The sequence below is a fragment of the Seriola dumerili genome, unplaced genomic scaffold (genome assembly GCF_002260705.1).
Source record: "Seriola dumerili isolate Sdu_G_001 unplaced genomic scaffold, Sdu_1.0 BDQW01000017.1, whole genome shotgun sequence".
NCBI lineage: Eukaryota > Metazoa > Chordata > Actinopteri > Carangiformes > Carangidae > Seriola > Seriola dumerili.
In genome coordinates, this window is record NW_019174272.1 from 13959626 (window position 1) to 14184191 (window position 224566).

Sequence of the window (224566 nt, forward strand, 5' to 3'; positions counted from 1 at the left end):
TGGAGGAGCTTACGGTAATGGTGGTGAAGACAACGACTCCCATGACCCCACGCTATTTCATGTCATCATCCAAAGCCGTCATTTGTTATTGTTTTGACGGGTCCCAGTTGATGTCTCTTCTGCTCCTGAGTCAACCACCCTGGCCGACGCCTTGCCTGTTCTAGTAACGGGGGTCTCTGCTGATGTTTCTTCTGATATCCTGTCTACTTCATACCGGCTGGCATGTTGTCTATTTTTTTTCGAGTCTCGTGTCCCAGCCAATGTCCTATGTGTTTCTGAGACGACCCTTGCCATGCTTGTTCCTGAGGTGGGTGTCCCGGCTTATATTTCATCAGCTCCTGAGGCTGTTCCTGAGTTGGGAGCAGCCAACATCTTCTCCCGGTTCCCAGTCAGTGGTCTGGCCAATTCTTGCTCTCCTTCACTATCACTATCAGAATAAAGGCAAAGATGCCCTAAAAAAGTAGCTCCATCTCCCTCTCAACCATAATTATAACCTTCCACTTCTTCTCCGTCTCCCATTGTTCTCTGCCTTTCAGATCAGCTCTTAATTTTTGGGCACCCTCTTCTCCTTGACTACTGAAATCCAACCAGGCTGTGGTACTGTCTTTCCCCCTCCTGCTGGTTCCATCTAAAGACGCCCACCGAAACAATCCAATATCCGTTTAAACACACACTTCATGTAGAATATATTCAGCGGTTTTCCTTCCCATGAACAGCACTTTCCTTTTGGCACTACATTTTTCAACCGCTGAACTACTGTATTCCTACATACAAGCGCACCTACAGTGCACTGTATTACGCCGCTTTCTGATTCACTCAGCTGACCTGTGACTGCGGCGTAATACAGTGCACTCCGTAGGTGCCCTGCTTTTAGTAGGTGTGCTGCTTTTTTTGTAAAAGATCTAAATGCTCCAGCACTGCTGCACACAGCTGTATGTCTAATAGCCCATCAGTCAGAATATTTCTATTCCATTTAGATGCCCCTGCCAGTATGCGCACATCATAACACCTACACTGGTTCGACTCACGGACTGTAAATAAGGAAGTGCCTCTGTGACGTCACCCACGGGTTTCTGAAGAGCCGTGTTGAAGAGTGAACTGCTCCACCGGCGCCATGCAATGTGTAGGTACATGTGAGGAAACAGTATCAGTACACCTGTCATTCATTCAGTAACAACAAAAACCATCAAGACAAAATGATAATATTTCATCAATAATGATTTATTATGAATAACAGTCATTTCTAAACGACAATAAAATATATCTTAAAGTAAATTGGTCAAAAAAAGGGGGGGGTGCAAAATAATAAATAAAACAGGGGTTGGAGAGATCAGTAACGGCACTGATAAAATTATATAAAATTATGTAAAATGATAGTTTGGTAGTTCAGCGGTTCATATATTTACATAAAATATCTTTGTTAAGGGATAAACTCATATAAAATAGTTTTACTCCCACCAATGCAAGAGAAATGGTCAAGTCTTGAGACGTCAGCGTGAACATCAAGACAGATAAGATGATGATTTATGATTGAAGTCTGCAAAGTTCGTCTGTTGGCTCATCAGGTTTAATAACAACCAACATGTGTCCTGTTTTTTTTCTTTGTTTGTTTTTTTTTTTGTCACACTTGGTTCAAGATGATCCTCACCCCAGTGAGTTTACACCGACACAACACTTCCAATCTACAATCAGCTGAAACAGAAACACCACAAAAGTTATGAACTTTAACCTTCCTGCATAATCACTCTGCACGTGTATATAATCAGAGCTGAATTAACTCATCTCCTTCTACCTTAGGCCACAAACGTATCAGTCACCTCTTTCACCAAAGGCATCTCAGCTTGGCTGTTCGTGTCACGTTTAGAACCATCAGGGACGTGAGGTCGTCCACTGTGCTCACATTCATACCAGGTGAAGAGAACTTATGAGGACCGACAGGTCAGAGTTTGCTGAGCATTTTTCTGTCAGATCCAAAATTGTGAAAATTACAAACAAAAAAACAATATGAATAAAAAAGGAGGACAGTACCTGAGCCCTGCTCGGTGAGAATAATCTGCTGAGTGATTACATGTCTGAAACTCGTGGAAAAGGGAAACTGATGTGGTTCAAACAGCATCAAGTGTTTTTTTTTTTTCATGTTCATCAAAAAAAGAAACAAAAACAGGGTGGGATTCAGTTTCAGTCAAACAAATGGAAACAGTTTCATCACTGGTCACTGGTCTTGGAGTCAATGGTTTTGGCTTCAGCTTCTGGTGTAATGGTGGTACTTGTCTCCTTCACCTCAAGGTGCTCCTCTGCTGGTGGAGGGGCCACTGTGCAAGGGGCTGCCGCTTCCTCCTCCTCCTCCTCTGCTCCTTCACTGGTGGGAGACTGGAAACCGCTGTCATCATGGGGAGGTGGAGGGAAGTCAGCGGTCACCTCCGGAGGGTTCTCTCGAGCTGTGTCTGTAGCTCCAGGCGCTGGGGGCAACGCCTCCTCTGACACCTCCTGGTTGGTGGGCGGTTGTTCTTCCAGCACCAGCTGTCTGTCTTCTCCCTTCTTCTCCTCCTCCTCTGAGGCCGAAGCACCTGCTGTAGCAGACTCGACCTTCAGCGGGATTTCTTTAACCTGCTCCTCCGCTCTGGCCTCCTCTTCCTTCAACACAGAGCCGTTTGACAGGCCTGAGTTCTCTGAAGCTCTGGGACTAGCGGATCCATTCTGGTCAGGAGAAGCTTTACCATCTGAGCTCTCCTCCCCATCTCCTTCCTTCTCTTCCTCCTCCTCATCTCTCTCTGGGATGTCATCATTGCAGGGCACCTCCATGCACGACTCGGTGGACAGGACCGGGGAGTCTTCCACCTGAATCATGGACACAACCTGCTTCATCCTTCTCTTCTTCTGGGAATCCCCACCTTCACTCTCGTCGCCCCCCTCACTGTCCTCCCCTGCTCCATCCACCTCCTCCTTGGCTCCTCCGTGTTCTTTAGCCCAGTCGATGGAAGGGTTTTCTCCCAGTAGGTGCAGGCTGGGGTCGCTGTTGCTGAGGACAATGCTGTCCCTGTACAGGTTGTGTCTCCTCTGGACCGCCGCCTCCTTCACAGCTACAGGCAGAGATAAGAGATTAAAATGTGCATCAACATGATGAGTCACAAAGAAACATCTGAAAGTGTAAAACTACGAGTGGTTCTTGGATTCTAGATGTGTGATTGTCCTGTCCTCAGTGGTGTGGTGATTGTCTGAAAAACCCTGGGAAGGAGCTCATATGTTCAAAGATGCTCTGAACACTCTGGAGGTGAACCACCCAAACAAAGTGTAACCTTCATTTCTTAGGACGTCTCCAAGAAAGGACTAAATTCCACCAACCCTCTGATACGACCCACAGGAGCCCCCGCAGCGGCAGGCGAGCCAGACATGGTCATGGCTTGTTTAGGTTAGGAAAAGATTGTTTGTTTGTGTTAAAATAAGTACTTTCTCAACATTAGACAATCTTTGTTGTCATGGTTACAATTTAAACAGCTGGTTTTACATAGAAAAAAAGTAAATAATGAAAAAAAGATTTTGGTAAAGCATCTTATGTGTTTGCTCGTACCACAACACACTGAAAGAAGAAAACATGAACGCTGAGAAGCTGCATAAAGAAGTTGGAAATGAGCTTATGATGCACGGCATTAATGAGCCCAGCTAATCACTCTCCTGCATTAACTGGCATTCAAGTTATAAAAGAGCCGTTTGTGTGCAGAGGTGTGTGTGGTTATTTAGTAGCACGTGACTGTATGAAGGTAATCGCAGTGGACTTCTCCAATCAGAGGATGTGGGTTTATCAGCACATCAGTCCTGCTGCAGCGACTCAACGAACTGTAGATTTTTCACACTGTAGAACATAAAACGCTCCCACGCTCCTGCTCCGACCACATTAGCAAGTTTGAGTCTGAGTTAAATGCATCTACAGGTTCGAATAATATATATGAACTAGAAAAATATAATGAACTATGTGCGTGTAGAAAGAGACACTGTAGGAGACTGACCCATCATGATGTCCTTCATGGCTGAGTGCAGCACCACCTCCTCAAAGATGTTCTCCACCAGGATGAAACGGGAGAAGTCTTCAAAGATCAGCTCCTGGAAGCGCGGCAGCTCCTGGTGTTCACAACAACAACAACAACAACAACTACTCACTTTTTTCTTAACTCAACATCTTTCTAAACGTCCTCACCGGCTTCAGGGTTTGTCTTACTCAGGGAGCTACTCATTTTTAGTGGTAGGTTTTGTCAATACAGGTCAAGAGAGTTATCTACACTTAGTACACTGTCAGGCACACAGTAGTATTACATGTTGTTACACCTTCTTCATGTATAGCTAGATGAAAAATACAAAACCAGCTCATTTTAGATAACTCGATATCTACGGACAAACAAGAAATTAAAGTCACGAGCAGCCAAAGGAAACTATCCAGCTCCACTGCTGTGGACGCTACAGAGCAGGATGGGGTCTGTGTTTGTGAATCTGTGTCTTCATTGGTAAGGTGCCTATTTTCATGTGTAATCCGTGACTCCTCTGCGTAACCTCAGTAAGCCTGACAGCGGTCGTGTCACTCAACAGCACAGTGATAACGTGGCCAATAAGACGACTCCAGTGAGTAAATGATTTTCTCCCTCGTCAGTACACCCATGACCACCACTGTCAAACACATGCCTGCAACTTATCTGCTGCTAAATTAGTTAGCCTTAAAAATCCTGTATCAGTAGGGCTCTATGTAACACTGCTAAGCGCACATAATACAGAAACATCACTGCCAAAACATTTAGGATATTTTCCCCCGTGACTTTCAAAGGATGGAGCACAGAAATGAAGGAATATATTTTTTGGTGACATGAAGTGCTGTGGCTCTCACCGAAGCACAGGAAGGGCTGAGCTGCTTCAGCATGTAGGGGATGAAGATCTGAAGCAGAGCCTCGCGGAAGAAGCGCTTCCTCACTGTGCTGCTGTCATAGTCAAATTTCTGAACCAACAAAAGACAAAAGAAGAAAAAGAAAAACAGGGATAAGCATTATTAGCACACACAGTTTTTTTACATAAGTTCACTTCCTTCCAAAACTAAATTTAAAAGATCACATTTCCTCTTATGAAACATTACTCCACTACAGTACATTTAATTGACAGACATAGTTACCCAGATTTTAGGTTAAAATATAACATATGTATAAGATAATAAAATACATTATTAAAGATGATCCCGTTGGTTCTCTACATGTTTGGTTCGGTGTCTGCCTCGTGCACCTCATCGCATTAAAAGTTTGACATTTCATTTGTTGTCCAAAATAAAGATGGAAACAAATGTGTGCTGGACAACTTTGTTTTTTTTTTGTTTTTTTTAAATCATCTCACAGTTATTTTATGAATCTCAGTCTGGAACCTCTGAACTCAACAACTGTGTCAAATTAGCTCCACCTCACCAGCTCCAACAGTAACATGCTAAATATGTGTTGATGCATCTGTATGAACAAACTCATAGTTAGAGGTGAAATAAACAGTAAGTTGACAAGTTGATCACCAGACAGTTCATCTGCCTGTGTCAGATATAATAATATAATAATACATCAGACACACAGCAAGTACTTAGCTAGTGATACCTCTGAATGTAGGATTTAACTGTTAATGAGAGTATTTAAAGTAAAGGATGTGAGAACTACGACTTCCTCACTACACAGCGCATCATTAGATGAGACATCACTCCCTCACTTGTGTCTGTAAAACACACTCAGTTGTTTTCTCTACAGTGAGCAGCAAACTGAGATTCTGGACACCAATACATCATCATCATCACTAACATAATGTAACTGTAGAGAGAACTATTTTACAGAATAAATCTCCACACAGAGTTCAGACAATGGTGGACAGTAACTATGTTTCAGACAGCCACAGTGTTTACTATTTAGATCTTTTTCAACAAAGACATTTTGACATGCGACAGTAAGGAAAGCACAAGTGTAGATAATAAAGTGAACGATGACTGAATTCCAGGGTGTTGGTATTGTGTACATTGTTAATGTTATTAGTAACACCTGTGCTTTTCCTACGATGACAAGTCATAGGGTTGTAGTCACTTCCCAAAGGTTTCTTGGTTTCGGTGTTCATCCTGTTGTGTTTGGTTTTACCTTGATGACTCGGTCCTGGCAGCGCTGGATGGTCTTGCAGAGCTCCTCTGTGCCCTGAGACTCCAGACTCTGGTGAAGGATCTGCTCAAACGTATAGACTGCATCGTCCATTTGCTGTGGACACACACACACACACACACACACACACACACACACACACACACACACACACACACACAGCACACACACACAGAGAGAGAGGCCAATCTGTTACATTTCAGAGACCATATTCAAATATATCAGTAAGTTTTATCATATTTATTATATTATCATATTATTATTGATAGGTAACTGAAAAATAAGCATGGATTTGGGTTTTTTTCAGTAACATGTTTTTAGAGCAATAAACTTTGTAACATGTAAATTTGGACAAACTGACAGATGGACTGTGTGTAGGAATGTCTGCCCTGCACCCAGTCCCGCTATCTCTGTCTCATACTAAACCACCACTAGAGGGCGTTCACCTTTCTACAGTGTCAGCACAAGCTGAACCTCGTCCAATCCCTTCACAAACGAGAAGGAAGCCACAGCTCAGTAAACTGACCAGGAAATGAATGACATCACTGTATCTGACACCACTGGAAAGTCTGCTTCTGTTGTAAGATACACTCATTTACATGTTAAACGTGCTTCTGGTTTCTGAAAGCCTCGACTGACTGGAACTGGACTCAAAGTTCATTACATGTCATGACAGGTCTTTCACTCTGGTCTGACACTAGATACACTAGTACATTGATTTCACTGGCGGGGGTGGTGGTGGTGGTGGGGGGGGTGATCATTTGTGTCATTATTCTCTTACATTTTCAAGTTGAGACTGAAAGTTCATTGTTGACCTTGGAAACAGGAAAAATCCTTGATGTTGAAATCCTAAACATCCAGGACCTTGAGCGTTTCAAACATGTACTCCAGAACAGCTTCTACACTGGCTGGACTTGTGTATGTGGTTTTTAAACGGTACTTGAACTCTGAATGACCCCCCCCCCACACACACACACACACACACACACACACACACTCCCCCTCCCCCTCCCTCAGAGGTCAGGATAAATAATTTGTCCAAGGGGGAGCTAAATGCCAGAGTGCTTGTCTCTCGGCTTTCTTTCCTGAGACTGAGATTCATGTGCACAAGTCTGCACACATGGAGGATTGACACAAATATTTCACAGCCCTGGCCTTTATATCAGAGGAGTTAACAGTAGCTGTGTTTGCTTACACATGCAAACAACATTCTTTGTCATCACATTACATTAGCATTTTACTTAAATCTTAACTAAACAAAAGAATAAATTAAATCAAAAAACACTATATGTCCGCCTCAGGCTAGTCTTCAAAAACAGTTCATCGAAATTACAAAAAATGACTTTAACAGATCTAATGGAAGAACAAAGATAGTTTTGTTCCTAACTGTAAAGGATTGTTAGACCCCTGTCTAACAATTTCTGCATTGACCCCAACACAACAAAGACTCATCACGGAAAAATGACATTTAAAAAATTTAAACAGCGGTAATATATGATATCATCCAGGATCCTGCTCCATGCACACTGTGCACAAACTTATCATAATGGATAGAAATGATGAACAAAACTATGAAAATAAGAGAATTGTCACTTAACTGTGGATCAACACAGTGCACTCTTTAAAAGCCATTCTGTAAACTAGACTGTGTCGTAGTTGCAGTTTCTGAGTCTCACCTCTCTCATGAGGATCTGGGCCCTCTGGGTGAACACTGAGGGGCTGGACACATCAAACCTCTGCTGCAGACCTTCCAGACTCAGGTGCTCCACCTTCTCATAGCAGCTGTGCATCTTCACCGGATGGAAGGCCAGCATGGAGATCTTCTCCATGTGCTGAGGAGGAGGGAGGGAGGGAGGGAGCGAGGGAGGGAGGGAGGGATGGACGAGATGTTTACTTGTTCAAAAACCACAAAACCATAAAAATCACAAGCCTTACTGGACTATTGAAACAGTCATGATTTCATAGTTACACCAACTTCAAATGACTGGACATTTGATACCGGTTCACACAGCTAAAATCTTTGAAAGGTCTGAGCACCTGCACATCAATCATGCTGCTGTCACCGGCTCTCAACACACACCAGGACCTCATCCTGAACCTGCTCTTCTACCTCTCTACCTGTGCTATGGTCTCCTTGGTGCCATCATTGAGGGTGTTCTTGCTCATGTCCACCAGCTCTCTGAAGAACACCTCGCGGACCTCAGAGAAGCCTCTGCTGGTCGGTTCCATCAGGGCGTCCAGGATGGAGCTGATGTAGGGCTGGATGCTCACCTTCAACAGCTTCTCGGCTTTGGGGAGAACCACCGCTGTGGGGGGAGATGGAGGTTTACATATTGGGACAAACCACAAACAAACCTCTCCTTCAGGGTTGAGCCACTTTGATGGTAAAAGCTGGTAATTAAACATAACAAATCATTTCCCTCAGCAAGTATAATCCTAAATATAAATGCTATGGGCCAGATTCTATATCAGATATTTTTATACAATTTGAATTCACACTTGTACTTTATATGGTGCAGTGTTTTATTTGGTGGCTTTAATGGCACTTACATGTTATTCTATGTATTACATGTTACGTTTCTGGGATTCCTTCCATACAGCCATTCCAACATGGCTGCAGCTGACATCTTCCAACACATAAACAATGGGCCTCATTCTCCAACCATTATTGAGAACAAATTTCTTCTTAAAAACAACTTACGTACGTTTTTACGAAGATTCTGACATTCACCAATTTTTTCTTATTTGGGATTTGTTCTCAGGTGAGAACAGAATGTACGCACACTCAAGAGCACTCTTACGCTCCTTTGAGTGCTGACGGGTTTGAGCAAAATAAGTGTTGACTGCGTTTTCTTCCGGTCTACAGTTATATAATATTATATCATTTAAATTACAATAATATTTTTGTCATTTATAATTTAAAGAAAAAAAACATTGGTTATTTCATAAAGCATTATGGTCTTTTAAAATAAATGAGCACTACATTAACACTTAACCACTCGTTTTTGTCTCACTTCCTGCAGTCTCACTTCCTTTTGCGTTTTGATTCCGGTGCTCCGTCTTTAGATTTTTGTTTTGGCATTTTCTCAACTTTCCTTACGGTATCTCTTTGTGACTTCTGTCTGAGTCTGCACATGACCCGTCAGTCTCACGCCCTTTTAAGGGCATTTTCGGGCGTTACCTATGCTAGTTAGGGCCAACTGGCGCACACTTTCCATTTACGAGGAGATTGGCATTCATCAATCTAAGAACACATACATCCAGTCATACAAAACTCCTGCAGCACACAAGAGTAGCCTATCAGTCTGTCATCACTCTGGGAGCACACTTCACACATACACACATTTTATTTAGCAGTAAAGAATGATGTGATAATTCAGACCATCACACAAAGTCTAAAAAGATGAAATGAAAAAAAAAAAAAACAATATTTCAGTATTAAAAATGGCCGCTCTCTCACTGACCCCTGATCTTGTTGGTGACATGCTCCTTAGATGTGATGATCTGGTCCATGTCTGTTCGTATGGAGGCGTCTAGAGAGGAGCGGGCCGCCCCACACTTCTGCAGCAGTGCCTCATACTGGGTCTGGCACTGCTCCTGCACCAGGCTGTAAACCGCATCACTGATCTACACACACAGCCAACACACACACACTCAATGTAAATGAACCACATTTCCACCTCTGCAGTACTTGGTGTTTCTATTTGGAGTTGATCACACTAGTCTCATCAACCTGTCTGTCTCTGCAGCAGGATTCAAAAGGATTTTTTTTTTTTTTTTTGTTTTTACAAAATAAAAAAATAAAAAAATCAAGTCCTGTACACAGTCAACAAAGTCTGTCATGTGACATGTATGAATCAAAATTTACTTTATATGAATTAATCAATAAAACTGTGCACTGGAGTATATTTATTTTTAACTATTTACTGTCCTGTTTCCTAAATGCTGTTTCTGATGCTTTTGTACCCTGTGAAGGATAAAAATATAAAAAAGGTAAATTTAATTTAATAGGATTCTTTATTTGATATTTCTTGGAATTTATGTGAGTAACATATTAAAGATATAAAACATCAGCTGTTGAGTTAAAATTACAAATATTTACATTCCTTTATTTAGTGTAGTGTGTGTGTGAAGTCGCTTCTTACCAGCATCCAGTTCCTCTGCCTCTCGTGTAGTTTGCCTTTGAGGCGGGGTGAGATGAGCTCCCGCAGCTCAGGAAGGAGACCCTCCATCACCAGGTTAGACAGGATCTACAAGGAGAAACCGACACACACAACTCATCACAATCACGATCATCTCACTCACCACATCAACTTAATGAATAGGTATAACTAGAGTGTCTTTCAATTTTCAATTTTTCAAATTAGTAGTTGGAGCACCGTGCTTCAGTTTCTCTCCGGCTTGTTCCTGGGGTTCAGTCTAATGTTAGACATCCCAAAAAACAATGCACTGAATTTCATCTTTTAACCACTGACCGTCCAGCCTCCAGAAACTCCACACCAAGTTTGCAGTGGTGAGCCCATCTGCTCAGCATCAAATAAAACTAATTTATCAAGGAGAAGAAAATGCATGAAATGAGTATAATGTTTTCAGTGTTACAATGGAGAGACAATCACTGCTATCTCATTCCACATGAATTCTCCTATAACACTGTCGGACTCTCAATGGATAGATAGAACTAGAATCACCTCCTCATAGTCGTATCCCTCCTCCACTCAGACTAGTTCCAGGTTACATCCCTGTTTATCCAGTCAAATAAAATATGAACCATTTGTGTGAAATTTGGTCATAATTGCTGAGTGAAGTCTTGAGTAATGGCTAAAAGTGTTTTGTGACGTCACACTTACCTTGACCTTTGACCACACAACTCTAATCGGTTCATCATTGAGTCCAAGTGAATGTTTGTGCAAAATTTGGAATTTCATTATTTCTTGATTACTACCTTTTTTTTTTTTTTAATGATGTGCTGGCAACAAGTGGCAGTAGCACATATTAGTATATTTTTTGTCGATTCCTGGCTTTAAAGTTTACCAGACTGGGAATTAAACATCCCATACCAGCTGAGCTGAAGAAGCTGTACCGTGGATGCAGAGCCGGGGCTAAGCTAAAGGCTAGCAGATGGAGCCTTTTCTACCATCGATCCTCATGGGAAATGTCAACTCCCTGGCTAACAAGTGTGATGAACTGGAGGCACTTGTGAAGAACCAGCGAGCATATCCTGAGTGTAGTCTCATGTGTTTCATGGAGACCTGAGCTTCTCCCTGTCTCAATCCCTGAAGGCCTCCTTTTCCCGGTTGAGGAGGGTCTTGATGTTACTGGTGTTCCAGGGTTTGTTGTTTGGAAAGCAGTGTACAGTCCTTGCTGGTATTACAGTGTCAAAACAGTCCTTTAGACACTCACTGGCCTCCAGGGCCCAGTTCCTGGATGAGCGGGTGGTTGCAGCCTGCCTCAGTGGCGTCTCTGTCCGCTCGTACTGCAGTGAAGCCGGGTAAATCCACACAATGAACAGATCGGGAGTGTTGTCATTTAACCAGGTCTCCGTGAGACACATGAGACTACACTCACGATATGCTTGCTGGTTCTTCACAAGTTCTTCATGATAGATAATAGTTCATCTTCTGTTCTGCGCACACCAAGATTCCTATTTCTTTAATGTCTGCTTGTATTAGGTCATTGCAGACCAAATGCATGGAATCATAGGGCAACAACAAGGGTTTTTATTCACCACATATTTAGTTCAATGGTGGCACAGTGGTGTAGTGGTTAGCACCGTCTCAACTGTGTGTGGAGACTGCATGTTCTCCCTGTGCCTGCGTTCCACTGGGTAACTACAGTTCATGCATCCTCTGCCTGATTGTGCTAATGTTGCACTCACAATGGATCCAATCCAATACTCAGCCTACATCTGATCCCAGCTAGAAGCACTGAACAATACACTAAAACCTCAACTCCTCCTTAAACAGACAATTTTCTGTAATTTGTGATGTTGGGTGAACACCACTGTTAAAAACATATGGTGTGCGCTAAGGGTGGGTGGGTGGGTGATATTGACAACACAGTATATGTAATTTTATGTCATGATGGTGATATTCTGTATACATGTGGTGCAACTGGATAAATTACCAGACAGGAATTAGCACTGAGGAATAAATACTGTGATATTTTCCTCTTCTTCTGTTTTATTTAAAATGGATCACTCAGAAAACAGTCAGCCAATCAGAAGAGAGGATCAGACCCTCCTCTCTTCTGATTGGCTCACCGACCTGTTGTTTATAGAGCTCCAGAGAGAAGCCTGAGAGAGGAGATGTAAAACTACATTTACAATGTATTGCCTGACAATAGTGTTCCCACACATTTAATGCCTTCACAGCTTCGCAGGCCGACTCCAATATAAAAAGAAGCTATTCACAGTAGATGAATGGAGAACACAGGTTCTGTTGAAAAGTCAGCTCACTAACCATGTCAGAGGAATTTCAGGGTGGGAAATTCACACCAGCCAAAAACCACTAAATACTTCAATATTACCGACTGTCAGTTCTTAAGGTAGTCCTACTTCCTTCAAATATTTTTTGCTGGTAATAACAACACAAAAAACAATTAATCAATTTAAGATTTATTTTAACATCTGCCATTAAAGAGGAAAATCTCTCATGTTTAAAATAATATAAATAGTCCTGTTCAGTACCAGAGGTGTAGAAACCTGGGTCAGCTTTTTAACTGCCCTTCAAAGCACACCGAGAATGAATAGGTCTGAAGTGGAAACACTTAACAGGAAGTAAATAGTCTCACCATTTTTACATTAACACAAAAAATCACGTTACTAGGAGAAATCAAGTTAAGGTAGGAATGTGGAGAATGTGTTTACATAACCGGATTAATGTAACTCGTGTTTACATGAATCATGTTGGAGTCAAGTAAAAAGCTCTAACCACTAAAACACTGAACCAATGCCTGGTGTATTTCACCAGCTGTACGACTTTGTTTCAATTTAAAAAGAAAAGGCAGATCCCAGGAGAGGGACAACTTGTTGCTACGGCCATGCTTACCTGTGATGGTGCACCACACATCATTTCCCAGCTGCCATAGTGCCCTTGAGCTTGGCGGTAGAGTCGTACTGCGTCAGTGAAGGCCGGCGTTTGGACTTTATCCTCCTCCGACAAACCTGGGATGAAAATAGCAGCTATTAGCGGTTAGCATTTAATTTAGGGTGAGTGTTATGTGGATGACAGTCAAATTTATGTACCCCTGAGGGAGAAAGATGCGTACTCTGTCAAACCGTGAGTGTCTCAACGACTTCAAAGCGTGGATGGCATCAAGTTTTTTTTAATTTCAATGAAAAGAAAACTGAAGCAATCCGGTGGTACCCCTGATACCCCTCCTCTGAACCTGGGTTCTTTGGCACCTTATTTAAAACCCACAGTTACAAATCTGGGTGTGAAAATGGACAGTGATTTTAAACTGAGGCAAAAAGTGATTTTCAATTGAGGCAGTTATCCAAGGTCAAGTCTGTTCTGTCGAAGCAGGACTTTGAAAAGGTGACACATGCCTTGATTACAACCCGCCTGGACTACTGCAATGCTCTCTATGTTGGGGTTAGCCAGACTTCCCTCTCACGATTGCAGTTGGTTAAAAATGCTGCTGCTCGTCTTTTAATTGGAGCACATAAGTGAGAGCACATCTCCCCCATTCTAGCCTCCCTCCATTGGCTCTCTGTGCGCTTCAGGATCAGTTTAAAAATGCTTTTGTTCGCTTATAGATCCCTGAATGGTCTTGCTCCATCCTATCTCTCTGACCTGCTTCAACCTTATGTACCTTCGCGGTCTCTCAGGTCTGCTGATCAGCTTTCTCTTAGTGGTCCCAATAACTAGATTGAAAGTCAGAGGGGATCGGGCGTTTGCAGTTGTGGCTCCCAATCTCTGGAACGAGTTGCCTTTACACGTCAGGCCTCTTCACTGCCTGTCTGTAAATCTCTTCTTAAAACACACCTCTTTTCTTTCGCTTCTTGCCTTTTATTGGTTAACTGTTGTTTTATGTCTTTTTGTACTTTTAATGTGAGATTTTCTGCTTGTGTTTTATGTCTTTCTTGTATTTTATTGTTATTGTACAGCACTTTGGTCAACAGTGTTGTTTTTAAAAGTGCTTTATAAATAAAATTGGATTGGATTATGTGTCAAGGTGTAAACTGTGTTTTCAGCATGGAAAAACAAACTCCTACACTCGAGATACAAGCTACTGACAGAAGGACTGCATGTCAATGCACGTTTCCATCCACTACCATTATGTGAGTATCAGGAGTTTTTTTTAATGGGATAAACAGCTGATGGTGCTAATTTTCCAATCAGGTCTCATTATGCCACTGTAGCTGAAGAGTGCGTAACAAGATGAAAGATGACTGACATTCAAGCCTCAAACATTTCTGTTTCTTTCATGTATTCATTTCAGGAACGTGACCATTTCCTCATCACTCCAGACTATCTGATGTTTCTGTCTGTGTACAGTGTAGCAGAAGCTTCAGTGGACTGGGACTAGGCTATATGTGAAAACCCCCTAACAGAACCCCCCGTGTGAAAAAGAATGATTTGTGACTGGTGCTCTCACACCTTGTTTAACAGAGCTGTTAAAAGTCAGAGCAGGTCGAAGTGCTTTGTGTGGTACACAGAGAACATATGGAATCATTCAGCTGCTCATACGTCACAGCTGGCCTGTGTCACAGCTCAGGCATGTTGACTATTGGTGGTGTTTCCTCTTTCAGGTTCTTCACAGTACCTGCCCTCACAACTCACACAGCCCTCCAATCAATTCCCTGCACTGGTGAGAAATTAGGGAGCAAATGAAAATCTTAAAATCCACTTGTTTTAATTTGTTCAACTGCACAACTTTGTGTGCTTTCCTGGTTTTCATATTAAGGTTTTATGACTGAAAATGTATGGACGTTTTATTGGCCTTTACTATTTGTAACCATGCGGCACCTCTGAGGCTGAAAAATGAAGCCAACACCGATGTGTCAAAAACTGCAGTTCCTCTAATGACCACTTGAGCCCAGCCCATAGACTCCCATGTTAAAATGTCCAATCAGCCTGGTACAAAAACAGTTCTGGTCTCTAGAGCTAATTTCCTCCTTCATGACAACTGTTTATATAACTCACCTGTTTACATTTTATTAAGGCTTAATGTTATATGTAATTGAGGGCGTGGCCTCTGTGAGTGACAGGTGGGTGTCTTAAGCAGTGTTCCCTTTTCTACTGTGGACTCGTCATGCATCTGTCTGGCCACCCCTCACTGCAGTATTTTTGGTGCTCTTGACAGAACATCAGCAGTGGCTGTGTTTTGAGCTGCATCATGGGAAATGGAGTATGAGAAACGAGTCAATCTGAGGTAATTCATCCAGGTTCTTCGACTCCAGCAGCAGCACAACAGGCTCACGGTCCATGTCAACATGGAAAGTAATCCCAACCAGGAAATCAGAGAATTCTCTCACAGCACTGCAACAAGTTCAGTAGGCCTGTAATTACTGCACAAATGGCCTGTATGATAATAATCACCTATTATCAGGCAACTGTTGCATTTTATCAATTAAAAAAAACAAACAAAAACAAAAGGTAATTTGTTCTTTCGTGCGGCCCGGTACTGGTCCATGGCCCAGTGGTTGGGGACCACTGTTCTAAAATATGGCTTCTAGCCACCAGTGGCAGCACTGAACTCACTGCTGAGAAGCACCACGGCTGGTGAGCGAGGTATATATCATGCTCCATCTTTGATTCCACTTAACTGACTCACCTGACTGAATGTTTTTTACACCTCATAAATCACAATAGCGCTGTCCACCACTTTATCACTTTTTAAACCTTGTTACCCATAACCACTTTTTAAGAAAGCTGGAGTGACTTTAATGTCCAGGTTCTATGAGATGGTTATTCAGGAGTCGTAGACCAAGGGTTATATATTTTATACAAGTGTCCTGATTGTTGGATGTCCAACACGTCCTTAATCAGTCTGAACTTTAGGAAGTTCCACTAGTTTTGTCTGTGTATACCTCAAATACAAACAGTTTGCAAAGCTGTACAGATCTACACTGTAATTACTAATTTATTAAAAGCACACCACTCACATTCCCGAAAACACATTTGTCAGTTTCCATTTCCACCTTAAAATAAGTACAGACTGTGTCTGATAGTGTTTGTGCAGGTCTGGTGAAAAAAATGCAGCAGCTGTCAGTTAATGAACACTTTGTGAGAGTAAACAGCAGAGGTGAAGTTAGAACAAAGCTTCTGTTGTAAGTCACAGGTTTTTCATGGCTCCTACCTCTTGCACAATGCTAATCTGACCTGAGAGCCATGGCAACCAGGTATATAAGTCATGGCATGATGCCATCGTGTATTTATTCTTTCTGCTTTCAGTCCTGTGCCAGTTTCACATTCACCTATTACTGTAGCAGCTATATATACAGCTGAGTATCCGCAGTAATGTGCTCACTTGTGGACTCCTTAAACTATTATTATTGCTATGTCAGAGATTACATCAAAATCATACTTTATTTCTTAGACTTTGTGCTTTTAGCTAGCCAGCATTAGCCTGTCACAGACAACAGTAGCTTAGTGGACAGCACAGTCATAAAGGAACACATGAGATGCTAGCTGTATGTTTACTTCTTTAGTCAGAGTTGATTAGACTTATGAAGCAGCTTCACCTTTGAGCAGGTTATCAAGTACAACCAAGGTCATGTCCCACCTGCTGCCACACAATCACTTACAATACTTACATGAAGTCCAGAAGACTGCTGCACAGGACTGTTGTTGTTGGGATGAGGAGCGCTGTGTTTAAACCTAGCATTAATGAACTGCTCCTTTTTACTTTTGCAATGTTACATTGGGGGCAATTTGGACTTCAGTATATACCACATGCATGTGTAAGAATTGCTGTATTATTGCTAAAAGTAGACATCGGTCATCTGGGGTTTTGAACTGCTGACCTTTGTATCCCCAGCGAGGGCGACTTACTGACTGTGTCACTATGGAAACAACTTGCTTGAAAAAGTTGGCTATGTTGGCACTGCTGTCCACTCCTTTTAGCACCTGCCCATGTGTTGAATTTAATGATGTGCTTAGTTTTAACCAACACACATGCCTTTGCACTTTTTGTGTACCTGGAGAATTAGAATGTATATCATCTAACTGACAGATAAGATAAAGTTAAATGTTCACTGAGAACTTTCGATTTATCACAACAGAGAAAAAAATGTTTGGTCAACCCACCCAGCTTAACCATTCTGATACAAGATACTGAGTGCAAAGAAAAGTGCATACATTACATCACTTTCAGGAAGGTGGCTTCACATTGGAAAGGGACTGGAACAGCACAAACATTGAGTTGCTCCTCAATTCAAAAATATGACAACTGGAATAACCGCCTCACGATTGTCTGCCTCAGCCTGCTCAGACTAGTTTTAGTCGCGTTCACAATACCAAAACTGTGTTTTGTGAGGTCACCATGCCCTTGACCTTTGACCCCCAAAATCTAATCAGTTCATCCTTGAGTACAAGTGAATATTTGACTTTGACGACTTTCATTTTCATGTGCCATGATGGCAAAAGAACCCACAGCTGTTATCAACGCCAATCAACAGTTTCTGTGCAGAATACAGAATCTGAAGGTCCTGTTCTGGGATGAAGGTATTCTTGCTCTCAATACAATTCAATGTTTTCCACAAAATGTCTCAGTGGCAGTACAGCAAGCAATCACCCAACACGTTTGAGCCACAGCTATTCAGCCTCAGACTGTTCTAGAAGCCACTTGTGAGGAGGCTTTGAGTCACTCCCTTCAGCTCGTAGCCCTGGGCAGCCACACACCAAATCAAAGTCCACATTTATCCCCTGAACCTGCCCCAGAGCATCAGGGTACGGCTTCTTAGTGACATGCATGCCTTGTATCTTAATTTGTTTTAACAAATTATAGCGTTGTGTACCTTCTTATTAAAAAAGTGCCACATATAACATCATTAAATCCTGAACTCATTTAGAGCATTAGTATAACTAGACAATACAATTTCTGGCTTGTGGACAAGCTGAAGCTAAACTGCACTGTTGTGTGCTGAGAAAAGTCTGAAGCTGAGTTTCATTGTTTCAAACGCCAGAAATGAACATTAAATAAAGCCGAATTTGCCTGCCTGTCTGACTGTGTGGAGTCAGTCAGAATGACAAACTGAAAAAAAGATGCCAAATGTCAGTGGAACACCACAGACATCACGGAAGTTGTCAAATTAACTGATCATAATCAGCTGTGTATGTCCCTCACCACTCAGAGGTTGCCATGGTGATCCTAAGTGCTCAATTTCTAGTGAGTGAGATATGGATTCAGCTGAGAGACACCTCTCGAACTCTGACTGGCCAATCAAAGACTATTAAATCCTATCAGCTAAAGCCAAAGCAGAGACCACTGTTGAAATGTGTGTAAATCCATGTCTTGTAGTGTGGAAGCAGTCTGTAGCTGGACTCTGACAGAAATGTCAGTTAAATGTTTGATAAACAGCACAGACATCAGAGAAGTTGGTACTCCCATCACTCTAAGGCTCCTGGTCCAAATTCTTGAGTCTCTCTGCTTGGATAAACACATTGTCTGAAAGACGACAAATTTGCCTACGATCTGGGAAAAAATGATGAGTGAAGAATGAAATTTGTGATGTCATGAACTCTGGCCTCTGAACATTTCGTGCAATACACAATCATTATAAACTCAGAAATTGTCATTGCTTTGTCAGCGATCCACCAATGACCAAAACAACAACAGTCTAACTGCCACTCATCCTAAAAGCCGTTGATATCTTTTGTCCATCAGTGCATTTATAAGCATGTGTGTGGAAGAGGAATCTGTGTGGATCAGTGGCAGGGCTCACCGTCGTTGGCGTGTCTAACACAGTCCTGAAGGACAGCAAGCCACTTCTGTTGCTCTTTCTCTGTCGTCACACAGAAGTAGTAGTGACGGGCGTACGGGTGCCAGAGGATCAGAGGAAACTGGCTGGCACACTTTAGGAAGGGTGAACTTCCCACCTTGGCTTTCACACCTGGAAAAACATGCAGGATGTTAGAATTCCTATAATAAATTTCATTTCATGACGATGTTGATGCACAGTATCTTCAGCAGGTCCAGCATTACAGAAACATAGAAGATGACATGGAACACAAGATAAATAATCTTCAACAGGTTGGTGTTTGGAGGAATACAGCACGTGATAACACTAATACTTTGATAATATATGGTGGAACAACAATCGTAACATAATACAATATAATATCAACCACCATAATCATTTTATTTCCTGTTTTCACCTGTCAGTCAGTCAGTCAGTCAGTCAGTCAGTCAATCAGCAGCATCACCCAAAAAGTACTGTACCGATTGGCACCAAACCTGGTGGAGGGAGGGGGCAAGGGCCATTAAATTTAGGTGTGGATTTGGTTAAAGTGGCAGATCCAGAAACTGTTGTATCACTTTCCTTTACACTGTGAGATGAAGAATATTTTTACATTCTTGTCAATTTCTCAGGAAGCAATGTTTGGATCTTAATGTAAAAAAAAAAAAACAAAACAAACTGGAATCACCTCCACATGGTTGTCTGCCTCCTCCACTCAGGCTAGTTTCAGATTACAGCCCTGTTCATCTACACTCATAGAAAATATGAACCATCTGTGTGAAATTTTGTCATAATTGCTGTATGAAGTCTTGAGTAATGGCTAAAAAGTGTTTTCTGAGGTCATCATGACATTTGACCTTTGACGAAGTCTAATCAATTCATCCAAGTGAATATTTGGGCAAAATTCAAAGGGATTCCCTTCAGGAGTTCTAGAGATATCACATTCACAAGGACAACATCATGTTTTGTGAGGTCACTGTGACTTTGACCTTTGGCCATAAAGATCTAATAAGCTTCCAAGTGAACGTTTTTACCAAATTTAAAAGAAATTCCTTCAAGGCATTACGTACATGTTGCGTTCACAAGCCCAAAATCGCGATACTTTATTTATTTATCTACATATTTTGTGAGGTCAGCGCGACCTTTGACCATCAACATCTAATCAGTTCATCCTTGATTTGTGCCAGTTTTTAAAAAATTATTATATGGGGTTTAATTATTATACGGCGTTAAATTATTGATGTTGGTCTATGGGTTTGTACAATTTGTGTGCCGATCCAGAGAATAACAATTGTGTTAGAAACCACTGGCTATGATATAAAGTGACATAAAAATATCCTGTGTAAATTTACCAGCATGAATGTAACAGCCTCAGCCTCAGCCTCATCAACTCCCCTCCCCTCCTCTCCCCTCCCCACCTCCCCTTCTATCCTCATCCACCTCCTGCTCCTCCTCCAACTCCTTACCAGGCAGGCTACTGCTAATCAGATCCAGGTACTGCTCCATAGATGTCAGCACTCTGTAGCCAGCACAGTTGATGGTTCCTTTGGGATGGAGGCGTCTGTCATGGGACTGGTAGATAAGATAGGGAGCAGAGTTAATCAATCTGGCATCAACTAAGAACAGACTGTATGGACCGTTTCTCCCGCTCTTACCGCTTTGTTGTCATAATAGTTGATGTTATAGGAGTCTGGGACGAAGAGGAAGTGGCTCCTCCATTTCTTGTTCTCCTCCAGGTATTGGAAGAGTGAGCCAGAGAAGATGGACTTGTTTTCCAGAGGAATCTGTGGAACGCACATTTCAGCTCAAACCTTATAATCCACAGAGGCAAACAGACACATATGCAGGTCAGATCATTTAAGAATTCCTTTTTTGCTAGAGAAGCAGGGAAACAGCCAGCCAGTGTTTTATAAAAATGCACATCTCTAATGAATCCATTAGTCAATTAGCATTATTTCCCTCAAGGGAGCTGACTGCATTCCTTGGCAGACTCTTGAACCAGACTCCAGACGTAACTTCAGTGTGTGAGTCAGTGTGTGTCAACAGACTGTACAGAGCAGATGAAGCTATTTACAATCACGACACACTATTATGTGTTTTTTAGGGTTTGGTCAATGGTCAAAGAAAAAAAAATTCTTCATATGAGGTTTTCCAGCATCTCTATAGCACCAGGAAGTATTCACTGTACCGCCCTGCTGCACTGAGGCTAAGTTTTACTAAAATTCTTAATATTTGATATTAGTGACAATCATCATAATTAGTGCCATGGGTGCTCAGCTCTGAGGCACTCCTCTACAGCTACAATAGCTGCTCCTTCGGGGTTTATTATTATTCTTCCGCCAAATTTTGGGCGCGTAACTTGTCCGCAGCTTTGAGAAACCCCCGGTAATATATACATCAAAACATGCGTCTTGATCCCGAAAGAGGTGCTATGACTTTTGGTGTTAAAATTCCAATTTTTCCCAAAGTTATTCCAAAAATACTGGGAATAAATAATGCATTAGGAATGCATTGGAATTTTCTTTAAAAACCCACAAAATTTTACCTTTTTTCTACAAAATTTCCCCTTTTTTCTGAGTCACCCAGCTCCCTCATACCTGCACATAGAAATGTGATTCAAACTATAAAACGGAGGAAAACTTCTGCTCTCTCCAAAACACAACAACTGTTTTTACATAACATGTAAACTTTTCAAACTATGAGCACTCAAAGGAGGAGTGGAAATCACTTTTTCTTCAAAGTTAGAGTGACAGCGTCAGTTGGCTAGAGTGTGTGAAGCAGTAAAAAATAACCTTTATTTTTATTTTTAACTCAAGCTCACGGCCAAACCGTAAAAAGGAGACAAATAATTCTTTCTGAAAATGTAGACATAGTTGTCACTGCTAAGATAGCATCTTAACGTTACCCCCCTGTTATTAAGTGACATCAAACTTGGAGAGAACAAGGTCACCTGATTACTGTCATGGTGTTTTTCACTCTTTTTGTGATAGTTGCACTTTATCCTCTCATCACAGTTGTAAACACTGACACCTGCTTTAACATGAGGAGGAGGTGTTGTCCTTGCGTAATTTGCGGAGCGCTACACACCATGCGTAGTGAGCGTATAGGCCCACCCTCTGAAAGGCTCAGGGTCACATGACTCCAATGGTTCAGACAATTTGGAAGTCATTCCTCCCTGTTGCCATCAAACTCTACACCCTGTCCCTCAGAGCGTCTGACACTCAGAGCCAATAGACTGGCCCTTGAACTTATCTCACCAGCAGCAGACGTCACATTATAATTTACTAATCTATACTTAGGCTTATAATCTTAAATTATATGAACTGTGCAATTCTTACACTTTCAGACAAGAGCAATTTTAAACTCATATCCTTACATATTTTTATTTTTTTATTTATATATTATAGCATAAGTACATATTTTTATATTTTACATCATATGTTATCTTTATCTTTGTATCTTTACCTTTGTATCCACTTGCTGTTCTCTATTCCTTGCTAAGGGAGCAACTGTAACCTAACCTAATTTCCCCCCCGGGGGATCCATAAAGTAGTCTGGTTCTGATTCCTGAATTTGATCTCAAGCACACAGTGCATCTTCCACGGCTGCAAAATCTGTTCACAGACATATGAACACCTGCCAATATAAAGTAATCCCTGCTGCAGTATGAGTCTCCAGGAACACATTTTGTCATCATGACTCACAAGGTGAAAACAACACCAGTGTAGAGTAAAGTGGAACCTGTCTTACAGAGAAGGGGGGGGGGGTTTCGGTACCTTGCGGTGTAGTAGCTGAGGTTGAGGGCCACCTCCTCCTTCTATGTCAAGGCGAACATTGTTGAAGAGAGCCACTGCGTACTGCTGCTCATACAGATGTCCAAACTCCCCGATAACCTCCCCAGTCCGAGCTGCAACACACACACACACACACACACACACACACACACAGAGTTAGGAAAGTAGGGTCACTAAGTTCAAGAAATGTTCTACATTGTGGTGTTAGGCATTTTTCATATTTAGACATTGAACACGGATGTGTGTGTGCAATGACTGTAATGCTCATTGTGTATCACATTGTGTTTCAAACAATGAGCATGGTGAGCGTTACAGCTCCAGGGTGGGGTAGCATGGTTATACAACAACAGTCATTCTAATCAGTGTCTTATCAAGATGATTTAGGAAACATCAACAAATACAGTCACTCAAAAAATGAGAACATTTCCACAGGCCAAGACAAGATCCGATAAACACATGGTTCAAACGCACGCGCACGCGCACACACACACACAGACACACACCCTCTCCATTGCAAAAAGTTCAAATGAGGACCATGTAACTTGTGTTAAATTGCAGCCACTCTCATAATCAACATAATCAAGCATAAATAGGAAATCGCTTGTTGAAAAACCACATGAATTCCCCATGTTTTTCCCATGTGTTTCCTACCTTTAATCACATGTACTCAACTTTTCACATGTGGAAAACATGTTACCACAGGTTATAACATGTGGAACACGTGTGGAAAACATGTTATAACATGTCAAAAACACTGCACATTACAATAAATGTCTAATAACTTTCCAAATTAAACTACACATTTTAGAGTGACGTTTTATTGTGACCAGCCCAGGGCACACCTGCACAACAATCATGCTCTGTAATCAACATCTGGATATGCCACACCTGTCAGGTGGATAAATTATCTATGCAAAGGAGTAATGCTGACTAACATGGATTTGAAGAGATTTGAGAACAAAATGTAAGAGAAAGAAGCCTATCGTGAGCTTAGAAAGTATTTTATCTTTATTTCTATTTCATTATTTATCATTACAACTCATGAAAAATGTTTTGTTCAGTATAATTCAAATAGCAGACAATACAATATGGTGGACACTGAAAGCCATATATGGGTGGGACTCGGCACCTTCCAAAGAGACACAAGAATTTACAGTCAATAGCAAACAGTTCAACAACACAATGAAACATTTCCACTACATGCTTGAACCACTAATAATGATTTGCTGTGTAACAGTAGCACAAGTAGAGAAAGGTAAGCAAACAGATTCAGTGATGAACTGATTACATAGAAATATTGACGTAGTGTGTTTGTGAGTGAGTTTGCTAACTTCTAAAATTAGCCTCCATACACGACTGGTCATAGCAGACCAAGTCACCTCTGAGTGTACTGAACTGAGTTTACTGATGCCATCCATGAGCTACACCGCTTATCCTGAAAAGATTTTTAAAAAGACATATTTTAAGACACACACGCACACTCACACGCGCACACTCACACGCGCACACACACACACACACACACACACACACACACAAGAACAATAGATCACCAGAACTATAAAATAACATATGGGATCATGTAGTAAACAAAAAAGTGTAAAAAAAAAAAACNGCGCACACACACACACAGACACACACCCTCTCCATTGCAAAAAGTTCAAATGAGGACCATGTAACTTGTGTTAAATTGCAGCCACTCTCATAATCAACATAATCAAGCATAAATAGGAAATCGCTTGTTGAAAAACCACATGAATTCCCCATGTTTTTCCCATGTGTTTCCTACCTTTAATCACATGTACTCAACTTTTCACATGTGGAAAACATGTTACCACAGGTTATAACATGTGGAACACGTGTGGAAAACATGTTATAACATGTCAAAAACACTGCACATTACAATAAATGTCTAATAACTTTCCAAATTAAACTACACATTTTAGAGTGACGTTTTATTGTGACCAGCCCAGGGCACACCTGCACAACAATCATGCTCTGTAATCAACATCTGGATATGCCACACCTGTCAGGTGGATAAATTATCTATGCAAAGGAGTAATGCTGACTAACATGGATTTGAAGAGATTTGAGAACAAAATGTAAGAGAAAGAAGCCTATCGTGAGCTTAGAAAGTATTTTATCTTTATTTCTATTTCATTATTTATCATTACAACTCATGAAAAATGTTTTGTTCAGTATAATTCAAATAGCAGACAATACAATATGGTGGACACTGAAAGCCATATATGGGTGGGACTCGGCACCTTCCAAAGAGACACAAGAATTTACAGTCAATAGCAAACAGTTCAACAACACAATGAAACATTTCCACTACATGCTTGAACCACTAATAATGATTTGCTGTGTAACAGTAGCACAAGTAGAGAAAGGTAAGCAAACAGATTCAGTGATGAACTGATTACATAGAAATATTGACGTAGTGTGTTTGTGAGTGAGTTTGCTAACTTCTAAAATTAGCCTCCATACACGACTGGTCATAGCAGACCAAGTCACCTCTGAGTGTACTGAACTGAGTTTACTGATGCCATCCATGAGCTACACCGCTTATCCTGAAAAGATTTTTAAAAAGACATATTTTAAGACACACACGCACACTCACACGCGCACACTCACACGCGCACACACACACACACACACACACACACACACACAAGAACAATAGATCACCAGAACTATAAAATAACATATGGGATCATGTAGTAAACAAAAAAGTGTAAAAAAAAAAAACAACATGTTTCATATTTCACATTCTTCAGTAGCCACAGCTTTGCACAATATTGCCATTATCTTAACGAACTTAATGAGGCTGTCACCTGGAATGTTTTTCAATTAATGGGTGTGCCTTGTCAAAAGTTAATTAGTGGAATTTGTTGCCTTCTTGATGTGTTTGACACCATCAGTTGTGTTGTTGTAATGTCGGTGTATAGTAAATAGCTCTATTGGAGAACTGCACTAATACATATTACGTCAAGAACTGATCAGTGAAGTAAAGAGAAATAACAACCCATCATTCCTTCATCTGCTTCAAATATAGAGCTGAAAGGTGTAAAAAGTAGATACTAGATAAAACACAATGTTGAGCTTCTGTCAGACAAACACACTGACACATGATCATAGAGGATATGATGTCACTGACAGGTGACCAATGAAACGTTACCATGATTAAAATCATAGATTCCTCTGGTTTGAGAATTGATGGAAACATTTGTGATAATGTAAGAACTCAACTCAACAACATAATAGAACAAAGGTCTAGTTGTTTTTATAGATTATAACTTTAAGACATGAGGCTCAGTCAGAATGACTGAATGAATCCAAATTAATCTGCAAAAAGCATCAAACGCTGTGATGAAACTGCCTCTCATGAGGACCAACCCAGGAAAGGACCAAGACTGACCTCCGCTGCAGAGGAGAATGTCATTAGTTACCAGCCTCCGGAAATCGCCAATTAACAGCAGCTCAGATTTGAGCCGACATGAATGTTTCAGAGGTCAAGCAGCAGACCCATTTCAACATCAGCTGTCTGGACGATACTGTGTGAATCAGGCCTCATGGTCGAACTGCTGTAAACTGAGGGAGGCCAAGAAGAAGAAGAGAATTTCTTGGGCTAAGAAACACAAGGACTGGACATTAGACTTTGGTTCCAACTACTGTGTCTTTGTGAGACGCAGAAAAGGGGAACGGATGGTATCTGCATGAGTGGTTCCCACCGTGAAGCCTGGAGGAGATTTGATGGCGAGTGTGTGTGTGTGTGTGTATGTGGACAATGACCCAACACACAACTCCAGGCTCTGTAAGGCCTGTTTAACCAAGAAGAGGAGTGAAGGAGTGCTGCATCACATGACCTGGCCTCCACAGTCACCTGACTTAAGCCTAGTTGAGACAGTTTGGGATGAGTTGGATACAGAGTGAAAGAAAAGCTGCAAACAAGTGCTCAACATATATGAACTCCTTCCGACTGCCACTTTGAAGAGTCTAAAATCTATAATCTTTGTTTACACTACATCATTCCATGTGTGTTATTTCATTGTTCAGATGTTTTCCGTTTGTTCTATAATGTGGAAAATAATAAAAATAAGGAAAACCCTTTGAATTAGAAGGTGTGTACTCAACTGTATATGTGTGAAACGAAGATGAATCAGGTAAAAGTGTAAACGTTCCTGTAGTAAATCGTTCCACAATCAGCTCCTCCTCCATCCAACCGGGCTTGAATAAACATCCTGGTGACCAAAGAGAGAGAGAGCCGTTCTTCCTCCACATTCCCTCAACATGAGTCACCACAGTCGCCCTTCTCCTCACCTCTCTCCCACATAGAGTCCATCACACTTCATGAAACACAGTTGCTTCTGTAGCACAGGGGTCGACAAAAACACTAAGAGCTAACAAGCAACGAGGATATCCCGTGTGTCCCTCAGGCCACACTGTCAAATGTAATCCCTGAAAATCAGTGTGATAATTGCCGTGTGTTCGCTCCTGAACAGGCACATGCTTAAAGAGTCAAGTGAATTGTCCTCTGGCCATTTGGACAGGAAGCATCAAAGAGGAATGTGAACCTTAGCTAAGGAAAAAAAAGATGGCGGATGGGGAGAGATGGAGAGGAAAAGTCCAATGCCACGTCTTCTTTTTCTTCTTTTTCTTTTTTTTTTTTTTTTTTTTTTACATTTGCCATTTTTCATTCAAGGCTGTCCAAATCTATTCAGCCATCAAGCTTTCAGTTAACAATAAAGACACTCACTTTATTAGGAACACCTTTACACCTGCCTATTCGAGCAATTATCCAAACAGCCAATCATGTAGCAGCAGTGCATGAAACCCTGCAGATACAGCTGAGGAGCTTCAGTTCATGTTCTCATCCCTTCATGTCCACAGGTCACCATCTTCTAATGGCTCCTTCCAGCAGGATCATGCTCCATGTCACAAACATGTCAGTGAGTTCAGTGACCTTCAGTGGCCTCCCCAGTACCAAGACCTGCATCCAGGAGAAGACCTTTGTGATGTGCTACAACAGGATGAATGTGCAGCTGACAAATCTGCAGAAATGATGTGATGCAGTCATGTCAACATAGACCTTTGTTATGAAGCAATGACACATTTCTTTCCAGTCAGTACCAAAACCAACACCAATTCCTACTCCAGAGAATGTCATCTATGACTTGTCAACCATAGATTTCATCCCAACAGTGACTCTCTGAACTGTAGCTCTCAAACATTAGTGCAAATCAGACTGACTTCCTCCTTTTGGGTGGGAGGGGCTGGAGCACTTCAGGATGACTGCATCATAGGTCAGTCAGGGCTGACTCATCTAATATCCACAGCAGACGGTAAACAATGCAATCGTCTGCATGTTTTTCTCACTCATCTTAGTCACACAGCATATGACCATGACTACACATGAGAAAGCTTGAAAGCGTGAAAACTGCACCCTTCAAATCAGAGAATGGACCCTGCTGGCCTCTGCCCTTTACAGTTTCCTTCCCGTCACTGCTACAATAACTTAAATATGGACCTTTAGCATCTTTATTATAATGTAAGAGCTGTTTGAAAAGCTCTTTCCGACAGCGCATTCAGTACAAAGATATTTGTATCAGTATTGATATTCGTGACTGAGCATTTAAAGATCTTTGGTTTCATCCATCTGACTGACAGCAGCTGCTTCAGAGTGGTTTGGACAAGTCACTCGGCGTAATCACATGACAACCAGACCGCATCAAACAGCCGAGGGGAATCAAAGGCCTCATTCATCTAAAACCACTAAAGACGGCAGGGGATACACTCAGAGATAGTGCTGCCCTTATTTAACCATCCTGACTGTATTAATGCATGTCAGCAAACTTTTCAGGATTTCCACTGACTGTCCACTTCCTGAATTAGAAAATCCCTAATTTGGCACATTTCATTGCCAGAACAGAGAAGCACCAACAAAGTGGCTGCTCACACCAACGTGAGGGTGTGTGATGACTGTTTGAGGTATTTGTTCCTGAGCAGCGTTGATGGGGCCTTTTCAGGAAGCCTGGGACATGAGTGTGTGAACGTTTGTATGTGAGATTCTCTTCATAATGTGGTGGGGGTGTCTTTACCCACCATTAGTTAAGGACAAGGACTGATTCTTCCATGCTTGTCTTCAGCCCTATTCATATGGAGACTAAGCTGATGTATTGAAGTACTTCTACTCACAAACAACACTTTTGTGTTTCTGTGGAACAATAAAGAGGACAAGTCCAGAGAGAGTCTCGAGCCTAAAGATGGATGCCTTCCTAGATCATGAACTATGGACGGAACCATGGTCAGTTTTATCATCTTGTCCTCCTTAAAACAAAGTGTTCACAAGATCAATGATTCCACTTACAGTCAGTGCTTCCCATTAATTACGTAGAGTGTGGCGGTCCGTCACAGTCTAGGTAATTAACTTGTCCCGCCAGTTACACAATGAACCAAAAGATCAGGGGTAAAAAGAAAAACTGGGGAATTAGAAGGAGAAGTAAAAATCACCTCTGTAAAAATGTACTCAAATAAAAGTACAAGGTAAGTCAGTGAGTAAAAGTTGAAATTTTTAAAGGGGGAGGAGTAACAAAGGTTGCATGGTGAGAACAGGCTTTTTCCTGGCTGCCTCCATCAAATTTTGTGCCGCCTCCCGACAAAATTCTAGTATTGTTTTCTCGGTACTCGGTGGATTTGATGTTTGTAACTACAATTGCGGCTGTACACCACTATGGCAATGTAGTGTCGCTGTATCTTAATCCGCGCATCAGGCAGAGCCATCCGAAATTGCCAAAGAAGAAGAATACGAACCCGCTGGGTTTTCTGCCTGCGGAAGGAGGCGCCAATCAGATCAGCCGAATGCTGACTTGAAGTGAGTGGACAGTGTGATTGCTGGTTTGTACTGAGATGATGATTTTGTGTTTGCTGCCTGAGTGATTGACAGGCTTTGTTTTGAGCCGGTACCTTCTAGTGGTACGCTGCTTCCACTGTCCCACCCCTGCTCGGAGCCCAACTACATTTAATGCATCAGTGTTCTGTAATCACCACTTGTGGCTGAAGAGGCAACCATTTCCACTGGTGAGAAAAAGTTATCACAATATATACTCATATATTATAAACTCTTGTTATAGCTGCTCGAGATGGAGACACTGTAGTTTCAATAACTTTATATTACAGTTAGTCACATTTCCCACCCTAGGGTCAGGCCTCGAGATGAAAAGGTTATCGGTTTCACGGTAAGAATGCCAGACGGTTACTATTACCGTTTAAATTTTACTTATCACTATAACCGCGGTCGATTACTGCGGTTAACTTAACTCATGTTAGGTTCTGTATAGAATCAGCCAGCAGTAGTCTCCAAGACGCAATTGCAGCAAGCAACATGGGTTTGTTATGTGTCAGTCAAAACATGGCAGAAGGTAGTCCTGCTCCTTTGGAGATTTTTTTTTTTTTTTAAGCCGGGTAAGTAGGTACTAATAACCATGGTAATTTTGGTCACTATAACTGTGATATTAACTTTTATACCATCTCATCCCTAATTGGAACTAGAGAAGCCTGAGGGGACATGAGTTAATTATTGGAGGAGGAAAGAAGGAAAGTTCTCATATAAATTTATTTTTCATTTTAGACTCACAATTTTAATCTGCAAAGTAACTGGTAGCTTCATTATCTCTTTGGAGTAAAATGTAAATTTCCCTCTGAAGTGTAGTCAAGGTATAAACAAGCATTAACCTTTGAGGCTGAAACATGAAGCACCAAAAGCTGCAGTTCCTCTAATGACCACTAGAGTGGGTCTTTGAGTGACAGGTGGGTGAGCGAATGCTTGCCACAAGCCGACATTAACCGATTTCTCAGCTCCACACGTCCCACCTCTTTGACCATTTTTGGATCAGCTGGGAGTTAGGGGCGGAGTGAGACACTGCCAAGATGGCAAAGGCGGAGCAGCTCACTCTTAGCTTCAACACCGCTCTTTAGAAACCTGTGGGTGGTGTCACAGAGGCTACGTCCATCTTTATTTACAGTCTATGGGTATTAGCATGAAATGGATATACTTAGTAAAGTACAAATACAAGTAGAAGTAGAAGTATCAAAGTACAAATATTGATCTTTTACTTAAGTAAGAACTTCAGATTTAGAGGTTGTAAGAACATATCAGGGAGCTATATGAGCTGCTGCTCTGAGTCCAGCAGACTCTTTGTTGTGCTTCCACACTAATTGTCCAGGGGCCCTCAGCAGTGCTGAGGCCAGCTCTCAGCTCTAATGATACTACTATGCTGTCTTCCACTGCCGTGGTTATCTAATCTAACCAACACCACCTCATGTTTACATGGCAGCTTGTTTTATCAGACATCAGTTCTACAGTTGCAGCATGTCTTAATTACAGAGATCTGAGTTAAGACCAGACTGCGATTTAATAGACCCACAGAGAACCCCTGCCCCCCTCCTCCTTTCTCCACAGTGTCTTAACAAAAACATTCCACTGAGATAGACCCATAGGCTGACTCATAAATTTAGACTGTTCCCATCACAGCTGAGGCCGGAGCTGCAGCTGCACTTGTGGAAGGATCTCGAGCACCAAATGAGAGCAAATTCAGTTAGATGTAAACATGTTTAGTGAGGTAATTAGAGACAGAGCAGCAGTTTTAGTTCAAACATCTCTCAAGAGCATGTTACTGTAAAGTGGTACAGGTTTGTTCAGGCAGCCCAGAATGTACCTTCAGTGCCCACCACAACATTCCCTCTTCAGAAAGCCTTCACCATTGACTCAGCTGTGGTAGCAACAGCATTAATGTTAATGGATTTTTATGGCCTAATAATTCATCTTTTTGTAAAGGCAGAACCATTTGTAAAATTTGTAAAAGCAGATTTACCTTAAAATTTGCTGAGCAAGAAATTCCATGTTTGGTTAACTGTGACGTCTCGTTTATGAAATCTCAGTATTACAGAGACATTATGAATGAAATTTTTATTTATACGAGCTAGGTTTCATCAAACACTCTCCCCTCTAACTTATCCCTCCTCTCTGGGTTTTATTATTATGGAACCTCACCAGAGGCATTCTCAGACTCTGTTCTTTGAGTTTAACCTCATCAGACCTGCTCTGCCTCCAGTAGAAGTGTGTGTACAGTGTGTGTGTATATATATATATATATATATATGTGTGTGTGTGTGTGTGTGTGTGTGTGTGTTGTGGGGCCCCAGCAGCAGCAGGTATCTGTTTTATTTTATTTTTTAAGTCTCTATGTGCTGAGAAGACTGTGTTTTGAATGTGAGAGTGTGACACATCACCAGGCCACAGAGAGCCAGCGTGTTGACCACCTCGCACTCGCTCCAGAGCCTGGAGATTTAACAGAGCCAGGGAAAAACATTCCACGTTAGGACTTCCTGTTTCCTGGCCCCTCACAGACAACATTCACACTGCTCTGTGTACGACTACAGAAAGGAACACTTAGTGAATGTAGGCAACCAGATACATTGGAAAAGATATTGAAAACCTGACTAATTACAGCACATAAAACCCACCCATGTAAATTATTAGTTCCTTGTAACTTACAGCCCTTATATTGTATCTTTACCGAAAGCTAGTGTATTGTAAGTGTATTGTACTCTGTTGGAAAGAAGGATAATAATCCCCCTCCTGTATCTACTGTATGTGGTTTAATGAGCTGTTATCTTGGGCCACAAATGATAATGTAATTTGAAATTCAAGGAAGAAGCACACAGGCTTTTATCACGTTTGGAGGGCCCTGTTAGAACAGAACCAGACTGGCTTCACATGATGAAGACAGGCACAGTCTCCAGACCCGAACTCCATGGAGCTGGTTTGGGATGAACTGGACACAAGGTGAAGGTAAAGAAATCTGCAAGTGACACACATTAGAGGGAACTTCTGAAACTGTTGGAACGAACTTAACAAACGGTATTTCATTTCCATTGTCCATCATCATGTGAAGCCTCCATCTGGTTCTGCTCTTCTAATGTTGTGGCTCATTATCTTGCTGTAGGAAGAAGCCTTGACCAAACAGTCTGCACAGTAACGTATAGTAAACCTGCACTGGCGGTCATTGGCCTGTAATATAACTCAAGTAGAGATGAAATGGTTACCAGTTTCACGCTGAATCACGGTAAAAACGCCAGACGGTCAGTATTACTGTGTAAATTTTAATTATCACTATAACCGTGGTTACCTACTGTGGTTAATTACTGTGGTTAATTTATCTCTATAAAACGTTACTGTACAGCATCAATCACCAACAGTCTCCCAGACACAAGGGCGGCAACATCCAATATTGTAACATCATATACTGTATCTGACAAAAAATAAGGTTGAAGTATAACAGCCCTACTTTTAATGTTATTCACTGGACTGGTCAATCAAAACAGGAAAATGGGATGTTCTAAAATGTATGACTGGTAGTGTAGATGCAGAGGTGTGACACACAGGTGCACTCATGCCACTTTCCAAAGAGGAAATGAGAGTTTAGCCCGGTGGTCTTGGTCATTTCCCTGCTACCCATCCCCATATCTCCCTCTGAAGTTGAATGAGGTCAACTTTGGAGGTTATGGAGGCATGTGGAACATGTTGCTCTGCTCTGGGACTCACACAGTTCTTATATCAGTGATCAAGGCAACTGTCTTTCCTGTCAGATGACAACAGATAGGTGCAGCCCATTCACCAGCTGGTCATGAATCATTGCCTGAATACAGTGAGCTACGTATGAATGTGACTAATGTGTCACAATGTATTTTACACATTTGATCTCTGTCTATTGCCTATTGTCATCTATTGCCTTCTCAATGCAACGAGAGAGAGAAAGTGAGTGTGTGTGTGTGTGTGTGTGTGTGTGTGTGTGTGTGTGTGTGTGTGTGTGTGTGTGTGTACAGCTCTAATGATAAATCCAGGCAGCCAGCCTGGCATTGGGCTTGTCTTGGCTACAGAGACTGTGTGGCGCTGCAACTCAAGGCCTGGAGGAGGAGGCGTCCTTCCAGCCACACAGACACACACGCACACTTTTTCATGCATTCCTCAGATTCCACATCTCATATGTATGTGTGTGTGTGCGAGCGCACGTGTCTCACTCTGAATTGGCAATTCAAGGCATTAGAAAAAAAAATAAGGTGATTTGACCTGTAACATAGCTTCATCTCTCAGTTGCCTTCACCTGCATGTATTCGTCTAAAACTTGAAAAAAGGGTGGAAATGGAGTGGCGCAGGAATTAGTCCTAAAACCTGGAAACTAGTTAGCCTTTTAGCACTTCCTACTCCTTTGTCCTGAAGTCTCTGGTTTATTGAATGTGTATTTGGTTCATTGACTGAAATAAGGTCTGTGTTAACACAAGCTCAAGGCATTTTTATTCTATGACTAAAATACGGCAGTAAATACCCCAGTCCTGATTTCTTGAAGCTTTTACATCTGTTCAAAAGGCCGGTTGCTAACAAGTGTCTAAATGAGACTACAGAGGTTGTAGGGGGGGTTTAACGTCGTCACGTTGAATATGACAACTGATTGACTCACCAGTCCACCTTTACAGCCTCGTTGTGTTTCTACAAACTGTCACTAACTCTGTCAGAGGAAAGGCTTTTGTAGAAGAGGTCAGAGCTAAATCAAACTACAAGTTGAAGTTTAGTGGTGGTGCCATTGAAGTCATCTGACCGTGGTGTAGTTGGTTTATAGCCTAACATTAGCTTTTTGCTTCTGCTGATTGTATTTAGGCTTCAAACATAAAAATACATGATCCACTCTATAAAACACAAAGGTCAGTGGATCTTCAGGCCAACAGGCTCAGTTAATGTATGATAAAATAATTATTTCCCAAGATTGGGAAAATGTTAAAATACAGAATTGTACAGAGAGTACATGAGTCTGCACAGGGGCAAATTAATCCACTGGACCTTAGTGTAAAGTTGAGCTTTGAACTGCTGTTGATCTCCCAGATTCTCCCATTTTCTGTGCATTGTTTTTGTATCCTGTTGTGTTCAGGCTCCCATCAGGTAGAGGGCAAGCATGGCAGCTCTGTAATACCCCTTTTCCCACCAAAATTATCAGATACAAGTGGGTTTTTTAAACGCAGATAAACCTGCTAATAAAAGCCTATTGACTCCTTTTACACTGTCAATCAAGTTTTTATTTCTGATTGGACTGAGGACATACACAACTGCAAGGAGTGATGTCATCACATGCACTTTCAGAGCACACACACAGACAGTGTGAGTGAGCTGCTAGCCACCATGCAGACTGATAAAACAGATCTGTCACAACACATCTCCGAGTTGTTGCTCACGTAAAAGTCCTTGTGAGATGCTTCGATTGATGCTTGCATGCTTTTAAAACTTATTTTGGGGCTGCAGCTCACTCTTTCATCACAGACTGCAGTGTAGCTGCAGTGTTTAACAGCACTGTGCTGGACAGGTGACCGGTCTATCTACAGTGTCTGTGTGCTCAGCAGGAAAAGGGGCGAAAATTTGTGAGTTCACCCAGGTGTTGTGTTTACATCAGTGCCGACAAATACCCAATGTTAGCAGGTCTTCACTGTTGTTCTGACCAGTGGAAAAGGGGCTTTATGAGGCCATTTATTATACCAATAATTACAATTACCACGCAGTAAATATGGAGCCTTTGTGTCCCTTATAATTTTGGGCCAAAGACTAGTTGCCAGTTTTGTTGGTAATCAATCCTCGGGGCTGGGAACCAAAGCTTAACACTTTTTCTGGTCAATGTGGCTCCTACTTAAAACACATTCATTTCCCACTCTGCCTGTTAAAATGTCTGAGTTCAACAGCTCCACACCTCCACACATGAGATCGGAGGACTGGGCCTCGCCAGCCACATTCATATTTATGTCTGTTACTCAAAGTGTGATCAAAGTCCAGATGACCTGTAAGGTTAATGAGCTGATAAGGTCAACAGACGAGGTGGGGCGGGCGAATGCTGCTCCACCCTGAATGTTCACTGGGTGGTGCAGGGTGGTTGTCAGGTCACCAGATTTCTATAAAAATCAAGCTACCTGGCAACTGTCTGCAGTCTGTTCCTCACAGACCATTCACACTGAACACTGAGCTGAATCAGGCAATGGAGGCTCAATACAGCAAAAATCATTGTCCGATGATCCATTATTAACTATTTTAATTATAGTTTCATTGTTTTAAAAATAAGAATAATTAAAATAATAATACATTTTATTTACAGGGGCCTTTCAAAGCACTCAAGGACACCTTACAATACACAGTAAAAGATAAAAAGCTAGTACAAGCATAAAATACAGAATAAATTTGAATAAATTCAACTGCATAAAAAAAAAAAAAACATGATTGAGCCCTGGTGCTGGAGTTAAATAGAACAGGGAAGCTTGAAGAAGTGTATTTTGAGGTGGGATTTGAAAACAGGAACAGAATCGATATTACGGATGTCTTGTGGAAGAGAGTTCCAGAGTCGAGTTAAGTCATTTTTCAAGCAAAAAAAATATTTATTTCAAGGCCCACCATTGTAAGAATCTTTGGGTCCTGAACTACTGGTCAGAAAAACAAAATATTTTCAGATGTTGCAGTGGGCTTCAAAAATAGTGGTTGTAAAAAATGTACAACTTTATGGTATTTTATAGCCCAAGCAATTAATTTAACCAAGATTAATTGACAATGAAAATGATTGTGTGATGGAGCCCTTACTTTGATAATCAATTAATTGTTGTCAGCAAGCAAAAATTCAATATTGTGATGAGCATGTTTCGGCATTTTCTGACATTATATAGACCAAACTATCATGAAACTTACAGGCAGATCAGTTGATAATGAAAATAATATGGTGGCCCCAAAGGACATAGCACATACAACAGTGAAGAGTACAAGAGTAAAAGCGCTGAAGGAAGCACGTTCCAAACCGATAAATGCTCCAACTGTGAAAACATGTCCAAGAATGACAGAACAAACAAACAGAAGTCAGACTCTAGAGAAATAACAGATTTTTTCAATCATGTCATCTCTGTTTCTCTATACCTACTGGTGACATTAGAGATACTAAAAGAAACGATAGAAGACAATAAACCAAAGTGGGGCCCTCAACGCAGTTATGTTATATGATGCAAATGTAAACTTAAATTTGAAAAGTTTCTTAAAAAACAGATACAATATTTTTTATAATTGATGTTTGAACATTTGAGCATTTTCAGGCCAAGAAGAATTCAGGAATACAACAATTTTGATGCCAAGAAATTAATTTCAGACAATTAAAAGCTCCTAGAAAACATCTTTTAGAGCATGGTGTATGATGGGAAACTGTGGGACACACAACTGTGTTAAAATAAGTGGAAAGCTTAGTCATTTTAATTGTTTGCTATCAGCAGGGGTGGTGAGGGGGCTGACCAAACTTATGACCCTAAAATCCTGTCCACTGCCCTGCAACACACACACACACACACACACACACACACACACACACGGACCTCCAGCTTATTGCGGAGATCATTCTGATACCAGAGGCGGGTTAAGAAACCTTCAGTCTGTTAAAACAGCAGTAAGCAGTGCCAGACACACACTAACATCCTGCTAACGTGACTCTTCCACGCACTGGCCGCTGCGTAAAAACGCACATGTGCCAAAACGCGAGAACAGCGAACACCAAACAAACCACACCAGACCGCTCCTCACCTGTGATAATCTCCCGCTTGGCTTCATCCAGGTGACTGGAAATGACGTCCCCCATGGTGGATGAAACTCAAAAGTCCCAGACCGACTCCACTGCAGGTCTACAACTAGTCTTTTAAGACAAATTTGCGGAGAATCCGTTAAGAGAAGTGCAGACACTTGTAGAGGCCCTTCACCTCCTCCTCTGTTTCTCCCCAACTGACTGAAGGAAAAGACGGGCGGTGGCGAACACTCCAGACAAGGAGGGGAAGAAAAAAAGTCGGCCAAGTAACAAACGTTGGACTATTTCTCGCAGAGACACACCCTCCTTCAAAGAAGGAGAGGAACTCCCACCCTCCAGCGGCGGTGCGTTCAGTGTATGTGGGGAAAACGGAGAGACGAGCCTCCGACCTGAAAATACATCAGGGCTGCAGCTACTGAGAAATACTGAGGTCGTAGGTTTAAGTGTAGCTACATCTTAGACCAAGAAGCGATACGCAAGTGTCTCTGCTACTTTCAGACTGATGCAGTTGTCATTTTCCCGTGTTGTTTAAATGGCAAATACACTTGCACCAGTCTGTGCGCCCATGAATGTGTTGTCAGGAGCATTGTTGGAGCATTGGTATCATGAAAGTGAATGACCAACAAAAACCTGGTCTGAAGTCAAAGGCGCAGTATCGCACTGTTATTTGGTCCAGGCTCCAGAGAGGGAACCTCCAGCTGTTGTAGGAAAAGCTACTATCCTTTCCTACAACAGCTGGAGGTTCCCTCTCTGGAGCCTGGACCATCACAGCACAACCTCAGAGGGTCGCAGCATTCTAAATACAGAATAATCAAGGTTATTATCATTAACTAAAACCAACTAACTAACGAAAACTAGATGTGAGAAAACACTTTCATTGAAGTGGATTTGCCCATGAATTAAATGGACTTTAGACCATGCGCTTGGGACTGTTAAAATAGAGTCCATTGAATCTAATTCTGTGGGAAACACTACACCATTATAATAGCAATTAGCCAATGTGCAAGCGCACCTGACTTTTAAAGGAAAGTGGAGATGGCAGTGATTGGTTTATTGTATTTTTCACCCAAAACACTCCCATGAATACAGACATGTTTTAAACTGTAAAAATCCTTTGCTATGATTCATATTTAGTTTAACATGGTTTTCACACATAAAAACTGGGTCTGAAGCTCATCTCCTCTTACTTCCTGATTGAGAAATCTGGATCAGGCCTTGTGCCCCGCCCACCACCTGCTTGCTCCAGGTGGACAGAAGTAAGAGCAGAGTATCAAGATGGTTAGAGGAGGAAACATCAGAGAGACTCAGTGGCTGACACAGTGTTAGTAGTTGTGCTAACGCTAACTCTCTCTCTCTGTACTGACAAGGTTTTAGGTTTATTAAGCCCCGCCCCCTGTCCCCACAAGTTGACAGGATTGGTTCCTTAGGTTTGTGACATATGAAACCCTGGCTGTCTGATTCTGCTTTTATGAGACTCATTGGTTCACTGCAGTTCAAGGTGGAAACACTCAGTGATGGTGTTGATGATTATTTCATTCATCATATGTCTTTATTATATAAAAACATCATATGGATGTTAACATGGTTAAACTGGATTTTCATCAGAGTGTCTTTAAGAGACTAGGAGCCTGAACCATGTGTCTGGCACAGCGACTGTTTTTTCTCCTTTAATCTTACAAAGGGGACATAGACACGCCCTAAATGCACTTGTGCGTTGGACTGTTAAAATAGAGCCATAAGTCACAATCCTGAAACCAACAGATAAATTCAAAGAAATGTTTGAATTATTTGGATTTTTCATCACCTGTTCAGCTTCTTTCTGTAAATGTGATCTCTCAACATGAAGGTTTACATGGTGTTTGAAAGGCCTCTCCACACTGCCAGGATCACAGTTCTCATCAGGAAAAAGCTAAAGATTACAAAACAAATGTCACATTTCACATGTCAGTGTGCCGGTGTGTTTACAGGCGTATAAAGAAACAGAGAGAGAAATTAGAAAAACGAACTGTAGCTCATTCACTCCTAAAACTCCAGAAGTTTCAGTCAACTAAAGATTGGCAGTGTAAGAAGATGATTCACATTGCATCTCTAAATAACATATAACCAAGCCCAAACTCGTGGGTGGCCTTAGCCTGCCTAACTTTGAGCAATATGATTGGGCTGCAAACTCTAGAGCGTTCATTTATTGGCAAGATGCATTTCCAGGTAAAGTCACCACTTCCACCTCTTCACTGCTGGCAATAGAACAGGATCTCCTCTCTGTCCCCGCTCTCCTCTTCTCACCAACCAAATCTTCAACAACCATCACAGGTTACAACTTTTTGGTACCTGGTCTTTAAAAATGTGGTTATCTAAAACTGTAAACTCTAATGAAGCAGGTCCCTGACTCAAAGAAACTCGTCTCTCCAGTTCTCAGTTTTTGCATCACATAACCCGTTTTCCACACAGCGTTTAAAGGAAGCCTGGGAGAATGACCTCAGTGTGGTGATCGGTGATGAAGATTGGGAGGCTTGCCTTAAAGCTATTCACAGCTGCTTTATAAATTCCAGACACCAGCTTATTCAATTTAAAGTAATCCATAGACTGCACTACTCCAATCTGCCCCAAATGTAAATCAGCAGAGGGCACCTCTTCCGATCTTGCCCCAAAGTAAACTAATTCTGATCAGATATTATATATAAGTGCCTTTCTGAAGTATATAACTGTGCTATGACACCATACCCATATACTGCCATTCTAGGTCGGGCCCATCACTCTTCAACTTTAACCCATTTGCAACAAAAGGCAATACGATTTTGCACGGTCACTGCAAAGAGGAACATGTTAACCTTTGGAAAACAGAAGATGTGCCTTCTTTTAAGACTTGGCTATCAGAGGTCACTAATCTGTTACATCTGGAGAGGATTAGATAAACTGTCTGTCTTCACTCTACAACCTTTGATGAAATGTGGCAACCACTTCTGTCTTATTTATCAAGAGTGGTCTAAAGCATCTATGTAAGTGCTGATATGTTTGAGCATACAGATGTATATAAATAGTATGTTTGTATATGTACAGTGTTTATGTATATAGCTATATATGCTTCTCTTGGTAAATGTAATATACTGTAGACATCCATTTTCTAGCTGGCGCTATATTACGATCTTAACTGTTATACCTTGTATCGTGAAAGAGGAGGGCTTTGTTTTTAATTTTATTTCATCTTTTCTCTTTTCTTTCCTTTGCTGTCTGTCTCCTGGAGTGGTAGATCCCTTTGTATTTGTTTAACTGGTTTATGAAATTGAAAACTTAATATGAAAAATATTGACTCACTCCTCAGTAGAAGAGCAGGGCTAATTTTTGCCCCCAGCTGGATTTGTTAGATGCTGCAAATTAAAATCCTACAATCTACCTCAACATGACGCCAGTGAACTGATACAGTCCAGGGCCTCTCTGAAAACTCACATTATTTATATGTTCTTCTGTTTATGTGTTTCTATACTTGTGTGTTTCATTTAATCAGGCAGGAATCAAGGTCTATCTGGTTATTATTAGTCCTTTAACCTCAGGATTAAAATGATAGAGGGCTGGGTTTCATATTTATACACACAGTTTTGAAAAATGCATATTTGAAAAATATATATAACAATGTCTCGGAGAAACAGTGTGGACACTTTCACTTGAGGAGCTGATATTCTGGTTACTTCTCCTTTGCCGCCCTCTCATGGCCGCCAAACCCAACTGTCTCTTCTTTCTGGAATAGTCTGAAGTGCGCTCCTACATGATAGGCTGGTGCCACATCCTTGGCCTGAGCTCTGTGGGCACCAGGGAGTAGTTTTTAATACCCTTCATAAAGTCCTAACACGTAATCTGCGGCAGATTTTCAGAACATCCAGCAGGTATCCCAAGATTTGCGTTATCTCTAAATATTAAGATTTTTATATTTAAATAGAAGTCAAATCTTGGGTTTTAAAACATCTTAATTCACTTTTATTTGTCCTTTTTACATTTTTAAGGTGTTTTATAATTATAATGAATATATCATAATGGCTTTTGACATCCCTCTGTTATGGTAGGTCCTAACTGAATAGCAGACATTGGGTTTCTGGTTTTGACATGTTATTTTCAAAATAAAAACCAGAAAACAATAGTCTTAAATTGGACTGCATTCAGCAGCAGAATTAGAGCCCCACCGACAGTTGCTTTAAAAAAAATCAAATTTAATGACTTCAAATACAAAAACCAAAATGTTTTGAAAAAATTTGAAACTATTTGAGTTTGAGTTTGCGTGTGCAGAATGCACTGTAAACACACAGAGCGCAGGGGTTGGTCAAGTTTGAGTAAGAAAACAGTTGGTGAGTTTTGAAAGATGTGGTCGCCTAGTGCTGCTCTTGGTGGGAATTGTTAGGTCTCTGTAAATAATGCTCTATTTGGAAAGTGCCTTGAGATGACGTATGTTGTGAATTGGCGCTATACAAATAAAATTGACGTGGTGCTTGAATGCTTTTTGTGTCATAGTGATGAAAAGGGATCCACACAGACTGCTGTTGTGCTGACGGTGCAAAGAGCTTTGAAAAAGTGGACTCAGTTGTGAGAAATTAGTTTTTAGCAATTTTATAAAACTTGATATACGTTTAATAACAAGGCTTTTATTTTGAATTTAAGTGGAACGGAAATGCGCGGCTTGTTCTCTTAAGCTTGACAGAAGTGCACCGCTCAGTTGAGGAGAACTGGACGCGCAACACAGGGGTCATCATGGCACCACTGGGACTAAAAGCAGTTGTTGGAGATAGTAAGAACTGATTATTATTTTATTTATTAGAATATTTTCACTTTTGTAAAAGGTTGGCAAAGTCATCATCCACAGCTGATGTAATGATTATTATTCCACAGATATGTAAACCCATTGCATAGGCATGAAGGGCTACCCCAGACCTTTACTGTGAGATGAGCGCTATGTACATGTTCTGATTATTGATGTTAATATAGCACAACGCAGCCCTGCTTACACTTGTTTGTTTTTTTTATTCTGGGAAGTTCGTTGCGCAAAAGTAGCGCAGATTCACTCGAACCATGCGGCTCTGCAGACGGTTGTTTCTCCACATGTTATTGTCAGTGAGATTGAGTCTACTAACACGAAGCAGTCTGGTGCTGTTCGGTTGGACTTTAATGGAAGTTTCTGTGTTCACTGGCCCGTTTTTGGCGTTTGTCATTCATATAAGAGCACGGTCCTGGTCTGGTGTAAATCCTGCCTCGCTAATCTTTGCCTGTGTGGATTAAGTGCTGTGACATCATTGTCAGAGGAGGAGAGGTGCAGGGGGAAGATCCACAGTAACAACCAAACAAGCGTTTGTTTCTACTGTCAGCTGCACATAGTCCATAATGAAACATCATGCAGTCATTATTTTAGACTGCATGTCATTGATGTTTTTTCTTTGAAGGCCTGTGTGAGATTTATAAACAATCACTAGCTACACGTTGAATCAATGGATTATAACACACTGTGTGTAGCTGTAAGCACATACAGTTGTTTATTACTGTAAATGACGCATGAGTGGAGGCTGCTGTATGGCAAGATAATGAATGACATGACACTCAGACAGTTGTAATACTGTCAATGTATCTTCCTGGAGGAGAATTTATATTTGTTGACTTATACTGTATATTAATGAACAAGCAATGCCCTTATATCTGCTTATAAACACATTATAGTGTGTTATAAACTATTAGTGCTAATAAATGCTAATAAATGCTAAATATGGGGACTTAAAGTTAAACCTTACCATTTCCAGTCTCAGTGTTGGATTTAATGCTGCCTCTTCCTAATGAGTCACTCTTTTATAAAGGTTTAATGAATTATAAAAAAAAAAGGAAAGAAGAAAAGGATGTCAATACCAAACTTTTTTGGCGCATCGGTCATGAAAAATTCAATTAGCTGGTGGTTATCCCTTTTATTTGGTAATAAGTTAATAATATTGGTAATATTGGTAATCAATTAATAAATGCTCAGTGAGTTGTTAATGAATTGATTTTGGTTCAGGTTTATGGCAGCCTTAGATTCAGCAACCAAGTTTTAGTCAGTGATCTCATAACATTAATAAAGTCATAAGTTGCAACTTATTTAGGCCTTTTAGATGGTGGGCTGTGCAGTGTGCTAATATAATTTACTAAACTGTACTCTTTAACTTCTGTAATTAATACTCTGTAATAATAAGTGAACTCTCTGCAGTGGCTGAGGATATTTCTGTTGGTTCATATTTTACTGTTTGAGACAGGCTACGAATTCACAGTGACATCAATCATGTGAAACTTGTGGAAATCTCAGTGATCATTCCGGAAAAGGATAAATTTACTTTCCAAGTATATGCCATATTTTTGAGTCATTACGAGCCCTGTCAGGATGAATCATTTCTGCTGTGGCATCTCGTGAACAGATGTAGTTGGCAGTCAGCAGATCTCCCAGAAACAGGATGTATTAAATATTCAGCCTGTCATTTTCTAGAAGCTAACACATTCTGCCAAGGGAACAGGGACTCATTCGGCTGTTCAGAGCTGATCAGTTTTACAGTAATATAAGTGAAAAATATCAATAGAATAATATTTTCATGGCAATTTCTATTGGGAAAAAAAAACAAAAACTGAAACACAGAAGAGTAAGAAGACCTGTCCTGTCCTAGCAAGAGTTTATTTCTTCAAAAATGAGCTATGGGCCTCTAATGACTCCTGTGTGTGATAATATGTAGGAAAATGCACTATATACATTTTGACAGGTAATGCAGGATTTCTCTTAAGGGTGCCTGAGTGCCTGGAGTCCCAATACAAAACTTTGAAAACAATTTGATATGCACTGAAACAAGTGAGATAATCTGACAATCTGTCACTGTTGTGTTTGTGCCAGGACCAGAGACATTTGGGTTGTCCGTCAGTCTGCCCATTCCATTCATATGGATTCAAGGATGAACTGATTAGTTTTTGCTGGTCAAATGTCAAAGGTCAAGGTCACGGTGACCTCGTAAAATATGTTTTTGAACATAACTCATGGATTCATACACTAATTATGACAAATGCATAATAGGATAAAATGAAGTGATGACATTTTATATCCAAAAGGTCAAAGGTCAACTTCACCGTGACATCAAAATGTTCTGTAAAAATACTTCTGACCATTATTCAACGCTGTAACTTCCTGTAACTTGACTAGTTTGGTATTCTAGTGTCAGCTTGATTAGCTGGCCCCAAGAAAGAAATAACTGTAATGCAGCTTTATTTTTTAAAGAGGTAATACTTGATCCAAGACCTTTGAGTTGCCACAGAATCGCTGATAATGAAGTGAAACAAACTGCCAATGTAGTCAGATTATCAATTTAATCAAAATACACATCCTGTATCATTAAAATGATATTTATAGACAACTAATTTAAAGAATGCAATGCTATCCAGATTACATTTCACAGATTACACTAAAACATAATCAGGATTTGAATTGAATGTATCTGCAAAACATTCAGAACCAGACAATTGAAATAAAGAAAAGAACTAAAGCACAAGGCAAACAGAGCAATGTTTCCTCATATATATATATATGTATGTATATATACATATATATATATATGTATATTTTTCTATCATGTATTTCTCTTTTTTTTTTTCACTAACAGAACCGAGCTTCCACATTTTTATGATTGTAGCTTTTCTATTAAAAAAATATATATTCTAAGTGCCATGTGTATTAGTTTGACACACCTTATTTGAAAAGAATGTTATGTTGATTCTCTATTCAACATGGACACAGCAGTGCTTGTGGCAGGGCTGTAGAGGTTTGAAGAAGAGCTATTCCCAGATAGGTAGAGCTAGTTACTGTGATAAAACACTATATGATAAACCTGGATTATAGACCGATCTATCAGCTGCAGCAGCCTGTTGTTGTTTATCCTGCTTATGAAAGTTGCTTGTCAGGTGTCCCATTCCTTCACTCACCTCCACTTAATCCCGATGACTAATTGGATAAACAGGACCATTCACTGATGTATATGTGGTTTAGCCTGCTGTCATTACTAGTTTTCGTCAGACAACAGAGTCTGACTGACTGGAGACTGCGTTTTGAAATATCTGATCCACCTTTATGGAAATGTTTATGATTAATCATGTAAATATCATGTAAATGTTTCACTAAATCTGTGACAAACATCTAAGAGCTATCTCATATTTCATGTTATATGTTACGTGTCCTGAGTGTCATGATGATGTCGTTCTAACATCTCAGGAGCAGCTCTTTACGTGAAATGTCACCCCATCCCTCTGCGGAAACAGGACATGTTGACTTGTTTTGGAGGATGAGAATGTGTGTGTGTGTGTGTGTGTGTGTGTGTGCGTGTGTGTGTGTTCGTGACATCACATCCGCTGACACAGAAACGGCCCAGAATGGTGGATGGGGTAAGAGGATTGGGAGCAGATTAGATGCAGTGATTGCAGTGGGCCCTTCATGTTCAGGCTGACAGACTGGACAGGACTTAAAACCCCAGTGGGGAAAATTGGGACGCTGCTCATCAACACGAGTGACAGGATGTTGTGAAACGTGGGATTCTGTCTCTCAAACATCACACCTCAGGAGCTGTCTCACCTCCTTCTGTTATTCCCTCTGTCGTATAGATAATAATACATTATATAAGGTATGATGTACCTGCTGCGAGCTGTGCTGCTGTACACTTTCCTCATGAGAGGATCATGTTCCTGAGTTTTCCTGCTGTGCAGTTACTGCAGCTGTGGAGGCATTTTTCCCAGTGGAAAAGGATTTGCACAATCACGCTGTCATGACATGTACATACAGTATGCGTTCAGAAAGTCAAGTTACTGTTATCAAGGCTGTCACATCAAAAGCGCAGTGTTCAGGTGTTTTAACAAGGGCTCCACAATTAATCAAAATATAATCGAAACCGCAATATGGCCAAGTGCAATATGCAAATCTCAGGAGCTGTAATTTTTTTTTGATGAAGGTGAAAAGTGTCACAACATTGTTGTGTGTTGTTAGCGCCATAAGTGTAGTGGTGGCCTACAAATCATATTCTCCAGATGTAAAGGAACATGTTTGTTGGGTACAAGACCAACAACAATCACATCATCATTATTTTTATTTTTTTTTCTGTGAAAATAAAATGAAAAAAATGATCATTCCAACTGAAATCACAATATCTGCCAAAATAATCACTATACGATTTTTTTTTTTTTTTCATATTGTGCAGCTGTAGTTTCGACCTGTTTTCGGGTTTATATTCCTTTAACTCTTGACAACAATGACATGATATTTGGATATACTGGGTCAACTTACAGAAATGTTCTTTTTTTTAATCAATACTGACAAGAATCAAATGCTTCAAATCCTTTGCCATATGTTGAAGAAAATGTGTACATTTTGCAGTGAGACATCATAACTGAAATGATATATTGTACTTCCATTGTGCATCTTACTAAAACAATTCTTCTTATGTTTTCACAAACTATGGACAGAGAGTGGGAGAAAAGGGGAAATCAATAGGCTCACTCATTATTTTTCCCAGATTATTTAATCCAGCAGAGTTAAAGTCAACATTACACATTAACACATTTGATGTATTGGCAAAATATAATTAAAGCTCTATATTTTCCTCTCAACCTGTTTTTTTATTTATAAGTGTTTATCCATAAAAAGATATATTTATGGTTTTAAGAACCAAAAACCATCTCAGTGTAGTTTCACATCTCCTCTCTCAGGCTTCTCTCTGGAGCTCTAGTAACAACAGGTCGGTGAGCCAATCAGAGGAGAGGAGGCGCTGAGAGTCTCTTCTGTTTTCTGAGTGATCCAGTCAATAATATAGCAAATTTCCGGTTAACACTCAGAGAAACCAAATCTCGCAAGGTTTGATACTGTATATATACAGAAATGTTTGCACAAAAACCAGATGGAAGACAAAGTGAATTTGAGTTGAATGTGAGTTACAATCAGCTCTCTAAAATCAAGCATAATATCAAATTTGAATTTCTTAATGTTATTTTCATACATTATGCTTGTTCATGGTAAGGGTTAGTGATCCTGGGTTTAACACCAGACTGTTGAGAATGATTTGGTCATTCATCATTGGTGAAGGTTTTCAGGTTTTATGTTGCTTTCTTAAATGACGTGTAATTACATTTTCTTTCTTTACAGAGATAATGAACAATGTCATCAAGAAGGCAAGAGAAAAAGGAAAATGGAAGGTAATGGTCCTGTTGTTGTAATCATTCATTGAATACTAATACAGCCACTCAAAATATTGAAATAAAACTCTTCTGTGTGTAACTGTGTTTTAGGTGCTGGTGGTGGACAAGCTGAGTATGAGGATGATTTCCTCCTGCTGTAAAATGACAGACATCATGTCAGAAGGAATCACCAGTAAGTCCAACCACCCTGGTCACCTCAGCTCACTTCACCTGTAACTATAAAGTCAGAAAAACTAAAGGGGACAGAGGATTTGCAGTCAGGCCCCAGAGGCTCTGGAACAATCTGCCCAAGGCTGAATCCGAGACCTCCTTTAAGACTCGTCTTAAAACATACGAGAGCTTTTCCTGGTTTTACTTTCCCCTTGAATTGTTTTATTTCTCTTAAAATAACTCTGTATTGGTTTTCATTCCCCTGATTGTTTTTCTTCTCTTGAAATCTATTGATTTTTTTTTGCTGTCTTTGTCAATCACTTTGTAATGTAGCTTTTGAAAACTGCTCTACAAACAAGGATTATTTTTATTATCATTATTATTATAAACTGGTAGAATTCTTCTCATCTCACTCTTACAAAGAAAGAAAAAAGTATAAGTGTATGTCACAAAATGTCAAACTGTGCTTCTAAGAAAGAATAATCATTTGGATTGAATAACACAATTATGTTATTATTATGTTATATTATAAATATTTAGTGTAATAATGATGTAATGAATGTGACGTAGTAAAAAAGAATCACTGGTTCAAATGCAAAAAAAAAAATATAGTAGACACTAAGTATCTGCCCTGTTGTTTCCCTCCATCGATGTAAACTGGCAAGATTATAGACATATGATGTAATGTTAGTCATTAATAAAGGAGAAATGTCTCACAGCCGATCCAGAAAAACAAAAGCCCCTTTGACTCCGAAAGTAAAGGCTGAAATGATATCTACACCCCAATAAACAAATAACACAGTGACTGATTTACCATTAGCTGTTACTTGCCCGAATATACAGAAGAATAAAAATGTTTGGATGCCAACAAAGAATTGAGTGCAGCCTCCCAGCAGAGGCTACACTGAGAAATGAAAAGCTTCAACTGTTTGCTGTGTATTCAGGTCACTCATGTTCCTTCGTGCAGAGATTCTGCGTAAACCTTAAACACTGACTCACCTGACGGCGGTGAGGGTCCTACACACCACAAACTCAGACAGCTGAGTTCCAGTTTAATCAAGCTGTTGATAGAATATTGGTTCAAGTGTTGATTATGTTTGTTTTCCTGTGCTCTCCAGTTGTAGAAGACATAAGCAAGCGGCGTGAGCCTCTACCCAGCATGGAGGCCATCTACCTGATCACGCCCTCAGATGAGGTAAATGAAGGCTGTTGATAATCCTATTAAACAGAACCCACTGACGTCTCATTGAATTTCTGCATCCTACAGTATGTTGAAAATTTGTCCAGCAACTGAGAAATGCTGCTTTTTTAGTGGGTGTTATAGTGAGTTTGTGTGGTGGGGTGTTGCTCTTCTTTTAACTGTTATGTTATGATAAAATAGGAAACACACTGGGTTATTGTTAAATATTTCTTTCCACTAACTTTGTGAACAGAGCGATGACTTGTGAGTTAAAGCGTTGTTCTCTGCTGTCTCAGTCTGTTGAGGGTCTGATCGCCGACTTCAGAGACCCGCAGTCTCAACAGTACCGAGCTGCTCACGTCTTCTTCACCGACAGTGAGTAAATCCAGTCCACACCAACAAATTATAGACGGAACATTTACAAACTCAAAGCTCAACAAGAAACTACGGAAGCGCATTGCATTGACAGAGTAAAAAAATAAAAGAGACACCTTATCTCGTACTTACGAGATCAGGAGCTCGTAAAATATGAAAAAAACCGGAAAGGTGCCTCAAACTGGCCACTGCTTTGCTCAGGAGAACCACACTGCTGTGAAGCATCTCTGCTGAATGAGACTCTGCTGATGCAGAAGGTTGTGATGAAAGATAAAATGACTGTCACACTGATAAAATCCCTCCTCATAGTTTTACAGTGCCCTGTGCCTGTCTTGATGTATTCAGACTGGACTTGTGGATGTGGCTTCTGGGTGGTGCTCGATTCTACTTTTCCCATAATGCAATGTTCTTTCAAACTCCATGTCCCAATTTGTATGGCAGTCTACTCATTGATCTTATGTATGTGTAATACTGGTTCTTCTTGAAGAGAAACCTTATTTTCTTTAAAAATAAAATGTGAAATAAAATGTTTTCCAATCTAAGAAAATAACAATATCCAAGACTGACATTCACAGTGTTTTTCTCTGACTCTCTGCAGCAATCCCAGACTCCTTGTTTGGGCTGTTGACCAAATCCCGAGCCTCAAAAGCCATGAAGGCCTTGACTGAGATCCATGTCGCCTTTCTGCCCTATGAATCACAGGTAAGTCTAGTCTAGTCTGTCTAGTCTGGGATTAGACCACGGCAGCCGCTCATAACCATCTATCTCAGATATGATGAAGGATGTCAGTCAACCTGCAGAGAAACCTTCCTCTAGTGTCACTTTCTTCATGCTAAGATGTTGGATGGGACATTCTTGTAGCATTATTTGATCCATGTGCGTGTGCATACTTTGGATGGATGTATTAACTTACGTTTGATGTATTTTTGTTATTCCTCCGCACATGCGACAGCCAGAGCCAGAGACATATTGTTTACGGGTTGTCTGTCCTTCCGTCTGTCTGTCTCATTCTCATGGACATGATATCTCAGTAACTCCTTGAGGGAATTTTTTCAAATTTGGTAAAAAATATTCACCTGGACTTAAAGACAAACTGATTAGATTTTTGTGGTCAAAGGTCAAAGTCACTGTGACCTCACAAAACACATTTTTGGCCATAACTCACAAATTCATTCACTAATTATGACACAACTTAAGTCAAATGTCTATAAGGGTTCATTTATATCCAAATGGTCAAAGGTCACCTTCACTGTGACATCATAATTTTCTGCAAACACACCTTGCCATTATTCAATGCTGTAACTCAGGAAGGAGAGACTGTGAGCATATCTCCTGATACTTGGCTGCTTAGTGGAGGCATACAACCACCAGGCAGGAATTCTAGTTTTCCCATATATCGCAAGGTCTAAGAATTCCCCCTTAACATCTTCTGTAACGTCTTCTAACTAGGGATGCTCATTTTGAATTTTTATTCTGACCGATAGCCGACCCTCGTTAACCGACCAGTAACTGTTAACCGACAAGATCAAAATGTATTATTTAGAATGGAATACCAATATATATATATCAATATATATACATATATATGTACGTATATATGTATGGGTTAATTTTTACATGTGCAGAATCAGCATAATAGCCTAGATATACTTATAACTTAAAATAAATAGCAAATCGCAGCCAGACTTTCTAATGTATAAACAGTTTAACAAAATGAAAACACACACTGAATCCTCCAGCAGCAGGAGCACTGTAAGGAAAACCTCCTCCTCCTCCTCTTCTTCCTCTTCCTCCTCCTCCTCCTGCTCCTCCTCCTCCTCCTCCTCCTTCTCCGCTCTCGGCTAATTAATGATCAAAAGCAGCCAACAGGTGAACAAAACCTAAACTGGTAGTTGCATCTTCAGAGCTCAAAATAAAAGAAACAGGGCAGGTCTACCTCCGTCCTCAGCATGGCGGACAGCTTGTCTACTGGTGTTTGTTCAGAAATAGCAACATGTGGACATGCTGTGGGGTTAGTCTGCTGTCAGTCTGTTAACTGTGAGACCGGATGATACCGATGTCCCAGGAATGCACAGATAGCACCTGCTAGAGCGGCCAGCCTCAGGAAGCACATCTGATTCGCTTCCCACCAGTCGAGAGGATTAGTGTCCGATGAGCGGGATCATCTCTCATATATGTATAAACATATTTTTTAATTGTTTAACTGATAGTATTAATTGGTCAAAATTATTTTTGACGGTTAACGGTTAAATGGTTAATTATTAAAATCCCTACTTGTAACTATAAGACATTTTGAAGTCTGATCTTAAATGTAGAGAGGGTGTCTGCTTCCTGATTCCAGACTGGGAGCTGGTTCCACAGGAGAGGAGCCTGATAGCTGGAGGCTCTGGTAGAGTACTGTGAGCTTCTTTTTTAATTTAGAGAAGCTAAGAAAGAGGAACATGATCTCTTTTTCTGGTTCCTGTTGGTTCTCATGCTGCAGCATTTTTGAATCAGCTGGAGGCTTTTCACTGAGTTAGTGAGACATCCTCATAATAAAGAATTACAGTGGTCCAGTCTAGAGGAAACAAATACATGGACTAGTTTTTGGACACAGTGTTGCACAGGTGGAAGAAGGCTGTCCTAAAGACTTGTTTTATGTGTGAAGTAAATGTCCTGGTCAAAAGTGACCCCAAGCTTTCTGATGGTAGCACTGGAGGCTGAGGTGTTCCATCCAATGTCTCTCTGAGATGTTTCTGTGCTGTGATGGACTTTAAATCCTGATCCAAAATCAGATAAAAGGTAAATAATCGGGGGGGTTGGATATCTATAGTTGGCTAAAACATCTGGATCAAGAGTAGGCTATTTAAGTAGAGGTTTAATTATTACAAATTTCATTTGTAAAGATGTTTTGTTTGCAAAGTGGGTTGAGAAATGTTCAAGGAAAGGATGAATTCAAATATAAGCAGGAGGCCCCTGCCAGTGCTGTAGGAAAAGTCAGAGCACCATTTCCTAAGCAAAGTGAGAATATATTAAATTCCCCGCCCCCACACACACCTCCGCCCCCACCTGGGCCTGTGATATTAACACAGTCCCTGAACAGAGGGGAGAAAGAGGAGCAGACTGACTGTTTTGTGTTGGATCAGCTTTAGTCGTCAATCCTCTGCTGCTGTCCTGTAGTTTTAATCCTGAGAGGGCAGAACAAATCATACCAGCCCCACAGCCCCGCCCTCTTCTCAACCCCTCTACCTCATTGGCTGACGGGACCAATGCTCATACTCCGCAGGCAATGGGAGTTCAGATGAGCCGTGTGACAGGAGAAAGCACAGGGATTGTTGTCTTGTGAGTAACAGATGGGTGCATGTGTACTTGTTGTTGTTTGTAAGTGAGTGTGGGTGGAAAAGGGTTTAATTAGTGTCAGCCAGTGCCAGAAGCTTCTGGAAGCCAATATATCTTCTTTTATTATTGTGCCTTGAACCATTTTAAGCCCAAATTATTATTATTTCCTGTTTCTGTCATAGATGAAACCTTTCAAAACACCGTTTGTATCATCACAGGACACTAACACTCTTTATCAAAGTATATTAGTGCATACCAGAATTGACCGGTCCATCAATGAATGATGTTCACTGAGTCCCAGTCCATATTTTGGTTCCACATACAACAACCACCTCTCCTTTGGACTGGGATCAAAAACAATTTCCAGCACCTCTGGGGAAATCACTCATAGATGTCACTATGTCCCAAAACCAGGTCCTGCTGGTATCCCAGTCACTATCAAGGTTAGATTCATTAGTCATTAGATTCATAGTCATTATTCAAACTGTACTGCTGCTATTTCTAAATTAACTACAATAACTGCACAGACCTCTAGAATTGTTCCCAGCTTGGATTGTTATCAGCTTCCAAGCCACTTTCTTTATCTACCTTTACTCCTCCCAAGTCTGAACAAGATATTCCTTCAATCATATCTATTAGGTCAACTGTTAGACCTTATATACATCGCTCCAGAAGTTTGCTTCAATATCAAGAATTGGATCATCTCAGATGGACCGTCTTGAGATCTTGAGATGATCCAATTTTGACATATTGGTGCTGACTGAGACTTGGCTACAGAAAAATAGGAGTGACAAAATTGCTGCTTCTGGCGTCTTTGACCTGGGAAGAAGTGACCACTGCCCAATAGCTTGCATTAGAGCTGTGCGGCTGCAGAAAGCTCAGTCACAAATTGTTTTAAAGAGAAACTTTAAAAATTTTAATGAGCCTTCCTTCCTTCCTACATGATCTTAATCATAGTGACATTTTAAATATATTACATATCCCAGATGCTGATTAAGCACTGGATCATTTTATAAATATTTTTAACTCTGTGGCAAATAAACACTCCCAATTTAAAAAGCAAAGAATTAAAGATAGGTCATGTCCTTGGTTCACCTCTCATATATCAGCCTTGCTCCAATTAAAGAATAAGGCTTGGGTCCTTGCTAGAAAATCTGGAAACCCTGCTCATTGGTTTGCTTTTAGGCAGTTACGAAACAAATTCACAGCGTCAGTAGGGAAAGCTAAATCTGATTATTGTCTAAATACCATCTCTAGCTGTTATTCAAATCCAGCTAAATTCTGGAAAGTAGTGAACTGTAATATCTGATCAAAAGGAAATATGCAAAGCTTTTGATAAACATTTGCTGCAGCTGGTCACCTTTTTAAAACTAGCAAAGTATCAGGTAAATCAGGGAGTAATCCAGGAGTGGATAATGTAAGTCATGTTCCTCAGTTTGCCCTCCAACTTCTCACTCCTAATGAAGTCACTGCAGCACTTCTTGCTGTTGACTCCAAGAAAGCTACAGGAGAAGACAGTCTAGACCTTTTCTTTCCTCGGCTCTCTGCCCTGATGATTTCAGAATGTATAACACTTATTTACTTACTTATTTTAATTCAACCATTTTATCAGATATAATTCCCAAAGTATGGAAGGTTGCCCATGTTACTCCATTACATAAAGGAGGAACACATAGTGACCTTAACAACTACCGTCCTATTTCTAAATTTTCCTGTCCATTCAAAATTCTAGAAACATTGATTAACAATCAACTTAAGACTTTTTGTTAAGCTCTCTCCAGTCTGGATACAGGGCCAACCATAGCACCATCTCTGCACCATCTTTCATTTGAAATGGTATCGTGACTGCAGTGGATAAAAAGAAGCGTTGTGCTGCCTTGTTCATTGACCTGTCAAAAGTCTTTGATTTAGTTGACCATGCCCTGCCTCTACAGAAAGTATTGAATGCTGGGTGTGACTCAGCCGCTTATAGATGGTTAGAAAACTACCTATCTGATAGACAGCAGTTTGTGAAAGCAGGTAATATTTGATCAACTTTTTTACCAATAATGAAAGGGGTCCACCAAGGTTCAATTTGAGGACCGGTTCTCTTCACAATTCATATCAATGACATTGTTCAAACATTAACTAAGTGTAAGGTTCATTTGTATGCAGATAGCACAATTTTATATTGCTGGGCAGATTCCATACAATTGACTGTTGAGAATCTACAGCTCATTGACAATGCATTTCACAAGGTACTCACTGAACTAAATCCTGGTGAAACAAAATATATGTTGTTTTCAAACGCTAAGAAAATTGATTTTAGCCAAATCCAGATTAGCACTACAAATAATTAGGCATCTGGATAGATGACAAATTTACCTTTAGAGTTAACGAGGACAATCTTGTAAAAAAGCTGTGGATGAAACTTGGCTTTTTGTATAGGAATAGAACCTTCTTTCCCATGTACAGTAGATCAAGTATTGTTGAGGCTGTATTTCTTTAAGCTCTGGATTATGGTGATGTCATATATAGACATGCCACTGTCACCACACTTAAGTCCTTAGACACTGTATATCACTCTGCTCTCACATGTCACTGGGGATTCCTGCAACACCCATCATTGCACTCTGTATGAAAAGGTCAGCTGGTCCTCTCTCTCTGTGAGGTGAGATCAGCACTAGTATATATCAATTTATAAATTTACAAATTCACTAATAGACCTCAATGCAGGCACTCATCAAAGCGGACTGGGTCACACTGCATGTTCCACCGGTCAACACACTTTAAATATTGGGACAATTTAGAAATATGCTTTTAAATCTCTTAAATCATAATCCTCCTGAATGTAATTGCTTTTATTAGGAACTTTTATTAGGAACTGATTTTGTGTATTCTGATTGTTTGCTTATTGTCCTTCTGCATTTTTAATCTCGGCATCGTTGAAAATGAGGGTCACCCCTCAATGAATCTCCGAGAAATAAATAAAGGTTGTTGATGATGATGATGATGATGATGATGATGATGATGATGATGATGATGATACATGTGTCAAATATAATCCATCCTTGCTTTCAATCAACTGAGGTTAAAGTGAAGTTGGGGTTATTTGCCGTGGGGTTGTGTGAGGTCGTCAGGTATGCTGCCAGTTTAGAGAAGCAGCAGGGAACACGGTACACTGGCAGAGCGCTGTGCTGCTGTGGGCAGGGCCAGCAGAAAAAAATGTGTTTTAGACGCTTTTAAAAGACGCTGACTGTAACAATCCAATATCCGATTCATGTAGAATATTTTAAGCACTTTATCTCCCCGTCCAAACAAAGTGAAGTTCAGCTCTTTCTGTTTCACTCAGCTGACGTGCTGCTGCCGCGTTCAGCAGTTGAAAAAATGTAGAACCAAAGGAAAGTGCTGTTTCGACGAGAAGATAATGCACTGAAAATATTCTACATGAAGCTACAATTAATGTTTTTAAAGTGTCTAAAACAGGTTTTTCCTGCTGGCTCCGCCCACAGCAGCACATCGCTCTGCTAGTGTACCAGTGCTCCCTGCTGCCTCTGCTAACTGGTAGTACGCTGATCTGAGTCTACTGCAGGAAACACACTGATTATGCATGAATTCCTCATACAACCCCACGTCCAATAATCCCAACTATCCCTTTAAGATATCCTTATAGACAACCAGTACAGCAGTAATCAGTGTAAATGTTGGGCACAGGAATAAAGTTGAGATTAAACCTCAAAGGTTGTGTCTCTGTCATGTCCCACGTGTCCAGGTCTTCTCCCTGGATAAAGTCGATGCCTTTCAGGACTTCTACAGCCCCTTCAAGGCTGACGTGAAGAACAACATGCTGGAGCGTTGCGCTGAGCAGATGGCCACCCTGTGCGCCACACTTAAAGAGTATCCTGGAGTCCGATACAGAGCGTGAGACCAGCTGATTTCAATAGTCTTTTTTTTTTTTTGCTGATTTTAATACCTTTTCAGTCTACTACTACTGATACAGCAATTCTTCAGGAAATAATTATCAATAGACATATCATTAGCAGCATGTATTGGACTCTTTTCCATTTTATGTCCGTATTTAATATCAGTTCACATAGGAAATGTTGATTTTCACATATAAAAGTTTGCCTTTGATCACATGTGAAGTCACATCACATGTGAATGTTTCATTTCACACATGGTGCTATCCTTTTCGCATTTAAAGTTTGCATTCATATTGCTGAAATGTTTTTTCCCACATGTTAACATGAAACTTCAATTTAAAAACATGTAAAATTCGCATTCACATATAAAGATAAAAACATTTTGCTACCACATGGATTTTAAGATACATGTGATTTCACACGTGAAACTTAGGTTTACTTCATGTGTCACTATCGTTTCCACATGCAACGTTTGTATCCACATGTAAAGTTGAAAACATATCTTTTTTTTTTTACATGTGAATTTTGATAACATGTAAAACACAAATGTGATCATGTAAACTGAAACATTTGCTTTTTTCATAAGGGCATTTCCAGATTGAAAAAGCTGTTTTTGTGTGATGCTGTGTGTTGTGTGTGTGTGTGTGTGTGTGTGTGTGTGTGTGTGTGTGCGTGTGCGTGTGCGTGTGCGTGTGTATGTGTGTGTATGTGTGTGTGTGTGTGTGTGTGTGTGTGTGTGTGTGTGTGTGTGTGTGTTGGTTCAGGGAGTACAAAGACTGTGCTGTTCTGGCCCAGATGCTTCAGGAGAAGCTGGACGCTTACAAGGCTGATGACCCCGCCATGGGAGAGGTAGGAGCTTAGGAGCTAAATTACTAAATGACTAGTTTTGAGAAGCAGATGTATTCCTGAAAAGTCACTATGTCAGTTTCTTTTGGATAATGTGCAGGGAATACATTGCCCAGCATTCACATAAAGTCATATATGACCAACATCACCGTGGTATAATCTGTTATAGCAGGCAGGTTACAATACGTACAGGAATTATTTGCAAATACTTCCAAACACAGCCAGACTGGAGGTTGATCCAAGAGACAGGCAACAAGGACGGAGCTGGAGTAGTTAAAATTGAGAACCTAAAGTATGAAGTGCAAAACAGCTGAGCACCTGTGACTGTGGAATTAGTAGTAATATATAAAAGAGTCACACATGTGTATCAGTAAATCGGAGGTCACAGAGAAAAGATGCTATAGGACACTTGTAGATTTTTTCTCTCCCACAAACACAACACAACAGTTTCACCTTCTTCAAATTCTTCATTGCATGTGCACAAATCCTGTTTTACAAATCACAAATTAAGTAACTCATACAATCACATTTTTGCTACAGTTGCTGCAAATAATATATAACTTAAATAACTTTAAAAAAAATACATAGTCTGTCTGTTAACTTTCTCTCTGATCATGTTACAGTAAATCCAGCTGAAATCACAGCTCAGTCTTTGACCTTCATTTATGTGTTGGGTGATTTTGTCAGACAACGTTGCAGTTATAAAATCAGGATCTACCAGATGTGATCCAGACATAGACGAGGTTTAGAACTAGCCTTGTTTAAAGAATGGGAGGTGTAGATAGCTGAAGTCTGTGGTTTGCAACATTTTAAACTTCTTTTGAGCAGATCCTGTGTCATTTAGTAAAGAGTAGATAATAACTGTCAGTCCTCCACAGTGTGTGCAGAGTTGTGTGTCTGTTCTGATGCCTCCAGGGTCCAGACAAGTCACGTACCCAGCTGCTCATTCTGGATCGTGGGTTTGACCCCGTGTCACCTCTGTTGCATGAGCTCACGCTGCAGGCCATGGCCTACGACCTGCTGGGCATTGAGAATGACGTGTACAGGTAACGCTGCAGTTCAGCATGCACCTTTCAGTATTTGTCTGTTATTTTGTTGTTTTCTTACTGTAACTGTCACTTACTTTGGGTTATGTATTTCAGTGGTATTTGGGTTAAGTCAACCCAAATGTCCCAGCCAATATGGTACAACAGTGCCCTGTCTTAGTACAAGGAAGAAGCCAAAAGGTTAATGCACTAACATAAAGATTATGAAATTCTTCAGTGTCGGTCTCCATTGGAAAAGCATTTAATTCCCACTGGCATTTTTTAAAATTTATTTTAACAAATAGAAGACTCTCTCTCCTCGATCCACACATACAGACTATGCTCTCTCGCCCCCTGTCAGTTTTGAGACCAGTGGGATGGGAGAGACAAGGACGAAGGAGGTGCTGCTGGATGAGGACGATGACCTGTGGTTGAGTCTGAGACACAAACACATCGCTGAGGTGTCGACGTGAGTGGCTTTCACTCCCTCCTCACATGCATCTTCCTCTACCGTAAACATAAAGCTCTGTGAAAAGTTGCCACAGAACATTATTCAGCAACACTTTTCATTCATTCTCTGTCTTTGTTCTTCTCTCTTTCTCATTCGTCCTCACAGGGCTGTGACTCGTTCTCTGAAAGAATTCTCTGCCAGCAAAAAGATGAACACCGGAGAAAAGGTAGAGGACGCACTGTCACTGTGCTCAGGTTTCAGGATCTGTTACTGTGTTTCTGCTCCCAGCTGTCCTTCACACAGTCACACAGAGTCCTGTATTCTACCTGAACATTTACTTTTACTTGAAGTAAAAATGAAATGATGGTTGAAGATACCCAGTCAACAAAAATATACTTAAATAAAACATTTATTTTTATAACTTCCCAAAACTGGGCGTCACAGTCATAGTCATAGTGATGTCTCGGATGAATGAAGTTTGGTCTGATATGGGTATAGAAATCCATGTCTTGTTCATTTTTCCAAACAAACAATATTTTGAATCAGATACTCTTTCATTCATCACATGTTGTTTGATTATAAAGCAGGTCTAGCTTCTATATTAATACTGTGAAAGAATCAAAGCTTCAGTCCACAGAGAAATGCACACAGCCTGTATTCAGAAACTGAGCCTTAAAACCAGCTGTCAGGACTTCTGGAACTTTGTGATGTCACTACTATACAGTCACCGCCCTCGGCTATACCCCCAACACGGCCACCCAGACTGTGTGGTGGGCACTTGGGATACCTTTAAAAAGGTCTAAGTTCATATAATTTTTATGGCAAAAAAACTTGACATAACTGGGTACTGAAGCACGATTTATATCAAAATAGTGCTGCGCGTTAAGATATTCGGGACAATAGTAGCAATGGTGCTGTAGATTTGCATATGGATGGTAGGGACATGTCCCTACCAATATATGAGTGAACTCGTTCGCACTATGTTTGGAGTGAAGTCATATTAGATCATTCCAATGTGCCCTTCCAGAGGCTGAGTTTCCAAGATGACCAATTTAGATATTTATGCTAGCATTCGGCTGAAAGTGTATTAAAAAGTATAAAAGTATAAATATAGTCATAAGAGAAGTATTCAGATCCTTTACTTCAGTGAAAGCATCAGTACCACAATGTAGAAAAGTCCTGAAAACATGAACCTACTACAGTCAAGTGGACCCAAAGAATCAAAATAACTGTGCTCATCATGCAGGCAGAATAATGGGCCCCTGTCAGTGTATCATTATAAAATTATTACTCATGCAAGCTGCGTTTGCAGGGGCCTGCTTTAAAACTGTTTTATATACTGTTGGGTTCTCCAGTTCAACAAATGCTATTCATCTATTCATCATTCTATTAAATTATTAATAGATTATATATTTTGTTCGTCAAATATTCATCTGTAATGTAACAAATAACTATAATGTTAATGTAGTGGAGTAAAAAGCACTATATTTGCTTCTGATACTAGTGAAGTTGAAGAACAAATAACTTACAATGAAAATAGAGTACTGTAGTAAATGTATTATTTACACCACCAACACTATAGTCTTTATATTAAAATAAAGAAGATAACTCATAATAAGGTCTATGACTCATCTGTGTCTTTCAGACCACCATGAAGGAACTGTCTCAGATGCTGAAGAAGATGCCTCAGTATCAGAAAGAGCTGAGCAAGGTAAGAGCTGAAGTGTTACTGTACATCTATAAATACGGCATGTTGTCATGGTTCCCAAGAGGCAGGAGGCAGATGTAGTCAGGTCTGAACACAACTGGATCTGTGGAAAACAAGACAGTTTAGGAAGGCACACACCTGTGTAGGTAAGGTCCCACAATTCACACTGCATGTCAGCAGGGTCAGGGCGTTGACCACTGACCCAATGGTCACTGTAACAAAGTCCTCTGCAGAGATGGTAGACCATCTCAACAGTCAGGCCTATATTTCAGTGACTGGAACAGCCACTATAATAAAGGCTGGCAGCCACAATGTTAAACAGCATGAAGAAAAAGCTTCTTTGGGCAGAACTCCAAGCACTATGCCTGGTGACCATCAGGCACTGCTCATCAGCGGACTCATACCATCCCTATGCTGGTGGCAGCTAGGTGGGGGCTTTTGGTTCAGAAATGAAGCATGAATGCAGCTCCAGAGTGACCGTGACCTGAGACTAGGGGCGAGAGTTTGTCTTTCAGCGCGACAATGACCTGAAACACACAGTCTAGACAAGACTGGAGTTGCTTCAGGACATGTCTCTGACTGTTGAGTGACCCAGCCCTGACTCCACAGATCACCACAGATCACCACAGATCATCTGTGGAGAGGCCTGAAGGATGTGCTCACAGACGCTTCCTGTCCAGTCTGACAGAGCCGGAGAGGATCTGTCAGGAAGCATGAGATAAACTGCCCAAACACGGGTCTACCAAGCTTGTAGAGACTTTACCAAGAAGACTGAATTACTGCACTGAATTAAGGATTTTGAATACTATAAATGAGAAATTGCAGTTTTTGATTTTTAATAGATTTGAAACACTTTCTAAAAACTAATTTTCACTGCGAAATCATGGACTGTTGAGAAGGTTGATGGGTAAAAAATATAAATTTTATCCATTTAAAATGAAATCCATGACACAATAAAGTGAAGAGGTCTGAGGCCACTGTATGTGCATGTATGTACAGACACCTGGATAATCTACACTCAGGAGGCAGTTTATTAGGAACACCTTGCTAAAACTAATGCAGTCTAATAAATCAGTCCTGCAGTCATGAGGCTCATAATATTCAGTTTCTATTGCAAGTATCTTAGAGGTTATTTGAATTGTATTGCATTGTACAGAGAGGTATATATATTATATCTGTAGGAGACTGGTTTCAGCAAGGTGTACCTAATAAACTGTCAACCGAGTGCACTTGTAACACATTGAAACAACTGTTCAGCAAAAAAGGAAATGACACAGTGTATGATGTGATAATAAACGATTGGTAATTGGTAATAACAAGAACATTTTTTTGCAGATTTCTCGAGGCACATGCATGAACCCTTAAAAACATGCTTCTTTTGATATTATTTGCAGCTGATTATTTTCTCTGTCAAACTGATGAACAGCGTCTCTCCTCTCTGACCTCAGTACTCAACCCATCTCCACCTGGCTGAAGACTGTATGAACCGTTACCAGGGCACTATAGACAAACTGTGTCGTGTGGAACAGGTAAATCAGAGACACCTCGTTATTTAGTTAGATCTGTCTCTAGACCAGTGGTTCCCAACCTTTTCCAAGTCATGACCCACTTGAAAAATTGTAAAATGTTGGTGGCCCACATCTGAAATACGGTGGCCAAATAATACCTACAACAGAGCGCCTTTTATTGTAAAACAATTGAACATTCAGGATTGAACTGAAAGCAGGGAAGCTGGGTTTTTCGTTTTTGTTTGATGGGGTGAGATCATTTGTCTCTTGACTTCTTTCCTTTGAATTCTTCCTGTTGCTAAACAGAAATCTATCTATGCAATCTTTTAGCTTGAATCAGAGATAGCAAACACGTATTCAACGTGTTCCCGACGGCAACAACATAAAGGTTCATTATTTATCATTAGTTTATCACAGTGATAGGCCTTCATACGACAAAAAAAGAAAGGAGTTTTTAAACATTTTTAATGTTTTTAAAGATAATTTTCTTTTAAAACATTTAAAAACATCATTTTATATTTTTCATAACTACATCTTTTCACCAAAATTGTACTGGTCGGTTGGGAATCACTGCTCTAGACTGTGTAATAATAGCTTAAGTGATGGAACATACCAAACGTGTCCTTCCAATGTGAACAACTAATGGCAGCATGTGTGACTGTGTGTGTGACTGGTGTGGGTCACGTGCTTATTCGCTTTCTGTCCATAACATTCACAGCAATCTCATGTCTGTGTATTAAGTCTGTAGCTGATGTCAGGATGTTGTCAGTGGTAGGTTCCTGCAGTATCAGGACCGCAGTGTCAGGACTGTATTTCTATGTAGTTTTAAAGCTTTATTCCAGCCAAATACTACTTTCTGTCTTGTGGTTGCAAGGAGTTGCATGTTGGGTAGTTTGTGTAATTAGCATAATTAGGTAATTATCAGATAAAATAAAGATGGAATCATATGCTACGGCCTTCGCAGTCACTAGCTCTCGACCAGATATTTGAAAGGTTGGAGAGATGCAAGACACAAGGACATTCAGACATTCAAGATTATAAGCTGTAGACTCACACAAACATATATAAAAACATATATATAAAAAACAATTACAAAGAAAGTGAATGATGCCCGCGACTGTGTGCAGCACCAACAAGAACCTCAGCAACTCCTGAGAGAGACGGAGAGAGAGAGAGAGAGAGAGAGAGAGAGAGAACAAAAATAACATGTTATATTACTAACTCAATACAAATTTCCCTGCCACTATAATTTAGTAGTTTAATGTTGCTAATATAACCTTGGGCAATATTACATTCCTGCAGTAGCCTACCAAAGGCTGCAGTTTCAGGGCCACAGTTTTGTCTATTATCTATAATAATACATAATTTCATTTTATTATTAAAATGGTAGAAGACTAAAATAATTAAGTAATTACTTCACTACTCTTAATATAGCTATTTATTAGAGCTGTCATACTCGCACTTTGATTGCCGTCACTGAATCCAAGAAAACAAGCTCTCCTACTGTCTAAGCTAGATTTCCCATGATACCGTGTGCTGTTGAAATGAACTACTGGAAAGTCACGTTGAGCTTCTGTCTTCTTCTTCCTCTGTCCTCCATTGTTATCAAGGATCTGGCGATGGGCACAGATGCAGAGGGAGAGAAGATCAAGGATCCCATGAGGCTCATTGTACCCGTTCTACTGGACGCCAATGTCGGTGTCACCGACAAGATCCGCATTATCCTGCTCTACATCTTCCTTAAGAACGGTCAGCTGTACACTCCTGTTGTTTTTCTTATCACTTCATATTTGGGAGGAGGGAAGTCCTGCACTATGATGAGAACAGTAGAAAAGCTTTTAAACTGAGACATTTTCTGGTGTTTTAACATAATGTTTCATTTAAATATTAACACACGTTTGCACTCATGTTGTGCTCGTCTGTTTTTTGATGCTAATCCATTTTCAGTTTTCCTTGTGTTGACATGGATTACACCACATTTGAACACGGCATGCTCTCATGCATGTGTGTGTTGCATGTATGGACTGAAAATCTTTGGTGCATGTGTTTGTGGTGTTTGCATGTGTGTGACAGGGGTGACTGAGGAGAACCTGTGTAAGCTCCTTCAGCATGCCAACATCCCACCAGAGGACAGTGACATCATTTCCAACATGGCCCACATGGGCGTTCCCATTGTCACTGAGGTGAGCTGTCCTGACCCACTGCCTCATTATAAACTTTGGCCTCAGGCAGGTCGTCCCCATGTCCTTCTAAAAGGGTAAGGGTTTGGGTTAGGGTCATAAAACTTTCTTCCTTCTTCTTGCTGTGCAGAACGCAACAGAGTGGTTCATGAAGTCGCTATTTCAATAGGAGAATGTGAACATGATTCCTCAATCTCAGATGTCCTGAGCTACAGTTATGTGTAACAACAACATGAGACCAAACAAACAAACAGATTCATTACTGTCAGATTGAACATAATGTAGATTTTCAGAATCACTTGTTAAGGATAAGGCTGGTGTTATTCTGTATTTTTCTGTACGGTGGCTGTGAGAGCTCAACACACAGCATCTTAAGAAAACACATGCAAACAGACATCTTCATCAATTTGACACATGTGCAGAAAATAGTCACAACACAACAGAAGGGGGGACACTAATAAGTGATGAACATTGTTGTTCAATGTCACAAAGCATTGGACAAGTGTGTCCCAGCTAGGTTCATCTTTTTTTTTTTCAAAGTTATTTTTAGGGCATTTTTTGCCTTTATTCTGATGGCGACAGTGAGACAGGAAATCAGACAGAGAGAGGATGATGTGGAGTAAAGGGCCACAGGTTGGACTTGACCCCACGCAGCTCAAGACTACGCCGTTACCTTACATGCAACCAGGTGATCTTGTTCTCTGGAAACACTTGTGTTGTGCTGTGAGTATCTGCAGCCCATGTGTTGTCTGATGAAGATATTTTCTGAATTTGTTTGTGTTTTGTCTGTTTGAATGTGTTTTCTTAAGATGCAGAGCTTTCAGCTCTTAGTGCCACCGTACTTGAGCTCTTAGTGAGGATATCAACTTTATTTGTCTTAGAAAAGGTTCTGCAGTTTCCTAAAACAGCTGGACACTTTAGTTTTAGTGAGAATCACCCAACAAAGAGGAAATAATGCATTGTTTGGAACTATTTTTAGTAGCGGATTAATTCACATTTGGTGTTCTAATGAGTATTTCCAGCAGCAGGACAGTGTGTGTGTTCATGGTCATGAATAGTGCAACAGTGTGGCTCACTGATGGCTTTTTAATAGTTTTTGGAAACAAAGGAGCTCTGTGGCACACACACTCACACGCTCACGCCGTACGCACACACACGCACACACACACACACACACACACACACACACACACACACGCAGTATTTGTTAGTAGGATCAACTCACTGATGGCTGATATTTTCATGGGATTTGTTGACAGCAGGAAAATATTTTATATCACCAGACATCCTTTAAATCTGTCAAAAGAACTGTGTCATGATAAATCTGTCAACCAGAGGCTCAGTGCATCATGAAATATATTTGTGTATTGTTAGTGTTTTTATTTTTTCTATTTTCTTTATGGATTTTGTGGTGGACCTAAAAAATCCCCCAGTGAGCATGTTTGTTGTGGTTTGTTTGGGCAACTGATTCCATATGACCCCGACCTGAAACCATGTGGTTTTCAAAAGACCTTCACTTTCACCTTACCTGTATGCAAACAACAATTCTTTCTAAATAAGTGAAACTGTGCTTTGGATAAGCACGATCACCTCAGCCCAGGAGCACGATGGCCACTTCCTGTAGGAAAAAATGATGTTAAGGCTGAACAATGCTAAATAACTGATCCACTCTTTAAATGTCTCAGTGAGTTGTTCTGCTGATGTGAACAGTGACAGCACATGATTGGCTGGTCTCATTTCTACACAGGGCACCGTCAAGAAAGCCAAGAAGCCGGATCGTAAAGAACGAATCAGTGAGCAGACCTACCAGCTCTCCAGGTGGACTCCTCTTGTCAAGGATCTTATTGAGGTACTCCTCGTGTGCTCTGACTTCACACTGATGTTGGGGATTAGGACATTTTCTGTTAAAGCTCCATGTTTTCCTCTTCTTCTGTGTTTTATTTGAAGTGTTGATCTGTAAGAAGATATATTTGTAGTTTCAGGAACAAAAAACCATCTCAATGTAGTTTTACATCTCGTCTCTCAGGCTTCTCTCTGGAGCTCTAGTAACAACAGGTCAGTGAGCCAATCAGAAGAGAGGAGGCTCTGAGCCTCTCTTCTGATTGGCTGACTGTTTTCTGAGTGATCAAATAAAAATATAGCAGAAACTAAATCCTGCAAAGTTTGATTGTGGGTCCAGGTGGGCGGGGCTTGGTGACTGCTTTGTTGTGACATCACAAAGTTCCAGAAGTCCTGACGGCTGGTTTTAAGGCTCAGTTTCTGAATACAGGCTGTGTGCATTTCTCTGTGGACTGAGGCTTTGATACTTTCACTGTATTAATATAAAACCTAGACCTGATCTATAATCAAACTACACATGGACATCAACCTAAGGAGCTTTATGAAAATGTACCTTTAACTCCTACAGAGAAGCATCTTAACAATATATCTGTTATATCTTCTGCTAATTCTTGAAATGTAATGTTTCTCATGATAAAATCTTCAGGGTAAGGTGACATGTCACCGACTGTTTTCTTGACTGATAAACCTTACTGTGCTTTGTTTTCACATTTAAAGAAAAAACATTACATTTGTAGTGTTGAACGACAAGTATGTCCCAGCTGGGTTCATCACGTCTTTGTTTTGAAGTTATTTGTTGCCTTAACCCAGATAGCAAGAGTGAGAGAGAGAGAGAGAGAGAGAGGAAAGTCAGGCAGAGGGAGAGAGAGAGAGGACGAGATGGCGCAAAGGGCCACGGGTTGTTTTTTCTAACAGAAAACCTTCTTCTGAGTGAATCATGGCAAAGCGGACAGAGAATGACTGAATAACTGAACTGAACAAAGAGTTAGATTACAGAGGAGCGCACTATAGTAATACACACTGTCTGAATGAGGCTTTAGAGAGTAATGTGTGTGAGAACTGTAACATAGGTGATTCTGTTACCGATGCAAACTGTAGTAACATATTTACTTATGAATGTGTTCCCATAGGATGCTATTGAGGACAAACTTGACCCCAAGCAGTACCCATACATCTCCCAGCGACAAGTGTCTGCCAAATCCAGTGCCCCATCAAGGTGTGTAGTCTTTTAATGCATGGTGCCATGTTTCAGAGAACACCTTGCTTAAATAAATAAATCAATCAAACTTACTACTTCTTTTCCAGAAAAATACTTATCTATTTCCTTTCTTCTCATCATCCAGTGCTCGCTATGGTAACTGGCACAAGAACAGGGGCCCCACAGAGATTAAGACGGGACCCAGGATCATCGTCTTTATTATTGGAGGGATGACGTACAGCGAGATGCGTTGCATGTATGAGGTCACTCAGGCCAATGGCAAGTGGGAGGCCCTAATTGGTGAGTTGACTGGGCAGAATAAGCTGACCAGGGTTTTTTTAATTACACTAAACAAACCAAATAATGAACAAACACATAACATTACAATATCAATCAGGCTTGACAACCTAAATAAGATATTAAAGGGTGACAAGAAACCAAAACAAACAGAGGCAAAATAACTCGTATTGTTTTTGCAATATATCCTTCCAGAATAAAGCTGAGCGGGGTATTTATACATGTCCGTACTGTATCGTTTTACTCACCAGGACTACTGTCCAGCCTGTTAAGACAAGACTGTCCTCTGTGGCTCCGGATGAGCTTTATCAAGTCTGAGAAAATAACACTGATGATGTCATAGTGATGTCATCAGCTTGGTCTTGGTAACAGCAAATTTAAAACATAGTCTGCATAAGACTGAAAGTCCAGATTTCAACCTTCAAACCTTTCTTTTAACAACTATGTCCCCCAACACAACTGAAATGAAATACAAAATTGGTGCATTGGCATGTCTTTATATTTTATTGTTTTCATGTGAGAAGTACAGATAACAGACCCATAACTTAAAAAACATCTCTTGCAGACTCAGCTGGAAAACGTTTGTGTGCCGCTGAGTCAACAGGGCCTGACCTCTGTGTAAAGGCATTAATCACAGTCTCTGTGAGAGCTGATATGTTGAGACTTAGAGGAAATCAATGCAGCGTCAGGAACAGGAAGGAGGAGAAAACAAATGAATCTACAAAATTATCTGCAGTTGATTCGTTCTCCAGGCAGACGTCAGACTTTATTAGATTTTTTTTCGACTTTATTTGCCTTTAGTCACAGCTGATCTCCCAGGAGATCTCTCTTATTTGGCAGCACTAGGTAACCTCTCTAAAGTCATATTTTTTGTCATAATCAATCTCATGTGTATCTTATCTAACTAACAAGGTTTCACTCGGGTTTCAGTCCTTGCTGAGCTTTCAGGCTTTTCTCCCCTGTAGGTTCCACTCACATTCTCACCCCCCCTAAGTACCTAAAGGAACTACAGCACCCAGACTTCCTGGACCCCAATGCCCCACCAGAGGGCACAGAGGAGCCTCCTGCAGAATGAAAAGACTTTTGGAAGTAAATACACAGGTCCTGATGTGTTTTGTAGACCCGTGTTCCCCCATATCAACCCACCTGCCAGTGTGTCTCACCTTTGACCTCTGACCCCTGCAGTATTTCCTGTCAGTGATTTTTACTGATGCCTAAATACTGCCTTATTGTCTGTGAAGTCACTGACTCTGGTCCTCGTGTTTCATATGTACATCTTGAAGGAACACCTCAGAGTTTTGGCACACAGTCTTGTTGGCATTAACATAAAAACACAGAAAATACACAAAGTTATAAGAGAAACATCAAAGGAGGCTGTGAGAGCAGCTCAGTGTGTGTTCTGTGTGTGGACACACAGAACACACACTTTGACTTTAGATGGCTGACATGTTGGATCAACTAGTTTTCAGGCACGCTGAATCCCTGGACCCCAGACCAAAAGAGCACCAATGTATTTTGGCCATGTGTGAAATCCATCAATCTGTATAATACAGGACATGAGAAAGATCCCCAACCCTCCTACATAGAAACAAGACACCCAGTCGTTTTGTATGTGCAGTTGCTTGCGTGTGTTTGGTGTCACTTTGCGTCCCAGATGTGGGGATAAGTCACACATGTTCTCAAGCAAATCCCAAGTTATTGTGGTGACAAACAAGCAAGTCACGTCAAGTCAAGCCAGTTTTATTTTGTATTGCGCCAATTCACAACAGAAGTTATCTCAGCGCACTTTTCAAATAGAGCAGGTCTAGACCTTCTCTTATAGTATTATTTACACCAAGAGCTGGTGACAGTGGCAAGAAAAGAGGCAGAAACCTCAAGCAGAGCTGAACACAGAAAAATGTGAATAGTCATGAACACACAGTCGAGGTCAAGTCGAGTCCTTTGTCAGTGTTAGTCAAGCAGGTCTCAAGTCCTCCACCCTGACCCCTGGGCTACTGGGGTGGTGCCTGTTCAGTAATCGATCAAGAACATGCAAAGAAACCCACCAGTAACATTTTATTGTAAGTAAATATTCTCTTTTAAAATAATAAATAAAGTTATCTATGACACACACTGTAGCAGAGAATATTGATATAATATCTAGAATTTACTTACACAGGTAAATTCAACTTAAACACACAGTCAGTAACTTCTGCCTCTAGGGCTCTCTCAGACCCGGTGATTCTACCCGTTAAAAACACTGAATAAAGCTAACCTTTGTTCTGATTGTTTCTCTGATAACTTATGAAGCAGACGTTCAGCAGGTTTTTACCAGCAGCTGAATCATCCACAGAGGTGTCCTCCTCTCCACAACAAACACACCAGGGGATTAAAACCAGTAGAAACACCCATGAAGCAGTTTGACTTTAAAACTCAGAGATTCAGCGACGCTCTTCAGTGACACAGGACAGGACGTCTCCAGCAGCTGGGAGCTGAGCTGTCTAACATTTCCTCAGCTTGTTTCTCTGATAACTTCAGATCCAGACGTCCGACGACTAAAATCCTTCATCTGGTTCAAATATAGAGCTGAAAACCACCAAGGTGTCAAAAGTGTATGTGGCTTAAAACTAGATAAAAGTCAATGATGAGCTTCTGTCAGACAAACACACTGACACATGATCATAGAGGATATGATGTCACTGATAGGCGACCAATGAAACGTTACCATGATTAAAATCACAGATTTCTCTGGTTTGAGAATTGATGGAAACATTTGTGAAAATGTAAGAACTCAACTCAAGAACACATAGAGCAAAGGTCTACATGTTTTTATAGATTTTAATATGGAAAAGTTTCAGATTATAACTTTAAAAATCCAGGCCTGACTGTGATGCTGCAACATCATTGATCAGAACACCCACAAACCACAAGGGAAGACATGTGAATTCCTAATTTAATAGGAAGTGTAGTGTGAGATGTTAGTTTTTTTTACCCAGTCAGGTTAAGAAGAAGCTTTTTTAAATCCTGAGGTTCTTTTTCCTCAAACCACAGTTCAAGACAGTGATCTATCAATCTATCGATCGATCTATCGATCGATAGATCTGTAGCTTCTGATTTTCACCTTGGTCTCAGTTCCCAGATAAACCTGTGCTGTTGTTTTGTGTTGTGTTGTGTTGTACCTTACCTCCCTTTTATTCCCTCCAGCAGAGCAGTGTTTACAGCAGTGCAGTTCACTTTTCTTGTGTGTGCAGCCACATCCTTGAGAAGACAGAAAATGACACCAACACCTCATGCTAGTTCAGGAAAATCTTCATCAATGTCTCACTGCTAATTTGCTTGTGAAGGGCTGTTTAATCTTTCAGGCTGATACAGAAGGTTTATGTCACTGACCAACCAACCATGTGTGAGAGGATCTTATAAGATAATACAGTTCTGCTGGGATTACTTTTATCCTGGTACATCTGCATTATGGTTCGGGTTAGGGTTAGGGCTTCACTATGGTTAAGATATGGTTGGCAATTATGTATGTACACACATCGGCACTGGATGTAAATCATGATACAGGGCTGATCACCTGACTGCCCAGTCCACCTCTGTGAGACTACCATGTTCCCAGAACTGCTCTCAGCAATAACCTTGGTTTCTACAGTCACATGATTTTATTACAGACAGAAATTCAACTTAAAATTAAGACCTGAACTGTAAAAAAACGCAGGTCCCCTTTAATTAAAAACACATGAATACTTTAGGCTGTTAGATTGATCTTCCTTCAAGTGTATAGATTAGTATCATGGACCTACTTCATTGTAATCATTTCATTGAAAGCTGATCAAACATCCTGTTGTGTCTTCCAGGATCGACTGAAATCTTCACCCCACCTCGCCTTCTCAAAGTCCTCAGAAACTTAGAGAAAGAAGAGCAGACCAGCTAAGAAGCTCCTGTATTGCTCCTCCCTCATCCCTCTACAGCAGCCATGACCCCCCCCCCCAGCATGACACATCAAATATACACTTGATGTTGTATCTACGCCATTCTGTTGCTGTTTCAACCCTGAAACTGTGTTTTAAATTCAGTTTGTTGATATTGATGAAAGTTTATTGGAAGAGACTAAATTTTATGGTGAATGTTAGTCAGTGTTAATTGTGGGATGACTTATGTGTGTGAATCAGTTTAAATGATTGGATGAGATTCAGGGAGAGTGTAGACTTTACTCAGACAATATTCCACTGCTTCCTGGTTATAATGGAGCAAACTCATGGATCTGACACATGCTCACTTCTACTGCAATCCTCCCCCGACCAATACACTGCTTTCTTCTTTTGTTATGTTGCTCCATGCCGGTCTGTAGTGCTTCCCACACTGTAGCAACCGTACAACACTGTACAAATAACCAGAGTCACAGTCATGTGTCTGACCTTGGAAATGCCAACGTACTCTGGCAGTATTTTTAGCTGTAGATGAAGCATTTGAAAGATAAATATACAGTATAGTCGAATAGTCTCTCGTGCATCGTCTCAATACTCTGCAGCGTTTCTGGCATTGTATTTTTGTCCTGTAGAGATTCAGTTTCCTTTTACTACTCCGTGTTTGACCATCATTTTGTCATTGGTTATTGTTGTATAGTGCTTTTCTGTAACTAGTGATCCACTGTGTATGAAGAGAGAGGTCAATATTATCACAAGTCTGTGTTTTTATGTCCACATACACCAAGAATACTTGCCACAGCATGTGTGTGTTAAGCTTCCATTAAACTCTTCATTTAGTTTTTGTTGACGTTGGCTCTCCACCCTGTAAGCTCAGAGAGAAGGCGTATTATTTACATCCATGTAATACAATAAACTGCAGGTAGTACATTGTAGTGGTGGAGTTTTATTATTTGTTTATTTATTTATTTGTTATCGACCCAAAACCATAATTTGAAAACACAATGCAAAAATCCTACACATTGTCCATTACTTGTACTTGACTTTATTAATGAATGATTGAACATCTAAGGACGGGAATGTGGTTTGATCCACAGTGTGCAGGGTCTCTGTCCTTTGTTCTCAAATTTAACACACTTAAACTTTAATGTATAAATTTAAAATTCTAAACTTGCTATAAAGAGCTTCTATCCAAAGGCAAAAAACAAATAAATACAGAAACATGAATAATATGAAATTATCAAAAGGGAAATTATGAAGGGTGGAAGTAACAAAAATGAATTGATAATAACAGAGATTGACAGTGATTAAAATGCATGTGAATTGAAAATGGATGTGTAATGAAAAATTTAAGTTTCATTGATTTAAAGTCGACTCAATTAAAACAGTCGTGATATGATGAAAACAGTCGTGTGTTTCATGTTTCTCATCATTTCATCATTTTCTCTTTCTTACATTCATCACTTAGCATTTCAGGACAGTGGCGTCAAGGATGGACATAACAAAAAACAATAAAAAAAATATGGAAATGATGGGGTGCGTACCATCAGGCTCCGTCCTCACTGCAGCAGCCTGCGTTCGATTCCAACCCTTTGTTGCCCTTTTCCTGCGTGTCATCCCCTGACTCCCCAACTTTCCTGTCTCTCTCTTCTGGGTCCATCCTGCCTTGAGGTTCAGTGTGATTAACCCGGTTACACAATACATTACAAAGATTCAGGTGTAATTCCTACTGAAGTCGCTGGAGGGAGCCTTTTCCAGCTGCTGACGGAAGCGTGGGATGATGAGGCTCTGGAAACATGTGAACTCTGCTGTGGCTATTTTTAGAGTCCCCCCTTTTCCCTCGAAAGCTGCTTTTTTTGAGAAACATGATTTTTCTGGTGAAGGAACAAACCAGTGAAGTGAGAGAAGTGCGTGTATTCTACCTGCAGTGAATACGATTCTGACTGAGGTTCAAGCAGCAACAGCTGAGATATCACATTTCCTTTCAGAATAAAGCTCTCTTTATGCCTTTAGTGTGCAGGCAGAGAAGAGCAGAAGATGTGAGTCACTTCAACACTATGGAAACCTCAGAGCAGGTGAACTCATGTCCACCTCTGCTATGTGGATATACAAGCTTATATAAGCACAACATCTTGTCAAATATAACTAGAGGGAATTCCACACTTTCAGTTTTTCCACCTCCACCCACCCGAACATCTTCAGCTACTGTTTCTAAGAGTAGTGAAGGAATGTTCATTAAGATGGATATCATTTTACATGTGCAATTGTGTGTCTGTAAGGGTCTTAAAAACCGGTGAATCAGTGAACTAACACAATGTAATGCACAGCAGATGAGTGACGAGTAGAGTCATATCATTCCCAGAGGTTCAATCATTCTCCAACACTGAGCCCTGTGTCCTATCATCTCTAATTAAATGGTGTTAATTGGTGATGTAATTACACTACAGTCTTTGTTATTACACTACACTCTTTGTAGTGTAATAACACTAGCAGCAGCAGAGAGAAAAGAAAATGTATTACCTGTGTCAATGATGTCATCAGATGATTTACAAAGCATCAAAACCTTACCTTTTCCAACATGTGTGGTGCTAACACGCCTTGGGTGCAAACATCACCACCTGCTGGAGCTGAAGCTGCTTCACAAGACACAGCCTCAAGATTAGAAACGATTGAGGATTCAGCCTCTTCTCCTCCGTGTTAATATCATGTTTCTCAAACAAGTAGTCAACTACACAAATTACGACTAACCTGAAACACTGTCGGTCTCCGGCGCCGGGGACACTGGGAGTGCAGGAGCTGTTGAAATGCAGCCGTGGCTCAGAGAATGTCAACGCTGCTTGAACACAATGGATGCTGTGGCTGCATCATCAGTCAATATGAACTCAGAGAATATTTCTTGCTGATGGGAGGTTGGTGTCTAAAGCTCCTGCAGGAAAGAAGGACGTGCAAATGTGCACATTTACTGTTTTGTTAAGTTTGCCGTCAACATTTCACCATTGTAATCTGCATATTTGCGTAACCATTTTTGAATCCCCACAGACTCGCATGGTGTCTGATATTTTCTGGGAGTAGGAGCCTGGTTTTATTCATATCTCAGAAAAATGTATCTCGCAGACAGTTTTCTGTTTTATGTGTTGATGAATTTAATGCAAGGTAATAGGCTTCACAATTCACGACTAACCTGCACTGGATGTTTTCCCCTGTAATGCATTGTTTCCCTCCTCCTTACCACCTCATCTAGAAACTGCACTTTTCACTCTGCCTCTAAAATACAATCAGTAATCAGTTATGAACATTATGGTTACTGTGAAGTAAGTAAGACAGATGTTAAGTCAACAACCTGGCTGTAATATATCTGTACTGAACATAGCAACCTGTGCCAACCAGACTGATAAATCACAAAGCAATACACTTAAGAATTGCAATTGATAAATTAATTCATAATAATTAATTCCATTTTTTTTTGCTCTATATATATATATATATATGGTAAATATTCTTATAGACAGCAAGACAAAGGTTATTCAAGCAGCAGGAAACCGTGCCTTTGTTCAGGCCTGTTTTCAGCATGTGTGTGGCATTGAAGGAACATGTCACCCAGGGCAACAGTGTGGCTCAATGATGTGTTTTCATGGAGCTCTATGGCAAAGAGGAATAAGGTCTACCAGGCTTTGGATTCATAGACGAGTCTTGTTAGTGGGACACGTTCATTGTTGGTTTGTGTTACAGAGGGAAAAAAAACTTAAATACTTACCCTTTTAAAATGCATTTTAAAAGTGCAGCAAGAATAACTCATTATCCCTTCAACAGCTGCGGTGGCTGACAAGGGCAGACGCGCTGCAACGGCCCAAAACACTTCAACCAAGAGAAACAAGCTGCAAATTCAGAAACGATGACGATTCAAAAACACGTACAACAATACAAAACAAACACAACAACGTAAATGTGCTGCAAATGAAAAAATGTGCTGCAGGAAGACAAAAGAAAGACATGAACAACAAACACGCTGCAAATATAGAAAACATGCAACAACACATGAACCTCCAAAACTAATGCAACAGAAGAGCTCCAGGCCTCCAGGGCAGCTCTAAGTGGAACACCTTCAGCACTAGTTTTAGGTTCAATCCAAGATGCCAAACCTATGACCTGACCTTTGATCTTTGACCTTGGACCAAACAAGAGTATGAGGAAAGAAATAAGAGGTGACATAAAAAGGTTTTTTGTTCTTTGTAACATTTGGTAATATATCATAAAAGAGCAACAGATAATATAAAGTGTTAGCATTAGCTTATATACAGTCTATGGGTGTTCCACTTAGAGCTCCCCCTGGAGGCCTGGAGCTCTTCTGTTGTGTCATCTCGATATGCAACGTTTTTTCTGTTGCATTAGTTTTCCAAGTTCATGTGTTTCTGTTGTTGCATCCTTTCTGTTTTCGCAGCTTGTTAACGGCCGTTGCAGCACGTTTGCCCTTGTCGTCCACCATGAACTGCTGATAGAGAATTACTGCACCAGTTAGAGAATGTACCACGTCTCAAAGAAATCAAGGTTCTCTGTTTCCCTCTCTCTACCGTCCAGGCTCCTCCCTTGTTGCTACACACCTGAACATTTTTGAAAACTCCATCAACTTCTTGTTACACCAAATATAAAACAGGTGTAGTTTAGTTTGATTAGACTTTTTATTGTGTCGACAGGAAGTCTGTTTGGGGAGTATTTGGACATACTTCACTCTATCTGCCGATAGAAAAAAAAGAACCAATACAAGAATAAGTGATTTGTTCTGAAGGATATTTTTGTGCTGAAACAGCTGTGCTAGGGAAACACACAAGAGACATTAGCAGTTACATCAGCCACAAAGGAGGTTACATAACTGTGTTTAACAAAATGCTCCAGCCTCTCACCACTTACCGTATATACAGCTCTATAAATCTGTGTACAGTCTTATCTGTAGAAGCTATATTGCTAAATTATTTTTGAACAGGTTGCATTCACAAAATGCAAAAAAACAAAAACAAACCATAATCTCATTAACACATCATTAAAACAGCAGAGTATTTCTCACCAACATATAATCCTTGATCCAGACTATTTAGTGTTGCATTACATCTTATCACTAAACTCCTACATTTCTCTAGTACTATCTCAGTGAAGTGGGATTATATCATTAGACTGCAAAAATATAACCATCATCCTACGCCGTGCGTCATGTGACATTTAAGAGGATGTTGATAAATCAGCACCACGCTCTAACAGAATCAAGGACTTTATAATCCTCATGAAGGGAGGGTTTACTGCAGGGCAGTGCGTTTTAAATATGGGGTCTGATATTTCTGATCAGATATCTGACAAATAGAGTCTATTATTATTATTATTATTACTATTATTATTATTATTAATATTAATAATAATAATAATGATATAATAACAGCAGTGAGGTGGAAATCAGATGATTGACTAAATATTAAACTATCAATGAGAAAACAAGCAGATTTTTGCATTTCTGTAGGCATGTAATGATATTTCTCTAGTTGGCTCTGTTGTATTAGTTTGGATTATGGTTATGAAAACAACAGATACTAAAACATGTCTAAGGCTTATGGAACAAGCAAATGCTTTTAAAGAAACACAACAAATAGAAGCCAGACATGTGACTTATATCTTCTACAGCAGAGTTTTGCAGGTGCTGTACTTACCAACATGCTTCTGCTCAGTTAGCTTTTTAGGTTGTCCTGAACCCAGGTTAAAAATTGATTATGAAATAAATTCATGCTGTGGATCATAGAAACAATCTGTTGGACTTTTGTTGAAACAGGGTCCAATAAATCAAAGAATAAATACAGTAAATGCTTTTAAAGGGTCACTCCAGCCAGACTTTTGCTACGTTTGCTCCTTCCATCCACACGACTCCAGAGTCTCTAAAACAGAAACTCTGCTGGACCTCTTTTAAGAAAACTCTGGGGTTGCGTTTTATTTTGGGGTGGTGTTGTAGTCTGGACGGACACAACCGAGACCTTTGGAAACGAAGATGTAGACACCCATGGTCTCTCCTGATTGGCTCTCATCAGCCTGGACCCCCAGTGGTGAATACAACATGATAATTAGTTACAGTGTTACTGACCTTGTTGTCTTTGCTAGCAGCTGTTGTTCACTTAAATTCTGTATGTTAACGATATGACTGTCTTTACTGTTCCTTGTTCAGAGGATTTTGTTTGACTAATCAACTGCAGAGAAGATAATCTGCTTCCTGTTTACCAATGGTGGATTTAGATATGGGCAACATGGGTATCTTTTCAGGTGGTAGCATGGGAGCTTGAAAAAAAAATATATATATATATATATATATATATATATTGCATTTGCGCAATCGATTTTCTATTGCTCATTTCATCATCTCATTACGTCGATGACATCATGTCACCGTGGAGCTCGGAGTAGGTGTACTTTCTAGTTTGTGCAGGGTTCTGCTTGCTGAGAAGGTCTCCTCTCTCACTCTCAGAGGTGGTGCGAGATGGTGAGGGGGTGGCGGGAGCTTGATCACAGGTCTCCTCACTGCTCCCCACTCCCACAGCTACCAAATAAACCACAGTTCATTCATAATACTGTGAATACAGGCCTGTAGTTTCATTTTTCTGGGCTGTGTGAAATCGTTAAGAGTATTGACTAGTCATGTTTGAAGTGTGCAATAATAATAATAATTACAAGGGGTAGTTCGCCCAGTGATACGCATACCCAGTGCACATGTATGGTCATGTGTCTATGTGTTTTCAGGTGTGTCAGTGTGGACGGAGATCGTTTCTGATACGGAGCTAAAACGTTTCGTTACGGCTTTAAAACGCTGTTTTAAAATGAAAACATATTAGTGTTGACGTAGCATTAGTGTCACACTGACATAAGTTTGGCGGATAGATTTTTTTTAAAATGTTGAAATAGCAGCAGCAAAAGAAAAAGCCCCAAAAACACTAGAACTCACATTGATGATGACACATGATGCAACTAGCATTTACTCCGCCTCCTAACTTCACCTCTGATTTTTTGTATTCATAAATTTGTGGTCAAGATTTTTTTAGACTTAAATAAATAGCTTCTTCAGAAAAACAGAAGACATTAAACAGCTGTTTTGAAGGTTTCATCCTCATTAATATCAACATGATTCTTGTGTCCAAAAACAGTTGATTGGACCTTTAACTGGAACTGTATCTGATATTTTGCTCTAGTACTGCAGACACATCTTCACATTCTACACCTATAAAATCTGCATATTCTTGTACTCCAGTTTTCAAGTTTGATTTGTCTGTGTGTTCATTGAGTGCGAACACTGTGTCTTCACCTCTAAAACAGATGCACACAGCGTCACTGCAACCTGGCCTGTTAAATTACAGGTCTGTCAACGTGCGGAGATTTCTGATGAAAAGGCTTTTGTTTTGTATTGCATTGAATTGCATTGAACATTTCCTACTATGTAAACCACTAGTTGTTTTAATACGCAGTTTGAAATGGTGGGATTTACTGCAGGACCTTTGTAGTGGGCTGCTTAAGAGTCGCGAGATGGATCTAATAAACTGGCAAGTTTCATTTTTTATGATGATTTTTTTTCCTGTTTTTTTACCAGAGCTGTGAAGACAACCAGTCACCAGTCAGTGATTTAGTGGTACTGTCTTCTGTTCAACCTGACCTCTTCCTCACAGTGTAATCACAACAATCTGAACAGTGTTTCCTGTACACTGCATTTACAGCTCCCTGATTCATTACTGTGTCCTCGTTAGCATCCCACAGAGAGCATGATAATGATCGTACAGGACCTCCATCATCTCTGCTGTGCGTTTGGATGGGGTTTCATACAGACAACCCTGTCTACTAGAAAAGATATATTTTTAATTGAATAATGAATGAATGAAGCGCTACATTTATTAAGAGCAGTGGAGTCATAGAGAGGTGGTGGGGATGTGTTAACTTCCATAGTCCTCTGTACTACAGAAGCACTTTGTTAGGGGACAGATGGTGGTTTTGGTTAAATCTAAATAAACATGTTGTTTGTGAAATCATTGTGAACTTTTTCTGTATTAGACCAAGATCTGTTTCCCTAACCTTCACCCAGTGCTGCGAGAGTCGTAACAGAAGGATAAACAGTTTCATAATGCTGGAAACAGTTAACATTTTACTTCAACGTAAATCAACAACATATCCTCATTAAGTCAGTCATGATTACTTATTCTACTGAATGTTGCTGTTGCAGTGTTTTTGAATATAAAAGTCATTTCTATGAGACACGGCTGATACACCAACATTCTACAAAGAGAATAACATTCTCTTATGGAGAATATTAAAATGCCCTTCTACTGTTAAACTGTTTAATATTATGCTACAGGCCCCGTGTGCTTAACCCTGTTTCCTGTTGACCCGTATGCAAAGTGGGCTGCGTGGGTCTGGCTTCGTGACTGGCCGCTGTTACTGGAGGGGGTGTGTCCGCCATCGTGTTGCTGATTGGAGCGGCTGACGTCCCCACCACCGCTGAAGCAGCTGAAACCACTGGCGAGACAAGATTCAAAAGGCCTGGCCAGCCAGTTGCTTGGGGGCAGCTGGGTTAGGCGGCTCGCCCCGAGTACCTCGTGGAAATTTTGTAAGTGTTCTGAGAATCAAGGTTCTCGTTTGTTTCTAGATTGTAGTTTTACCCCAAACTGATTGCACCCACACTTAGCTTAAGAATTGTTGATGACACTAGGAACTTGTGTCTTGTGTTTTTGTTTGTAAGAGAGTCCAGAAAGGTTCTTTGTTTCCCATTTTATTTTTTGCTCACAGTAAAATTGCCAACTCATGTTGGTTTGAGTCCTCTTTTTGTTCTATTTTGTTTTTGATTTAAGCAGCATCCACTTGCCCTGTTTCCCTCTTTTAGTTATTCCCACATTTTGTTTACCTTTGTTACCCTCCTTACTACTTAATATATTTTACTCAACCAATTCCAGCAGGTTGCGTTGGGCTTCCCCTATTATGAGCTGGGTTGCAACAAATGATAAAACGTTGTAGTCATAGGAATCTATACCAACAAACTATCACTTGTATCAGAGGGACTGAAGGGCAAATGACAATGCTGCTAAAATACTGATCAAATGCTAAAGAATGTACATGTACATATTGAGTATGATGTGTTTATGGGAAACTAACATTATGAAATACAATAGGCCCACTTTTATCCAGGGTCTTCAGTCTCTGTCTCCTAGAGATGATGTTTATATACAACTAATTTACAGCAAGAAATATGTTTTGTAGTAAATGTAGCTGTGACCAAATTATGTTTCTCATTAAGGGTAATGAGGATATGTTGTATGTTGTTCATTTACGGATCTGGCAAGTTGTAATGTGGCTAAACTTGTTTTCAACCTAGATGATCGTGTTTGGCTCCGTCTCACTTTGCATTCGATTATCACAATATTTTACTGGGGACCAGAGAGTTATTTTTGCTGATCAAATGAAAACTACAATGATCTGATCTGATCTGATCTGATTTGATTTGATTTTTTTTTATTTGATTTGATTTGATTTACTGTGATGAACTCAAATGATCCTCCTACCTGCCCCCAGGGCGGGTCTGCCTCCACAGATATTGTATGAAACATTTTTATGTTTCATACAAAGCACAACTAAAGACTGAGAGTGCAAAGAATGTAACATTAGATTAAAATGAGGGCCATGATATGTATGTGAATATATATATATATATATATATATATATATATATATATATATATATACATATTATGATTGAGTTCATATAGTTCCCTCAAAGCAGTAAAACAGTGTCTTCTTAGCTGCATAAAGTCCAAAATTATATCATATCAGAGTCCCGGCTCAACCACCAGAAAGTCAATGTAATCCTTCTCTTTGGACTTGAAGGCCTCTGCGATGATCCGGGCGGCTTCCTTATGCTCCCGACCTCTCAGGGAGACGCCGTTGACCTCCAGGATGACCAGACCCACCTTCAGCTGCTCGCAGTTATGAGCTGAGCCTCCTTTCTGGAAGGAGGGAAAGCAGACAGTATTTAGACAGAGAAAGCATGTGTTTGCTGTTACTTACAGCACAAGGTTACAAGCTTACACCTGAAGTCATAAAAGAGATTACTGTTATACTATTTTGAAATTTATTGTTTTATACTTTTCAAGATTTCACCATAGACAATAAATTCTCTTTTAGTCTCCAGTTGTTCCGGTGCATTTGTTTGATTTACAGCTGACAACAACAAAAACCACAGCATCTAGCATTTAGCATCTAAACTGACAGATGTCAACATCAACAGCTCAGTTTTGAAGCTTCATGTGGTGCAGCTGACTGACAGGGTGAAGCCAGCAAGCTTAGAGAGCTACTGTATTGTGATGGACTGGCACTTGCATGTTCCCATCTGGCCAATCTGTTAGTGGTTGTAGACTGCCAGCTTGTCTGAGTTCATCATCCCACCGTGTGAGAAGTATCCAGTCTTCTAGCGCCACATATTTTGTACTTTTGTACTGTACCACTTCCTTGGCTTCATGCAAATAAGTTTAAAATGAAGAAATTTGGTTATTGATTATATGCAAAAGAATCTCCATGTAAGTCACTAACTGTGTCCCAATTCAGGGGCCACAGCGACTAGACTGTCCCATTTCAAAGGCTCCTTCAGATGCAGCTGAGAAATGCGTCCTTCTTTTCTTGGGCAACGAAGGCTCCAGCAGGGGGACCCTCCTTGGCCCAACCTATCCCAAGATTCATTGTGCACTGATCATGAAAGCAGACAAGACTGACAGAGAGCCTGAGGATTACACTTTTGAATGTAAGTATTGGGTTTCAGCTCAGTTGAACAGCTAACAGTACAACTGTTAAAACCAAGGCCCTTAAAACCTACGACGGCTATGAAGGGCCACACCTATATAGACCATGCACTCCGAAGGATGTGGCCCCTGAACTGGGACACAGTTACTGTTTGAGCCACTGTAACTAAGAACTAATCTGTTAACGATTTCTACTCCGTCAATCCAGCTGCTTTTAAAAAAGACAACAACAAAAAAGATATAAAGCAGTTTAGATTAAATCACACACTTTTCAGTCTCTTTAACACCAAAGAGTGTGTGCAGCCGTTTAGAACAGAGAATAATTACATTCCCCCGATATGACAGGAACATAATTGGCTAAATGTGCATGGATTTGTGCAACGTCAAACTGATTATAGGGCACGTTGTGTCTGATGGTCACTGTTGAATCGGCTCACTGGTACTGACTCTCAGCGTCTTCACAGACATGGGTGACAGGGATGGCCGAAACGGAAATCACTGCACAGTCAAGGGTGCCCTGTTCATACACAAGTCTGGGTGGGGCTGGGTTCTGCTCAGGGGACCGAGGCTGCAGCTCATTCAGTTCTTAAGTGATGTTAGCGCCTCTCATCCTCAGACTTATGGAAATGTACCGTTTTGCTTTTTTTTTTGTATTTGAAAATGTGAAAGGGGTTACAAGAAGACTGATAAGCTAATGATCAGATGTTGAAGGAAAACAGAAATTTCATCTGCAAAATTTTCCACTCCAGCCTTATACAGCACTTTGAAAGAAAAGACACTGAATCTTCGCACAAAACAATGGCTTCAAACCAAATCTCAGCCAAATACAACTGTAATACTGTCTCACCTGAATGGTGACTATGCGTGGCATAGGTTGGCGTGTATTGGCTCCACCCTCAATAGCAATGCCAAGGGTGTTGGCATTTTTCACCACTCGTACCAGGGTAGCAGTGGGCTCCGTCAACGGTGAGCCAGTCTGCTGGGAGAGGTCAGAGATATTGAGAGCAAGGTTGAACGTTAGATCATCATCAATAATTTGTTTTTAGATCTAGACCAGAAATCGAAATCCTCACCTTTTATCAACAGATTCAACTGAGTGCAGCACCATAAATGCACCATGACTGTTTGAGGATAAACTGTCAAAGTGTTGTACCGTTTTAAATCAGGTTTCTGCTTAACTACACATTGAATACTCAGCCAGTAATGCACTGATATAATAATAATAATCATCAGCTGCATGCGGCTACTTGAAATATTACTTTTTAACAAAGGTGCAATAAATGAACTGAATCTTGACGTCAGTGTGTTGAGATGGTGTGAAGCAAAGTTTGCCATTGTTCATTTTCCGTGCAAGTACTGTAGTAGTAATATAGTAGTATAGCATTTTTTTAGTCAGAGTTCAGGATGGAGAACAGACACAAAAAGATTCAGGCAAACATTCTAATGCTAGGGAATAAGGTCAAAACACAGGTGGCATACTACTTTCTTTCCTGTGGCAAAAAGCCACAGGAAAGAAAGTGGTATGCTATAATCTCCCTTACAAAAAGCTCATGTGACATTCTACATCTCACATGTGAACTGAAGCATTTCACATGAGATGTTTGAGTTCACATGTAATGTAGTGGTACACATGTGAATTTAATTTCACATTTGTTTTTCAAATGTATATATTAAAATTCCCATTATAAACTTTACATGCAAATACAAACTTTGCATGTGGAAGTGATAGTGAAATGTGAAGTGCAACATTTCACATGTGGTTTGCTTTATATGTGAATGCTAATTGTGAAAAAGATAATGTCACGTGTGAAACGAAAAGTCCCATGTTATGTTGTGATTCCACATGTTAATCTAAGTTTCATGTTAAGTACAGGTTTCACATGAGTTTCACATGTAATCCCATAGGTTTCACATGGGAATTTACAAAAGCCTTCACACATTACACCACAAAAATGTTCCAAAACCACATGTGCCAGCACGTGTTCCACACATTTCACATGTGATTTTAATATGTCTTCACATGTTAAATTTCACATGTGCAAAATAATCATATGTACAAGTGATTACATGTGAAATTTATGTGGTTTTTCTGTAAGCAAGTAAATGGTATTCAACCCTGCCCTGGGGGGTGATGGGGTCCCGGCCTCCAGGTTGAGAACCACTGGTCTAAATGGTTTATCAGGGAAAAAGAAGCATGTGTGCAGGTGGGTTTGGTGACTGGGAGAGGCAGAAATACTGTGAGGGCAGGTGGGAAATGTCTGGGTGGGTTAAATTCTTTGAATACAGCGAAGCGTCATTAAAGCTGCAGAGTCTAAGGACAGACGTCCTGAAGCTCATCAACACTTTGGCAGTTATTGTCACCTAACTGTCGCTCTATTCAGAACTTCATCTCTGTAACTGCCATACGTTCAATCCTCTCACCGTTATGAGACAGCACACAATGTGGCGCCGTGTAATTAATCACACTGATCTATCTGCAGTTAATAGGTTACGATGTAAGTTGTCTTTGCTTAACTTAATTCCATAAAGTGAAAGCAGTAAAACAAGTTCTAGAGAAAAAACCCAGTTATAAACTGATCAATAATCACCCAAATATTACCCATCAATCAATTTGTGATCTCAGCACCGTGGGACAGGATGCAACATGAAGAATCGTGATATGTTGAAGTGGTTATGGCAGTGTAAGGCCCTCACTTGTCTGGTGGCCCCTGAAGTAAGTGCGTGGGCCCCTGGCTGTTCAAGATGGCGCCTCTGGTTCTTGCTGGGTCGAGGGCTGCCGTCCTTACTGAGGCCTCCTGCCTCGGCTATATCCACCCCGCTGTCCTCACTCAGGGTCTGGCCACTGTCTGACAGCTGGGACAGTGTGGCCCCTGGATGAGACACTGTCATGTTAGTATACAAACAGCGACAGGGGTCAAGGGTGTGAGTCAGGTTTATATCAGGCTTCATATCTAATATTTATATTTCAATACACCTGTGTTACATTATAGTATGATACTACTTTACTTTTTCTGATCTGCTTTCAATGATGTTGATGATATTCACCATTCATGCAAACCTGTTGCCTTGACTTCAGTATTATGCACATTTCCAAAATACATTCTAATTTACTAGTTTTACAGTAGTCGATATTGTACAAATACAGACACACAGTTTTTTTAACATTAAGTTTGAACAGCACTGTGAACATGTGTATTTTGTAGTATGTTGCATAATACATCACTAACAAATTAGTTTTTCCCAGTAACTGTATCTTGTACGTTAATATACACACACACACACACAAACACACACACACACACACACACACACAGCCATGTTCTGTACCTCTTTGTTGTGGTCTGGAGTCTGCAGACAGCCAGTTCATGTCCGTTAGCATAACTTTTTGAGTGAGGGCAGGTGAGCAGAGGCGGTCAGGACTACAGGGTGGAGCAGCAGGTGTGATGAGAGAGGGGCAGGGGGAGGGACATGGCGAGGGATGGGGTGATGGATGAGGGGATACCATGGGAGATGCTGCTTTGGAAGAGGACGCAGACTTTGACAAGATGAAGGATTTCTCGTAGGAGCTGGATCTGGAGGAGAGCTTGACGGATCCCTGTGGTTTTGCAGAGCTGGAGGATTCCCGGTGGTGCAGGAAGCCCGGGCAGGTGTGATGTCCTGAACTAGATCTAATGTGGTTGCCGGGATGGTGGTGGAAGTGATGAGCAAAGTGGGGGTGGTTGAGGTGTTCAGCATCGCAGGGCTGGAAGAAAGTGTGATGGAGTGTATTGAGAGAAGTGTGGTGGGTGGCGGAGGCAGGGGAGGGCTGGTGGGTGGTGGGTAGGGATTTTAGCGACTTTTGGAGGCAGTCCTGGAGCAGCTGGGTGGGGCCAGCGAAGAGTAGGCTGGAGCCGGGCTGCACCAGCCGGGCTGGAGACTTCCTGCCCAGCTCCTTCTCCCTGGACAGCCTGCTCTGGGCCTGGAATGGAGCACTCCTCCACAGAAACTCACCAGAGGCCTGTATTTCATCCTGTCAGCAAAAAGACGGCAACAGAACGTGTCCCGCATGAACAGAGCAGCTCCTCTCTCTGAGCCATACACGTAACAAGATGAAAGAAAGATTCAGAATTATAATCCTTAAGATTTCAGTGCTGGATGATTTGGTCATGACTGTGAACTGACTATTCAGTTTTCTGAGAATGTGATGAGATGATCAATATTCATCAAAAATGCAGCTCAGTGTAAAATCCACACTTCTAAACCTGTCAACATAATGGTGACTAGTTTGATTTAAGAGGATGTGCTAGAAGTGTTTTTACTTTTATAACCAGCAGTTTATCTCTTTGTGCACAGGACTAAACAACCAGACTGAGAAAATATTAATTGCTAATTGAAGCCCTGCATCGACGTCCTGACTGCAGCCCTGTACTAACACACAGATGTGAGACTGACGTTCATCTACAGTACATCCAAAAATGTCGAGCTGTCTCTTTAATGAATAAGACTACTAATATTAATGGTGATATCAAATGCTGAACACCGCATGTCCACTTTAGCATTAAGAGAAATGTGCACATGCAATGGTTTACCACCTCAACATGACATGTAATGCAGACATCGCTTCCTGTCGATTGCTTGTGTAAAGCCAAGCTGTTTTCTGTCAAGCTGTTACTGAGATATTATACAAGAATGGGACGAACAGACGTATATACGTATGGACATTAGGACAGACTACCTGAAAACAATAACGCCTCTGGCTCTGGCTGTTGACCTTTTATATTAGGACTGTAAATATAAAGGGTTAAAAGCTTTTTTGTATATTGTTTGGAATTTTAAAACTGGTTGATGTTGGTCATTTTGGTTCATTTCTCCACAGACCAACACTCACTTTTGATGACTTGAAACAAATTTTCTACATCTACAATCCAGATTTCTGGAAAGTGATTTGGATATCTAAGGTCGCTGCCTGACTTTTCTTATAGTAACACCAACACTCAACATTTCTGCCTCAACATTCAACATCTAAGTTTGCAATAAAAAATGAACTGAGCACAGTCCTGCACCATAGATGAACTCTGGCTAAAAAAATATAAATATAAATGAGATATCCAGTCAATTCATGGTCAGTTTTCCATGAACTGTGCTGCTCCAAAGGGGATAAACTCTGTGCAGCAGCTCTGTTGTGTATAGCCTTTCTTATTCTCACCCTCAGTGCAGAGTTAATCCTCCACTTCTTCCTGTAGGATGTGATGACTATTAAAGCTTCAGTGAAACTCCTAATAAGGATTTTAACTCTAGTAATCTAATCTGTCCTCTGAAAAAACTATGATCTGTTAAACATCGCATCACAAACAGTGTGGTTTTGCATGCATCATTTTTTTGGCAGATTAAATAAAAACTGACACATACCAGTGTGATGTTCTGTAAGCTTTTAGTGTTTTCCTCCTGCTCTTTTTGTGTCCAGTCACCAACAGAGTCATCAGTCTGAAAGAAAGCGAATGAGTATGAAGCACTGTAGCACTGCAGGGCTGAGTCTGGAATAACAACGTTAGCCTACTTAATGCAGATGCTACATGGACAGGATCTGCCCCACAGGACAGTGTGTGAGTCCAACAGGGTTTAGTCAGTGAGAACAAAGTGTTCGAAAAAAGTTTCTCTGTAGCAGCTGAATCAGCTGAGGCTGTTTAAGGCTGGAGGCTCTGTCGTTTCATCACTGCAGAGCATTGTGGGATTTGTCTCTGATGTAGACTACTCCTGACCTGCTTATCATCATAAATCCAGGTTGATGTGCAACAGCTCCCATACACTGAAATTTATATAGAAATCAACTTAAGTTTGTCTTCATGAATTCCCTAGCAGCTGGGCTGGTTGCACATCATGGTTTACCCTGTAAACACACAAACACCAAGGCGGCGTTTTAACCGCTGTGAACATGCACTGTGCAGGCTGCTGGAGGAGCTCAGAAAAACACATCTAACCATCGTAGTGTGGAGATAATTTGAATGTAGCAGCTGTCTACACAGATGCATTGGCTCACAATTCACTCTGTACAAACAAAACCACAAACCGAACCACATATTTACGCCTCAAGATTATTTTCTTTCAGTCACATAACTACAGTGATTGTGTGTTGGGCTCTTAACGCCTCCTGTGTAGACAGAGACAGGAGACAGACACAGGCTGTGTAGACGTGTAAATCTTTTGTCATAATAACAATAGATCTTCAGTAAAGAAAACAAGGCTTATGAGATTATCATCACAACCACAATATGAGTGTGTCATCAGGGCAGTTTCACAGACATCGTCACCAAAATGAATTTAATAGCATCATCAAATAACTAAGCATTCATAACCTGGGGACGGTTGCAAAGCGTTTTTGCATTTCTCTCAGTTACTCAGAGACTATTTCTTCTAGACCAACCACACCTTTATATATTAAACTTACACCTGACTGATAATGACCCATATCATTTAAAGATGATTACATATGATTCATAATATTTATCTAAATAGAAGAATTCAGATGTTGCAACTGACCTCAACCCTGGGGACAGATGCGACACAGGTCACGGTTGCAACATATTATGAATACATTAAATTTCACTAAATAACTTTTGTTTAACTGAGAATGTGCAGTATGAGTGTCATCACTCTTGCATGTTTCTGATTGGAGGAATAAGACTTGTTGCAACCATCCCCAGTCTCCCCCTACAAGCACTGTAAAGTACTGACTGACTAACCCGCCAACTAGGTGTCCCTGTCTCCTGACTCCTCTGGCACTTACCACACACAATTACCCGCCTGATATAAAACATGCACCTTAACTTTACTGTCAGTTAAGCAGTTTGGCAGCAACTGATATTAGATGTGAACTATTATTAGACCACATTTATCTTCCAAAAGTCATTATGTCTTGTGTTTATAACATCAGAGGTACACCACCTGTAAATTACCAGACAGCTTGATGAGCCACAGCTCTGAAAGTGTCAAACCTAAATCTCACTCCCAATGTAAAGTCAGCTACAAAAGATCTGGGTGTTGTCCTGGACCGTTACCTCAGTTTAGAACAACATGTAAAGACTGTAGTCCAGTCATGTTTTTATCAACTGAGGAATATTTCCAAAATTACATCAGTCCTGTCTTTTAGCAACCTGGAGAAAATTATACACACTCTTATATTACTGTTATGCTTTATTTACCTGCCTGAACAATGGAGCTACTGGACAGCTCTAAATTGTTCAAAACTCAGCAGCTAAAGTATTAACCAAAACTAAGTGATCCTCACACACCACACCAGTCTTGGCTTCACTGCACTGGCTTCCCATCTCCTTTAAAATCAGTTTTAAAGTGCTTTTAATTACATACAAGGATCTGAATAATCTGGCACCGGAGTATATAACTGAGCTTCTTACACCCTACTGTGTGAACAGACCCCTCAGGTCTGCTAGTCTGGGCCTCCTCACTACTCCAGAGTCATTTTCTTTCTTTGGGAGTTTTTATCATTTAGTTTCTTTCATTGAGTGTGAGCGTGAAAGTATGTGTGTATGTGTTTGTGTATGTGTACATGTACGTATGTTTGTATGCATATGCACTTATTTTTCATTAGTTATCTTTTGAAATAGTTTTTAATGTTTTGAATTTTCTTCCCCTTTGGAAAACACTTTGTGCTTTTGCTTGAAAAGTGCTCTATAAATAAGATAATAATAATAATTATTATTATTATTATTATTATTATTATTATTATTATTATTATTATTATTATTATTATTATTATTATTATTATTATTATTATTATTATTATTATTATTATTATTATTATTATTATTATTATTATTATCATATTATAAAGAGTTCAATGTTATACATAACAAGTCAACAGTATTGATAAAACATGTGGAGTAGAAACCTTTACACATGCTTGGATTAATGTAGAGTGATGGATTTCACAAGTGTTAAGAAATGAATAAGCACCACTTTGTGGCAGCCTGCTGGTATTCTCTGCATTACTGCATCATATCACATAAATCATTTCATTTTTCTGTCAGACGATTTGGGAAGCAGCCGTGTAACTAGAGGCTGCAACAAGGTGGTCAGTAGTGCAAAATAACCTCAACAATGTTTTTTAAAAATCGGTGCTTATCTCTATTGTGCTCTACTAAGCCTTATCTTTGTATTGATGTCACATGTTCAGGTGTAGTAGATAAGGGATCTACCGTCACAGGGACAGTCTGTCCTGCATCGTGGACCACAGGGGCTGTGTGGTTGCAGTGGCCCTGTAGGTGCGGCACTCCCAGGCCTCCTTGCCAGGGCTGGTGGGCTTCCATCTCACGGTGCAACACCAGCCTGTCGTACAGCTCCAGATCCTGGGGAGCCACCAGGCTCCTCACCTCTGACAACATGGACAGCTGCGGGGAAGGACAGGAGAAAAAAACTGATATTTATATTTATATTTATTCTATATTTTTTTATTGTTGATCATCAGTTGTTGCATTGATGATCAGGGCCTGTATTCACAAAGCATCTTAAGGCTAAAAGTAGCTCCTAACTTGCAGATTTAGGAGAAACTCCTAAAAATAATGGCAGTGTCAGCCCTAACTTTAGGAGTTAGAAGTAGTGGAGAGGACTCCTAACCCACTACGACCAAATCACAAAGAATCATAAAGGGCTGCTGTCATTCCACATCACAGTGTTCTGGAAACCTTACACGATGCTGAATTACTTAAACGATACAACTCAATCACGAGGGAATAATGATCGTTGTGGAATTTGTAAGGGACGCAACATCTCCTAACAACCGATGGTATATGGTATTTGGTACCACTGTGTTACTTGGCAACAGAGAAAATGCGACTTGGTAATGCTGACAACTTGGAGATCTCTCAGCCGTCTGTAAGGCGATCTATCCAGCAAACAATAAATGCACTCTGACCTGAAATCACAGGAAAATTCATACGATTTCTTTTAGATGTTTAACAGAAAAATTAAGCAGCTTCATGGCACTTGTGGGTCTACCTGGTGTGATCGGTGCCATAGGTTTGTGAATCTACAGTTGTAGAGATTGTTGCAAAGTGGCCAGTATCTAGGCAACGCGATTCATGGATCTTAATAGAGAGTGACCTGAGGCCACTGTTTGAAAGGATCATGTTCCAGCTGGATGTCACTGGTGGGGGACAGGGGAAATCTTCTCACACCTCAACCCACAGCCAGGACCACAGCTACATTACAACGTTACAACATTTAGTTAAAAACTTTTAGCATGACTTAGGAGTAATGTTCGTGGTAAGATAAAATGCTTTGTGAATACGGCCCAGATGTTTTCTTCTTTGAGTCTGAGAGGTCAACACACTGCGACTCAGGAAAACACAACCAAATACAGGAATGAGCAGCCAAAACAGCCATAGTCAGTGGTGGTGTTGGAAAATCAGCAAAATATAAGTTTGTTTGGTCCACGTAGCATTTATCAGTTCAATTTTCAGAATTAAATCAAAATACATAGTTGGAAAATTGAAGTCAACTGAATCAACTTTGAATATGTCAAATATATTATTAAGATTTTGGACTTTCTCATCATTCTATCTATAGAATGGTGGATAGAAAATTGGAAAAATAGATGAATAGAGTAGTATTGATGTTTCTGGTTGCTTGAGAGGCAGTGGTGTTTTCCCCCGGAGGCCAAGTGAAGCCAGGCTTCCCCTTTTACAGACTGTGGTTGTCATTTTAATAAAAACAGTCAGACTGTGTAAATACTCTGTGCTGTAGCTGCCATCCCTCCTCTTCCCTGTTACCTCATTGAGGTAACCAGCGCCCCTCTAACTGATGTGTGAATGTGTGGTGAAGCTACGCTGGCTGTGAGCTATAAGCTTCTTTAGACTAATGTCACGTCTCTGAGGAGGCCAGGTCAGAGTTGGCAACCCCTGATGAAAAAAAAAAAAGAATGATTAACCAATCAGATGAAGCTACCATCATGCCACTGCCAAACTGTGATCAGTCGGACTACACCAAGGGAAACCAGCCGCCCTCTGGCCTCACACCTATGCCACCAAATCATAGCAAGTTTATAATGTCACTGACATTGAAATTACAGGAGTTAAATTACGTGTGCTAGTCCTGCTAGTCTTGGCTTCCTCAATCATGTTCCCCACTTAACACCACAGTTGAGATTTCCTATGTCTATGACCACCCTCCCTTTTTGACCCCACTGAGATCAGCTGTAGAGTCGCTGCTGCACCTTTGCATGTGTGTTGAAGAGCTCAAACAGAGCCATGGTCAATGACTCCACTCCTATGTGTCTGTCCTGGTACTCCTGCAAGTAGTAGCCCATGGTCTTCCTCTCTGGCTCCGTCAGCAGCATGTAGGCCTGCTGCTCCAGAGACAGCTGCACACCTGGCGGGCCCACACCTCTGTACACTGTGGGCTGGATGGACAGATAACGTGACACATGAGGAAAGATGAAAAAAACATGACGGGAGAAAAAGACAAGGGTCAGTAGTATGCAGATAGAAAGTCTTAGATGTGTGCAGCTTCCATCCCCCCTCTCATCCTCCACACACACAGGGCCGTGGCTGATCTGATCACACTCAGGAAAAAGTCATCACTTTAACCTGTTTTCCATCAGTGGTTCATAATCTTCAACAGCAGCTTGACTTGAAAACAGCTCTTCTCACTGTTGGTAGATTGAGTTTCAGTGAGATCCTTTGACCAACTGTGAAAAGCTTTGTTTGGGGAAAAGACTTTTCTCTGCCATAGTTTTTGCCATGAAAAATCCAAGAAAAATTAAACAATTCATAGATGGAAGAAATTCTATATTTAATAGCTTCTGCTTGACATGCTTCAATATCAGTATCAATATCAATATTCAGTATGTTGACTGTCCCACAAGGGAAAATAAGACACTGGATCTGTTGTATGCAAACATCAAGGAGGCCTACACTGCTTTAGCTCTACCACCACTTGGCAGATCGGATCTGAATTGGTTTTTCTTCAACCTTCCTACAAGCCCTGTGTACTGAGGCGGGCTGCAACCACCCGCTCATTCAGGAACTGGACCCCGGAGGCCAGTGAGTCTCTAAAGGACTGTTTTGAGTGCACAGATTGGAATGGCCTGTTGGAGTCACAGGAAAAGGATAACAGCAAGGACCCTGACCTTGGATGGTTGAATGCACCATGGACTACATTAACTTCTGTATGGACACTGTAACACCAGCAAGGACTGTACACTGCTTTCCAAAAACAACAAGCCCTGGATCACAAGTAACCTCAAGAGCCTCCTCAACCAGAAAGTGGAGGCCTTCAGGGATGGAGACAGGGAGAAGCTCAGGTGTGTGCAACATGAGCTGAAGAGATGAAATCAGGTGAAGGAGGACAGCTCAGCTCCCAGCTGCTGGAGACGTCCTGTCCTGTGTCACTGAAGAGTGTCGGTGAATCTCTGAGTTTTAAAGTCAAACTGCTTCATGGGTGTTTCTACTGGTTTTAATCCCCTGGTGTGTTTGTTATGGAGAGGAGGACACCTCTGTGGATGATTCAGCTGCTGGTAAAAACCTGCTGAACGTCTGCTTCATAAGTTATCAGAGAAACAATCAGAACAAAGGTTAGCATCAATCTCAGCTCCAGCTCTTCCCTGAGTCTCTGTCCTCCGTACAGCGTCGCTCAAACACTGACTTTAAATGTCAAACTGCTTCATTCAGTGTTTTTAACAGTTAGAATCACTGGGTCTGTTTGATTTCCTGAACCACTCACACTGAAGGAATCCAACCCTGGAGGAGCTTACTGTAATGGTGGTGAAGACAACACCCTCTGTGGTCCCTATTACACTTACACTTACTATTACACTATCACTATTTCATGACGTCACCCAACACAGTCTTTTGTTATTGTTTTGATTGAGACCCCTAGAGGCAGAAGGTACTGACTGTGAGTTTAATGTCCAAATGTGATAATCTGAGGTATCATCTGTTGGGACAGGATTGAATAGTATTAGAATTAAGATTAAATTCAAGTTACAGATGTTATTTGACTTTGTTGACTCAAGCTCAAAGTTGTAAGATTAACCTGCCTCTAGTTCCACCTGTGCTCAGGAAAAAGATATGACATGCAGAGATGGATCTACAGCATGTTGGAGTGTAGGATCTGTCTGAAAGGTCAATGATTAGTGTTAATATGTATTCAGAGGGCAGTGATGCATGGCTGCCATTCTTACCTTTCCTAATTCAAGTGTAGCTCTGGCTGAGGATGGTCTGCAACAAAGAAGAAAACAACGCAGAGTATATTTAAGAAACAAACAATCCTCACTTAGTTTATAATCATCCTACAAAACACTTTGTTGAGAGCAACACATCAAAGTAAAAGCATCAACATGAATGTATTGTCTCACCGATTCTTATGCATCCAGAATATTACAAAACACAACATTACTGCCCAGCCTGCGGCAGGCCCAGGCAACATGAATTTAATGAAGTGTGGAGCTGAGAGCCAACTTGAATGATTTATTAGGCAGCAGCAGGCAGAGGAATTTATACTTTCGCTAACTCCCAATCAGGGCCAGCTCCATTAGGGACTGGCGACAGATGGATGAGGGAGAGAGAGTGGAGTCTCCACGCACTGCTCTGCTGTCTGACACAATGGAGACGTCAAACACAATCCTCCACGACAGGGAGAGTTTTTTTGTCCTCAAACAGACACACTCCCAGTAATGGAGGTTCCATTAGATAAGATTATGTTCACAGAATGACAATGTTTCTGTTTAAGGGATTGATAGTCACTGACTATGTAGTTCGTTCTATTTAAAATAAGACTAGGTCTAAACCTAGTCTATGTCTGGACCGCCTCTGGTCAAATCATGATTTTATAACTGTGACATCGTCTGACAAAATTACCAGACACATAATGAAAGACAAAGACTGAGCTGTGATTTCAGCTGGATTTACTGTAACATGATCACTCAGAGATTAAGTTAGAAGAGACAGACTGTAGTAAAGATTCCTATTTTATTTTATTTTGACACTACTTTTCTCCTTTACCTCACTTTCTTTCTTCTCCTTTCCTCAGCACTGATTGACTCTTTTCACCCTGTTCCTATTTTATTTTGACACTACTTCTCACCTGTTCACTCCTTATTTAAACCCTGCACACCCTTTCACTCACTGTTTTCCTGATCATCACATGGGGAGACGGTGCTGGTAAGCAGATTTTCTTTCTCTCTTTAGTTTTATCCTATGTGCATGAGTATTTGAACTGAGTATTATTAATCCTTATTCCCTCAAGATGGACATTTGATTAGTTTTGACTTGACTTCTAATTTTTTTTTCTTTTAATTTGTTTCTTTCAGATTAACAACCCATGTGTGTTTGCCCCTCCTTAATGTTTAAGTGCAACTTCATTGTGTTGGAAAAGCAAAGTTTCAAGGCTGATGCATCCTGACCGATGCCCATGTCTGTACACCTCTCCTTCTGAACCTCCTCCTTAACACACACTTTCTTATTTAGTCTCTCTCACAGAGCACAGCCTCCGTCTGGATCCACAATAGTTTAGTCTTTATTTAATTCAACTCCAAGAGACTTTTATTAGAGGCAGATCTTACTGCATTACGTGTTAATACAAACTCAACACTTCCTTGAATTTCAAATTAAAAGCCCTCTAGTGTTTCAGTAGATAACCCTTAATCTTCTTAGGGCTTTTCTTGCTGTGCTGCAGTAAGTGTACTGTCTCATTTCTGGTTGCTGGTGTTTCTGTTGTTTACATGCTATTCAGATCTGCTATTTTCTTTAGCAGTTAGCAAGGACTTCGCTCTCCCTCCCTCTCTCTGCTCACTGTGTATTGTGTTGATACAATGATGAATGATACATGGAATCAAAGTAGTGTATTTGCTGTAATGGAGGCAAGGCTCAGTGTATTGGAAGCACTCCTCCTCTTCCCTGCAGTTCCCGAGGAGCAGGGAAACAGTGGCTCAGCACTCCACTGACCAGTGGTGGAAATGTAGCCAGCCAGTCATTCAGTCAGGGACATTGCAGATTATAGGCCTGTCCTCACTGTTGCTGTCCAGCCAAAAACTTAACACTGCACCAGAGTTATGATGAGTTTATACTTGATTCTGTAGATTTGGATTATAGCTGTGAGTGGGATATGAAAGTACTTAAAACTGGAGTTACATCGAGGTCATTTCTACATCTTGTTTCAGTTCTGAATAGAAAACTGATGTGATGTGTTAGTCTCTGTCTCTCCATGTTCAACAGTCTCCTGCAGCATTGGGAACTTGTAGGAGCAAACACATGCTGACAAATCACATGTTTGTATTTTGTATGTTTGTAGCTGCCACAGCCCTGACGTGGTTACATCTTTAAGAGAAGTACACGAGTCATGGTACAGCGTAGTTGTTGCAATGTCTGACACAACTGTAAATCAGCCACAATAGAATATTGCAGTTTCCTGTGGCTTTAAACATCACTGGGAGGCTCAAACTGTGGAATGATCCGATGCAAAAGCTACTAATTCAGTCAGTGACGCTGAGAATTCAGTAGACTCAGGTTAACTTTAGGGTTTAAGGTTTAGTTTGTTTGTATACTGAACACTTCCAATTTAGAGTAAAGTTTTTAGTCACAGGGTGTTGGATTAAATGTAATCTGGTTTCCCCCAGTACCTTAAGGGTTAGCAATTTATGTCAATGAAAAAAACACTTTAACTAGGTCAGTAAACCACTCACACAGCTCAGTTATCAGTTACAATGTCTCTGTTCATTGCTTTTAACAGTTCTAGTATTATTTTCTCTGAGTATAATGTACTCACCTCGTGCTGCAGGTACTGGTACTGACACTAGTGTGGACACCAGCACTGGCAGTGGGGTTGGTGACAGAGCTTGGGTTAACTGTAGCGTTGGTCTCAGCGATGCCTTGACTGCAGATCCATTTGGTCTCATCCACCACTGTGCGTGCATGAGGCAGACGACCGACATCCCTCACCTTCATCAGCAGGTGGCGTCCCGATTTGAGGATGTGAACCGCCTCATCGTGGCAGATGATGACAAAGCTCTGACCGTTCACTTCCAGGATCTGGTCACCTACCTGTAACAGACCAGTCTCACTAAAATCAGCACATGCTCATCTGTCAGGTAGGGCATGAAAAATCTGCATGTAGCATCTCTGGATGACAACCAGAGGCGATGCTAAACATTTTCCATCTCTTCTACATTCAGAGATCTTATTAAAAAAAATCACATGTCTAGAATGAGGTATGAAGTTAGACGTAGGCTGGCTCTTGTGTGGGCTCTTTAACCTGCAACCCACGGTCCCCTTGTGGTTTATTTCATATGGAAAAATATTAGATGTGCTCTTTGATCGTAGGAGAATGCACTGTAGATTCTTTTAAAGGTCCCATATTTAACACCACTGAACAGCAGGGTCTCTTCGTTGAGGAGCTTGTCTGTTTTTAACAGTTCTTGCTTGAACGTTTTAGATTCCATAGCTCCAGTCACATCCAAAAAGCAGAAACCATCTTTTCTTCTATGGTTCAATGAAGAAAGGCAGGAAGGCAGAAGGCAAATGGGGAAAAAAACTCAGTGCCTCTCTTGTCTCTCTTAGACACCTAATGTCCTATCTTCAAAAGGGAAAACTTGATGATTAAAAGTTACAAAATTACTCTGAGGCACTTCTGTTGTTTTGGTTCAGTTGGTCTTGGCATATAGAAATAAAAGATCGTGCATGTAGACAAAAATCATGTTGTAGCTTGTGGCAAAGAAAAATAAAAGACGCGAAAAGTGCAAAAATGACTAAGAGCCATGAATTTGTGGCTAGCAGCTTAGAGCTAAGAGTTTACATGGCTACAGAGCCGGGCTTTGAGCCGGGACTCTGAGCTTTGAGCAAAGATCTCAGCTTCTAGTTTCTGCATCATTTTTCTAGCTTCAGCTTTTCAGCCTCTAGGTTTTAGCTTCGTTTCTCGCATCTTCTTCCTTCTTAGCATCTCGCCGAGTTTCTAGCTTTGTCTCGTTTCTAACATTCTGACTCTTCTCACCTTTTTCTGTCTTCTCTGACCCATGTCGTGAATTGATCACACACTGTTTTATCCCCTGGCGCATGCTTCAGAGGCGTCACCCGTCTTCTCCTGTGTTTCCACTTGGAGAAGAGAGTCATTTTCCAACTGAACTTTGGAATAATTTAATTTAGAATTTACTTATAAACTCGCACATTCCGTCTTCCACCATGACCACAAAACATTAAATGAAATAACATATAAAACTACTTGCACTAATAATGGCAGAGAGGAGTAATAGAGTGTTGATTTCATATTACATCCTTCAAACCTGCGAATTAATCATGATACAAGTGGTTAATTGATCAAACACAATATAAACATTTCCCAAAGCTAATAGTCTATAATAGTGGATTACACAGCAGTTCTTTGACTGTAATAATAATAATATGGACATTGCTGGATGTCCTGTATGTGTGTTACCTCGTGTGAAGGATGCTGACAGTTATAGTCACATGAAGGACATTGTCTTAAAATCTACATGTTACCTTTCAAACATTCTATGGATAGAAGTTTGGGATTAAACTATTGCATAGGAACATCTCATGAGTTACAAGAACAGCTAGATATTTAATTTATTCTTCCTCAGATCTGTGTCTGTGAAGAGAGTTCTGCTGGTCACTACCCAGGATTGGAATGTGGTGTCGTAGTTTATGACTCTCATCTAGAGAGGGGCAGAGGAAGAGGAGGTTGGTGTTGGTGTTGTGTGTGCGGTGTGTGTGGTGTATATGTGTGTGTGTGTGTGTGTGTGTGTGTGTGTGTGTGTGCGTGCGTGTGCGAGTGAGTGTGTGTTCATGCATGGCACAGACAGGCCAGGATTCACACCTTAGTGTTAATCAGTCCTTTTGTTGTTACTTGTCCTATATAAGAAACAATCAAATATCATTAGACAGAGTCTTATTGTAGTCTTACAAACTGGAGATTTTGCCTATATTCTCCAGTTGTCTGGTGTCCATTGGTTGATCCTCTGGAGCTGACCCTTTTGACCTTTGGTCTGGTTCTTGTGTCGTTCGAACATGCTAAAAGCATGGACTGTTTGTGATAAGGTCCCTTTGTCTCTGTTTCCTATCAATTTGATAGTTTGATGGTGGGAAGAGTCACAAAGTGTCAATTGTGGGTCCGTAACTCTGCATGTCCTTACAATGAACTTCCTTAATGGCTTGTGACTGATGCCAGGCCAGGTATGTACGCTACAGGTCCTATATAAATAGTGGAAGTGTCAAAGCGCTCAGTCCACAGAGAAATGCAGACAGCCTGTATTCAGAAACTGAGCCTTAAAATGAACAATCAGGACTTTGTAATTTTGTGATGTGACAACCATACACCTCAACCACACCCCCAGCACAGCACAGCCCGCCATCCATCCTTTTTCTGTTGTAGCTTTAACTTTATTAAAGACACAACACCAAGTGGTCATTCCATCCCTGAGCTAATAACTATTACAGTTTAATTGTGACTGTCTATTCAGCTTATTTCAGCGCTCACTGACCATTGCCGTTTGCATTTACTGGTGTGTTTTATCACGCAACAGCAGAAGGCTATAATCTGTGGTGGACCTAGCTGTGCGTCACTTAGAAAACAGTCAGCCAACCAGAAGAGAGGCTTATTTCACAGAAACAAAATGCCACATTCTTGCTTGAGCTCCAGAGAGAGGCCTGAGAAAGGAGATGTAAACCTATATTGAGATATTTCTTCTTATGGATATCACAGCTTCAAATAAACTTGAAACTATCATGTGATATGATCACACCAGCCACGGCACCTGTCAAAAGGTTGACAATTCGACCCATGAGTAGTCAGTAGTTATTACTATATCACTACACAGGTACTCAGTGCTCATGGGACAGACTGCACCCGTTGTCATACCTATATATTCCTTCAGTTTGATCTCAACTACACACCTGCCAAAGCACTGAAAACCTCCACCACAAACACACACACACACACACACACACACACACACACACACACACACACACAAACACACAAGGTGAAAAAAACACCACACACACTGCTGCTGCTGCTGCTGATGAATATGGGAAACTGCAGGATGTGTGTTATCACCAGAACACTGGATCACACCCAAATGAGGGTGTGCCCATTACCAAGCGCACATTGCTCCATTTGAGTTTTGCCATCCTGAGTCTTAACTCAGACCATTTGTTCTCACTGGAAGAGGCCGTGTGGTGCGACTGCTGAGGCTGCAGTCAGCATGGCTGTTAGTCTGAGGCTGAAACACGTCCTCTATCCACCGTTACAGGATGTTAGAGAGAAGGTTACAGTTGTTATTGAGCAGTCTTGGAGACACAGGTGAGGACAGCTACTGTGTCTCCATTGCACACATAAAGTATTAGTGTCAGTGTGGTATGATACAAAGTTCTATGGCCTACAGTATGGAGCTCGAGCTGATTAAACACTTATGCATCCTTTACTTTCTACTCTTTTAGTGCTGAATCATTTTGTACATGAGTTTTGTACAGTTGATCTACTAAATGTGTAAATGCCTCAGAAACTGATTGAGAACTTTTGAACTGTGCATTTCTTTATTTTGGGAAATTACAATAAACCATCTCCTTTGAAATACTGCATGTTTGTGATTCTGATCAATGGAACAGATTCATTTTTATTTGTCGCTAACCAGAGAATTTTTATCATTCACTTTTCAATTTTTCTCCTTCGAACAAAATTAACAAATGGTCCATACCTGTCATTCAAGTTGTGTAGATGGTTTGCTTTTCTCCAGAAGGGAAATAAATAAATACAATCCTTTATTTTTTACTATTTTATTTATTTTAGCACAGCAGCTTTTACAGTTCAGCACTTTGTGACTATTACATGAATGCCTTTCATAAAATAATATACTATTAACATTTTCATCATTTAGGGTCCTCTGATAACACTATACTGACAACACTACATTTGTTTGCTGATTTCCAACAACAGACTTGAGGACTTTTTACTCTTTGGTAACATTTTAGCGAATTAAATACTTTATGTTTGAAGCCTAAATACAATCGTCAGACACAAAAAGCTAATGTTAGGCTATAAACCAACTACACCACGGTCACATGACTTCAACGAGTTAAGGCCAAAATCATGTTTTGTGAGGTCACCGCTATTTTGACCTTTGACCTTCGACCACCAAAATCCAATCCAATCCATTTCATCCTTGAGACCTAGGGAATGTTTGTGCCAAATTTGAAGAAGTTCCACCTTGGCATTACTGAGATATCGTGTCCACTAGAATGGGACGGACAGATGGACGGACGACCAGACAACAATATGCCTTCTTGCTGGCCCTTGCCGTCTCTGTCGCCCGCACAGAGGCATAGAAATCCAGAGACTTTGGGATGAGTGAACAGGAAGTGCTAAACTGCTAACTAATTTCCAGATTTTAGGACTCAGTCCTGCGGCACTGTATATACTGAGTCACCTGACCTCCTCCTTTGGTCCCATCATAATTACTATGTCCACTAGAGGTCACCTAACAATTACACAAAACCCCTAATGGCAGAAGGGTTGTTCCACTGAAAACATACAACAACATATTTGCTGTTAAAAAACAAAGCAGTGGGTTGTGAGGTTAGATACATGGAATTGGAAACTGTTCTCTTTGAGACTATCCTCCTATAAAAAAAAAAAACAACCCCAGAGGCTGTTGGTGTTAGCAACTCATTACAGTGAAACTCAAGGTCATCCTAACTTTCCCATTTGGTTGGGTCGTCTGCAGGGTGCCACACTCACAGACACACACATACAAACTAATGCTGCGCTGAAGCAAACTATCTTCCTTTGGTGGTCAAATTTAAGTAGAGGATGTTTGAACTGACTCATGTGTCACCCAGCGCCTCTGTCAGTTTGTTCACTCAGGAGCAAAACACCCTCTAGTGTCAACCACTGGATAGATTTACATGAAGAATAATGAAGATATCCAGAGACTAAAAACCCTGCCAGCAGCTCCGTGAGGCTGTACTTAGACACCATGCTGTTTTAAGCTAAATGCTAATGTGGGTGTACTAACATGCCAACACTGATAATGGTAACATGCTGATGTTTCACTAATATTATGTGTACCATGTTCACTGTCTTTTTTCAGCATGTTAACGTTCACTAATTAGCTCTAAACACAGAGTAGGACTGAAGCTGATGGGAATGTTGTAAGTTTTACGGGTTTTTCCCTGTAAAACTTTAGGAATTTCAAATGTGTTGGACAGAGTGAGAATTTGAGTGAGAAAAATTTTTAATGACCCTCTCACTAAATTTTTTTTATCATCTTCAAACCACTACATGTGTCAATTTGAACCACAGGAAAAGGTGTGTATGCCATGGTTGTTGCCTCACTTTTGAGTTTGGCCATTCAGAATAGGTATCAACGCAAATGTTTTGGACAATAGAAACTAGTTCCTTGTTTGGCATAATGAGTCCTTGAATCCCACTATGACTCTCTGAGGCTCTAACATCAGAAGAAAAATCATTATGTTTTCTGATATGTCCACCACTTTTGTATTTTTGACTTTGATTATTAATTTGCAGCTATGGGGAGCACTAGCAATGTCATAGTTTGCCCTGACAGAACTATTTCTGTTGACTCTTTATGTTTGGACTTTTCAGCGTTTTCCTATTTTATTCTGAAATTACTTCCCTGGTGTGTCTTGTGGTCAATTTACTTCCTGTCTTTATCCTGTTTCCCTCCTGTGTGATTGTCTGCCCTGCCCTTATGTTTTTTACCTATGTTCAATTAACCTTGCCTAGTCTCTGTGCTCCCTGTTGAGTGACTTTTTTTTCTTACCGCCTTGGGCCTGTGGGAGCGTATATGATCCAAATGTCACAATATCTTTAGAGTGTTATTCCTCTTTGACCGTTTGAGCTAGAGATGTGCCGTTTTTTTCTCCTTAAACTATAGATACTATCAGCTTTCTATCAAGCCCCTGTGAATAACTTACTTCAATCATATAAATATAAAAAGCATAGATAAAAATCTAGGCAAATACAAGTTTGAGACTTGGTATCGGCAGATACTCAATATAAAAAAAATCGGATTGGGTTCGGGGCCAAAAAAGCTGATCTAGACATCCCTAATTAAAAGTTGTTGGGACTTTGCTAAAATGGGAGCAATGCTGTTTATTCTGAGTTTGGAGTGAGGAGAAGTTCTTCTGAGTTTGAAGTGACAGATTAAAGGCAGAAGGATGTGACCAGTCAGGTATTTAGTGCAGCAGAGGCTTTGGAGCAGATTTTTCAAGGAGCAAACAAAAAAAGTCCATAAATACTCCTCAGTCAATGAGCATGTCTCATGAACAGATAAACAGAAACTTCAAATCACCTCTACACCAATCCAAACTTCCTGTGTTTTCTGTGTTCTGTGTTGTTGAAACCGTCCTTCTTTATTATGGTTTACACCTTTTATCTATAAAATAAGGAAATATTCGAGGTCCGTTTTTTGTTTTGTTATTTTGCTTTATGGGCTAATAACCTCTATTATACTTTGCTGAAATCTTTATTAAGTGACATATAAAAATGACAATATTATATACAATATTTCCATGTAGCATCAAATTGGTTTGAGTGATCTGTTTGGGAGATTTAGGGAGGTTTAGTATTGATCATAAAGCTTGGGGCTTTGAAAGATATACATGTGTTTGGAACACAGTTTTTCTGTTAGTCCCAATCCAACATCATCAGGGTTATTTTCCCAGACTTGATAAAACTCCTCACAGAGTCATAGAGGACATTATGCAGTTATTATGATAATGAATTATGCAACTGTTTTTCGCAGACCAAGTAGAACTCCTCATTACTAGTAAACTGACCTTTCTGTGTAAAATACATCATTTAATGAGCATTGGATGCTCCAGGGAACAATGCTGTTTTTCTGCAGACACACTGATACTTTTTTGTTTATAAAGGTTTTAAGCTCTCACCAGAGGTCTTATATGAAGAGAGGTCATAGCTAACCTCATTTATATCCATGCCTACATCAGTAATGGTTACCTCCTTGTTCATCTGATGTAATAATCCTGTCTCCATGAAAGCAATTTAGCCTAATGAGATTAAATCATAGGGAGTTGTCCTGTATAAGTCAATGCTCAACAGAATTCAGATATAATAAAGGTATAATTGGGCCTCTTTATAAAGACTTAGACAGAAACTGAGTCAGAAATGAATTATGGACACCTCTCCTTTTCATCACCAACATGATTATGTGAAACAGAAGCACCATGAATGAACCGCCATGACAGAGCCCTTTGAAGGTGAGAGAACCCTTGATTTACTTGTTGACAATGACTAATCACAAACAGGGACATGCATATAAAACACTGGCTATAGGGGCTCAAGACACTGTCCCTTCCCCCGCATTGGCTGAAATGATCTTCTGTGCAAACAACATCATGGTGTGATAGGTGTCACACCTCTCAATTTCTGTCCCTCACCTTCACCCTCCTGTAATGAGTTACAAGTTGTTTCATTGATCACCCGCGAAAAAGTGTGAAATTAAGTGTGTGTGTGTGTGTGTGTGTGTGTGTGTGTGTGTGCGTGTGTGCGTGTGTGTGAGAGGCGCTAGTATTTGTCCTTTTCACAGAGGGAGGACAAATTGCTATTTTCAGCAGCAGCAGCAGCAGTTAGCTGGCCTGCAGTGGCCTCCGGGTCGTTACAGAGAAGAGATAGTGTTTGTTAATGACAAGAGGACCATCCAGCCCAAGGTGTTAAAGGAACATAGCATGGTAATCTTAGGATGTTTCAGGATTAGTGTTAATGTCATCACTTCCACCACTGTATCACAGTACAGGGTCAGATTTCTGCACTGCTCAAAAATAACTTAAATGACTCCCTCCCTGTTTGTATTAACACTTAAAAGCATCTCTCGCTGCCCATGCCAGAAAAACAACAGCATTTATCTTCAACCAACCTCAACCTCAACCTTTGTGCACTAACACTGCCTTACATTTTCCTATCCTATCTTGAAAATAAAATTGTGACAACAGGAGATCCTGTCTTATTTTTTGCTGCATCCACTCAGTAACGTTATGGATCTAGATTGAAGAGGAGAGCAGGAGATAAAGGAGGAGTTTGCTGCTTTGATGCCCAGTGTTGACACTGCATGTGGAGCACTGATGAACATCCGTCATGATATTGAATTGATGCAGAGGCCGATGTGCGAGAGTTTGACGCAGAATGAACTTCAAACAGACAGGCACAACGATTTCATTTCATTGGCTCATGTGGTTTTTCTGGTTGTTTATTGTAGCAGCTTGGTTTGGTCTTGATCTTGCGTATTGTTATTTCTATCTTTAGTCGTTAGTTAGGCAACTGTTCTTATGATGAAGATGCTAAATGAGGAAATCTGTTGCTTCATGACGACTTTTACTGCACGATTCTCTGGGATATTCAATATAGTATATGATAGTACATTGTAGCCTGTTGTTTTTCAGGCCTGTTGGTTGATCTTTGAAATGCATGTGGTAGCTAATCAGAGAGATTATGAGTGTGGGAAACCTAAAGGTAACCTACGAGCAGACAGGCAGTTCTTCTGTGTACTATGAAATATAAACCTGCTGTGTTGGATACACATGAGACTTGTCATGGTTTGGTCCAAGGCATCTCCAGAAAAATCCTTGTTTAGAAATAATATACAGCTGCATCCTGCCAACCCTCTTACTGTGTCGGACCCTGTTTGCCAGCAACGACCCTACTACAGGCTAACACAATCTGGAGGTCACAAAAGGTGGGTCTCCACAGCAACAGAGACAAGAGATGACATCCATACAGGCCAGACTAATGTGGTTACGAGAACATATTCCGACAGGAGCTGAACATAAGACAAAGCATAAGAAAGAGGTAAGAATTTATTATTTTCATTGTTTACTATGCGTACCATGTGGTGAAATCTGTGGTGGGAAGAGCTTCCACACAGACACAATGCATAAGCCTACAGCACAGAGTCCTGCTTATAACCAGTCCTGGTAAACATGACTTTCAGCTTTCTTTTGCATAACACAAATATTTCTTTTTCTTCTCTTCTTTTTTTTGCATTTTTGTAAATACTGTTTTCATTACAACTTCTGGCTTTCCTGCTGATATAGTGTAGTATATTGTAGGTTATAAATCTTTTTTATGATATAATAATGTTTGTTCTAAAGATGCTGTTTAAATCTAAAGGCACTTTTATTTTCACATTATTTTCAGCTGTAAACACTCAGGATTCCCTACACTCTCAACTTCCTGAACTTTTCTGAACTTAAATGTAGTAAAAAAGAGAGAAGTATCTAAACTATTTCCAAACAGCTTATGGGGAAAGTTTAAAAACTGAACTCATCACTGAGCCCAAAGAATTCTTTAAGGTCATGTTTTCAGGAAAATTCAAAGTCAACTACTTTCTGCTGTTTTCCTCAATGATAGTCTACATCTGGTTCAGTGGACTTGCAGCCACCGTTGTGTTACAATGTATTCATATAGTTATCACCATCGCCTCTGGTCATGTCAGACTTTGTTACAGATAGTCTTGTCTATGTCACTAAAGAGGACCAGACTGCACTTGAGTTGGGGCATTATGTGGGTCAGCTGGGAGCTGGGAGGTGACAGCATGCTGGAATTTGCAGCGGCCGGGCCCAAAAGTTAAGCCAATCAGACTGAAACCAAGCAGATAGTGCTGCGTGTAAAGGGGATTATGTCATCAACAAAGATAAACTTCAAAGAAGCAAATGAGTACTCTCCTCCAAGTGGGAGGTCCAGAGAGGATTCAGAGGACGAGGAGCTCAGGTAGAGAAGAAGAAAAAGAGAAATATTTCTCTGTCAGCCTATTGGTTGTTTCATAAATAATCACACTTTACCACAACTCAACAACATATAGAACATAGGTCTAGTTTTTTTTAGAGATTTTAATGAGGAAAGGTTACATATTAGATCTTTAAAGTTCAGCTCAGTGATAATCCACCAACAGTTTATCTCACAACTGTGGTTGCATGGGATGGGGGGGACTCTCAATCTCATCTCCAGTGTAAAGTTAGCGTTGGGGGACAAGGCGTGGCTGTCTTCTTCTGGGTGTAGATTAAACGCAAACAAACTGTATCCCTGTTGAAAGCCCTTTTGGTCAATGCAGAGAGGCTAATCTTAACAATGTCTTCCCGTTGTTGTGAGCATGTTGTAAAACTTTCTTGGTTGTTGTTAAATTGCGACTGAGAAGCCTTGGCAGGAATCTGCCTGCAGTCCCGACGAAGGTCAGAGTATTGTCTTGATTACATATCACTGAATGTTCTTACATTTCTACGTGATAAGGGTTAGAGAGCATTAGCTTTAAGCAAGCCTGCTGAATGACTGAGGTGCACAGTGCGAGCGACTGTGGCTTTCTTGACAGAGAGGCCCCCTGTATTTTTTTATCGGTAATTAGCGTTGGCAGGGGCCATGAGACAGAAGGTGTTGATTGCACGGGTCAGTTTAATTCTCAAATCCAGCTGTTTAAAATTAACAACAAAAACATGTTGTTGCGGAGAAGACCTCTGGATCTCTTCAGACTCCAGGCTGAGCCGAGCTCTCCGGACCAACCCTCTATTGGGTCTATTATTAGTTTCAGAGTCCACATCACTGGTCATGTTCCAGAGCTGAATTGACTTATGTTCAGAATAGTTCATGGTCAGTACAGGTGAGTTGCGCTGACTTGAGATATCAGTCTATCTCCCAGAGTTATGTCACATTGAGCAAAAATGGAATTCAGAGGATGATTGATGAGGGAGTGTCCCGAGCCAGGTCTGAAGTATTGTTCAAGTCCAAATCTACAGGAATACAATATTCTATAGGACTCTGTCAGTAATGGCAGCTATAGGTAAAAATTTCTGTGTAACACTTTTCTGTTGCACAGAGATATATCCTGGACATCTGGACGGAGATCCTTCCTTTAGGCTTGATTTTTTCAACAAGTTTTCTCTTTCTGGATACTGCGTTTTTTTAGACACCCTTACACGTTGCTCCAGCGGGTGTTTCGTCACTCTCCGGGCTGAAATCATGATACCAGAGTCTTCTTGACCCTCCGACCCTCTGTCTTGGGTACAGATTATTTTACTTGTGGCTCAGCACCATGAAAGGCAGGAGACTTCCTCCTGCTTGATCTCAAAGACGCCTGCATTATGGCTGTCACGGAGGAGGCAAAGCTTCTGCAGTTTCACAATCGGTGGCTAAAAGCGGATGTATTGTCCACCTGCCTGAAATTCAAAGCTTTTGTGACTTGTACTAGAGTTTAAAAAAAAAATCAGAATCAGTTTTCCTAAAAACGACCTCCAGTTGTGTCTTGAGCTAAAGCAGGTCGGTGTACCAACCCCCTCTAAACCTTTAACGTTAGACTTCAGATGCATCTTCATTCACAGGCTCAGAGGGTTTGTCAGGCTCTCTATTTAAAGAAGCCTGTCTCTGGAGTTATTGTTATCTTATGTTGTCTGTGTATGTGATGCCATGCTTCCAACAGGTTCACTGTCATAATCCTTCAGTTTGTACACAGGCGGAAGACGAGGTACAAGGTTCATTCAGCTCATCTGTATAACTGTTTGTAAATGCTGGCTGGACAGCTTCAGCAGGGCCAGCCCTATAATCTTGAATGTTGCTGACTGACTGACTGACTGACTGACTGACTGACTGACTGACTTACTGACCGACTGACTGACCAATCATATTTCCACCACAGGAAAATTTGAGAGGTGTGGAAGGGAGCTGTGATGGAACAGTGGCTTAATCCTTGCTGCGTTGTCTTTGAGGATTTACAACCAGACATTGACTGGGATGTTCAACATGGCCTGAAACACCCCGCATGTCGAATTAATACAGAATTAATTGATGACAAACTCTCCATCGCGGCCATTTTCAGCATTGACTCGACAGCTCACTCGATAAAATCAGCTACCATAGGGGCAGATCCTAGTCTTCCATAAAACTCTGTCTTTTCTGCGTCAGACCCATCCTGCTCTATGCTGACCAATTCGCGAGGGAGGGCAGTGATGTCGTCACTGGAAAAAACTGTCATCTTAATTTGTCACGGTCTTGATTTAATGAGAGTCGGCCCATTTAACTCTCTCAAATTCATGCTGATAACCAGTGCTCCCCTCAGGATTGTGTCATGGGACCTGTGTTAGCTGAATCTTATCAGATTTAGATATACTTCCTGGTTACAATCCACTGCTGAATAGAGGGCCAATACTGACGCGTATATCTGTTTAATTTGGCACAGCAGTTTGAGTTCCTCCATTTTTTGTGGAGAAAGAAGCCGACTCATGGGACAGGACAGACAAAGCTGTGTGTCAAGTGAAGTAGTACCGTTAGATACTGAGAGGGAAGAGTGTGCTCATGACTAAAGGAAATCTCTCCCAAGAGACAGAATTCAACCAATATTGAAATGTTATATTCAGACAGAGAAGAAAAGATCCCTGAGCATATACCTTCTACTACTTAGTATTCAATATTACAAACACTGAATTAAATGTGTTTGTGTTCATATTTCCAATCTGGAGTCAAAGCAGAGATCTCTCCAAGGTTAGAAAGCAATTTTTCATTGAATGTATTTAGAGCAGATCTATATCACTTTCTAATGGATATAGCTGAACAGTTCACTCTCTTTAAGTAATGAATGAGCAACGACAACTGTCACTATGCTGCACAAATATAAAATTAGTATTATGACTTCAGACAGGGCTGTTTATGTAGAGCTGCGATGATAGATCTACTAGTTTCCCAGCATGCTGAGTTCAGGAGAATTTCACATCACAATCTCAAACTGTGTCCAAGCAAATTCTGCTTATGTCAGCTTTATAACAGCACGACTATCAATCTTCAGTCATTTCATTCTGGCCCTAAATGAACCAAGTGAAAAGATATTTACAGGATGGTAAAGCTGTGTTGTATTTACATTGCTAATCTATCTGTTAGAGAGAGGCATGCAGAACTTTGTGTCACAAAAGTGATGGACCTTTGACCTTTGTCCCACCCCTAACACTGCCCCAACCAAAGAAAGGGTGGAGTTAGTCAGAACCAATGAGAGAGGAGAGGGTGGAGCTAGTCTGAAGCAATGAGAGAGGACAGAGTGCCGTTAGTCTGAACCAATGAGAGCTGAAGTTGGAGTTAGCCTGAACCAATGAGATGAGAAGTTGGAGTTAGCCTGAACCAATGAGATGAGGAGTTGGAGTTAGCCTGAACCAATGAGAGGAGAGGTTGACGTTAGCCTAAACCAATGACAAAGGAGTGGGTGGAGTAAGCCTAAGCCAATGAGGGAGGAGAGGGTGGAGCTAGTCTGAAGCAATGGGAGAGGAGAGGGTGGAGCTAGCCTGAACCAGTGAGAGATGAGAGGGGGAAGTTAGCCTGAACGGAGAGGGTGGAATTTGCCATAATTAATAAGTCTGAAAGTTTTAGTTTGAAGCATTGAAAAGGTCTGTTTTGAAAGCGTGTTTTCTTTTCCAAACAGTTTCTTCCCAGAATGCTCTGTGTAATAAACCGTATGCCGTGTCAGGTTATGGCGTAGACTGTGGTCATACAGTTATTTTCTTGAGGCAGTACATACCACAGTATCATCTCAACTCTTATCAAACTTGCAGTGGAAAAGAAGAGTTTGGTTTGGCCAGCACTAATGTGGATGAAAATCCCTTGTATTTGGCTTGGGATGATGGCCTGCAGCTGTATGTAGCAAATCATCAATCTTCTTTACTGCCACAACACTGCCACACAGAGAGGGAGGGAAGGATGTAAACATGGGAAGAGGAATGGTTTTATAGGAAAGGATATACAGCCTCTTTCTCTTCCTCCTGCTCCCACTCTAATTGCAGGATCACTCAATCTTCTGTAGCCAGACTACCACACACATTCATGCACACTTTAAGGATGGACAGCAGCTCATGTCCACAGACAATGGATGGCTGCAGACTAGTGAATGGAGGCACATCTGTGAAGTGAAGAGAAACATCCACTACATTTCTTTTTATGTGCACCTACTCTCTTTCACGCTTTCTGCTCTTTCCCTTTTTCCTGCTTTCACGTATTCTTTCAGAGCATGTCAAAAGCTCCAGTTCTGCAGCATGACCAGCCAATCCTCCATGGTAAAAAAAAAAATAACTCCTCAATTCTCTGTCAAGTAAACTGAGAGGTGTCACACAGCGTCATTCAGGGAACGTTTTGAATTTTTAGTGCCTTCCAAAGTCTGCTTTTTTTAAATCAACCCATAAATTGGATGTTTTATTTTTTCCCCAAATAGGACAAAATGTGATAATGTGAGGGAAAGTGAAAGCCATATTCAGCTTAACTATATTGTTTACAGGTAGGAAACACTGGCTTCTCCTCTTCTTCCCTCAGGCAAGTTGCAAAATAGCACAGAATGAGAGTGGCCTGCTTGTTGAGGCAGAAAGCTGACCTGAAAGCACACGGCACAGATTCAGCCGGGCTGCTAAAGCATTTTTGGAGGCCTGTCATGGCGATGAAGTCAGCTGCTTGACTGAGGCCGTAAGGCAGGTAGCAGATGTTAGCAACACTAACAGGTTTGGCAGTGTAATAGCTAGCAGGTGGCAGGAATACTAATAGGTTCATCAAGACACTGGTGGCAGATGTTAACAGCTGACATGATGCCAGAAAATCTTCATGTCAACATCTCATTTAATCCATGACTAAGATTTAAATTTTGTTCATATTTCAGGATGTTCTACCATAATTCAAATGCCCTTATACTGCTGACAACCTTTTGTGTTTTAGATATTCTTGAAAGAAAAATCAATCAGTGATGAGACCATTTCATTCCTTTTCAGTGCATATCAGACAATCAGAGTAAAGCTACTGGATGGATGTTGGTAGTCTCCTGAGTTTTCATCTAGCACATTGCAGATGAGTCCCCTGATCAGAATTTAAAGGTGTCCAATAATTGATTTATCTCTACATACCCGTAAATTTTACAATATTCCAGCTGTACTGATGTTTGTACTTAGCATGCTAACATGCCAATATCTTCAATATACTACGCTGTATATTACTGAAACGGCTAAACATCAGCATGTTAACATTTTCATTATGAGCTTCAACATATAGCACCTTACAGCCTCACACATACTTTCTGTCACCTGACAGGACTGATACGGTTCTGTTTCAATCAGGCTGCTGCTCTGCTAACATGCTAGTCCTGCTACCCTCCTGTGTGGATACAGTGTTATCCTTGTTAAGATTTGAAGGCTTTATTTAACTATGACTTAGGAACAGATCTGACCAGAATTAGAGGAATAAACACACACACACACACACACACACACGCGCACACACACACAAACACACACACACACATATTTCTTTGAAGGAATAACACCGTACTTTTTCCTAAATGTAATAAAATACAAGATAAATAAACAAATTAGTAGAGCATTCTACAGTGTTGCAAGTCTTCTGAAAGCACTAATCAGAATTAGCCTGCACACTAGCCATATTTTAGCTGATGTAGGAATGCACTCCTCAAATACAGCCCAGTCATGGAGTATAAAGCTTGAGTGACACCAAGAATCAATTGTTCTTTTGAATATCTTCAGGCAATGCCACAGTTTTGAAGATTTCAATTCTCATTAAACTGGAAACGTTGTGCAGGTTTTGTGGTGTGATGCAGCCATGCTATCAGGACAGGTTAAGTCAGGGTACCTTCAGTGCACCAGCGTCTGCAGCAGATCCAGGGTCCACTCCAGTGATGTAGATCCCCAGCCCATACTCAGCACCACCCCTGATCATTAGGCCCAGAGAGCGGCCATCATCCATATTCAGGTTTACCTGCACGGAAGAAAGACATTCAGATCTCTCAGCTTTGTGAATAAACCAAACTCTTTAATGAAAAGATGATGTCATGATCTGCCCTGGAAGGAGTCTCTCTCTCTGGAATTTATGTTTGATGTTTGTTCCTGTTTTATTAACTTGTGTGCACTGTGTTCCCTCTGTCTTTCCTTGAGTCCTCATCAGTTCGTCTGTTGACTTTCCCTGGACTCTCCTCGTGTGTCTGTTCCCTTTTCCCTGGTGTTTCCATGTGCTTCAGTTTCTGTTTTGCTTGTCTTTTGGACTCTTTTAGTGAACAGCCTCACTGTTATGGACCCCTGCCTTCCTCATCTACCTGTAAGTATGTTTAATAAGTCATTTGAACAGTATCAGCTCAGTGTCTGCATCTGCATTTGACAAATCATGTCTCAGTGTGGTGATTTAGCAGGGTGTGTCAATCACAATCAATGCATTTTGTCGTCACTACTACTGTGTTTTGTATATGCATGTCAAAGATATCAAAAGTATTGATGTTTTTAGCATGGATGCCTTTCAAAACTGGCTTATAGATACATTTTTGATCAGTTTCACTTTGACACGAATCCCTTCAAATCCTTCAGCAATAGCAGTTTTTAAACAAGATTTGGACTAACCCATAGTGTATGTCCGGACCTAGTCATGGACCGCCTCTGGTCAAATCCTGATTTTATAACATTGTCTGACAAAATCACCAAACACATAAATGAAAGACAAAGACTGATCTGTGATTTCAGCTGGATTTACTGTAACATGATCAGAGAGAAAGTCAGAGGAGACAGACTGTCTTTCTTTTTTAAATTATTGTTTTAGGCTTTTGCCTTTAATACAGTCAGAGAGAGAGAGAGAGAGAGAAAGAGAGAGAGAGAGAGAGAGAGAGAGAGAGAGAGAGAGAGAGAGAGAGATAAGATGTCACTCAGCAAAGGACCACAGGCTGGACTCAAACCCATGCTGCCACAGGTTAAGGATTAAAAGTGCCATTGACACGTGCTCCGCCAGGTGAGCTACTAAGGCACCCACCCGAGACAGACTATCTCTCTTATTTAGTGTCTCACACAGAGCACAGCCTCCATCTAGCTCCACAACAGTTTAGTCTTTATTTACTTCAATTCCACAACGTAACAGACTTTTATTAGGCAGGTTTTTATGTCTAACTCCCTTTGTTTGATATGTAGAGCTGATTCTCTCTCTCTCTCCCTCTCTCCTGCTCTCTCTGCTCGGTGTGTCTTATGTTTAATTATTCCTCTGCCTCCTTTAGGAATAATGATACATGCAATCAAAGTAGTTTATTTGCTGTAATAGAGGCGAGGCTCAGTGTATTGGGAGCACTCCTCCTCTTCCCTGCAGTTCCCTACAGCAGCTCTGTAGACTGTGGCTTAGCACTCCACTGACCAGTGGTGGAAAAATGATCAGTCAGTCAGTCAGTCAGTCAGTCAGTCAGTCAGTCAGACAGTCAGTCAGACGGCAACAATCGTGATTATAGGGCTGCCCCTGCTGCCAAAAATGGTCATGATGCAAATATTCAAGTGTAGTGGCGATGGCTGACTCTGTGTGACTCTATGTTCACTGCAATGGTAGCTGCTAATCTGTGTGAACCAAAAACAGAGATTTAGCTATATAACATCCTTATATACAAGATGACCTGCTGCTTGGTTTGTCTAGTGTTCCTTCTGCAGTGTGCATAACTGCAGTAGCTTATCAGTGCATGCTGAAAACTCAGTACCTTTGCTGCTCTTATTAGTCATTACTATATGATAACATACTTTTGTAGCAGCAGAATGGATCTTTGCTGCTCAACAGTGCACTTCATGTGGTTGATGCTGCTGTACAACATCTAAACTTGTATCTGCTCACCTCCACATATTTCCTCATCCCATTTAAGTGAGTCTCTCATTTAAAATATTCATGTATTACTACTGTATATAGTAATATACTGTCTGCAGGATGTCAAGCGCATGCTCAGAGGGTTATCACCAATTCTGTTTGATTCTTATGGACAGAACCTTCAAACACAGCCTGGGGGCAGTTAGAGTCTGGTCCAGCTGACATGAAAATATAGGTTGCAGGTGATGTGGTTCTGATCGATGAACCTTAATGCTAAGTTAAGTACTCAAAGTTGCTCACCAGTGAGAGGAAGCTGGAATGCAAGATCGTCAGGTGGACAGGTGGGAGAGGGAGTTGAGTCTGAAGGTGAAGCTCCCAATTTACCTACGGATCTATGTTCCACCTATCTCAAGACTTGAGTGAGCTTCTTTTTCCACAACTACTATGCAATTGATTACGGTAATAATTTATTATAGCCATTATTTTGCATATTTTATTTAATCATCTCTTGTGGAGATTCTGCAACTGATAATACAGGAGGACTTTTGTTTTTATAGGAGAGCCACTCTGGAGTGTTATCTTCCATCACTGAATGGTCAGAGTGCTGAGTGCACTGCCTGTTATGGGAAGGGGAAGATTTTGATTGGCCACCACCACACCGCCGTCTCCACCTGCTCCAATGTAGTTTTCATCACAGGAGCAAAGCTTCTGCCTCAAAGGATCAAAACTTACATACAACCACACTGTGCATCGCTGATCATGAGCCACTGAATACTGTTCATGCTTTTAATGAATGCTTTTAGGAAAATTCACTTTTCAATATGTTTTGAGAAATAATACACACTAATATAGTGTGTGGTTTAGGTTAAGAGGATAGTTGACTAAGGACAATGACATGTGGACCTGCAGACTGTGTCATTATAAGGACAGATTGAACAATACTTTTCTGATATAATATGCATTCACAGTCCATCTCTTAAAAACCGTCAGTGTTTGTTTCTTTTAAGCATGATCTTCCTCCCTCACCCTGATCTTCATCCTTCACCCTGATCTTCCCCTATAAGGTAGTTATACTCACCTAAACCACACATAGTGGTAACAGATCATAAAAGTGCTGAGGTGAGCAATCAAGTATTGTTTGTAATGGTTTTTGAAGACATTGACTGACAATGTTGTCCTGTCTGTTTAGAAAGAGACTTGTTTCTCTACTAATGTTCACAGGAAAATGAATGAAAAAAGCTTGTCTTGATTCTTAATTCAATACTTGTGACATTAACCTGCTGCATTAATCAATTTTCTACCACTTGAGACCAGCACAACATCTGACATATTATCGCCTCAGTTAGAAAAGAGTTGACTATCTACACATGCAGCAGGTACACAGCTACACTAGCATTCATTTGGACTTGTTTTTTCTCTCCACTTTTAGCTCTGGTTTTGTCTCCAACAACTCCTGAGAGAAATATGTAACTCCTATACGTTCCCAAGCTAGTCGCTAACTTTACCTGTCTGCTGGTCAGTGATGGACAGGAAGTGTATGCTGGATTTTGTGGGCCATAAAACCAATGAGGCTCGAAAAGTTAGCGCTTAACAGAGCTGAGGGGAAATGTGGACTTGGTGAGAATTCTCTGTGACTTTGTCCCATCACGTTACACATAGTCATTTGATAATAGAGAAAATATTGATCAGTGTGGCTTTATATAATAGACAGTCTTTCCATTCACAATGTGTCATTTGTTGCACAGGCTAAAATTAAACAAAGCCACTGTTGAAATTCTGTTTTGGATAGTTGTTCAATGCGCTGTAACTATCACAAAGTGATTCTGATGGTAACTGGAACAATTGTGAAAATCTAGATTCACTCAAAAAGTGTCCTTACAGATGAGATGAAGGGCTAGTGCTACATTTCTCATACAAGAGAACAGTTCTAATAGACCCGAGTAATAAAATAAGAGCTGGCATATTGTATTTCAACAGACATATCTGGCACCTCACTGAAAAAGATTAATATCTTCTCCATATAAGAAGCCAAAAAATCATTTATATTGCATATGGCAGTGACAGCTTCTCAGACCTCTGTCCAAAAACTCCACTTCTCCCCTCAACCTTTAATTAGCTCTTCTCCAGGTCATCCAAGCTCATCTGAATAGAAGCAAATATAAGCAGTTTTCTGAAGTATCCTGCTGTACCAACATTTAATATAACAGGTGTAAATCAGCTCCTGAGCAGCTTTTAGAGGGATGATTTATCTGCATAGTTGCATTCTTAGGCACTCCCACCACATGCTTAGGCAGCAGTTTTAGCATAGTCCTGATTGCTACCAAATTGTCAGTGCATCATTATTGGATCAGGCTTACCAAAAGCTGTATAAAGCTTGGTGATAACTTATTTGGTTTTCAAGATATTGATCAATGAACTTCAAAAGGGCGCGGCTCAACACATAAATAAACCAAAATGGGGGCACTATACAAATGCAAAAAAAAAGGGCCTGACAGAACACAAATCAGACTGTAAATGAGAAAATGTTTGTCCAATCCTTACAAAACTCACAGGAGATGTTTCATTATAATGTTAATCAAATCAAATGTACAAAACTATTTTGAAATTGCTCAATAAGAGGAACCATCAGCTCCAAACCAAGCCTCACCCTCTGAGGCTGAAAAATGAAGCCAACAATGAAGTGCTGAAACCTGCAGTTCCTCTAATGATCACTAGAGTCTGCCTCCAACAGTGAGTCAATCTCCACAGTTTTGGTCTCTAGAGCTAATTTCCTCCTTCATGACAACTGTTTATATAACTCACCTGTTTACTTTTTATTAAGGCTTCAAGTTATGTATAATTGAGGGTGTGGCCTCTTTGAGTGACAGGTGGATGAGTGTATGTTTCCCACAAACCAGCATTCACCGAAGTCTCAGCTCTTTGTCCATTTTTTAATTAGCCGGGAGTTAGGTGGAGTCAGACACTGCCAAGACGACGACGAAGACGGAGTATCTCACTCATTGATTCAAATGAGTTTGTCTAATCATCACAAAACTTGGGGGGTACCACAAATCATTTCTATGTGTCTTTACAATATTTTTATGGGGCTTTTATTTTGGAACTGGGCTTTTTTGAGAATGGTGGCCTCTGTCCTAACGGCCTTGCTTACTCAAACATAAAGTGCATAGATTTGTGGAATTTAAAACACAGCAGTAAGATTAATTCTTACTTATTCAGTGTGTTGCTACGTAGGCCTAACATTGGTAGACTAATGAATGGATATATATGCATATAATGAATGAGTAAGTTATAATGGAAACAATGTAATTGGATGGATGTGGGGACAGTGTAAAATGTACTGCGAGTATCACAACGTAATTTACTATATTGTCATTTGCCTCTCATTTATATTGAGAGGTAAATTTTGTCACAACAGGGTTTCGTACGTATAGACTTTACTTGGACGGGCGGCCCAGGTATACTTTGACATTTCCTTTCCATGTTTTTTAATTGGTAAGAACTACGCCATCCACAATCGGTTAACTATTCTCTACGTTTCGTTCTGCTAACGCGCAAAGACAGAACTAACAGAAAGAGAGAAAGAGGGAAAGAGGGGGACACGTGGTGTTATGTTAGATGTGGATATTGAACACTCAAGTCAGTTCTTAATACCAGTCGATGGTCGGTGAAGCTGCTGGCATAGGTAATGAGACAGCTGAAGCAGAGGCAGCAGGTCCCAGTGTGGTAAAAGGAATATGTCACTGAGGAATATTAAATAAATGCAAATGTTGTGTCAACATTCACCCCCCGCCCCCACCACCACCACCACAAGTATATTTCAGATCTGTGGGAATCGATGCACAATGAACAATATGGAGACAAGTGTTGACAGTAATATGCAACAAATGACTATTTCAGTTTCAGTAATAAGCACCAAAGGGTCAGAACCCAAAAACTGCTGTACTGTGGCTGTGTTTATTATCTGTCTTCTGCCGTGGCTCAAACTGCTGTGAGCTGGAATGAGCTACAAACATGAAACTTGGCCCAATAACTGGAAATGATGTGCATGTGCTTCCCAAGAAATATGAGCCCAATCAACCACATGGTGGTGCTATAACTGAGGTTCAAAAATGCAATTTTGGAAAGGCCAGTCCCTCAACCATGTGTCTGATTGACAGTCAAGCTCAATGTGCTCTACAAAAAAGCCTGAACCATATTGATATCCACATTGGATTTTTTGCTAATTTGCTTCCATTGCTCAATTTTCTGTGAGCTGGAGCGAGCCAGCAGCATGAAAATAGGCACCATAATTAGAAATTATGTGCAATTGCTTAGTGGCCTCATGACATTAAAGGCCACCAGGATGGATATGGGGTTATTTTCGTGCCTCATTCCTGAGCAGGCAGTGGGACTTTCTGAGCACAGACAAATACATATTGCAAACACACAAATTATATATTGAAGAGAAAATATTTTTGAGCAAAGAATAATTTCCCAGAGCAAACAAAAATCTATTCTGTGCTCCATAAATGTATTTCTCCGTTTGCTATTATCCACATAGTGGCACGATAATCATGTCTGTCACTCAGTTTTAGTCAGCTGTCCTCTCACAGATCTCTGCTTTGTGCTCACTCAACATGGTGCAGCGTTACAATGTGCCACAATACCAGCCAATCAAAGACTTGGAGGAAGTAATCAAAACAGTGATCTAGCAAAACCAGTTGTTGAGATGGAAATTCTAAAAATCATTCAGAAAGATAAAACTGGAAGAAGTCTGGGAAGTGATGGATTTACTAATGAATTCTATATGGAGTTCAGATACATTACTTAGTCTCTCCCATCTTGTGAGGTTTTACAAACACAACAATGGCCAGAAACATGGAATGCAGCAATCAATCACCGTTATACCTAAACAAGGAAAAGACCCCCAAAAATGTTCATCATACAGACCAATATCCCTCTTAAATGTAAAGTTATTTACATCAATAACAGCAAATAGACTCTCACATATACTTCCAAAAATAATTAACTTAGACCAAACAGGCTTTGTCAAGGGCCGTCTTTTAAGTGATAATGTGCATCACACTCTTAATGTCATTGCTTTTGCAACAAAATGAAGCAACTATCAACTGTTGATATTGACGTTAGACGGCAAAAAAGCCTTTGACTGGGTGTCATGGCCCTTTATATTCGGAGTCTGTGAGAAATTTGGATTCCATCAAACCTTTTTCAAACTAATAAAATGAATGTATAATAAACCAAATGCAAGAGTAAGAGTAAATGGTACGCTTTCTAAAACCTTCACTTTAAAAAGGGGAACAAAACAAGGAGATCCATTATCGAAACAAATATTCACCTTATGTATAGAACCCTTAGCTGATAGTATAAGAAAAAACAGGGGAATAAAAAGTCTAACAATAAAAGATGAAAAACATTATACACAGATGATATCATATTGTATCTTACAGATATATATAACTCTCTACCTGTGTTACTAGATGGAATTACAAACTATGGTGGACTCTCTGGCTATAAGCTAAACTATACATATACATATACATACTGTATATGCACACATAAACCTACACACATACATACATAAATAATTTGTTTGTTTTATGTCACCATTTCATGTTAAATACTTAAATAATCTTCTCACCCTCTACAGAGGTGTTTACAGGTGCATTTGTGTACGTATGTGTATAGGTGTGCATGTTTGTATTTGTATATGGGTACCTGATAGTATAGATAGATAGAACATGGAGATACACAGCATGATCAGTAACAACTATACTGTCGCTTACCCTATTGTGTTATGTATTCACTGTGTTATGGATTGGAGTGGGAAAAAAAGTTTAAATAACAAGAAATCTATAATGTTTCATTGACATTAACTAAAGTATATAAAAAACTGCACAGATGGGGATGTCCAGTAGTGTAAATGTGACACAAGTATAGAGGCACTTGAATGTAGTCTCTAACATTTCTGTTGTGTTGTAAAGATTAGCTATTTTTAGCAATTTTATTTTTAGTTATATTTTAACTAAGAGATCAGTTTGTAATGGTTAATGATGAACTATCTCATCAGGAAACATGGTAACAGGTGTATTTTTCAGATCACTGAATTTGAGTAAATCTTCTCTTGAGGGGCAGCCTGTCTCAGGCCTGTGGTGGGTGACTTTGCTGTGGGATGACTCAGTCTTTGAAAACTTCACAACACCAAAGGTCATGATGACAATGTCTTCAGAGAGCCATATTCCAGTCCTGAACTGACTATTGTCAGACATGAGTGGGAGGACAATTACTGAAACCTTGGTATCATCCTGGATAATAAATTGTTTTGAATCTCTTTTGATTTGAATTTCAAAAATCCTGCAGCAGTATCTTTGTTTTCATAGACAAATACTCCCTTATAAAGTCTACACTGCATTTATGTCTCTCTTCTTCTAATGTTTTATTTATGTTGAATTGTACAGTGCATCACACCTTCTACACCTGGACCTTCTTTTTCTACCTTGCCACAACAACACACAGACACAAACCGTTCTTACCGTCCTCTCCTCCATGCCGGGCCCTAGCCTCTGGTTTCCCTCCTGGCTATCGGGCGGTGGAGATACACTCCGGCCCTGAGGGTCCACCCAGCTGTACACATGGTTGGTAATGTAGCCTCCAGGGATGCGACCCATAGAACACACTGACATCGCCAGTTTCTTGCATCCCTTCAGCACCTGCATCAGGAGAAGAGGGTGTGGTTATGGGTACATACAGTAGACCTCATGACCTCATGAAGAGCAACTCAACACCCTCTGAAATCCTGTTACAGATGAACCCCAAATTCAAAGTGTCACCTTACTGCAGTGATGTACAGGTGTATGCCAGAATATCAGTACACCTTGCCGTTACTGTTGGGCATGAGCACACTTCTGTCCACACCCACTACAGCCATCAGTGATGCTGGGTGTGGTCAGAACTATAGAAGGGGGTAGTGACACCACCAAGACAGAAGAAGAACTGGGGGAGTCCGGGCACCTGTTCAGGGTTAGAACAGCGATAATTGCTCAGCAGATAACTGCATGTTTCAGGGAAAATCTTTCAAATGTGGATACAAGTTCTAAACTTGGCACAAATCCTCCCTTGGATATTACTCTTTTGATAAAAACACATTAGCCACTCAGAAATTCAAGATGGCCGCCATACCCAACATAGCTGACATTTCTGGCAACAAATGTTATTTTTTGCAATAAATTCACCCACAATTTTCCCATATGAATGATCTGAGGTGTCAAATCAAACATTTTAACAAGGTAGAAGGCGAAATTTAGTACACTGTAAAAAATGAAACCAGTGAAAATTTGAACAGTTTGCCTACATTTTACAAACTAAAAGACCTGCTGAATTAGAACAATCGTAGCGTGGGACAGGTCAAAAACCTTGTCAGCATGAAAATAATTTAAATAATTTCAAATATAATAATTAATTGACAATAAGAGTTGTGGATTTGACGTCCTCATCGTCAAAAACATAGGATTCAATTGCAAAATCATTGAAATCTGTCCACAGGGTAAAACTCTGTGTTAAAATATGTGTTTATGTGCTGGAAAAGGTGGCCATGTTGGAAAATGGCAGCCTTTTGAAATTTCAAATGGCTAATGGGATTTTTAATGGCCCCATAGGAATAAACAAACCAATTTTGATTCTCGTATCCACATTCGAAAGATTATTACAGTTATCTGCTGCACTATAATAAACTGAAGGTTACAACCTTAAATTAACACAGTTCTCACAGTTTGAGTACACTGTACACTCCACCCAAGTATGATTGATGTACTCGCATGCAGAGCAGCAACTTCCTGCATGTACATACAGGATATTTGGGTGCTGTTCAGGAGGATATTTTAGTCTGCCTTTCTGCTGCAAACTGGGTCTGGTCTACGCCTTTTCCCTGACTATATCTGTGATGGATGATGCTCTTCCTGCAGCTCTCCCAGATATGTCACCATTACAGTGGCACAACAGCTTTTTGATGGGACATGAAAAGTTCTCCATTTTGTGTGACAGCTCAGTTATTTCTGTTTGGAGAGGTATGAGGACAGATGAAGGAAAGCTGCTGTGACAGGTGATCAGTCTCTAAGACGGAGTAATTATAGATAATTAAACAGTTGGCTTTATGGTCCCAGAGCAGGGTGTCACAGGTCCGACAGAAGACAGTGGCAGTTATTTCTACTCGTTGATGAATGGAAATGGGCTCACTGGCAGAGAAGGTTAGACACGTGTTGTTGTGAAGGTTTTAGGTCTGGGTGTGGAAGACGAATGACTCATACAGTCTTCAGACACCAGGGACTTAATGTGAAATAAGCAAGAACACTGCAATGCAAATTACTCATTAGTTAACACAAATTATATCAACCTCAACCAACCACACAGCTGCTCTCGACTGTTTATATGTGATTAGTATAATTAACAGATGGGTTTAGTTATTCAATCATGTTTACGATGGTTTGATTGCTTTTATGTCCAACCATTTTATGAATCAACTGCGGCAGGGTGGCAGGGTGGAGAGCCAGCCATCATAGAGACATTATGTAATGGCCATGAGTCTACGTCATTTTACACTTCAGATTACAGCTAGAAAAAAATCACACTGTTGTAAATCATCCATAATTTAGCCAGAGTGAACTTTAATAAGGTGCAGCAGCACACGCAACAGAAGCTTAAAGAGCCTGTAAAGCTAATTTGCGGATTTTTTTTTTTATAAACACAATTCAAACCTAACTTGACGGAGGGACACCTCGCCCTCTCGCCGTGTAAGTTGGCGCCCGAGACCCACCACAAGCTGGAGAATTTCGGACTTTGGCATGCAACGTTAAGATTACCAAAACAACCACCTGTAACATCTAGCAACAGCAGCCTATGAACAGCATGCGTAGTGGTTTCATACCTAACCTGTTTGCTTTGGTTAAAACAGACTCAGGCTTCTATGCACAGATACTGAAGCCTGGCGCAAACCAAACACACAGTCACATCTGTCCTCATGTTTTCATGAACAGCAACCTGTTCCTTTGACTTTTAATCAAAGAACCAGACATTTTAAAATACATAATACATAATAACTGTGAACCAGAAAATTTTGGTGTCTATTCAATTATCAGAAATGCTCAAAGTGGCAGTCACACATATCGTGTCCTGTCTGTTTGGAACAGTAAATGTAGACGTTTTCAATAACTGTTGTGTAACAATTGGATCCTCCTGGAAGTTCTCAATCATACTGATAGAGACGTAAATGCTTCAGTGTGCTGTAAACAAACTAGCTCACATGAAGTCACTTCTGTATCACGTCAAAAGGCAAATCCTGTTCCCAAAGGCCCAAACCTGTCTCACCTGTCGCAGATACGGTGAAACTGTACACGTGAGTGAAATCTTCAGAGAGCCACCAAGTCTTCTCTACACAGTACAGTGTCCACATGTAGCAACTGCAGAATTATGAAACTTTTCTATGGTTATGTGTTGTGATTTTGGGACTTCAGGACCGAAACCCAGACAAAACATGGTACAGGTAGATGCTGTGAAGGTGCCTTAATAAAAGAGGATGTCCAAAACTTACAAGCAGACAAGCAGGAAACTAAACTCAGGTGATCCAAACTCAGGTAATCAGGAATGGAACACCGCTCTCCTGTGTCATATTCATCCATCCACCACAACCTCCTCCTGTCGTGGACTTTGTCTCTTTATACTACGTCACCACACTTTTTCCTATGTGCCCGTCATAATTACTGTGACCACTAGATGTTGCCTAGCAACATAGGTTAACTATGAGTCATAATAACCTGCTACACAGACGACCTATATATTATATATTATATATTATACGTATATATATTGTATATTGCATATATTACAGTCTCGTCCAAAGAGTCATTTCAGGGGCAGATCAGGACAGTTATATTTAGGCCCTCACAGCATTTAATTCAGGTTACAAAGATCCTGGTCTGGTTTAATACAAAAACAAGTCCAAAGTGACTTCAGACACAAAGTATTTATTTACGTTTTACCAAAACCCCCATCTTCTCCAACCTTAACCAAAGTGCTTTTCTTGCCTTACAGTTATAATCTGAAATCTGAAATCTTTTCCACATTAAAATGTCTAAAAACAACTAAATCTTTGCTCTATGTGTTCTTGAGTTGAGTTCTTACATTTTCACAAATGTTTCCATCAATTCTCCAACCAGAGAAATCTATGATTTTAATCATGGTAACGTTTCATTGGTCGCCTGTCAATGACATCATATCCTCTATGATCATGTGTCAGTGTGTTTGTCTGACAGAAGTTCAACATTGACTTTTATCTAGTTTTAAGCCACATACACTTTTGACACCTTGGTGGTTTTCAGCTCTGTATTTGAACCAGATGAAGGATTTTAGTCGTCGGACGTCTGGATCTGAAGTTATCAGAGAAACAAGCTGAGGAAATGTTAGACAGCTCAGCTCCCAGCTGCTGGAGACGTCCTGTCCTGTGTCACTGAAGAGCGTCGCTGAATCTCTGAGTTTTAAAGTCAAACTGCTTCATGGGTGTTTCTACTGGTTTTAATCCCCTGGTGTGTTTGTTGTGGAGAGGAGGACACCTCTGTGGATGATTCAGCTGCTGGTAAAAACCTGCTGAACGTCTGGTTCATAAGTTATCAGAGAAACAATCAGAACAAAGGTTAGCATCAATCTCAGCTCCAGCTCTTCCCTGAGTCTCTGTCCTCCGTACAGCGTCGCTCAAACACTGACTTTAAATGTCAAACTGCTTCATTCAGTGTTTTTAACAGTTAGAATCACTGGGTCTGTTTGATTTCCTGAACCACTCACACTGAAGGAATGCAAATCGGGAGGAGCTTACAGTGAAGATGGTGAAGACAACAACTCCCATGAGACCCCTAGAGGTAGAAGTTACAGACTGTGTGTTTAACCGAACCACAGATTCTGGATGTTAACCCCGGTCTCTCTCTCTCACTTTGTACACCCACCATCCACCCCAGCCACTTACTGGTGACTCTGCTGCTGGTAATAAATGTAGCACTCTAATCATTCATTCATTCATTCATTCATTCATTCATTTAAAAACTATGCTGCCTCTGAACAGTGACAGAACTAGTAGCAGAAATTAAAATCCTTTTCTCTGTCTCACCTGCAACTGATAATCAGTGAGTAAAGTGGGTGTGATTGTTGGATTTTTCAGTTTGGAAATGTGTTTCTACAGCATTTTATTTCACTTTAGCAAAGATCTGAGAAGCAGAGTGATAAAGCATTTATTGCTATGGTCATGTCATTATAATCGACAGTACAGTAGCTGTACAGTGAGGTCAGAGAGGTGAAGACCCTCATACCATTTATTAGCCTTTCTGCGATTTTACAATGCAGTGGCAAACACAGCAGGAACAAAATGCTGCTAATTATGTGCTGACTCATTATCAATCATTATATTTTTTATAACCCATTATCAAGTGTTTACTTCAGCTTCTTCATATGTGTCCTCTAAGACAGAGATCTGAAGCGTTGAATTCGATTTCCCATCATTACCTCTGACATCACACAGTAAAGACAAACAAGCCATTAAAGGATGTACCCACCATTACAGTGTCTCCTCTACCCAATTATAGCCCTGATAAAAATGTAAAGTAACAGGCTCCTCAACACACTCAGATAAAAAGAGCGACCCAGATAAACTGGAGGGTTGGCGATGGTAGTCTGCAACTAGAGCTTAACTAACAAATAACACACAGCAAATGCTGCGTGACAAAGAAAGTGTCCTCCGGTCCATTCACTTTGTTCAGCGTTGTATCACAAGAGTAAATTAGAGGTTGAGGCAGAAGTAGCTGCTTTCTATTCTGGGCCCAACATTTCTGCAGGCTCAGAGCCATTCAGAGATAGAAAGAGGCAAAGATCAGCCCCGTAACCGGCAGAAACCAGTGACACTCAAGAGCAATTTGGGCTATATATGAATCCCCACGGTGCTCCAGCCGGGATGGAGTGGGTGGACGAGGAGCTCTCAGTGGGTCTTGCATGGAGCAGGATGGGTAGGTGGATGTGGAGAGGATGTGAGGGAAGTGTTGCTATGATAAAGGTGATGGATGGGTTTATTTTTATGCTGAAGGAGAGGAGGTGATGTGCAGGACAAGAGGCCAATGCAGACATCAGCGCTAGTCACCCAGTCTACAGGGGCCACTCTGAGGGCCCTTCACTGTGACTGAACTGCTACTTCACCCTCAAACCATCACTTCTACTGAAGTCTCTGCAGGTTTATTCTCGGCTTTTTCTGGAGATGAACGTACGGCCCCGAGCAGAGAAGAGTGTGTGTGTGTGTAGAGAAGTCGACCAGTGCAGCAGCAGTACAGAGTAACACAGGCTCTGACAGCTGACAGCTGTATCCTCTCTGACTGTAAACACATACAGAGGTAAACAAAGGTTGTGTAATGTTGCGTTCATGTGCGTGTGTGTGTGTGTGTGTGTGTGTGTGTGTGTGTGGAGAGAGCACTTGAATTAGGATCAGGGGTTAGAGAATGCATTATTTCAGTGAGTGTCCTCACAACTATAGTAACACCAACGTGTGTGTGTATGTGTGTGTGTGTGCATGCATGCGTGTGTGTGTGTGTGTACGTGTGTATGTGTGTGTGCGTGTGTGTGTGCGTGTGTGCATGCGTGTGTGTGTGCGTATGTGTGTGTGTGTGCGTGCATGCGTGTGTCCTCACGTGTGTGTGCATGTGTATGTGTGTGTGTGTATGGAGGAAGTATATTGAGTTAAATTGACTGTCACCTCAAATCTCCTGAGCCAGCTGCTTTCCTTTACTTGTTCATTTATCACAGTTACTGCACCTGATTCTCTCTCGCCCTCTCTCTCTCTCTCCCTCCCTCTCTTTCCTTTGCAGTTTCTCTCTCTCTCAAACAAACAAACACACATTCCCGCGTACATAAATGTGCATGTATGTATTAAAGTAAGCTTCTGCATTTAGCCCTGCTCCTCCACATCAGGGGGCTGATTCCCGTCGGCCTCTCCCGCGCACTGATGCCTGTTATCTAGAATATGCACTTTGAAAAATGGAGAGCTGTGTTCAAGGACACTTGACAACAGTAGCATCCAGCAGTGGAGTTTTGATAGGGAAAGCAGCCAAAGGAGCTGAGCAGTCAACAAGGTTTGTTCTGTAACGAGCAGTCACATGATGTTGGCCTTATCAAACTGACAGCAAAGGATACCCTCACCCACTGAAATACTTCCTCCTCCTCTTCCTCCATGGAGCAATGTGAGGCAGAGCTGCTGAAGGCCTGATGGGATTGATGTGATTATGTAATCTTATTTTTCCACACACACGTAGAATGAAGCAGTTATTGCTTAATTAAAATTCACCCTTTTTAATTTATAATTATAATTTAATTTAATTCATTTATATATGTATAACAGAAGAGCTGTGAGGCCAAAATGCTTTTAGTTTCTGTAAATGTATTTGTTCAGCACGGGACTACTATATCAAACTACATCAGTAAATATATGGCTCAAAAAAGTTTCTTTTTTTTTTTTTTTTTGTCCTCACCTAAAAAAGTCATGTTTGATAACAACAACTAGGCCATAACCACGAGGCAGAGATTCAAATGCACGACTCAGACACAAAAATAGGTTTCAAAAGTCTCATTAGTCTGCAAAAAGGGTTGGTACTCGAGAGAGCAAACAAACACAGGCAGACGAATCCAAAGGAATCAGCTGAGGCAAGGTCAAACAACTGAGCTGAAGTCACAAAGCAGGAGAACAGACTGGAAACGGATGGAACTCTTGTCACTATAGGAACAAAGTCAAACTGGCACAAGGGGAAGAGAAGACAGACTAAATAAACCAAGAGAGGGGACAACGTGCGTATAAATCCTAACTGTGTGTAATTCAGTGCCACATGGTGCTTAAGTTTACTTTTCATAGAACTGCTATCATGCATGTCTCTTCCTTTGAATACTATTTGGCAATGACATACATTTTCTCTTTATAGTCAATCATCACACATTTTCCTGTGAAAGACTGTGCATGAATAGTGTTGGACTCTGTCACCTCATGAATATACCTGGAAGAATTTACAGGTCAGACTCTTCCAGACCTGCAAAGCTCCATGACTAAAACACAATGAAATGATTGTCATCAAGTTAATTTACATTAAATGTCATATTTCCCCTGCCATACAACTTCTCAAACTCCATTACACATTTCTCCAGTCTCTCCTCTGCATTATCAATGGAGCATAAATATGAAGAACGCAAAGATGGTTCCAGTATTTCTTGGTAATACCGATACAAAGCTCTGGTAAAGCATAGAACAAAAGTAAAGATCTTTCCAATGTTTTTGTTCTATTACAGAATGTATACAGTAGTTAACTCTGCTGGAGGCTGGATGGCAACTATCAGTTTTTGTGCCAATGTACCATCGTTTATGGTGGTTAGTGAAATCCGGCCATAACATCATTGGCTGCCAGGTTACTCTGAGGCAAACACTGCGCTGGAATTTGGGGACACATTAACCACCTGAAACTTTGCAAGCTTCATTCAAGGATGGTGGCCTTTCATTCCCAGTACAGGCTGCTGAGGAGTTGCAGCCATTGCCTGTTGAAAATGCTCAGATTCATATCTAGGAGGAGGTTCAGGACTATGTAAGAGTATGAACCCCCAGCTTTATGGTAGTGTAACCTTAATTATTGTGCAAATTTGGATAATTTTAATTATACATTTACCACATTAAATTGTGTTGTATATTAAGTGGTGCAATATTATTTGAATTTATTGTATTATTAATAAATTTTACCTCATTGAGTTTATTATATATTTCGTTATCAGTTGCAGTACTTAATTATTTCATATACATTTGAAGGTGTAACATTGAAGTTGGTTATTAACAACCTCTTTAGTGTGGAGCACTTTTGGTCCTCACCTGCCATTGTCTATGAGTTACACATGTCCTGCTAAGAGAGCAGAATAGAGGTGAGTCAACTGTCCTGCTGCAGTGGTGGTGACTATAGAAGACAGTTAAAGAAAATTGTAGCCCGCTTGTCACCCACAGCCCAGAGAGACTGGAGAACACTACTGACCAAGACATAAGAGTCCGAACAGGAGGAGCAGACTTTGCTGCTTAGACCCTGGCAGGAAGTAGATCACCATGGAACGAATAAGGTGCTTCCAAAAGGAAGGAAACTACCCTCAGAGTCCAGACACTGGTGGTGGTGATGAGGAATGGAGCTCAAGGACGGAACATCTTCATGAGAGAAAAACTTCTGATTGGAGGGTTTGCTGGGAGATGGTCAGGCTTCCACAGTTGAGCCAGTGAAGGAGTGGAGGTGGCTCACAAAACCTTCACAGTGCTGAAATGATCATGGTCACATCTCTGCAGTTGCAAGTGCATTGTGGTGGCAGAAAATAGTGGAAAGAAGTGGAGTAGAAGATTCTGGGAATAAAAAAAAAATCTGTGCCGGTAGATGCAAAACATTTAGAATTGCAAACCATTAAACAGACAGATTGAACCAATGAAATCAATCCAATGTGTTTATCACACATCAAGTCAAAATCAATGATGTGGTTAAAAACGATAAACTAAACAATAAATTAAACAAGGCTTCCAGCCAGGCACAGAAAGGAAGTGGAAAGTAGATCTGAAACCAGTCTCTGATGAAACGGAGTTCCTTCACAAGCTTAAATACCTCAAGCTGCTCTCTGCACCTGAGGACGACCACACCCTCTTCCTTGCTGCTCCCCTTTGTCTTATTATCAGTGACTGCTAAGAAGACACATTTCTGTTGCTGGTAACGATAGACTCTAAACACAGCGGGAGCTTCCTGCTTCGTAGTGACGTGTCAAGTTAGAAGCCTGTGTTTGCTCTGTCCTCCGCGACTCCGCTTAACAGCGCGCTGACCAGAGTGGCAAGCACAGTGCAGTGCAAATCACATCCTGTCTGAAAACACCATGAGCCATGTGTCTCTGTACTCCTGGGGGACGTCCTTTCTTCAGCTCCACCACAGTTTACTGTCAATTTCTGACATCAGTTCTGCTGAGCACACAAAACACTTTACAACTGTTTAACAGATAAATGAAGAAGAGAACACAGAAGAACAGAACACCAGGTCAGCTCCCTCCAACAGTGAAGAGGGCTGCTGTACATAGACGCTTGTCAGCAAGTCGAAGGACAGACCTCAATACTGTCGGCAGAAATACTTCTTCTTGGTGGTAAGTTCATTATTAGAAGCCAGACAACACAAGTGTGTAACTACCTTTTTTTTTTTTGTGTAACTATTTGCAAATGTTAGCTAACACATGGAATGCTAATTTTAAATGCTAACTGCTAAAACATTATACTTGTATAAGCTAGTTATCCATGATGTTATATCAACTCTAATAATGAAGACAATGAACTTAGAAAAGTAGAGACACCACACTGTGACTGTACTCACCGTGCGCTGTCCAGCCACCAAGGGTAGCGCTCATTAATCTGTGTTTCTGTTCGTTCAGCCCAGTTTGACAGTTGGTTCTGTTCGTTTTCTTCTATATTTGTAATCACAGATGTGTATGAAAGATTTCATTGTGAAGAGGGGTGCTTTTAAGAGAGGACAAGACACATGGAAGACCCGTCCTCAGAGAGGGAAAGAAACTGCTGAGGTGAGAGGTGAGGTGTGAAGGTATGTTTTGATTATCATACCCATTCAGGAGCATCATCATTGCACTTTTATTCTTAAAAAGAAAAAGAGTCACTCATCATAAATTGCCTGTTTGCTTTCTGAATATTTTTATGAAATGTTAAGCAAATTGTGCAGTTTTCAGATAAGTGCAGCCCAGAGGGCAGCTGCTGCTGCTGCTGCTGCTGCTGCTGCTGCAGTGAGAGACAATCTTAAAGAGATCACCAGACATTACACAGAAAAAACACTGCTCCTCTGACGTTCACTGCAATGTCAGACGATTCAGATAAGGCCGACATCGACTTTGAAAACAGCAGAGACAAGCAAGGAAGAGAGCATGAGTAATGTTTTAATCTCAAAGTTTTTTAAAAATGATGTGTAGCACTGAAAAAATGTTCAAGGATTCTGGTTAATTTCAGTCTGGCCTATTGTGGCTCTATGGGTCATGCTAACTTTGGACGCTCCTCCTCCGTTGTAGAGTTTTTTAAGTCTGACTTAATACATGTTGACCAGGTCAGCCGTCAGGTTGTCCCGGATGGAGTTCCTGAATACAGTGTGCAAAATCATCATCCCAGGCGGCTAATTTCAAATAGTTTTGTTTTGTTTTGTTTGTTTTTTTGGAAAGCTGCGGGAGCTTGGTCTAGTTGCCCTGACATACATACTTAGCACAATGTTTTGCACGACTCTTTTAAAGTGCAAAGTTAACCCATAGTTAATCCATAGAGCCACAATAGCGGCAGCAAAAGGAAATAGATCAGGTTGAAATAAACCACAATTATCCTTTAAGACTTGATGCGACATACTCTGTAACCCAGAGTTATGTTTTTATCCACATTTACTGACACTGCTTAACTTTATGACCCTTGTACATTTGTATGGTTGTATTGTAACGCTCACCTAAGCTCCACCTTTGTGTGTGTGTGTGTGTGTACTTTTCTCCTTAGGCTTTTGTAAATAAGGTGATTTGTTCAACTTTTTATAGTTGAACCTAACGTTTACCAACTGTAACCAACTTGAAACTTGTTCCAGATGTGAGTATGGATTCCCCGCTTAGCGGAGGAAAATGAAGAAAATGATAATGATAAAGATTTAATGTAACAACAGCGTTGCAGTGTTTAATCATTAGACAGTGTACTACAAATAAAGAACAAACCAAACTAGGTTTTGGTACTGCCCTAACAGTAAAATTAAATATACTTACACTTTTTTTTCTTTTAGAGCTTCCTAGAGGCTCATCTTACACCTCAAGTTCAAGCCCACGTTCCAGCGAGCTGTGTATTCCTGCATGCTCAGACACAGTTAGTGTCACACTGTGGTGAGGTTGTCTTGTCTTGGGTTTGTTTTGTCCTGTCATTTCCTGTTTTATTTTGAAAAGTAATTCTCCTCTCGTTTCAGGTCACTTGCCCTTCCTCATGTGTCTCAGTCTGATTGCCCTAAGTGTTTCCACCTGTCCCCTATTTCCCTCCATGTGTTTAAATAGTCTGTGTTCCCCTTGTCTTGTGCCAGAGTGTCATCGTCCTTGTCCTGCACCAGAGCCTTGGTCCATGTCCACAGCCATAGTAATCGCCATAGTAAGCCATATGTTCCTCGTGAAGAGTGATCATTTTTTCCTTAGCTAAAGTTCATAGCCCTTCGTTTTTTCCTCGTTAAAGAGTGATTTTTTATTTGTTAATTCTTATCCTAGCTTAGATTCATTGCCCTTTGTTTTTCCTCGTTAGAGTGATTTTTTGTTTGTTATTTCTTGCCATAATTTAGATTCATAGTCCTTGGTTTTTTTTCCTCTTTAAGAGTGATTTTTTTGTTTGGAGCCAAATTATTTTATATAGGCAGGTTTTTCCTCCATACGGAGCATTTTGTGTTTATTTATTTGTTTCTTTTTGATTAGAGTTATTTTCCCTCCTCTTGGAGTGTTTATTGTTTCTCAATATTCAGAGTATAGTGTCTAGTTTTGTTTATAGCCATCTGTTTGTCACTCGGTCCGAGGTCTCCGGTGAATTCAATAAAAGCCTTTTGTTATCTAAAATCTCTGCATCTGAGTCCTGCTTTGAGTCTCGGCCTGACAGTTAGAAAAAACCTGATGATAATCAAAATTGTTAAGTTTTAATAAGAATTTATTTCAGCTGTTTGTCTCTGTGTGTCTGTACAACCACTTGTGTAAATCTAGTAGCATGGTGGAGCGGTTGGACCCTTACAAGATTAATGTGATCATAGGTATGTGTGGCTCCTGTACATCATGTCAAGGACGTCTGACTAAAATAAACAAATATTATTGGTAAAAAGTTCATGTATTAGAAAAATTATAATTGTAAGTAAAATGTTGGCTGGGTACTTTTGTACTGAAACAGAGCTAAACTAATTCTCAAATTATTGCTGTGGTACTGTGGAATGCCATGTAGACTGCAGTTCAGCAAGTCTCAGTGTTTACGCTTATTAATTACAGTTCATCATATATGAACTTCTTGGTTGAATTTTTATAATGTTTTATATTACATCTCTAATCATGTTCAGGAGTTGAAAGAACTGAGGAGGTCAAAACACCAGCAACACTTGCAGTATGCGGAAGAACTTTATTATTGGACCAACATGAAAGAACTGAGCATTAAATGGGTTGAGTGCCATGTGGAAAATCATTTCAGCTTGAAAGGTTACCAATTGTCAGAGAAATGTCTTGATGTCATGTTGTGTTGCAGGAACTTTGAAGAAAAAGAAAATGTATTCAAACAATGGTCCCCAGTTGCTGGTTCCTGAGTTACAGCATTGAATAATGGCCAGAAGTGTTTCCACAGAACATTATGATGTCACAGTGAAGTTGACCTTTGACCATTTGGATATAAAATGTCATCAAGTTATCATTTTATCCTGTTAGATATTTGTGTTAATTTGTGTCATATTTAGGGTTATGAGTTATGGCCAAAAATATATCTTGTGAAGTGACCTTTGACCTTTGACCACCAAAATCTAATCATTTCATCCTTGAGTCCAAGTGAATGTTTTTTTCCAATTGGCAACCTCCCAGGCTGAAAAATGAAGCCAACAATCAAGTGCTAAAACCTGCAGTTCCTCTAATGGCCACTAGAGTCTGGCTCCAACAGTGAGTCAGTCCCCATAGACTCCCATGTTAAAATGTCCAACTTTACAGCAGAAATAAACATGTTCACAGCCTGGTACAGACTTTGAAGTTGTCAGAACCAGCCAAAATAAAATGACCTCACACTAATGGTTTCTAACCAAAATTATCCTCACAATCATAGAAAGACATGTACACACACACACATACCACCGCACCAACACATAGACATACAGAGTGTTTATTTGCCTTATAAATGCTATTACAACTGAGAGTAAAAAGGCTAAGAGTTAATGAGTCCAATTAGCCAGAATCAGAATCAGCTTTGTCCATTTCTGCCCAGAAACTGTGTCAGTAGCACCTGCTGAGACACTGGTCGCTCTGGTCACTGTGGCCATCAGGGGGACGTACACACAATCTCTTCTGTCTCCTTAGGCAGACAACAGCTTTTAAGATTAAACTTTTCAACTAAAATTGAATTGTATTGAATTAATTTCTTCACTACCAGCATCCCAAGGATTCAATAAAGTCAATGATATATTATATGTGTATCTACTGTTTACGGTTGAGGTTTTATCACGGTTTAAAAATTCCCCTCAACTAAGAAGTTATGAGCTCAGTTTAACATGGCTGTTTAGTGGCAGCTGCAGTCTAGTTACACATTGAAATTTTTACGGACGAAGAACAAGAATATGACTGATTATAATCTATGCCTTCCATGCTATGCACAGCAGGCACATAACAATCTTCCACAGCACAACTATGATGACAACAACAGTGACGCACAATATCATTGGGATCACTTTCAGAGAGATTTGATGAACAGTAGAAACACTGACAGCTAATCACAAGAAATCCGAATTTCCGGCATGTCATGTTCAACACTTTCAGAAAAGGAAATAATTAACTAAACAGTTATTAGCTTTATTGTGCTGACTCTGAAATTGTATCACTGGTTGAATAATTAAAAAGCTTCCACCTGACAATTCTGATTAACACCATATTTCCACAAACTGAGCTAAATTTTCCATCTATAAAACCCTATGGAGCTCTTTTCTATACACTTTTATTTTATGTTATTTACTGCTGAGCTTCAGAAATACAGAACACAGTGAGCCTCAGCTCCCAGAATCCTTCTTTCACACAGAAATAAATAGATGCAGATCGATGCTCTTTCTGCAGAGCAAACATCACTGAATATCTATACCCCAAAATATCTCTTCCCATTTTTAAGTTTGATGTGGTGAGGCAGATTTTGTTGATACACATTCCTCTGTGGAGAGTCTGCGGAGAGGTTTAGTATTCTGTCAGAGTTTCTAAAAAGAATACACAACTGAGCGCACAACTCTCACCAGGGAAAGAGAGAAGGCTGGTGAGAGAGATCAAGAAGGAAAGTGAGAGAGGGAGAGTCTGGGAGGCAAACATGAGGAGTTAGTTTAGGAGTTTACACGAGTGTTGCAAGTCAGATCAAGGTGACAGCTCAGACAAAGGGAAACAGAGCATACAGTGAGAGTGACAGTTTGGTAACGAACCCTCCACACTGGCTGTGGTAAAGTAGTATATTCCAGCAGACATTATATTGTAGACTAAAGGCCTCAAACAAACACGTCTTACTAAGAAGGAAAAAGTTCACACCTGCTGTGAACAGCTACAGTCAGTGGAGAGATAAAAGCCTGGTGGCCTCCTCCTGGCTGCCCCAACTCCTCCACCTCCACACACCTGATCAACCACTTCAGGAAGTGGACGTGAGTGTCTGATTGTCTGTGAGGGAATGTTAGAAAAATGTTCAGACTCAGTCTCCCTTGATTTCCCTGCCAGACGGTTTCAGACTCGAAGAAAGTAGCATAAGCAAACATGCCTGTGGTTTTGGTTGAGTTTGCAGTTGCAGCCTGTGTGTATTCAGCTCATGATTTACTGGGACAGCGTACACTGTCAGCAGCTGGACGGATCCTGCTCCTGCCCTCAACAGGCAGTCAGTGAGTGAGGGAGTGCTCATCAGCGTAGTTCAGAGGTGGGGTCTCTGTGAAATCATAATTTAGTGAACTTGATTACAACATATTCACTTGGGCAAACATGACAAAAACTGTTTTAATATAATTGATGATATTATAATCTTTAATTGACACATTTAGAGGCGATAAACATGTTCATGGAACAGAAGATGGAGTGATACAACAAGACAAATCAAAGATGTACAAAATACACAAGTCACTGCAGCCGGTGGGGAGAGAGACAGAGAGAGAGAGAGAGCGAGGACAGGAGGAGGTGTAGATTCAACATTCAAGATAAACTTTATTGTCCCACAGAGAGTGAAATTAAAAAATCAAAACAATATTTCATACAAAAAATATATGGATGTGCTAATAAATATGGTAAATAACAAACAGCCATTAGGTTATTGAAAAAGTATATAACCCCCATTTCACATACAAAAACATATGTCTAAATATATATGCACACATGCTGAACCATATATATACATATATATATATATATATACATATATGTACACACACACACATACACACACACACACTGTACAATTCTAAAAGTACTCAGACAGTTAATAAAAATCATCCAGTGTGTGCTGGCCTTATCTGCCACCATTTAAAAGTTTTATTGGCATAAATGAATTTTTAAATCTATTTAGTCTGACCCTCAGAGCTGTGGGTGGTACTCAGCATGTAGAACATTTAGTGTCCTGTTAGCTTGCCTCAGGGTGGCCTGTTCATCACTAGACTATAGGGACAAATGCGGTTTTACCCCTATAATCTTCCATGCAGTCTGCTTCAGTCACACTAGTTTAGACTTAAGCTGCATGGAGAAGCTGTGATGCCTGATGTGATATGACTCTGTGAAACTGCCTGATAGAAAACTAACATTAAATATTGATCAATACCATGAGTCGATGTAGGAAGTGCACTTGTTTTAATCTGCTACAGAGATTACCCACATGGGTGAAGTTACTGAGTTGTCAATAAAAACATAAAGATATTTGTATGAGCAGACCTGTGAGAGGGACCCCCTCCCCTGGGGTCAAACACCATCTCCTCCATCTTTAGATTACCTTCCTTTTTTGTTAAAGCTCAGATTGCAGGATCATTTGAGAATCTGATAATGTGATTGTTATGGTTCTGGCTTCTACACTCATTAGTGTATAAGGTAAAAAGGACAGACGAACTGATACAACACTGGGGAGTCCCCATGCTCAGGGTTCTAGGTTCTGAGTGAGCACCCGTGACACTAGCCCTTTGTCTACAATCTCTGCCATGATTAATATTTTTTTTAACATGATTTCCACACAGTGAAAAAAAAAATCTAAAACTGGGTCTGAAGCTCATCTACTCTTCCCTCCTGACTGAGAAATCTGGATCAGGCCTTATGCCCCACCCACCACCTGCTGGCTCCAGGTGGACAGGTGAAAGAGCAGAGAGTATGAAGATGGTGAGAGGAGGAAACATCAGAGAGACTCAGCCACATGTGTGAGCCTCAGTCAGACCCAGACTCAGATGAGGAGTCTGAGACCAGAACCAGAGACTAGCAGACGGATCAGAACGGTTAGCGTAGTTAGCATCTTTTATTTGTTTATGTTGTTTGTTAGCTTGTAACTGACAGTGGCTGACACAGTATTAGCGGTTGTGCTAATGCTAACTCTCTCTCTGTACTGACAAGGTTTCAGGTTGTTTTAGCCCCACCCCCCGTCAAAGACGTGCATATAAGGCAGGGTCCTCTGATTGCTTAGATATAAAACATATCCTGCTTATGACTGTATCATGTAGCTCTATTATACCTATATGCAAACTGAAAGGGATCCAGTGAACCATAATCATAATTTTGTCAAACTACTCATAACTCCTGAAGTCAAATTGAGATTATTATTGTTTGATTAACATTAATAACTGAAAACTTGATATTTCATTATTTGAATCCATAGAGTTTTACTTAAATTCCTTGCAATTTATTAGTTACAATTTATAAACATTTATAAAGATTGCTTTTATGCATGTCTAGGTACCAGTAGGCATATTGACAATAATAATCCTATTATAATCCCTCTCCTGCCACATATTTGCATATGGATATGAAAATGGAAAAGGAAATATATTCCCACTGTTTAATCCGCGAGTTCAGCTCTGCAGTCACAACAGAACTGGTTCTCATGTTGGTTCACATTACAGTAATGCTGCTATTAATACAAGCAGGTCAAAGCAGCTTTCCACTTGAGTTCTGTTTTGAGCATCTGATCAAACAGCTCCACAAAAGAAGAACTTCTGACTGTCATGAATTTTATTATTATCTCTCTTACGTCACTTTGCTACTGTGTTTCTTTATATATATATATATGTATATATATATATATATATATATATATAAATGTGGCTCTTTGTGAAAGCTCTGGATAAAGGTCTTTGACCTCGTTCCTGCTGGTGTATAAACAGCATCATAGAGGTCTGTTTGCTTCTGAGTGTGGGATTTCAGCAAAGCAAGCTTACTGAACGGGTGGATGGAGGAGGAGGAGGAGGAGGAGGAGGAGAAGGAGGAGGAGGGTATAGGAGAATACTTTCTCTTTGTGTGTGAGCAAACACACAATAGAATCACTAACTTGCATAACAGTGAGTTTAACATACACTGATGAGCCAAAATATGATGACGACTCGCAGATGAAACTAATAACAACAGTGCATGTTGAGGTGTGGGGTAAGTGAACAGTTGCTTCTCCTGTTGGATGCAAGTGGCAACCCACCATGACATCCCCTGTTGGCTGTTTTGAAGCCCCAGCATTTTGGCCGTCTCCATCTTGGTTTCATGGAGCCAAAAGGGGTTGTAAAGCACACCCACCTACACAATCTTGGCTGCGCTGTGAAAAGTAGCTGCCAACACAGTCACCCTGTATAATTCGAGGTAAGACTTTACAGGTTAGTCTTAAACTAGTATTAGAAGCTAATTTCATATGTCTCATTTGGCAAATGTCACATATAAGGCCAGGAACACACTGGATGCGTGGCGTGTGCATGGCCACTGCGGAACATCTTGGTTTTCATTTCGGTATTTTGCAATTGTGTAGGATAATTTATCTCAAATTTATCTTGTCCAAAAAATGAAGGACTGCAGTATTACCCAAACTGGCAGATTTCAGAGTGCTACTTCCTGGTTCAACATTAACCCGCAGTACTCAGTTTTACAATGCAATAGACACTTGTAACAGATATTTCAAGTGGCATCAACCTTCACTACCAAAAGAATGAATAGGGATTGGTTTAAAACTTACACACCAAGGAGAGGCCACTCCCATTCTGTTTTCTCATTTATATTTTCATTTAAACAATCTCCTCAATGTTAATGATTTACAGGTTTATGACCTGCCTATCCGTTTGAATTATTTAATCTTGAGATAAACAAGGTAAGAATTCAAAATTTTTCTTTATTAAGAGCAATGTGTGTTTTATATGCATATTCATGATTAGTGGCACGTTGGAAAGCAACTTTACAGCCTGTAAGGTTAGCTAAACCAAGTGATTTGCATTCATCCTGCAAAGAGCGATACTTTTCTTGGCTCCATTCAACATGTGCAACATTAATATTGTTGTTAAAATCATTTTTGCTGTCATGTATGGAAAAATATAGGTGAGTGTGATTGGCTTCGTTTCTCTAATGTTGAGAGGGCATTGTAGAGACTCGCTATGTGTGTGTGTGTGTGTGTGTGGGGGGGGGGATACACTATACACATAATATGACAATGGTGACACGTGTTGGCCTGGCTTGTCTCTCCTCCACACCTGATATTTTCAGACAGCTTCTTATTCGTTTTCGGTTCACAACATGTAACGTTAACGGTTGACTCGAGCCATTTCAGACATGCACAGTGCACCCTGACGTTAGTTAAACGTGTTGGCTTCATACAACTCACCCGAGCGAGCACGGAGCAGTGAGTAGAGCTCGCCAGACCCTATGCGCTGTCCAGTGAAACTTTCAGGGGAGCGGGGTCGTTGCGTACTGATACCAGAGGAAGATTTAATTCTTTCATCCGTTATATAAAGCAGTATAGTACACCACCAGTATGTTTAACTAACTTGTTAGTTTAATTATGAATAATGATTACTATAGCAACAAAAATAAATGTAAAATCTCACCTTTTCCTTTGTGTTTACAGGTTTACTGTTGTTCCCTGAAAAGGTTACAATTTTTGCTGAATTTGGTAAGTCCCCAAATGAACTTTTAGGTTAGTGTGATCAATTCAAAATATTTACTTGTTGATACTACTTTAATGAAATTAATAAGTACCCACTTTTAAAGGCGTTGCTTTCCTGTTGAAGACGTAACTGACCACAAACAACTGTTTCTATAAATTAAATGCAAATGTACCATGCAGCATTTAGTAAATTTAATTAATTAAGAAATAGGTAAGGTGGTCTTTTTCTTTCTTTTCCAGTCCTCCAATGAATGTGGAAATGCAAAGACTGTGGTACCTCTGTGTCACGAAGATCTCAGCTTCTTAAACATTATAAGCTTGAACACAGACATTATGGACGCCACCATTCCTATCCGTGCATCCATTTCAACTGTCCATGTACCTGCAAAACCTGGAATGCACTTTTGACCCACTTGTCAAGATGTCATCAGCCATCCTCACTAACTGAACTGACCACATTTATATGTCTCTTATGCAATAACAATCAACTTTCAAATTTAAAAGACTATTTTCAACATATAGCACAGCATCTAAAAAACAGTGAAACAGTGGTTTGTGTGTTTCAGGGGTGTTCGTACAGAACAAATATTTATGGTTCATTTCAAACGCACAGAAGCAGAAATCATAAGGATTGTTCAGTAAATGACTTAAAGCCTGATATACTTGAGTAACAGGGGTCAAGCTCGAGTCTTTCTGTTGAAAATCAATATACTGACAGTATCCAGATTGATAGTGCTGAGCCCTCAGATGTTTTAAGTGCAGAGGACTTGGTGATGCAAGCTATGATGTTCAAAATTTAAATGACTTGCCAAATAATGTCGAACTAAAAGTTGCCTCTCTCTTACTGAAGCTAGAAGATATTTATCTTGTTTCTAGTGTGGCTGTTGAACGTTTACAGGAGTTTGACTATTTGATAAGCACTGCTTCTGTCCCTCTTGTCCATCAAACTATAGCTCAGAACTTAAAAAATGGCAACTGTCAAGTCGATGAAACTGTTCTACAGGACCTAGCATCTACCCTTTGTAAGTCCAATCCAATTACAGCTTCTTTTGGTGGTCAAGGCCCTCTTTCCACTGCCTGGAAGAGAAAGACTTATTACAAAAAACATTTTAAAACTGTAGAATCTATAGAATTTGTTCTTGACCCCCAAACCAGAAAATCATTTCAGTACATTTCTATATTACAATCTTTGAAACAGATCTTAATTTGTCAAACTGTTTTGGATAAAGCAATAAATTTGAGATATCCCCATCAAATTCAGTCTGATAAAATTCAGTGTCACTCCTTTTTTGATGGTATTAATTACAAAGAAAATAAGCAGTTGTCAAAGGAGTGTGCTATTTCACTTATTTTGTATGCAGATGATTTTGAAATCTGCAATCCCCTCGGCACCTCCAAAAAAAAAAAACATAAAATCTGTGGAGGGTATTGGACTTTGGGGAACTTACCTGCTAGTTGTCACTAATTGCTGTCTAATATATATTTAGCTGCACTTATTCATAGTGAGGATGTTAAGAGCTATGGTTTTGATACTGTATTGAAGCCCTTAGTAGATGACCTTATCACCCTAGAACAACAAGGACTGTTTATTGCCAAATTGGGGAAAACTGTGAAAGGCTTTGTTCATTGTGTAGCAGCAGACAATCGTGCAGCCCACGGTATTGCAGGTTTCGTGCAAAATTTTTCAGGTAAATATGTCTGCAGATTTTGTACAGCTGAAAATGTAGACATACAAACAAAAGCTATTGAAGAAAATTCATTGGATACTTATTTTGGTGTAAAAACGAAGTGTGTGTTTTCAGAAAATTTGTCATATTTCAGTGTGACACAGAGTTTTCCCTCAGATTTAGCTCATGATCTCTTTGAGGGAATTATCCCTATTGAGATTGCTCTTTGTCTTGATGTGTTCATTTCCAAAAAATATTTTACACTAGCAAATTTGAATGAAGCAATAACAGCATTTCCATTTAAGTGGACTGGTAAGACAAACCGTCCCCATCCTGTGCCTGTCACCTACACTATTAAGAGAACAATTGGAGGAAATGCCCATGAGAATTGGAGTCTATTGAGATTTCTTCCTCTCTTGATTGGCCCCAGAGTTCCCTCAAACGAACCAGCGTGGCAAGTGCTCTGTGATTTAAAGGACATTGTAGAGCTTGTTGCTACTTTTCACACTGAGGACTCGATTTCTTATCTGAACTTCAAGATATCTGAACACCGGACAATATTCCAGGAAGTTTTCCCCCATGAAAGAATTCGACCCAAACATCATTACTTGGAGCATTATCCACAGCTGATCCGCCAGTTTGGCCCCCTTGTAGCACTATGGACTATGAGATTCGAGGCAAAACATAGCTTCTTCAAAAGAGTAATCTGTCATACAAACTGTTACAAAAATGTGTTGCATTCATTAGCTCAAAGGCACCAATTTCAGACTGCATATAATCTGCACATGTGTAGCTTTTCTAAGCCATCTCTGGATGTTACTGATTTTTTCGACTCTTCCCCTTGATGTTTTGAATAAAGATATTGCACTGGAAGTGAAACAGAAACACCCACATATGGACACTGTGAACCTTGCAAAAAATGTGTCCTACAACGGCTTCAACTACAGGACTGGAATGGTGTTGGCCCATGGGTTTCTGGCTGGACTTCCAGAGTTCTGTGAAATAGTTCAAATGATTGTGTTACAAGAGACACTAATTTTCATTGTCAAAATATTGGATGCCTGGTACCTGGAACATTATTGAGCCTACGACTTGGTCATATCTACTACTAGAGAACTAAAGCTTCTCCCTGAGGGAAGAAATCAAAACGCTCAACAAACGGTTCAAAAGAGCCCCGGTTGATGAAAGGGAAGGCATCAAGGATCTGACGAGTCAACTCCGGGAACGTCTTTGCAGACTCCGAAGAGCAGAAAGTATTCGGAAGATGAGGAAGGATAGGGACAACAAAAGAGCACAGTTCACCAAAAACCCTTTCCGATTCACCAGAACACTGCTGGGTGAAGCGAAATCTGGGAGGCTGACTAGCCCCAGAGAAGATGTGGAAGCGTTCTTGAGGGAGACCCACAATGACACCTCCAGAAATCAGGCCCTGGATGCCAACCCAAACATCGACACTACTGAAACACCTGGAAAAGAGCTCAACATCAGCGAACCATCATGGAAGGAAGTCCAAGAGGTGGTGAAGAAGGCCAGAACAGGATCTGCCCCCAGCCCAAGTGGTATACCATATAAGGTATATAAGAAATGCCCAATGCTCCTTAGGAGACTATGGAAGCTGTTCCAGAGGATCTGGAAAAAGGGCAACATTCCATCATGCTGGAAGAAGGCAGATGGCTGTTTCGTGCCAAAGGAAGAGAACTCCTCAACCATTGACCAATTCAGAACAATCTCACTACTAAGCGTAGAAGGCAAAATATTCTTTTCTGTACTGGCTAAAAGGATGACCTCATATATGACAGAGAATGGATACATCGACACCGCTATCCAGAAAGGTGGGATCCCAGGCTTCTCTGGATGTCTGGAACACACCGGAGTTCTCAGTCAGATGATCCAGGAGGCCAAAGCCAACAAAGGCGACCTGACTGTTGTCTGGTTGGATTTGGCCAATGCCTATGGATCAATCCCTCACGCTCTCATCCATGCAGCATTGGACCACTACCACATCCCTCAGCACATCAAGGGAATGATCATCAGCTACTTTGGCGGAATCCAGCTACGATTCAAAACAGCCCATTTTACAACTCTGTGGCAAAGCCTGGAAAAGGGGATCGTAACTGGCTGTACAATCTCCCCCATCCTCTTCATCATGGGAATGAACCTCTTAATAACAGCTGGTCGGAAGGAAGCCAGAGGTCCAAAAATGGAATCAGGCATCCGACAACCCCCAATAAGAGGTTACATGGATGACCTTACTGTGACGACCAAAACCCATGTGGAGGCGAGGTGGGTGCTAACAGCTCTGGACCACAAGAAATCCAGGAGTATGGTGATCAGGAAAGGTAAATTGACCAACAGGTTCAAGCTGCAAGTGCAAGGAGAAGTGATTCTATCGATAGAGGAGAATCCAATCAAGTGCCTCGGAAAGTGGTTCGATGATTCACTTACCGACAGGAACAACATCACCAGTACAGAAAAGCAGACAGAGGAATGGCTGAGGAGAATTGAAAAATCCCGGCTCCCAGGGAAGTTCAAAGCATGGCTATACCAACACGGCCTGCTGCCAAGACTCATGTGGCTGTTAACAGTGTATAAAGTTCCTATGACAAACGTAGAAGGAGTGGAGAGTAAGATCAATAAGTACCTCCGAAGATGGTTGGGAATCCCTCCGAGCTTCACGTCGGTAGGCCTCTACATACGATCAGGACAGCTCCAACTTCCTCTGTCATCCGTGGTGGAGGAATTTAAGGTAGCCAAGTGCAGAGTCGTAATGACATACAGGATGAACAAGTCAGACATGTAGGTGTCACCACAAGATCTGGACGCAAGTGGGCAGCTGACTCATCTGTTGCACAAGCCGAAAGCATGTTGAAGCTACGTGACATCATTGGAACGCCATGCACAGGAAGACAGGGTCTTGGAACTTCCCGTTTCCAACAATGGGGGAAGGCAGACACCAAGAACAGAAGAGCTATGATTCAGGAGGAAGTACGGAACCTGGAGGAGGAAGGACGGAGGTCCAGAGCAGTGGAGCTAGCATCCCAGGGAGCCTGGACCAAATGGGACCTCCCCAAGAGGAAGATCACATGGGCGGACCTATGGAGATTGGCGCCTTTCCGCATCTCTTTCCTGCTGAGATCAGTGTATGACACACTCCCGACTCCAACAAACTTGCACAAGTGGGGCATGAGAGAGGACCCATTGTGCAAGCTTTGTGGGAAGAGAGGCACCTTGGCACACATCCTATCAGGGTGTAAAACAGCACTCACCCAAGGACGATACAGGTGGCGCCATGACAAGGTGCTCATGACACTCGCTAACACCCTGGAACAGGAGAGATGCAAGAAACGCCAATCACATAGGACAATGACACCATCAATTAAGTTCTTAAGAGCGGGAGAAAAACCACCAACCACAGCAACAACAAGAAACAGTCTGCTACAAAAGGCCCAATCATGGGAAATGAAGGTAGACCTGGGAGGAAGGCTGCAGTTTCCCCAGGTTGTCCAGACAACCCTGAGGCCAGATGTGGTACTGTGGTCTGAAGAGACAAAGAAGATCATCCTCATAGAACTTACAGTCCCATGGGAGGAGGGGTGCGAACAAGCCTTTGAAAGGAAGAGCGCCAAATACCAGGACCTCCTGAATGACTGTAGGGGGAAAGGATGGCAGGTATGGCTGTTCCCAGTCGAGTTCGGCTGTAGAGGATTCCCTGCCCAGTCAGTGTGGAGAATGCTCACAGCCATTGGACTGACAGGGAGGGAGAGAAAGACAGCAGCTCGCAGGATGGGGGAGGCAGCAGAAAGAGCCTCTTGCTGGTTATGGAGCAGGAGAGAGGAGTCAAGCTGGAAGCCAGTAGGAGGATATGGGCAGTGATTTGGCCACCACTGCCGACCCACCATCGGGAGGGTGTTGCGGTTCAGGGTTGAAACACTCAGTGAACAATGGTTACCGCCTGATGACATCAACTCCTCCTGGCCAAGGCTACATTCACCAAAGGTGAATGAAGGTGAAGCATCTTCGGATGTAATTGTAATCAAATTTATGGTAAATTGTAAGTTTTTACTAAATGTATACTGACCTACATTTAGTGACGTTTTGACTTGGTAATACAAAAAATATATTGTTTAAAGTAAATTAAAAATTATAGTTTTGTACTGAATCAGAAATTTAACTTGAGAAAAGTTAATAAAATTGCGTGTAACAAAATTACAGCAATTTAATTAGTTTATTCCAAAGTAAAACTACATATAGGTGTAATAGTAAATATTAAGTTGGATTAAACTGAAAATATTAAGTTATAACAACTTAAAAATAACAGTGTATGTTCTGTAAAATTAATTATCTTTTTACTTTGAATCAATGTAAATTTTTGCCTTTTGCAAAATAAATAATTTTGATTGATATTAAATCAAAATTTATGGTTTCAACCAAATCAGAAAGGTAATTTGAGAAAAACTAATAAATTTAGGTGTAACAAATTACATCCATTTTTTTTAAGTTGATCCAAAATATCACTTTTTTCAGTGCAGGAGGAGGTTTGCCATGTAAAAATAGCTGTTTATATTGTAACCATGACAACAAAGACCATGTAACGTTGAGGAAGTTCTTATTTCAACCCAAATCACCATCTATTCCATGATGGCTATTATAGTAACCATGGCAGCAGAGGTAGGCAGGCTGCTGTCGGTACAGTCCACGTATTTATTATTGTAACCATGACAACCGAGGTCCAGTATGCATGCTGTCGTAGGAGACATTCCTATGGTTTGTATCAGAGGGTTTAAAAAACAACCTATATGGTTGTTCAGGTTAGAGGAGTTGTTCATCTTCGTTTTTGAGAAATCAGGTTTTGTCACTTCAGCCTGACGAATGGCTCCAATCACTGTAATACCCATGAGCCTTCACTACACTGCTGGAGAACAGTTTTGAAGTCACGCGTCAGACAAGGGGAAGAGCCTAGGTGCAGGGGGTCTTAAATCCTGAGCAGCTTCATTAAAAGCTATAATGAATTACTTAACTCATGATGAGAGCGGGGATGTGGACACACAGCGAGACGAAGGCCTTGGCCTTTAGCAGGAACTGGAAATATTAGCTTTATTTACATGCCTCTGAATATTAAGGGATTCTAATAACTATAATTATGGATAAGCAGTAAAGATAGATTCTTTGGTTGCAATAAAACTTGACAATATTTCCATTTGTCAACAGAAGGAAGAGATGATGTGACATCGCACTGAACAATGTGATTATAACCATAAAGGTTCCACAAATCTTGAGAATAAGTATTTGCTTCCTTTCTGAAAGAGAGATCGAAATCAAAATTGTCTGTGTTGTTTACACAGTGTCATGATCTGCTCTTGAAATTACTCTTTGTTTGATATTACTTCCCTTGTGTGTCTGTTGGATGTTTTAATTCCTGTCTTTGTCTAGTTTCCCGCTTTTGTGATCATCTGCGCCGCTATAATATACTTCACCTATTCCCAGTTATTCTTGCCTTGCCTTGGGTATTTGTCAATGTTTGCTATCCCTAACTAGACCTGCAGGCAGGTATCAACGGAGTCCCCGAACCATCCGCACCTAGTGGCCTGTCAAGGCGATGCAAGTCGGACCTGGAGCCAACGCAAGTGTCAGGATGAGAAATAGAGTAAATAAAGATGGTCATAGCCTCTGTGACGTCACGCACAGGTTTCTGAAGAGCAATTTTGAAGCTCAGAGTGAGCTGCTCCACCGTCGCCATCTTGGCAGTGCCTGACTCCACCCCTAACTCTGAGCTAATCCAAAAAGGGTCAAAGAGGAGGAGCATGTGTGGACACAATACTTCTGTCCGTACCGGTTTGTGGGAAGCATACCTCACCCACCTGTCACTCAAAGGGGCCACACACTTAATTTAGCATAACTTAACACCTTAATAAAATGTAAACAGGTGAGTTATATAAACAGTTGTCATGAAGGAGGAAATTAGCTCTAGAGACCAAAACTGTTTTTTGTACCAGGCTGTAAACATGTTTATTTCTGCTGTAAAGTTGGGCATTTTAACATGGGAGTCTATGGGGATTGACTCACTGTTGGAGCCAGATCAGATGGTCATTAGAGGAACTGCAGGATTTAGCACTTCAGTTTTGGCTTCATTTTTCAGCAATGGAGGTTGATGTTTGGGTTGAGAGCAGCACAGAAATTGGAAAACATTCAAGCAAGGTTGGAATGGTGTCAAACTTTGTGTGTAAGCACCACCTAAATGACTTTTTTCACATTATCAAAACTCTCACTCGTGATCATGAGAGGACAAATAGTCAATGATAACGTGCAAAGTTTCATGCAGATTGCACGTACAGTCAAATAGTAGTTTGAAAAATTACCTGAGCGTATTTCATGATTTTTCAACAAACTGCCACCGATTGGTGCCAAATGTTGCAAATGAACCAGAACCCCTAAGAATCTGAGTGATTACAATAGGGTCCCCATCACCGCTGGTATTGGGAGCCACGCTGCTTTGCATGTGTGGCTCCATCCCCATTCAGCTAATGAATGCTAATAACTCCAGCAGCAACAAAAAATATAAATGATAGCCACTGGTATCAGACAGAACAACAGAAACACTTTCTTCCAGACATTGCAGCCGCTGTCCTGCACAAATATTGGAACCAAGTATTCAGAGCAGACTGAACCCTGGAGCATTTTAACATAATATTCCACCTCACGTTCTGGAACTCTGGCAACATTTCACATGTACAACAGCATACAAATGAGAGAAAATCACAAAAAGCATAATATGTCCCGTTTAAAGTCTTTGTTTAAAGACAACCTGTCAGATGGCTTCACTGCAGGCAGCAAACAAACAACTGCTCCCTCTATATGCTACAAATATCTAGGCTTTCCTGAGTTGAACAAATAAGCTGCAATCCATCACCAGCACTGTAAAAGAAAAGGAGCTGTTTAGCTTTTTTCCCCCTCATGCTGGACTAATTCAATAAAGCCTTGTAAAGGCTGGTGAAAAGCTTCTTTATTTGCTCTTAAATAAGACGATGTCCAAGGCCTGAGCCATTCAGCCTCACCGAAAAGTGTTGTTTCTGATTGGAAATGCTGTAGGTCTGTGAGTCTGACTCAGTGAGAAAATCTTACAAGGTCATAAAAAAAGTTCTCCAGTCAGACAGTCTAAATACAAGCAGTAAATAAAACATTAATGTCTAGGACAATAAAAAAGTACTTCAGGGATATTTTTAAAAATGGTGATAGCAACTGAAGAACACATTTATTTTTCTGCTTGAGACCTTTGCCTCGTCTGTTCTGTTAAATACCTCTCTTCCCACATGCAGGAGGTTTTCTTATTTATGTGTTTTCTCTTAAATTGAATCTTTACAGCAATTGCTGCCACTCTCTGTAGTTACATTACAAGATTTATCAATCAGAAATGTTTTTACTGGCTACAGTCCAAACTAAAACAGATCCTGCAGCTTCATTCTACAGATCTTTGCCTTTATCCTAATCTAGGTGTAATATGTAAGACTCATGCCCCTTAGCCACTGGTCTGGTGTGGCCCGCCCCTTTTTAGAAATGCTGCTGGACCTGGTTTAGTTTGAAAACTCCAGAGTTGTGTTGTAATGTGGAAGCAACAGAGACTTTTTGAAACTATAATGAAGACACCCATGTTTGCTCCCTGATTGGTTCTTATCAGTCACAACTACCAGTGGTGCACAACATGATAAAAATTACAAGTGTTACTGACCTTGTTGTCTTTGCTAGCAGCTGTTGTTCAGTTAAATTCTGTATTTTAATGCTACAACCAGAGACAATTGAGAAAAGTTTGACATGTTTTGACATGAACAAACAATCACGACCATGCCCACTTACGAGACAGGAAGTGTAGACCATGTCTTACCATTGACGCTGCCTGTAATGCATCATCTTCTGTTATAGAGGATCTTTGCTACAGGTGTCTTTGCTGTTCCTCATTCGTGGTATTTTGTGCAACTAACCAACTGCAGAGGAGACGATCTACTTCCTGTTTCGACCGGCACGCCCATTGCTCAGTGCACATCAATGGTCACGTGATATGTTATATCATGTGATAAGTTTTGAAATACGCTTTCTACCGAGGGATTATCTCCATTGAAACGTGTTCTCTGTGGATTATTCACAGTCATTGGGACACTGTCTCTGGAAAGACATGTTTCTGTAATTAAATGACATTTTTGATGAATGTGCGCAGCAGAAATGGAAATCCGTTCACCTCTATTGTGTTTTGATGGAGGCAGAGATCACAGAGACGGACCAGACCAAACCAAAACTGTTTGCATGGCTACAAACTACTAGAAGAGTAAAAATATGTTTGGTGTAAATTACATGTTTGACCTTCCCACACTTGAAATAGAATGTACAGAATGTAGAAAAACTGACTGTGGTATAGGTTTATTGTAACTATTATTATAATCACAGGCAGTGTGGTCACTTAAACTCATCAACAACTGAAACCTTCCCACAGAATAAATCTCATTAGAGCTGCTGCAATTATATTATATTAATAGGCAACTATTTAGACAATCAATTTTTGGTAACACTTTATAATAACGTTCATAAGTCATTTATAAGGCCTTAGTTAATGATGAAGTAATCATTCCCAAAACATTGATATACATTTGTAGATGATTAGTAAGTGCTGTGTTAACATATAACAACTGTGTAAGTCATCTGTAAATGTTTAGTAAATCATGAAACAATCATTAACAAATCATTAGTAAATGATTAATAAGTAGTTAGTTGATATATTATAAATCACTTGTAAGTTTTTCAAAGATTTGATATTTCACTAGTCTGTTGTAAGTCTATAATAATGGGATCTCTATACGCACTGGTTATTCAAATGATGTACAAGTAATTATTAATGCTCAGTATGTAATTTGTTGATGTATCATTAACTGCTTGTAAGTCAGCCCATTACAAACACGAAAAACAATTATGATGGAGCTATTTTAAATGAATACTAAATGATTTGTCTTTCAGTGAACAGACATTTATACATGATTACATGTGTATTTAACACTGACCAGGTGGGTCAGAGTCAAATACACTGACTGGTCACCACAGAGACTTGGATTCTGTGTAGAGTGGATGGGATATGGCCATAAAGTCAACAATGATTATTAGTTGCAGCCCTAAATCTCATCATGTATCCCTGGTGTCTGTGACATGAAGACATGAAGAACAAACTGCATCATGGAGAGAGAGTCAGAGAGAGAGAGGGAGAGAGAGTGAAAAACTACATTCTGCTGGTGGTGAACATTTTAGTTCATCTTGGTTCAGCAGTCACGGAGCATTAAGACCAGCATCAAGTGGTGCAGAAGAATTAATACAGAGGATGTAGCCAGACTAGAGGCGGATCCAGTGGGACCTAAAGGTCCACAGAGAAACTACATCTGGCAGCACTGCATTTCCCAGTGTTTTTGCGGTAAGGGAGAGCAGAGATGGTTGTAACATTTTTGACATTTCTGTCTGTAATTTTTAAACGAGTGTGTTCAAAATTTAACACAAACTGGTTCCACGTGTCTGTTCTAAATGGTGTAGCTACACAAACAGAACTTGTCTGTGGTTTAAACACAAAGAGTGAAATCTTAGAATTGACCTCATGGTTAGTTGGAAGATATCCTGAGCTGAGATGTAACATCCATGATGTAAGGACATTTGATATTGAGAGATTTTTATTCAACACTTAAATGACCCTGTGTGTGTCTGCGTGTGTGTGTGTGTGTGTGTGTGTGTGTGTGTGTGTGCGTGTGTGTGTGTGTGTGTTAGTTACTGTCAGTCATAGTAGTGATAAGAATTTGAAGAATTTGAATAAAACTGAACAAAATGTTCACCAGCTTCAACAATTGAACGTGTGTGTGTGCGTGTGTGTGTGTGTGTAACCCAGACTCTTGTATGAACTAACGTAACTTACAGCTAACAGCTAAAACTTTAGCACTGACAACATGAAAACTCACACTCTGTCCTGAAGAGCACAATGAACAGCTAAGACACTGCACAGAAAGGCCTCTGGCAGAGGACCCGAGCTTGAGGGAGAAATACTTCATTGATTAAAGCACTTTTTTCCCCTTTGTTTGTTTTGGTTGAAAGTCTAATTTCTTCGACTATAAGATTTGTGTTGTCAAGAGACAAGCTCCTAAAAATATGTATAGGTGTCATATTTGTAGGTCCATGTACAATGCACCCACTGCATTAATTCAGCACCTCAAGTTTTTTCATGGGTTATATCCAGGCAAGAAATTTGTTGTTATTTGTGCCCAAGAAGGATGTTCATTGCAGTTTAACAGTTATGCAGGTTTTAGAAAGCACTTACATGGCTCTCATAGTTCTTTTAACACAAGTAATGATTTACCAACACCACATCAGTCAGATTCAGATGAACAGAGCTCACAAGAAGATGCATTTGGCATGATTCCAGATATAACTAATCAACCATCAACATCCCAAATGTCAAAAGATAAGACAAAAGATATGTGTGCTTCAATCATAGCAAAGTTACAAGGCAGTGGTGTCGCTAACAATGTTGTCTTATCAGTTATTGAGAGCATGGAGGAGTATGTCAATGATGCTCATGCAAATCTTAAAGAACAAGTGTTAAGTGCAGTGCCTGCTGATAATCCCAGTAGAAGTGCAGTGGAAGAGGTTTTTGACAATGCTTTCAATCTGTTTGCTGACTTTAACACAAATTCTAAATGGACACAGTATTTTAGTGAAAGATGGGGTGTTGTTGAACCACTTGAAATTCATTTAGGAGTGAGATATGACTCGATGAGAAACAAAATATCTGGAGTATATGAACAGGTTCCAGTAGATGACACTTTCATTTACATACCACTGTTAAAAACGTTGGAGTTCATTTTCAAGAATAAAGTAGTTTGCGGTCAAATGAATAAGTCTGCCACTGTCGTTAGCTTATATCAGGATTTCTGTGACGGAAAGTACTATCAAAATCCCCCTTTATATTCAAAATCAAAAGATTCATTACAAATTCAAGTGTATTATGATGACTTTGAAACATCGAACCCACTAGGATCGAAACAAGGCATTCATAAGCTTGGATGTTTATATTTCACACTCCGCAATTTACCACCACGTCTAAACTCATCCCTGATGAATATCCATCTTATTTCTTTGTTTCATTCCCAAGATGCAAAAAAGTATGGAGTTGACAAAATTCTTACTCCATTTATAGAGGATGTAAAGATACTAGAAAATAGTGGAATGAAAGTGTCATTTGCTGATCAACCGATCTATGGCACCATAGCACAAGTAACAGGTGACAATTTAGGTCTGAACTCAACTCTTGGTTATGTGGAATCATTCAGTGCCAACCATTACTGCAGACAGCCTGTGCATCTTCTCATTTGTCCAGGTCATCGTATCCTAAAGGAGTTTAAATCGAAAAAACAACTGGACTTGATTATTTGTCTGGGAAGATGTTTCACCTCTCATCCAAGAGGCTTCATCAGTTCATGTACGCATCTGACCAGGCTGGGACTGGTCCAACTTTCTGGTGTGGAGACCCAAGTATTTAACCTCTTGAGGGCATTCACAAGGCTGATGATGTAACTGGTTCCCATTTGTGCTCCAAGTGTCAACGACAGTCGTTTGCATGACTGTCGTTGGTGTCATTACTGCAGAATGTGTCTTATTGATAAAGCCTCCGCTCAAACAGCCTTTAGTGAAAGCGATCCACGTGTGATGTTACGGACCAGATCAACCAATGAGGAGCATTATAGTCATCTTGTTGAGAATCCAAGAGAAAAATCTTGTTTTGGAATCAAACGCAACAGTATTCTCAATTCCTTTTCATACTTCAATGTATCAGATAACTTTGTGTTTGATATTATGCATGATATCTTAGAAGGTGTAGGACAATATGAGATTAAGTTATTGTTTGAATATTTGAAGCAGAACTTCATTTCTTATGAAAACATACTCCAGTGTGTATATGCATTCAACTATGGATTCATGGATAAAAAAAATCGACCAACAGGCGTAAACATCTTCTCTACTGGCAATGGTATTGGGCTTAATGCCAGTCAAACATTGTGCCTTATTCGGAACCTCCCACTCATCTTTGGAGATATTGTACCAGAAGGTGACAGACACTGGCATTTGTTGTTACTGTTGTTACAGTTTTGTATCCTCAGAATAATTTAATCCCAAAACATCACTTCATGATCCATTATCCTGAATGTATACGCCAAATTGGTCCATTAGTACACGTTTGGAGTATGAGGTATGAAGCAAAACACAAATTCTTTAAATCCATCTTAAAAAATTTCAAGAACATAACTAAGACCCTTGCCAAGAAACACCAAATAGCTGTTGCCTATCACTGGGAATCACTTTCTGCTAAAGGTATTGAATCCGGACCTGTGTCATCTAAAATACTGACTGATATTGAACATGGTGATGTGATTGCAGATTATTTTCAGCTTGATATTTCAAGTGAAATAAGTGTTATAACTTGGGTTAAACAAAATGGCATTGAGTTTCATTCTGGTCTTGTTGTTTGCACAGATTTTGTCAATGGGATGCCAGTGCTAAATACGATTCTTTGCATCTGTCTTAAAGGTGACATTTATTTTTTATAATCTGAAATGGAGACTGAAATTGTAGAACATTTCCATGCCTTTCATGTTGTTGACATGGTGCATAATGTTTCAGTTGTCAGACCTGATGACTTGAGATACTTCAAACCCTTTGATATCCAAATATCTTATGGTGTAGATTCTAACTTTTATGTTGTGCCAGACAGTGTCATTATTTAAGTTAATTGAAAATAAATGTTTTTGATGCAGTCATTTTTGGAGGGATTATTTCATGTACATTTTAACTGTTAATACCAGTGGTCCATATATGCTGTATCAGCAGCACAGTAAATATTAGTTAAGTATACATTTTACATCAGTGTTACTGGTCATAACATTACTGGTCAATAACATCATAGTGTTGATTAAAATAAACTGGTGTTAATATTTTACACTTGGTTTGTGAAGTAACACTGCTGTAGTGCCAATTAATTCAAATGTATCCATATTGGTGTCAAAATGTTACACTATAAGAGTTTGAAGTAACACTACTGTAGTGTTAATTCATCTAAAACTATCCATATTGGTGTCAATATTTTACACTATTAGAGTGTTTAAAGTAACACTGTTGTTGTGCTAATTAATTTAAATGTATTCATTTGGGTGTTAATATTTTACACCATCAGAGTTTGTTAAGTAACACTGTGATAGTGTTAATAATCTCAACACTATTAAAAGTGTTAATTTAACTCTGAACCAGTGGTTCCCATATAAACACTGGGTCAGTGTTAATTTTAACTCTGAGGGAGTTAAATTAGCGATTTCAAATTTGCAGTGTAGAAAGAAATTCAGAATGAGTTTTTTCCTTCTAAAAGAGTCTGTGTGTATCACAAGGAGCTCCTTTCTCATATGCGGAGTAAGGACTAAACTGAGCAGGTATGGAGTGAATCGTGGTTTTTAACTTGTTCCTAATTGGAGAAATTGGACGTGTTACATATGACCCATGTTACAACCATCCCCGGTCTCCCCTAATGTTCACTCAGTGTTCACATCTGGACCACACAACTGCAGTAACAGGTTCACTCACTCACACACATGAACTCCTACCTTCACCGCGTCTATGTGCGTGACATTGTTGAACATCATGTCGTTCACGGTCACTATCTGGTCCCCGATCCTCAGTCCCTCTCTCTCTGCCGATGATCCCGGTTCCACGAGGGACACGTAGATCCCCACGCCGTGCTCCGACCCACCGCGGATGCTGAAACCAAGACCCTCATGGCTCCTGGAGCGCGTCAGGGTGACTTTGCGGACCTCTCCAAATAAGCCCTCAAGAAACTGCGGGGCCATGGAAGCGCACAGCTCTGCCGCGGCGCTGAACCCATCCGGACAGCCCGATGGAAGAGGCTGTTCATGGATGGAACTGACATAATTTTGCAGAGCTGAGTCACCCTCTTGTCCAAAGCCCTCCGCACTGCCGTTGCTGGGAAGCAGGTCCGTCTTTAAGTAAAGCCCCTCGGACGTGTACTGGTCGAACAGCAGCTGGTCGGACCTCGGGATGACCAGGCGCAACATGGGCAGCAGCTGTCGTTTCTCGGCCGTGTTGAGAATCACGTTGAGAGTTTGGACCAAGTCGAAGACGTTGCGCTTTGCGTGGTAAACATTCAGGCAGTGGATGAAGTGCTCTCTCTCCAGGTCGCTGAGCAGCAGGTTGAGAGTGTTGTGGAGCCTCCGGACGTTTGCCGAGAGCGCACGGCCGCCGGAGCCGGCCGAGTTCAGCGATGTGTTGAGCGACACTCGCTCCAGATCAGCGTTCATCCTACAACATAACGGGGAAACGGTGCATCTCACAGGACGGACTGGGCATCTGGCAAAGCGCTGCTCAAGTCGATTCTCCCACTTGAAAGCAAAACGTGAAACAACTCAACGCGCATCGGGCAACTTCAACAGGTAACCGGAGATAAACGCGCGTAGCGCCGCGCGCACGGTGTGTCCGCCGGTAACAAACTATGTCCCAGTGGATGCGCGCATTTTTTTCGCTGTCCGGTTGTGTTTTTACTCCTTCACCGGGTCGAGCCGCAGCGATTCAAACGTCCCGTGTAATGTCAGAAACCCGGCAGGTTGAAGTCCGTGGAAAGCTTTCTTTATCACTGTGAAGCATACAACTGCGCCTGATAATAACAGCTGCTGTCCACCACCTTCACTCTGTCCACAAACTCCGGAGTCTGTTGCGTGTCTACGGCGGAACGAACGATGTGCGCAACCCGCTGGGTGAGCTGAATTAAAAGCTCTCAGACCCTCTTGTGTTAGGAAATGATCCAGGTTGAGTTGTGTGACTGTTATGTGCTGTGTGTGTGTTGTGTGTGTGTGTGTGTGTGTGTGTGTGTGTGTGTGTGTGTGTGTGTGTGTGTGTGTGTGTGTGTGTGTTGTGTGTGCTGTCTGTGTACGTGTTGCTTAGAAACTGACAACACTATTCACTCTTATTTATATGCTCATGTTTGGCTGATGTCATTCACTGTGGAGTGGAAACGGAATGACAGTAAAGCTACAAACAATAACTTCACGAACCGGTGAAACGTCAGAATTCACACATTTTATTTGACCTTTTCCTGAACAGAAGCAGGAGGATCTGCTCGGGACAGTGTCATTCATCTGGACATCAGAGCATGTGAACCTCTGCTCTGGGTTCATCTTCAAACTGTTTTGGTCCTGGGCGCGATGGCGGTAGGTGTCTGCCTGTCAGCCTTTAAGCTGATCAAGCTGCATTATAGCAAATACTTCCCTGAGACTCCTTGTCATAACTGTATCCTACAGCTATTTTTAAACAGCCTAGCTATTTATAGCAGCCGAGTCTTCCTCCTCATGGCGGTAACGAGCTCCCTCTGTCTGGCCACTCGCGTAAGAAGAGTCCCTGGAAACATTCCTGCCACACCAGGATGCTGCTGAGGAGACGAGTTCCAGACAGAGGGCCCAGTGGGCCCCACGCTTTGAGGAGGTGTTCGGTCAATGCTGTTTAACACAAAACTTATATAGACTCATCAAGTCATCATTCCCCCCACGAGACCGCTGCACAATGATCCTGCTGCCACCTACTGTCCTCCATTCGCTTGTCGCCTGTCATGTTTTTTCCAAATATGTTTTTATCGTGAACAACTGATAAATAAGAAATGTACAAGTTGAAAAAGAGTATTCCTCACTACCATCTCACCCAAACCTCCATCAGTCCTTAACTTTCACCCCAGTCAGCAACACAGCGCTGTCAGACGTTTCCAACAATATAGACTTATTCAACAGACATGACAGCCTGACATACAAACAATGTCTGAATCAGTACAACAGGAAAAATATTAAGGCAAAGAAAGTTTGTTGTTTTAGTATGTTCTTCACATAAGCAATTCTATAAATAGATTGAAGCGTTTAAAAGAAACAATGAATGAAAAATTAGAAACAATGTGCAGCAGGTTATTATGACCCTAGTGGTCGTAGTAATTACGTCAGGAGCAAAGGGAAAAGTGCGGTGACATAGTATAAAGAGAGACCAAGTCCGCATCAGGAGGAGGTTGTGGTGGATGGATGACAAAAGATTGCCTGATGTTGAGTAAGTACTTATTTTAACCCAAATCACCATCTTTTCCTAAACCTAACCAAGCCATGCCCGTTATAGTAACCATGGCGACTAAGTTAGGTACCCATGGTAGCTAGGCCTCTCTTGGTACAGTCGGTGTATTTATTATTGTAGATAATGTTGTGGAGAGAATAGTTGGTATTGTCCAAGATGGCCTCCATCTTACATTGCATGCATCTCTCCACAACAGTCCTGAGTGAGTCCAAGCACAGACCCAGCCTTTTTGACCAGCTCCAGTCTCCTTGTGTTCATGTCTGACATGCTGCTGCCCCAGCAGACTGTAGCACTAAAGAGTACACTGGCCACCACCGACTGATAAAACATGCAGCATTTCACTGCAGACATCAAAGGACCTGAGCTTCCTGAGGAAAAAGAGCCAGCTCTGCCCCTTCAGGTAGATGGCATCTGTGTTCAGGGACCAGTCCAGTTTACTGTCCAGGTGCACACCTAGGTATTTATAAGTGTGCACCACCTCAATGTCCTTCCCTTGAATGTTGACTGGCTGAAGGGAGGGCCTAGACCTGCGAAAGTCCATGACCATCTCCTTGGTCTTGAGGTGTTCAGAAGGAGGCAGTTCTTGTTGCTCCATTCACTGAAGGCCATCGTCAGATCCCTGTACTCCTCTTCCTGCCTGTACACAATAGCTGTGTCATCCGAATATTTTTGGATGCGGCAGGAATGAGAGTTGTATTGTAGTAGCCATGACAACCAAGGTCCAGTACACCTGCCGCCTAGGGCACTATTTTAGGAGACACGCCTATGGGTCGTATCACACCTGTTGTCCAGGTTGTGGGATTGGTTGGGAAATGATAAATAGGCTACTGTTAAATGTACAATATGTAATTTTCTGCCACTAGGAGTCTCTCAATCAAAACAATAATAAATACATAGTATGACATAGTATGGGATTATTATCCCACAGAGGTCTCCTCCTCTCCAAATCAAACAGACCAGCTGATTAAATCCCATAAAAACACTAAATAAAGCAGTTTCACAATAAAAGTCAGTGTTTCTACTAAACTGTTCGTCAGACGCAAGATGTGTTGGAGGGGCTAGCAGCCGAGCTGTTGCTAAAGTTTGCTCAGCTTGTTTCTTAACTTAAAGTGATTGTCACACTCTGGCCTGAGTGAGGGTAGGTTGGCAAAAGGCTGACTGGAAAACGGTGTACTTTAATCTCAAATGTCGGTGGCAGGAAGCATGACAAAGTCAGTTCGGTGCAAAAAAATGAAAGGTTTTATTGTCCTTTTCTTCCAGACAATCCAAAACAAAATGAAAATGCAACCCTCAACCGGTCTGCACGTCTGCACGTCTGCACGTCTGCATGTCTGCACGTCTGCACGTCTGCACGTCTGCACGTCTGCACGTCTGCACGTCTGCACGTCTGCACAGCTGCACAGCCCTTCTCTAACCACCCAGGCAGTGTTGACCTCCCTCCATTTTATAGAATAGGCCCCTCCCCCTGGACCATACCATCTTCTAATGGAATTAATTAAGTAATCAATTGAGGGCCACAGGCCGTTTCTCATATCAGAAACCCTTACAATGATATATTTACATCTGCTAACACACATTACAGGCATCTTCACAGAATTCACATAATATCCCAAACTAGGGATACAGAAACAACCACGTCTAACACCCCCATCAACTGGTACGGTGCAGTGGGATGGACTGAGCATGCTCCTAATTCACTCAGGCACTACAAAAGCCAGCTGGACACCATGCTCAGGTCCTTTGACACTGGCCAGAACCAGGAAGTGCTGTGGTAAGAGAAGAAACAAATTAATTTTCAACAATGGCCTTCAACCTTTAAACAATAAAAAATCTCACTCAAAATGGTGTGTGTGTGTGTGTGTGTGTGTGTGTGTGTGTGTGTGTGTGTATAACACAAAACGTGTGTTTGTATTGTAGGAGAAAATAGCACAGGAAACTTGCTAAGGTGTTAAATGTAGTTCAGTGTGTGCACCCACCAACTAGCAGTAGCAAGCTACCTGGCTAACATGTGGCATGTGAATTGTATGGTTGTGTGGGGAGCTGGTGTGGTGTGTCAACAGTGGCAGGGGAAACTGTCACAGTGATAGTTTGAGTTATTTGATGTGAGGTTGTGTGAGGTACTTATCTTAAATCAGTGTATTACCTGCAGTAGTTTCGGACCGGCACCAGACCATCTAGGGGTACCAGCCCAGAAGCTGAGCGCTGAGCTGCTGTGGACGGGGTTGCCATCAAACAGCCTTTCCTTTGGGAACAGTTAAAACTAGCTGTATAAAATATCATTTAAAGCAAGAGTATATCATTTTTGATGGGTATGTTACAACAACTCCTCCAACCCGAGCAACCCCCTGATACGACCCATAAAAGTGTCTCCTGAAATACTGTACCAACAGCGGCATACCCTTTGTCGCCATGGTTTCTATAATAACAGTCGACAACAAAACGTAACTATGGGTCATAATAACCTGCTGCACAGATGACGTATGGGGTTGTTTTTTAGTATGCTAACATTTGCTGTTTAGAACTGAATACGAACTACAGCTGAGGATGATGGGAATGTCAGTCTTGGAGTTATTTGGTCATAAACCAAAGTATTGGACAAATTTCTGACCAGATGGTGGGGTGGTGCTACATGAGTTATTACATGTCAACCAGATGGGCAAAGGAATTTTCCTACTAATGCAATCTATGTGATAGATTTCACTCAAAGCCGCAAATGTCAACCTCATTGTGGTGCTTGATGAAATGTAATGGGCATCACCAAACTCAGTGGGATTCATCATCTGGGGACCATGAATATCTGACAATATTTCATCTCAATCCATTAGCTTTCTGCACTGACACTAGATATACTGTATGTGGAAACCCAAATATTAGTCTGAAAATACATATCTGTCAGTGATGCGCACATCGGCTCTGATGTCATCTAAATCCACACATATGCATAAATTATCCACCCGCCAGCCACACAAGCAAATTATTTTCCACGATGTAGAGACTCACACCCCTGATCTCACACCACCATGATTTCTCAGTGGGATATTGCATTTGATGATATTGTGACATTTCTACTAAAATAGGCTGGGTTTAAATAAAAATTCTGTCATTTAAAGTAAAAGCTCTCCTTGTTTGGTAAAATGAACATGGCAGCAGGTATTATCACAAAAGCCTGAACACAGACTGAAGTTTAAATTCTGACTGTCTCTGCTGCCTCCTGAACACAAACAGTTTGAAAGCTCAAAAAAGGAAGTTTAAAATATGTTCACATTTCAGAGAATGTAGTTAATATTTTCCTGACACATTACATATTATTTCGCCCACATGCAGCCTGTCCACTGTTAATCAGAATTGAATTCTTATGGCCCAGCCCACCCAAACCACGGATTAACCACAGTGCCAGCAGATATGACTGCAATCCCTGTGTCACCAATGCCTGTTGCTTTGGTCTGGATGTGGAGACAGCTGATCATAATACTGGCTCTGCCTTGTTTGTCTTGCATTGTAATGCCCTATACCATAGAAAGACCAGGTTAATTATAAAGATTTAGGTTGGTTTGTATCAGTTAAAGCATTATGTCCCAGATTTATCACAATGTGTCATATTATTGGTGTCACTTCTGACTGAATGAGTACAGAAAGTACTTAACACATCAATGTATGTATGTATGTAGGCACTGACATGCATTTCATTTTTATTCAGTCAGAGCCAAAGCCAGGGATGTAACCTGAAATTAGTCTGAGTGGTTGAGGGATACGACCATGAGACGGCAATTCTAGTTTTCCACTGTCTGTGTCTTGCACTAAAGTCAAAAGAGGTAAATACTTGATTTACACAGTCATATTGTGAGACTTGATGACTTGCTGTTGATGAGGCTATCGTGAGCTCACTGATAAAACATCCCTTCACTGTGGCCAGTGATTAGCTTCCAATAGGATTAAGAAATATGGCAAACTATGCAACAATTATACAATGTAAATTTGTCTTCCACCTGAGATCTCTTCATATTGTTTATAACGTTGTGGCTCTCCCTTGATTGTCTGTTTTACTAGAACATTATGGACTGTTTCATAGATATATTGGAGCTACAGGATTTTTGTGTCTTGATTTGTCAAGTATTGAATTCACTGAATAAGCCTGGTTATTTACTATATGATAGTGATATGATATACAAAAGTATAGTATCTCGGAGCCCACCGATGCCTTCCATATTCTCCCGTGATGCCCTGATCTCGCAAATCCAGCTGTCTCTTAAGGTGGTGCTGTTGCTTTAGTCTGAATCTGTGGGATAATCACGCCCCCTCACTTGAATAGAACAGATGAAAATTAAAAGAGGTGGGAAATAAATGTGGCATTTGGAAAAAAGTCTCTGGACATAAATAAATAAGGAATTATAAAATAAAGTCCCCTGAAATAAATAAAAGTTCATATATATGAATAAAAAATGTATTTATTTATTTATTCATTTATAAAGCTATTTATTTATTTATTAACTCACTTATATATTTATATTTACATATATTTATATATTTATTACTTAATTTATTTCAGGATTTACTTAATAGCTGTATTTATTTATTTATTCATTTATAAAGCTATTTATTTATTTATTAACTCACATATATTTATATTTACATATATTGATATATTTATTAGTTAATTTATTTCAGGATTTACTTAATAGCTGTATTTATTTATTTATTCATTTAATATTGTTTAAAATGGCATTCCATAGTTAAGGTCCACTAAAGAGAAATAGTAATATTTATTATACAGTATGCTTTAGAATAAGGCAGAACCAGGACAGGCAGTATTATGTGCATGCAGTACTCACTGTAGTAAATCTGGGTTTGAAGTGCACATTTTGCTCTCTTTCAGTCATCCCTCTGGGCTCTGTAGATCCCAGGTCTAAAGTGGGTAAAAAGTAGAGAACATCCACAGCCTTGAACATTTTATAACCCCAAGTAATAAATGTCCATCTTTATCAACAGACCTCCCACAGACAGTGGGACTTCTTACACTTACAGAGCTGTGTTAAAGGACTTAAATTAAGTGGAGTAGGTGAGTGAGGTTTTATCTTGAGACAACAACATTAATCCACTCCCTCTCTAAGTTAAAACTCACACTGACTCACCAGCAGAGCCACCTGTCTGTCTTCTTATCCAACAGTTCAAAATGCTCAATATTAAGAAAACAATCTTCAGGAAACATGGAGAGTCTACAGGTAGAGAGATGTAAAGTCTGAACATTGTCTTATAAGAAAGGACAAAGAACAATTACTGCAGTTCACAAATGAGCAAATCAAGATGGTGGTGATTGCAAAACTCATTAAGTTTAAAAACTAAAAATAACCTCATTGGAGGTTCACCTGCATTGTGGTCCTTGATGAACAATTTCAGACCAAACTGAGCCACACAATGCAGCACAGAGAAAATCGGACAAATCCCTTTGAGGCAAACATCTTGCTTTTTAAAGCTGCACTAATTATTATTTTTTGTATCAAAGGAATCAAATGACTTTGTGTACTGTGAAAGACGTCATTTGTTATGATGGACCCACAGAATTATCATCAACTCTGCTGTTCCTGAATTCTCTTGGGCTGTTTAGCCTCTTTAGCTCATTGTTTTAGTTTTCTGACCTGCAAACTCTGCTGTCATCACCACTTCCAAAAAGCAGGCAGCTATTTGCAGCAGTGACATAAAAAATACATTTAAACAGAGCTGAAAAGCCAGATACTTCTCTCAGGAGGTGGTGGAAACCAAACCAGAGCTAAAACAAGAGTGATTATTATTATTTCCTATAAATGTGCTGTCTGGCTAAATCCACCCATTACTCTGACCCGATTTTCCTAACAACAGAAACACTGGTTTCCTTCATTCCCATGATAATTACCAATCCACCAACTGTTTCAGTTTTATCCACACATTTCAAACAATTATAAACCAATTTCAAATCTCCCCTCCTCCCACTTCAGAGTTTCATTCTGGGTTCAGATCCAAACACTTAACTGTGTTCCTCCGAAGAATGTGGTCTGTCATCACCATCCCTGCGCACAAGATGGTCCCAGTCCAGACTGTTCTGGTCTGTGGTTCCCTGATGGTGGAATGAGCTACTGAGTGCTATCAGAGCAGGGCGTCCCTCTCTATCTTCAAGAATTTCTTGAAGACTCATCTCTTCCAAGATCACCTCCTTTCCTAAAACCCTAACCTGTCTACCTAGCACTTACTATGCATTTTTGGTGCACACTGACCAGACAATTGACTTTTGGCACACAGAGTCTCTTATTCTCTCAGCAGTTTCTCATGGCTTGCTGTGGCCGCTGTTCGTCTTGTGTTTCTCGTGTGTCAGTCCTCTTTAGTCCAGCACGCTACTGCATTAAAAAGGGAAGAGACTCATTGACAGTCATGATCAATCACCTCACCTGGCACTGCTCTAATCAGCTCTCTCCACACTCCACACTATTTCTCCTGCAGCCAGCTGCATGCCGACCATGCCCATCTCCACACACCTATTAGACAGATGTAGGAGTTAATACTTACACCAAGGTTTCCTACTGCACTGAAGCTTACTGAAGTTCTTCACTTGGAGGTTGCTTTGGATAAAAGCATCTCCCAAATGATCAAATGTAAATGAAATTGAACAGACCAGGAAGCTGATGACCTAATGACTTTTTGCATTTTCTCTCTTACAATTAAATGACACCATCTGAAGCCATTTTCTCACGGAAGTCTCGGACGATGTCTGAAGAACCAGGTTCAGACGTTGTCTGGAGTTTCCCTTTCACACATGCAACACACAACATGAGACTCTCCGTGTCGGATGCATTCTCTCCTTCATTAAATACTCTATTTGGTTTAAGCGAGGGGGTGGCACCCCTGTAGAGCATGCAGGAGGCAAAACATTATCAACACACCCACTCACTAAACCTACTCTATTCATACACTGGCACTGGCATTACACAGACTTTGTAGTAGGGAGCTGGCAGGTTAAAATCAGTCTGTCCGCTCCAACTGACTCAGGCATTTGCGTTCTCACATACAGCACCTCTGGATAATGTCAAGATAAGTTTAGAGCTGCAGTGCATGTGTGAATGCACAACAAGAATATCTTGAGAACCAGGTTGGTCTCTAGGGACTGGTGCTTTCCTGGTTCTATTCACATCTGAATTAAAGAACACAACGTGTTGCATGCAGTATTCTTATATCTTCCTGATCCAAGGTCCTAAACAGTGTTCCACAGGGAATCACTTTTGACTTTTTTTGAATCACTTTTGTTCTGTGTGTACCTGCTGTCCATGGGTCACATTTTCAAACAGCGCAATATAAATTGAGTCACATATCAAATATATTACAAGAACTGCTCTCCATATCCACCAAAACTCTCCCAAGAGTAACCGTGTGACTGGGCAACATAGACTGTAAATAAAGATGGACGTAGCCATAAAGATGATGTCACCCACAGGTTTCTGAAGAGTGGTTTTGAAGCTCAGTGTGAGCTGTAGTCGCCAACTTGGCAGTGTCTGACTCTGTCAAACTCCCAGCTAATCCAACATTGGGTAAAGAGGAGACCCACTTTGTGGCAAGGATATGCTCAACTAATTGTCACTCAAACAGGCCATGCCCTCAAACATGCAGAACTTTTCGACATCTTAACATGAAAGTCTATTTGTTTGAGAGTTGGGAGAAGGACAACCATCTCTGTAACTTTCCATCAATCAGGCCGTGATGGTAGAGCTGCTAGACAGAAGTAATTTTGACTAAAAGGCATTTGACAGCCTGCTTGGAGTTTGCCAAATGGCATTCAAAGAAGCATGAGGAAAAACATTGTCTGCTCTGATTAACCTCTAATTATCATGGTAACATGCTAACACACTAAACTGTGTTTTCATTTAGCTCAAAGCACCACTGTGAGGAAAGTGCAGTTTCACAGAGCAACAAAGTGGCAACACATTTTGTTTAGTCTTTTTTAATCAAGTATTGCACTATTTGCAATTACAATCACGTTAGGAAAATTACATTTTAACATTACCAAATTGTGTTTTTTCTATTATTCTTTTTGAATGACTGCTTTCACTCTCTATGTATAGCTAATATAACTCCCACTGGATTCATCCTTGTTACCAGCTGTGGCAGAGGAAAGTGGGTGCTGATTCTGTGTTGGGAGAGGAGTGCAGTAATTAGAGGCCTCTGTTTCATAAGCCATTTGAATGGAGCTCTCAGCAGCTCTGGTGCCCCCACCTCAACCATTTTTTACATCCACCATCTGTGACAACCGCTAAAAGCACCTGACATTTCCCTTGCTGGCAATTAATGCCTAAGCCAGTGAACTTCCTACGATTGTGAGGAAGTTAAGCTCCCCCTGTCCATCTAATACACAGACCTGAGCAGCTATGGATTTGATTTAAATCCATGTCTCAATTCACAAGGGCACGCACACACACCCAGTGCACACCAAATGAATTTCCTTTTCCTGCTCTCATCCCTCACCACATGTCAATCATCTTGATGTGTCAGCATGAAACCATGTCAAAACTGGAGACATGGAATCAGACCAGCTGCAACGCCCGTCAACATGTTGATGTTCCCACCCATGACCACAACCATCTTCAAACTCACCCTTCAGTTTGATATCAACCACACACCTGTAAAGTTTCCTGCCTATGGTTGTTATCGCAATGACAGGAATCTATCTGCAGACAGACATATAAACACCTGCCAAAGTCCTAAAACCACCTCTGTGGTAGCTCCTGCTCCAGGAACACATGTTGCCATGATGACATACACAGAGACAGAATCTTGGGAAAACTAAAATTCTTGCCTCTTTGTTGTAAGCCTCTGCCAACCAGACAAGTTACAGGAAATATGGTCACAGTCTTTCCTTCCTCAGTTACAGTATTGAATAATGACCAGAAGTGTCTTTGCAGAACATTATGATGTCACCGTGAAGTTGACCTTTGATCATTTGGATATAAACGAAGTAATGAAATCCCCTCAGGGCGTTCCTGATATATTGCATTCACAAGAACATGAGATCACCGTGACCTTGACCTTTGACCACCACAATCCAATCAGTTTATCCTTGTGTCCTAGTGGAGTTTAGAAGTTGCGGCAAGAACTCTGCAACAAACGAGCATCGAGCGTCTCGATTGACTTTCATGGTCAGTTAGCTTAGCTTGTGGTGCTGTTGGCTTCCATCAGCTCCTTACGACGTTTCTCAAGGTCGGAAATACAGGTGTCGTGGTCAGTGGGACATCCTTCTAGGTTTGTAATGCCTGTTGCATGGTCGGTCAGGGACCTTTGGACAAGTTGTAGTTTTTGAGTTCAAAGTGTTGAATCTAGTCGTCATGTCCTTCTTCAATTTCACGATAGCTGCTAGGATGTTAACTAATGTGGGCTGTGGGCTTGGTCCCTCATTGGTGTAAGCGCATTTCCCTCCTCCCCGTGGTGGCCACAGTCAACGAAGAAACGAATGACTCAGCTCGTGCTACTGACACAGTACCTGGGCAGAACACAGCCGATTCTGATTGGCTGATTAGACTCATTAACTTTTAGCCTTTTTACTCTTAGCTGTAACAGCATTTATAAGGCAAATCAACACTGCATATATGTTTGTGTGGTTGTATGTGTGTGTGTGTGTAGATGTCTTTCTATGATTGTGAGGACAATTTTTGTTAGAAACCATTATTCTGAGGTCATTTTGGCCGGTCCTGAACACCATCTCCACAATGTGGATTCACCCTCAAAATTCAACCAGGTACGAGGAGCTTACTGGAGGCTCTGTTTTACAAAAGCTCAACAATTTATACTGCCACACACAGAAGCACGACAGACACACACCACCTCCACCACATGGATTCACTTTGAAAATAATTAAGTCTCAAACAACTAAGAAGAGCTTCCTGGAGGCTCTGTGGTAGAAAGATGAACTAGTTCCTACCTACACACACACAACATACAATAGTATCACCAAACAATACTTCATATAATAGATGAATGCCATTGTCACATCTGATTACTGACTACAAAGCAGTGCTCCCTTATATCCATTTGCACAAATACCCAGCAGCATCTGATAGCTATTTCATATGCACCAAGCAGCTTGTGCACCAGCAGCAGGAACATTCACAATTTCTCCATGAATTTTCTAGTTATCAGTGTAATTGTTTCATCACAACTCTTTAGCATTATGTTTCCAATTCAAAAAGTTTATCAACTGAATTTGACATTTTATCCCACAGCAGTGCATTTTGGTAAGTAATGGTTCTAGGTCCCCTGACTGACTTTTTAGATTGTTGAAGATGACCTAGCCTGCAATTAATGTATCTTTACTTTTGCCTTTCTCACCCATTTTTGATTATAAGCAGGTGTAACCTATATAACCTGCCGAATAAGGGTTGTCTTGTTGCTGGAGTGGGTGTTGATGAGGGACCCAAATTTGGAAATGGCCTGTAAAGGGTTAACATACTTTTTCTGGCCATTGTATAGGAATTCATAACATACTACCTGCACCAGTCTACCATTCACATGACCACAACCCTGAGGGATGCCTCAGTGCCCCCCAGAATGTCCAACAAGCTCAGATTTAGTGTCATGGGAACTTGAAGTTCCTCCACTCATATATTTTAGAGTCATCACTTGTGGCAAAGACATGGGTGTGTTTCTTTGAATAACTGATAACTGCTCCCACTTATTAAGCTCTGCAGTAATGAAGTTCCTGGACACTGTTCAAGTGTACACAGTTTGTCCGTTTGTGACATATGACTGTAAATTCACAGCTGCTGTGGGTGTTTTACTGTCCTCTCACCAGGATACTTGGTTTTTGTAAATTTATTATTTGCACCTTAACTCTACACAACTAATAATTATTGATAAGGACACACTGAGATTGAATAAACACCTTCATTAAGAAAAAATATCAGAATACAATATCAACCTATATGGCAATGCAGAGCAACCGTAACACACTTTAAGGTGCCAGACCAGGATCATTATAACCCTATAGAACAAGCATTACAGGAACATAATGTTGATACCAAACTGGTCAAAAATATTTAATGCAGTATATCACAGGTATTTGAATATTTTTGGAATACATAGGAATATTATAATGATACTATAAGACATAAAATACAGGTAACCCACAGCAGATTTAATGTAAACATACAGTTCAGTACCATGGACATACTCCGAGCCACTACAGCAAGTGATACCATGTGGCACAGAAACATTTTTAAGGTTTATTGGAGATGACTGCACAGTAACTTGTCAGCTTTTATAACTCAGAGCTCTGGGTAATGTTGGCGTTCTCCCTGTAGGCAAAGCAGCTGGGGAAGATGCCGATGTTTCCTGCACAGTGCCCCTCCAGCCATTCCTCATTAACTAGAAGAGAGTGTAAAAGAGAAACAAAAAAAGAGGACAAAACCGTGTGAGAACATTTCAGATCAAAATGCACTTGAGCAAGCAGTTCAGTGTGAGGTTGACCTGCCGGGTCTCACCTTGACCCAGGATGTCAATGGTGTCTCCTTCACTGAACTCCAAGTCCTCTGGGCCCTGTGCAGTGTAGTCATAGAGCGCCACCATTTGGTAGAGGATGTTACGGTTGGCCAAGGGGTCTTCTATCTGAAGTACAATACAGGGGAGTGAGGGTCAATTTTCATTAGCCTAGCAGCAAAGTAGATAATTACCTGGACAAATCATCAGTTAAATCTATGTAACTTCAGGTATGAGGAAGCAACGTGATGCACTCCTATTAGGTTAGACTAGGTTGGAGTTTCCCAGTCATCAAATTAAGTGCTACAGTGGAACAGTTTCTGTCTAATATCTGTAAACAGCCTGCAGTAGTGCCAACTTGATGTCCCTCTCTGATGAAAATCCAGTTTAACCATGTTAACATCCATATGATGTTTTTATAAAATAAAGATATATGATGAGTGAAATAATCATCAACACCATCACTGAGTGTTTCCACCTTGAACTGCAGTGAACCAATGACAGTCTCATAAAAGCAGATTCAGACAGCCAGGGTTTCATACATCACAAACCTTAGGAACCAATCCTGTCAACTTGTGGGGACAGGGGGCGGGGCTAAATAAACCTGAAACCTTGTCAGTACAGAGAGAGAGCTAGCATTAGCAAAACCACTAACCCTGTGTCAGCCACTGACAGTTACAAGCTAACAAACAACATAAACAAATAAAAGATGCTAACTATGCTAACCGTTCTGATCCGTCTGCTAGTCTCTGGTTCTGATCTCAACAGACCCCTCATCTGAGTCTGGGTCTGACTGAGGCTCACACATGTGGCTGAGTCTCTCTGATGTTTCCTCCTCTAACCATCTTCATACTCTCTGCTCTTTCACCTGTCCACCTGGAGCCAGCAGGTGGTGGGCGGGGCTCAAGGCCTGATCCAGATGTCTCAGTCAGGAAGTAAGAGTAGATGAGCTTCTTTTTTTTTTTTTACCTTTTATGCGTGAAAACCATGTTCAGCAAAATATTCATCATAGCAGAGGATTTCTGCAGAGTTTTGAACATGTCTGGTTTCCCAGCTGCTTGGGAGCTGCAGGGAAACAGAGTATCGCTTCCAATTCACTGAGCATCACGGCAAATAAACTCCTTTAATTGCATCTAAAGGAGGCAGAGGAATAACTAAACATAAGACAAACTGAGTATCAGAGAAGGAAACATATTCATCTGGTTACAGTGTTTCCCCTGGAATTATTTTCAGCAGCAGTGCTGTTATGCCAGTGTCCATCAGGATGCAACGAGTCAGAACAGTTTCAAATGAAATGACCTTAGAATCATGGGATGAATGAAACTTTATTATTCATGTTTGTCTTTTGTGTCTTAATTTACAGCGTTTGACATTTATGTGTAGAAATGAATATCGAAACGGTCTGGTGTCTGTGTCTGCGGCTGAGAGAAGCTCTGTGTGCTGTTTACTGTCATCCCGCCTCTCACCTTGTTCACTGTGCCGACACACGACAGGCCGCCAAAACAAAACATGTGGAACTTTTACAAAGTGTGTGAGACTGATAAAACATAAGCCATCTGCAATGCATGTCAAAAATGGTTGGTATCAGCTGTGGATCTACCAATCTCACTCATAGATGATCAGTATCAACAGCAAAAAAAAGCCTAATCAGAGTATCCCTAAAAATAACATATTGGCCCACATATCGGTAAATCAGCGCATTTTTCAACTCTATGTCACTCTGGTCTTAAAACGTAGCGACATAGATTACATCCTGCCTGTGAGCAATTTATTTTTCTGGGCTTTTGGTACAAGAGCTTGAGGGCTCTTCTATAGTGGAATTCGGTGGTGATGGGGCCATTGCTAGAGATATCCCCCTTCACTTTTCCAACAGTTGGGGAAACAACATATGACTTTTCTTGGTCTTCAGAAGCTGTAGCATTTATTAACCGACACACTGCAGCCCATACTGTACATTTACTGCTAACCTTTTTCCCTGCCCCCCCTCGCATTCATTCGCTTCACCATCACTTTTCTGCCGCTCACTTGTTACACACTGCCCTGGTCCCTAAAGGAGCTAAGCTACACTAACGTTACCTTTTATGTAGATGTCCTGTGAAAAATGAGGACAGGGTCTGGGAGGAGTTGATGCTTGAGTTAATGACTCGAAACAATTCTGGGGTAACGTTGGGTGTTGTGCTCACACAGTGTGCAAGTGAAAATCATTAGTAGTCCGTTGATATTAATGATCATGTGAAATTTTAGCAGCAGCACTTATAATCTAGCAGCAGAGTGAATATATGGGAAACACTGGGTTCTTTAGCTGCTAAATGCTCCTCTGTCCTCAGCAGCTCGTCGGTGCTGGGTTCATCAGAGCAGACAACAGACAACAGGGTTTGATCCACTGTTACATTTGAATCGGTGCTGCTTTAACAATGGCAGGGGGAAATCTGTCTGGGGGGGCAACTGCAAACCTTCTGACACACCTCTGCACCTCGCACTTGATGCCAATTTCATGTTCTGATGTGCGTGCTGTTGTGAGTTTAAATGCTCACCTGGCACCATAGGGTGGCTCTGCCGGCCTCAGCCACTTCTTGCATGGTGCAGCCTGGCTCCACCTCCCCACCCAGTGGAATCAGCACCCGGGAGCCATGCTGCTTATGTCTGATGAGAGAGCAGGAAGAGTGAGGGGGAATGGGCATCATGGAGGCAAATGTGGGTTGGCAGAAGATCAAAAATAAATGAAAGTGACTTTATGGCAAAATGACACAGATCAATACAAAGCAAGGCTGTGATGAGTGTTATTTGTCATCAGATCCTGGTTTTATTCTGACTGCTATATAAATGAACTGGTCCCATCATAATGTTTTTGTGTCTTTATGTGTTATTGCTGCTCCTCTCGTGTGTGTGGAGCTGCAGCCTCAGTGTCCTATATCTCATGTTAGGTTTTCTTTGCCAGAGCAGATTTTGGACCCACAGGGTGGAGCGGACAAAGAAAGCATATTTTTAGAAATGAAGTATCACTTGTTGAAATTCGTGTAGACAGAAGTGGGTTGGCGTGACTGCAGTTACCTGAGGCGCAGCTGAGATGCAGGCTGGCCCAATTTCTGTGCGATTTGTTCCTTCACTTCATGGTACGGAGTGTCCAGAGGGACAGACAGAGCCACAGTGTACGTGTAGTGGACCTTCACCACCACAGAGCCCACGTCTCCTGCCTGAGCTGAGCTGGTGCGCTGGGAGCAAAGAGCAGAAACACATTAAAACATCATGTGACTGCTGCTACACGATTATATTAAAATCTGGATCTGTTCAAGTCAGTATATTTTTACATGGTTATTATGTTGTAATAATAGTACTAGTATTGGTATTGATAGTGCTACTATAATACTGCTGTCCCTACAAATCTGATTAGTACTTGTAATACTAGTACGAATAGAACTTGTAGTGGCAGTAAAAGTAGTTGTTTGAAGTTACTTCTGATATTTTACAGAGACAGGGTCGGCCCAAATGTTTTAGGGGCTCCAAACAGGACTCCCCATCACCATCCACCCCCAATATAAACCAGCATATTGTAAAGGGAAATTAAGCCAGGTGACCACACACAGGCTACGAGTTTTAGAATTTCACAAATTTCCAATTTTAACTAGAAATAGAATTATTTAAGAAGGAAATTCAAGATTACCACAGTTTCCCAATCGTGTAAATGTAAAAGATTAAAAGAGTGCAAAATGGGTGGCCAAAGGTCCAAACAAGTCACTTTATTTGCTTGTGTTTGGGGTGTTTGTGGGTTATAATGAAAGACCTTCTGGAGGACAACTAACACCTGTCTCTTTTGCATGAAAATGCAAATTAAAATCATATCAAACATTGAGTAAATATAGTGTTGAGTCTTGTGTTGATATTTCAAGTGTAATACTGACTGCATTTGATAATGTGCGTAGTGTGTGTATGTGGAAGCAGCTGAAGTTTCAGTACCATGAAACTTCATCAAGCCTCTGCAACATACCAACTTTCTGTAATGGCTGTGTTAGTTAAGACAACGTGCCCTATAGAGCTTCAGTATGTGACAGTTTGGAGTGAGGTGCCATCATGGGTGTCCTCTCAGTAGAAGAAGATGTGATGTCCTATAAAGTGCACTTTAAATGTAATAGAGAGTCCTGTTAGATGTTATTGCAGTGGGTTGTGATGGAGGTTCTGTATGGGAAACGTGATCACTAAAAAATAGTAAAAATTAAAAGAGAAATAAAAGGAAAAGTATGACGGTGAAAGCAGCTGAGACAAAAGCTTGTTAGTGTTTTAGAATGATTTAAGATTTGTATGTCATGTAGCTCGTTAGTTTATAGTGGTAGAGCTGTCCTGCTGATAAATGAAGGAGCTTCGTGCTCAGTTTGAAAAACAGCTGGACAGTGAATAAGCTGCAGTCACATTATCACCATCTTCTCCTTAATGGGGACGTCAGACTGAAGGTTCCTTCATTATAGCTTATACTATCATTTAAATTAATAGAATTTTAAGAAGCTTGTGAAACACAGTGTTTCTGAAGAACTCATTTGTGATTGATGATTAGTTACTACAGAGCTTTGATGAGTTTTACTGATGGAAATAAACCACCAGGAGCATCAGAACAGTTGAATAACTTAGACTGAGTTGTTATTTAACATGACGCCTGTATGAAGACCAGTCAGTGTGACACACATACGCAAACTTAATATCCTGTATGTACATATATTACATTTCCATATATGACATTTAAGTAAGTATAAGCCTTCATAAAAAATGAAATATTTATAAAGATTAGATATAAAGCCTATTAGAAATTGGAACAATTTCATATACTGGAATATATGTATATCCCATACAAATATGTTTGTTTATGTAAGTATGTTTATATTGTTGACATATGTTACATATATCCATCCCAAAGCCTGTCAGTATGTGTTGATATTATATACAGTAGGGTCCAAAATCTGAGACACTTTCCCAGAATGGAAAGAGACACGTTTTAAATTAATAAGAAATTTATAAGAAAAACTATAAAGCATATAAATTATATATGTATGTTGTTTTAATAAACTTAAGCATATGTTTTTACTATGGGCATTTCATATATGTTAAAAACTTATACGTTTATATATCCAGAGGACGTATATATGTGATAATAATATAAGTGACATATTTGGCAACATCACTCTTGATATAGGGACATATACTGTAGGCAGTGACAGCAAGTCTCCTCCTGTGCTTTCTGTTTGAATACTCAGCCAGCTGTTGTGTATATGTGTGCCTTTAGGTTTAGTTTTATTGTGCTGTTTCAGGGCTGGACATGATTCCATTGAAGTTCCAAAGTAAGATGGTTTTCCACCTTAATCTTCTAAAACCTCAAAGTAAAGCTTCATGCAGTAATTACAGTGTATTGAAAAGAAGCTGACATAGATAGGGACTTTAGATTGTTCAGATAGTATTACAATATGCCTGAATACTGTGTAAACCACTACAGGTGGATCTATTAACACTTGTTGATGTTGTTATTCATGCAGGCGTGCCAGTACAGAGTGAGGGCACCCACTGAGACTGTGTACAGGGCCCAGATGCTTGATCCACCCAAAACCACATGAATTTTTCCCATGTCTTCCACATGTGTTTCCTACATTTGATCACATGTGCTCTACATGGTACCACATGCTGCAACGCGTGGTACCATGTAGAGCACACAAACTGTCACTGAACATGTCACAAATACTGCAGATTTTCAAAACCATTGCAGTTGATTGAAAATGGTGCATCTTTAAACATGAGTCATTCACTCATGGAGCACTCCATACTTGTATAAATAAATGATAGACATTTCTATGTTTAATAGATAAATATACACAATTCTCAAAAGTGAATCTTGAAAACAGAATTTGACATTGGTTTGTAATCTGCCTTTGGATGGATGGGCAGATCATATCATGCACTCATATCAGGCTGCCTCAGTCACAGAATGGCGCCTCCTCTGTTCATACCACTGACAGATAACTCAATAAGTTGATGTCTCTCCTTGGTGTCAAAGGATGTGAGTTTGAATCCTGGGTGAAGCTGAGTAAATGTGCTTTATTTATTTAAGTCTCTTTTTCCACGACATCTGCTGGCCCCATCCATGACTGCTTACAGTCCTACTTTAGATTTGTGTTTTATTTTTTGTTCTACACACAGGTGCAAATATATATTTCTTTTTTTAAAGAATTCTTTGGGCTTTTTGTGCCTTTAATGGACAGGACAGTAGAGAGACAGGAAATGGGGAATGACACGCAGGAAAGGGACGTCCAATGCAGGAGTTGAACCGGGGGCCAGCTGCAGCGAGGACTGTAGCCTCTATGTATGGGGCGCCTGCGTAACCCACTGCGCTTCTCGACGCCCCAAAATATATATTTCTGTATGCAAGATTTTACATGAGTTCTACAGGAAGTTACATCTTTACATGGGGTGCACATTGGTGACCAAGAAAATGTTCAAAAACCACGTTTCCCATGTGCCACCACATGTGTTTCACACATTTCACATGTGATTTTAACATGTTTTCAAATGTTGAATTTCACATGTGCAGAAATCACATGATTTTGTTCATTTTTTGTTCAGTTTTTGAAATTCATGTGTTTTTTCTGTAACCGACTCCACTGTTTTTAATAAAGTTTCATTCATTCATTCAAAAAAGTTGCCTCTGAAATAATCCAGCTAGCAATGACGTTTCCTACAAAACATATTTGGTGTTGCAGTTAAGCTTTGTATGGACATGATTTCTAAGAAATGAGGTTGAGGAGGAGACAGCTGAGTTGCATAAGCTGGAAGTGAGAGGAAGAGAACTACCATGTGATTCCACCTTTCAGCTTGCACAAATGAATCTGGCTTTTCAGAGGGGAACACTACCTGGTTGCTGGCTGCGTTGGCTGTGTACTTGGGAGGCTCTGAGGCTGGCAGCGGTGCGTGGGTGGCAGTGGTGTAGGATGGAGGTGGAGTGTCTGAGGTACGGGCTGCAGGGAAAACAGCACAGGTACAGCCTGAGCACACACAATACCAGTCTAATGGAAGGTTAGGCAGGTACATTTTGTATATCGGAGTGTGTTATTACATGTACTCTCATAAGAATTATCAATAAAAACAATTCCATGTGTGTATGTACAACAATTCTTCATAATTTTCCCTCAAAATCAGCCACAGTACAACCTTTGAATGAAGTGGTTTTAATCATCTGGATAATCTGTCAGACTTATTTTTAGTGATGCTATTGTCTTTCCAGATCTCAGCATTTAACTCTGTGAGTACAGTTACAGTTCTACAACAATGAAACCCAGGATGTGATCAACATGAATTCTCTTTTAAATTGATGTCCCTCACTTGTAAATCGACTTGGATAAAAGCATGTGCCAAATGAGTAAATATAGGGGGGCCTTGGTGGCTCACCTGGTGGAGCACGTACCATAAAGGCTTAATCCTAACTGTAGGGGCCTGGGTTTGAGTCCAACCTCTGGCCCTTTGCTGCATGTCAGCTGATCATGTCAAAAGGTCTGTTTGTCAACAGATGAGCAAACGATTCAACATGAACTCAGAATAGTTCAATCGATTAGAATGGAAAAAGGAAAGACATTTTTTTTCAGGAAACTTCCACCATAGAATAAAGCCTTACCAAATGTAATGAGGATCTATGCTGGGGTGTCTGCTGGCTGAATGGATATGTAAGATCACATCAATGTACACAGTTCAATTTCCAATGGGGGTCAGATCATAACACTCTCTCTCTCTAGACTGCAAATTATCAGATAAAGGCAAAATGCCAAAAAATGATCTTAAAAAAAACACACTTACACACTTAGTTACTCTCTGTCTTTGGAAAAAATATTGGTAATAAGCAAATAGCAAAAGTATCGTCTGCTGTAGATCAGATTAGGAGAGAAGGTGGAGAGGCCTTCCTCTCCTGAGGCAAGAGGATTTTAGAGTAAGAGTAGAGTAAGGATTGATTTTTACCCCCAGGTGGAGCTGCAGGGCTGGGCCCGGCCTGAGGACGGGTGGGTGGCTTGAGTCCTGGTGGGAGGGGAATACCACTGGGATATCTCTGTGGGAGAAAACAAGACAGGAAGGTCAGTGAAAGAGCAATTAATGTTTTTTTCCAACAGTGAAAAAAAGAATGAGTTGTTCTCCCAGCAGGAAGCTTGTATCTTTTGTTGACAGGTGTAGAGTAATGTTGGGCTGAGGGGCTTTAACATTTATTTAGAACATTTTCATGTATTTCCTCTGTTTTGTCTTCTTCCTGGTCACATGAGCGAAGCAGAGGTGAAGGGTCAACACTAAAGCACTATAATGAAGATCATTCTGTGTTTCCTCTCAACACAAGCCTGAAACATGTTGCTGAAGTGTCTCATCACATGGACCAATACATTACATTGTCCTTTTTGCCTTTGGACGTCTTCACATCTGCAGGATCAAGCAGGGACATTGGCAGAAGTCCTCTCTGAAAAATAAAGGACTGAAAATCAGACAGTGACATCTAAAATACATTGTTCTGAAAAACACATCTTTGTCAGCAGCCCCCAGGGGCGAAGTCATCATGTGTTTTAAAAACCTGAGATGGAATAAATTCAAACACATGCACATGGTGTTTTCAAAGATGAAATATTTGTACATGTGAAGCTAATAACTGTTTTTGTTTTGTTTTGTCTGTCTGTCTGTCTGTCTGTCTGTCTGTCTGTCTCTCTCTCTCTCTCTCTCTCTCTCTCTCTCTCTCTGTCTGTCTGTCTGGATCCGTGAATCATCCAATCATCTTCAGACTTGGCAGGTGTTGTGCTGAGGACCCACGGAAGTGCAGTGATGACTGTGAAGGTTTTTTTGGATGACATTGGCAGACAGAAATTCCTCCATTTTTATTATAACTGCACTTCCTGTTACCGTGGTAACCATGCTCAATTCATGCTCAATTAAAAGTCACGCTGCAGCTTGACGGACGCTGCACTAGTCACCTTGTAGTTTGGCTGTCAATGGCTTCTATTGACAAACTCACAAAACATCTGTTTGATGCTGAACTCAAAGCGTCTTTAGACTGGTAATTAAACACAGTGTGTAGAATCAGGACTCTCTCTATAATGGTGTAATATACTGTTCATCATAGTTCATCATCGTTTTAGCAGTTAGTTTACAAGAAAATATACAACAACGTGCTGAGGTGCTTTACCATTGAGTTTCCATCAACAGAGCACTCAAAAAAAAAGCACTCTGTCTGTTTAGACTAGACCTGCAGCATCAAACAGCAGACAGACAAAGTGATATACTAGCTGGTGAACATAGTGGAGCATGTAGTCTCCAAAGAGACACATATTTTTCTCATGAGTTGATGGAGAGAAAACCAGAGATAAAAGGAGACTACATACAAACATGTCTCCAAATCAGCGATAATGTTGCTCTGTATCTGCTGGATGTTCACTTTATAAAAGTCATAGTGTGTGTTTCAGTTTCTGCTGCCCCCTGCTGGCCAAAACATTAAGTGAATGCAGCTTTAAAATCTCTAGTCTTATGTCATTGTTTCTGAGGTGTTTTAAAGCTTGAGGTGAGAAACAAGAATGGAGTTGCCATCACCCCGACACAACACTGAAATGTCAGTCGATAAGATTTAAACATGGCTTCTCTCTCTCCTCACCTGCCCATCATATATGACAGCTGCCATCCCGTCCCTGTCCTCCTCACCGAATAAAAACACCATGGCCCCTCCCGGCACAGTCAGCTGTCCTGGGCTCCGAGCCATGTAAGGGACCCGCATGCGCATGTATCGAGAATCCCTGACAGGTAGTGAAAAGACAGAATCAGTCACACATCACAGCCATTCTTTAGTATAATGTGTGTGTGTGTGTGTGTGTGTGTGTGTGTGTGTGTGTGTGTGTGTGTGTGTGTGTGTGTGTGTATGTGTGTGTATGTGTGTGTGTGGTATAATGTTCAATAGTAGCATTACCCTGACACAGTAATGTCACCAGCTCAGGGTCATAATATTTCTGTGTGACTGGTGATAATACTCACTGAGCTCCATCCACCTTGGGCTCATAGAAACCAGGTTGCTGTGAAGAAGAGAGAAAGACACTCATCAGACAGTCAGCAAAGGGCGAGACCGACAACAACATCAGATCATCTCTCATCTTTATTACCTGCAGCCTCAGAGGTTCAAAGCCTCCAAAATCATCATTGGGAATCATGGAGGAAATCACCTGCAAGTAGAACATCATATGTTACTGAATTTGGCTGCCCAGTTTAAATGACCCAAGCATTGTGTTGGATGTAACCAAATGATTTGGGTGCAGTTTCTAAAAGAAAAAAGGATTTTCAGTCAGAAAGTTGGAAAGAAATTGTTTTCTTGGCTTTTCAAAAAATGCCTGAAGTTAGTCATTGGCACACGGTGAAATGTGCCAGAACTTGGGGGAGCAGTCTCATGAAGCCCAGTAAACAAGTTAAATGATGTTTGGCCCATCACTAGATCCTGCAGTGGGTACCAGGCTCTTATGTACGGTGGCCCTGAGAGCTCTTGTTCTTCAATGCTTCATGACTTTTGAAGTGCCCGTGGATATATTATAATGCAATTTTATTTTATTCTTTAAAATATATGTATATATACAATAAACAAAATAAATAAGGATTTAAAACTAAATTTTAGCAAGTGGAGCCTTTGGAAACAGCTTGCTACTGACCAAGCTTCTTCTACCACAACTTTCAAACCTGCTTCATACTGGGTATAAAGCACATAACAACAGAGAGGAAACTCTAATCTGAAGTCTGCTACTATTAGTTTTCTAAAGGTGACAAGAACAAGCTGAAATAAGTCAAGAATCTTACCATACACCCATGACACCACATTCATCATTTGGATACTCTACCTTTGCTTTGCCCAAGAAGTCTCTTTGCTGCAGCTGCTCCACATCCTGCCTCCTGGGACGAAACACCACACCCTCAGGCACCAGGAGAGGAGCCAGGACCTCCTTTCTCTGTTTTTACAATCAGGGTCAAATGTTTCTTTTAATTCAAATGACAGTGATTGTATGTGCATGTACTGACTTTCAGAAGGGGATTTTGGAGAATTATAAAAAATCACTCCCCTCTGATCATTTGGAATCAGCTCAGACATGAGCAGTCTGTATTTGTTTTATGAAGCAGTTGTTCAACAGTTTTATTAGTAGAACCATAGCCACACCTTTTGTGAGGAACCATCAAACACACCTGAAATTAGCAAACATATCACTTAAAGTCACGATGAAAGGGCTTCTTTAATTCCTGCGATGTTATCCATGTTGAAACAGGTTAGTGGGTGGGGTCTAGTACAGTGAGATATCACTCTAAAGTGGGCAGGGGCTGCAGTGACTGGCGGGAGCAAAGCAAAGCAATGCCCCAACCTCATTTCCTCCAACCCCCAGCTGCCGAGACTGTGCTTGTACTGGGCAGCTTCCAGATGTGAAAGTGTGTAAAGGTGTGAGTACGGTCAAGGTGTTCCTGCCCAGGTGAGCTGGGCTATCAGTCAAACTGACACTGTGACACGGGGGGGGGCAGGAGGTGGGATTTATGAAAAATGTGTAAAAGCTTTTTTGGCTGGATTTTGATGTTCTTGTGCAGGATGCGGTCACCCTGAAAGGGCTGTACTACAAAACAGGGTCAGTACCGTTATGTAGTGGATGGACATGTTTTCCACTCTAGTACATGTCACTTTGCAAGCACTGCTTATACACCGCTCACAAACAGTGCTGTGACGTTCACGTGCTACTTTGCCCCAGTATTTCTGGGTCTGGACCTCTAAATGTATGATTCCTTAAATGTTTTTATTATATGTTAAAATGAGCAAATGTTGTTACATTTATTATGTTATGGGTCAAAACTGACCACATAGTCAGTTTCCAAAACAGACAACCACACAGCAAGACTTATCAACAACTGTCTCCAGCAAGGTGTGTGTGTGTGTGTGAGTGAGTGAAAGAAAGGGAGTGTGTGGGATCATATTTTCTGCATGTCACTCTACAATTGAATTCAAGTCAATACACTTTCTTGACATGAGACATAAGCACAGAGGGCCTATATTGAAACCTGTCATTCTTTTTATTTTTCTAATTAGCATTATTATGTGCCTGCTGTGCTCAGTCGAGAGGTCAGACACCAGAGATTCTGTAGTCGGCACCGACACCATTGAATGTCCATGATTCTCAATAACAAATTCTAGGTAGTCATCAACTGTCCTAATTGTACAACTCCTCCTCAACAGGAGCTGCTACCACCACATCTACTCTACCTGCTGTTTGATTATCAGCTGATTGCATCATACCAACCTGCTGCTGTACTCAGCTGAAATGTGATTTCCTGCTGTTGCCCTGACGTCATAAGCTGCACAAAGCATCACCAAATTGAGCACAGGCAACGATTAACTGTTTTCCAGGAAGCTAAAGTTTCCATTTGATAGTTCATCTTTAAAGAGGTGAGGACAGAGCAAACCTTTTTTCATCAAGTATGGCAACATATATAACAAAAGCAGTGCAAGTCTCAATGCAGTCTGTTGCGAAAGTTGTGACACTCACCACGACACTGTCCAGAGCCGCCTCTATGTTTCCCCCTCGACCTCCTCCTCTCTCCTGAGACGCTGACATCAGGACCTCCCTGGCCCGCTCCCACTCGCCCATCCGACAGTACACAGCTGCTGCGTTATACAAAGCCTGGGGGACACATCACAATTGTACCATGCCATTAAAAGGGGGACCAAGCAGCAAAGGTGCGTAGGCCCCATTGTGTTTCTATCTTTTCTTCTTCATCATCTTCCTCTTCTTCTTCTGCCATGGGAGTCTATGGCGGCCCCTAGAACCGTATGGTAAAAAGTTTTGAAATTTGCCACACTGGTTGAGGACACTCCTGTGATGTTGTTCACCACGCTTATTGTCTTTAGCGCCACCAACAGGTCAAATTTGGAGGTGCGATCACGCATGTAACTTTTGAATCGTGTATCGTCTGATTTTTTAAAATCAGCCAATCATATGTTGCAGCAAAGCCACCAAACAGGAAGTGAGGTCATATCTCAGCAATGCATTTATAGATAGATAGATAGATAGATAGATAGATAGATAGATAGATAGATAGATAGATAGATAGATAGATAGTAGTCCCACACTGGGGAAATTTTCATGGTGCATGAACATGAACAAACATGGTACCTCCTCTAAGCCACAGACTGTTACTGACCAGGTGCAAGCACAGGTGCATTGTCTGTGGGAAGCTCCAGCAAGTCTTATCTGTACTGTGAGAAATATGTGATGCTATGTAACTTCTTCCTCAGCGTCCATCACTGAAGCTTTGTTAGCTCCAGGAGTGTGTGGCATTTGAACAAACCATGGAGGTGATGACACAGCACAGTTCTCTCTGCTTTCACTCCTCACTACTGACAGAGGAAGAATGGCGCAGACTGGCGTTTCCATGTGTGAATACAAGTATGTGGTGCTGTGTGTGTGTGTGTGTGTGTGGTGCTGTGTGTGTGTGTGTGTGTGTGTGTGTGTGTGTGTCGTGTGTGTGTGTGTGTGTGTGTCGTGTGTGTGTGTCGTGTGTGTGTCTGACCTGCCAGCTGTAGAGCTTGAATCGCAGGCCCAGCTGTTTGTAGTCAATGACCATGTTTCCTCTTAAATACTTCTGTGCCCAGATACAGTCGGACAGAGCCTCCTCCAACCTGGACAAACAGCGGTGGATGACAAACAGCTCCTTCTGTAAAAGCTTTATACAAAAACCCACACATTGTGGTTTTAAAGGTTTTATGGGTCAGAATATTTCTTCATTGGGCCCAGTACCTTTGTGGAGTCTCTGCAGGTTGCCTGGCAACCTCACAGTGATAAAAAGTCACAGGAAAGTGCCTGTGCCTGGCCAAAAAAAATAGTCCAGCACGTAACCTCCCATAAAACCACATTGTATGAATTACACAAACAAGATCTCACCGCTTTAGAAGTGCTGGTAGGACAGAGCCAGGTTAGCTGTTTCCCCCTGTTTCCAGTCTTTATGCTCAGCTAAGATAACATTTATACATAGACGCCGCATTGACTGCCCTGTAACCAAATTGGAATAAACGTAGGAGCTGCATTTTTTATGGATAAAAAGTCCGACATTTATATTTCTCAACTGATTTCAATGAGTTGTTTTTTTGTATCTGAGGGTTCATGATTATTTGGAGTAAAAATAAAAGTTTTGTCTCCAGTTATTTTATCAGTGAAAGAATGAGATACAACTTTATGATCCCAGAGGGAACTCAGGTGTTAAAGCAGGATAACATATTTACGTGATAGGTTATGGTAGAAATACAGTTCACATATAGTACAGTATAATATGGAATATAAGTGTAATGTATAGTATAGGGTAAGATGTAAGTAAGATGTAGTGGTAGTAAAACAATATGTAACATTATAATACAGCAGTATATCATATTATCATTGTTAATAGCCTAAATATAATGAGGTGTAACATGAATATATTATGTTATAGTAGCAGCACAATATTAGATTAGTAATAGAAAATAGTAAATGTAGTATAAATAGTACTTTAGTACATACAATAATGTGAGTTTTAAGTATTCCTTATGACAATGAATTCTTTTCCACCACATAAGTATTAAGTTAATGTAAACCTAATGTTGATACACACTCCTCCTTATAGAAAACAGTGATTACAGCCTAAACTATCACGATTCTAAGTAACTGGAAAGAAAACTTTTATTTTCACAACACATAGATCATAAACCTTTGAATGTAAAAACAACTCATTGAGATCAGTTGAGAGATATAAACATTGTAAAACTTTTCATCCAGAAAAACGGCAGCTCCTCCGTTTATTCCTGTTTGTTCACACAGCAGTCTCCACCGGTTCAATATGGCGGCAATGTTGATATATCGCAGTGACGGGCTGAAGCGACCAATGCAGCATCTATGTGTATGGTATACCCTATTCACAGTTACTACTTCTTCACCCTCTCATGTTTCACAGAGGGCAGACTGGACGCTACGGTGACTCACTATCAACTCTCGAGGTACAAAGTGGTACGACACAGGGACAGGCCAGGGCCACCTGGTTAGCATGTTAAGTAGATATATCTGCAACACAGTACATGGACATTTTTGACATAACTTGAAAACTTTAATTTCTCCACATTCTGTTGATAATCGCAGATGATTTTTGAATGTTTGAAACTAAAATATTTACATATTGCCCCTTTAAGTCATCCAAATTTTTTCAGTAATCCCTCTTCTCTGCCATCCTGTCAATCAAACCAAATAGGTTTAAATATAAGACTGACCCATCACTTGCTACTTTCAAGAGGAATTACATTAAGGGAGCAAACACTGCCTTTTACATGACCTGTAGAGCAAAACTCTGCACAGCAACAGCAGCCATCGTGGCAGTTACAGGATGACAGCACACTAAGCCTGTTGTTTTAAAGTGACTCTAAAACAAAGTGTCCCAGTACTTCCAAATGTTACATTGTCTGTCCCATAGTATCTGTGCATTGTGGTGTAAACTTTAAGTCAGTATTTATATATGTCTTCCTTTAAACTTGAAAATCATTGAGGGTAAAGCCCTCACAATCACAGAAGTTAAAAGGTCAGAGATTAAGAATGTGAAATGACCAACGACTTCATTTTTAAAGTGCTTTGTAGTGAGTTCAGGTGGGTGTTGGAAAGAAGCCAAAAGTGTGAACCCGAGGGACATGGAGTGTGAGCCAGTCATTAGTCCTGGTCTAATGTAGTCCAGTGGACCGGACTAACATGGAAGTGATGTATGACGGCAGTTTTTCAATAAGAGCTTTGTAAATAAACAAATACACAGGCAAACCACGCCTTTCTGAGAGAGAGGACCATCCCTTTTATACAGGATGCAGTGATGAGTGTTATAAGCATCAGCAGTAATAAAGCTAAAGGTAGAGTGGTCGACAGCATCAAGGGGTTTTAGAATTGCAGCTGAAGCGTGTCTGTACAAGATGTCAGCATACTCTAAAACTGATAAAACATTTGGGACAGGGTGATGGCTCCTACCTGTCAATCTGCATCATCACTGCTGCTCTCTGGAAGAAGCCAACAGCAAGACGTTCATCCCTGGCGATGGTGAGGTCTAAAGCCTGAGGAAAAAGACAAGACATCACATGTTCCAACATCACATGGAAACAAACGACTGACTATAACTGAAGGGAGAAAACTTTTTAATTAAAATCCAGTGTCGATTTATTTGGGATCCAGTATCAACCCATGGTAACCAGTAATGGTGCTGATGCCCATTGTGTGTGTGTGTGTGTGTGTGTGTGTGTGTGTGTGTGTGTGTGTGTGTGTGTGTGTGTGTGTGTGTGTGTGTGTGTGTGTGTGTTTGTAAGCCATTAATAAGAACAACTCCCTTCAGGGTTGACAGCTTAGTGTTCTATCTCTTTGTCTTTTTAGCTTTTTCATTCATCAGCTTTTTCTGTCACTCACTGTTTCACCACAGCTCCTCTTATAATAATCAGTGAAGTGTGCAGATGTAAATCCTTGTAAGAGAAATTTTATAAAGTTCAATTTTAGTGCAGATGCTCTGCAGTTGTTTTCCCCAGGAGGTCAAATAGTCTGTCAAAGGGGTCATCTGAATACACTTAAGTGCTATAACAAGTGTAATGGAACTGATCTGTAAATCGTTGGTAAAATATTCATTAAACATTTATGAACTTATAAACCCTTATTGGACAATGTATTGGCTGTCATGAAAGTGATAACGTAATAATAGTTTTGACAGGGATTTCAGGTTCATCCCCATCATTACATCATCAGTCCACACACAGACCTTGAGGGCCAGGTCCAGCTCTCCCAGAGCCAGGTGAGCCGAGGCAGTGTTGAACAGAGTGCGAGACGTCGGTTCACTAATCTGCCCCAGTTTGTTCAGAGCTCCTTGCCAGTCCCTGGCATCCACGGCCTGCACCGACTCATCCCACAACTGTAGTAACTCAGTGTACAGCATTCTGGAGAGAGGAGAGCAAAATACTGGATCACAGACAGAAATATACAACAGAGGAAGCTGCTCTTTGTTTTTGCTTTTTATCCCTCCGCACCGGCGACAGTCAGAGGCAGAGCCGTGTTGTTTTCAGGTTGTCCGTTCATCCCATTCTAGTGGATAGGATATCTCAGTAACGCCTTGACGGAACTTCTTCAAATTTGGCACAAATGTCCACTTGGACTCAAGGATGAACTGATTAGATTTTGGTGGCTAAAGGTCAAAGATCAAGGTCAGTGTGACCTAGCAAAACAATTTTTTGCCATAACTCAAGGCTTCACACAGGAATTATGACAAAATTTCAGACAAATGGTTCATATTTTCTGTGACTCTGGATAAACAGGATGTAACCTGAATCTAGTCTGAGTGGTGGAGGCAGACAACCACAAGGAGGTGATTCTAGTTTAAGAGTAAATTTTGATGATGATGAAAATGATGTTGACGTCAGAGCCTGTTCTTCTGGACCACTAACAGTGATATTTTGGTCTTGAATGTGAAAGATTAAAGTAAAAGTGACTTTTACTCTTAATCATAAACTTAAGAATAAGAACTAACACTCTTATGACTTTAAAATGCTCTTGAAATTAGGAGAGTCCAAATGTCTCTGCAGTGGGTTAAAACTTCATACTACACAATACTATAGAGACAATCTAATAATAAGGAGTAATAATAACACAGATACAGAGGTGAACACACAGTAAACCTTCAGACAGGTTTGAGAGTGATAATACAACATCTCACTGGACATGATGAATCATGCAAAAATTTGTTGAAGCAAAATGTGCCCTTCAGAATATGGCAGTTTGAGCTCTATCTGCATTTGATGTTTTTCATTTTTGCATTCATCACTGGTGCAAACACCAAGAAAACAACTGTGCAAGTCCTGCATTTATAATCTTACTTAAGAGTAAAATTTTATATCAAAAGTAACGCAGTGCGCAGCACTGAGTGGTGTTACTTTATTATATTTCACTATGTTAATGAATTATTATTACTGATTAATTAGCATGTAAGCAGCATTTTAACACTTTAACTGGTCTAGGTGGAGCTTTAAAAGTTTGTGCATTTAAAAGGGCATCATTTTTTTAAGGTGATTTTTGGATGAAATTTTTAAGTAACTAGTGACAAAAGCTGTTTAACAAATGTAGTTGAGTAAAAGGCACAATGTATATGTAGTGGTGTAGGAATCAAAAGAACTCAAGTCAAAACTGTACTGTAGTACAGTATTTAAGTAAATGGGATTAGCAACTTTCCTCTGCTGCAGAAAGTTAATAGACTGATAGGCAACACTAATTTCATGATTTTGCCACCATCAATATGCATGTAGCTCAATGTCAAAATAAAGTAAGTGAAAGAGGAAAATGAGGTTATACATGAAGTGTAAATTCATATTAAACAATTTGACAAAGGTGGAAAAATCCCTCAAACAAAGAAGATAAGAGAGATGAGCAGGAGAGGCAGACAAAGACAAATACATATATTAACTCCTACACCAAACCTGATCTGTTACCTGGTAACTATATATGAAATCAATGAAAAAAAAAAAAAGACTAAAAAACAAAAACAGGATAAAAAGGAAAAGGAAAAGGAAAAAGCAACCAGAGAAACTGCACTGATGTTTATCTGTAACATGCTGCATAATTTTTACTGGAATACTTCCTTGTACTTTACCTGCTGCCTGTGTTACTACATGCTGTTCAGCTCAGTTCACACAAGCTGAAGAGTTTATAGGAGAAACTCTATAAATCACCTGCGGTCAGACTGCTTACCTTCTGCTCCTGAATGAGAGTGCAGTAAGAGTTCAGTCAGCGTCCAGCTCGGTGCCTGCCGTCCTCCACGCTGTGCCAACAGGGAAGTGCGAGTGAGTGAAACAGGCCTCCTCCACAGTCTCCACCCTGCTGCTATAAGGAAGTTCTCTGTCCACATTCCCCAGAAACGACCCACAGAGGAATTCACCTCCCAGTGTGGCACGTCCGCATGATAATTACAACATACATGGGTGACACAGGAATGAATCCTATGTAATAGCCCCATGTAGGTCAATTGCATCTTGTGATCGAACTAGTTTTGATCATGAATTTCATACAGCAGATGCTTCGTTTGCAACCTCTGGTAAATTGTACATAACAGAAAAATGTATCAACAATATTTTCTAAATACATGAGATCTGTTCCTTGTGGTAAAACCCCACTTACTGTCTGGACACTCCATGACTGGGGAATCCTGTATTATCTGTGTAGTAAAAATAAAGGTTAAGGTTTCTATACTGGGAGTAATTACACTGAGTCATTATATTATGCTAACACACTGAATGGCTGTAGTTTGGATTAAAGATTTACTGAGACGTTTTGAATGAGCTCTGTTCAGTGTGACATTTTGACATCCCTTTATGAGGAATGTTTCAGAGAAGGAAGTCAGGAGAAAAATGACTTCACATTCCAGAAGTCACAGTAAACATGAAGTCATACAGGAGAGGCAAAAGAATGGTTATAATGTTTAAAAACAAGGAAAATCATTTGATATCTTCCAGGCTTTGTCTTGACTGGGTCAGCCTGCTGCACAGGTTGTGTTTTGTTGTTGCGTCACAGTAGTACAGCCACAGTGTGGCCCCACCCATCTTTGAAACTCCACAGATAAATGCAGAACAGCATGACAACCTGTGGAGGAAAGAATAGTAAAAGTAACAGTGCAACAATATAAGAATACTCCTTTACAAGTCATACTTTCAAATTCTTACTTATGTAATATACAGTATGAGCCTCAGTCTAATGATCAAATATCATTATGCTAAATAGCACCTGTCATTGTTATACTGTATTAGATAAGTGATTTTTACTGTATGTTATTTTCTAATTAAATGTATTATATAATATTATGTGTTATGTGTAAATGTTAAATATTATAAAGTAACTAGTTTCCATTCCATCCCCCTGTTATTCTCAGTGTGAACAACTCTACAACTAAAACTACATTTTTTATGCTTGTGATTTGGAACATTGTGCATTTGCACTTTGCATCTCTCTTTTTTTCTATAATGTATTCTATTGTATTTCAGTATATGTGGAGTATGAATCACATGGCAGCTATGCCCCAAAGCATACCCGGCTTTATAGTCTATTTTACTCTAGATAGGCCTATGATTAAAAAAATGAACATTGAGCTGTAGTGAAGGAGACTTGAAACTAAAGACCATAAACTGAAGTTTACTGAAGTAATAAAACAAGTGAGAACTAGCGTCATTTTCCCATAGACTTCTATACAGACTTACTGTATTTGCTACCAGTGGAGTCGCCTCCTGCTGGTGATTAGAAAGAATGTAGGTTTCAGGCAATTCCCCAGTTGGCTTCACTTCTCAGATCTAGAGTCTACTGTCCATGTTTTTAACAGTTTTATGGTCTAACTCAGTGGTTCCTAACCAGTGGGCCATGAAGGTATTGCAAGTGGGCCGACAAATCATTTGGAAAACAGTACAGTTTTGGTCAAAAAATGTAATTATAAAAAATTTAAATATAGATGTTTTTAAATGTCTTAAAAACTAAATAATCTTTAACAGCTTTAACAGCAAATGTTTAAAAACGTACAAAGGGTTCCTTTTCATACCTTACGCCACTCATGAATAATAAGAACTTCTCACCTGGTATTAAAAGTGCTGTATTTCATTCCTGGTATGGACAAGGAGTTAGAGTGATAGGGGCTTTGTTTGATGATAAGTATTTTTTTATGTCCTTTGCAAAAGTTCAAGAAACCTTTGGACTCCCACAAAAATACTTTTTTGCTTATCTTCAAGTCCACCACTTTGTCAACACAAATGTCAAGATAACACAGGATGCAAACCTGCTGGGACCAATTGAAAAGTTAATAATTCATTTTACTTTGAATAAAGGTTTTATTTCATATTTCTATAATAACTTCCAGAGCTGTAAAGAGCATAATACTGAAAGGCTTTTTAAACGATGGGAGGTAAACATTGAGAGTATCTATGCTGTAGATGCCTGGTGGGGATGTATTCGAGCCACCCACTTTCTGTTTCTGAGTAATAAATTTAAAGAAATATAGTATACAATATTTCACAGGAAACATAGGTCACCCCATGTTATGAACAAAACAGATCCTAATCCTAATCCTTAAATGTAAATTGACAGCTGGGACATATATGCATTGTTTTTGGAGTTGTCCAAGAATAAGTTCATGTATAACTACAGAAATTAGTGCAATAATAAAGCACATGATTTGTAAAGATCCAGGCCAGTTTCTATTAGGGCTGCCTTCGAATAATAGAATTATGGAGAAGATCTAGACGGTTGAACAAACTTATTTTTCTGGCCAGAAAAATTATTCAACTGGATTCATGAAAAACTCCCCACTATATTCAGTGGTATAAGGAAAATTTTTGTTTTTTTCCAATGGAGAGGCTCAGTGTCAGGCTAAGGGGAAATGACAACAGCTTTATGGATATATGGCCACCTCTGATGTATTACTTGCCCAGAGATCCAAGTGATGTCATCCAAAGAGGGCACATTGGATTAAGAGGCTATGGGGTGAATTGCCTGTACACAGCAGTAACAGAGTGATGGTCAGGGTAATTATGTCTTGATAGTGTAAAGATAGACAACTTAATGTTTGCAAGTGTATGTATCAAAGTATAGTTTATTTTATATATTTATTCATTTGTAATTTTGGTTACTTATTTCTTTGTTTCATCTTTCATTTTTATTATTTTCTATTAGTTTTCCCTCAGTTCAAGACATGATCTGTATGGTGATGATGTATGTATCATGCAAATAAATGAAGAAAAAATAAACAAATAAATAAAAAACATTTTTTTCGTATTAAGTCGTTAAAGGTTGGGAACCACTGCTCTAACTTGATGCTAGTGCACTGCTCAGTAGAGCCATCTGGTTAACGTACATGATCGTCTTCACAACCGTGCCCCCTCCAGTGGGTACATTCAGCAAGCAACACTTCCTGGAACTCATGGATGACACACAGTTTTAATATTAATATAGTTGTTACGGTAAATATGTATGAATCACTATCACTATCACTATGTTTATTACAAATTACAACAGTGACACAAATAGTCTGGGAATAAACTGGAAGAATGCCGCAGTCTAAATACTACACAGCTGGGGGACATGATATGTGTTTGGGTCGTAGAGGCATACGTGATAGCACACAGCCTGGAAACCTGTCAAAAAAATCTAAAAGAAAAACATGGGAAAAACTGGGACTACATCAACACATCTGTCACAGTAGTGAACCTAAAGAATTTAGGTATTAACAATGTGATAATTTCACATGATGTAATAAATGTAATTGAAAAAATACTACCTATTTCAGAATGACTAAAAGGAGTGTTTTGAATGAATGTCTTTTGAAACATTACCATTCAGAGACCAAAGTACTACTATACTGTACTGTACAACTGTAGTACTGGTATTTACCACATTTCGAGGTGACCAGTGAAGGCAGCATGCATGTGTCTGAATCATTTGTTGTTGTCAGCCAGCAGCATCACATCCAAAGCTACAAGTGGATTACATTCAACTAGCAGATTTTTTTTATCGTCTGTATAATAATGCGTGTTTTAGACATGAAGAGACCCCCGAGGCTATTTCATTAACGTTGAGCTAACGGCTAATGAAACGCTGATACTGTTGGTGGATTAGACTGGTGGCATATGTAACGCTGGAGACTTTTCAAGGTAATGTCAGTACATGTTTTGATTTTTTTCGTTAGATCAGCAGGAAAACATTTTTTTCAAAGAATATTTCTGCCGTATTTTAATTGTGTTCCGAGTATTTGCCTGTGGTATTGGTTATTTTAGGCCTCAAGCCATGCCTCGGTCCACAGTTAGTCTGCGAATCCGCTAAAACGTTACTTCGATCCATTAACGCCTAAACGAGGTAGCCGTCAACAGGGGCTACGAGTTTAGCCTCTTGTACGAGAGGTAAAATGTTTATTCTGTGGTTACAGTAAATTAGTATGCAGTACCTCCTGTAAACTTGTATTTACTGGATAAGCTATGAATATAAATATTAATTTAACATCAAGGTTAACATTCTTAATTAAGACAGCCTGTTGATTAAACTTTGCGTTGTATGGTGTAGCTACAGCTATATAGCTAGCTAGCTGTACTGTGCTGACCACTAACATAAATGCTTATATTCCCCATGAATGAATAAGGACCAGCATTAACCAGCTACATGTTACTTAGCATTAAGTGTGCTGCAGCCACTGGGCTGTGTGTGTGTGTGTGTGTGTGTGTGTGTGTGTGTGTGTGTGTGTGTGTGTGTGTGTGTGTGTGTGTGTGTGTGTGGATTTAGGTTACAGCAACTTAAGCGAGCATCAAAACCTCTAAATAAAGCTAAATACTCAGCTCTTAAAGTGTGACAGGTTGGTGCTAGTTTGTCATCATATCACAAGCCAGGCTGACATGCTAGCTGCATCTTGTTCCCCTAGCTTGCTTCGAAGTGGGTTAATGTCACATCACCAGATATCTCTCTCTCACTCACACTACACTTAAATGTGTGTCTTCCTCCAGGGCTGGGTTACAGACATGCACCCACCATCTCGACAGGACTATGTATCTATAAGCCTTACTGGACAAGGAAGTGGAAGTTACAATAACAGTAAGCATTGGAGGAGGCAGTCCTGCTGGAGGGTAAGTGGGTCGCATCATGGAAGGATTTCCCTTTCTGCTCTCATCTTCACAGTGCTCTGGTTTCCCACCCTGCTAAGACCTGATAAAGGACACCACTATTGTGTCCCACTTTTCCCATCACTGGCTGTAGTTGCTGATGCTAGTCAGTATATCTGTAGGAAAAGACACTGTGGATCTGGAGAATGCATGATCTCCTTGAGTGTTTGATGTTGTGAAATATTCAGTTTACCATCAACTGTAATAATTTTTTCATCAGCTCTCCAGGTGTCATTGTTGGGTCCAGTTTGATTTTATTTCCCAACAGTTGCTATTTTGTAGACTCACAACAACACAGCAGTGTTGGGCTTGTTCTGTCTTATGATATTTTTCTTCATTTTAAATATTGTATGTTTAAAAAAATATTATACATGTATTCTATTTGTGAAAGCAGGGCACAGGGGTCTCTCCAGAATTGTTAGGTATGCTTATGGTACTAGGGCTGGGCAATTAACCAAATTTTATTTTTGATTATGATTTTGGCCTCCAACAATTATAAAAACATGGTAATCGAGAGAAAGCGATTATTGTGCTGTTTCACAACAAATTTGGGTTCCGTTGTTGGTACTGAAGAAATTAGGAAAACAGATTGCGTATTTGTTGCTGCAACATAAACGTTCTCTTGCACATTCACCAACTCCACTACTGATTAGGACATTCGTCTATGATGCATTTTCGCTGTTCCGTATGCAGAAGTTCCGAAAAATAACTTTTGAGAGGGGCGGGACAGCGCTCTCACACACCTTGGAGCACTGTGGCAATGAGAAATCATGCTGAATAATCGTGAACATCAATATTGATCAAAATAATCGTGATTATGATTTTTGCCATAATCGAGCAGCCCTGTATGGTACCATTTCAAATAGCGCATTTAGCAACTTATTTTACATATTGTATACTATGTGTACACTATATGATTCTGTAATTGCCATGTAGTAAATATTTATACAACGTATGCATTAATTGAGCAGCCAAGTAAAGAGGTTGAATGATGGTGCTACAACAGAATATGATGATGCAGGGCCATTGCTCCATTCCTTTAACTGAAAATTTTATATATGGCTCCTATCACAGTTCTATTTAGTGCAGCATTAGTTCTTAATTTGTTTTTTGATAGAATAATCTAGCACAGCAATGGGCTGGCCATTCTAAGTGATGAATTTCATCGGGACATCCCTAGTGTTTTTAGTAGCGTGTGAATAATCTCATGTTCAAATAGCATAAATAAGTAAGTAAGCGTGGTGTAATTAACATGAGAAACAATGATGGGGTCAAACGATGTGGTTTCTTCAGGGCCGATTCTGATACTGATTATTAGTAATTAAGGAGACCAATAGCTGGTATTTGGAACCAATATATAAACACATAAGTACTGCTACATAAAGTCTATGACGCCCTGGTGTCCAGGTGTTTCTATTATTTTGTCCACGCTATTCATAGCAATGAATGTAGGCTAAAAATGAAAAAGGAGCACCTCTCAGTATAATGCAACACAACTCCACACACTACATCCTTCATCATGGGAATCAGTGACTCTAAAACAGATTCTTAAAAACTGAACATTACAACATTCATGAAGGAGGATGTTGTATTAGACTTCATTAGTTTTAGCCAGATGTACCTAATAAAATGTCCGCTGAGTGTTTATTTTTAATAATTAGTTGTATGTACAGGCTGCAAAGTGCCTGCAATTTGTTGGTTGCTTTTGGTGCTGCTCTTACCTGGGAATTGTCATATACATCAACCTACGCCTGGCAGCCTAGAGATGTCATTTAATTTGATATTTTTATCATTATTTATATAAAAGTATATAAATTGTGGTACTGGGTAGTAACTGGTATTATTTTCTATCTTCTGCTCTTCTATGTGCCTGCAGAAATGGAAGCAACTGTCCAGACTGCAGCGGAGCCTCATTCTCTTCCTCCTTATCCTTCTGTTCATTTGTGGAATTTCTTCCTATCCTACTGTCACTGAACACCTCAAAGGTAAGGCTCCATAAATTTAACATCTCCCATGGGGTCCTTTGTCTGAGCCACTGGCACGCTGTCAGGAGCTCTGGTTGTTGAATGCAAGTAGGATAATTAGTGTTTTGTCTTGTTTGCAGTTAAGACAAGTAAGTGTACAGTTGTATGCAGATGTTTGGGCAAATTACATATTTTGTTGTTGCTGGAAGTGAAAAGAAGTAAAGAAAACATGCATTAAAAATGAACATTTCTTTTTGGCTGGACCACAACAGTGGGGCTGACTGATTGACTGACAGACAGATGATATTTCCACCATTGCATCAGCCACTCTGGTTTCTCAGCTGCTCAGGAACTGCAGGGAAGAGGAGGAGCTTTTCCAATAACTGAGCCTCACCTCGATTACAGCAAATAAACTACTTTGATTCCATGTATCATTATTACTAAAGGAGGCAGAGGAAGAACGCAACACAAGACACAGCGAGCAGAGAGAGCAGGAGAGAGGGAGGGAGGGAGAGAGAGAGAGAAAGAAGTCATTGGTAACAAGGCTTCGTACTTACGACTATGACCAACTCTACATATCAAACAGAGGGAGTTAGACATAAAGACCTGCCTCTAATAAAAGTCTGTGACGTTCTGGAGTTGAAGTAAATAAAGACTAAACTATTGTGGATCCAGACGAAGGCTGTGCTCTGTGGGAGTGAGAGACTGAATAAAAAAGATAGTCTATCTCGGCCTTGATGGCTCACCTGGTAGAGCACGTGACATTTGGGCTTAGTCCTTAACTAGTTAACTGGTTTAACTGAACCTCACACTGTCTGTCCTGATAACCTGTACTACGAAGCTGGTTATCACCTGGTTCAGTTAACTCTGGGTTTACCTGTCCAGGTACGAGCACGTTCAAGTGAAAGAGGCGGAGTTGTTAATTATAAACAACATCGTCACAACCATGAATAAACAACTTAATATCATATGAGAAGAAACACTGATACCTGCTAGTAATTTTGGTTACAGCCACGTCCAAAAGTGACATTCAACAAGGTGAAATTGAAACAATATGATCACATGAATAAAATAAAATTCTACATATAATTTCTATTAAGGTCAGACTAAGGATATGTTGTAAATAAGTGTTACAATATATCCTACAGTGTTCTTACTGAGTATTTTCACTCTTTCATCTGATGATGAACAAACTGGTATGAACATGTGAAGCAGATAAAACAGTTAAAGTTCATTTCTGTTTCAGCTGCAGAGAGGCGAAAAAGAAAAGAGTAGAGGAGTTGATGATGATGTTGATGTCTGATGAGTCAGTCTGACTGGAATGTTTGAAATGTATCAATCAAATTTATAATATTGGAAATATTCAACAGTGTGTGGATCATTGTTCTAATCAAAGACATCACAGGTTTAGTTTTTATTTCCAGTTCTGGTCACAGAGTGTCCTCATGTTGTTCTGAGCTGCGGTGATGAAGAAGAGAGTAAAAGCTTCATCTTTAATCCTGTCGGATTAAAGAGTCTGTGTTCAGTTCAAATGAAGCTAGAATAGTTGGACACATGCAAGGTCTGGAATAGCAAAACTATTCTACTGATTTATAGTTGTCTACTGATCTTAATTATTGATCACTTTATTGTAAAGTCTTTGTCCCTGTCAGGATCCTGTAGAAATGATGACTCAGTTTTTCCAGTGATCTGATTGGTCTTGAGTTTGGCTGTTGACAGGTTTTCATCTGATCCTCTGAAGTTAACCTGCCATGAGGAGGTTAGGAGTTCAGCATCAGTTACCGTGGTGACTTACCATGGTGATTTACCCTGGTAACAAGTGAGCCACCATCCTAGGCCTGAAAACCCAGAGTTAAACCTCAAGTTACCTCAATAACCTCAAATCCTGCTTAAGAGTACAGGCCTCAGTTTTGACCTAGTCTTGTTGTTAAATTAATTTTTAAAAAAAAAGAAAAAAAGGATTTGTGGCCTTTGCATCTCTCTGTTTATGAAGTGTCACAACTTCAACAACTCATTATGCCTGGATAGACTCACTAGATGTTGTAAGGCCGGAAATACACTGGATGTGTGGCGTGAGCGTGGCACCTGACGTTACTGACCTGCTGCTGACAATCGGGCGTGTGTGTTCACACCGGCTGCGTCTCTGCTGCTGCAGCTCTGTCTCTCTACATAGAGTTTGCAGGTTACTGGAACGTTGGATTTCTCCTCATTATTAATTAATTTCTGATTTAGATTTGACAGAAAATGTCACTAAAATGTCTTCATGCACCAGCTAAAATGGTTAAAAAATATATTAAAATTTTTCCATGTCTGTATCATAATCAGATTCAGCCTAGACATAGACAACTTTAGTGGAAGCTGTCAGTTTTATGTGATGTTGCTAGTATGCTGTCAACACATCAGCAGTATTTTCTCTATTCTTGCCGGGAGATGCAAATATCTAGATTATATTACGTGATGATTTTCATTAAGGTGCCCATGTTAACGGATTAGAGCGGACACACCGACTGTGGACAGGCGCGCAAAACGCGCCTCTATCATGTAGCGGCTGTGTGGCGTGATCTAGAGATTCAACCTCTCCCGCGTGCGTCTCCCAGCAAAAACAGACTGAGAAAAGACCCGTTGATGTCACATGGACATCATACCAGCAACATTACATAAAACTGACACCTTCCATAGTTGTTAGGTTTAGTCTGAATCTAAATATGATATAGACATGATAAAATATAGATATATTTTTTAACCAATGTAACAGCTACATGCGGAGACAGAGACATTTTAGTCACGTTTTCTGTCAAAAATAAATCAGAAATTAATTAATTAGAAGAAATCCAACATTCCAGTAACCTGCTGCAAACTCTATTTAGAGAGACAGAGCTGCAGCAGCTCAGTGACATCAGCCGCCACGCTCAGCCACGCATCCAGTGTGTTCCTGGCCAAATGCAGGTCAAGAATTGTCATTAGGAAATGTCAGCTGACAGTTCCACACTCAACAATGGGATCCCGACAATTTTGTGAGGATCTGAAAAAGAAGAAGCAAAAGAAGCAATTTGATGCCTACAAAGCAGAAAGGCTATAACAAGTAATCAAAGTGCTTCCACGTTGAAATTTCTACTCTTCAAAATGTCATTAAGAAATGGCAGTGAGGGGGAATTGTGGAAGATCAAGACAACTTACAGAGGAAACTGCACATCCGCTGTGCAAAGCAAAACTTCCATAAGACTGCAAAAGACCTGGAGGAAGGTTTATCTCGTTAATTACTAAGCACTGACTCGGTAGTGTGCCCAAACTCAAATTACCGTTTGTTTTTCCTATTTCCAGTATGGCCATGAAATAAGTAACAGTGCATTGTGCAGTGCACGTTTGCTGGCAGATTTTAATGTGTTTGCTGCAGAAGTTTTCAGTTCAAAAATCAACAAATCAACAGAATATGGAATTTGCCCAGAGGGGCCCGAGGGTTTGCATACAAAAGTATTATGGATCAGTGTGATGAGTTCCTTCAGTAATGGTTTCATGCAAAGTCTTTTGATGTGTGTGTTGAGGCCTTACAGATGGAGAGCAAGACACAGACAGTAACAGCGTCCTGAAGCCCGTCATCCCTCATGTGCTGCCTGAGCCTGTCAAACACGGACATCCAGCTCTGCCAGAGCAACTATCCCAGGTCTTTATCTCCCTTCTTCTGTTCTCTGAAGGTTATCACCAGGTTTCTAAAGGTTGTGGACCACAAGGTTTTTCCAAACTTCTTCCATGTAATGATGGAGGCCACTGTGCTCTCTGGAACATAAAATGCAGCAGAAATCTTTTGTAGTCTTCCCCTCATGTGAACCTCAACACAATCCTGTCGCTTTGCTCTGCAGGCAGTTCCTTCCTCCTTATGGTCTCTGCTCTGATCTGCGTTGTCAGCTATGAGACCTTGTTGTATAGACAGATGTGTTGAGTTTACCACAGGTGGACTCCACATCTCAGAGATGATCAAGAAAAAATGGCAGGCACCTGTCACAATGATATTTCAGTTTTTCCTTTTCTAAAGTTCAGTGTTTTTGTCATAGTGGGTACTGAGTGTAGATGGATGAGGGAAAAATGTTTTTTTTAGCATAAAGCTGCAACATAACAAAATTAAAAACTCAAGGGGATCTGAAGAGAAGTGTGAGTTATGATATATAATATGTTTAAAACTGGAGAGGATAGTAAACAATACTGTCACTGATGTGTATCTGGATGAGGTGAAAGAAAGAAAGAAAGAAAGAAAGAGAAAGATTACAAAACAGTTATTTTGAATATCAAGTCACCTCACTTTTATCAAAATGGGAGGCTGGAATAGATTATCATTCATTTTGTTAGAGCTCAATTTAATGTGGCTAGTTTATGAATGACTTGACTGGTCACTCAGCCAAAGTTGAAAGGGGCGTTAATAATATAATATTATATAGTATTTGAAATACAGATATTAGGAATGTACCCATAACAATCTGCTTTCCTTTCTTAGTAACTTGCTCACATTATTTGAAGTTTTAAATGGTAAAATAAGTTTCTTGTTTATGTCATAGAGGAAATTGTCCAATAAGAGAGGACCGCCCATTCTTCACCGTCTTCAGAAGAAAGAAAACGCTTCAAGTACAGTGGCTGAGGACAAGCCAGCTGGTGGCAAGAGAGAAGGGGAGGAGGAGGGAGTCATCAGGTGAGACTTGGAGTTTGATCACAACCAAAGTTAGATGTGTCACGTATGTTTATTTCTAAATCCAGCTGTGGCTTTCAGCTGGCATGGAGCAGTGATCGACACTGAGCATGCCACAGAGGGCACCAAGGACCGGGAGAAGGAGGATTTACCTGCCAACCCAGAGGCCAAATCGTCTAAAGACTCAGGTATCTGCTGTTTTACCACTTTCTGTGTAAATTATGAATCAGCAATTTTAATTTAGCACTTATAACAAAATACACTGGATGCATTGCGTGTGCGAGGCCGCTAGAGCGGACACACTGCCTGTGTGAGACATAGCTGCGTTGTGTTATACAGATATTTGCCACCTCACCTATTTTTAACATGTGACATGTCTCCCAGCAAAAACAGACAGAGAAAAGAGCTGTTGATGTCATAGTGACATCATATCAGCAACATTACATAAAACTGACACCTTCCACTATGGTTGTCTCTGTCTAGGCTGAATCTGAATATGATACAGAAATTAAGAAATAAATAAATAAATATAAATATATTTTTTAACCATTTTAGCAGCTGCACATGAAGACAGAGACATGTTAAAGGTAATTTCTGTCAGCATTCCAGTAACCTGTAAACTCTGTTGAGCAGCCGGTGTAAACACACACGCACACACAACACAGGCAGTGTGTTGCCGGCGTAAGTGGCTTGTCTGTGTTTGAGACTAACCATAAAATCTAATATCCACTTTAGTGTGTAAGAATTTCATCCCCAGAAATCATTTGTTTCTGAGTCAATCTATAGACAACGATGAGCTACTAAACAGGCATCTTGTCTGTGTTGTGTGTTCCAGAAGCCAGCTGGCTGGAGGAGGTGCGGGAAGCTTTCAGACATGCGTGGAAGGGATATAAAGATTTTGCTTGGGGCCATGATGAGCTCAGGCCCATCTCCAAGTCTTACAGCGAGTGGTTTGGACTGGGTTTGACGCTTATTGATGCCTTGGACACCATGTGGATCCTGGGGCTTAAAGAGGGTAGGCTGTCCCTTCCAAAACTAAAAATCCAATCTCCTGAATGCTTAAAAGGTTGCTCTGAAAAACATCTCTAAAACTTTCTCAAACCACTTTAGCAACCACTTTTTCTGTGTTTATTCATAAAATGTTGCTGTTGTGTTGCAGAATTTGAAGAAGCAAAGGCATGGGTGACAGCAGAGCTCACATTCAACAAGAATGTAGATGTCAACTTGTTTGAGAGCACCATCCGCATCCTGGGAGGCCTGCTGAGTACCTACCATCTGACTGGAGACACGCTGTTCCTAGACAAAGCTGTGAGTCAACACACACGCTCTCATTCATGGCCACATAAGGAACAAATGTGTCTATCACATATACAGTACATAGGGCTGTAGTCCTTCTATATTTATTTTATTTAAAGTAAAGATGGTAAGCTTGGCCTACTGTAGTATAAAAAGAAAAATACAATAAAAAGGAAAACAAATTTCTCAAAAAAGTATCTACTAGCGTGCTGTGCTTGTTACTGTGGACAGACAGAGCAGATTAAAATATCTGGTTCTAGTTGAACAGGTATATGGATAGAGTTTTGCTTTTTTATTTGCGAAGCTTTTATTGCACTTACTTACAGTAACTATGAGCGTAGTTCACATGAACTGGGGTAATCTTGCTTCACATCACCGCTCTGCCGTGATGCCCCATATGCGTGCGTGTGTGTGTCTGTGTGCAGCGCCTACACACAAACACACGGGCAGAGGGATTCTGCAGACCAGATTCAGAGTTGAGGGGAAATATGTGTTTGTTTGTTTTTTTAACAACTGATCTACAGAGATTTTCTCCTCTCAAAAACAAACGGACATGATTAAAACAGTAAAAACATGATAATGCAGTTTCAGGTTAAAAATCTACATTTCTCTGAGAGTCACGGGACGTCGGGAGGGAAAGAGTAGCCGGCTGGAAATTCTTTAATAGCTGGCCGTTTGAAAACCCTGCTGTAACTCCTGTTGTGCTTTCAAAGCTTTAGAGCATATTTCAGTGGTTTGCAAACCTGGCCCGCTAGCAATAATATCTGGCCTGCCAGATTATTTTGATAATGTTTTTTATTCTTTTAATCTAAAAAAAAATAGATCTCTGTCTGAGCAGCAACAGATACCCACAGAATCAATTCCTCTTCAGTGATTTTGCCTAGGAAATAAAAAGTTTTTTTTTTGCAGCAGCAGCAGTGCTTTATTTCGAGTAGGGATCAGCCAATTATTGGCTGCAATACTCTGCATTTTGGTATCATTTTTCAACCGATAGACTACCTCCGCTCTAATGTAGCCGCCTGTCCCTGTCTGTGGTCAACACTCTGTGGTCTGAAGCAGTGTCCTGTCCACAGCACCATCTGATTGGTTACACATCATGAGTAATAGCCCATCACACTGAAGACTGCTGTGTACACAGACGGTCACAGACTAGAGGAGCTGTAGTTAGCGAGCGGAGCTGTGTTTTGAAGGTAAGACAGCAGACATCCTCACCACACTCTGATGAACAAGTGCATCTGTTGGTCCAAGACACCCCGAGCACAAAAACAAATTTGCAATATATGTGACGGTGCTGTTCACAGGAAGGCTAAACCTCACACCCACTACTCTAAGAGTTTGAACTGCTTCCATCTGGCTGTCGATTCAGGGCCCCAAGGATCAGCCGGAGCATGTACAAGAAGTCTGTTATTCCCTATGCCATATGGCCACTGAACACAGAATGACTGCATCAGTGGACACTTGTTACTTGTTTTGTTGTCTTATACAATTTGATCTCTGGTATTTATTTATTTAACCTGTCTGCTGCTGCCTGCTCATTTACACTATTGTATGTTGTACGTGTTGTATGTTTTTAATGGTGTCTTTTGTTATGTGGATTGTATGTATTTTTTATTGTTCTTTCTTTGGGAGAAGGCAAAGACAAATTTCCACTGAAGTCAGTCAATCAAGCAATTAATCAGTCAGTCAGTTAATCAATCAATCTGTGGTCTTCCTCCACAGAAAGACATCGGCTCCAGGCTGATGCCAGCCTTCAACACCCCATCCAAGATCCCCTACTCTGATGTGAACATTGGGAAAGGTACAGCCCACCCCCCCCGCTGGACCTCAGACAGCACTGTGGCTGAGGTTACAAGCATCCAGCTGGAGTTCAGAGAGCTCAGCCGCCTCACCCAGGATCCACAGTATGAGGTGACCAACTGACCAAGAGATACAACCGTGCAGATCCAGGGTGTGCCCTGCAAATTTTAAGATTGGCATTAGGCTCAGCTTTCCATCTGTACTATTGCTGACACCACTTGATCATAATTATAATAATAAACATTATTTAAACTTTATTTATTGAGCAAGGGTAAATTGAAGGAGAATGGAAATAGACAATAGAAACACAGTAGATGATAAATTATGTAAATGAAAATAAAAACCGAAACCAGTAAGAATAGTAAAATATGAGAGAATTAATTAAAAGCAAAGTTAAGTAAATAGGTTTTCAGCTGCCAACTAAAAATGATCACTGAGCATCTCTTATAGTTCTTGGCAGGGTTTTCCATAGTTTTGGATCATAGTTAAGAAACGCTGCACTGCCTAATTTCTTGTGTGTAAAACTGTGTGTGTTGAAAAGCCTGGCAGTAGAAGACCTGAGGGCTTGTGAAGGATAGTAAAACCACAGAGAATATGCTGTGTGAATCTGCTGGTCCCAGACCATTAAGAGCATTGAAACTGGAGTGTTTCAATTGATAGCTTTGGAAGAGCAGTGAAAAGAGCATTGCAATAATCGAATCTATTTGAAATAAAAGCATTAATACAGTTTTCAGCATTTTTATAGATTAGGAACGGCCGTACTTTGGCAATATTTGATGCCAATATGTTTTTCTCTCATAGGATTGTGGCAGATGCCACTTTGATCTGTAGGTGCTGTTCTAAAACTGATATGCAGTATGAACTTGGCTGTTCCTGTCACTCAGATTCAATCAGTAATTGTATCAGCCCTGCATTAAGCAGAACACAGAACTGAGGCTGATGAATTACAGCTGAAGGTGACAAAGCCCCAATGAACAATGTAAAATTTCAGTTTTTCCTTTTTAATTAATTTGCAAACATTTCTAAAGTTCTGTTTTCATTTTGTCATCCTGGGCTGTTGAGTGAAGATTGATGAATTTAAATGATTTTAGCATAAGGCTGCAGCATAAAATGTGAAGAAAGTGAAGGGGTCTGAATACTTTGAATGCACTGCAGTCTTTCCTCTGGCAGCACCATCATATTTTGCTCCTTCAGTGATCAGGATCTGTGTGTCATTAGCATTAGAGTCCCACAGGGCTGCTAGCATCGGGAGCCCCCCACAGAACTGGAGAACTTCTAGTTTCATCTTTTATGCATTGATACTTTTTGGGTATGATATCAGCTGCTGCTTTCATTGCCTTGCAGCAGCCATGGTCACCTCTCCCATCGGGCTGTGGCTAGCTGTCAACTTCAGGCTAATAATTTCGTGGGTCACAAGAGATGGGCCACATTCAGACCCAAGAAGTCTTGTTAACATGGTACGTGCCTGCCTTAGTCCAAAGAGCTGCACCAATTCCCCATAAAAGCAAGTTTTGAGAGGACGTGGAAAAAAAAAGACTGATTCTGTGGGCAAGGAATTCTCAGGCAATGTGTTTCACATGCTAGACGCCCAGTCATCTGTAGTCTTGTCACTTGAACAGTCGAAACCCAGTCACCTTACACCTTAAGTCTGGTTGCAGCAGCATAACCCATTCATGTTTAGTCACATGAAACCTGCGGCCCAGTGCTGGTGTGATCACTGCAGGCCAGAATGACTGAGTGTAGAAACAACAAACATTCTTTGCAATAATTGTAGTAATATTTAAGAACTGTAAGTTGGGGGAAATTGTGATAGTCAAAATGAAACAGCAGTCATTATGATTACATAATCACAATACGTTTTTGTTACTTAGAGAAACAGTGAAAAGGATCTTCAGTGGTTTTAATGTATAAAGTTTGATTGTGGTTGGTAAATGGAAGTGGATGGTGACCATTCCTTTTGGGTGTTTCCATGTTAAAAAGAGCAGAAATTTTCTGGATGCTTGTTCTTCTCAGTATTTCCTGAAATACACACAAATTCCTTTGTTGCTTCTTTTCAAATTCTTGTCAGGAGCTTCAGAACAAGGGCCTTATATGCACAGGGTTTCACTCTCAACCCCTCAGATCACACACCCATCTATGCAACATGGACATGCAGTAACTGTCTCTAACCTTAATTTTTCTCTGTAAGATTTAACACTAATCTACAAGAACAGAGAGGTGCAGAGAAAACTGTACACAATGTATGAATGCAGCATAAAAATTATCTTCTTAGACAGTTTTATTCCTCTCCATATACAGTGAGTAGCTGTGCCAATAATTACTCCTCTAATGTAGAACAGAGTCTTGAAATAAACATATGCACCAAAATGGCAACATATTTCTCCATCACCTTTATGCAAGACTGTTTGGTTTTTTTTGCTAGTTTGTGGGTTCATACTGTGCAACAGGGCTTGTTTAGTTGGAGAGGTGTGTTTTGTTTTGACCAAATTAGTTTTAAAGAAAACGTGCACGGAATCACAATTTTCTAAATGTCAGGTGCTCACACAGTAAGATATTTCAGAGACACTTTTTTATTTTTGAATCTGTATAGCAGAAATATAATTTGTTAAATGTGTGGGTTTGACATTTAAAATCAATTTTCTTGTAATTTAGGAATTTGTTCTTTGAGTCATTAAAATAAATAAAATAGCTTCACTCATTTTGACCTCTGGCCTTGATTTTCCAGGCTGCGGTGGCTGAGGTTATGAATCAGGTCCACAAGCTAGATGGCAAGCTGGATGGTCTCGTGCCCATGTTCATCAATACAAACAACGGACAGTTCACCCATCAAGGCATCTACACACTGGGAGCCAGAGCCGACAGCTACTATGAATACCTGCTGAAGCAGTGGATCCAGGGAGGCAAGAAGGAGGACCAGTGAGTCGCACCACACACACACACACACACACACACACACACACACACACACACACACACACACACACACACACACACACACACAGTATTAACTGAGCTTTCAGAAAGTCCTCACACCCCTTCTCTGTTTTCACATTTTGTTATTTTGTAGCTTTAAGCTATGATAAAAAATAATAATTTTAGCCCATAATGACAAAGTGAAAACAATTTTAGAATTTTTTTGCTAATTTATTAAAAAGGAAAAAGTGAAATATCACATTGACATAAGTATTCAGACATTTTGCTGTAATGTAGCTCAGGTTCCTCCATTTCTCTCGATCATCTCTGAGATGTTTCTACACCTGGATTGGAGTCCACCTGTGGTAAACTCAGTTGATTGGACATGATGTGTAAAGACACACACCTGTCTATGTCAGGTCTCACAGCTGACAATGCAAATCAGAGCAGAAACCATGAGGAGGGAGGAACTGCTGCAGAGCTCAGAGTCCGGATATGAAAGGCTATCTCAGCCTGTAGCTACAGAAAGCTTTCTTTTTAGCTTGTTCACAATAGTTCACTCTCAGTCTTAATGTTAGCGTGCTGTAGTTGTGTAAAACAATCGGCAGTGGATGAGAGAAGTTGAAATGTAGCTTTTCATTTGTGATGTGTTTATTGCACATGTTCATTTCACAATGACGATGAAAATACGATTCATTGGTCAGCACTACTCTGTGCCATGTTTTCGTGTTTGCACAGCAACCTACAACACCCGGCTTTGTTTTTTCCACAGTCGCCATTGACTTTATTTCCATCTAACTGAAACTTTTCTGTTTATGAAGTGCAGAAACTAGTGAAGAAAAGCGCACTACATTTTGACAGAGCCTTAGGTGACATCTTCAGAATGTTTGTTTTGCTCAACATGAGTCCAAAACCCAAAGAGATTTGGTTTGTTATCAGATACGAGAAAGAAAAGCAGCAAATCTTCATATTCAGAAGCTGGAACCAAATGACTGAGACATAATCTATGGTGTTAACCCTTTATTACCATTTTACGTGTGTGTGTGTGTGTTAAGGCTCTTGGAGGACTACCTGCAGGCAATAGAGGGTGTAAAGAAGAACCTGTTGCAAAAGTCTTCTCCTAACGGCCTGACCTTCGTTGGAGAGCTCTCACATGGACAGTTCAGCCCTAAAATGGTCAGTAACAGCAGCAGATAAATTGGTGTTGAAAGATTAGAATATACAGTATGTCTTTGAGTAAATGGCAAACTAGTGTGAAGTAGTGTGTGTGGGTGGGGAGTTGGGGGGGTTTTACATGAAACATACAAATCTGTACCTGACCATCACCATTGATTATTTAATACATTTACCAATCAAGACAACCACCTTCATCAGCACATAAGCAAAGATAACTATACCATTGAACAAGGGAAATCAATATCAAATAATTAGTACAAAAAAAGAAGACTGAATGGATCATACATGTATTATAACAGCCTGGATGTCACCACATTATGTACACACCCCAGAAACAACGTCGACCACAGGGCGCTCACCTGTTTGTCCACGTAGCGCGCCACCGTGAGACACTTCCCTTTATCTCCTCGTTCAGTTTGGAGGAGGGAGTGAGAGCAGGTCAGCAGGAGCGACACGGAGCAACACGAGTGAGGCCGTTAAATCCCTCACAGATCATCATTCATCTGCTATTGACAGTCATCAAATACCTCTACACTCACTGATCACTCCACATTCCACTCTGTTGTTTACTGAAGCTGGTCATTCATCCACAACCCAGCAACTTCCTGGACTGGACCACTTGTTGACTGACTGACTGACTGACTTACTGACTGACTGACTTACTTACTCACTTTATAAAATTGAGTAAGGTCTTATCCTTACTGTGTAAAGTGCCTTGAGATAATGTATTTTATGATTAGGCGCTATACAAATAGAATTGAATTGAAACCATGACAAAGCACATTTGACCCATTCTTATACAGCTACATCAAAGTGGAAAAGGTGTGAGATGTTGTAAACTTGTTCAACTCACACTTTTGAAAACATGTTTTAAAGAAAGTTACAACAACAAAATCTGGACTCTCTGGGGTGTGTGTTATTCATCTCACAAATGAAGATAACTAATCAGCCAGGAAGCTACAGAGATGAAACTATATTCATGTCTAAACTCATTCTTCATGTCAGTCTATCTTTAACATGGCTGTGTGTTAACTCAGGATCATCTCGTGTGTTTCCTGCCGGGCACTCTGGCCCTCGGTGCTCACAACGGCCTGCCTGCTGATCACATGGATCTGGCCAGACAGCTCATGGAGACCTGCTACCAGATGTATGTCCAGATGGAGACAGGCCTCAGTCCAGAGATAGTCCACTTCAACATGCATCAGGGCAGCACCCGGGACATCGAAGTGAAGGTACGTAGAGACAGAATTGTAGATGTAGAGTCCTGTACCTACAAACTCATTTCATGTCATTCTGGAGAGGGGCATTGCCTAAATGTCCGGGGACAAACTTTGGACTGATGGTAGACGTATTTGAGAAAATACTCCACAGTAAAATGCAAAAATGTGACAATAAACAATCCTGCAAAGGTTTAGGAAGATAAGATAAGATCAAGCAGATATTAAAATTGTGTATTGTCTGTGTCTGTTTTGTATCCTCTGTGACAGCTGGCAGACAGACACAACCTCCTGCGACCAGAGACGGCAGAGAGTCTCTTCTACCTGTACAGGTTTACCAAGGACCACAAGTACCGGGACTGGGGTTGGAAGATTCTCAAAAACTTTGACAAGTACACCAAGGTTGGTGAAATGAAGGGTGTCTTCGCTGGTCTGTCTCTTGAGGATCAGTGTCTTAGGTGGTCTCAGGTCCCTAACATGAAAAGGTTAAGTAACATCTGAGTATTTCTGAATGTGGCAAGACTCAGAGTTGTGTAGTGTGTATATATATAATATTTTATTTTATGTAATATATGATCATATACAATATATCATATAGTAATGTCCAAATAAGATGCTAATTATACTTTTGTCCATGTTGAGAGTGAACAAACAAACGGTCACATAAGGGCGCTGTAGTCAGTCACAGAGCCTGGTGCTAAAATAGATCTCTGTCATGGCAGCAGCAGTTACCCACAGAATCACTTCCTCTTTAGCAAGTTTGCCTACCAAATAAAAGAGTGAGAAACTTCTGGAAAGAAGGAAACTACAGAGTGTGAAAGTGAGTTTAATCATATGACCAAGTGTATTCATGTGTAACAAAACGCTGTTTAAACAAAAAAAAATGCTTTAATGACATCACTCCCCAGCTTTGTAAACTGGTTTTTAATGGCTCACAGAACGTCTTTTCCAGTGTGCCATTATTCAGCAGCCAATCATAGACTTAGACATAAAACTGCTTTACATTGCGAATCTTATCTCCTATGTATTTTCAACCCTAGTTGTAATTGTGATTCAATTTTAAAAAAATAAATAAATAAATAAAAAAAAATCTACTAGGTTTATGTTGTAGAATATGGTGAACAGATTGTGTTGCTGTGTGTTTCAGGTTTCCTCCGGTGGCTACACCTCCATCAATAACGTGCGTGACCCAGACTACCCGAGCCCCCGGGACAAGATGGAGAGCTTCTTCCTGGGGGAGACCCTGAAATATTTGTACCTGCTCTTCTCAGACGACCCCAACCTGATCAGCCTAGACCAGTATGTCTTCAACACTGAAGCTCATCCTCTGCCCATATGGCCTTCCACTGCATGATGCACGCACGCATGCACGCACGTGCGCGCGCGCGCACACACACACACACACACACACACACACACAGGAATTCAAATGGCACATATAAACACAACAGAACTTCTCAGGGTTGATGATAGCTTCGTCTCTTCTGTCTCAGTGAGAGAACTCCAAAACAACACAGATGGAAAAAGCCTCTTTACTTTTTGTTTGTTATGAGTCATTTTGTTGTGTGGATTTCTGGAGGTCACAGAGTTCATGCTGGAGAAGCAGAGGACTCTTTCTGTCCTCTTCAACACACAGATAACATCAGCACTGAGGAGACACTTGACTTGAACTGAAGCCGTCTTCATCACATGTTGAGGGGAGGAGTTGGACTGATACATGTGTCTGAAGGCTGGGTTGAATATTTTCAGTTTAAAGCTCCTCATAGCTTCTATTTTGCTAATAGTTCATCATGTTCAATTTCTAACAAAAATGGCCGCGCCAGAAAAAAATCCATATAAACATTTACCCTGCTTTGTATTGTTATTACAGAGGAGAGGTTTGTGAAACAGAATGTAATCCACTGTGACACAAAGCCAGTATCTGGGGGCCTGACCCTAGTGCTTGGTGTGACAGGAGGCTGGTTGCCTTCGTAGCAACATGTTCCCTGACAGCAGCCGCAAGCTGTCTGAACTGAAACCAACCACTGCCTGCTGCACCTGGACCCTGACGCTCTGCTCACATGTTTGTGTTTGGGTGTGACTCCTGCAGGGAAAAGAGGAAACAGCTAATTCCTCATCGCACTGTATATAGTGATTAAGTGCTAGAGCTATTCTCAGATGCTGAAGCTTCCTGAGGGGGCATAAGCGTGCCACCATTTATGTTTGCTGTGCCGGGTTGCATTCATGTCATACAGGACATGGGGGGATTTTTACAGCATGAAAATCCTGTTCAGTCCCTTCAGCTCAAGGAGAAAACACTGACCAGTCATGTTCTGTGGAAGAGTCTGCAACTACAGATGAAACAGTTGAAACATATATGGTAAATTATGATCTCAATTTGTCATCTTGTTGAGATTTTCTGGTCTCACTGTTTATCAGTGGAGGAAGCAGCATTCGCATCCAGCCATTTCGTCCATTCGTCCCATTCTCGTGGACACGATATCTCAGTAACTCCTTGAGGGAACTTCAAATTTGGCACAAACATTCACGTGGGCTAAAGGATGAACGGATTGGATTTTGGTGGCCAAAGGTCAAGGTCACAGTTTCCTTGCAAAACAGGATTTTGGCCTTGTGAACAGGATATCTTGAGAACACACGTGTTATTGTGGAGACATAATTCTAGTTTGAGTAAATGTGCTGAATCATTATGAGCTAAATGTATTAAGGGTTGAAGTACTGTTGGCTCATTTTAAAGGCAGATGCACCTTTGCAACCCAGAATTGTCCTAGAACTGTACAGCAGTGTCTTTGTAAATTATTCAATAAAGCCGTTAATTACAGTGTATAAGCTCTTTAAAATAAGCTCACTAAGAAACACTTGAGGCTCCAGTGTACAGCTCCACACAAAATCCAGCCAGAGCATTTCAGTCTGAATTTGAATTAGTCTGTTTGGCTCATGTCAGCGCTGACTAACCCTCGCCATTACCGAGCTACTGTAGTGGGCTACGGTCCGAGCTAATATGAAATACTGTTTGACAGTTTTTTTAAAATGCAGCTACAAGCTGAACGTACTGTGTGTTTCACACTCAAAGTCTTAATGCTGTAGAGATATAAGGTGGCAAGTACTCAAGTACTTAAACTTTCTACCACTTCTATTAACAGTGAGGCAGATATCATTTACTTCTGGTTGGATTAGGTCATAGTGGGTAATGTTACGAATTCATAAGCAGGACTGTTAATGAAGTTCCTTGTCAGGTTATTTTATTGATAAACTATTTAATTGCTTTTCCAGAAAATGTCCTGTTACCACAATAATGGCCATTATCGCACTTTAAAATGACACATTTGGTTCAGATCAGCCCCTCCTTATAAATTATCTTCTTGTTACATTGCTTTGATTCAAAACTTGAAAAAGTCTAAATAAATCTTTATCTAATAATTGGCATGAAGTCCTGCAGTTCACTGTTTAATGACAGTAACAGACAGTTTGTCCATTGTACACTTGTTAAACATGATTGCAGCACAGTGGCCAGCAGCCAGGTCATGGTCTCTGATGTCATCAACAAGGAAGTGTCAGGTGTGGGGAATGATGTGCTGCTGCTAAAGTAACAATCCTACTAAATACTCAAGTCTGGCAGGTATATTTAGCTACAACAAACCAGCTGTTTCTGGGGTGCCTCGGTGGTGCACACCACATAAGCTTAGTCTTACAGCATGGCCATGGGTTCGATTCCAACCCGTGGCCCTTAGCTGCATGTCATCCCCTCTCTCTCTCTCTTCCTGAATTTCCTGTCTATCTCTCACCATACTGTCTGAATAAAGGCAAAAATGCCCTAAAAATATAACTAAAAAAAAAACAGCTGTTTCTCCCATATGACATGAATGCAACACCAGTCTCTACATGGGACACAGCTGAACTTGGTTGTTGCCAAGCAGCAGATTTAATGAACTGTGAAGCTTTTGTTTTATGAGGATAGTGATGGGTTGATTTGGTTTGTTTCGATGGGGATGGGGATGGGGTGGGGGTGGGGGAGGGGTGGGGTGGGGGCTCACTGAATGTCCCTGTTCATTCGTCTTTTGTCATCTTCCTTGTTAAGGTGTTGTGTTTCTTTCTCTTTTAACTGAGAGAAATATATCGATTTCTAGTGTATGTTCTAAGTCGTAATTGCAGTTATCCTAACAGCTTGGATTGTGCATTTAGTTTAGTTTCTGTAGCGTCACAGAGCAGCTTGCAGTCATTCCTGTAAATCCAGTTAGTTTACATCACAGCTCTACTTTTAAAAACATTCTGAATTTGAGTTGAGACCAAATTCATTTTGTATATTGTTTTTCCTCACACGTGCCTTTAATGTTGCTTCAGACAACAATCCAACTGTTAACATCCATTCCTCTCCATCCAGCTTACTGCAGGTCTGAGTATTTTTACAGTAGAACAATGAAATGAGGGTTGATATTTTTCCAGCAGTCCCTCAAAGCAATCATTAGAGTTACATAATGCTAATCTCTTATGAGTGTGTATTTAAACCCTGCCTACAAGGGCTCTGTGTGATCCCACCGTGGATGTTTCAGCATAATTCCTGAGCCAAAGATGCTGAAAATACGATCAACCCTGGTTTTTGATTTTGTTTTTACCGATGAAAAGCCATTTCTCCAAAGCCACATCCTTCAGGAAAAACTAACAAAGGAGATATTTTCAGCGCTTTTGATAACAGTGTCACGGGTGTGGGTGACTGATGTTAGTATTTTTAGATTTAAGTCATTGATGACTGATTCATTTCTATATTAGTTGCAGCTGCTTTTAACAGAAGGCTGCACATACAGATGCCTACAGCTGTGAGCTCTTACAGTTTACAGCCAGATCTGACTTCAAGTCTTCATGTTCATGATCAGTGCCCAACAATCTGTTGTCATCCTGACTTCATTTACAGCTGTTTCACCAGAATGCAACAAATCAAACCTCATTTAGAGCATCATATTGCATACAAGAAAATCCAGCTATAATGACATTTTTACAGTTGAAGTCTGACAGAGCAGAGTCTCTGCTGGGGATTTGACATTTTTTGAAAAGGAGAAATTGGGATCCTGAAAATAACTTTTTTGTAAGAGCTCTGTCATTTTTGTCGTTTGTGTGTTGTGTGTGAAACCTAACACGTCCTCTCTGTCTAAAGTGTGATCTTTGTCCTGATGGGATCTTAATGTATGAATGTGGAACATGTTAAAGAGCTTCGTTCTGATGGAGGGGCGGCTGCATTGGTTCAGTGTTTGAATGTTTTATTTATTTCAAACTTTCTTAAACATACAAAATGTATTGTTGATGTCACCTGGCGTATACAATGCTGGATTTGCTTTAATTGTGCAAAAATACAATAAAAATTTAAATGAAAGATTTTATTCATCAGAAAACAAAACATTTGAGTCGTTCATTGAGTCATAAAGTGATCTGGTAATGGTAGCACATCTGGCTCACAACAGAAAACACAAAATACAGTGAGATCAGTGGAAACACTGACTCCCCCTGAACCCTTCGCAAGGAGCATGATGGGATAGCTGGCAGCGGGACATGGACAGGTAGAGCAGAGGGTAGAGTTCAGATGAATGAAGTGATCTTTAGGGAGCTGTAACATGCAGCTGCTGCACTCATCTGTCAAACAGCAGAGGAAGGGTTAAATTCTGTGTTCCTACACAGATGATTGTGAGGGTGGTCTTGTGTCTGTTTTCATTTACAGTTGCCTCACTGACATTCATATTATACTAAGCATACACAGTAGAGCTGAGAAGTCAGTTAATTGATTAATCAATCAAGAAAGTTAAGTTGCCACCTGCATTACTGGTGGCTCACCTGGTAGAGCGCGTACCATGAAGGCTCAGTCCTAACTGCAGCAGCACAGGTTCGAATCCGACTCAAGGCCCCTCTCTCTGTCTCTCTCCCTGACTTTCCTGTCCCTCTCTCTCTCACTGTAACTATCAGAATAAAAAGCGCAAAAAATAGAATATAAATACAAACATTTGAAAACCTGGTTCCAGCTTCTCAGCTGTGAACAGATCCTGGTTTTCTAAGCCTTCCCCAGCTGTAATGTGAATATCTCTGTTATGTTATTACCTGTGTAGGATTTGGAAACCTGATGAAGAGTGAGCAAAATGTCACTGAATTTGTTTTGTTCTTAGATTTTCCTGCAGCTGCCTCACCAGCAAATCCGTTATGCAGACTGACATCAAGTTCAATCAATTTTCTTTTCCAGGGTGAACGCACCACATACTCTACACCCACTCACTACAGTTAATATGCAGAATAGAACTGGGACTCAGAGGTGAACTTGTTGAATCAAATATTTTCTCTGGAACCTGGTTTCACACATAACTGTTTCTATGCAACACAATCTGAAGCTGTGTTTTAAAGTGACAGTAGTCTGCTCCTCTCCATCTTCACCCACTGAGCGATGAAGTCTGCTTCTGTTTTCCTGGCAGCAATCACCGACGCTGGATCAGCAGCATCAGATCCTCTGCACAAAACAACAGCAGAGAAAAGTGTCATCACATTTTGCTTTGAGTTAAAAAGTGACTCCAGTGAGCAGCGCTGATGGACAGAGCATTTCTGGCCTGGAGGGCGAGGTGATCTTTACATAGATGATAAATTTCTTCAGCTCCAATCCAAACATCATCTCCCTCAACCGCATTTCTATAGCTACCTTCAAGTCAGGCATTTGGTGCGAGAGAGTATTCCTGAATTTGCAGTAAAACGAAAGAGCCTCCTATTTTATGATTTACTTCTCTCACAGCCGAATTCTAAACATCCGATCTCCCGCTTTGTCACAGCCTTTGCTGTGCTGGTGAGGCCTGGGCAGAGGAACTGGGTGTTACAGTGTCAGAGGAACTACGGGAGGAAGATCTGGCCAATATACAGAGCTGTTCTATCAATTCCAGATACAGACTGATTCAATTTAAAGTCGCACACAGACACTAATGCACTACGTTAACATTTAACTTAGTGACATTTTCACATCAGTTTCTCCTCCGTGACAGATGCTGAAAGATCACTAGCACACTTATTCTGGCACTGTCCAGTACCAAGTCATTTCTGGTGGAACATATTTAATTGGCTTTCTAAACAATATGGAACTAACATTCAGCCAGATTGAGACCTAACTACATCATCTATGAGCCTCTGTCTTATTCTGTAGACTGTACTGATATTCTGGCTCCTCCACCCATTTAGTTTTTGTCTGCTTTTTTTTTAGTCTCCTGTCTCGCCTGTTTATTTGTTGATACATACAGTCCTGGCCAGAACACCCCTCCACTTCTTTCAGATAATGCACCGTTTCTCCCAGAAATTTGTTGCAATTAAAAATGCTTTGGTATTTAAATGTTCATTTCTTTTGTTTGCATTGGAACAACACAAAAAAACTGAGAAAAAAAGCCAAATCTGACATCATTCCACACAGAACTCCAAAAATGGACTGGGCCCTACATTGCACTCCAAAATTCTTTGGTAGTCTTCAGATTCCATGATGCCATGCACATAGTCAAGGCATCCAGTGCCATAAGCAGCAAAGCAACCCCAAAACATCTGTGAACCTCCACCATGTTTGACCGTAGGGGCCGTGTTCTTTTCTTTGAAGGCCTCATTTCGTTTTCTGTAAACAGAACAATGATGTGCTTTACCAAAAAGCTCTATTTTGGTCTCATCTGTCCATCGGACGTTCTCCCAGAAGGATTTTGGCTTCCTCAGGTAAGTTTTGGCAAACTCCAGTCTGGTTTTTTTTATGTGTCTTTGTCAGCAGTGGGGTTTTTCTGGGTCTCCTACCATAGCATCCCATTTCACTCAGAAGTTGACGGACAGTGCGAGCTGATACTGTTGTACCCTGTGCCTGCATGTCAGTGTGAATTTGTTTGGAAGTTGATCAAGATTCTTAATCCACCATTCGAACGTTGCAATCTTTCATCAATTTTCCTCTTCCGTCCACGTCCAGGGAGGTTAGCTACAGTGCTATGGGCTGTAAACTTCATGATGACGTTGCACACAGTGGACACAGGAACATTAAGCTCTCTGGAGATGGACTTGTAGCTTTGAGATTGTCCATGCTTTTCCACAATTTAGGTTCTTAAATCCTCAGACAATTCTTTGCTCTTCTTTCTTTTCTCCATGCTCAGTGTGGTACAGACAGACACAAACACAATGGTTGAGTCAACTTTTCTCCATTTAAACTGGTTGCCAGTGTGATTCCTATATTGCCAGCACCTGTTACTTGCCACAGGTGAGTTTAAATATAAATTAAAGGAGCATCACATGCTTGAAATCCTATTGTTTCTTACAATTTTGAAAAGGTGCCAATGATTTTGTCCAGTCCACTTTTGGAGTTCTGTGTGGAATGATGTCAGATTTGGCTTTTTTTTCTCACTTGTTTTTGTTGTTCCAATGCTAACAAAAGAAATAAACATTTAAATACCAAAGCATTTTTAATTGCAACAAATTTCTGGGAGAATTGGTGCATTATCTGAAAGAAGTGCAGGGGTGCCAATACTTTTTGCCATGACTAGCTCTTGGGAGTTCTGCTTATGAAGCCTTTGTCTTGTGGTCAACTTGTGTATTTATCTAATTGTACTGGGCGCCTTTCAATCTGTTAAATCATAAATAAATAAAATCATAATAAAAAAAAAAGTGACTCCAGTCGCCAACAGCTGGCTGTACCTCAGGTCCAGGTGATGTGCTCCTCCAGTAATATTGACAGCTATCAGTGATGAGCTCAGGGACTTGCGCACCTACAGAAAGAGAGAGAGACAGCGAGCTGATGAACTCAGACTGAAAACAGTGACTTCACGGTTCGGTGTCCTCACTTGGTTTCATCTCTTACCCCTCCGTTGGCCCACGGGTCCAGATCCCCATTGGAGAAGATAATGTTGCTGGCTGTGGACAGGACTGAACACAAGAGGAGAGCTCATCAGAAACAAAAACACTGGTGGAGAAATATGGAGATAAAAATAAAAATAATCCATTCCAAAATGTAAAACAATATCAAAAAGCATGAATGGCACCTGTTTTAAAAATGATTACTAATGTCAACACATTAACATGTTACAAGTCATTGCTAATCAATCAATCTACTTCTTCGTCCACACTTAAGTTTGCATTCTGGACCATGACTGGCTCCAAACTAGTTGTGACATCACTAAATCCAGTGTGCATGTGCACATGTTAAACTGAGACTGACAGAGTAGTGACCAGTCATTCTGCAGAGTGAAGCTCAAACATCCAGACAAAGCAACAAATAAAAAAATGCATCCTCATATTTTATTGTATTAAGATTCTGTCCCAAAACCTACACATGATAAATGACAATAGCCATCACAGTTCTGCACGTTCATCCCATTACTGCTTCACAGTGGTTATTAGAAGTGAGCGTATCCCACAATTCACCAGTATACTGAGAAACAGTAGTCCAGCTATTCATTATAATACAACTATAGTGTAATAAGAAAAAGTCTGTGAAGCCTTTAGAATGACCTGGTTTTCTGACTCTTCAGATAGTAACTGTAATGCTGTTAAAACAGGTTAGGATGTGAAATCTACACTCTGAAACACATTTAGTGCAGTTTTTCAGCCACACCACAATAATGAAATATCAATATCATCTCCAATATGATATAATTATGATGGGAATATTCCATCGGTTGACAAATAATAGTTCAGTGATCAGTTTTCACAGTGACCACAGTAATATGGTGAACATGTCAGTGCAGGAGAACTGACTGCTGTCTGAAAGGGGAGATATTCTGATGTTTTTACTCTGCAGCGGAGAAGCTTTTGTTGTGATTCACAGTTAAAAAAAAAATCTTTATTTATGTCAAACTGCCTGATTGTTATACAGCCCTGACCCAGTGTGTCAAACCCCAGTGCATTTCATTCTAGATTATTTATTTATTTTATTTAACACAAATCAGAAATAGAATACAGGTATGAGCATTCAAACATGATAATAGCAATGGGTGAAAATCGAACACCACAATAAACTTGAGAAGCTTATGAGTAGGGGCCCAGAAACTGTAACAGTGGAAAAGAGCGTCAGTGGGAGCGTTTACTGCAGACCATGATATTATACATATGACTTTTTTCTGTTCAATCTGTAGTTTCTCCAGATAACTAGGATTAGTATGATATATATGTTATATATATTACATGAGGCTCAAATAAGGGCTGATATAATGTTTGTAGAAAATGCCTCAAATTAGAAAATAAACCAACATATTTGGACTTTTTCATCAACTCATCAATATGGACCTTAAAGTTTAAAAATTCATCAGTGTGATCCCTCAGGAATTCAGTGGACTTCACTCTCTCAGTTTCTAGACCATTTATTCTAATACGAACATGTTCAACATTATTAGATGACACCTCTAAATGCTGTAATATTTCAGGACAATCACTACTCACCATCACCCCAGAACTGGATTTGGAGCCAGTCTGGTCGAGGAACCACCCCCCAGCGTTTGGAGCAGTAGAGCTCGCGGTCTCTCTCGGTGAAGGCCATGGGCGGGAACATGTCCGTCACATTGTTGCTTTCATAGCACAGATTGATCTCTGTGCACGCCTGCAACAGCAGAGGCAGGGTCAGTGTTCAAATCACTGCTGAGATGAATGAGATGTTTCTTCTGTCATAATGAAGTTCTGACAAAGACATTTTCTAAAATACACTCACGTTTCATTTAAATATCATTTACATATCAAAACTCAGTGCACTGTTTTTATTCTAAAGGATAATTGTCATCAAGTGAGACCCTTCTATTACAACTGTCTGTGAGGGTTCATCTCATTCATTGATTCACGAGCACCCGAGGGGTGCAAGGACCCTATTGAAATTGCCCTGTTGAAATGAATTGCCTTTTTGAGGCCTTTCCCATGAAACTCTGCACACATGTCGGGCCTGGTGAAAATGTACGGATTTTATGGGTCACATGAATGGTTCTGGCAAAATGGCTCAGGAGGGCCACCTAGAAATTTTAAAAAATTGACCTTTGTTTTTTCACCTATATGCACGCAAATTGGTAGGCACATGTAAAATGCCAAGACTTACAAAAAAGCCTCTTGGACCCGTAGTCTAAACCCAACAGGAAGTCAGCCATTTTAAATTAATTTAGCAATTTTGGCATCATTTTTGCGATTTAAGAGTCCCATACTTTAACAAACTCCTCCAAGGGAATTTATCCGATCCACATCATATTTTGTGACTTAAGACCTTTGCAATGTTAAATTGCAAAGCTTTTGAGTTTTCGTTGGAGGACCAGCACACGGCAGTGCAGCGAATTTTGATGATTTTCCATGAAAATACCACTTGGTCTCTTTCCAACACAAAACACAAACACAAAAGGGTCAGAAAATACTTTGCACAACCTGATGTTGCTTTATTGTGAAAATTTTGAGTTTTCATTCAAGGGCGTGGCTCTGGCGGCAAGGTGAGTATAAACCAGGAAGTGTCTATATGTCAATTCATATCATTTTTGGTTTAATCTCAACTTTAGACCGGTGCAATGCTAAATTGCAGAGCTTTTGAGTTTTTGTCAGAGGACCTGCCCGTGGTGCCACGGCCAGTTTCGATGCTTCGCCATGAAAACATCAACTGACTATAACTCAAGCAAACATTTTCCAAACTTGCCCAAACCTTATAGCTCTGATAAAAGTCCTGAAAACATCTGCATGCTCATATTTAAAAATACTCATAGTGCTACCTAATGGCAATACGACATATAATATTTTACAATTTCATGTACTACTCCTAGCAGGTGGACCAAAGGTGGTCAAAAAATACTACTTCAATTTCTGATGCCAAAACTGGTAAATCATGGCTTTACATTTAAGGGCGTGGCTATAGTGGCACAGCAAATCCCCAACAGGGAGTGGTTCTAAATCCATTATACATTGTCCAATGTGCATCAAATGTGGTCAACTAATCCTTCTCACCCTGGTGATCCTACAGTGTGGATTTTTCAAGTTTTCACTTAAGGGCATGGTTTCAGCGATGGTGGTTAAATCTGAAAAGGGAAGTGGTTATAACTCTAAGATACTTTGTCTAATCTTCTCCAAACGGGGTCAAATTCAGTTTTGATGTATGATGATGTATGTGCTCTGATCTGGCTCTGATCTGACAGACAGCCACGTGTGCTTACTGCATGGTCTCTGGCTCCACTTGGTGGACGCAATTAAGAATGACAGCAAACATCCAATGTCTTCAGTGGCTTTAACTCTATTGTATATTGCCCAAGTTTCACATTTGATGACAGTCTCTTACTGTAGACAACAGCATAGTTATATTCATTTGTGTTTCTGGTTTCACACAATGAACAAAATTAAGAATTCATATAAGACCACAGTGTGATGTGTATAATATACGTAAAGTTTTTGTGTCTGTAATTGTACCAAGACTAAATGTAAGTTTTTGTTATCAGTAGATACAGGTGGGAAAATGTTTGACAGGACTCCCAGCTTTCAGTTCATCCATCCACAACACTTCAGATTTCCTCTAGTTCTTAACTGACAACAGCCTGAAATAATCCTGTGTTGCCGTTGTGATCAGATAACATACAAATACTGTGTACATGCTGTACATGCTCTGTACTGGTGGATGTTGGAGTACCTGGTAGTCCCAGGCCTGGCTGTCGAAGCCCAGTCCACATCCAGTGGGATCAGCGCACTCCAAATACAGATTGTACAGGTCGAAGCAGGTCAGCACCCCGGTGGCATTGTACACAATCGCTGCAGGAGGGAACAAATGAAGGTTATTTAATCGTCTCATGATCACCCCCAGGACATGTCGGCTGAGGAGTAAACTAGTTTGCGTTTTGTTTTTTATCCTTTAAACCCCGTCATTTTCTTTCCTACTTTTTTTTTTTTACTTGTATCGAGGCTCAGATCTGGGGAAGGATACGAAAAAGAATTCTGCTGCATTGAAGGTTCCAAGAACAGTGAAGAACAGTGGCCTCCATCATTCTTACATGAAGAAGTGTGGAACAACCTGGACTCTTCTAGATCTGGAACCACCCGGCCAACTGAGTAATCAGGGGGAGACCAAGATCCATATGGTGACTCTGGCTGTGAGACCTTGGCTATGGTCTAGAAGTCTAAATAACCTCCTCTCTTTTCTCCTCAACCTCAATGGAAAATGTCATGAACGTCAAGGAAAGATGAGAAGGCGAATTCATAAGGACTTAGGAAAAGGAGCTGACTGCACTTACACTAGGTTTTTATTTTTTAAACTAACTTTATAACTTTCCTTTCCTAACCACAAAAACAAAAACAGGATTGAAATGTTGAATTAACATAAAGGGAATCTACAAGTAAAGGAACTGAGCAATCAATTATATTCAGACATAAGTTTATAGTTTCCTGGTATAGGCTTTTGATCAGACAAGGATTCAGTTCTGGATTGTGTCACAAAGATAAAACAGCTGCTCTGTTGTTTCTACATTTACGTAGGTCTGCCAAGGTGAAAGTACAATGTTGCATCATTTCAAATGTTGCTGCAGCACTGAATTGTGTGACGGCACTTCTCCTTTCCTTTCCTAAAAGAAGGTCCAGTGTTTCCTATGCAGAAGGAGATAAGATGAATTCAAAAGCCTATACCAGGAAACTATAAACTTATATCTGAATATAATTGATTGCTCAGTTCCTTTACTTGTGGATTCCCTTTATGTTAATTCAACATTTCAATCCTGTTTTTGTTTTTGTGGTTAGGAAAGGAAAGTTATAAAGTTAATTTAAAAAATAAAAACCTAGTGTAAGTGCAGTCAGCTCCTTTTCCTAAGTCCTTATGAATTCGCCTTCTCATCTTTCCTTGACGTTCATGACATTTTCCATTGAGGTTGAGGAGAAAAGAGAGGAGGTTATTTAGACTTCTAGACCATAGCCAAGGTCTCACAGCCAGAGTCACCATATGGATCTTGTCTCAAACGTTCCCACGCGTAGATATAGAGAGAGACATGTCGAGGCGGTCAGCGCACTCCTAGAATTACTTCATTACTAGTCATGTTAGGTCGGTCAGTATTGTCGTGGAGAACTCTTGTTACTTTCACATAGCCGATTGTGTTTTACTGTTTTTTTATGATCTGTTACTCGTGCTTTTGCTGGTACGACTGACTATTGGATCTGATGGTCGCGTAATAGACTGAAAGGGTGGATTCAGGTGGAGCGCGGCGATTGCACACTTCCCCACTGTCGCGGCCGACCTGGTGCGGCGCCAGTTCGGTATAAGTGCGTACTCGGCGATTGCATCGATGGTTACTTTGATTAATGAATACAGTAACAGCCCTCTTCGCTTCATCCTCCTTGCCAGCTGCATTAAGACTGGGAAGTCTAAATCGGCAAGTTGGATCCAGTTTTTTATCTGGCTTTGCTTGTTTCAAATTGGATACAAGAGAGAACAAACTCAGATCCAAGAGAAATAGTATGTTGCCATCAGCAAGACAAAAACCAGCTTTTTCAGCTTTTCTAATTCAAAGGCCGCAGAGACCATGTGAGGCTCCACACAGGGTGCTGTGACGTAGCTCTCCACTATACTCAGATTGTTCCCACATGTCAAGCTATGTGTCCATAGGAAAAAAGATATGGCAAACGAGAAAAAGATAGTGAGCAGTGGGTCGGCATACAGAGCCGAAGAGACAACGATAATGGGACTTTTGGACTTGGTGAAGAAATAGAGACTGGGTTCCAGAAGTTTGGCTGTATTCTGGCCTTTGCTCAGTTGCTAGAGACTGGTCATGAGTGACGCTTCAAGACGCCATGTTTGGATCCCTTTCTTCTCCAATTTACTGATATCAGCAGATTTTTTTCTTTTCTTTTTGAATGACTGGTGCGCTAAACATATGAACGTGGAACTGTAAAATGAGCTGTACGTCTTCTTACTATGACATTGTCTCCAAATTACAATTCATACAGTTTCAACTTGTATTGAAGTCAGTGGCTGGACTCAATCTGTGTCGGGACGTCCGGCTAACCAAAACAATATGTAGCTATTTCAATTGAATATCTGTAAAGTCATTGACTTAGCAGGTCATGAAATTGCAAACACATCCTTACTAAGGTGTGAATGAGGTTATGAGTTAAATTCACATTTAGTTTGGCTCTATTGAGAAGTCAAGAAACATGAGTGCTAATCTACAAAATAAGCTGGTAAATGTATGATGACACAGAATAAAGGCAGTCCACTATCGAGTGCTACATGTAGACACGCATAGAATGCACACGAGGATGAGCCTGCTGGGCAGTCACTCCGGCGCTTCGCACTGTAAAGCTGCCGCTGTTGTCATGTTATTTTATACTACTTGCCGCAGTACTTATGACACCTCAAGAAGTACAACAGGTGCTATAGTCAGATTAAGGTAATATATAAGGCTTCTTCACTTCTAATGTAAATATAAGCACTGCAAACAGAATAAAACAACTATCTACTAATAAAATCTGCCTGCAAACAAACGCTTTCAACTTTCCATACACAAAGTCAAGTGTACTTTCTGAATAAAATATCCAACCAGAAGAGCTCATCAAGAAGTTGAATGAGGATTTTACTGAGAACTGTAACTCTAAATCCTCATTTATTGAGAGTAAAGCTATCGTCAGTTAAAATTGACTTCTTTAGTTCACGCCGTCAAACTTATAACAGATAT

General features: G+C 40.5%; 6 protein-coding genes across 8 annotated transcripts in view; 2 read left to right on the forward strand and 4 right to left on the reverse strand.

Moving 5' to 3' along the window:
- Positions 1 to 1609: 1609 nt before the first annotated feature.
- LOC111231375 (niban-like protein 1) lies at positions 1610 to 37759 on the reverse strand. The gene is made up of 14 exons (XM_022758432.1): positions 37495 to 37759; positions 22833 to 22963; positions 20712 to 20840; positions 20523 to 20628; positions 19042 to 19209; positions 13199 to 13314; positions 10298 to 10402; positions 9617 to 9779; positions 8271 to 8458; positions 7829 to 7984; positions 6135 to 6248; positions 4871 to 4978; positions 4005 to 4116; positions 1610 to 3080 (listed from the first exon to the last, which is right to left on the reverse strand). Exons 1-14 carry the CDS (start codon positions 37547 to 37549, stop codon positions 2206 to 2208), a joined length of 2526 nt encoding a protein of 841 aa, XP_022614153.1. The 5' UTR covers positions 37550 to 37759; the 3' UTR covers positions 1610 to 2205.
- Positions 37760 to 42201: 4442 nt separating this feature from the next.
- Positions 42202 to 72952, forward strand: LOC111227906 (syntaxin-binding protein 1-like). 2 transcript variants are annotated; one of them, XM_022753655.1, is made up of 20 exons: positions 42202 to 42263; positions 47652 to 47701; positions 47795 to 47876; positions 48973 to 49049; positions 49331 to 49409; positions 50008 to 50111; positions 56479 to 56627; positions 57394 to 57478; positions 58391 to 58521; positions 58862 to 58969; positions 59117 to 59177; positions 60597 to 60662; positions 62108 to 62188; positions 63778 to 63916; positions 64241 to 64350; positions 66095 to 66196; positions 67317 to 67402; positions 67530 to 67684; positions 68647 to 68770; positions 71515 to 71532. In XM_022753655.1, the coding sequence occupies exons 1-19, from the start codon at positions 42227 to 42229 to the stop codon at positions 68754 to 68756; spliced, it is 1812 nt and encodes a 603-aa protein (XP_022609376.1). In that variant the 5' UTR covers positions 42202 to 42226; the 3' UTR covers positions 68757 to 68770; positions 71515 to 71532. The 2 variants fall into 2 exon arrangements, with proteins under 2 accessions (XP_022609376.1, XP_022609385.1); XM_022753664.1 differs by lacking the exon at positions 68647 to 68770 and having other exon boundaries at positions 71515 to 72952.
- An 8411-nt stretch (positions 72953 to 81363) lies between these two features.
- Positions 81364 to 157328, reverse strand: LOC111231647 (whirlin-like). Its single transcript, XM_022758844.1, has 12 exons — positions 156203 to 157328; positions 121499 to 121675; positions 113004 to 113129; positions 97156 to 97408; positions 95854 to 95862; positions 92584 to 92762; positions 90569 to 90760; positions 87765 to 87839; positions 85704 to 86385; positions 85071 to 85246; positions 83224 to 83355; positions 81364 to 81587 (listed from the first exon to the last, which is right to left on the reverse strand). Exons 1-12 carry the CDS (start codon positions 156911 to 156913, stop codon positions 81411 to 81413), a joined length of 2889 nt encoding a protein of 962 aa, XP_022614565.1. The 5' UTR covers positions 156914 to 157328; the 3' UTR covers positions 81364 to 81410.
- A 12603-nt stretch (positions 157329 to 169931) lies between these two features.
- On the reverse strand, positions 169932 to 189062 carry LOC111230335 (neutrophil cytosol factor 2-like). Of its 2 annotated transcripts, XM_022757032.1 has the most exons (16): positions 188972 to 189062; positions 186996 to 187170; positions 186224 to 186306; positions 183768 to 183876; positions 182744 to 182878; positions 181064 to 181171; positions 180341 to 180400; positions 180216 to 180253; positions 179842 to 179980; positions 178594 to 178662; positions 178179 to 178266; positions 177084 to 177187; positions 173250 to 173410; positions 172733 to 172841; positions 170204 to 170327; positions 169932 to 170087 (listed from the first exon to the last, which is right to left on the reverse strand). In XM_022757032.1, the coding sequence occupies exons 2-16, from the start codon at positions 187167 to 187169 to the stop codon at positions 169981 to 169983; spliced, it is 1608 nt and encodes a 535-aa protein (XP_022612753.1). In that variant the 5' UTR covers position 187170; positions 188972 to 189062; the 3' UTR covers positions 169932 to 169980. The 2 variants fall into 2 exon arrangements, with proteins under 2 accessions (XP_022612753.1, XP_022612760.1); XM_022757039.1 differs by lacking the exon at positions 170204 to 170327.
- A 3655-nt stretch (positions 189063 to 192717) lies between these two features.
- On the forward strand, positions 192718 to 212920 carry man1b1 (mannosidase alpha class 1B member 1). Its single transcript, XM_022752227.1, has 14 exons — positions 192718 to 192906; positions 193747 to 193866; positions 195779 to 195887; positions 199409 to 199527; positions 200414 to 200544; positions 200623 to 200729; positions 201377 to 201556; positions 201701 to 201849; positions 203557 to 203745; positions 206360 to 206550; positions 207603 to 207723; positions 208761 to 208955; positions 209211 to 209342; positions 210088 to 212920. Exons 2-14 carry the CDS (start codon positions 193762 to 193764, stop codon positions 210292 to 210294), a joined length of 1935 nt encoding a protein of 644 aa, XP_022607948.1. The 5' UTR covers positions 192718 to 192906; positions 193747 to 193761; the 3' UTR covers positions 210295 to 212920.
- Positions 212921 to 212972: 52 nt separating this feature from the next.
- Positions 212973 to 224566, reverse strand: part of dpp7 (dipeptidyl peptidase 7) — a 19002-nt gene continuing 7408 nt past the window's right edge. The window contains exons 9-13 of the mRNA XM_022752239.1: positions 221542 to 221660; positions 219345 to 219501; positions 217768 to 217832; positions 217605 to 217675; positions 212973 to 215418 (exon numbers count right to left, since the gene is read on the reverse strand). Coding sequence (XP_022607960.1) covers positions 215310 to 215418; positions 217605 to 217675; positions 217768 to 217832; positions 219345 to 219501; positions 221542 to 221660 — 521 coding nt within the window. The 3' untranslated portion in view covers positions 212973 to 215309. The remainder of the gene's footprint in view (positions 215419 to 217604; positions 217676 to 217767; positions 217833 to 219344; positions 219502 to 221541; positions 221661 to 224566) is intronic.

Excerpts from the sequence above, each read along its gene's own strand:
- LOC111231375 (XM_022758432.1), bottom strand. The coding sequence starts at position 37,549 with ATGGGGGACGTCATTTCCAGTCACCTGGATGAAGCCAAGCGGGAGATT. Across the intron at positions 19,210-20,522 it reads GATTAGCAGTAGCCTGCCTG|GTGTGAAAGCCAAGGTGGGA; the intron begins GTAAGGAGTTGG and ends ATGTTTTTCCAG. Across the intron at positions 3,081-4,004 it reads CATGAAGGACATCATGATGG|CTGTGAAGGAGGCGGCGGTC; the intron begins GTCAGTCTCCTA and ends CTCTGCCTGTAG.
- LOC111231647 (XM_022758844.1), bottom strand. The coding sequence starts at position 156,913 with ATGAACGCTGATCTGGAGCGAGTGTCGCTCAACACATCGCTGAACTCG. Across the intron at positions 121,676-156,202 it reads CGCACATAGACGCGGTGAAG|GTGCTGAAGGGATGCAAGAA; the intron begins GTAGGAGTTCAT and ends CTCCTGATGCAG. Across the intron at positions 81,588-83,223 it reads CACGCATAGTCACCATTCAG|AAAGGAGGCTCAGCTCATAA; the intron begins GTGAGACAGTAT and ends CCCTCCTTCCAG.
- LOC111227906 (XM_022753655.1), top strand. The coding sequence starts at position 42,227 with ATGGCACCACTGGGACTAAAAGCAGTTGTTGGAGATA. Across the intron at positions 42,264-47,651 it reads AAAAGCAGTTGTTGGAGATA|AGATAATGAACAATGTCATC; the intron begins GTAAGAACTGAT and ends CTTTCTTTACAG. Across the intron at positions 47,877-48,972 it reads CATGTCAGAAGGAATCACCA|TTGTAGAAGACATAAGCAAG; the intron begins GTAAGTCCAACC and ends TGTGCTCTCCAG.
- LOC111230335 (XM_022757032.1), bottom strand. The coding sequence starts at position 187,169 with ATGCTGTACACTGAGTTACTACAGTTGTGGGATGAGTCGGTGCAGGCC. Across the intron at positions 180,254-180,340 it reads TTGAACCTCTGAGGCTGCAG|CAACCTGGTTTCTATGAGCC; the intron begins GTAATAAAGATG and ends TCTTCTTCACAG. Across the intron at positions 170,088-170,203 it reads CATTGACATCCTGGGTCAAG|TTAATGAGGAATGGCTGGAG; the intron begins GTGAGACCCGGC and ends ACTCTCTTCTAG.
- man1b1 (XM_022752227.1), top strand. The coding sequence starts at position 193,762 with ATGCACCCACCATCTCGACAGGACTATGTATCTATAAGCCTTACTGGA. Across the intron at positions 193,867-195,778 it reads GGAGGCAGTCCTGCTGGAGG|AAATGGAAGCAACTGTCCAG; the intron begins GTAAGTGGGTCG and ends ATGTGCCTGCAG. Across the intron at positions 207,724-208,760 it reads GACAGTTCAGCCCTAAAATG|GATCATCTCGTGTGTTTCCT; the intron begins GTCAGTAACAGC and ends GTGTTAACTCAG.